General features: G+C 45.1%; 2 protein-coding genes across 2 annotated transcripts; both read left to right on the top strand.

The window, feature by feature from the left end:
- The first annotated feature begins 57,612 nt into the window (after positions 1–57,612).
- TTLL10 (tubulin tyrosine ligase like 10) lies at positions 57,613–172,055 on the top strand. The gene is made up of 12 exons (XM_040426983.1): positions 57,613–57,667; positions 79,223–79,602; positions 90,433–90,598; positions 111,351–111,469; positions 119,320–119,431; positions 122,959–123,044; positions 126,167–126,332; positions 151,552–151,723; positions 159,894–160,034; positions 160,392–160,508; positions 170,780–170,873; positions 171,162–172,055. Exons 2-12 carry the CDS (start codon positions 79,281–79,283, stop codon positions 171,860–171,862), a joined length of 2,196 nt encoding a protein of 731 aa, XP_040282917.1. The 5' UTR covers positions 57,613–57,667; positions 79,223–79,280; the 3' UTR covers positions 171,863–172,055.
- A 14,106-nt stretch (positions 172,056–186,161) lies between these two features.
- Positions 186,162–280,832, top strand: LOC120997064 (probable pleckstrin homology domain-containing family N member 1). The gene is made up of 12 exons (XM_040426976.1): positions 186,162–186,415; positions 232,758–232,833; positions 241,297–241,353; positions 256,815–256,961; positions 258,229–258,315; positions 261,226–261,298; positions 261,637–261,779; positions 276,519–276,665; positions 276,892–276,978; positions 279,101–279,176; positions 280,047–280,123; positions 280,529–280,832. The coding sequence occupies exons 1-12, from the start codon at positions 186,324–186,326 to the stop codon at positions 280,595–280,597; spliced, it is 1,131 nt and encodes a 376-aa protein (XP_040282910.1). The 5' UTR covers positions 186,162–186,323; the 3' UTR covers positions 280,598–280,832.
- Positions 280,833–288,358: the final 7,526 nt, after the last annotated feature.

Here is a 288,358-nt window from a genome sequence, read left to right as displayed (position 1 = left end):
GAGCACCTTTCGGATTTCACAGGTCATTTACCTACTTACCACAAATTAGGGCCCCTAGAATGCCAGGGCAGTATAACTACCCCACAAGTGACCCCATTTTTGAAAGAAGACACCCCAAGGTATTCCGTGAGGGGTATGGCGAGTTCCTAGAATTTTTTATTTTTTGTCACAAGTTAGCGGAAAATTATGATTTTTTTTTTTTCATACAAAGTCTCATATTCCACTAACTTGTGACAAAAAATAAAAACTTCCTTGAACTCACTATGCCCATCACGAAATACCTTGGGGTGTCTTCTTTCCAAAATGGGGTCACTTGTGGGGTAGTTATACTGCCCTGGCATTTTAGGGGCCGAATGCGTGAGAAGTAGTTTGAAATCAAAATCTGTAAAAAATGGCCGGTGAAATCCGAAAGGTGCTCTTTGGAATGTGGGCCCCTTTACCCACCTAGGCTGCAAAAAAGTGTCACACATCTGGAATCACCGTACTCAGGAGAAGTTGGGCAATGTGTTTTGGGGTGTCTTTTTACATATATCCATGCTGGGTGAGAGAAATATCTTGGCAAAAGACAACTTTTCCCATTTTTTTATACAAAGTTGGCATTTGACCAAGATATTTCTCTCACCCAGCATGGGTATATGTAAAATGACACCCCAAAAAACATTGCCCAACTTCTCCTGAGTACGGTGATACCAGATGTGTGACACTTTTTTGCAGCCTAGGTGGGCAAAGGGACCCACATTCCAAAGAGCACCTTTCGGATTTCACTGGCCATTTTTTACAGATTTTGATTTCAAACTACTTCGCACGCATTTGGGCCCCTAAAATGCCAGGGCAGTATAACTACCCCACAAGTGACCCCATTTTGGAAAGAAGACACCCCAAGGGATTTCGTGATGGGCATAGTGAATTCATGGAAGTTTTTATTTTTTGTCACAAGTTAGTGGAATATGAGACTTTGTAAGAAAAAAAATAATAATAAAATCATTATTTTCCGCTAACTTGTGACAAAAAAAAAAATTCTAGGAACTCGCCATGCCCCTCACGGAATACCTTGGGGTGTCTTCTTTTCAAAATGGGGTCACTTGTGGGGTAGTTATACTGCCCTGGCATTCTAGGGGCCCTAATGTGTGGTAAGTAGTTTGAAATCAAAATCTGTAAAAAAATGGCCGGTGAAATCCGAAAGGTGCTCTTTGGAATGTGGGCCCCTTTGCCCACCATCTGCAAAAAAGTGTCACACATCCGGTATCTCCGTACTCAGGAGAAGTTGGGCAATGTGTTTTGGGGTGTCATTTTACATATACCCATGCTGGGTGAGAGAAATATCTTGGCAAAAGACAACTTTTCCCATTTTTTTTATACAAAGTTGGCATTCGACCAAGATATTTATCTCACCCAGCATGGGTATATGTAAAATGACACCCCAAAACACATTGCCCAACTTCTCCTGAGTACGGAGATACCACATGTGTGACACTTTTTTGCAGCCTAGGTGGGCAAAGGGGCCCACATTCCAAAGAGCACCTTTCGGATTTCACCGGCCATTTTTTACAGATTTTGATTTCAAACTACTTACCACACATTTGGGCCCCTAGAATGCCAGGGCAGTATAACTACCCCACAAGTGACCTCATTTTGGAAAGAAGACACCCCAAGGTATTCGCTGATGGGCATAGTGAGTTCATAGAAGTTTTTATTTTTTGTCACAAGTTAGTGGAATATGAGACTTTGTAAAAAAAAATAAAAAAATCATCTTTTTCCGCTAACTTGTGACAAAAAATAAAAAGTTATATGAACTCACTATGCCCATCAGCGAATACCTTAGGGTGTCTACTTTCCGAAATGGGGTCATTTGTGGGGTGTTTGTACTGTCTGGCCATTGTAGAACCTCAGGAAACATGACAGGTGCTCAGAAAGTCAGAGCTGCTTCAAAAAGCGGAAAATCACATTTTTGTACCATAGTTTGTAAACGCTATAACTTTTACTCAAACCATTTTTTTTTTACCCAAACATTTTTTTTTATCAAAGACATGTAGAACAATAAATTTAGAGAAAAATTTATATATGGATGTCGTTTTTTTTGCAAAATTTTACAACTGAAAGTGAAAAATGTCATTTTTTTGCCAAAAAATCGTTACATTTTGATTAATAACAAAAAAAGTAAAAATGTCAGCAGCAATGAAATACCACCAAATGAAAGCTCTATTAGTGAGAAGAAAAGGAGGTAAAATTCATTTGGGTGGTAAGTTGCATGACCGAGCAATAAATGGTGAAAGTAGGGTAGGTCAGAAGTGTAAAAAGTGGCCTGGTCATTAAGGGTGTTTAAGCTAGGGGGGCTGAAGTGGTTAAAGAAGAGTAAGTCTGGATTATAGTTGTCACTATATCAAAATTTTGATTCGGTTTTGATTCCAAGAAAAAGTATTGCGATACTCGATACCACGCAAAAAAAAGTCACAAAAAATACCCACACATTAACCTCATGTTGTCGGCTAAATACGATTATGGTAATACCAAACTTGTATAGATTTTATTTTGTTTTACTACTTTAAATAAAATAAAAACCTTTGATAAAAAACTATTTTATTTGCATTGCCATTTTCTGACATAGTAACATAGTAGTATTATTGGTACCATTTTCGAGGGAGCCACAGTTTACTTACCTCATAGATGCCGAAATCACTGTTGATCGCGGCATCTGAGGGACTAATTGACCGGTCTTGGTGGGACCGCCGTTCCCCGTCATTGTGACCAGTTGTCTGCTGTATTATACAGCCAGCACCCACTGCATATACAGCCGGCTTACTGAATTACAGCAGCCCTCTCTATACAATTCCCTGCAGATAATTCTATAAATGTACGGCATTATGCATTAAAGGGTTAATGGGAGGCACATGGTGTTATTAATTTAAACCTCCACATGCTTCATATTAATAGCTAGTGACACCACCATTAACCCCATGTTGCCCATTGTATTATGGGGGTCACTTGCTATTAATATGAAGCACATGAAGGTACTAAAGTGCCTCACATTAATACATGCACTCAGCATAAAGCACATACCTATAAAACTGCAGGAAACCTCCAGCAGCAAAATCTTCCTGGATGCTGATAAGATAAAGGACCTTTGATGATGTCATCACCATGTGACCAGTAACAATTGGATGTTACTGGTCACATGGCAATGACATCATCAAAGCTCCCTTAAAGGGGTTGTCCCACAAAAAATATTCTACAGTTTTCAAACTAACACCTGGATCTGAATACTTTTGTAATTGAATGCAATTAAAAATGTTGTATAGCTACTGAGTAGGGTTGAGCGAACCCGAACTGTAAAGTTCGAGTTCGTACCGAACTTTAGGATTTTTGGAACCTGGACCCGAACCCGAACATTTCAGTAAAAGTTCGGGTTCGGGTTCGGTGTTCGGTGATTTCTTGGCGCTTTTTGAAAGGCTGCAGAGCAGCCAATCAACAAGCGTTTAACTCTGTGCCCTTAGAAGCCATCACAGCCATGCCTACTAATGGCATGGCTGTGATTGGCCAGTGTAGCATGTGACCCAGCCTCTATATAAGCTGGAGTCACGTAGCGCTGCACGTCACTCTGCTGTGCTTAGTGTAGGCAGAGGATGCTGCTGGTGATTTCGGAGAGAGAATAGGAGAGAATCTTTGCTCAAAACGGGAATCTAACTCAGCGATCTACATACATTGTGTTGTGTGGGTGCAGGGCACAATTTTTTGATCCTACCCTGAGCCCAGTGACCGAAAAAAAAACACCTTTTATAAGTCAGTTAGGTGGGCGGCAGTGGCGGCCATTTTATGCAAGCTCAGGGCACCAGCACTGCATCTGAGCTTTTGGGATATTGAAAATCACCTTTTTTTTTGGCAATTTACAACATCTGGATTAGTCAGTGTGCAATTTAAGCTAGAAATGCAGCCATCATTTTCTGGGTTTTTAAAAACACACAGTTTTTTTTTTTCCAAAAAACACTATTTTCCAGATCTGCAAGTGTTAAATTCAAGTTTAATATATACAGCTTTCATATTCTGTTACCAAAAAAACACTTTTTGGCAATATACAACATCTGGATTACTCAGTGTGCAATTTAAGCTAGAAATACAGCCATCATTTTCTGGGTTTTTAAAAACACACTTTTTTGACAGATTCCACTATTTTTCTGGCCTTGCAGCATCAGCACGTGTGAAATTACAGGCTTATATACTGCTGTCAAATTCAGTTACTAAACAAACATACGTTTGGGCAAAAAAAATTTAGTTGGCTGCCTTTGCTGCAGATTTCATTGTGAGATAAAGCCTTTACATACTGTCTTTCTATTCAGTTATTTGAAAAAAAATCCATTTTGGGCACAATTCTTTGATAGCGTCCTAGTGTGGATCAGGGCATGTAAAATACACCCTTTAAATACAGGGCTTCTATTCCGGTATTTGAAATGCAGCCATTTTGGGCAAACAAAATTAAAAGAAGGCCTAGTCTTGTTCAGGGCGTGTGAGATACACCCTATAAATACAGGGGTTTGATTCTTTTATTAATAAAACACCTTTTTTTGTGCAAAATACACAATTTTTCAGGCCTTGCAGCATCTTGATGTTTGAAATTCCAGGGTTATATACTGCTGCCATATTCAGTTATTAAACAAACACCCGTTTGGGCAAAAAATAATAATTTGGCAGCCTTTGCTGCATATGTCATTGTGAGATACACCCTTTATATATTTGGGTTCTATTCAGATATTTGAAATACCGCCATTTAGTGTAAAAATCTTTAATTGAGGCCTAGTCTGGTTCAGGGCGTGTGAGATACACCCTTTAAATACAGGGCTTGTATTCTTCTATTAATAAAACACCCTTTTTGGGGCAAAATACACAATTTTTCAGGCCTTGCAGCATCAAGACGTTTGAAATTCCAGGGTTATATACTGCTGCCATATTCAGTTATTAAACAAACACCCGTTTGGGCAAAAAAAGTTTATTTGGCAGCCTTTGCTGCATATGTCATTGTGAGATACAGCCTTTATATAGTGTGGTTCTATTCAGATATTTGAAATACCGCCATTTGGTGCTAAAAATCTTTAATTGAGGCCTAGTGTGGGTCAGGCCGTGTGAGATACACCCTGTATATACAGGGCTTATATTCTTCTATTAATAAAACAATCACAGAAACAAGATAATAATGCACTTAGTAAAGTAGATGCAAGCATTATATATGGACAAAGTCCTTATCATGTTACAAATGCATAGTTTGCCTTTTCATCATGTGTATCCCTTCTCTCTTCCCCTAGCTTCTGCTCTCTCTCTCTCTTGTCTCCTCCCCTCTTCTTCATTCTGGCTTCACCCCTCATCTCAGCTACTTGCTCTGTTAGCTGCTCACAGCATGATTTTTTGACATATCCATTTGTTCATCGGTGTATGATCTGCACAGTTTGGAATAAACTTCTTCACGATCTACAAGGTGTCGTTTGGATCGAGTCACTGTCAGCCAATTCACCTAAGATTGATGGTTACCGCTATCTCAACAGAACTGTAAGTTACAGAGATCACACTTTCAATGCTTAGACTGGAGAGGCAGAACAGTCCTCACTCTGATATGATAAAATTGGAGACACTTAGCCAATATATTTTGATCAAAACGCATCTGTGCCCGCCTACCAAGTGCTGTTTCTGTGATTTTCTTCAATAATATGGCCAGTGACATCCGCAAATTTATATATCATACCTTGCAGGATGTTTTTATCTTAGTTTTTTCAGTGTTTTTTTTGTCTATGTAGTTGCTTGAGGGAGTGGCACCTTCAAGTGTGAATGCGCACCCTTTTATCTTGGGAGTAGCATTCCTCTGCACTTTTGCCCTTCCTATCCAATAGAGCGCCTTGATTAGGTGGTACATAACAGTGTGCTTGCTCCTCCCATTAGTTGCTTGATGCACATGGATGTGACTAGGAGCAGCACACCATATGTGCGGCGTCTGCGCTCCTGAACATAGAGGCCCAATGGCCTAGGTAGGTTTAGCGTAGGACCCGCCTGACCTGAGACCACCTTGGCGCTTGGTAGGCGGGCACAGATGTGTTTTGATCAAAATATATTTGCTAAGTGTCTCAGATTTTATCATATCAGAGTGAAAACTTTGTCTATATATAATGCTTGCATCTACTTTACTAAGTGCATTATTATCTTGTTTCTGTGATTTTCTTCAATAATATGGCCAGTGACATCCACAAATTTATATATCCTACCGTGCAGGATGTTTTTATCTTAGTTTTTTCTGTGGTTTTTTTATTAATAAAACACCCTTTTTGGGGCAAAATACACAAACTTTTCAGGCCATGCAGCATCAAGACGTTTGAAATTCCATGGTTATATACTGCTGCCATATTCAGTTATTAAACAAACACCCATTTGGGCCCAAAAAAGTTTATTTGGCAGCCTTTGCTGCATATGTCATTGTGAGCTAAAGGCCTTTACATAGTGTGGTTCTATTCAGATATTTGAAATACAGCCATTTGGTGCACAAATCTTTAATTGAGGCCTAGTCTGGTTCAGGCCGTGTGAGATACACCCTTTAAATACAGGGCTTCTATTTAGGTATTTGAAATACAGCCATATTGGGCAAACACATTTAATTGAGGCCTAGTCTGGTTCAGGGCGTGTGAGATACACCCTGTACATACTATCGTTCTATTCTAAATTTGAGAAATATGAGGAGAGCGTCAAATTAGGGACGTGGCCCAGGTTGTGGTGCTGCTTGTGGAGCTCATGTTGCAGGAAGAGGACGTGCTCGATCTGTGCCAGCTACACGCACAAGTGAAAACCCTTCCTCAGGTGCAAGTAGGCGACAGAACCTGCAGCGATATTTGGTCAGGCCGAATGCGGCTCTACGAATGGTGAGGCCTGAACAAGTACAGGCGATAGTAGATTGGGTTGCTGACAGTGGATCCAGTTCCTTCACATTGTCTCCCACCCAGTCCCCTGCTGAAAGACCACAGTTGGCACCTGCAGCCGATGTCCATCAGTCTTTCACCTCACCCCCTTGCAAATCAGCCAAGCAGTCTGAGCCTCAAGTCATGCAGCAGTCTCTTCTGCTTTTTGATGACTCTGTTAGCAGGGTTTCCCAGGGCCATCCACCTAGCCCTGCCCCAGAAGTGGAAGAGATTGAGTGCACCGATGCCCAACCACTTATCTTTCAAGATGAGTACATGGGAGGACCATTGCAGCACGTCTCGGATGATGACGAAACACAGGTGCCAACTGCTGGGGCTTTCGAAAGTGTGCAGACCGACAAGGAAGGCAGGGCTGAAGACTGGGTGGAAGATGATGTGGAGGACGATGACATCCTCGACCCCACATGGAATCAAGGTCATGCGAGTAACCTATGTAATTTGGAGGAAGAGGCGGTGGTCGCACTGAGCCACCAGCACAGCAGAAGAGGCAGCAGGGTGCAAAAGCGGAGCGGCTGTCCTCTAGACAGTACGCCTGCTACTGCCCACCGCAGCAAGGGACCGAGCACACTAAAGCCAGCTCCAAGGAGTTCCCTGGCATGGCAGTTCTTCAGACAATGTGCTGACGTCAAGACACGAGTGGTTTGCACGCTGTGCAATCAGAGCCTGAAGCGAGGCATAAACGTTCTCAACCTGAGCACAACCTGCATGACCAGGCATTTAAGTGCTAAGCACGAGCTGCAGTGGAGTAGACACCTCAAAAACCAAGAAAGGTCTCTGGCTCCTCCTGCTTCCTCTTCTGCTGCAGTCTCGGCCTCTTCATCCACCTCTGGAGTGACAGTGCCACCTGCCACCCCGCAAACAGAGGATCTTCCAGCAACACCACCACCTGGGTCACCAAGCATCTCCACAATGTCCCACGGAAGCGTTCAGCTCTCCATCTCCCAAACGCTGGAGAGGAAGTACCCCCCTACCCACCCGCGATCACTAGCCCTGAATGCCAGCATTTCAAAATTACTGGCCTTTGAAATGCTGTCATTATGTAGTGTACGGGAACTGTAATACCCGTCACTACCAAAGTGTCACTTGGTGTGCTGTCGTCCCTCCTAATTATGGGGAAGTTGTTATATGTCAGTTTTATAAAATGTCATGTAATGTATGTATTTTTCTGTTACTGAAACTTGCATGTACAAGCCTGCTAGGGGTGTCATTCCAGCTTCTAGTCAATAGAGGGAGCTAGAGAGCCCTAGTTTATATAAGGCCCAGTCAGGGAAGTGCAAGGCAGACGGAGTCTAGTGTCTGTAATCTACAGTTGGAGATTAGACAATGTCTGAGACAAGTCCAGGCCTGAAGCCTGCTGTCCAGGAGAAGATTCCCTCCTGAATTCCCAAATGCAGAAACAGGAATATGTTAGATCAAGAACCTGAGGAAGTGTCCAGAAGCTGAGAGAGACAGAGGCAAAGATCAGGAGAGCCAGAGGTACTCAGAAAGACAGAGGAGGTACTTATAAAAGCCATAGCCAAGGATATAAAGCCAGAATTAGGTTAATGGGCCTTGGTGAAGAATTGCTGTATTCCAGGATCAGACAGAATTAGAGTGCAAGCTCCTGTGCTGCAAGTCCTGTGTTCTACACTCTGTAATTACCCTGCTATAACTGAATTGCCTGCATCGACCGAATTGCAAAATCGACTGTATGCTTAGGAACTGCATTTCCACTATTGTCTCTGCTTGCAAAACTACTAAAGTTGGAGTTCTGTTTTAAGACCACGTTTCCTCAATTTATTCCTGCATCCGCAAACGGCGTGCCACCGTTTACTTGGCACTGGCGTCACGAACTATCTTTACCTATACCTGCCCTTGCAGAGAGTCAGCTGTACCAGGTTAGTGTCTATTGCACTACATCACCCAGAAACACCTACTACACACAACTTGAGTACGCTGCACCTCTCTTTTGGCGTCACGAACAGGATACGCACGCTTTCCAGTGCAAGAAGCGTGAACTTTGTGCCTTATACAGTTGCCCTGTGACCAAAGTGACAATTCGCCTGTTTATTGCAAGTGGACTTTGTGGACTGAAAATCGTACCCAAAGTGTACCCAAAACCTCTAAAAAGCGCTGTGCAGTGTTGCGCTACCAAGAGGAAGAAAATCGCCACATTGGAGTGTGGTTTTGTGGACTTTTTACATTCCTGCTTGCTGTCAGTGAATGGACAGCGGTTTGCTACCAAAGATGGCCGCTGAGCTTGCTGAATTTACTGCTGCGTCACCTTCATCCCGAAAAGGCGGGAAAAATTGGCGCCTTTCTGAGGAAAAAGCGGGAAGAAGGTCAAGGGCAGGCGCCACGGCTTATCTGGACATTTGCATGTCTGCCAGCATGGACACCGCCTTCCATATACTGGAATACCTGGGGGGCGGCTCCCCAGTGCAGTGGGAGGAGCTGGCTACTCTGATTGACGCGACCCTATCGCTCTCCTCAGAAGGATCGAGCATGTTGGAAAGTGAACAGAGCGTTGCTGCAATGTCCGCACCTGAAATTGCGAAGATGTCCAGTGTTGGTGTAGAGCCAGAGGAGGCTCCACCGGCCTACGCTCCGGGACCGGAGCAACCCGCCTGCCGCCCAAGGGAGAAAGAACCCGAGCCCTACTATGGCTCGTGGAGGGACTTTTTCCAACCATCTTTCAAATGGTCCTCCCTGATGGCGGAGATCCGAGAGGCCGCTATCAAGCGGAATACAAAGACCAAAATTATCTATGAGGAACTAACCAAGACCATACATGAGAAGCATACGCACACCCAACCCCGCCTGGAAAGGAGAAAGGGAGTGGTGCTGTCATTTGACAAATCCCGTGGCTACGGGTTTATTCAGGACTATCTAACTGGCAGAGACCTCTATGTTAATCGAAGGTCTGTCAAAAGAGACTACCTCCCTTCGTACCAGCACAGCCTCCGCGAGGGAGAGGAAGTGGAGTACACCCCTGCCGAGAGCCTACGAGGCCCTTATGCGACTGCTGTGACCCGTCCCAAGCGTGTACCTGAGGACTGGGAGGCAGAAGAAGGAGAAGACTACTCTGGCTGCGAGCGGGAACCTGAACGCTCTCCAGAGCCGGCCCATCACGCCTTTCAGGAGCGGAGCTCCTTCATTGGGCCTAATGTCTTCTGGCAGCCAACCGTGTTGGAGAAATGGGTGAGCCCCTATCCTTCCCCCGAGCTGCCTCGTCGGGAGAAGACAATATCGGAGCTGGAGCAGTTAAAAGGACTTAGTGCTACCTTTCAGAACATCCGGATGGGACGGAGACCAGTCGCATCGCCAGAACCTGCAGAGGCCGAGTCCGCGTCATCGGTGACTGTACCTGCGCCGGCGGCGCCAGCAGAGGACAGCGACTCCGACACAGAGAGCATCGGTGAGCAGATCGTCCGGCTGGAGGAGAAGTTGCGGGAGTTGCGCAAGACATACACCGCCAGGATCGAGACACCGCCGAGGAAGGATGAGGTAAGGGTGCCTGTCACCACCCGTAGACCACCTTCTGTTGCCACCGCTCCGTCAGTGCCCCAGACCGGACCCGCGATTGCCGTAAACTGCTGCACCCAGAGCACCGGACCGCTTGCTGCGGCGGTGCCAAGCACGTTACACCCTGCAGTGATCAGGTCAGGACCGGCACGGTCCACCAGAGGGTTCACCCCTAGGACTATGGGGCCAATACCTATTAGGGGCCCCTTTACTCTACAGCTGCCCCCTGACACTGTTATGTGGGCCCATCCTCCTGTAGAGGACTACTACAGACGATACTTGCCAGCGGAGCCGGGTGGTTATGAGATGCCACTGTAATCAGCCTGCTAGGCCTTTGATTTATTTCCTCAATGAATGAGGATGTTAACCCTTCCAGGACAGGAGTCCTATGTTTCTGGTCCTTTGTTGCGGCTGCCAGTTTGTCCACGGCTCAGTGGTAGGTGTTGACCACTGAAATCACAAAGTCAGCAAGGCCACGTTTGTTTCCAGGATCTCCTGCCTGCTTTTGTACCCCACACCAAGTTGTGCCTGTTCCTTTAGTTGCACCTTTTACCCTTAACCCCCTTTTCAGGTTGATCAGGGGTATTACAGCACTTGTCTTTGCTGTCCTTTTATTGTGCAACTTCATACTAAGGAACCGTGCCCGGAGACAGACTCAAAAGTACCTGAGCCTCTGAGATTCTTACTCTTTTAAAAGTAATGTGCCCAGAGATGGACTCCACCGCATGAGAGCCTCTGTGATTTAATAAGAAATAACCTGGGTACGGACTCATGTTTGTTCTTTGAGCCTCCAAGAACTTTTATTCTGTTTTATCCATTCTACTGTTCTATCATGGACTTATTCATTGTCATGGACTATCCTGGTTATAATGTTACGCTGTGCCAGGTCAGCGCCCCCGTTCCATTCATTATCCTGAGAGAAGAGAACGACGCCCCTTGTCACTACCCTTCACCTTTGCCAATTGGACCTGATGTAAATATAAATGCAGATGAATTACATGTATGTATGCCTGCATGTCTCTTTTTCTATTTCAGGTAGAGATTCCAGTTGGGCGACCCATGATGGAGTACGAGGTCGTACTCAGCTTAAAGCAGTGGGGTATGTAATGTACGGGAGCTGTAATACCCGTCACTACCAAAGTGTCACTTGGTGTGCTGTCGTCCCTCCTAATTATGGGGAAGTTGTTATATGTCAGTTTTATAAAATGTCATGTAATGTAATGTTATGTATTTCCCTGTTACTGTGAAACTTGCATGTACAGGCCTGCAGGGGTGTCATTCTAGCTTCTAGTCGCTAGAGGGAGCTAGAGAGCCCTAGTTTATATAAGGCCCGGACAGGGAAGTAAAGGGGAGTCTAGACCACAGCTCAGAAGTTTCTAGAGCCTGAGGAAGTGTCCAGAAGCTGAGAGAGACAGAGGCAAAGATCAGGAAAGCCAGAGGTACTCAGAAAGACAGAGGAGGTACTTATAAAAGCCATAGCCAAGGATATAAGGCCAGAATTAGGTTAATGGGCCTTGGTGAAGAATTGCTGTATTCCAGGATCAGACAGAATTAGAGTGCAAGCTCCTGTGCTGCAAGTCCTGTGTTCAACACTCTGTAATTACCCTGCTATAACTGAATTGCCTGCATCGACCGAATTGCAAAATCGACTGTATGCTTAGGAACTGCATTTCCACTGTTGTCTCTGCTTGCAAAACTACTAAAGTTGGAGTTCTGTTTTAAAGCTACGTTTCCTCAATTTATTCCTGCATCCGCAAACGGCGTGCCACCGTTTACTTGGCACTGGCGTCACGAACTATCTTTACCTATACCTGCCCTTGCAGAGAGTCAGCTGTACCAGGTTAGTGTCTATTGCACTACATCACCCAGAAACACCTACTACACACAACTTGAGTACGCTGCAATTCCGTCTGGTGGAGACGGATAGTTTTAAAGGCCTTATGGCGGTGGCTGTCCCACAGTACGTCGTGCCCAGCCGCCACTACTTTTCAAGGCGAGCCATCCCTTTCCTGCACAACCAAGTAGGGGACAAAATCAGGTGTGTGTAGTGTACAGGAGCTGTAATGCCCGTCACTACAGAAGGGTCACTTGTGTGCTGTCGTTTCCCCTTATTTATGGGGAGGTTGGTATAAGTCATCTTCATAAAATATAATGTAATGTAATGCTATGTACTTTCCTGTTACTGTAAAATGTGCATGTACAGGCCTGCTAGGGGTGTCATTCCAGCTCTAAGTCACTAGAGGGAGCTAGGGAGCCCTAGGTTATATAAGGCCCAGTCAGGGAAGGGAAAGGTAGTTTAGACTATGTCTGAGTTAAGTCCAGGCCTGGAGCCTGCAGACCAGGAGAGGGTATTGCAGTCCCTGTAATCGGGTTCCAGATCCAAGGAGAAGGTTCCCCTCCTGAGTTCATATATGCAGAAGCAGGAACACCACAGTTAACCAGCCTGAGGAAACTGAGAGAGACAGAGGCAAGCCCAGAAAAGCAAGAGGTACTAAAGATAACAGAGGAGGTACTTGATCATTATAAAACCAAGGATATAAGCCAGAGCTAGGGCATCGGGCCTTGGAGAAGAGTTTCTAAGTTCCAGGATCAGTCAGTCTGTACTGCAAGTCCTGTGTTTAACACTCTGAAGTCACCTTGCTATATATTGCCTGCATCAAATGTATTGAAACCAACTGTCTTCAAAGGAACTGCGCTTCCATCTGTGTCCATGTATGATGACTACTAAAGTTTGAGTTCTGTTTTAACATCACGTGATTCCTCAGTTATTCCTGCTATCAGCAAACGGCGTGCCACCGTTTAATTGGCACTGGCGTCACGAACATTACTTATCATTACCTGCCTTGCAGAGAGTCAGCTGTCTCAGGTTAGTGGTCACAATTGCACTACAACACCCAGGAACACTATTAACCCTAACTTGAGTACGCTGCATGTGCACTGCACAACGCCATCTGTGGCAAGGTGCACCTTACTACGGATACGTGGACCAGTAAGCACGGTCAGGGATGTTATATCTCCATAACAGCACACTGGGTAAATGCGGTGGCGGCTGGGCCTGAGGCGGATAGCAGTTTGGCGCATGTCCTTCCACCACCGAGGATTGCAGGGCGCTTCAGTTTGCCTCCTGTTGCTTCCTCCTCCTACTCCGCTTCCTCATCCTCTACTGGCTCCTCATTCGGTCAGCGTAAAACCTTCACCACCAACTTCAGCACAGCCAGGGGTAAACGAGAGCAGGCTGTTTTAAAAATTATCTGTTTGGGGGACAAACCCCACACCGCGCAGGAGCTGTGGACGGGCCTTGAACAATAGACCGATGAGGGGTTTGTCCCAGTCAGCCTCAAGCCCGGCCTGGTGGTGTGCGATAATGGGCAAAATCTTGTAGCAGCTCTGGGACTAGCCGGTTTGACTCACATCCCTTGCCTGGCGCATGTGCTGAATTTGGTGGTGCAGAGATTCCTTAAAAGTTACCCTGATATGTCAGAGCTGCTGCATAAAGTGCAGGCCGTCTGTGCGCGCTTTCGGCGTTCTCACCCTGCTGCTGCTCGCCTGTCAACGCTGCAGCGTAACTTCGGCCTTCCCGCTGACCGCCTCATATGCGACGTGCCCAGAAGGTGGAACTCTACCTTGCACATGCTGGCCAGACTGTGTGAGCAGCAGCAGGCGATAGTGGAGTTTCAGCTGCAGCACGCACGGGTAAGTCGCTCGGCGGAACAGCACCACTTCACCACCAATGACTGGGCCTCCATGCGAGACCTGTGTTCCTTGTTGCGCTGTTTCGAGTACTCCACCAACATGGCCAGTGCGATAACGCCGTTCTCAGCATTACTATCCCACTACTATGCTTCCTTGAAAAAACTCTCCTGGCGATTATAGAAGAGGATGTGGCACAGGAGGAGGAGGAGGAAGAGGGATCATTTTGTAGGGTTTCCGGCCAGTCATTCAAAAGTGGCTCCGAGGGTGGGTTCCTGCACCCACAAACGCCAGGTACACAATTGTCCAGCCAGGGCACAGTTCTGGAGGATGAGGAGGAGGTGTCACGGATGTAGTAGGGGAGAACACCAAAAGACAACAAGGAGGAAGGGAAAAGACACAAGGCCTCACCGCTAGGGAAGGAAAAGGGTCACCACCTATAAAACCCTGCTCCTGGCCCTAACTCCTATCCGTATTGGCACCTCTCGATGGTAGAGATGCCCATACACAGGAACCTAGAAAACCCTGGTGGCCCTCGGATGCCCTAATGGTAATGACAGGGCAGAGACAACCCGCGCCTTCCCTGGTGAAGGAACCAGCATCTCGCTGAGGCCTAGTAAACAACAAAGGTGGGGGGGAAGCAAAATACAACAAGCGGAACACTTAACTTCTGAGGCTGATGGATGATGGATGAACAGGACTTCAACTAGAACCACACTCCAGCTCTTCCAAAAACCAAATGAAGCTATCCAGAGCAAGGAGTGATGGGTAAAGTCAGACTAAATAGGGGGAGGTAAAGGTCACATGATCCACACCTGAACAGGAGGTGTGGACATACAAGCAACACACAGACAAAGTGAAACCAAAACCAAAAGAGGCTGTCAGATCACTAATGTGCAGATAATCTTTCAGACCTTGTAAAACCTGTCACCGGTGTGACAGGAGGAGATGGAGGAGGAGGAACCATGTTCACAGCAGGGTGGCACCCAGACCAGCTTATGGCCATCACTGGTGCGTGGCTGGGGGGATACAGAGGACACAGACGATACACCTCCCACAGAGGACAGCTTTTCGTTGCTTCTGGTAAGTCTGGCACACATGAGCGATTACATGCTGTAGTGTCTCCGCAACGACCGCTGAGTTGCCCACATTCTAACTTGTGCTGATTACTGGGTGGCCACGCTGCTGGATGCCCATTACAAGGACAACATACCGTCCTTAATTCCCTTACTGGAGCGTGATCGTAAGATGCGCGAGTAGAAGCGCACGCTGGTTTTTTTAAATACCGGACTATTACTTTACTGCCACGGGGGAGGGGGGGGGTGCTATTGGCGCCATGATTCTGGCACATGGAGGGGGGAGGAGAGAGGCACTTGATACTGGCACATTAGGGGGCAGGGGGAGAAGATGGCACTATGATATTAGCACATGGAGGGGTGTCAAGAAATGAACATGAATCATGAGGGGCAGAAATGTGAAATGATGGGGGGGGCAAGAAATGGACATGAATCATGAGGGGCAGAAATGTGAAATGATGGAGGGGGGGGGGGGGGGGGCAAAATGTAGATTTGCTTCTGTTGACAAAAATCCTTGCACCGGCCCTGACTTCGGGCACGCAATCCCGCGAGACCGGTGACCTCCAGAGGTGGGTCTCGCGGGGCACACCTGCTGCTTGACTAGGGGCCATAGATTCTGACTGGCACAGGGTGCCCAGCAGTGGCACATGGAGCCTAATAGGTGGCACAGACTGTCTAAAGGGCTATGAATGGTACAGGGTGCAGGACAGTGCCAGACTGGCAGAGGGCACAAGGCAGCATACTGTTTTATGTTGCACTGGTGGCACAGGATTTCAGACAGTGGCTGAATGGCGCCTGGCAGTGAATAGGTGGCACTGCTTGTGTTTGGTGTGCCAACCTGCTGAACAGCGCAGAGTGATTGGCATCACTGGGATGGTACTAGGTGGCAGACAATGGCTGGATATTATATATACATGACCATAGTCAGACTGGAACAGGGTACGCGACCATAGTCAGACTGGCACAGGGTACATGACCATAGACTGGCACAGGGTACACGACCATAGTTAAATGTTGCATGCAATGGGTGGCTGAAAAAGGGGCGGGAAAAGGGGTGTGATCAATGGGCGGAGTCAAGGGGGCGGCAAAATTAGCTTTTGCCTAGGGTGGCAAATACCCTTGCACCAGCCCTGTAAATAGATACTTCAGAATTGTCATTACATGGGGAATGCAAGTAGTTGGTAAAACCGACATGTCTGGAGAGATGACAGCTCCTCTTTAAGCCTAGTGGTCAGCGAGAAAACTGCTTAGGATTTTAGATAAAGACAAATCATCAACAATTTAAAAAAAAAGGATTTTAACATAAAAACTTGATTTAAAAGGGTTTACTGAGCTTTTCACACTTAAGACCTATCCTCTGGATAGGTCCTCAGTATCTGTGAGCTGAGAGAAGTCCGCGGCGATGCTGGGAGCACCAGTGCCTTCTCAAACAGCTGATCGGCGGGGGTCCCGGGTGTGGCACCCCCACTGATCAGATACTGATGACCTATCCAGAGGAAAAATCATCAGGATAAGTGTCCATTCACACGTCCGCAACTGTTCTGCGGTCCTCAAATTGCGGATCCACAAAACACGGACACCGGTTATGTGGAGCGCACATGGCCAGCACTATCATAGAAATGCCTTTTCTTGTCCGTGTCTGCGGACAAGAATAGGACATGTTCTATTTTTTTGCGGGGCCATGGAACGGAAGTGCGGATGTGTCCTTTTGCGGCCCCATTAAAAGTGACTGATATATATGGGTATAGTTTAATGACAAATGTCACATACAGCATTTATATCTTACATATCATCACACTGCTGGACCTATGTCATTGTGCAACCTTCTCAGCTATGTGACATTCATGATTTTTGTGTCCTTGGACATAAGAAGCACAGTAAAGCCTCACAACAGCTATAACGTGTTCGCCTGCCCTAGTTTAGAAGAATTTACAGGCTGTGTTGAGGGAATAAATCAATAACTTCACTCTAAGTAAGGTGTGTTTTTTTTTTTAGAATACTGCTTATGAGATAATGTCGGTCACATTCAGTCTAGTAAATGCAGTCAAACTAGTCATTTGTGGCGGTAAGATGTTTCCATGTCACCTTGAGACCTTGGGGAATTTTCGGAGGAAGGTATGCACTGCTTGCTGCATGTCTTGTCTACATACCAAACATTTTCAAAAGCTCTTTGTGTTTTTATGGCTATCGCTTGCCTCCCACCTTTAAAAAAGCACAAGCAGGGACAATATCTGTGTCATGTGTAATGTGGAGCGGCAATTTATTTTTACACTAATCCACACCTCTAACTCTGTCTTTACACCCACACAGTATAATGCCCACTTAGTGCCCCTACATAGTAGTTATGCCCCCTTACTGCCACCACACAGTAGAATGCCTTAGTGTCCCCATAGAGTAGAATACCCCCTTAGTGCCCCTACATAGTAGTTATGCCCACTTAGTGCCCCAAAATAGTAGATATGCCCCCTTAGTGTCCCCACATAGCAGAATGCCCCCTTAGTGCCCTCAAATAGTAGAATTCTTTAATGCCCCATACAGTAAAAATGCCCCTTAGTGCCCCTACATAGTAGTTATGCCCACTTAGTGCCCCAACATAGTAGATATGCCCCCTTAGTGTCCCCACATAGCAGAATGCCTTAGTGTCCCCACAGAGTAGAATGCCCCCTTAGTGCCTTCACATAGTAGAATTCCTTAATGCCCCCATACAGTAAAAATGCCTCCTTATTGCTCCTACATAGTAGTTATACCCACTTAGTGCCCCAACATAGTAGATATACCCCCTTAGTGCCCCCACATAGTAGAATGCCTTAGTGCCCTCACATAGTAAATATGCCCCCTTAGTGCCCCCATACAGTAAAAATGTTCCCTTAGTATGCACACAGTAGAAATGCCCCCTTAGTAACCCAACATGTTAGAATGCCCCCTTTAGCGCCCCCTGACACAGTAAAAATGCCCCCTTAGTGCCCCTACATAGTAGTTATGCCCACTTAGTGCCCCAACATAGTAGATATGCCCCCTTAGTGCCCCCACATAGTAGAATGCCTTATTTTCCCCACAGAGTAGAATGCCCCCTTAGTGCCCCTACATAGATATGCCCCTTTAGTGCGCACACAGTAGATATGCCCCCTTAGTGCCCCAACACATTAGAATGCCCCCTTTAGTGCCCCCTCACACAGTAGAATCTCCCCTTAGTGCCCCCACAAAGTAGAATGACCCTTAGTGCCCCACACAGTAGTTATCTGCACATTAATCACATCCTCTCTCAGGGTTGTAACTAGAAAAGTTTGGGACCCCCAGCAAATTTTTGTGGGCCCCCCCAGCAACTTCCCGGCAATGCTCCCTCCCGTGGCTAGTCAAGACCGCCCACACTTGCCAAAATCCCCCTTATCCACTCAGTAGTTATACCTTCTTAGTGGCCCCACACAATAGTTATGCCCTCTCGGTCCATTCTCATAGTAGTGCACCCCCTTAATGCCCCAACACAGTAGCAGGGCAGTTTCTAGGCAATATGACCAACAGGACGAGTGCAGGAATTTTAGAATTTCACCCTTTATATTAGAATAATATGAGACAGTGCTGGAGGCAGGGGTGTAATGATCGTGGTGGTATTCACTTCATTTGTGAATAGTACTAATAGGGCAGCGCTGGGGCCTGATAGATCCTGTACTGATCGCATGTGATGCAGCTGAAATGAGCGCTCTGACGGGGCCCAGCATAAAGTACAGTAACAGTGCCGGGCCCCATTACCTGTGAGTGAAAATTACATGTGAGTGAAGACTGGGGCAGTGAGGGATATTACAGGGGGCAGTGAGGGATATTACTGGGGATAGTGGGGGACATTACTGAGGGCAGTGAGGGATATTACTGGGGGCAGTGGGGGACATTACTGAGGGCAGTGGAAGGACATTACTGGGGGCAGTGAGAGACTACTAGGGGCAGTGGGAGGACACTACTGGGGGCACTATAGGGATATTACTGTGGGCGCTATAGGTACATTAGTGGGGGGGATATTATTATTACCAGAGACTAGGGGTATAACGACCAGCCTCTGTGTCTGGGCCCGTCGGGGGGAAGGGTAGAAGGTTGGCTAGTGCTCTGATCCAAAGTTTGCCCTGGGGCCTACGCTAGCTATGAGGTTCCCCTCAAGAACTGGAAAAGCTGAGCAACAACCTATAATCCCCACCCCCAAGAACTGGGAAAGCTGAGTGACAACCTACAATCCTCCAAAGACTATTCTCACTCGCAGTAAAAGAATCTGTTCTAAGCCTCTGCCAGCAGTTCCTTCAGATTTGAAAGAGAGATTAGAGCAGCATGCAGCACTAATCTTCCTGTCAAAATGACAGACGCCACATTAGGATTCATAAATGACTAAATTACAATCTTCAGTATCAAACATACGGGAGAATATGACACCACATAACTGTTGCATCCAGTGATGTCTCCTCTGATGTAAACCTACTCTTTTCTCATCTTCTCCATTCAGACCAGGCCGCCATGATGACTTCTTTCAGCCACATGTTGTCTCTGGAGAGTTTGACACACAGATATCTTATTTTCCTACTTTTCCATCATCCTTCCTCCTTCTGAGCATCCTGCCACCCCGAATACTGTGCCCACTGTGCCCCACAATACTATACTGCAGAAACAGTCTCCCTGAAAATGCTAGTACCACAGTATTTATTTATATAGCGCCACCATATTCCGCAGCGCTTTACAAATTCATTGGGTTTGTGTACAAAACAAAAGTAACTGGCTAATATGCAACTGAAACACTAGGAGTCAGGGCCCTGCTCACAAGAGCTTACAATCTATGAGGAATTGGGAGTGACACATCAGGTAGTTGATTGTAATAAATAGGATTCAAGCCATTATTGAACTGACAGGAGTGGTGCCGGACGATCTGCTTCGGGTTTGGGACTACTAGAGGGTCGACTTCAGGCCAGAGGAGTTGGTGGGGAAGAGGTTTTCTCGGGGAATAGTCAGTTTAGGTAGCTTGATAAGCCTGCCTGAAAATATGTGTTTTTAAGGCACGTTTGAAGGTGGAGAAGTTGTGAATTGACCTGATATTCCGGGGCAGAGTATTCCAGAGAGTAGGTGCAGGTTGAGAAAAGTCTTGAAGACGGGAGTGAGAGGTACGAATTATGGAGGATGTTAATCTTAGATAGCGCCTCCTTCAATAATTATTGGCTTACAGTGCCCTCAAAAATGACAGTAATAGTGTTGTAATATCTTCCAAAAATAATTTACTGTGCCAGTAATAGTGCTCTCAAAAGTTTCACCAATAGTAACAATTCTCTGCCAGAGTGCAATTAGTGTTAACAGTGCCCCCAATAGTAATAGCGTCCTCCATTGTGTCCCAGAAGTAATAATGCCCCCATAGTATCCATGCTAGTAGTCATGTCCCCCAGTAGTAAAAAAAAAACACACCATGATGCCACCAGTAGTAATAATTCCCCTTATAATTTGTGCCAGTACAAAAAATACCCCTTTATAATGTATGCCAGTACAAAAAAATGCCGCCTTATAATGTGTGCCAGTACAAAACATGCTCCATTTAGTGTGCCAGTACAAAAATGCCCCCTTAAGTGTCCCAGGACAAAAAGCCTCCTTAAGTTTGCAGTACAAAAATTCCCCCTTTTAGTGTCCATAGTAGAACCAAAAGTGCCCCCCTTATGTGTATCATTACAAGAAAATGTCCCTCAATTGTAAGCTAATACAACAAAAAAAACTCTAAGGTGTGCCAGTAGAAAAATTCCACTTTTAGTGGCCCCCAGTAGTGCCCCCTCCAATTATAATAATGACCCCCATAATGGCCCAGCATGAAGGCTTGCAGCCTATCAGAGGGAACGGCGAGGCAGGCAGATATCACTCCTGTGCCCGCCGCAGCACTTAACTGTGTCGCCGCCCTGAGGACAGAGATACAGTTGCACAGGGAGAGATAAGCACTTACGAAGTGCGCTTTAGTTAAAAGTGTTTGCCCAAACCCTCACCCCCTTGAGGTAGTGAGGTGGCGCCCTGTGCCACCCCTTGCCCGGTCCTAGAAGAGCACTGCACAGTAGTACTTCCCCTAATATAACTGAAGGCTCCAAGTGGTGTAAATAAAATAAAAATCAGGAATACCATCTTCCGATGAATGGAGCACCTCCCGCTCTCCCCAGCAGGCGCGGTGCAGGGACATAATTGCAGCTGCAGGGATGAGTAGATGAGGACAGACCAGGGGAGGACCCTCGGCCCTTGCGGAGCAGGCCGTGTCACTGCGTCATGTCTGCTGGAGAGCGTGAGACGTAAGGAGGCCTGAGACGTAATGGATGACAGACACCAGTAGTATAAGGCTACAGTATTCGTCAAACTCAAAGTGACAGGTGGCCACGCCCTTTTTCCAGATGTCCGGACAAGCCCTAATATAATATATTCAGGCTACAACTCATTTAAGTTTTAAAAATAGCTTGACTTTCTGCGACCTTCACAGACATGTTCTAATATATTTATATAACTATCTGTTATCTATCTATTATCTATGCCAGCGGTTTTTAAGTACCCAGCTTTCCCGAGTATGGATGCTTTACAGCGCCAACGGGTCCTTCCTGGATTGAATCCACTAACGCCGTATAGCTGAATAAATATTATCGACATATAGAAACTACATATTACTAACAACATATATTGAATAACATTACAGCCATCTATATTAGGCTGAATGGGATTTGGATTTGTTAATTAAAGTACGATGTTCAGAAGTCCTGGGACATCTGTTATGAGATCTCAAAAGGCTGCGGCTAAAGCCAGAAGACTGTATAACCAGACCACCCCACGCTGTTTGTACACTTGTTAGGATTTGTCAAAAAACCCTCAAAAAGCCAGAATAACACAGTTCAATCAAGCTACTGCATATCTATCTATCTATCTATCTATCTATCTATCTATCTATCTATCTATCTATCTATCTATCTATCTATCTATCTATCTATCTATCTATCTATCTATCCACACAGCTATCCATCTATTAACTGTCTATACAGCTAACTAGCTTTCAAAAATATACAAATATAAAAATATAAATAAAACTATAAATCTACCAGACCATAGGAAATTTGCTTCGTTACGTAATTATGTTTAATAAAAACCGAAGACGTACGTGATTTAAGCAAAATGTCTTTATTTACGACGCATCACAGTACATTTTTCAATAACTCAGTAGGTACACACATTTGTGCATAATTACCACTGCTGCACAATACAAATGCACTATATAGAAAGTATATTATAAGTATATTACACCCCTCAGTATGTCACACCTATCGATAGCACACCTATACCAGGCCTTAAAAGGACTTTTGTGGCCCTATTACCTAGCGTTTGGTGTCCCTAACAGCCTGTCCCTGCTCCACAAAGCAACCTCTCCCTACACCGGCAAAAGACTGAATGTAAAATGGCGGCGAGATCGGCTCTATTTATACGGTAGGGGATATGTCCATTGGCTGTCCTGTACCACCTGATGGATGTGTCATGGGTCAAAGTTCTTCACAATGTAAAAGAATATGGCGGGTGCGAATATTGCCATATGTTCGCATGTTCGGCGAATCACGAACGAGCAAAGTTTGCCGCGAACCGACTGCCGGGCGAACCGCAAGGCCATCTCTAATTACAGCAATGTTTACATAATTGTTTCATGCGCTTTGTTACAAAGGAAAGTACAAGACGGTCATTTTTTCTAAAATCACTCGGAAATATTTGTAATACATTTTCAAAACACATCCCTTTAGCGATACAATGTACCATTAAAGCCAGAATACGTAAACACATTTCTGATGTGCCCCACCATGGCAGCCGCAATGTATCTGCAATGTATCTGGGGACACATCGGATATAGTGGTACAGGGCATAGAAAGGGTTTTATTGCCCAAAAGAGGAGGAGACCACAGAAGAAAATTACTAAATAGAGAGTCCTTCTGGATTTTTGCGTTAAATGCGCGTCAACCAGATGGTCTGAATAAACGTCTAGATTTAATCTTGCAACAAGTCCCCGCAGCTTCCAGATTTATAGAAATAATCTTCTATTTCTCTCTTTTTTTCACTCGTTTATTATATCCCATCATTCCCCCAGCCAGTATATAACTTATGTATTTTCATATAAGTTTTTTTATTGTGTATTGTATGGGTCTTTTTCTTTTTCTTTCTCTTATGAGAAGAGTTGTTCAAAGGTGTGGCACTTTTTGAGAGCATCTGCGGTCATGTGATCACAATTAGTAAAGACAGGTGCAGTCTCTCTTATAAATAGTGCCATTTTTAATGTCTTACTGTGTCATGAGTAAGGGCTGGAATTGTTTCTGGTAGCCCGAAACGCGTAGACAAGACCTTTTGTAACCACAATTTGGATGTGATTTTACCGCAAGCTAAATAAAGATTCCTTCATTGAAGTGGAGCTGGATTCTCTGAACCTTTTTGCATTTATACTACCCGGGCCTGACACGGGTCTCCGTGCTCACAGGTGGAGGAGGGGCAGGTGAGAGCTGCTGAATTTTCCTTTTTCTAATGTAAGATATAGATGCAGTAATGTCCGCAGACCGAACTAGCGACGTCCTGTATTTGTATTTGTTTTGCTATCTATCTATCTATGGAGCACTATCTATCTATCTATCTATCTATCTATGGAGCACTATCTATCTATCTATCTATCTATCTATGGAGCACTATCTATCTATCTATCTATGGAGCACTATCTATCTATCTATCTATCTATCTATCTATCTATACACTCACCTAAAGAATTATTAGGAACACCTGTTCTATTTCTGATTAATGCAATTATCTAGTCACCCAATCACATGGCAGTTGCTTCAATGCATTTAGGGGTGTGGTCCTGGTCAAGACAATCTCCTGAACTCCAAACTGAATGTCAGAATGGGAAAGAAAGGTGATTTAAGCAATTTTGAGCGTGGCATGGTTGTTGGTGCCAGACGGGCCGGTCTGAGTATTCCACAATCTGCTCAGTTACTGGGATTTTCACGCACAACCATTTCTAGGGTTTACAAGGAATGGTGTGAAAAGGGAAAAACATCCAGTATGCGGCAGTCCTGTGGTCGAAAATGCCTTGTGGATGCTAGAGGTCAGAGGAGAATGGGCCGACTGATTCAAGCTGATAGAAGAGCAACGGTGACTGAAATAACCACTCGTTACAACCGAGGTATGCAGCAAAGCATTTGTGAAGCCACAACACGCACAACCTTGAGGCGGATGGGCTACAACAGCAGAAGACCCCACCGGGTACCACTCATCTCCACTACAAATAGGAAAAAGAGGCTACAATTTGCACGAGCTCACCAAAATTGGACTGTTGAAGACTGGAAAAATGTTGCCTGGTCTGATGAGTCTCGATTTCTGTTGAGACATTCAAATGGTAGAGTCCGAATTTGGCGGAAACAGAATGAGAACATGTATCCATCCTCTGATGGCTACTTCCAGCAGGATAATGCACCATGTCACAAAGCTCAAATCATTTCAAATTGGTTTCTTGAACATGACAATGAGTTCACTGTACTAAAATGGACCCCACAGTCACCAGATCTCAACCCAATAGAGCATCTTTGGGATGTGGTGGAACGGGAGCTTCGTGCCCTGGATGTGCATCCCTCAAATCTCCATCAACTGCAAGATGCTATCCTATCAATATGGGCCAACATTTCTAAAGAATGCTATCAGCACCTTGTTGAATCAATGCCACGTAGAATTAAGGCAGTTCTGAAGGCAAAAGGGGGTCCAACACCGTATTAGTATGGTGTTCCTAATAATTTTTTAGGTGAGTGTATATTGCTGCATTTGTGGGAGGGAAGGCTGATTACAAGGCTATTTATACGTACAGTACAGACCAAAAGTTTGGACACGCCTTCTCATTCAAAGAGTTTTCTTTATTTTCATGACTAGGAAAATTGTAGATTCACTCTGAAGGCATCAAAACTATGAATTAACACATGTGGAATTATATACATAACAAACAAGTGTGAAACAACTGAAAATATGTCATATTCTAGGTTCTTCAAAGTAGCCACCTTTTGCTTTGATTACTGCTTTGCACACTCTTGGCATTCTCTTGATGAGCTTCAAGAGGTAGTCCCCTGAAATGGTTTTCACTTCACAGGTGTGCCCTGTCAGGTTTAATATGTGGGATTTATTGTCTTATAAATGGGGTTGGGACCATCAGTTGCGTTGAGGAGAAGTCAGGTGGATACACAGCTGATAGTCCTACTGAATAGACTGTTAGTATTTGTATTATGGCAAGAAAAAAGCAGCTAAGTAAAGAAAAACGAGTGGCCATCATTACTTTAAGAAATGAAGGTCAGTCAGTCAGCCGAAAAATTGGGAAAACTTTGAAAGTAAGGGCTATTTGACCATGAAGGAGAGTGATGGGTTGCTGCGCCAGATGACCTGGCCTCCACAGTCACCGGACCTGAACCCAATCGAGATGGTTTGGGGTGAGCTGGACCGCAAAGTGAAGGCAAAAGGGCCAACAAGTGCTAAGCATCTCTGGGAACTCTTTCAAGACTGTTGGAAGACCATTTCAGGGGACTACCTCTTGAAGCTCATCAAGAGAATGCCAAGAGTGTGCAAAGCAGTAATCAAAGCAAAAGGTGGCTACTTTGAAGAACCTAGAATATGACATATTTTCAGTTGTTTCACACTTGTTTGTTATGTATATAATTCCACATGTGTTAATTCATAGTTTTGATGCCTTCATAGTCATGAAAATAAAGAAAACTCTTTGAATGAGAAGGTGTGTCCAAACTTTTGGTCTGTACTGTACCTGTGGGCCCAGGCTGGCTGATTACTAGGCTATTAATAGGCACCTGTGGGCCCAGGCTGACGCCGATTCCCTCACGCATGGCTCAGCCATTAGAGTCTCCCGCGCATGGCTTCTCCGTTTTTATTAATTTTACACACATAACTCCGCCATTCGAGGCCGGCTGCGTGGTCCCACCACAAGTAGGTTCCATGTCTTTTTCTGCCTTCAGACCCGCTCGCATGGCTCGGTCATCTGTGGCTCGCAAATACAATTTTTCTTGTCGTGGCTTGCACGCGTGGCTTGTGCCATTAGAGCCTCACTCACATTATTGTTTTTCTCTGACTTTTATTTTCTAGGTTGTTGGGTCTTCATTGTTTTCTTTATAAGCAGTCATCCCAAGCCTGCCTTGGCGGACATAATCTTCTCCCAGGCATGCTTACTTTATCTACAAACTCGGGCTGAGGGTGTTGGTGTCCGGCCTAAGTCCTGGATATCGGTCTGTCTTCCAGTAGGAGGTACAGTAATAAGGCGCAATTTACGAAGTCTGTCATGTCTACAGACGCGACAAATCCTATTGTGACTACAGGCGCAGCATACATAGTTTATCACGACCTTAAGCTTATTTCCTGTCACAACTGCAGGTATTATGTGTACGTTCTGTCCTTATTACAGGCAACATAAGCTCGTTAATCGAAATAGCCATGTATTCCTGTTTATGGTTCCCCAGGCCTGGTGGGTTTACACATTTCGCTAAATCTACTACTAGAGTAAGACGGCATACGCCATGTTCTAACTTTTGGGTCCTTTATATATATAAAAAATAAAATAAAAAGAAGTGTGGCCTGGGGAATAAGTAGAGGTGAAGTATTTTGCCACCAGGAACAGTTGGTATCCAATCAGGGCCCTTGGCGAATGGTTGGAGTTCATTTAGGCCCTTCCAACAGATTCACCATTGTTTGTTTCAGTCTGCAGCTCTCAGGATTCAGACCTTCTCGTAATATGGTCATATGTTGTTAGTCAACATAGGAGTAAATCGTTTCTGGTTACCGGCCACTCTTTCAATCGCATCAGCATTAGCCACCTCAAAGAACGATGTGCCGGTGCACATGACAAAGAGGTAAGGTAGATGGAAGTCACTGTGATATATACGGTATATTCTGCACCTTCATCGTGAAAGGTCTTTTGCGTTCAAAAGTGGGTGTCGTAACGGTATGTATATATTTACTCTAAACTAAGGTCTGCTCTTTTTGGCCCCTTTAGGCTGCCCTACCACAGCAGTTATGGCATAACTCCACTGCTTGTTGTAGATAGGGTTAGATAGGTTAGGTTCACCTTTCTGATAGCCGATCCGACCACAAGTAGCTTAAGGCTGACATGTCAGCCTGCATTTGTGGGAGGGGCGTAGGCGCACTTAAAAGGAGGCACGCCCTCTCCCCATTTGCGTGCGTTTTTCGGTGCCTTCCCGCCTTTAACGTCACGCCCTGTACTGCCGTGCTGCTCATCAGGTAAGTTGCTGAGGGTTCCCCACCGATGCTCGCCGCTCGTTCCGGCTGCCAGGGTAAGTTAATTACTGTCTTCCCGAACCCCCTCCCCGGCGTGCTTCCCCTCCCTCCGGTACATTCACTACCCTCCTACTCCAGGTGGTGCGGCCGGCACAATCCATGCTTCAGGCGCCGGCCTGTGCAGGTCACGTGGGACGCCGGGCAGCGCCTCCGTTGCCTTGGCAACGGAGCCTGCGTCCCGGCCTGCGTCTCATGTCGGGCTCCCTCTCTCGGCTCCGGGCGCCGCAGCAGCCTGCCAGCTTTGCTGGTCCGGCCCTGTCACCCGGGGGTTGGGTCCGTCCAGACCCAGGGCCGCACCAGGGGTGCCGCTTCCACTCCGCCGCAGCTGCTGGCCGGCGGCCGGCGGTAGTCAGTTTCAATAAAGTTATTTAAAAAAAAAATTATAAAAAATTGGTATCATACATAAATGCTCGGGCACTGGTGAACAGCATAATTAAAACTCATGTTGATAGCATACAAAACAAGAGTGATATAGTTGACATAGTAAAACCACTTGATCCCTATGTGCCCTCCTCTGTCATCATGAGCTGCAGGCAGCTGACGCGGGGAAACTTCCCCGCCCCCTTCCTCCCCCTATTACTCTGTCTACATCTGTACACTCCGGCCCAAAAAATATAAAAATGGTCAATTTAAACACTTTGCACTACAGAGATAAGTCACTCCACAAGTTAACCCTTCACACCGCACAGTAGCAATTCCCGCTACTCTCCACGTCAGGTCCTACAAACGCAGGTCATCCACAGCCCACCAGGGTATTCCGTCAGAACACAGGGACATATAAGGATCCCTGGGTCATGGGTCGGTAAATGGCGCAGTCTATGGACCCTGGGTACTCTGCCGTGCTAGCCACATATCGTCAGCCAAGGGTTCTCAAACAGTTCCGCCCGTGTCGACCGCCGCCTATTCCACTCTGCTACATCTGCGGACGTTTTCGGTAAATACTTATTTTTTCAGTCACCGTATCTGTCACCAGTCACACTGCAGGTTCGCTTCTCTGTCATCCCACCATGTTCGTTGCCGGGTTTTCTTCATGTTTCACGTATGTCATATCATGCTCTACCATGTCTGTGGCCTGTTCCGTGTCAGGCTTACGTATTATTTATTACCATCTGTTGCCCATGACGCCACGGGCTTATGTTTTTTCCAGACCATATCTGTGGCCGGTCACGCTTCAGGCTTACGTATTATTTGCCGTCGGTGCCTGTTACGTTTATGGGTCACGTTTCTAATATATCATGTCTGTTGCCTGTTACGTTTCGGGCTTACGTTTTTCTTTTCTGTTGCCAGTTACGTTTCTGGCTTACGTTTCTAATATGTCATGTCTGTTGCCTGTCACGTTTCGGGCTTACGTTTTTTCCTTTTCTGTTGCCAGTTACGTTTCTGGCTTACGTTTCTAATATATCATGTCTGTTGCCTGTCACGTTTCGGGCTTACGTTTTTTCCTTTTCTGTTGCCGGTTACGTTTCCGGCTTACGTTTCTAATATATCATGTTGCCTGTTACGTTTCAGGCTTACGTTTTTTCTTTATTGTCGCCTGTTACGTTTCAGGCTTACGTATCCACTGTACCACGTCTGTTGCCTGTCACGTTGTCAGGCTTACGTTTCTCTTATGTATTTATTTCCCGTTACGCTTCAGGTTTACGTTTTTCATCCATTACCGGTTACAGGCCAGGTTCACGCTGTTAATTACTATTCTTTGTCGCTGTCACTTTTTATTCCAGATTCGATCAATATTATTTTTCTCTGGTACGACCCCAGGTTTGGTGTTCTTTTCCATGTTTAAACCACCTGTCGGTAGCCACGTCCTCGTAGCTCTTACGCCTTTTTCACGCCTTAGTCTGGTAAGGTCCTCCACAGTAGTACCCCCTTTTCACAGCTCTAGGCACTCGCCCGCCCTAGTTTTTCTTTTACCACCATTCACGGCTCGGGTGTCGTCCTCCTATCATACGGGGCCTCCAGCTCAGCTATTAATTTTTGTTTATCACCTCGCAGCCACGATATGTCGCATATTTCCAACATCGAGGAAGCCCTATCCATCCCTGAGACACCCGCATCCGAGCGGCCCAGCTCCTCATCACTAAGGAGTTGGACAATCGCGAAGCTGATCGCGGAGCTCAACAGGAGAGGGATCCAACACCCCGCTTCCGCCCGGAAAGCAGAATTATTTTGACTACTCATGGCTGAACCAGCAGCCCCGGACTTGGAGCAAGTCTCCATGTCCACGTTGAAAGTGTCCCTGACACAATTACATGCCATGATGAACACCATTGCCTCCTCAGTCTCGGACGTGCAGGCCAGACTCCTGGCCGTTGAGTCCCACCAGGGGCTGGCATCCGAGCGCGCCGCCTCACCGTTGCCTGTAGCCTCCACGGCAGGGCTCGTTCCCCCAGGTAGGGTCCTTTGCCCACCCGAGGTAGCTCCAGCCCACTTTATCTCCAGCAACATCAAGAAGGATATTTTAGAGGGCAAGGATGTCAATCTGGCGTCCATCCTGATAGCTACCCATGACACGGTAGAGAGCAAGACCATTGCTTGCGGCGACATGTCCATCGTCCTCAAAGCTAGGGATCCCCGCCTCAACAGGAAGCTAACCATCACAGAGTTTGTCCTCGCGTTTAGCTTATTCAGGGACGTCATCTGCTCCGTCCACGCTGAAAGGCGGGAAGAGTTGGACACATACCTTTACAGGGTTACGGACTTGGGCCACAAGTACGGTGGGCAGGCTTTCTATGATTACCATCGCTCCTTTTCAGCAAAAGCCGCCGCCTCACTGGTCCAATTCCAGCACCTCACGAACTGGGCGGCCATGGACATGGAGCTTTTCTGCCGACATTTCGAGGGCCTCAGGGCCCCAGCATGTGCGTCATGCCAGTCCATCACTCACTCCACTGATTGGTGCCCCAACTCAGGTCCCTCCACATCCCAGGGCAGATCCCTTCGTAGTAGCTCCGGGTCCCTCCAACGGCCTGGCTCAACCACGGACAAACTAGGCCGGTCAATAGTTTTCCTGGGCAACAGCCAGGTCTGTAATAATTTTAATCAGGAGGCTTGTTACTACAACAAGTGCAGGGCCCTTCACGTCTGCGCAGGCTGTTTCAGGGCTCACCCGCAGACGGCGTGTCCACAAAGAGCAAGGCCATCCTGACTAAGCGGGGTCAACGTGGTTCTGCTAGAATCCCTGTTGCGCGAGCATCACAGCCCTCAATGGGTGCAGTTCTTGATTTCCGGGTTCACCATCGGGTTCCACACGGGTCTGGTAGCTCTCCCACAAACTTCTTGGGAAGGGCCCAATTTGCTGTCCGCAATCGGGGATCCCGAGCCCGTGGGGACTCTGATCAGGTCAGAATTGGAGAAGGGGTTTCTTATCGGCCCCTTTCCCTTCATACCATTTGACCTCTGGAGGATTAACCCCATTGGTATTGTGTCCAAGCAGTTCACAAATAAAAAACGTCTAATCTATGACTTGTCGGCACCTCATGGCTCCAGCACACCCAGTCTCAACTCCTTAGTGCCATCCGAGGAGTTCTCCAGGAGTTACGCCACCATAGACGAGGCCATCCAACTGATCCTCCAAGTAGGTCGGGGGGCATGGTTGGCCAAGGCAGATATCGCCGACGCCTTTAAATTGCTGCCCATTCATCCACAGCTTTGGAGGTTCTATGGCATCAAGTGGCAAGACCAGTATTTCTTTGCCAATCGCCTGACGTTCGGGTCCAAGAGCAGGAAGCCATCTCAACAGCAGAAGGCAGCAGGACGTGCACCAAGGTCGAGTTGCAGTCCCTTCTAGGCATGCTCAACTTTGCCACCAAAGTCATGCCCCAGGGCAGGGCCTTCATGTCCAGGCTCCTCCAGTTACTCCCCTCAGCCCCAGAGCAAGACAGCCTCATCACTTTAGACGCCCAAGCTATGGCCGACCTGGCCATGTGGGAGGTCTTCCTGGCTTCTTGGAACGGAGTCTCTTTGTTTGTTCCTCAGCTAGGGCCAGCTTCCACCTTGATTTTTTCGGACGCCGCCGCCTTCGGGGGGTTCGCGGCGATCTGTGGAAATCAATGGTTCGTGGGCCCCTGGCCACCCGAGGTTTCAACAGCCAGAGGTGCTTTACAATCATCCCCGTTGCTGGAATTCTATCCAGTCGTAGCGGCAGCCCAGGTGTGGGGCAGCCAGTGGGCCAACTCTTCCGTGGCGTTCGTCACTGACAACCAGACAGTGGTGGACATTATCACCAAGGGCAGGTCTCAGTCACCCCAGATAATGTCATTTGTCCGCAGGCTGGTCTGGCTCTCGCTGGAGTACAACTTCCATGTGGCATGCAGGCATATTCAGGGAGTTCGTAATGTGGCCGCAGACGCCTTGTCCCGCTTTAATTACCAAACTTTCTTTCAGGTCATGCCAGAGGCAGACCGTGTGTGGCTACCTCCTCCGATGTACCAATTTCTAGTGATGGATTAAACCTTTTCATTGATTCAGCAAAATCCTTGATGCAGAAGTCTTTATCTCATAACACTGCTAGGAACTACAGGACCGCCTGGAACACTTTCAACAGGTTCAGGGGCCTACCTCCAAGACAAGACACTGACAAGACCACGTACATCACAGCTTTCATAGCCTTCTGTCATATTGATCTCAAGCTGTCCTTCAATACCATTAAATTGTATTTAGCCGGAGTCCAACATTTCTCCATGTTGGAAGACCTTGAAAGTAGGTTGGTTTTCCTATCCCAAGCAGTCAGGGCAACCCTTAGGGGTGTTCAGAAAAGTAGTCACGCAGCCATCCCGAGCAGGCAGCCTGTGTCTGGGGAATTATTTAGGAAACTCTCAACCTCCCTAGATGGTCTTCCTTTTGGGCTCCTTCCCTGCACAGTCATTAAGGCCGCCATGTAATTAAGACCCGGCGAATTCACCCGCACCTCAGCTAGGTCCAAGGGTCTCACCAGGGGTCAGCTAGTCTGGCACCACGACCATTTTCCCCTACACCTCTTCACTTCCAAAACCTCGCAGGTGGGTCCACCAGTGGAGGTGAATTTCTTCCCATCTACTAACGCATGGTGCCCGATCCAGGTACTCAAGAGTCTGCTGTCGGCTCTGGGGGACTCCGCCCCTGATCACCCATTGCTCCCGTTTCAGGCCTCAGCCCTCACGACCTCGCAATTCATCTCGCACGTCCGCACTCTGGCAACGGGCTTGGGTTTCGACCCCAAGGCCATTTCAGGGCACTCTTTCCGCATTGGAGCTGCATCCGCAGCTTCAAAACACAACGTCCCCGGTCACATCATCCGGAAAATGGGTCGCTGGTGCTCCTCATGCTTCACGCGCTACATACCTAACCCCCAGGCCGAGATTTCCCAGGCATTCCACAGTTTGGTTTTGTAACTTGGTACACTGCCAATAAAGGTTTTCTCTCCCTACTTGTGTGTCTTTTTGCCCCCTTTAGGCTTACCCGCGGCATGGCTAAGGGTACCTCTCCAGCCATATTAGTTAGGCAGGGTGGTTTCCTCTGTCAGGTTCGGCACGTTCAGGGCACGAGCTCTCTGCCGTAGCCATGACCACAAGTAGCTTAAGGCTGACATGTCAGCCTGCATTTGTGGGAGGGCCGTAGGCGCACTTAAAAGGAGGCACGCCCTCTCCCCATTTGCGTGCGTTTTTCGGTGCCCCACCCACCCTCCCCTTTTCTTTCATACTCCTCAGGGTATGCCCCCTTTAGGCTTACCCGCGGCATGGCTAAGGGCACCTCTCCAGCCATATTAGTTAGGCAGGGTGGTTTCCTCTGTCAGGTTCGGCACGTTCAGGGCACGAGCTCTCTGCCGTAGCCATGACCACAAGTGATAGATAGATAGATAGATAGATAGATAGATATAAAGTTATTTAGATATGAGATAGATAGATAAATAGATAAAAAGATAGATAGCTATAAGATAGATAGATAGTGCTCCATAGATAGATAGATAGATAGTGCTCCATAGATAGATAGATAGTGCTCCATAGATAGATAGTTAGATAGATAGTGCTCCATAGATAGATAGCAAAACAGACAAATACAGGACGTCGCTAGTTTGGTCTGCGGACATTACTGCATCTATATCTTACATTCTATCGCCAAAGAATGTGTTTTGAAAATGTATTACAAATATTTACAAGTGATTTTAGAAAAAATTACCGTTTTGTACTCTCCTTTGAGTTATTAAAAAATGTACTGTGATGCGTCGTAAATAAAGACATTTTGCTTAAATCACGTACGTCTTCGGTTTTTATTAAACATAATTACTTAACAAAGCAAATTTCCTATGGTCTGGTAGATTTATAGTTTTATTTATATTTTTATATTTATATTTGTATATTTTTTGAAAGCTAGTTAGCTGTATAGACAGTTAATAGATGGATAGCTATGTGGATAGATAGATAGATAGATATGAAGTAGCTTGATTGAACTGTGTTATTCTTGCTTTTTGAGTTTTTTTTGACAAATCCTAACAAGTGTACAAACAGCGTGGGGTGGTCTGGTTATACAGTCTTCTGGCTTTAGCCGCAGCCTTTTGAGATCTCATAACAGATGTCCCAGGACTTCTGAACATCGTACTTTAATTAACAAATCCAAATCCCATTCAGCCTAATATAGATGGCTGTAATGTTATTCAATATATGTTGTTAGTAATATGTAGTTTCTATATGTCGATAATATTTATTCAGCTATACGGCGTTAGTGGATTCAATCCAGGAAGGACCCGTTGGCGCTGTAAAGCATCCATACTCGGGAAAGCTGGGTACTTAAAAACCGCTGGCATAGATAATAGATAGATAACAGATAGTTATATAAATATATTAGAACATGTCTGTGAAGGTCGCAGAAAGTCAAGCTATTTTTAAAACTTAAATGAGTTGTAGCCTGAATATATTATGCTGTAAAGCATTCATACTCGGGAAAGCTGGGTACTTAAAAAACGGTGTTTGAAGTAGCGCGGAAAGAAGAAAGGCAAGATGTCACGCTCTGAGAAGTTCTTGGAGGTATCCCAAGAACATCTGGTAAAAACAAAAGCCAGAATCCGCACCCTGGAAAGTTGGGTTCCGCGGCTGTCGCTCTTAAATAGCGTCTTAGGACATGCCCGAACATGCCTTCAACATGCTAGGACATACCCTGCTGCGCTTCGCAAAATGGGTTGTCCGTATTTCACAAAATGGACGCCATTGGCAAAAATAAGGGCGTAGATAGATAGTTAGAAGATAGATGGCTATGGACGTGTCTGGTCATGTCTGTGAAGGTCACAGAAAGTCAAGCTATTTTTTTTAACTTAAAAGAGGTGTAAATGAATTGACAAATATAGATTTTAGAACGAGCGCCATATTTATGAAGCACCCGTTCCACTTTTTCTGACATAGAAGTGGGATAAAGGGCGTGAGGAGGAGGGTACCTTTTATTATGATTTTATGAATTACATTTTTTCTACTTATTAGAAATAATCATACATTATAAAGAAATTGGAGGTGTTGCACTTCACGTCCCACATTGCCTTGGAGTGTTTGACGCATGCATACTGGGTACTGGTTCCCTGTGATAGGGAAAGAGCTACAGCAGAATGGACACGCCCCCTGAGCTGTGATAGGCAGAGCAGGGACACGCTCCCTGAGCTGCAGCAGAAAAGACACTCCCCTAGAGCTGCCAGCTCGATATAAATCTAGCAGATTTATATGCCTTGCACTGGCTCCCCGTCCAACAACGGGTGATGTTCAAGATTGGATGCTTCATGCACAGGGTATTCCATGGTGTGGGGCCCTTGTACCTGCGACGTAAATTCACCAGGTACGCCCCGTTGAGGACATTGAGGTCTAGTAACTCTGCGAATTTTAACATCCCACAAGATCATACGTGGAGGTAGATCCTTTTCGGCTCAAGGGGCAAGATTTTGGAACCACCTACCTCTGGCCCTGAAAATGATTCCCAGTCTTCTCTCATTCAGACGTGCACTGAAAACCTTACTTTTCAAACAGACGTTTGATCTTCCTATATAACACTTATTTTTGGTTCATATAATTTTGGGGGTATTCCTAAATCTTAGTCTATAAATTTGCGGTTGGTAATGTGCCTTCTATTTTAAAGATACCTTTTCCTCACGGTTATTAATTTTGTTCTTTTCACATTTTCTATATCTCGTCCGAACCCTTTGAACCTTCAGATCCCCCTACCTTCCCTCCCTTCCCTACCTTCCCTTTTTCTTGATTTTCCATTTGATAAGTGCTAGGAAATTGGTCTCTGGAATAGGTGCCTTATTCTCTAGGCCTTTGTGGCCCATGGCAAAGTGTCATGCCTTCTTCTCAGCCAGCTAAGCGCATCGAGGCCCTAAGGGTAAGACTGCGTGCACACAAGACTATACATCATCATCAGCAATGAATGAGATCTCTGGATCCATGTGAGGTACAGGGCTGGTTCTAGCTTTGTTAGAAAGAGGTTACTATGTACTATCTGATGTCTTATGTATTATTTTACATGAGTCGTGGGATAACCGCTTTAACTTTATGATGGATGTCACATTTTCTGACCTACAGACAATATCTCTGAGTATTATAAATGTACCTAAAGGAGTTATCCCATGACTAGGGTTTAGCGAACCCGAACTGTAAAGTTCGGGTTCGTACCGAACTTTAGGATTTTTGGACCCCGGACCCGAACATTTCCGTAAAAGTTCAGGTTCGGTGTTCGGCGCTTTCTTGGCGCTTTTTGAAAGGCTGCACAGCAGCCAATCAACAAGCGTCATACTACTTTTCCCAAGAGGCCATCACTAATGGCATGGCTGTGATTGGCCAGAGCAGCATGTGACCCAGGCTCTATATAAGCTTGAGTCACGTAGCGCTGCACGTCACTCTGCTGTTACTAGTGTATGGAGAGGATGCTGTTGGACTTGTGATTTCAGGGAGAGAATAGCGATCTACCTAGAAATAGTTGTGTGGGTGCAGGTCACAATCGTTTTACCCTGCCCTGAGGCCATTGACAAAAAAAACGACTTTTATAATTCTGTTAGTTAGGTGGCGGCAGCGGCCATTTTATGCAAGCTCAGTGCACCAACACTGCATCTGAGCTTTTGGGACATTGCAAATCACCATTTTTTTGGGCAAACTACAACATCTGGATTAGTCAGTGCGCAATTTAAGGTAGAAATACACCCATCATTTTCTGGGGTTTTAAAAACACACAATTTTTTTCAAAAAACAGTATTTTCCAGATCTGCAAGTGTTAAATTCAAGTTTAATTTATACAGCTTTCATATTCTGTTACCAAAAAAAGACATTTTTGGCAATCTACAACATCTGTATTAGTCAGTGTGCAATTTAAGGTAGAAATACACCCATCATCTTCTGGGGTTTGAAAAACACACTTTTTTGACAAAAAAACACTTTATTCAGGCCTTGCAGCATCAGCACGTGTGAAATTACAGGCTTATATACTGCTGTCAAATTCAGTTGTTAAACAAACACTCGTTTGGGCACAAAAAAATTAGTTGGCAGCCTTTGATGCAGATGTCATTGTGAGATACACCCTAATACATTTGGGTTACATTCTGAGATTCTAAATACCGCCATTTGGTGCACCAATATTGAATTCAGGCCTACACTGGTATAGGCCGTGTGAGATACACCCTCTACATACAGGGGTTTGAATCAGGCATTAGAAATACAGCCATTTGAAATACAGCCATTTTGAGCAAAGAAATATTGAATTCAGGCCTACAGTGGTTCAGGCCGTGTGAGAAACTCCATCTACATACAGGTGTTTGATTCAGGGATTTGAAATACAGCCATTTGAAAAACAGCCATTTTGGGCAAAGATATATTTACTTCAGGCCTACAGTGGTTCAGACCGTGTGAGATACCCCCTCTACATACAGGGGTTTGAATCAGGCATTTGGCATACAGCCATTTTGTGTAAAGAAATCTTTAATTCAGGCCTACACTGATTCAGGGCGTGTGAGATCCCCCCTATACATACAGGGGTTTGATTCAGCCATTTGAAATACAGTCATTTTGTGTAAAGAAATCTTAAATTCCGGCCTACACTGATTCAGGGCGTCCCCCTATGCATACAGGGGTTGGATTCAGCCATTTGAAATACAGCCATTTGTAATACAGCCATTTTGTGCAAAGAAATCTTTAATTCAGGCCTACACTGATTCAGGGCGTGTGAGATCCCCCCCATACATACAGGGGTTTTATTCAACCATTTGAAATACAGCCATTTTGTGCAAAGAAATCAATTCAGGCCTACACTGATTCAGGGCGTGTGAGATCCCCCCTATACATACAGGGGTTTGATTCAGCCATTTGAAATACAGCCATTTGAAATACAGCCATTTTGTGCAAAGAAATCTTTAATTCAAGCCTACACTGATTCAGGGCGTGTGAGATCCCCCCTATACATACAGGGGTTTGATTCAGCCATTTGAAATACAGCCATTTTGTGCAAAGAAATCTTTAATTCAGGCCTACACTGATTCAGGGCGTGTGAGATCCCCCTATACATACAGGGGTTTGATTCAGCCATTTTAAATACAGCCATTTGAAATACAGCTATTTTGTGCAAATAAATCTTTAATTCAGGCCTACACTTATTCAGGGCGTGTGAGATACCCCCTATACATACAGGGGTTTGATTCAGCCATTTGAAATACAGCCATTTGAAATACAGCCATTTTGTGCAAAAGAATCTTTCATTCAGGCCTACACTGATTCAGGGAGTGTGTGATCCCCCTATACATACAGGGGTTTGATTCAGCCATTTTAAATACAGCCATTTGAAATACAGCCATTTTGTGCAAAGAAATCTTTAATTCAGGCCTACACTGATTCAGGGCCTGTGAGATCTCCCCTATACATACAGGGGTTTGATTCAGCCATTTGAAATACAGCCATTTTGTGCAAAGAAATCTTTAATTCAGGCCTACACTGATTCAGGGCATGTGAGGTCCCCCCTATACATACAGGGGTTTGATTCAGCCATTTGAAATACAGCCATTTGAAATACAGCCATTTTGTACAAAGAAATCTTTTATTCAGGCCTACAGTGATTCAGGGCGTGTGAGATCCCCCCTATAAATATAGGGGTTTGATTTAGCCATTTGAAATACAGCCATTTAAAATACAGCCATTTTGTGCAAAGAAATCTTTTATTCAGGCCTACACTGATTCAGGGCGTGTGAGATCCCCCTATACATACAGGGGTTTGATTCAGCCATTTGAAATACAGCCATTTTGGTAGAAACGGGGTGGCAGCTAGAGTAGTGGAGGAGTCCATTGCGATCAGTCTGCTTGGTATATAGATCAGTACTAATATTGCCCATGTTGTCTTTTAGAACCTTTGTATCCAGGAAACTGATGCAAGCTGTATCATGATTTAAGGTAAATTGTAATTCTGGTCTTGGAAGATTAAGTAAATGTGTAAATTAAAGTAAGGTGTGATTGCCTTTCCATATGCAGAAGATATCATCTATGAATCTGAACCAGCAGGTAGCAAATTGTTTGAAAAGGTGTGATGGATATATGTATGTATGTTTCATTAAAGTGGACCATGTACCATAGGGCGGTGCCACGTTCGCGCCCATTGCGGTCCCACATGCCTGTAAGTAAAAATTATCTCTGTAAAGGAAAAAACTGTCTCTTAGGACAATATCGAGGAGTTTGAGTGTGAGTTGAATTGTGTTGGAATCATAGGTCGAATGTTCTAAAAGTGATGTTGTGGAGAGAATGCCTTTGTCGTATTCGATACTGGTGTACAAGCTGTTAACATCAAAGGTAACTAGGATGCTATCTGGAGTTACTGGTGAGAGTTCTCTGAGTTTCTTGACTAAATGATTAGTGTCTAATATGTATGATTTGGCTTTTTGGGTGAGGGGAGTGAGGATCTTTTCGAGGAAGATGGAAATTGGGGCCAAAATCTAATTAGTAGATACAACAATTGGGTGTCGGGTTGGTTTTTGTAAGGATTTGTGTATTTTGGGTAGGATATATATCACGGGTGTTATTGGATGGTGGTTGGTGAGAAATTCAACTGTCTTTTGATCAATGGTGCCACATGTGAGGTGTTTATCAAGAACGGATTGAATCTTTTGGCGGATTGTTGGTGTAGGGTCATTTTGTAGGATAGTGTATGTGTTAGTGTCAGCTAACTGGCGTTCGAGTTCTTCTTTATAGTCCTTGGCATTAAGGACTACTATTGCCCCGCCTTTATCCGCCGGTTTGATAGTGATGTCCCAGTTGTTCTGGAGATTCTTAATTGCCTGTCTTTCAATCGCTGTGAGGTTATTCCGAGTTTCTGTAGCATGATAGGTTTTGGGGGATTAAAATTACTTGGTTTGCGGAGCCCAAGTTGGTCAATGGAAATAGATGGCCGGGTGGATGTATCCATATTGGTGGCTGAGGAATTGGTTAGAGAGTTCTCTGGATTACCGAAGTGTGTTTTGAGTCTTATTGTCTGAAAAAAACGTTAGAGTTCCTGTTCTACCCGGAAGTCAGTTGGTGTGTGGGGCATAAGGTAAGACCTTTTTGTAATGTTGTAAGTTCAGTGGGTGTTATAGTGTAGGATGAAATATTGATTACTAAATTGGAGGTCCTACCTGTGAGCAGGTCTGGATTCGAGTCTCTGGGTTGATGTCTTGGTTTCTCACGGCCCCTCCTCGTCGGTTTGGTCGGCTGCCTCGTTGTCCTAAAAAACGTTGGCCGGATCTTGTGAAGGAGGCACCGCTGTCAGAGCTGTTGGAGCTGCAATGGAAGTGTTGGCGGTGGGTCATGTTCCAAGGATTCGGTTGGCTTGTGGTCTCCTGCCCCCTGTAAACGCAGTCGTTAGTGTAGTCTTCGGTGTCTCTCAGGAACTTGTCTCGTTTTCTCTTCTCAGTAATTTTTTGGAGGTACGAGAGTTATTTATCAAGCTTGGTTTTGGATTCGAGCCATTCAGTGATGGAAAGTTTAGATGTTAGCTGATGTTCTATTGCTGTAAACTTTGTTTTGAGGTCGTTGGTGGATTTTGCAAAAATTCAATCGTCAATAATATTAGATCTAGGGAGCACTTGTTTAGTATATTTTGGAATTTATTGCAATACTCTGGGTCATCATGAAAAAGGGTGGGTCTGAGGTTGCTTCTGACGCCACGTGGAATGCGGTTAAGTCTGTGGTACTCAGCTAATGTCGCACTATGTAGCTCATGTGCAATCTGTTTCTTGGTAATTTTCTCATATTCGCAGAACTTTAGCTCCTGAGATGAAATATGAAAAGGTGGACATTCGTGTTGGTGCAAAGAACACAGCTGGGTATATAAGCTGAATAATTTGGAGTTGCACTCACTGTCCAAATGATGAGGTGCTTCGGTGGAGTGGATATGATCCAAACTTAAATAAAAAAGAGAACCACCGCACACTCACGGGTTATATATAAAAGAAAATTATTTATTTTTTAACAAGTCCTCCAAAAGAAGCTAAATTACAAGGAATAATTGCCAATAATTAGACCGTGACTGTTTTCTTGATGTTTCGGTCACAATAGGACCTTGGTCACAAGAGTCACTAAAAGAAAAAGGAACATATTAGCGATAAGAGAAGAGGGTGGGATTCAAGTAGAGAGCAAATGTCAATGTAGAAAAGAGAAAGAATAAAATTGTATACGGTAACAATAGGTGTAGCCTATATATGGAGTAGAGGGGCTATGGCCTATGTTGGGGCTACAATAGAGACCCTAAGCTAGAGTCATGAAAAATTTATTGGAATATTCTGGTAAAGGTAAAAGGCTTAGGCTACTTTCACACTGGTGTTTCTGGGTCCGCTTGTGAGATCCGTTTCAGGGCTCTCACAAGCGGCCCAAAACGGATCAATTAAGCCCCAATGCATTCTGAATAGATAAGGATCCGTTCAGAATGCATAAATTTAGCTGCGTCTGGTCTCCGTAGCGTTTTTTAGACGGTCACTAAAACTCAGCTTGCAGCATTTTGGTGACCGCCTGACTATGCGGAGCCAAACGGATCCGTCTAGACTTACAATTTAAGTCAATGGGGACGGATCCGTTTTTCACTGACACAATATGGTGCAATTGAAAACGGATCCGTCGCCTATTGACTTTCAATGTAAGTCAAGGCAGATCCATTTTGACTTAGACTTTTTTTGAATGAATAATGCAAACGGATCCGTTATTAACGGATACAAGCGTTTGCATTATTCGTGCGGATCCGTCTGTGCAGATACAGACGGATCCTCACAAAACGCGAGTGTGAAAGTAGCCTTAGCTAAATCTCAAGAATAATGAGATTTAATGATGCAGCGTAGGGGATAGGAGATACTTATTAATAGTACAGAATACATGACAATAGTACATAATAGCACATGATGATAGAGTAGATGATAAAGCCTTGCTGGCTGCAGCAGTGACGTCCCACACACACAGGTCACCATGCAGCCAATCTATGGCCTCAGCAGTGTATGGGATGTCTCTGCTACAACCAGAAAATCAAAAAGCAGTGGGAAAGACAGGAGCTCAGCGCAGGAAAATGGTGGGGAGGTTGAGTATTGATTCTTTTGTTATTTTGATCATTCATAAGGACTGCCCGAGTTTATATTTAACTCAGACAACCCCTTTAAGTACTAGACTTCCAATGAAATATTTGAACATCGTTTTTGGAGACTCCATGTGTAGCAAACGGTTAATTCTGAACTGCCAGGACACGTTCCGATTGCTGATGCAGACTGGCACTGTGACATCATCATTCCTGGCGGTGGGATGAATTAGGAGGTTGCAATGGTGACTCCAAGCCTGGATGACAAGTAACTTAAATCCCTATTAGACTGCACTATTTTTTCATAGGAATGCTAATTCCCAATAAATGGCCCATATAATCCAGTAGCTGATCAGTCAGTAAACAAGCAAACGCTCATAAGATGTCCGATTATTGGCGGCACGTCTCTCTGTGTAGTAAGGGATGTGCTGCCGATAATAAATGCAACTGAGGAGGGGAGGAACGATTGTAGTAACAATTATTCCTCCCACATTCAGTTTGCTTCTCTAGTGGGCGTGCAGCTTGGGGGTAACAAGTAGAGAGGAGCAAACTTATGGAAAATTCAATTCTGCTGCTTCACCGAATTTCACAAAGAAATTCACTTTGTTTGTCACCAAGCGCATTTCTTTGTATGTAGCGGGCGCAATGACAGGGAGCGGTGATTGCACCGCCCCCGTCATTGAATCCCTCAGATGCCACATTCATCACTGATTGTGGTATCTGAGGCTATCATTTAAGCCTTTCAGGGGTTAATCAGGATAAAAAAAAATACTCACCTTATCCATTTGATCGTGTAGAGGCCTTCGCGGCCATCTTGATTGAAGACACCGCCATCACACGGTGGCCTCTTTGTGCGCAAATGGATTAGGTGAGTATGTATATTTTTTACTGCAATTTCAGGGAAAATTGATTTGTTACCACGAAGCGCGAGGAAATTCGGCTTCGCGGCAAATCACATTTTTCCTGAAATTCAGATCAAAGTCAATTCATTTTACTTATTCGCTCAACACTAGTAACAAGCAAAGACATGCAGCTTGATGGTTATAGTCTTAGGTGGGTACACAGCTTGACAACCACAGTCTCTAGGGGATCACAACTTAACGGTTACAGTCTCTGTTGGGCACACAGATTAGTTATTATAGTTTCTGTTGAGGTCACAAAGCAACTCATGATATTTAGTTAATGCAGGGCCACCGTGGACTTGACAGGCTCTCAGTCTCTGGCATGGCTTTCCTCTACGCTTGATACAGGGACACGGTCATGGTGCACTCCTCAACGTTTTCAAGCACTTTTGCCCATTGTGCACGTAAATTGTTGTTATGTTGTGGTCTTTGGCAGTGTCATCGACATCAGCCCACACATCTCCAAGCCTAAAGGGGCACTTTCATCAAAGGGGTATTTCCTAAGATTCAATCGGGAAGATTTATCAAAACTGGTGCTAAGAAAAGTGACTTAGTTGCTGAAAGCAACCAATCAGATTCCACCTTTCATTTTTCAGAGCTTCTTTGGCAAATGAAACTATCGATCTGATTGGTTGCTCGGGCAACTAAACCTGTTTTCCTGTGCAACAGTTTTGATAAATCTCCCCAAATATTCATAAACACAACACTTTTTTTATTTTTATTTTTAATTTTGCCTCTTTTACTGTATTTTTAATCAGTACTATGCAACCGAAAATTTAATACAAAATGTTGTCCTTCTGTAACAGTAATCCGTTCTCCATAAGGCCTCTTACACACGGGCGTCATGTTTTTGGCCCGGATAAGATGCGGGTGCATCGCGGGAAAATCCAAGATTTTTCCGCGCGAGTGCAAAACATTGTAAGTTTGGGTTTGGGTTAGGTGTTGTGTAGATTATATTATTTTCCCTTATAACATGGTTATAAGGGAAAATAATAGCATTCTTAATACAGAATGCATGGTACAATAAGGCTGGAGGGGTTAAAAAAATTTATAAAAATTATTTAACTCACCTTAATCCACTTGTTCGCGCAGCACGTCTTCTCTTCTGTCTTCTTCTTTGAGGAATAGGAACTTTGATGACGTCACGGCGCTCGGCACATTGTCCATCACATGACCTTTTACTATGGTGATGGATCATGTGACGGATCATGTGATGAGCGTAGTGACGTCACCACAGGACCTTTTCCTGAGCACAGCAAAGATGAAGACAGAAGAGAAGCCGGGCTGCGTGAACAAGTGGATGAAGGTGAGTTAAATTATTTTTATTTATTTTTTAACCCCTCCAGCCCTATTTTACTATGCATTCTGTGTTAAGAATGCTATTATTTTCCCTTATAACCATGTTATAAGGAAAAATAATAATGATCGGGTCTCCATCCCGATCGTCTCCTAGCAACCGTGCGTGAAGATCGCACCGCATCCGCACTTGCTTGCGGATGCTTGCGATTTTCACGCAGCCCCATAGAAGTGAATGCGTTGCGTGGAAAATGCACAAAGAAGAGCATGCTGCGATTTTTACGCAACGCACAAGTGATTAGTGAAAATCACCGCTCATCTGCACAGCCCCATAGAAATTAATGGGTCCGGATTCAGTGCGGGTGCAATGCGTTCTCCTCACGCATCACACCCACGCGGAAATCTCGCCCGTGTGAAAGAGGCCTAAGAGTTCTCCATGGGAGTGCAAAGTAATCTCAGTTTATGGCTGCAAAGGAGAGGGTTTATCTGCAAGGTAATCCACATTAGAATGGTAGGTGGAGGACTGGAAACGATTGGCAGTATGAATGCTCTGTTAGGCTGAGTTCACACGGGTGTTGCGGGAAAATGTGCGGGTGCGTTGCGGGAACGCGCGCAATTTTTCCGCGCGAGTGCAAAACATTGTAATGCGTTTTGCACTCGCGTGAGAAAAATCGCGCATGTTTGGTACCCAAACCCAAACTTCTTCACAGAAGTTCGGGCTTGGGATCGGTGTTCTGTAGATTGTATTATTTTCCCTTATAACATGGTTATAAGGGAAAATAATAGCATTCTGAATACGGAATGCATACTAAAATAGCGCTGGAGGGGTTACATTTTTTTTTCAATTATTTAACTCACCTTAATCCACTTGATCGCGGAGCCCGGCATCTCCTTCTGTCTTCATCTTAGCTGTGTGGAGCAACAGGACCTGTGGTGACGTCACTCCGGTCATCACATGATCCATCACATGATCTTTTACCATGGTGATGGATCATGTGATGACCGGAGTGACGTCACCACAGGTCCTGTTGCTCCACACAGCTAAGAAGAAGACAGAAGGAGATGCTGGCTCTGCGATCAAGTGGATTAAGGTGAGTTAAATTTTTTTATATATTTTTTTTAACCCCTCCAGCGCTATTTGACTGCATTCTGTATTCAGAATGCTATTATTTTCCCTTATAATCATGTTATAAGGGAAAATAATAATGATCGGGTCTCCATCCCGATCGTCTCCTAGCAACCGTGCATGGAAATCGCACCGCATCCGCACTTGCTTGCGGATGCTTGCGATTTTCACGCAACCCCATTCATTTCTATGGGGCCTGCGTTGCGTGAAAAACGCAGAATATAGAGCATGCTGCGATTTTCACGCAACGCACAAGTGATGCGTGAAAATAACCGCTCATGTGAACAGCCCCATAGAAATGAATGGGTCGGTATTCAGTGCGGGTGCAATGCGTTCACCTCCCGCATTGCACCCGCGCGGAATACTCGCCGTGTGAACTCAGCCTTATTCTCTTTATAGGCTTTGATAAACATGCAAACAGAGGAGTAGAGCATTGATAATGTAATGAGAGAAGGCCTGACTAACTGAGTCACCTTCCTGCACTCCTCCCTAGTCTGACTGATGGTCTGGCAAAAAGTGTTAAAGCAAATGTGTTATAAAAAAATAAGTAATCAATATGAATTAATTTTAATATTAATTAATATTCTCGCCGCTGGGCTACAACTTCAGACGAAGAGAGACAGGACATGACCTAGTATGCATAGAGGGACTTCAAAAAGTTATATTCAGAAATTTTTGACAGAAGTGTCCATTTTAACTGAATAAAACACAGTGCTGGAAAGATTAGCAAAAATCTCTTCGTTCTAGTTGTTAGTGGGATCCCACATCATATTCCACCAATATGAAGCCCTCTTATGTCTCTATATTAGAAGTATCTTTACAACCAGGAAAACGCTTTCATGTGTGGTGGCCTTCATCACATAAATGATTACAATACGCTTACAGGACACACCGGACAGCTAAGTACTCAAAGATTGAGATAAGTAGCAAGGACAGTTTTTGAAGTGACACTTAGAGACAGCATACATGTATCTAGCAACAGGATTATTTACCGTAATCTTCATGTCTTTGTAGAACACGTCTGCCCAGAACATAGTATTTACTTTCCATGAAAGATCTGGTGATATGGAAATTAGTTAAGGCTTAGGCCTCTTTCACACGAACGATACGGATTAGGTCCGGATGCGTTCAGGGTGCGTTCAGTCAAACTCGCACCATTTTGCAAGCAAGCTCAGTCAGTTTTGTCTGCGCGTGCGATCAGTTTTTTCCGTGCGAGTGCAATGCGTTTTGATGCGTTTTTCACGCGCGTGATAAAAAATTTAAGGTTTACAAACAACATATCCTAGCAACCATCAGTGAAAAACGCAATGCATCTGGACTTGCTTCCGGATGCAATGCGTTATTCACTGAAGCCCCATTCACTTCTATGGAGCCAGGGCTGCGTGAAAAACGCAGAATATAGAACATGCAGCGTTTTTTATGCAACACAGAACTGATGTTTGAAAAAAACCGCTCATGTGCACAGACACATTGAAATGAATGGATCAGGATTCAGTGCGGGTGCTATGTGTTCACGTCACGCATTGCACCCGCACGGGCCTTAGGCTGAGTTCACACGGGCGAGATTTCCGCACGGGTGCAATGCGTGAGGTGAACGCATTGCACCCGCACTGAATCCGGACCCATTCACTTCAATGGGGCTGTGCACATGAGCGGTGATTTTCACGCATCACTTATGCGTTGTGTGAAAATTGCAGCATGCTCTATATTGTGCGTTTTTCACGCAACGCAGGCCCCATAGAAGTGAATGGGGCTGAGTGAAAATCGCAAGCATCCGCAATCAAGTGCGGATGCTGTGCGATTTTCACGCACGGTTGCTAGGTGACAGTCTATTCACTGTATTATTTTCCCTTATAACATGGTTATAAGGGAAAATAATAGCATTCTGGATACAGAATGCTTAGTAGGTGGTCAATTGAGGGTTAAAAAATATCACATATAGCATTCTTTAATACAGAATGCTTAGTAGGTGGTCAATTGAGGGTTAAAAAATAAAAAATAATTAACTCACCTTCTCCTCTTGATCGCGTAGCTGCCGGTCTCTTCTTACTTCTTCAATCATGAGCTGCCGGCTAAAGGACCTGTGGTGACGTCAGATCACATGGTCCAATCACATGGTCCATGATTGAAGAAGTAAGAAGAGACCGGCAGCTACGCGATCAAGAGGAGAAGGTGAGTTAATTATTTTTTATTTTTTAACCCTTAATTGACCACCTACTAAGCATTCTGTATTAAAGAATGCTATTATTTCCCCTTATAACCAGTTTTTTATCACGCGCGTGCAAAACTCATTGCACCCGCGCGATAAAAACTGAACAATGGAACGCAATCGCAGTCAAAACTGACTGCAATTGGGTACCTACTCGCGCGGGTTTGCCGCAACGCATCCGGACCTTATCCGGACACGCTCGTGTAAACTCAGCCTTAAGGTGGATTTAAATTGCACAATTTTCGGGTAGATTATTCGGAACAACCGTTTCTGCGAAATCTTGTTCCCGACAATCTGTCCTTCTAAGTGTGCAGCTGATCACCTAATGGACGGGCAGAACGCTCGTTCATCGGGTAATCCTGTTGTTCGTGCAGGCACCACCAATCATTTTTTATGGGCAGCAGATTGTGCGGTCTGAACAGCGATCTTCTGCCCAGAAACAATGATTCTGCAAAGGATTGCAATACCATGTCCTCATACTGTGGAGGAGATCGCTGCATGTAAATGCAGAGCTTCACCTCCACTGAACAAGCAGCCAACTGTGAGGATGGAACGCTTTGTAACATCGGGACGTTTAAACCCACAACATGAAAGCTATTGTATGCACTAAATGGTGATGTACCTTGATTTTACAAAGAATTGTCTATTGAAAGGTAAAATAGAATGTGTGGTCTTTGTCACTATGCAACATACATGGGGTCCTCAGCAATGGTCAGAGTGCACCCCCCATTATGGTACCATAACAGAGGGGTCTAGTGTTCTTCCCTCCCTACACACCCCTTCTATGACCCTTGGGGCAATTCTCTGCTGTCTGCCTCTATGCCTCTATGGTTTGCTGGCCCTGAATGCTAATGTTTGCCAATAGTTCATGGTTCCTTGGAACTAAAAGCGATGTTAAAACAGATTTTCCCCTACACCTGTAAATTAAAGGCCTTGTCCCATGAAAGATTTTCTGCATTATGCAAACCAGCACCTGGATCTGAACACTTGTGTAGCTGCTTGTAATATAGTGTAGCCACTAACATGTTCAATAAAAGCTATCTGTAAAGCGCCACCTGCTATCTATCTATCTATCTATCTATCTATCTATCTATCTATCTATCTATCTATCTATCTATCTCATATCTATCTATTTATCCATCTATCCCATATCTGACTATCTATCTAGCTATCAATCAATCAATCAATCAATCAATAAAGCTTTATTGGCAGGTCTAAAATTATACATTAGTATTGCCAAAGCATGTGGGAAATAGGGGGTTGAGTAATGGGGACACACCCGGGGTTGGTGTATAGGAGTCCGTGGCATATCATGACAGGGGATGAAGGGGTACGGACACACCCCGGGTCAGGGTATAGGAGTCCATGGCATATCACGCTCCTCTCAGTCTGTGGCAGGCACTGATTTATTGTGCTACTATGTCCACAGTGTTCTCTTCCTCTACCAGCAGACTGGGCAGTTTCTCTTCCTCCTGCATTGAGCTGAAGTGTGGGAATAGATCAGAGAGTCTCCTAAAATGGATGTCCCTCACTACTGAGTATTTGGGACAGTATATCAGGAAGTGGGCCTCATCCTCCATCCACTGCCTCCAGGTGGCACTGCTGGCACACTCTGCTTTCCTCTAGGCATGTAGCTCTGTTGATGCACTCCAGATTCGACGGCCAGGCTGTGGGCACTCAGTCTGTTGCGGCTCAGGATTTTCCGGTCTCTGGGATTCCCTAGTTTCTCCAGATATGGGGCCAGTTTGTAGTCTCTCTGCAGGCTCTGGTACACCATCAGCTTCTGGGATGCTTTGACCTCCTTCCTCCATTCACTGACGTATTCCTCTTGTCTCTTGTTTACTGTGTTCCTGATCCCAGCTTTTGTCAGGTGATTTTCTGGTCGGGCTGGGTTTCATTAAGTTGATTTTGGGGCTTTGCCTTGCCTAGGATCCCTTGGTGTAGCAAGGCTTTATTGTGATTGGAGCCTTCACTACTACCATGTAGATGGCCCCAGAATGATAGCGCCCCTTTTCTGGATTGTAAAGTGTAGAGGGAATCTGCCCAGCTCCCCTCGACAGGCACTGTAAGAGATGCTCCGATGGACCTGGAGGAGATGCTTACAGAATTCCAGGTGGAATATTTCTCTTGGGCTGGAATCCCATCTTGACCAGTCAGGGTACGTGTGAGGGCCCCAGACTTCACTGACATACAGGACGATTGGTGCAATGATGGAGTCAAAGATTTTAAGCCAGACCCTCACGGGTGCCTTGAGGTAGTACAGTCGTCTTCTGATGTTGTAGAAGGTCTTGCATGCTTTGTCTTTCAACTCTTCAATGGCTTATTTGAAGCTCCCAGTCTGGTCTATTATGAGACTTAGGCAGGTGTACCTGATGGTGGCTGTAAGAGGGCTGTTGTGTAGCGTGAAGGTAGGGGGCCTGGCTGACTTTGTTTTCCTTCTCTGGAACACCACAGTGTTGGTATTTTTTTTAATTATTGGGAAGGGCCCATGTGGTGCTAAATTTCTCCAGAATGACTAGCTGGTTTTGGAGACCTTTCTCAGTTAGTGATAGTAGGAGAAGGTCATCCGCATACAGGAGAAATTTCACCTCAGTGTCATGGAGGATGAGACCTGGTGTTGAGGAGGACTCCAGAGCCGCTGCCAGCTCGTTGATGTAAATGTTAATAAGAGTTGGACTGAGGCTGCAGCCCTGTCCGACTCCTCAGCTCTGCTGGAAGTAAGCCGTTCTTTTCCCATTTACCTTTACGCTACATCGATTCTTGGTGTAGGAGCTTTTGATGATGTCGTATGTCTTTCCTCCTATTCCACTCTCCAATAGTTTCAGGAGTTTCAGTCGAAGGCCTTTTAGAAGTCCACGAAACAAGCGTATATCTTTCCCTGCTTTGTGTTGTGGACATGGCTCTGGATGAGGCGGTGCAGGGTGGTGTGGTCGTTTGACATGAACCCTGCTTGGATTTTACTAAGTACGTTGTGCTCGGTGAGAAAGCCCAGGATTCCCCAGATTGCTGCTAACACATATCCCTCGGTAGTTGGCCGGGTCATACCCTTCCCCGCTCTTGTGTATTCGGGTTATGACCCCTTAATTCCATGCATGGGGGAAGTAGCCAGCACTCAGCACAATGTTGTACAGTTTTGACCTTATTTGTTCTTGACCTGGGTTATGTTCTTCTTTTGGGATGTCTCTGCAATACTGGGGCCAGATGTTGCCGTTCTAAATATAGTGGTTGTTTTTCTTCTCATTTGTGCCCAGGTGGTTCCATAGTTCCCAGAAGGAGTTATCTTGGAGGGCATCTTGTGATGGTGTAGAAGGTTCTGCAGGCTTTTCCTTTCAGTGTTTCTATTGCTGCTTTAAAGCTCCTTGATTGGTTAAGCTCCAACCCCAAGTAGGTGTAGCCAGTGGCGTTTCAAGGGGTGTGCAGACCGCACCGGGTGACCATTGATGGGGTGACACCAGCAGGGCCGGCATTTACGAGTCATTTGTATTGCCATCCTCAGGAGAGGGAAAGATGTGTCTGGGATTTGAACCCACGACCTTCTGTCAGCGATGCGATGCATCCTCTTCCTGTGTCCCGCCCTGTATGTTCATATATGGAGTCAGTGCTTGTGTATTCTAATTTAGACTGTATTTCAGAAAAGTTTCTGCTGGGATTCGAACCCACGACCTTCTGTAGCAGAGGCAAAGCATTTACCCACACAGCCATAAGATCTGCCTTGCTGCTGACTGAAAAAATATGAGACTTCTACTGTTATAGCTGGCTAAGTGTACATCTATACACATGACAGCTGCCCCAACACACCCAGCACTGCTATATCTCTATATGACAGCTGTCCCAGCACACTCAGCTCTGCTATATCTCTATATATGATAGCTGCCCCAGCACACCCAGCTCTGCTACATCTAATACACATGACAGCTGCACCAGCACACCCAGCACTGCTATATCTCTATATGACAGCTGTTCCAGCACACTCAGCTCTGCTATATCTCTATATATGATAGCTGCCCCAGCACACCCAGTTCTGCTACATATAATACACATGACAGCTGCCCAAACACACCCAGCTCTGCTACATCTATACACATGACAGCTGCCCCAGAACACTCAGCTCTGCTATATCTCTATATATCTATCTACTGTATAGCAATATATAGATATATAGATGTAGCAGAGCTGGGTGTGCTGGGGCAGCTGTCATATATAGAGATATATTAGAGCCGAGTGTGCTGGTGCAGCTGTCATGTGTATTAGATGTAGCAGAGCTGGGTGTGCTGGGGCAGCTATCATATATAGAGACATAGCAGAGCTGGGTGTGTTAGGGCAGCTGTCATGTGTATAGATGTACACTTAGCCAGCTATAATAGTAGAAGTCTCATATTTTTTCAGTCAGTAGCAAGGCAGATCTTATGGCTGTAAGGTTAAGTGCTTTGCCTCTGATACAGAAGGTCGTGGGTTCGAATCCCAGCAAAAACTTTTCTGAAATACAGGCTAAATTAGAATACACAAGCACTGACTCCATATATGGACATACAGGGCGGGAACACAGGAAGAGGCTGCATCGCATCGCTGACATGGAGGTAAGTAGAAGGTGTTTTTTTTTTTTAATACCCGACTGTTACTGCCATGGGGGGAGCGGGAGGAACTTGATACTGGCACATGGGGGGAGGGGAGTTGGCACCTGATACTGGCACATGGGGGGGAGGGGGGTTGGCACCTGATACTGGCACATGGGGGGGGGGGAGATGGCACTATGATACTGGGACATGGGGGGAAGAGAGAGGCACTTGATACTGGCACATGGGGGGGTTTGGCACTATGATACTGGCACATGGGGGGGGTGGGAATGGAGGTACTTTTGGGGTTATTTTTATATTTCTTATGTTCCACGATATTTTATCTGTTACACTCACAATCTCTCTATGTTATTTATTACTACTTGATATTTATCTACGGATAGTTTGGGCTTGTTAAATGTGTCCACCGTATTTTTAAAGTGACCTCACATTTCGGTCTTAAAAAAATTGGCCCTTTTCATCTGAAACAATTTAAAATAGTGAATTGGCGCTGTATTTGGGGTTTACTTAGGAGCAGGTTGTATTGAGTAGGTTGTCACAATGAACCTGCTGTACCCAACCTATTTGTTTCCTTTCACCTAACTTTGTTTTACATGCCGATCCTGTGTCCGCATGGTCAACCCACAAGCAGCCTCCTCACTAGATCCAATATATTCTAATTGTCCTTTCCTTCTCTCCTAATATGTTCTCCTAATCCACTGGCGCCTCTAGTTATTTCTGATCTTCTGGATCATATTTTCCACAAGATCTGAATAATCCTCAACTCTCTTTTCATTACATATACACTATGGATCACTTGAGGCTATCACCCTCACCGATCAGAGGCAAAGAGGCTGACACCGGATGGAGCTACATAAGGAATGATATTCAAGACATAACGTTAAGAGTCAAAAGTGAAGTCTCCCTATACCTGACCCCCGAGGACGCTGAGACAGTCAGAGATATCCAAATAAATATATGGTATTCCTGACCCCCGAGGATGCTGAGACAGTCAGAGATATCCAAATAAATATATGGTTGAACACCAAGAACACTCTTTTGGAGGACTTGGATATGTCCAACAATAGTAACATTATCAATGACATCAAAGACTATATCCATAATGAAAGAGATTATTACTCAGCATCTATTTAGCACTTGACCTCATTTGAAGAGGTTTAAGATTGGCACTTAAACCCACTTTCCTCAATGATTCTGTTTTTTACAATGAGTGGTTGCGCATCAGCGACAACTGCTCGGAGTTGTTTATGAAAACACTTATAGCTAAGCGCAAAAGTACAGGTCAGAATCTGGCTCTCAAAGTCAGAAAACATCTAAAAAAGAACACAGTTGACCCAAAAAAAGGCCAAACAGAGGGAACACCACAAAATATATGAATATAATGAAGTCACATCAAAATGTACTAAATTATTAAGGGCCTGGGAAAGAAAACTCTTCCACAGATACAATAAACCAAAGCCCAATAATCTCTCTACTTCTCCTCACAAGAAAGACACCACATTCACTGATACATTCACAAGAAGATGGAACCCCCCATTCCCCAGATTTGGGAATAAACCAATCACTTAGGCTGAGGCAGTTAAGAAATCAACTAATAAACCTACTAACAGGAAAGACAGAACCATATATAACAGTAAATATAATTCGAACCATCATCCAACCAAAGACACCTTTTTCAAAAAAACACACTTTTTTTTTTTAACATTATCCCCCATCCACAGGACCAACCACCTCACATACCAGAGTACCCCAAAACACAAGTTCCCTTGCTTTCTGTCCATCCAATACATTCAAATCATAAAAAAAAACTCCAACTGACATTGACATTTCAATTTACACTACTCCTGTGTCATCAAGTAAACCGAGACCTCTCATAACTGCAAATAAACCAATACTCAACCCATCTCAACCAACTCCTGTCATACCAATAGTTCCAAATAGGACTATCCCATCACCGAAACCCATCCAAGAACAAGCCAGCCTCATTAATCTTCTTGAACTTAGTATCAATGAGGGAACATCAAATGACTCTTCCTCACCAAATATCACCACCCATACAGTATCTTCATCTTGCCCAAGCCCCGATGATTTTTTAGAATTACCCCCCAATCTAACAGAGAGTCCGCTTCTAGAACATATCTCTTCGTTCAGCAAGACAGGACACCGGGGGCACTCACCTATACCCTTACAACTCCCTGCCCCCCCCCCCAACCAAATCTATCCAGCACACGAATCCTAAATACAGTAATTTCCACACCAGGGCCATCCCATCTGATTTCCCCAAAACCCTTGGAGCCAGTGAAAATCACCAATTTTTACAGTCCAATTCCAAACCCAAAAAAAGACCAAACCCCACTATAGAGGATGCAGAGGGGGCCGAAGACGGTACACCAACAAACAAAAAACACAAACTAAAGACCCCACTCCCCAAGAAATAGATACCGATAAATTAAAAGAAAAAGGTATATTTAATCTATCAAGCTATATCTTAAAAGATAATGAGATAAAATTGTTAAGCAAGGGCTTGTCTTTTTGTATCCACCAATGAACCCGATCTTTTTGAGCTCTTTATGGATTTGAACCAGTTTATTAGAAGATTGAGCTTCAACGTCACTTCAGCATAAAAAACTCTCTGGTTAACAAGAACTTACAACCAGTTAACCCTCCAGTAGAAACATCTTAAACATCTTACAGGCGATCCAGGCTGGGGGGGTTTCAAGGTTTACTGGTGTCATGAGTTTATCCGGTTAAACCACCCCCCGTGAAGTGAGTAAAAGCCGACATTATATTTATATTTCAATTTATATATATTCTCGTATATATATATATATTTTTTTTTATATTTCTTTTGTGGGGGGCTGTATATAGAGAGGGATGTTATTTACATGGGACTGTATATTGGAGGGGCTGAAGGGAGGGGAGTGATGTTATTTACATAGAACTATATTTTGGAGAGGGCAGGAGAGATGGTGTGATGTTATTTTCATGGGACTGTATGGTGGAGGGAGGAATATAACTCCAGGGGGCATTATAAATACTGGGGGCACTTCAGGGTGAGCATTATAACAGTAGGGGGCAGTATAAATACTGGGGGCATTGTAGGGGTATTATAAATCCAGGGGACATTATAGGCATTCTTATTACTACTGGGGGCTCTACACGAGGAACATATAGATCCGCCTTATTTCTACTAAGAGCTCTATGTGGGGCCTTATTACTACTGAGGGGTATGTAGAGAGCTTTATTACCACTGGGGGAACAATAGGGGGCCTTTTTCTACTGGGGACTCTCTCAAAGTATTATTAATACTGGCTTCTACTAATGGGTGCACTCTTGGGGAGCATTATCACGGTTGGGGGAACTGTAGGGGGCAGTATTACTAATGGAGGTACTTTTGGGGAGCATTATCACGGTTGGGGGCACTGTAGGGGGCAGTATTACTAATGAGGACATTCTAGAAGGGAAATACTATTGGTGGGACTATGAGGAGCACTATTACTATGGGGGCACTGTTATTTCTTCAGGATAGTATTTGGGGGTATTGGGGAGCACAGGAAGCAGCAGGATAACACTGTGGGGACTCCAGGTTGGAGGATGATGATAGAAATGTGAGGAAGCTAAAATGTCTGTGTGTCACACTCTGCAGAGACGAGGCGCGGCTGAGAGAAGTTATATGGACCAAATGGAGAAGATGATGACAGAGAAAATCTATATTGGAGGAGACGTCACCCGGAAGCCTTGGATGTGACAGGTATGTGCTGGTCTATAGCAAGTGCAGAAAAATGCGGTGTGTGGGGTGACTTAGAGAATTTTAGAGACCCTAGCAACGCCCCTGCCCTGGGCAGATGGGCTGGAGTGCATGGTCCAACTTCAGGCAGCCACTCTTTCAAATGTACAATGAAAACCAAAGCTAGACCAGCACCTCCAAACAATATGAAATAAAGTAAAGTTTGTTTGCATTATGCATTTCTGGTTTCTCATCTCAAAGAGGTTTCACTATATATGCCATCATCTATCTATCAAACTACTGCGCATGTAGTTTGACCTATATATTATATACTTTTTTTATTTAGTTTTTTTCTACCCCCTTCCCCCCATTCTCTTTTCTAATTTTTTCATGTGTATCTATGCAGCTAAAATGCACCTTACCGGAGCCCAGTATTTGGTGGTCTCAGGAGGAGCAACTGGTGTATCTGTCTGCTGTATAGTGGATAGTTTTCCCTGATTTCTCCCCTTGGGCAGAGATGTGTCAGTCGCGGTGGCGATGAATATTTCTAATGCCCCCCCTATTTGTTGAGCACCGGCCTGGTGCTAACATGTCTGCATTTATATATAATCTAATTTGTCTTGCTATGCAGGAGAACCCTTCCACCCATCGATAAGATACTATCTTGATGGGGTATATTGCCATTATGCTGCTCAGGCACACTACAGTACACTGTGCGCCTGCGCTACCTGTACTGTGTCTCTTGCCCTGTTCCAATATGGACGAGTCAGGTATCATGTGAGGAGTGTGCATGGCCGTTTTGGCCTTTGCGTCCTTTGTCTTTCCCGTATGTCAGTCGACATGCGCAGTCTCTACAACGGAACGCCGTATATGGCGTGTTTATACTACTGTGGCCCCCTTTGGAGAGTTTCCTCCCTCTCTGCCAGCTAATGACATTCATCTGTATTGATTTATTACACATGTGAGGGTCATTTTGTCATTCATATGAATTTATCACTTTTTATGCATTTTACACTTCATATTATGTATTACTATGTTCTGATAATCATGTATGACCATTTTATTCTGGAATCATGATCACATATGTATGTTTCGCACTACAGATTAATTTTTTGCATAGATTTTCATAAGATTATTTATTAATTACAAATTTGATGCGCATGCACTTTTTGTATAAATATGTTGTAACCACTACCACTTGTTGCTCAGTATAGAGCCGAAACATCGCGTTTCCAGCATGGGTGAATACACACCTCTGTGTGTCATGTGAGTGCGCTGCCGGATTTCTATTTTTTTGTATTTATGGGCCGTTGTCAGAACTATGGGCTTGCACCTCTTTTTCTTTTTATAATTTTTTTTTGCTCTTGTGCTGCCATTTTCTGATTTATTATTCTACCTATCTATCTCATATCTACCTATTTATTATCTATCTATCTATCTATCTATCTATCTATAGAATCATCACCTATCTCTGTCTATTTCTATCACATCTGTTCTTCTATCCGGAGTCTGGACAGAGGATTATTAGGTTCCAGCCGGAGGAATCAGACAATGGGGCTTGTGTTGTGGTGGCCGATGCCCATACAGTATGGTCTCCAGCCCGGAGTTGCTAGGGAACGGGCGAGGCAGGTTCTTGGAGGCAGTGCTCCCCTTTGTCAGTTGTGGAAGTCCCTCCGGTGTCCAGGCAACTAGAGAAGCAGCTTCTACATGAATAAAATGACTTCCTGCAGTGAGTGGAGCTGTCACTATCCCGCAGGTGAAGCCAGGTTAGTGCTTGAGGGGGCACAGTGCCAGGAATACCTATGGTGGGGACGGGAGGAGCGGCACAGAAAATCCAGGAATCAGGGTGAAAAGAGAAATCTGATGACATTAGACTCCCTATGTGGAGGGTGACAGAACACAAAGGGTGCAGGGTGTCAGCTCTTGTGACAAGTAACATAACATGCTCCTGCCATTAACCCATTCATAGCCTATTCTTACTTCAGAATTGCAGGGTGAAAAGCAAAGTTACAAACCTCAGAGCTGTGATCGGTATAAATGTCACATATCCCATATCTGCTCGGTATTTGTTACGTCACCCACAGCATATTACAGATAGATGAACCAATCACATGGAAATCAGCGCTCGGCCAGGGACTGGTGGGGATCCAGACCCCCACAGATCACAGCTTCTGACAAGTTTGTGCTGGGAACCCCACTGGTCAGACATTTAATATTATACCGTAACTATATGATCCATTTATAGCACAGTTCACACATAGGGTCGCAAAATTTTAAAAGCATCTGACAGGAAAATCAGCCTTGTTGCCCATAGCAACCAATCAAAGCCCAGCTTTCATTTTACCTGAGCAGCTAGCAAAATGAAAGCTGTATTGTGACTGGTGGTTGCTATGGGCAACAAGGCCGGTTTTCCTGTCAGATAGTTTTGACACATGAGGTCCTCACCCCAGCATCTTATGTCCCTACAGTATAACTACACGACTTGCCATACTGGAGTATCGGAAAGTTTTGTGAGAAGCTCATCGGGGATTGAAACCAAAACCAAACTGTGTTCTGAACAATTCAGAGGTTGAGAATTACGAGAGCTGTGTTCACAGGTAGCAAACATCTATTATACTCTGTATGGGAACTAATGATCACTACAACGATCACTCGTCCCCAAAGAGAATCATTGTTTCTGGGCAGCAGATCCCTGTTCACAAAGGACAATCTACCACCCAGAAATTGTGATTTTGGTGTCCACATCAACAATACCTTCACCCATTCAACAAGCATTCGCACCTTTATACAGGACAATCATTGGGAACAAGCGTTTCTACTGTAGGAACTCTTCTTCTCGATAGTTGCCCCGATCATCAGCCCATGTGAAGGGGCTTTATAATACTTATATTCCCAAATTTGTTTCATTAGTTATAATGGCTTGTTTAGTCTTGGGAGCAATCATTAGGGGAAATAAAATGGCCACCGTCCTATTAGTGCACACAAAACCTGTCCTAATCACAACAGCAGGACAAGTTACTTCACAACACTGAGGAAAAGAGCTGCCTCATCCTCCTCTTCTACTTGTCAGGGATTATGATGAACGCGGCACGTGCGGGGTGGCCATCGGGTCCCAGCGATGCTGTGACGGGCACCCGATGGCAGGGAAGGCAGCCCTTAGGCATTGTGGCTGCCTTCCGGGAGAGCCTGTAAGATCCAGCCCCCTGGATCTCACAGGAAGCAGGCTGTAACTGTATTAGGATCCATTCACACGTCAGTATTTTTACCTTTCCAGATAAACGTTCCCTTTTTTTGCAGATCCGTTTTTCAGTACAACCTTCAGTTTTTTTACTAAAGTGCTTCCGAATCCGTTCCGTGTTTCCGTTATTCAGTTTTTTTTTCATCCATTTTCCTGTAAACTGATCCGCAAAATCGGATGACATTCGGATGGTTTTGTGCATGTCATCCGCATTTATTCGGATCCATTGACTTGAATGGACAACGAACCGAAAAACGGACAGAAAGTAGGACAAGCTTAATTTTTTTTCAGGATTCGCATACTCAAAAATAGGAAAACAGAACGGATTCCGCGATTCGGACAGCACTATGATTGGTGTCTGCATTTTTGCAGAGGCAATTGAAATTAATGGATCCGAAAAAACGTTCCGATTTAAATCGGAACGGAAACGGAGTGTTATAACGGACGTGTGAATGGACCCTTAGGCTACATTCACACGTCCGTGGTGTGTGTTGCGGACCCGCAAATTGCGGGTCCGCAACACACCAGCCCGTCACCCCCATAGAAATGCCTATTCTTTTCCGCAAGCTGCGGACAAGAATAGGACATGCTCCATCTTTTTGCGGAGCTGCGGACCCAAAATCGGGGCCGCGCTCCGCAATTGCGGCTGCAGACAGCACACTGTGTGCTGTCCGCATCCATTCCGTCCCCATAGAGAATGAATGGGTCCGCACCCATTCCGCAAAATTTCGGAAAGGATGCGGACCCATTTTGCGGATGTGTGAATGGAGCCTAAGGCCTCATGTACACGACTGTATGTGTTTTGCGGTCCGCAAATTGCGGATCCGCAAAAAAAACTGATGACATTCTGTATGGCATCCGTTTTTTTTGTGGATCCGTTTTTTTTGCAGATCCATTGTAATAATGCCTATCCTTGTCCGCAAACTAGAAAAAAATAGGACATGCATTATTGTTTTTGCGGCGCAACGGAACGGACATACTGATGCGGACAGCACACGGTGTGCTGTCCGCGTTTTTTGCGGACCCATTGAAATGAATGGGTCCGCATCCTATCCGCAAAAAAAACGGATCGGACACGGAAACAAAATACAGTCGTGTGCATGAGGCCTTACTCTGTGTAATACACTTACAGCCAATGCATTACAATACAGAAGTATTGTAATGCATTGTAAAGGGGATCAGACTCCCAAAAGTTAACACTTTTAATATTTTTTTTTTTTTACTTTTTTAAGTAAAAAAAAAAAATATAAAAAAAATAAAAATGCATCCTTTTCCCAAAATAAAGTAAAAAAAAGTTATAAAAAAGAATAGGGAAAATAGTGAAAAAAAGAAAAGTAGACATATTGGGTATCGCCACGTCCGTATCGACCGGCTCTATAAAAATATCACATGACCTAACCCCTCAGGTGAACATTGTAAAAAATAAAAACGGTGTACAAAAAGCCATTTTTTGTCACCTTACATCACAAAAAGTTTAATACCAAGCGATCAAAAAGTCATATGCATTCTAAAATAGTACCAATCAAACTGTCATCTCATACTGAAAAAAAATTAGCCCCTACATAAGACAGTCGCCCAAAAAATAAAAATAAATATAGCTTTCAGAATATGGAGACACAAAAAAATCTTCTCTTTAAAAAATCCTTTATTATGTAAAACTGAAACAAACAACCAAAAAAAAATATATTTCGTATTGCGCGTCCGTAACAACCTGCTCAATAAAAATACCACATGATCTAACCTGTCAGATGAATATTGTAAATAACAAAAAATAAAAATAGTACTCTAAAATAGTACCAACAAAAATGCCACCATATCCCATAGTTTCCAAAATAGGGTCATTTTATTGGAGTTTCTACTCTAGGGGTGCATCGGGGGGTCTTCAAATGTGACATGGCAACTTAAAATTATCCCAGTGAAATCTTCCCTTTAAAAGCCATATGGCATTCCTTTCCTTCTGCGCCATGAAACACCCCATATGTGGTCGTAAAACTACAGAATGAAGACAATACACATTGAGTTTGGTTTCGCTGTTAAACCTTGCTTTGTTACTGAAAAAAAATGGATTAAAATGGAAAATCTGCGAAAAAAGTGAAATTCTGAAATTTCATCTACATTTTCCTTTAATTCTTGTGGAACACCTAATGGGTTAACTAAGTTTGTAAAATCAGTTTTTAATACCTTGAGGGGTGTATTTTCTAAAATGGGGCCATTTATGGGAGGTTTCTATTATGTAAGCCTTACAAAGCGACTTCAGACCTGAACTGGTCCTTAAAAAGTGGGTTTTGGAAATTTTCTGAAAATGTCAAGATTTGCTTCTAAAAATAAAATGTTGTTTTCAAAATGATCCAAACATGAAGTAGACATATGGGAAATCAATCGAGAAAACAATCTCAGAATGGCCTGGATAAGTAAAAGCGTTTTAAAGTTATCACAACATAAAGTGACACATGTCAGATTTGCAAAAAATGGCCTGGGCAGAAAGGTGAAAACTGGCCCGGGGTTGAAAGGGTTAAACATGGGTCAATGCTTTTGTACTTTGTATTTACTAGTAGTTTTTTTTTTTTTTGGGGGGGATTTAAGCTGGATTGACATGGGACGATTCTGCAGCCAATGGTCGGGAAGGAAGCCTATATTAGGCGTGTTTCAGGTGCAGATTGCCATCTGCGACTTCTCCCCTCTCACACCAAGTCTAAAAAAGGGGCATGGCGTGGAAGGGGTCCGTCTCATTCACCATTTTCTATGGCTATTTTAGGCATAGAAAAAGGTCTAAATGTAAGACAGCAAGGAAACTATCTTAAATATAGAAGCGGCGGTGGATCCGCAAAAAGTTATATAGAGAGCGGCATCTCTTCATAACTCCGGCGTATCCACCGCCAGCGCAGGGCTTTATTAAGACCAGCGTCTAAAACGGCGGTCTTAATAAATGACCCCCTTAGTCTTTAAATGGTATTCAGTATCTTGAATTGTGAGATCCCATCCTAGACGTGAAGCTTTGCCTCTCCTTTCCATATGTCCTATATAAAGAGAATTCTTGTGGAACAAAGAGCTGACCCCCGAGCCTGGTGCGTTTTTGGTTTCTATTAATGGACCCTGAAAAAAAGAAGTCTGATTTGTGTGAGAAAACAGGAGTGTTTTGTGTCTCAGTCTATGAGAGAAGCCTAAGGTGTGGATGTAATATGAAGAAATAGCTCCGCCACCTCTTTCCTGTGATCATATGACACCGGTATTAAGTGCATTGTACCTGGAGCTTCTAAGGTTTTGGTGTTTAGTTTGGGGCTGGAGTCTATGCTCACATCTGTTAAAGAGAACCTGTCACATTGAAAATGCGCTGTAATCTGCCAGCAGCATGTTATGGAGCAGAATGATATATAGATTTGTGGGAAAAATTTTAGTATAGGGCCTCATTCACACAACCGTAGTTTCGGTCAGCATCCGATCTGTATTTTTTGGACCAGGGGCGTTCCTAGGGTCTCAAAAGATCTGGGGCACAAGCCCCAATTAATATGGCCCAGTTCTCCAATTCTCCCCCCACACACAGCATTTTCCTGTACTTGCTATACAGCAGCACATACCTGTTACATCCAGGGCCTCCCAGGTGACGTCTTCTCAGAATGTAGATCTTCTCTGTCATCATCTTCTCCATTTGGTCCATACAACTTCTCTCAGCCGCCTCTTCTCTGCAGAGTGTGACACACGGACATCTTAGCTTCCTCACATTTCTATCATCATCCCCTGACCTGGAGTCCCCACAGTGTTATCCTGCTGCTCGCTGTGCCCCCCTATACCCCCAGATACTATCCTGAAGAAATAATAGTGCCCCCCATAGTAATAGTGCTCCTCAAAGTCCCACCAATAGTAATTCCATTCTAGAATGCCCCCATTAGTAATACTGCCCCCTACAGTGCCCCCAACAGTGATAACGCTCCCCAAAAGTGCCTCCATTAGTAGAAGAGCCCTCCAGTATTAATAATACCCTCACAGAGCCCCCAGTAGAAATAAGCCCCCCCTATTGTTCCCCCATTGGTAATACAGCTCTCTACAGACCCCCATAGTGCTCTTAGTAGAAACAATGGTGAACTATAAGTCCCTCCTATAGAGCCCCCAGTAGTAATAAGAATGCACATAATGTCCCCTGGATTTATAATACCCCTACAGTGCCCCCAGTATTTATACTGCCCCCTACTGTTATGTTCGCCCTGAAGTGCCCCCAGTATTTATAGTGCCCCCTGTAGTTATATTCCTCCCTCCACCATACTGTCCCATCACCTCCTCCCTAGCCGCCTTCAACATACAGTCCCATGTAAATAATATCACCCCCTCAGCCACCTCCAACATACAATCCCATGTAAACATCACCCCTCATCATTCAGTCCCATGTAAATAACATCACTCCCTCCCCCAGCCGCCTTCAACATACAAGTCCCTTGCAAATAACATTGCCCCCTCAACATTAAGTTCCATTTAATTAACATCACTCCCTCTACATTCAGTCCCTTGTAAATAACATCACTCCCTCCCCCAGCCGCCTTCAACATACAGTCCCATGTAAATAACATTGCCCCCTAAACATACAATCCCATGTAAAAAACATCACTCCCTCCCACAGCCGCCATCAACATACAGTCCCATGTAAATAACATCACTCCCTTCCCAGCCCCCTCCAACATACAGTCCCATGTAAATAACATCATCCCCTCCCACAGCCCCCTCCAACATACAGCCCCATGTAAATAACATCACTTCCTCCCCAGCCTCCTTGAATATTCAGTCCCATGTAAATAACATCACTCTCTCCCACAGCTGCCATCAACATACAGTCCCATGTAAATAGCATCACTCCCTCCCCAGCCTCCTCCAACATCCACCCCTATGTAAATAACATCACTCCCTCCCCCAGCCATCAATATACAGTCCCATGTAAATAATATCACTCCCTTCAACAACCACCATCAACATACAGCCCCATGTAAATAACATCACTCCCTCCCACAGCCGCCATCAACATACAGTCCCATGTAAATAACATCACTCCCTCCCCAAGCCACCATCAATATACAGTCCCATGTAAATATCACTCCCTCCCCAGCCACCTCCAATGAACAATCCCATGTAAATAACATCACTCCCTCCCACAGCCGCAATCAACATACAGCCCCATGTAAATAACATCACTTCTGAACATTTAGTCCCATGATAACATCCCTCCCTTCAGCTCTAACATACAGTCCCAGTTAAATAGCCACAACTCCCAGCATTGCTCTGCCTCTCCCTTCACTTATCTCTCCTCATGTAGCAGAGCTCACCACAGCTTCTTCCCCCAGGACTTCTCCTCCTCTTCACTGCCATCCTCTCCTGCACTGGTCACATGACTGTGACATCATCGCAGGTCCTTCTCAACCACTGCATGTTTTATCACAGGTCCTTCAGCTCTTCCAGTGCATTAGATTCAATTGTATTGCCGTCCTGAGGAGGGCTATACAGTTGTATCTAGCTGGCATGCAGGACAATCGGGGCCTGGGACAAAAGATCAAGGGCCCAGGCCCGAATGTTTTAACCTAGCAACGCCCCTGCACGGCCCCATTAATTTCAATAGGGCCTCAAAAGATGCGGACAGCGTGTGCTGTTCCCATCCATATGTTCGTTCTGCGGCCTTGTATTAAAAAAAATAGAAAATGTCCTATTCTTGTCCAAAGGCATTTGAAACATACTGCGGGACCTGCGGAAGGCAAATGCGGGATGCACACGGCTGGTATCCGTGTTTTGTGGATCTGCGATTTGCAGACCACAAAGACAAATAAGGTCCTGTGCATGAGGTCTAACATGCGATCCAATTAAATTCCTGCTCATCCTGGGCTTCAAAATCAAGGAGGTGATCCTGCCAGTGAGTGACAGCTATCTCTGTATACACAGTCATAGGGAGAAGGCTGTCAATCACTATATGATGTCTGATTTTCATTTTTTACATTAGTCATGGGATAATCCCTTTAAGGTGGCCATTCACATTAGCCTAAAAGACAAGTTCAAAACGAACATTTGGCGATTGAAATTTACCAATGAACAATCGGTTTAGCTGACAGACGATAGATAATTTTTGTCCGATAGTCAGACTAAAGATCTTTTGTACAAACAAAGATCATTCATGAACGAAAGATCTTTCTTTGAAAGAATGTTCCCGGAAAGATCTTTCATCTATCGCCCGATTTGTAGAGTTCGAACAACTGTAACGCCCAATATGGACTACAATGGTCATGGCCGTGTCAGTTAAATGAACGTTCACCAGATGTTTGTTCAGCCGGTGTTCAACCATCAACCAACTTCTTTCTAATGTGTATGGCCACCTTTAGACTATCATGTAGGTGAGCTGCAGTTACTGAAGATGTGTTGTAATGGAGCAAAACAAAAAAACAAAAAAAAGAAACTAAATAGAATAAAGATGAATAGCAGACAAGCACTGACTTTGGTCTAGTAACCTAAAATTATATATATTTTTTCTATTATTTATATATATATATATATATATATATATATATATATATATAATGAAAAAAAAGGCAGCACAGCCTCCAACAGGTAATGGGTGCATGGCCCGCTGGGAAAAGCCAATCCCACAACAATAAGTAGGAAAAAGGCAGCACTCCAAGGAAATAAAATAAAAAAAACACTTTATTCACCTCAGTGGCAATGGCGACGTTTCGGCTCTATACCAGAGCCTTTCTCAAGCAAAGTAACAGGACACAGTGAACAATATATATACACCCCCAACTGATTACATCATATCATGTGACCAATACGTAATTAGTGCATTAACTCCTTGATATCTGAATACAAAAATTAAAAACATATCATAATCTCAAAACTTGCATGATAGTGACAATAAAAAATATTCCAGCTATTTCAAATATGATAGGTGAAGTTACATATAACATACGAGTACATGTGTAAATTTCATTCCATTAAATAACTTCCAAGGCATCATATTCTTGCATAGACAAAGTGCTGAAATGGTTAAGAAAGTGACGTGTGAAATTGAACAGTGATGTCGATGAAGAGTAACATGACAACCAGGAAAACACTGACCCGATGAACCGCGATCCCGCACCTGTAGCACTGTCGGCTTTGGCGTGCACTCGAACTTACTGCGCATGCCCCGGCTTGCGTATGAACCGATACGTCATTATGACGAAGGAGGATCTAATGGAGTTTGCGCAGATCAGTCTCTCACATCAAGCGGCCATTTTGAAAGAGGTCAAATGGCCACACAAATCACAGTACATTGACTGGATTATCGCGTAAGTCCAGATCTCGAACAACAGGCCTTTCGCATTCATATTGGCATTCATACGGGCTATATAATACCGGATCAAAGCTAAATAACAAATGTTGTCATTTGACCTCTTTCAAGATGGCCGCTTGATGTGAGAGACTCATCTGCGCAAACTCCATTAGATCCTCCTTCGTCATAATGACGTATCGGTTTATACGCAAGCCGGGGCATGCGCAGTAAGTTCGAGTGCATGCCAAAGCCGACAGTGCTACAGGTGCGGGATTGACATCACTGTTCAATTGCACACGTCACTTTCTTAACCATTTCAGCACTTTGTCTATGCAAGAATATGATGCCTTGGAAGTTATTTAATGGAATGAAATTTACACATGTACTCGTATGTTATATGTAACTTCACCTATCATATTTGAAATAGCTGGAATATTTTTTATTGTCACTATCATGCAAGTTTTGAGATTATGATATGTTTTTAATTTTTGTATTCAGATATCAAGGAGTTAATGCACTAATTACGTATTGGTCACATGATATGATGTAATCAGTTGGGGGTGTATATATATTGTTCACTGTGTCCTGTTACTTTGCTTGAGAAAGGCTCTGGTATAGAGCCGAAACGTCGCCATTGCCACTGAGGTGAATAAAGTGCTTTTTTAATTTTATTTCCTTGGAGTGCTGCCTTTTTCCTACATATATATATATATATCAGAGAAAAATGGCAGCACTGGCAAAAAGTGAACGGTTGGGTGCACGTTCTTGAGGGAATAGGCTTCTTACCCCAATAAATAGTCCAGAAAATGAATGGCACTCCAGTGACGTCGGTGAGTTACGGCCGCCCGCCCTGCTCTGCCTGCTACAGGACATTTAGTAAGTAGTACAGATGGGGCCGGGGATCGGAACTTCAATGAAAGCTATTATTATAAAATGTTTAGGCAATAAAGCAGTGAGTGAGTGGTGGGGCCGGAGTACAGTGACCGCACCGGCCCCGCCGCATTTGCATGACACCAGCCCCTCCTTCTCCCCGTCCAGCTGATACATCGCAGTCTGTGATGCTGCATCATCGCAGACTGCAATGTAAAATGGCAGCATTCGCCCCATAAGACGCAGCGGCATTTTCCCCCCACTTTTGGGGGGGGGGGGAAAGTTCGTCTTATGGGGCGAAAAATACGGTAGCCTCTATTTCTTAAACTTTCTTCTGGGATTTGAACTCAACCCCTTCTACATTAGAGCCAAAAACTTTAACCACTGTGCTATACAACTACATGTTAACCTGCACTGAAATATGAAATGATACTTCTGCTGTATAGGAATACTTAGTTACTACATGACAAACTACTATGAGGTTTTTCTGACAGTTTATCATTCATCTTTGTAGCTGAGTGGTTAAAGTCCTTGCCTCTAATGTAGAAGTAGAGAAATAGAGGCTAAATTAGATTTAAATACACTGGGTGTCCCCAAGCACTGACCCCATATATGGACATAGATATATATGGAGTCAGAGCAGGGACTCCTAAGCCGCGGACTCACACTGGGGACCCTCACTGTACAGTGATCTTCTGCGTAGACCTCAGTGGGACCCGGCACCCTCCCCTCTTCAGAGCAGGGGGTGCCTGGTTTAATGCTCGGTTTCTCCCATTGACTTCCATTGTGCATCGCAAAGTGTTCTACCAGAGCACCCCAACACTTTGGTGCTCGATCAACACTATATATCATTTAAACACCTCGTGTGTCGTGGGTCACAGCTCCACTTCCCTAAACTCCAAATCCTGTATACAGTCATATAGTTAAAGAGCACCTGTCAGCAGAGTCAACACAATAAACCAGGCATACGGCCTTATAGAGTTGATCCTGCTGATTAAAATGATATATGTCTTGTGAAAATCTGTTGTGGCATTCCTTATGAAAAAGACTTTTAATCTTTATGCAAGGGAGGGCTTAGTGCAGAGAAGGGTGTGACTGAGGTGCACCGAGGGGCTAGGTCTAGTGCTGAGCAAATTAAAGTAAAACAAATTGACTGAGGAATTTCAGGAAAAATTTGTTTCGCCACAAAGTCGAATTTCCTGGCGCTTCATGGTAACGAATCAAATTTTCCTAAAAGAAAACGCACGAAATCTCGCACATGCTGCCGCATGACATCACCACGTCATCACGCTGGCTGGGCGTAGTGACATCATCAGCAATGACTGGCCGCGTCCGCCCGGCGTGGTGACGTCATCACATCAGTGCGTGAGAGATTTTGCTCGTTTTCTTCCCCTGATTAACACCTGAAAGGCCTTAATGTGACTGTCAGATGTCGTGATCAGGGTTGAACGCGGCATCTGAGAGGTTCAATGATGGGGGGGATGGCGGCGTGATCACCGTTCGCCATCATGGCATCCACTACATGCAATGGAATGCGATTTGTGACAAAGTAATTCGACACAAATTGAATTTCTTTCATATCTAGCTAGGTGCTGCCCCTCATTGCACTGAAGGCCACACTTCCATAAAGAATCAAAGTGTAGTTTCTTGGGGACACCTCAGTCAATTTTCACAAGACAGGTATGGTCTTAATCAGCAGGATCAACCCCATTAGGCAGTATGTATGGTTTAGAGCGCTTGATCCTGCTAATAGGTGCTTTCTAACATTTTTGCTTACCTTTGGTATTAAGTGATGCCCACAAATCATGTTAAAATTGCAGGACCACATCAGGTTTTCCTGGTCTAAACGGATGCACTAAGGCTGTATGCTCAACCTAGAGGAAGCTTAAAGGAGTTGTTCAAGAGTTGGGGGGGGGGGAGGGTTGGCAGATCCCCCCCCCCCCCCACACACACACACTCACCCAGACCTATAAAGGAAAGATGACTTACCTGCTTCCTGGCTCTGGATCTCAGCTCTTTCTCATGCTAGCCTGCGTTCTCTGGACTCCCTCAGTGTCAGCATCCAGTTTGACATCGCCGCAGCCAATCACTGGCTGCAGCAGAGACAGGATCCCTTTGCGTCATGTGACTATTTGTCATGACGTAAGGTGAGCCGGGTTATTACTACATCCAGTGATTGGCTGCGGTGATGTCAAACCAGATGTTGACATTGAGGGAGTCCAGCAGAGCATCGTAGGCCTGCATGAGAAGATGAGAAGGAGCGGAGATATCTAGTGCCAGGAAGCAGTTAAGTCATCTTTCCTTTACAGATCGGGGTGAATGGAGGGGGAGTGCGGGGGTCTGCCAAGACCTCCCCCCCACTGCGGCAATGTCAAACCGGATGTTGAAATTTTTTCCACTTAAACTCTTATGGCCACCTACAGTATGTGCCCTATTACTAAAGAGAGTGATTTCCGCCACCTTTAGTATCTGATCGCTGGAGGTCACAGCAGCCTGGTCTGTGCTGATCCCCTGATCGCTGCAGCACTGCCTTTCGAGCTAAGACCAATCACTGAGGACAACCCTTATAAGTGTACAGGGTGGGCCATTTATATGGATACACCTTAATAAAATGGGAATGGTTGGTGATATTAACTTCCTGTTTGTGGCACATTAGTATATGAAATTCCTTGTGAAATTCCCAATAAGTTTGATGTGTCACATGACCCTCTTCCTATTGAAAAAACAAAAGTTGGATTCAAAATGGCCGACTTCAAAATGGCCGCCATGGTCACCACCCATCTTGAAAAGTTTCCCCCCTCACATATACTAATGTGCCACAAACAGGAAGTTAATATCACCAACCATTCCCATTTTATTAAGGTGTATCCATATAAATGGCCCACCCTGTATAATCACTAGAAGTGGATTGGCCATGGCTTGTCGCCATTTATATGGAGCATAATCATCAGCACAGACAGAAAATAAATTAGCAAACTGTTGAAACCACACATTTGTGTTTTCAAGAGTTGGAGCTATAGTTGGGCTGAGCACCGCCGGTTTACACGAGCTCTTGATCGCATGATTATCCTGTCGATCTGTGTGAGTGCACTCTCAGCAGTGCCCACCGCCTTTCTACATAATTTGTATTTAAATTAGCAAACTGCGTCCTGGCCAGAGGTGAGTTTCACATCCCTCCGTCGTACTAAAACACATAATGTAATTTCATAATCTAAGCGCTATATGAAATTTCATCCGAGAAAGTGACACAAATACTTCTTGCTGCTCAGCCTATGTGCAGGAGATCTGCTTTTGGCAAGTGCAAAATGTTCCTTCAGATTAGAAAGTTATGAGCCATCGTCTGCTTTTCATTTTCATTCATGCCAGCAGCTTTTCTTTCTTTTTTAATAAGTAACTTGGCATGTCCGTTCTCTAGTTTCCAGTATAGGTAGATTGGATTTCATCCAATTCATTGTCTTTTCCGCTGTATTCACACTTGCCCTTTTCTGGGTATACAATGACCTGCAAAGGAGCAGAACAAGAAAGCAACCTTAACTGAGATCATTCCACCAGGAGAAACACAAGGCGGCTGGCAGAACCAGTGTGTGAAAAATCCAAACCTCCTGGATTTTTGGTTGCACGTTGCATGTGACTTTGCAAACTTTTTTTTTACAGCCAAATGGCTCAAAAGGAGACTGCCTGAAAAACTGATCCAAAAAGGGCAACATTTTGGTGAAAAATGCTGTGAAACCACCCATAGACTGGTGTAACACAAAGGGGGAGATTTATGGAAACTGGTGTAAAGGAATACCGCCTTATTACCCATAGCAATCAGATTCCACCTTTTCAGAGCTCCTTTGGAAATTTCCTCCTTAGTAGTTTTTTCTGGCAGTTTTGAGGTGTTTTGCAGTTTTTTTTTTGGTCAAGAAAATGCCAGTTCCAGATGTTGCATGGAAATCTATGGGAAATAGTAAATGCAGGATAAACAGGCTTTTTTTTTTTTACCCTTGAGGTGCATTTTTTGTTGTTGGTCAGTGGTGTTTTTTTGGCATTGCAGCATAATCTCAGTCTGGCATTTTCCCCCCTCATTGTCATTGCATACTTGTCACATAGACCTCCATTGTTTTTTTTTTGCCCTGCTTGAAAAAAAGCATGCACATTGTGTTGCCATTTTGTATTTTTCCCCATTTGGGCTTGGATCGGCTCATATAAGAACACACCCTACCTAACTCTACCTAATAGAAGCAGGATTATGCCGGAACTGCTGTAGAAGGGCAGCCTAAAGGGGGCAACCCTAATATGAAGTGCCCTATGAAAAGCGGGGATTTTGGGAGGGTTGTAACGCCGATGTACTGAGCCTGTGGCTGTGTGCCTACAGATAAAAATAGGCTGTAGGGCCCTGCCTCCCCTCTCACAAATATGGCAATTGTATTGCCTAACACTTGTGCTCGGATCAGCTCATGTAAGAACAACCCCACCTAACTCTACCTAATAGAAGCAGGATTATGCCGGAACTGCTGTAGAAGGGCAGACTAAAGGGGCCAAAAATAACAGACCATAGATATAGCAAAGGTATCTTTATGACATATAATTACATAACCAAATCTTGAAAGGCAAGTGACAATTCACAATGAGGATCGGGAATATAATGAGTATAGCAAGCAGAATTCCATCGACCCATTTTTTTAATGATATGGACCGGTACGTTATGCTCAGAAGCAGCTGAAGCTGCGCCAATACGGAAAGAGTGACCAGTAATAGACAAAGGGTTAACCCCTGAATTGGCTAACAATATCCGGATGAACTTGAGGAACGTATTGATATTCAAGGGAGCATCTTCCAACTTGAGCAAGGGGGAATCTGCTGGCTCAGCTTTGATAAACTGCAACCACTGATGCAATACCCTCACCGGGCACCATTCATTACCGGTGCCAAAATACTTGACCGTTACAGGTTCCCCCGGCCGGGTCGTCTTGGAAGCTAATAAGGTAAGAATATAGCAAGAGCTACTCCAGCACAACTGACTCTTGCATAAGTAATTTAAAGATGTGTTGGTGCAAGAAAACTCACCCGGCCTGAGGAACCCATAGAAAGCCAAGTACATGGCTGTTTTAATTAGTAGGCTGATGTGCCGACCAAACGGTTTATTCTGCAACATGTCTGATAAAGACCTAAACATGCTACCAGTAAAAGGCTGTTGAGTGGGTCGTTTCTTGACGGACACCTTTTGAATACCCTTTAATAAGGCCTTAACGGGGTGGGCTGAGAACAGAGACGGTTGGTCGGGATACTGGCAATACCAATAATGTTGAATACCGGCCAGGTACAGTTTAATAGTGCTATGGGCCAAGTGTAGATGAGAGTGGCAAAAGGCAACAAATGCGAGTATGTAAGTTATAGGCCCCTCTCCCGCAGGTGGGTAGTTATGTTTAAATCTACCAAACAAATGCCAGGCCGTTTTATATGTCCTAAGGGTATTGGTGGACAATGACTTGGCCATAAGGCTTCTGGCTACAGCGAGATGTGCCCCTCATCCATCAGCAACTGGAAATGATGAGGAGTTGGCGTCGGCAAACGATCTGCGCCCGGAAAAACCTGAAAAAAGAGTTGATGATTAAACCGGGACAGAGCATCTGCTGCGACATTACACTGCCCACTGATGTGCGTGCAAACGAAGTGAAAATTATGTTGTAAAGACAGCCAAACGAACTTCCTCACAAATGACATTATCTGTTTTGACCCCGATCTACCCTTCATAAGGATGTCAACCACTGCCACATTATCAGACAGAAACAACACTGTACGGTTCCTCCACTGTTTACCCGAAACGTACGCCGCCCCCACTATAGGATAAATTTCAAACAACGGGGAACCCTGAGAGAAGCCTGGGATAATCGCAATCTCTGGGGGCCAAGAACCAGCAAACCAATGCTTATCATAGATGGCGGCAAAACCTACTGCCTGAGATACATCTGTGTACACCACCGGGGATTGATTAGAGACCACTGGAATAAAGAGCGAGATTCCATTCCATTGTGACAGAAACCTATCCCACATTAACAATTCCGCAAGGGCCTCCTGATCCAAATAAACTGGACTGTCCTGACTAGGGGCACCAGGGAGCAATACCAGGAGTCTAGAAATAAAAGACCTTCCTTGGGGAATGATGCGTATAGCGAAATTGAGCATACCTAAGAGAGACTGGAGATTCGCTTTGGTAGTAACCCGAACCTGTGCCAATCTATGTACGACCTCCCTGATCCTATCTAATTTGTCTAGCGGGAGACTAGCTTGCATCTGAACAGTATCTAAACAAATACCCAGAAATGTAATTCATGTACTAGGACCTTTGACCTTGTGCGGAGCTACCGGAACCCTAAGATCTTCAAACAGCGTGCGCAACACCTGTAAGTCTAGAGGCTCCTGTAACGGGGGCTCAATCAAGAGAAAGTCATCTAGGTAATGAATGACGTGGTTAACACGAAAGGTGTTTGACAAAACCCAATGCAGGGCGCTAGCAAACTGGTCGAATAACCATGGGCTAGATTTTGACGCAAACGTTAATTTACTAGCAAAGAAATACTGCTCTTGCCACTTGATACCATGCCACCGTCATAGGTCTGGTTGAATGGGGAGTAGCTTAAAAGCATCTGTAATGTCTGCTTTAGATAACCTGGCTCCTTTACCCAACCTAAGTATGACCTGAATAGCCTCATCGATAGATGCATACTTCATGGAAAATTCTTCTGAAGGGATCAATGAATTCAAACTGGGTATGGGTAAGGAATGTGGGGCCGACAAGTCATAAATCAATCTCTTTTTATTAGAAAATTTGCCGGACATTACCCCAATAGGATTAATCCTCCATCAATCAAAAGGGGGCTGCTTGAAATGGCCAATTAAATAACCCCTATCTAACTCCGTCTGGATTAACTGAGAAATAGCCTCGGGGTCTTTGAATGCCGATAATAAATTCCTGCACTCATGTGGGGGACTGAGGGAGGGTGAGCATACCTGTATGAAAACCGTTGACTAAGCCGTTGAGCACAAACTGAACCCAACCTGCCTCTGGATGAGCGGCTAACAGACAAGTAAGGAGTTCCACATTCACCACGCTTAGTCACGCAGGATTATTGCCTTTTTGAGGGCATGAAACTCGGGGATGGGCCCTAAAGCAAATGGCATAGAAAAGCAACAATCTGCACTGGCTGTAGTGGCATGCAGAAAAGTTTAAATTGTTACAAATTTGCGACTTGCCTAGATATTTAATTGGCCGACCCAACTTATCTACTCCGGAGACCACCCTGCTAACTGATGCGCTTGGAACAGCATCAGGCTGGGAAGGTTCCGTTGTGTGGCTAGTATTGGAACACTAGCTGGCAGTATGAGCATAGGGGTTACAAACCGTACAGGTTGGGGCTTTAAGACCAGCAAAATGGCAACAAAGTAGCTCTTTGTCAATTATGGACCAATCGACCGTATGCTCCAGATCCCCCCCCCCCCAGACCTCCTAGCAACATCCAGCTAAACATGGAGAACATAACGAGCAGCATTTGGATGTGCTGGCGAAGCTGCTGAGCTGCACTGCAAAAAATGACCAGCAGATGGCACCCGCACACCCAGACAGCTGTGACGCGCACTGAGAAGGGCCGAGCACGCCAGCTGTGAGCCCACTGCGCGCCGCTCGAGACAGGTACGAAAATGAAAGTAGCCACCGCCAACCCTGCCCCCCGGATAACAGCCTCGATCGTAACATGCAGCCTTTCTCCTACCATGAGTAGCAGCGCCTTGCTGTGGAAAAACGCATCACTGCCGAACCACCACTAGCACACCCAGTATCCGATGGTGACCCAGCCGAACCGGAAATGCCTGTAACACCGAGACTGACGGTATTCAGGGAAACATGGGAAGGGGGAAAACACCTTTACTCACCTCTGGCCCCTTTACCCAACCTTGACCCATAACTAACAACACAGACAACTGTATCATTTTAATGCTGGATGGTGATCGGCCACAGCTTCTTTATTAAAGCGGCAAACCTTAATAAACCATAATATCAGAGCAGTATGCCAAACGCTGGACTCCCAGCGGGAAAGTTAAACCGTAATCATCAGAGCGGTATGCCCACCGCTGGACTCCCAGCAGGCAAGTTAAACCGTAATCATCAGAGCAGTATGCCCACAGCTGGACTCCCAGCGGGCAAGCACGCCATCTGCTCCCACCATATCTCCGCTGTACTCAAATGCCGCCAGCTGTGACTTCATAAACTCAACCAGAATTTGCAGCTCTCCAAAGCCAAAATCATCGGAGCGATATCCAAACTGCTGGACTCCCAGCGGGGGATCTGAAGAAATAGAAAAAACAACACAGAATAACTAAGTATCCATAACTGATCATAACCGCGCACCTCGACCCGCCTCTCAATGATAACCGCAAAAAGGGAGGGAGGGAGGGCCAATTTTTGCTTCCACTTGCAAGAGGAAGTGCTGGAACAGGGGAGGGGTATATGTACCTTCAGGATTCCTGTACCGCCCCCATCCTGTCTAAGGAGGTTCCCCCAGAGAATTAACCCCCTAACGGCCGTCCTAATCTACTACCTACTTAAACCTCACATGACGGGGCCAGCTCCCAGAATGACCTAAAGGGGGAATGGGGGGAAGGACCATCAGTCCCTAAGCACCCTCCCTATACAGTCGGGCGCTTGCCACGTACCGCACCTGTGGCTGTGTGCCTGCAGGTATAAATAGGCTGTAGGGCCCCGTCTCCCCTCTTACAAATACGGCAATTGTATTGCCTAACACATTGCTCCACAGAGGAAGTGACATCTTAGGGGGGGTACACACTTTCCTACAAAACTCTGGTGTTAAGACACACTAGATGGGCAAGAACACATCAGAAAGACCTAAAAATAAAAACACAACAAAATGCTCAGCAAGCCAGGTATTTTTAAAGTTTTAAAGCTAATTTGCCCTAAAACCATACGAGGGACTCGTAATCATAAAATTGGGCACGCTACCCAGGGTCTGTGGAAAACTGCTGATGTGTGAATACACAAAATAAAGTCAGTGGGTATGTGTGGTGATCACGTAATATTTTTCTCATAGGTTCCTGACCATGATACTTACTACACTTGCGTTTTATGTACAGCGAGCCCATGAGGAGCTGGAGAGGAGGATGGGAATGGTAGTGGCTCTGGCTGTCAGTCAATCACGGATGCTGTCCTTACACTGTTGCACCCTAAGGCCATCCAGTGAAAGGAGGGCATCCTTTCTTCCCTCAAGGCACACCCTGGGTCTGGGCCTCCTGCCTGATGGTAGCTGGGATGCTTTTGATTTTACGTGTTTGGATGGGTGCAAGGCAGGGTGATTGCCAGCATATGGTGTGGGAGTCAGGAAACCAGGCCAGAGATAGAAGAATAAATATCTCTCTTTACTGTAGTGTAAAATAGGAGATGTAGTACATCCAACTATACAGGGGCGGATTGGGAACTAAAAGTGGCCCTGGAAAAAAAAAGGTAAAGGTTGCCCCATGTTGTAGGAGGGTCCAAATTGGCAGAAGGCGGGACAACACTAGTAGGCAGGACCAGCAATACATTAGTGCAGGGAAATTTAGTGGCCCAACTGAACCAAATATGACAGTGGAGCAGAATATACCGCTACCTACGTCAGAGGATTCTACTGTATCTCTGTCCTGAGGACACTGATGCAGTTAAATTCAGGAGGGCACCTGCGGCTGCTGACCAGGTGCGTAAGAGAGATTCAGATCATTATGAACCTGGCTGGCGGCTGTGAATCACACATTGATCTGTCAGTCTCTGAATCCTGAGCCTCGAGGAAAATGAACCCTGGTCTGTGCGTCCTACTTTTCCTAACTCCCTCCTAAGACTCCCCTAGAACACTCTAGAGCTAGGGGTGGAGCCAGCCACCATCTAGCAACCACCTATAAAGAGGCTGTGTCAAAGTTAGTTATCTCCTTCACTACCATACAGAGCTATGCTGGGATTTATACATGACATTAAATTACATAACATTCAAGAACAAATCATTTATATTCTAGCTCAGGGCTAATGCATACATATTACCATATTTCTAACTTACAGTTCTGATCCAACAATTTCCAGCAATCAGCAAAAAAACATCACCAATAACATCAATTAGCTTGCACCCAAATATCTGCAGTTTGGGCACCTCCAACACATACTGTATGCAACATATCCAACATAACACATTGCTGAGGGTCAAATCTTATCCTTAGAGTTTACTCACCTCAGTGATTCATGTTTGTCTGCTCAGCATGTTCTTCACACATCCTTGTTTCCCACTGACTGTCGGTCAGCGTAAAAGAAACAGAGACATGCACTACTTCAGTCCATGTGGTGGACCAAACATGCCCATTGAGGTCTATAGGTCTGTGAACTGACAGAACAGTGTTTGGTCTGTGGTTTTCACAGTCCATGAGTAGAAAAACTTTAGAAAACCTCTTCTCAGTCTAGCATTGCACGGGGGAAGAAGATGACACATGGAGGACAAAAAATGGACACACAGACCAAAAAAAGATATCTTCATGTATGAAACACTGACCTTTCTTTATGGATGTAAAAGGAATACAGATTTGTGAATAAGGCCTAATACATATCTGTGTGAAATAAGGGTATAATCTGTGTAAAACAAATAATTGTATTCCTAGAAGATTTGACAACACACAGTATTTAGTAGGGCCTGCTATTGATCCTCCAGCCACACACTCATGTGATCAGATTTTCAGACGTAGTTTTGAAGCTAAAACCAGGTGTGGATTCAAAACAGGTATCGTGGATGGGCAGCCTGAATCAATTCTAATCTATTATATAATAATTAATTGAATTCATTACCACCCTTCCAACCAGACTCCACATAAACTAAATAATAATTACCCTTAGTACACAAATGTAAGTAATGTTTAAAGGGCCTTCAAAAAGAATGAGTGAAAACTATTTCCTAATATACTAATCAATTTTTATTAATCATGATTAATTGATTAGTATATTAGGAAATAGTTTTCGCTCATTCTTTTTGAAGGCATTTATACATTTTAAGTGTTCCTGTTAGATTATTCTAGGATCTATAGTGGTACTAATGTTTAAAGGGGCATTACCATCTGAAACATTAATAGCAGATCTCTAGGTTATGCCATCCACCCCTGGGACCTGCTCTTATCTACTGAACAGGAGTCAAAAAGTGAAGGAGAGCACACATCGCATGCACAACTTGATCTCCATTCACCATTATGGGACTTCCAAAAATAGCTAAGTGAGCTCAGCTATTTTCGGAAGTCCCATAGTGGTGAACAGTGAGCAAACATGGCCACCTCTCCATTCTCTGCTGTAGGACTGCCAGAAGTAGCCAAGCCAAGCACTCAACTATTTTCAGAATTCTCACAGCAGTGAATGGAGATCATGCCAGGTTAGGTGGGGGTCCCATCTCTGTTACCTACATCTATTTGACATTAAAGGCATATCCTAGTGATGCCATCAATGTCTCAAATGGGAATGCGCCTTTAACATCTAAAGGCAAGATCCCGGTTTCTTATACAAACCGTCATTTGGCTACTGATCACTGCCTAACTAAATGTGAAGATCTACCAAGCATAGCAAAGTCTTAGATACCTCTCTATGTACATTATTACAGTATCTAGCAACCAGAAATGGGTATACTTTCCCATTCCCCTTGATCCTTCCTCAGATATTTTTCATTATCACAATGCTCATTGGTGCTCATTGGTGGTGCATGGGTCAAAACTATAGTTAACAACTCTCTTTATCATGGTGTTTACCATAGTTGTTTTATCTGTGGCCAGCTTATGGAACGAGGTACTGACTGGTCAGCACTTGCTTGTAAGGCAACTATTGGTTGTGGAAAAACAATGGCAAATGTTCCTTTTTTTTTCTAAAGTTCATGAAATGTTTTATTCTCTTCTCAGATAACAACATAGTGAGATGGCCTAGGTTGCTTACTACCTAGACCTTCAACCTCCCAAAATGCAGCTGAAGAGCACTCCATCTGAGCCAAGGGAGGAAGACTCACAGCAATTGTATGATACATCAAAACGTCCTTCAGAGCCAACGGGAATCAAACAACATGAAAGGCAAATGGATACAAAGGATGCCAAAGAAGAAGCGACACCCTCTGCAGCTAACAATGACAAGCTTGAGCGGCCAGAAAATCATCTTTCACAGGGAAAAAGCCATAATGAATCTAAAAGCCATACCGTTAGGGTCTCAAGGTCTTCAAGAAAAGCTCCTTCCACAGCAAGAAAGAAGAAGAGGAGCCACCTTGGCTCAGACTCACAAATGTTACCAGGTATGACATTGTTAACAGAGGCATTAATAATATTATTCCAAAAGTTGTGATATTTTTGATAATTTTGCCCCCCAACGATAGACTTGGGGAAATGTTTTGCTATAGTCTCTTGTTTGAAGGGACTGTATCACTCCTATTTTTACCAATTAAAAAACCGTAATGAAGTGCAGTAAGGATGAATGGAGTGGTAGTGGTGGCGAGGATGGGTGCAGTAGTCGCTCATAGTGACGATCCCCACTCTGGCGCTCCCTGGTCCTGTGCGGTGGTTCGAATGTGCACCCTTTCCTCCCTCGGAGCTTTGGTGCTCCTGCATGGTAATAGGTGGGGTGCCCTTGGTGTAGATGGGTTTTGGGAGGTATGCATGGCAGGAGAGCAGTATGATAGCTAGGGACCAGCGTATGGGTGGTAGAGTTAATGACCAGGCCCATTTGGTTGCAATAAATCGTCTGTCTTTACTAAAAAGAAAGGGTAAGCACAGTTTTAATAGGGGGGATGCCGTGGACATAAGTTTGTTATTAGGTTAATAAGGTGAATCGGCGTGAAAGACTCCCTTTAAGAATTCAGACAGCAGAGTGACCAGCTAGCACCTGCATCAAAGACACTGCTGTGAAGTGAGGGACTACAGCTAAGACACTCATCACCTACAATACTACTAGGCCAGTACAATATTAGTGCTAAACTGCAGCAAACCAACCTGCCTCCATATTCCTTTCTGGTGCCAGCAGAATATTGCACTTGCAATCCGCTGCTATTGAACGTACCTGCTATTAAATATAACTGCTTTTGAATGTATACTTTGCACTTAGTAAAATAGACTTTCTTCAAAACTTGATTTCTGCACCAATCCTCCGGGGCAATGGCCTGAGGGAGAACACTGTGACACATCATTTCCTCAGGGCCACTACCACTGCCACCCTCTGTACTGGCTCCTCCGGGGCTTTTGCTGCAGCTGTGTCGGATATGATCTCAGAAACCCTTGCTGTACATGCAGACACTGAACGAGCTGGGAAATACTAGAAGATTGTAGACCACAAAACTGTGATTGCACTGGTGAACTATAAAACCAGGATTAATACAAAACTGAACATATGCTTTAACCTCCTAATAAACAGCATGTAATATTTAACAATTTAGGGATGACAGCTTCAGGAGGGAATGGCGCGCAGTGGGGCAGAGGTATTAATGAAAATGCATATGTTGTATGCCACACATATTAATTAGGAAAGGGTGCAGCTTGAAGGAAAGGTGTATGTCTTAAGTTGTGTGCCAAAATTGTGCTAATTAGAGAGGAATGAAAATTTGTAAAATCCGATTTGGCAACTTCACCGAAGTAAGCCAAGAAATTCAATTCATTACGAACTACTTCTTCATGACTCGCTATAAATCAGGAATACCGAAGCCACTCTGCCTTAGAGTACGGCCACATGGAGCGGCCATGCTGTGGGCGGGTTGCGGCCACGCTGTGGTGAACCACACGGCCAATTAGCCTGCAGCTACCTTTCATTTAATAATTTAGACTGCACTGTATAGTTCTTCTTCATTGTTAAAGGGTTTCTGTCACCCCACAAAACTCATCTTTTTTTTTTTGGATAGTTAGATTCCTCATAGCGCGATATAGGAGAATATAATAGTCTTACTTACTTTCATGCGGCCGATTCTTTATAAAACAAAGTTTTATAATATGTAAATTCGGTCTCTACCAGCAAATAGGGCGTCTACTTGCTGGTAGCTGCTGCAGAAATCCGCCCCCTCGCCGTGTTGATTGACAGGGCCAGCCGTGATCTCCTCCTCCGGCCGGCCCTGTCAGTAATTCAAAAATCGTGCGCCTCTGGTCATTCGGCGCAGGCGCTCTGAGATGAGGAGGCTCGTCTCCTCAGCACTCCCTCAGTGCGCCTGCGCCGATGACGTCTTCTCTTTCAGTGATGTCATCGGCGCAGGCGCACTGAGGGAGTGCTGAGGAGACGAGCCTCCTCATCTCAGAGCGCCTGCGCCGAATGACCAGAGGCGCGCGATTTTTGAATTACTGACAGGGCCGGCCGGAGGAGGAGATCACGGCTGGCCCTGTCAATCAACACGGCGAGGGGGCGGTTTTCTGCTGCGGCTACCAGCAAGTAGCCGCCCTACTTGCTGGTAGAGACCGGATTTACATATTATAAAACTTCGTTTTATAAAGAATCGGCCGCATGAAAGTAAGTAAGACTATTATATTCTCCTATATAACGCTATGAGGAATCTAACTATCCAAAAAAAAAAAAAAGAGTTTTGTGGGGTGACAGAAACCCTTTAATGACCGTGTGACACCTTTAAAGGGATTCTATCACCAAGTTTTGGGCTGTAGAGATGCGGTCATGCACGGCTAGATCGCCGCTAGCATGTCCGCAATATACCTGTCCTATAGGGCTGTGTGCTTTTATTTTCTTTAAAAAAGGATTTTAGGGATATGTAAATTAGTCTTGTATGTGTCCAAGGGGCTGTACGAACCTTCCTGGAGCCCAGCCATGCCCGCCTGTGAAGGAGCTCAGCACCGCCTATGTCCTCCGAATCTCCTCCTTTCATCCACGATAGATTGACGTAATCTCGCGATGCACGAGCTCACGCATGCGCAGTTCTTTCCCTGAGGCTGATGCCAGCACAGGGAAGGAACACTATACCGGCACTGCGCATGCGCAGAAAGAAAATAAAAGCACACAGTCCTATAGGACAGGTATATTGCGGACATGCTAGCGGCGATCTAGCCGTGCATGTCCGCAGCTCTATAGCCCAAAACTTGGTGACAGAATCCCTTTAATGCACCTCTAAGCAGGGACTTCTACTGGTATGTGGTTTGGCTGCTTAGGTGGGAGACAATATACATATTATTTCTGTTCTTGCCGGCAATCTCCTGCAGGTTATTTGACAGTAAACACAGAATATTAATCATCTCTGGCATACCCACTTCTCCAACCCCAGCGCTCTCCTGCCCTACAGGTGGGAGCCCTTCATCTGCCATCTGCTTTTCCTCCTTTTCCACATTATCCAATATCAATGAGAACATCCAGCACCTCCTCTGTCTGCATATTGCTGACATTTCCAGGACATGGAGAATTTGAAGGATGATTTTGAAGAAGTAAAGCCAGCAAAATATGAGGATGGTCATCATTAGGACCTGGCCCCCCTAAGGGGTGCAGATTGGATTGTATTGGTTGGCACGCTGGCACTGGAATAATAAAGGCTTCCATCTTATTGGTTTTGAATTAAATATGTTAGTGCTGTGGTTTTTGTCCGGTCGCCTGTTGGCATATTTGCCGTGCTACGGCCGCATCTCTGGTCCATCCCGATTATAGTAAATGGGGCGGACTTCTGGCAAAACGTTCGCTAGAAGAGCCTGCCGGACAAGCCTAACACCAGTGTGAAAGAAGCCTAATGCTGTATATATTAAAAAGTTACTAAAGATTTTTCCTTAATTTATAGAATTCCTTTTACACGTATCACTCCTCAAAAATGTCTCATTGCTCTGTACTTAATGACCTCTAAAAATCCAAGGATTATAATCCTGGCTTCATCCTACCATAAATAAAGTTATGACCACACGGTCAGGTTTCCAAAACCAAGAGTGGATAATGAAAGGAGATAACGTATGAAGGAGACTTGAACGTGCGGCTGTACACTTTTCCAATAATGGGTGAGACCGCCTCTAATCCGCAATTAGAAACTGCACCTTTTGTGTGCGGGTATGGTACAGAAATGCACATAAATTTGTGCGGATCTCATGTGCATTCACGCCCATCGTGTGTAGATGGCATTAAAGGAAACAAAACCCACTAATCAGCTTTTCAGCAAGTAAAGTTCGTTATTACGAAGTCTCCTGATTAAACCGAAAGAGAAGTGCGCTGCCCTCCTCATTACAGTGTGTAGGTGAGTCATACCCTAGAAATATCTATTCTTAACCACTGCTGCGTGACACCCACATTTCTGGACTGGCACACAGCCTTATCACATTTGCTTGTACTACAGGGAATATGATTTACTGTGTTACAGTTTATAAGTGTTCTAGTCACACTTACAAAATGTAGCAAATGTAGCAAAAATGCCAGAAAATACTCCTGCTTCCCTGCAGTGATGTTCTGTATGTCATGTGATTATACTGAGCAGGGGAAGCCATGCTGCAGTGCAAAGTGCTAGTCTATGGTCCGCGGCTATGTGATGTGGTGGTCAGCCGGTGCACACTAATATAGTATACCTAGAGATGTATGGTATGGGCTTACGTAGTAGATTATCACTTAAATGGGTTATCCAATTTCTCCAACAGCGCCCCAAATGTGCCGGGCCCCTCACAGGTAATATACTTACCCCGCTCCTTGCGCCGCTCCTGGTCCCCGCACCGCTGCTACTCCCTGTACACGGATGAAAACATCTGGTGTTGGGGGGGAGCAGCCAATGGCATGCGGGGAGGGGGACGAGCCTCCCTAGTATCCCGGGTGATGCTAGGGACCAGGATCGGCGCGGGGAGCGGGGAAAGTATATTACCTGTAAGGGGTCCGGCACATGGGGGGGGGGGGCTGTTGGAGAAAATGGATAACCCTTTTAAAGGGGTTTTATGACTTTTTTATACTGATAATCAGTATCTGATCGGCAGGGTTCCAACACCAGGGAATTCCACCGATCAGCTATTTGAAGAGACCTTGGGGCTCCAGCCTCTTTGCAGCTCAGCAAACACAGCACCGTACATTGTACAGCCCCATTCATTAGAGGGCTGAGCAGCACCTAGGCCACTTGACTGATAAACGTGACATCACCGGCCCAGGGAAAGCTGCTGTGAATGCCGTGGCCTTCTTATACAGCTGATTGGTGGAGGTCCTGGGTGTCGGACCCACACTGATCTGATACTGATGACCCATCCAGAGGATAGATCATCAGAATAAAAAAAAAAGTCTGAATGCACAAATAAAATCGTCAACTGGACAATGTAATTTACTTTGTTAATAGTGTATGTACCTATGCAGTCTGACAGTCAACATCAACTGGACAGGGTCAATTTATTAATACATTTCCAAAGGGAATAACAGAGGAATGCTAAGAAAAGATGCTTCAGGATTTGTATTTTATAGGGAGTGCAAAACAGGTATGTCAGGAGAGATGACAGGTCCTCTTTCAATGGTTTGTTTGCTACAAGTGTCCCATCATGACAGTATTACCGCAGGGTGTATAATTTGTCAGGGAACCTGGCACCACAGCAGTGGTAAACATTACAGAAACCCCATTGAAATCAATTGGCTATCCAGGTATTGAGAGGTCTCTCTGGCTAATAGATGAGGGGGCTCTCTGGAAATGTTAGTTAATTAAGGCAGTGTTCACATCAGCGTTTGAAATTCTGGTATTCTGCTCTGGCATATGAACAGAATATACAAGAAAAAAAGAAAAAAAAATTGAGAATTTGAGGAACTTCAGGAAACGAAATCATTCACCAACAGTAATTTCAGGGAACACCCTCAATTAGGCGTGACTACAACTCTTTCTAAAAGCTTGAAGGACTTTGTACACCATGAGATTGACTGGTACTTTCTCAACCTCTATTCACATCTAGATATTATACCAAGAGGTATGCTGATTTCTTTTAAACCTGTTTTTATGAATGATGGTGAGCCAAGACCAAGGGAATATAGAGCGGTCTACTGAATACTTAAAGGAAAAGGGTATTTTTAACCTATCTAGCTACAATCTCAGTCAAAGTGAGATATAAGTACTCTCCAAAGGGCTGTTGTTCTGCCCTTCCAAGGGCCAAGATATGTTTGAGTTGTTTGTGGACCTGAATTAATATATCCATCGATTAACAATAAAACACCATTTTATACTTAAGGACCTCACCCCTAACTCCACGACCAAGACTAATATTAACCTTCCAGTGGGAGAGATAGAGGCCAATGTATTAGACACCTTAATGGAGGAACTCCAACTCAATACAAACCTAGATTTACATTTTATCCAATAGAAAACAGTGGAGCCCACCTCCAAACATTTTACAATATGCTCCTCAATGACTTAAAAACCCTAGCTGGCCCTAGTCAGGCAGAGATGAAACCAACACGCAATCTCACTGAAGCACAAATGAAGGCCATCTCCTCCCTGAAATCCAATAAAGAAATTGTTATTAAGAACACGGATACGGGTGGGGGATTGTCATCCTAGACTCCAATGCCTATAACAATGAGCCTTGCGAATCTTGTCAGATGAGAACTACTATGTTAAACTCTCAAGTGACCCAGGTGACGATTTTAAGAAGACCCTAGCTTCACTTATTGATAGAGGGTTTTCTGAAAATACTCACGAAAAAAGAAACTCAATTTCTTAAAACAGCATTCCCCTCCACCACGTATTTCTATTTCTTACCCAAGATCCACGAAACCCTGACCAACCCCCCTGGCCGCCCGATTATCTCGGTGCTTGACTCATTGACCTCAAATTTATCTGCAGATGTAGATCAGACCCTACAGAGATAGGTCAAACATCTACCGTCTTACCTGAGGGATTCCAGCCATCTGATCACACTCCTCCGAGAGATCAACTGGAAACCGGGGATGCTCTGGATCACACTTGATGTATTGGCCCTATTTAGCAATATCCAACACCATGTTTTTACCACCTAGTCAAAAAGCATTCCTCCTAAATTCCATTCACTTTATACTGACACATAATTATTTCCAATACAAAGGGGAATTTTACCTCCAAAAGTGCGGAACAGCTATGGGGACTAAGTATGCCCCATCATATGCCAACCTGTTCATGGGGGCCTTTGAATGTAGGGAGGGTCTCTTAAACCATGATGATATAGTCTTTTACAAAAGATTTATCGACGACATCATCTTCATTTGGAGGGGAGAGCCCTCCACCTTGTCCGCACTTATCCATAAATTGAATTGTAAAGATTGGAACCTATCATTCACTGCCTATTTCGACCCTAACTCCATAGTCTTCTTGGATCTCCATCTTCCAGCCCAAGAAGGTAAAATTATAACAAGCACACATTTTAAAGAAGTGGATGCAAACATTCCCTACGGACAAATGAAACGGGTCCGGAGGAGCTGCTTGGATATCAAGGTTTTAGTTAATCAACTAGCAGTACTACAGAAGAGATTTAGAGATAAGGGGTATCCCAAAGATTCAATACGAGACTCTAGATCCCGTATCCTGAAAGAGAGTCAGGATGACTGCTTGAAATCCCGGTCAACCATCCCCAAGATTGAACCACTGAATGTACAGTATCATTTCTTCACCAGGTATAACTATCTCCATAACTCCGTTGAATTGATCCTTCAAAACATTGGCCAATTCTCTGTAAAGATCCAATCATTGGCAAAACACTCCCCACCAAACCCAGTATCACCTATATACTCTAAAAAAAATATTAGCACCTTCCTGCCCCAAACATACTGGCCGTAATCTGGGTTCCGGAGATGGCGATCTCAGTACATCACCTGAAGGTTCCTTCCAGTGCGGCTCCAGACGCTGCATGTGTTGTCTCAGCATCTCGGACCATGTAGACACAGTGATTGTTTCCAACACGGGTGAATCTGTTCCGCCTGGACACAATATGAATTGAAAGTCCAGGCACGTTGTGTATATGTTGGAGTGCCCCTGTGAGTTACAACATATTGGCCATACTACCAAAACAGTGAGGGAGAGACTCAACCAACATCGTTCTAACATCCAATGGGAATATTTTAAACATGGGGTGTCAAAACACTTTTCTGAGGCACATGGGGGCAACCCTTTTGGCCTAAAATGAACCCCTATAGATTCAGTTCCCCAATCCCACTCCCAGCTTTTCAAAAGAGAAATGTACTGGATCTACAGGTTCAACACCTTCACTCCCTTTGGCCTGAACGAAACACTGGAATGCAGTCACTATTAAATAGAATAGAAATAAAATTCCTTATCCCCAAACTAGATATCCATCCATGCAGCCAGGTAGGAGAGATATGTGGTGCTGACCCTGTAGACCCAGTAAGAATATATTATTTCAACAATTCACCATCCCATCCCTGCCGTGATCATTTGAGTGACGAATATGATGTAATTTATAATTTAATCCCCCTATTGTCACTTCCAACACATTCCCATCATCATAAAGAGGAAAGGGCTGGTCAAAAAGAAGGGGAGGGAGGGAGAAATATGGGGACCGGAAGGAGTTAAAAATGGGATAAAAATTAGGAGTGACATGACACCCCCACCCCCGCCCCACATCGCTACATGCCTCTACTCAAATCAGTTCCTCCAAGGGTCTTTTAATTATATATAGGGTTAAAACCCCTAACCCCTCACCATTTATTTATTATTTATTGATTTCTTTCACTCATCAATCTGAACAAATACCTATATATGATTTGATCTATGTATTAATCCCCCCTCCCAGCAGCCATCATGTTTTGACCTTAAAATAGGTGTATATTCATATGTATATCTATACTGATTGATATATGAGGTATTTCTTATATTTATATATTTTTATATGGATTTACTGTGCGTTTATATCCAAATAATTTTAATATATTTTCATATATATGTCGATTACATGTGGCTTAATGTCAATGTAAAACATATTTATGCTTATTTTTAATTAATATTTTTATCTACAGTTTTTTTATTATTTATTCTTTATATATTCTTATAAATATGGGATATAGTGCAAGTTTGGGTCTTCTAATGACCACAGTAATATCCTGGCCACGGTCCGTTCTGCCTGTGGAGCGCATTGTTTACAATGGAGACCTGGGGCCCTTCTGATTGGTCCCGTTGTCTCCCTGTTCATGGTGCGTTCCACTGGTGGAACGCACATTCGGTTCTCAGCACCACATGACCGGAACCCAAGCGAACCTAGCAGCACCTTATCCGCGGTGCGTTCCACTGGTGGAACACACTTCTGGCTTCCAGTATGACGTGACCAGAAGGTACACCCATAAAGTGCTCCTTCAGGCCCCGGTACTATGAACTATCTATTTGTACGATGTTAGACTTCAGACCAGCCTATATCAGATTATATTTAATCCTCCCAATGACCCCTAGATGTATTTTTTGAATATTGAGCACATAAGCTTTCCTCGGGTGGAATGCACTTCCGGTTCCAGGTCATGTGACTGGAAGTTAGCCATCCCACCACGTGGACTTAACTGGTTTCATGTGTGGGTTGTGTATAAAATATTGTGAATGTATGTGCACCATGTTTTGCTCCTGAGGAATAGGTTTATGACAGCCCCGAAACGCGTTGAGCTCTTTTCAAATAAAAGGTCATCTCGTATCACTTGAGAAGTCCTCTGGGTCATCTATCAATAGGATGACGAAGTGACCACCACTCTAAAGGCGATCTAGGTGAGGGAGGGTCTGGTGTCAAGTGTCTTGAGCTTATCTTGCACCACCCTCTCTGGTGACGTGAGTAACACACAAGTTTGTGTGTATTTTACTTTATTGAAGACCACAGTAGTTGTCCAACATTGATTTTATCACCACAAAGTGTGTCCTAATTCTTTTTATTTACATTCTCTATCCATGTGGCTTTTTACCACGTATATGTCTTCTAATTGATCTATCTTTGACACCTCTCCACGCGTACTTTCCATCTGGATGGTTTATGGGGTGGCACTCTAAGTCTCTTAAAACCTAAAGTAGTGACGGCTTTTGTCGACATCATCTCCTGCCACTCTTGAATTTATTTATTTATGTTTTCTCTACACTTTGGCGCTCCAGTTGCCTATTTCTTTCTTCTATATCCACTGCTACCACGACCTAAGAGTCAGGCCGACTTGGACAGTTCTATTTAGTGTGAGCAGCCTCACCCATCTCTATTTCATTTTGGTCATTTGGTCTCTTTTTTTCTTGTGGGTAGACCTTGGCACCCTATTCCCCCTCCCCTCACCCATCCTCTTTCTCTACTATCACACCCGCTTCTCTTCACCTCTCCATTTTCTCGTTAACTCTTTCCCCCCTCCCCCCACTAGGGGCCTAGCCAGCCACCTTCCCTTGTATTCTGACCATCCAACTTAGGCTCCTTTTTTTCTATTTTTATACATAGGAACAGAATGCTGCATTTGTCGAATACAGCGTATGCCGGACACTGTCAGCGCCTGACGGATCCCATTCACTGTAATGGAGTCTGCTGCGTTTCCAGCATGAATACAAGGATTCTGCTGGACAAAATACCAGTATTACTGGTATTATATTATTAGTGGTATAGCGGTATTATTAGGTTACTATATGATAATATTAGTCATTCTTTGCAAGGTGGTATTATTCAGTTATAGTATGGAGGTAACATTCAGCCATTGTATGGGGGTAATTACTCACTGTATAGTTGTATTATTCATCTATTGTATGGCGGTATTATTCACTGTGTGATGGTATTACTCAGTCACTATATGGCACTATTGCAATCGCTTCTCCCCATACAGCTGCCCAGAAATGATCATTTATGTGCCTGCATGAACGACAGTTTCACCCGATGAACCAGCATTTTGGTTTTTCATTGGATGATCAGCTGCACCTTTAGACGGGCAGATTTTCGGGAACGAGTGTACGCGGGAACGTTCATTCCCGATAATCTGCCCTATTATTGCACCGTGTGAATCCACCTTAACGTCACTGCATGCTATGTGGGATGCAATCATTGCCGTCATTGTTTTTACCGAAGCCAGTGTTTGCTTGCTGTTGACATACACTTCAGGTCTGAGGGTGAATAGTAATATGTGCATTAAGAAGCTGGCACAGACAGTGGCGGTTGATGAATAACTCTTCAGAAGAGTTTCTGTTCTCTCTAGAGATTAATGGCTTCTGACATCTTATCGCTTGTCTTACCCCAAACAGCTGGATTGGAGACGTCCGAGAAAGAGCCCTTAGATGCACCGAAAATGGAAACATCGGCAGGTCAGAAGCATATTTCACAACCATCTCATCTCCCAGAGAAGAAGCTGGAAGAGCCTCGGGGTCCAGGACCTTTCTTTTACTTTGGTGGTGGTAACGGGGCCCAATTGTAAGTAATTTACATTTCAAAGTGTCTAAGAAATTATGTTTGCAGCAGAGAGATAGCTATATGGGACGCAGAGGTGGAGGTATTTTTGGACACTGTAAGATAAGGTGTTGTTCAATTATTGTATGGTAGAATTATTTGGTGACTGGCGGTATTATTCACAGTGTGAGGAGAAACATTTGTGGCAGTGGTATGGCTATAACTGATGCAGAAATTGTGGTATATATGGTCATTATAAGATGGCGTGTTGTTTAGTCACTCTTTAGTGCTACTCAATCAATGTGTGTGGAATTATTTGGTCACTCTATGGCGTATTATTCAGTTATATATAGTTTACAGTGTGTAAGAGAGAATGTTTTTGGTAGTGGTATAGCTATAGGGGGGTGCAGAGCTAGCGGTATTTTTGATCACTATAAGATAAGGTGTTGTTTGGTCACTGGTGGTATTCGATAACTGTAAGGGTACGAGAACACTGCACGATTGTGATCCAGTCGAGAGTAGAAAGCTGAGCCTTTAAGTGTAATGGTAACGCCCCCGCTGCTCCTAGAGGCTCATTTGCATATATTAAAACATCATTTTTCTCAGCAATGCGGAACATATGAACATGGGACCAACACAGATGCCTTCAGCTGCCAAGTGCACATGTAACAGGTCAGCCAGTGTCATAGGTGCAAATCTGCTGACAGATGCCCTCTAAGTGTTACAGATCTTGCACTGGGGCCCAGAAGCTTTAAGTTACATCTCTGGTTGGTAGCTATTCCCAAAGGTCCCATAGACTGAAGTTGCCTATAAAGCACAGGTAAGTTTATGTGCCTCCATAATCATAGAGTCTGCAGAACTGATTCTGATGATTCATGAATACAATGCCAGCAAGATGGAACTGCTAGAACTATTGTGACACACAGGCAAAATAGGGGGTTGACAAAATATTGCAGATGCTTCTAGTATGCTGGATAACAATCTTCATTATGGCTACTGTTTGGTTTCACCTACGGAAATCCAGCAAACTACTGGACATTAAAGCCGACAGGTTCCGGGTCATTTTTTACATTTTACAGGAAAAAGTGTATGAAAAATAGAAGACAGTTTGTAAAGTCTCTGCCCAATGCCACAAGCCGCAGGTTTTCTAAAGTTGGTAGTTTTCATTTGCAAAATATGTAGACTTTTAATGCTCTGCAGGTGGAAGGGCGACGTTTAAATATTCTGCACATTTGACATTAAAAGGGTTGAAATGATGTTGCTCAGGGTCATTAAGGGTGTTTTTCTCTAAAATTGCTGATTTGGGGTAACATGCAAAAATTTCCAGTTTCCAATGCGGCAAAATGTCATAAATGTCATTTCTATAAGTGTGTGATTTGAAACAATGTTTCTGGTCTGAATCTGACAGTCTGACATGACTTTCAGAATATGGAGACACTAAAAAATCATTTCTTTCAAAAATGCTTTATTATGTAAAACTGAAACAGACAACCAAACGGTATTGTCGCGTACGTAACAACCTGCTCTATAAAAAATAGCTCTCAATCTGTCAGATGAACATTGTAAATAACAATAAATAAAAACAGTGCCAAAACAGCTATTTTTTTGTTACCTTGCCTCACAAAAAGTGTAATATAGAGCAACCAAAAATCATCTGTACCCTGAAATAATACCAACAAAACTGCCACCTAGTAGTTTCCAAAACGGGGTAACTTTTTTGGAGTTTCTACTCTAGAGGTGCATTGGGGTCTTCAAATGTGACACGGCAAGTTAAAATTATCCCAGTGAAATCTGCCCTCCAAAAACCATATGGCGTACCTTTCCTTCTGCGCCCTGCCATGTGCCCGTACAGCAGTTTACGACCACATATGGGGTGTTGCTGTAAACTACAGAATCAGGGCAATAAATATTGAGTTTTGTTTGGCTGCTAATCCTTGCTTTGTTAGCAGAAAAAAAAAATCTGACAAAAAAGTGAAATTCTGAAATCTCATCTCCATTTTCAATGAATTCTTGTTGAACACCTAAAGGGTTAACAACGTTTGTAAAATTGTTTTTTAATACCTTGAGGGGTGTAGTTTCTAAAATTGGGTCATTTTTGGGTGGTTTCTATTACGTAAGCCTCACAAAGTGACTTCAGACCTGAACTAGTCCTTAAAAAGTGGGTTTTGGAAATTTTCTGAAAAATTTCAAGATTTGCTTCTAAACTTCTAAGCCTTCTAATGTCCCCAAAAAATGAAATGGCATTCACAAAATGATCCAAACATGAAGTAGACATATGGGAAATGTAAATAAATAACTATTATATGAGGTATCACTATCTGTTTTAAAAGCAGAGAAATAGAAATTTGGAAAGTTGCAAATTTTTCCAAATATTTGGTAATTTTTTATTTTTTTATAAATAAAAATGAAATATTTTGATTCAAATTTACCACTGTCATGAAGTACAATATGTGACGAGAAAACAATCTCAGAATGGCTTGGATCAGTAAAAGCGTTTTATAGTTATCACCACATAAAGTGACACATGTCAGATTTTTTTTAAATCAGTCTGGTCATTAAGGTGAAAAATGGCCCGGTCCTTAAGGGGTTAATGTAATTTACAGTAATATATTTTAACAGTATGCACATGGGCAAAGTGGGCATGGATCTGCAAAAAACGGATGACATATGGATGTGTTCCATATGCATACCGTATTTTTGGCAGACTCATTGACTTGAATGGAGCCACGGATTGTTATATGTGGGCAATAATAGGAAAAGTTCTATCTTTCAGCGGAACGGAAATACGGAAACTGAATGCATACAGAGTACATTCCTTTTTTTTGTGGAACCATTGAAATGAATGGTTCCGCATATGGACCGCAATCGGAATCCTCAAAAACGGAACGGAAAAAAAAAACATAACTCCAGTTATGAAAAGTGGGTGAGAAAGTGGATGTGATTAGCCTGTCCAGCTAATTTAAAGAGGTATTCTGTTTATTTAAAGTTATGCCCTATCCGCAGGATAGTCTGATTGTTTGGACCCCACCGATTATGAGAACAGGAGACTTTTACTCTGTGGGAACCCCCAAAATGAACAGAGCAGCTGGTTGAGCATGCATACTGCTGCTCCATTCATGTCTGTGGGACTGGTGGAAATAGCTGCCCACTTGTACTTGGCTATCCAACCTGTCGATCCTTTTATTTCAGGGGTTCCCTGTGGGTTACAGGGCCCCTATTGTCATGATTGGTTGGGTTCCCAGTAGTTTGACCACCTATATAACAGTTATCACCTATCCTGTGGATAGGGGAAAATAGGACCAGGGGTGCAGATAGATAGTAGGTGAGTGTATATAGTGATTAGCTGCAGTTATATAAACCTTATGACTTAGGACACTTTCACTCAGTCAGTGTTTGGTCAATGATTTCCATCAGTGATTCTGAACCAAAACTAGGTGCGGCTCTAAACACAGAACAGGGGAAAATCCTTCCATTATAACTAATCTCAGTGTAGCATCCACATCTGTTTTTTGTCTCACAATCATTGATGGAAATTACTAACCAAACACTGACTGTGTGAAAGCAGCCTTACACTGTTTGTCTATGCCATCTGAGTGTGATGACTCTCCAGTATGAGTCGGAAGTTGGTTTCTTATTCAGCCAGTTTCTTATTCGGGGTTGAAGTCGTTTTTTTATTTATCAGTTTCTTATTCACATCATTTGTATTTTTTCCTTTAAAGGGTTTCTATCACTTCGTTTCACCTATTTAGCTTTCAGACACTAGCGATCCGCTAGTGTCTGCTTTATCTAACCATCCTAATATAACTGTTTATTGGGCAGCCGTTTAGCTAAAAAAATAACTTATATAGATATGCAAATGAGCCTCTAGGTGCTATGGGGGCGTGATTAGCACCTAGAGGCTCCGTCTACCTTAACAAACTGCCGCCGCCCAGCGCGTCCCTCCAGCCCGCCCATCTCCTCCGGAATGCGATGCTCCTCGTATTCGGCGCATGCGCAGTGAATGTCTGATCGCTTCCCTGCTCAGACATCTCCACTGCGCCTGTTCCTCGGAGCACTATGACGTCATCGGCGCAGGCGCAGTGGAGATGTCTGAGCAGGGAAGCGATCAGACATTCACTGCGCATGCGCCGAATACGAGGAGCATCGCATTCCGGAGGAGATGGGCGGGCTGGAGTGACGCGCTGGGCGGCGGCAGTTTGTTAAGGTAGACGGAGCCTCTAGGTGCTAATCACGCCCCCATAGCACCTAGAGGCTCATTTGCATATCTATATAAGTTATTTTTTTAGCTAAACGGCAGGACAATAAGCTCTTATATTAGGATGGTTAGATAAAGCAGACACTAGCGGATCGCCAGTGTCTGAAAGCTAAATAGGTGAAACGAAGTGATAGAAACCCTTTAAAAAAAAAAAAAGAAAAAAAAAGATTTTAAGGAGAACCTATTGCTAGCAACAAAATAAGTTGCAGTGATCTCTCCTGAAGCAAAATCAGTTGAAAGTGGCACAAAAACAAAAATGACTGGCACACAAATGGTCATCAAAGAAAGCACAAAAGTGTGTTAAAAATTATCCAAATAAGAAACCAACTTTAGCCTCGTCTATCCTGTGTAGTTCTAAGGGATTTTGCTTCACACTGGTCACCCTGCCTCCTGCATGTGTAACACCCCAGAGTTGCGTTACGAAATTCTTTTACCCCGCTACAATCTCTTAAGAGCATTTACATTGTCATCTAATGTAATTTCACATAACATCCTCACAAATGTGCATTGAAAGCCTTGTCAAATGTATATTGCTGTAATTTCCATGTTCACCAGTAGGTGGCAGCAATGTGTTTGCAAGGACTTAAGTTAGTTTAGTGTTTCTAGACTGGAATTGTTCATTCCAGTTTAGACCTCCCCTCTGTGAGCAAAGTGGGCTGTGTCCATATCCTGCCTCATGGGGAGGGAAGGAAGTAAAGTTAGTGTGCCAGCCACCCCTGCTAGGGGAAGGCTGTGCATGTAGGAGCTCCCAGATATAGGGATCCAAAGCCAGGATCTTGTCTCGGCTGAGACATTGATCATCATCCCCAGCCTGAGCCTTGCAGCCTGAGCTAGAAGAAGCAAGCAGAGAACTCCAGAATTCCAGGAAGAAGCATACCCTGTGAAGCTAACTGTGAGTCAAAGTCCAGAGACCTAGGAGAAGCCATATTCCTCCTCAGCTAGTCAGTCCCCAGACAGCAGAAGATAGAAAGCGCAGAAGCCAAATTCCTGCCACAGCTTAGAGCTACAAAGCAGACGTCCTTTCCTGCAAAACTCCAGGTACATGATAGAGTAGAAGATATATTCCTGCCACACATTGTCAATACCTGCTGGGACCAAAGACTAATGCTGTATCTTGCTTGGATGAAAGCTACAACCAGTAAAGACAAGTTTGAACTTTACCCAAGGTCTGGATCTCAATTACTGCTGCAAATCCCTCAATTACTCCTACTAGCAACACACTCAATTTATTGCAAGTGAGCCAGGATCCAGGAGTCCAGCCGTACCCAGGTAGGAGACACCGTTGACACTATTACTACTACCATACAGAGACATTACACCACTCTGGCATTCCTAACCTGGTACGTGAGTTACAACACCTTAAAGGGCCCTGTGTTAGTACCCTGCGCACGCTGCAATTGGCGTCACGAACAAACTATAGACTATTATACCCATATCCTGACCCACTGCATAATTTGGCGTCTGTGTAACTGTACCCACGGTCCGGCTCATTGCACATGTACGAGATGACAGCGGTGAGAGAGATGACAAGAGAAAGGGCAGATAGGCTTAAGCTTCATCACATAGGAAAACATGGAGACCCTGTAGTGTGAGGGAACAGCAGTTCTGCGTTACTAATCTGTCATGGCCGCCATTACACAGAGCAGTGCAGTGTGGTGAGACTTCCCCCGCTTATTTGCAAAGCCAGGCATGATGGGAACGGACATATGGAAATAGAATGCACACGGAGTCATTTCCGTTTTTTGTGGCCCCATTGAAGTGAATAGTTCCGTATACAGGCCGCAAAAACAACAGAATGGACACAGAAAAAAATATATGTTTCTGTGCATGAGCCCTAAATATGAAAAATGATACAAAAATACTTCTAACAAAACATACAACTCCTTTCGCTCTGGTGTAAATATAAGGAAACCGCCTGCCTCTCTGCTTCCTACTGTTGATTCAAAGCCGCCTACAAATGTAGCACACTGTATCTTGACTAGTGATGAGCGAAGTATTGAAAAATTCTATTCGGCTGCTTCACTGAATTTAACAAAAGAATTTGCTGCGTGATGAATTACGTTGTCACAAAGCGCATTTCTTTGTAAGTAGTGGGTGCAATGACAGGGAGCGGCGATTGCACAGTTTCCAGTCATTGTACCCTTCAGATGCCGCGTTCATAGCTGATCGCGACATCTTAAAGAATTAATAGTGTAAAAAAAATATATATATAATAATAATACTTACCTCATCCATTTGATCATGAAGAGCCGCCCACCGTCATCTTGACTGAAGATCTGGCGGCCGGCGTGGTGAAGTCATACGTCACTGCGCACAGGATTTCATAAATGGGATTTTTTGCAGATCTTCAAGCAAGATGGCGGCGGCCGGCTCTTCGCGCTCAAACGGATGAGGAAAGTATTATTATTATTATTTCCCAGTTGAAAGCGCCGCCTTCCTCACCTCAGCCCCACCTCCGCAATCGTCCGGTCCCTCAGGTTATGCCTAGTGCGCATGCGCGGGATCTGGCAGAGGGATCGGAGGATTGCGGAGGCGGGGCTGAGGTAAGGAGGGCGGCGATTTCAACTGGGAAGGCGGCGCTGGGCACCAGACGGAGATGGCTGCAGCCGGGCACCCTGTACAGGGCCGCTGATAGGCCAGTACAGCTGGCCCAGTTGTACCGGGCCCGGCTGGCAGGGGGGCCCGGGCTGCCGACTCCCGAGCCATTTTAATTTTTTTGCTGTCAGTGGGCTGGCTCCAGTAACAGCAGGCAGTGTGGGGGCGGCGCTCACTAACTGACGTCACACGCCTGCTCCTCCCACTAGGCGGCGCAGGCGCGTGACGTCAGTGAGTGAGCGCTGCCGCCCGCACTTGTTACTGGAGGCTGGAGGGTGGAGGGAGGAGGCAGGAGCTGAATGTAAGGTAGTATTTTAGTAAAGAGATGAGCGCTGTGCCTGTGCTAAAATTAAAGTTACTGTCTGCAGCCTGCACGGCTGCACCGATTTATTAATGTATACTACTGTGAGTGGCGGGGGGGGATCTATATGGATGACGTCATGACGGCACTGTTATAGGGAGGGCGGGGGATCCGTGAATGGCACTGTTATGGAGGGGTATCTGTGGATGACACATAGCATAAGATGCTATATACGGTATGTGTCATCCACAGATCCCCCTCTATAACAGTGCCATCCACAGATCCCCCCATAACAGTGCCATCCACAGATCCCCCCATAACAGTGCCATCCACAGATCCCCTCCATAACAGTGCCATCCACAGATCCTCTCCATAACAGTGCCATCCACAGATCCCCTCCATAACAGTGCCATCCACAGATCCCCTCCATAACAGTGCCATCCACAGATCCCCTCCATAACAGTGCCATCCACAGATCCCCTCCATAACAGTGCCATCCACAGATCCCCTCCATAACAGTGCCATCCACAGATCCCCTCCATAACAGCGCCATTCACAGACGACCCCCCAGCGCCATAAATATCACTTGTAGACAAATCTGCATGTTGTTTCAAGGCGGCGTCTGGGGAGGGGCCAAGGGCGGGGCCAGGGGTGTGGCTGAAGGAGGGATCAGGGGGTGGAGCTGAAGGGGGCCCCGTCATGTATGCTGTACGGGGCCCCATGATTTCTATCAGCGGCCCTGACCCTGTATGAAGCGGCGTCCCCTTGGGCACCTTAGGTAGGTGAATGACAGGTTATAAAAACCTGCTTTATGTGCTAATAGAGCCACAGGCCGATTTAATAAGGACAGTTTCGGATTCAGGTTATTAGTACGGACCTGGCCATATGTTTAGGTTATAGGCCTAAAATGTCATGACAGAATCCCTTTAACCTCCAACCATGTGTTATGGTAGAGCGTACATAGAGCAATGCTAAATGGCGAATTATGGGTGCTATACAATTCTGTGCCATACGTTGATGGCCATATAACAATAACAATGCTATACACTGCAAAAATAATATACTATACAGTGCTTTAATAATACCAGCATAACAGCCCCAACAGTGGTGTGCAATATGCTTTAATATTACGATCTGTGCTCTTGGGTGCAGGGCCTTCTGTTAAGAACCCTTTTGAGGGGGCAGCTGATGAACTTTGTGAGATTGCACTTTAATCACATTTGCAGTAGACACAATTTATTAGGTCAAAGTCTCTCAACGGTAAAACATACAATAAAATGACAGAGGGCAAACAAAAACTGTGAGTGAAGGTAGTCCGCCCTCTGCTGGTGGAAGGAGAACCTGCAGTGTACATTAGCAATCACTAGTAGACATAAGGGCCAGCTGACAGTAGTGATACCTTGTCTACATGTAGTTCTTTAGTGGAGCCCAAGGGTACTTGCACATGGGTGCGGGTTTACAAACTGAAAAAAATGCACATTTTAGCACCAAATCTGCACCAATAACCTCATGTGCTAATTGCAGTTTTTGGTGTGGATTTGATGCAGATTTCCTGGAGTTCTCAACCTTGCATTGCAAAGTGTTAAATCCGCACAAAATAATTTCAAACAATTGACATGCTGAGGATTTCAAATTCCACTTTTCTGATACTGTATAAGGCCTCATGCACACGACCGTGCAGTTTTTTGCATAAAACGGAAGCCGCCCGTGTGCCTTCCGAAATTTGCGGAATGGAACGGGCGGCCCATTGTTGAAATGCCAATTCTTGTCCGCAAAACGGACAAGAATAGGACATTCTATATTTTTTTTGCGGGGCCACGGAACGGAGCAACGGATGCGGAGAGCACACGAAGTGCTGTCCACATCTTTTGTGGCCCCATTGAAGTGAATGGGTCCGTATCAGAGCCGCAAAAACGGCGGCTCGGATGCGGACCCAAACAACGGCCGTGTGCATGAGGCCTTCGCTGCCATTTTTCCGCATGAGGAAATCTGCAGGTAATCTGCAGTGTGTGGCCTAAGGCCTCTTTCACACGGGCGTCATATTTTTGGCCCGGATAAGAGGCGGGTGCGATGCGGGAAAATGCACGATTTTTCCGCGCGAGTGCAAAACACTGTAATGCGTTTTGCACTCGCGTGAGAAAAATCGCGCATGTTTGGTACCCAAACCCGAACTTCTTCACAGAAGTTCGGGCTTGGGATCGGTGTTCTGTAGATTGTATTATTTTCCCTTATAACATGGTTATAAGGGAAAATAATAGCATTCTGAATACAGAATGCATAGTACAATAGGGGTGGAGGGGTTAAAAAAAAAAATAAAAAAAATTAAACTCACCTTAGTCCACTTGTTCGCGCAGCCGGCATCTCTTCTGTCTTCATCTGTGCTGTGAGCAATAGGACCTTTGATGACGTCACTACACTCATCACATGATCAATCACCATGGTGATGGATCATGTGATGGACCATGTGATGAACGCAGTGATGTCATCAAAGGTCCTAGTGCTCACAGCACAGATGAAGACAGAAGAGATGCCGGCTGCGCGAACAAGTGGACTAAGGTGAGTTTAATTTTTTTAACCCCTCCAGCCCTATTGTACTATGCATTCTGTATTAAGAATGCTATTATTTTTCCTTATAACCATGTTATAAGGGAAAATAATAATGATCGGGTCCCCATCCCGATCGTCACCTAGCAACCATGCGTGAAAATCGCACCGCATCCGCACTTGCCTGCGGATGCTTGCGATTTTTACGCAACCCCATTCATTTCTATGGGGCCTGCGTTACGTGAAAAACGCACAAAGAGGAGCATGCTGCGATTTTCACGCAACGCACAAGTGATGCGTGAAATTCACCGCTCGTGTGCACAGCCCCATAGAAATTAATGGGTCAGGATTCAGTGCGGGTTCGCCTCCCGCATTGCACCCGCGCGGAATACTCGCCCGTGTGAAAGGGGCCTAAGGGTTCCTATACACACACATTTTGTCTGGCATTTAAAAAAAACACCAAAATAGCCACATCCATTTTTTGGCCACTAGTGTTTATTATCAACTTGAAAATAAGTCAGAAACACAAAAAACAGCACTTAAATGAACAAAAACTCATGGAGCAACTAAACGCTTGTGTGTCCTGCATTTCATACAGTATTTCACGTAGACCTTAGCTAAAATCTGGAGCTGGCATTTTTACTGCAAATTAGGTACCAAAAAACACAAGTGTAAAAACTCCACTAAAAACACAAAAGTGCAAAAAAAAAAACGCCAGCAGAAAAGTGTGATCCACTTTAAAACTTCTTTTAGGGCTCATGTACATGAAAGTCCTGAGGATAGGTAATCAGTAATAAAATGTCGGAAAACCCCTTTAAATCAAATGTAAGGCATAATGCTACTCACTATCCATGTCTCACAATACAGTAGATTGACACATCAGTGTTTTCTGGATAGCCATAAATTATGTTGTCTATGGCTTGCACCCTGCTCTTACCAAATTAGCAGTTGGAAATCTTCTTCTCTTGCACAGGTATCTGCTCTTGGGTTATCTACTGGGACATAACACAAGTCATTTAAGGTGGATTTACGCTCGTTCATCGGGTGAAATGATCGGAAGTGCGGACACTTTAATCATCGTTCCCGGGCAGCAGATTGTGCGGTCTAAACAGCCCCTGCTGCCTAGGAACAACGATTTAGTAGGAGGACAAGTGATAGCAGTAGTTATCAATTGTTCTCATACCGAGGAGGTGATTGCTTTATGTAAACAGAGCACTTCTCCTCCACTTAAAGAGCAGCCAATTATTGGGAAGCAACGCTTCCTTCCTGACAATCAGCCTCTCCTTGCCCTGTGTAAATCCACCTTTAGTCAGGTTCAATGTACATGGCAACTACAGGTAAGATGTTGTGACATCACAAGTAGGTGAAGTCAGGTGAGCTGCTGTGATGTCACAAATGAGCTTCAATAAGGTAAGCAGCTGTGACATTGCAAAGGAGTACATGGAGAATGGGAGTGGTAGTCATGGATCTCAGGGCGGTGTTAGGACTCATAGATCACGTTGCCGATCACCACTTTTGCACTCCCTATGGCCTTGTAGTGACTGGAGGGCACACTTTATCTTCCCTCGGGGAACATCCTGGTACTGGGTGGCCTGCCTGGTGACCTGGGCGCCCTTGATGTTGGATGATTTTCAGGGTGCAAGCAGGAATGGTGACTGATGGAGACAATTATTTTGCCCGATGTTTGCAATAAATAAACTCTCCATGCTTAGAGTTAATTTTAGTACCTTAGTTCGCTCCTGGAAGCGTGGAGGCATGGGAGTCTCGGATGCAAGGAAATATCCTAAAGCTTGTATTCTTACGCAACTGAAGAATTGGTTGCACCCTACCAACCTATTTGCCTTCTCTGTTACACCCCAGCACTGGGTTTTAGAGGATGGTTATGCTTATCTCCATGTGTCAGGAGCACCTGTCTGCTAGTTTGCTAGTGTTCACGCCTCTGCTCATTTTGGTACGGCTTTGGAGCTCGGCAAGCTCACACACACCCCATGCCTAGCCCACGTGTTAAACTTAGTGGTTTAGTGGTTTCTCAAAACTTACCCCAATTTGCCTGAGCGCCGCGTGTGTGCCCATTTCCGAAAGTCATCTACAGCTGCCGCCGGTCTGGCAGCGCTGCAGCAGCACTTGCAATTGCCAGCTCACCAACTGTTGTGTGACGTGAGCACGCGCTGGAACTCCACGTTACACATGTTGGCCAGGGTTTGTGAGCAGCAGAGGGCAGTAGTGGAATACCAGCTGCAACATGGTCGTCGCCTTACCAGTCAGCTGGCGCTCTTCAGAAGCGACGAATGGGCATGGATGTCTGACCTCTGTGAGGTTTTACGCAACTTTGACTAATCAACACAAATGGTGAGCGGCAATGCCGCTATTATCAGCGTAACCATCCCACTTATGTGTCTACTGAAACGCTTGCTGCTTACAATGAAGGCGGACGCTTTGCATGTGGAAGAGGTGGAAATGGCTTCTCAGCGTGAATTGGATGAGGAGGAGACTGTTAGCTCTGCTACAGAGGGTAGTACCCATAGCAGATTTATTCCATCGGTTCAGCATGGATGGGCAGATGAGGAGATTGAGAGTCATCCTCCTGATGAAGACAGCGAAATCTTGTCTGTTGGGACTCTGGCACACATGGCTGACTTTTTGTTATGCTGCCTTTCCCATGACCCTCGCGTTGTACGCATTTTGGCAAACACCGATTACTGGTTGTTCACCCTTCTCGACCCCCGCTACAAAGAGAACTTCTCATCTCTCATTCCTGTGGTGGAGAGGTCTAGCAAAATGGTGCAATACAGAAGGTCCTTGTATAAAAATTGCTCCAAATATTTCCAGCTGACAACGATGGCGCCAGAGTACGTAGTTCTTTGGGCAACTGAGGAGGGGAGACAAGGGGAGCACACAGCAGTTACAACAGAGGCAGGGCAACACTCTACAAGGCCTGGGACAGTTTCATGACACCCCGCCAGTACCCTCACCCTGATGCGTGACCTACTGTCACAAGGAGGGAAACATTTTAGACCGTGTCTGCGTCCTCAATGATCCCTCTGTGCCTTACAACTATTGGGTGTCCAAGCTGGACACGTGGCACGAACTGGCGCTCTACGCCTAAGAGGTGCTGGCCTGCCATGCCGCCAGCATTTTGTCAGAGCGGGTATTTAGTGCTGCTGGGGACATAATAACTGATAAGCGCATCCGCCTGTCAACTGAAAATGCTGACCAGTTGACTCTTATAAAAATGAACAAGGCCTGGATTGCCCCTGACTTCTCTACTCCACCAGAGGAAAGCAGATGAACATAAAGGCACTTTAAATGTGGCTTTTATGGTGTATTGAATATACTGTATTCCTATGCACCCCTTTCACCACAAAAAAGAGTATATGGTTCAATCTTCCTTTTCTCGTCCTCCTCCTCCATCATATCAACATGCTTATTAGGCTGCCCTCGCTCCTAATGTTTTAGAGGGTCAGCTCAGCAGCGGGCCCTCAACCATAATTTTTTCTATGATCAGCTCAGCAGCAGGCACTCGCCCCTAATTTTTAAAGAGTCAGCTCAGCAGCAGACACTCAACCATAATGTTTTCGATGGTCAGCTCAGCAGCAGGCTCTCACCCCTAATTTTTTAGATGGTCAGCTCAGCAGCAGGCCCTCGCCCATAATTTTTTCCATGGTTAGATCAGCAGCAGATCCTCACCCCTAATGTTTTAGATGGTCAGATCAGCAGCAGACCCTCACCCCCTATTGTTTTAAAAGGTCAGATCAGCAGCAGACCCTCACCCCTAATTTTTTAGATGGTCAGCTCAGCAGCAGACCCTCACTCCTAATGTTTTAGAAGGTCAGATCAGCAGCAGACCCTCACCCCTAATTTTTTAGATGGTCAGATCAGCGGCAGACCCTCTCCCCTAATGTTTTAGAGGATCACCAGCAGGCCCTTGCTCCTAATGTCTTTGAGGGTCACCAGCAGGCCATCAATCATAATTTTTCAAGGGTGTGTATGATGCCCTCCTTTATGTGTAATAAAGGGTGTATTGGTGTGCCGGTTCCTTTTAATTTTTGGCAGCCTTTTCACTTGGTGCATAGGCTTTATGAGTGTAGGAGTCCCACTACCTGAACAATTATACCACAATGTGAATGAGGCCCTCCATTATGTGATATACAGGTTGTATCGGAGTGCCTCTTCCTTGTAATTTTTGGCAGCACTTGCACTTTATATACAAATAAATATACAGGAAAGAATGTTTCCTAGCAATTTTTCCTCAAAAATCGATTTTATCTTCGGTTTTGTGCGTAATATTGTCAGTCTGTAAAATTGGCGTACTACTCGGACAACATCGTTCCCAGCAGCGAACTGGGAGTCCAAGATGCATCCAAGCATCCTCCCCATGCTGTTCCCTGACAATTTCAGTGGTGTTTCCATCAATTTCTGACCTTTTCCTGTGAACCAGACACCCTCCCCTCTTCAGAGCAGGGGGTGCCTGGTTTAATGCTCGGGTTCTCCCATTGACTTCCATTGTGCTCGGTAGAGCACCTGAGCATCCCGAGGTGTTCTACTTGAGCACCCAAGCACTTTGGTGCTCGATCAACACTACTAGAATCACAGTTTTCCATTTTATACGTACTTATCCTGCCTCTCTCCTGATCTTGATCTGGATGATTAGAGTCACCATGGCTTGAGAACTAATGGGGATCTTCTTCATCATGGAATTCTTGACACATTTGAAGACCTCCATTCCCACTTTTCCCTTCCCCATCAGGACTTTTTTAAATACCTAAGGCTTCGCCATAAACTTAATGGGAAGCCTCAGCTACCCCTGCTACCATTAGAATGTGTAGGGTTTTTCTCTTCCAGGGAGGGTACAACAGGAGGGATTTTGTTGTTCTACTCCATGAGCATCACAACATTAAACAGTAAACTGTTCATATGGAAAAATAGGAGCAGGATTGGTCTCAGACTTTGTATGCTTCTGGCTGGCAAGAGGCCATTATATGGCCTAAACGTATCGCATTTGGGAGCATGCAAAAAAGTTGACTCTTAGATGGTATTTAACACCTGTTATTATACATAAAGGGGATCTGGCTGTGACAGCAGGGGCTATCTTTTTCATATGTGGTGGCTGTTTCCCTGAGTATCCCTATTCTGGCGCAAGGGTCTTTAGGTATGCCTCCCATTGATTTTATTTCCATGTTCCCCTTGACCCAGCCTTGGCTCTTTCCTTTTGGAAAATGTGCAATATACCATTACGGCATAGGCTGCTATTTAGTCAAATTCTGGTTGCAGCCAGACTAGTTCTAGCTTAGCATTGGAAATCTGCTCAGGAACATACTTTGGGGGAGTTCTTAGAGGTCCTGCACCAGAACTTTTGTATGGAACGTCTTTTTGCATTGAAACTTTCTAAATATGAGAGATTTTATTTCCAATGGGCCCCTTACATGCAATCTGTGTCACCTTCAGGCACTACGCCTGGGGCCTCTATAGTTTGACGTCCTGTATTTCTCATGAGATAACCTAGTTATATACTGTGCGAGTGTTAGCTATACTCATTACTTATAAATGTATACCATGCCTTCGTTGTTGATTTATGATTTCTTTGTATCTTATTTTTATACAGAGTTTATATTGCTCTTTGTGAGGCACGAAGCCCTTGTAATGGTAACCTTGTGCTTTGACGTCTTCGTCATCATAATTGTTCTTATTTTAAAAATTCCAATAAAAATCTATTGAAACTACTCAGTGTATAAAGATCCAGGAGCATTCTTATAAAACCACGACGAGGTGGTACAACGACCCTAGGAAACTCTTCAAAAAAGGGTTACTTGAATCCGATGTTGGAGGTGCAAACAACACAGTGGTACGTTAGCCCATATTTTATGGTCGTGTCCCCAGCTTTACATATTCTGGAATCAGGTAGAGCAGAAGGTCAATGAGATCTGTAAAACCTCTACCAAACTATCACCTCGATCGGTACTTTTGTGGCTTTCCTCTGATTGCTGGCATCCTTCATCTACAGATCTGCCCACTATGCTTATCCAAGCAGCCAGACTTCTGATTCCACTTCAGTGGTTGAGCACTAAACCTCTTACCTTAGACCAGTGGTTTGTTAAAGTGGATCAAATATGTATGATGGAGGAGTTAGCGGGATGGACTAACAGAGCACATGCTAAGTTTGCTAGGCTATGGAACCCTTGGAAAACCTTTAGACAACTTCACTAGCTATGATCCACCATTGCAGGGTAGTAGAGGGAAACCTATGTCTACTCAAGTCGCTTCTGCCTCTGCCTTTGCTTTTCGCATTTGCCTTCGCCTAGAGAGCTTATTTTACCGTTATTTTACCTTTACTGAAATTTGTGCCCTTGTTCAGGCCTTAATGCAGATATACCATCTCTGTTTTCGGCTTTGTATTAGTTGCCATTGGTAAAATGTCCATGACTGCTCATCCCTATTCCCCTCCCCCCTGTTTTTCCCTGTTTCCATGGTGTGTATCCCCCCCACTCCTTTTTTTTTTCCTCCTTACCTCCCAATATTGTGTCTTGACTCTTCATACTGATATCTGGTATTTTATTATATGATGTGCTGTAACCATTACATCTCTGTACTCACTTTGATCGTTGTGTCGAGACAGAAAATCTTAATAAAAAGAGATTTTTTTTTAAATCAAATCTATTGAAACTATAAATAAAGTCTCACTTTACTAAGTTAATGATAGGGATTGTAGTACAAACAGCAGCAAAGGCACAGTTCCATAGTATGTCACAGTGCAATATTATTTCAATAGCTGCATACCGACACTAACAATGATTGTGGTTATAGTACTCCTTATCTAAAGACACTTTGCAGTCTCTCAGCAGAATCACAGGCATGCAATAAGGTCTGTAGTTCCTGGACTGAGGGATGGCGGCCTGACATACGAGTGGCTATTCCATCTCAAAGTTTGGAGAATGCTTTAGCAATATTCCCTTCCAGAGAAGCAAATTCTTTCTGCCATAAACGAGCACAATACCTTGCTGTCTGAATCCAATCCACCACCTTGTAGGTTTTAGACCTTCTCAGATGTCTGGTCTCTCTCTCAGGAGTATTTTAGTACCATGGCTGCTTTCTGGGCAGCTTTAGGGTCAGAGACACTTTGCAGTCTCTCAGCAGAATCACAGGCAGGGACGTTGCTAGGGTCTCAAAAGATCTGGGGCTCGAGCCCCAATGCATATAACCCAATTCTCCAAGTCGCCCCATCCCCCCTGCACACTTCAGCACTAAAGACATTTTTATTGCTGCATGGACACAATGACACACAGGATTATACAGCACTACATATCCCTCACATTCAGTGCCTCCCAGTGATGTCTCCTCAGTGTAGATGTTCTCTTTCGTCACCTTCTCCATTCGGCCTAGACAACTTCTTTCATCCACATCTCGTCTCTGCAGAATTTGACACACAGACATCTTACGTTCCTCCCGACTATCCCCAATACACTGCCCGCTGTGCTCCCCAATGCCCCCAGAAATAACTGCAGCAATTATACAGAAAGAAAGTCCCCCTATAGTAATAGAAAAGTCCCAACAGTAGCAATAATTCTCTCCCAAAGTGACCTCATTAGTAACAGTGCCCCCAACAATGATAATATTACCCAAATGTGCCCATTAGTAGTGCTCCTATATTGTGCCAAATAATAATGCCCACCATAGTGCACCCAGTAGTAATAAGGCAACTCAATTGCACCCCTGTAGCTCCCTCCCTGTAGCGCCCCAGACCTTCTAGTGCCCAAATCTTAAAGTACCCCCCTGTGGTGCTCACAGTCCTTATAGCGCCCCCCTGTAGTGCCCTCAGTGCTTGAACTGCCCCCCCCCATAGTGCCTATAGACCTTATAATGCCCCCTTTAGTCCTTTTAGTGCCACCTATAGTGCTCACAGTCCTTATAATGACCCCCTGTAATTGTCCCCAGTCTTTATAGTGCTCCCCTGTAGTGCCCACAGCCCTTAGAGTGCCCCCCTGTCCTTAATCTGACATCATCGCACCACCCAAGACCTGCCTGCATGGTACTACTAGCCTAGTTGCTTGCGGCCTATGAGAGAGAACGGCGGGACAGTGATTCAATTGTATCGCCATTCCTGAGGACAGCAATACGGTTGTATCATATTTTTTTCTTCACAGAAGCGGTCACACTTTAGAATAGAAGCTGTCAAAGAGGGACATTTGTGGTTTATTGTGTGAAAGATACACTTTTCCTGCATATTTATACACTCCAAGTTTCTTTTGCACAATAACGCAAAAAATTGTCTGAATATAAACATTTCTAATATCAAAATTGCATCAAATAACGAAATAATATGCAAGGCAGACTTTAACATATAGATAGGAAGCAGGGAAACACATCTAGGAGCAACAGGGGCGTTGCCTTTACACCTTGAGGCTCAGCTCTCTCTGCAACTGCTGCACCCTCTGGACTTCGAATGACAGGACCAGACAGTGTAAATTTGATCACGTCTGTCTGGTCCTGTCATTCAAAGTGCAGAGGGCGCAGCAGTTGCAGAGAGAGCTGAGCCTCTAGGTGCAATGACAACGCCCCTGTTGCTCCTAGAGTCTCATTTGCATATATTAAAACCTCATTTTTCTCAGTAATGCGGGCACAAATTAACATGGGACCAACACAGATGCCGTCAGCTGCCAAGCGCACATGTAACAGGTCAGCCAGTGTCATAGGGACAAATCTGCTGACAGGTGCCCTTTAATTAAACGGATTCTCTATATTTTGAAAATATTGAATTAGTTTGCAGATTCCGCCAAGTAAAACTGATAATATTGAGTGCCACGGCTGACTTTAGACATGTTCAAACTGCTTGGTCGCACAAGACATATCAGCCACCCCATTTGAAGTGGCCATCTCTTATGGCCTGGTACCTGAAGCTTGTTGTGACCACTAGTATTGTAATATTAATTGTATATTGCTTTATTTAGACTTTGTATGTATGAAACTGCTACACTCTTACAGGTGTGGTCTGATTGGACACTGAATCTGGCCACAATAGGGTGTAAAAGTCCTTTCCCTGCTGCCCTTTAAAAAAGGTTCTCAGAGGCTACTTTTGGGTAGTATACCTCTTAGTGAGTGACCGATGAATGCCAAACATATCTCTACGATGCACTCGAAGACATTTTGCCCTTTAAAAAAGGTTCTCAGAGGCTACTTTTGGGTAGTGTACCTCTTAGTGAGTGACCGATGAATGCCAAACATATCTCTACGATGCACTCGAAGACATTTTGCCCTTTAAAAAAGGTTCTCAGAGGCTACTTTTGGGTAGTGTACCTCTTAGTGAGTGACCGATGAATGCCAAACATATCTCTACGATGCACTCTAAGACATTTTGCCCAGTTGACAGAGTTTGAGAGGGGGTTCATCGTTGGACTGAGAGGGATGGTTGGTCCAGTCAGATCACCTGTAGAGAGCATGGTTTGATCCACTGACAAATGTGAGTAGCTCCCACAGTTTTGTTGTCCACCATCCAGACACAGTTAGCACCTTCATTACACATTTCTGCCTGGACCATAACTATTCCTTGGCTGGTCAGCCACCAGATTTGTCACCAATTGAGCGTTTATGGAATCAGCTGGGACGCCAACTTTGGCAATCTAAAAGTGCGCAGGATCTATAGGCTGAACTGTAACATTTGTAGGTACATGTGCTGTAGGATACCATACTGAACCTGTATGCCTCCACTGGATAGATCATCAGCATCTGATCGGCGGGGGTCTGACACCCAAGACTCCCGCCGATCAGCTGTTTGAGAAGACAGTGTTGCTGGCAGTAGCACAGCTAAGCCCCATTGAAGTGAACAGGGCTTAGCCGCACCCAGGCCAGTGATACTAGTGACATCACTAGGCCTGAGGGAAACAGCGAGAAGGACCCCTTTAATAATGCTTCTGTAAAAACCGAGAAAAAGAAAAAGCTGAGTCACAATTGTGTGTCCTCGGGGTAAGTTAGTGCCATGACGCTATGATGTAGGATTCTATATACAGTATGTGGCACACCCAAGATGCACTCAGGGATTTTGCAAAGTAAACAACAAAGGTATAATTCTAGATTCCCAATTTTGCTTGTTCACAAGGGCATATTCTCATTGGCTCAAGTAGAAGTATCATGGGTTAGAAATGTATATTTTTACCTGCTGGGATATTAAGGTCTCTGAGCATCATTCTTGTTTACTTTGTTTCTATTACAAGAACTACCTATGGTATTCATCATTTGCATGGATATTTGTCTAACAATCTGACACCCTTTAAATTAGTAACACAATCTTTAAATTGAAGGGTCGCTCTCACGTCATCTTCATCAGATGTGCAGGTGAAGATTTGGGTGGAGGGGGAAATTTATCATCCCCTCTGCTCCAGAAAACTGGCTCCAAAACATCACAAAGTTTGGCGCATGCTGTACTTTTTTGACTTTTTGGGGGATTTATGCACTTTTCAAAGTAAAGATGCGGCTGGCATTGGTGGTCTGTCCCACTTACTGGCATAGATTATAGCAGAAATCTACACCAGCAACCTTGCTGGTGTAGATCTCCGTTTAGGCACATGGACCTGCACTGATGCGTCACAATAAAACCACAACACTTATGCCAATGTCCTTCCCCATTATAGTCTATGGATGTCATTGAACAACCAGGCAGGTCTGGAGACACTATCCCTCCCTACTGATAGGAATCCCAGAGGTGGATCCCACTTTTCAGGATTTTCTGGCCTAATCAATAGATACTACAAGTCTTCTGCTGGAATATTTCTTTAAAGAGAACCCGTCCGCTCATTTGTATGATATAAACTGCCCACAGTACCCTTTCAGTATGCTCATGTTGCTCTCAAAGTGAATGTTATTCCCTTTTTACAACTTGTAAATGTGCTAAAAGTCAGCTTTAATTCAGGCTCATGCCGAATGTACAGTAATTAGTACTTTCAAGTGAAGAAGGCTGTCGCTATTCTCCTTGAAGTCAAGCGTTCCCCACCTGAACCTCCAGTACCTTGATTGACGTTCTCTCTTGCATGGAACGTCATCCCTTTGCTGCCACAAAATGAAATTAGAAGATAACTTATAATTTTTACTTGTAGGGTAAGTGCTTACTGCTTGAACAAAGGTTGGCAACGAATTTATGATAACAAGAGGGATGACTACAAGCTGAAGTGGTGTGAGACCAAGAGTTCTGCTACGTACTATGCCTTCCAAGAAGGTACGTGATCAGTAGGTTCATATAGAAGAGTTCTATGATGATGTGAATGGTCCATGTTCTGCCACCCAGAATACAAAGACCTGGTGTTTGTTTCCCCAGCTACATCCTTTCCATGATTGTTGCACCAGTTTCTCACTCCGTTCCCTTGTATTTCCCTTGCAGAGAGTCCTGCACAGGTTCTTACCACCCAGTAGCACAGGAGATGGCACCAACCAGGGTCTGATTTTGGTGATTCTAGCCTACCATCTAATATATATGGGGGTGGGACTAGCCAGTGATGGGAAAGTAGAGTCTGGCATATTGGATTTTACCATGCCCTAGCCTTTGGTTCTCACTTACGATAAGCTGATGCCAGAGGCGTCTGGTAGATGCTTACTCAACTCTCCCCACTGAGAGCAATGCGAAGCCGAGCATGCATGGATATGGGAAGCAGGGGTGCACCTAGCCTTTCTGCTGCCTGAGGCGAAAACTGAATTGGCACCCCCCCCCATGCCAATTTCTTAATCTAACCCCTTTGCCACAATGAAAGCGCTCATTGCCCATGGCCCTTCATCTGCCCCCTCTTTCCCCTACCTGGCGCTGAATGAGGCGATCGCCTCACCTGGCCTCATTGGTGGGGCACCCCTGATGGGAAAGTTAGATGTAATAGCTCCAAGCAGAATGAACGCTGGGTCGCCGACTCTTATGTTTATGGCTACCTGAAAAGATTGGGAATTTCATGGTGAAAATTTCAGCTCAGTGAAGCTGAAGAACGCTTTAAAGGGGTAGAGCAAGTTAATACAAGGCACTTACTAATGTATTGTGATTCTCCATGTTGCCTCCTTTGCTGGCTTGATTGATTTTTTCATCACATTATACACTGCTTGTTTCCAGGAGTTACGGCCACCCTTCAATCCAGCAGCAGTGGTCATGCTTGCAAAGTATAGGAAAAAGCGCTGACCTATTCGTGTTCTCACTGTCCCATCCACCAGAGAGGCCTGTGCCTGTTCCTTTAATGTGCAAGCGTGGCCACTGCTGCTCGATTGCAGGGTGGATGTAACTATGGATACGGGCAGTGTATAATGTAATGGAAAAATGAATCAAGCCAGCAAAGGAAGCAATATGGACAATCACAATACATTAGTAAGCGGCTTGTATTAACTTTCTCTACATGATAAAGGCCATTTGCTAAGGTGAGGCAACCCCGTTAAAGGGCTTCCTGAAAATATGTGTTATAAAATGTGTGAAATGTAAATCATTTTAAAATCTAAAGGTGCATTTATATGGAAGGTAAAACCTGCCAAAATTAAAATGAAATTGAAAAAACTAAAATTATAATTAAATAACGTTTTAACATTTTGATTTCCTCTAGTGTCTGCAAAATGCATGCCAAAATTAAAAAGAAAATTCAATTTCTCCATTTGAACTTTCTTTTCCAACTCCAACTCCATAAGTGTCAAAAATAAATGCAAAAATAAATAGCCTTTTTTTATTTTAAATTTCCACTTTGTCAATTATATCTCCACTTCCCATAGTGGGGTTTTCATGTCAAAATCATAGATCAAATGAAAACACCAAGTAGAAGCTGAAAATGGTAGATTGAGATTTCAATTTCATCTTCATGCAAAATGCTGTTATCTAATTCCTGACTGAACAGACAGTGACTCTGTATGTCCACTAGAGGGCGCTCTGCTTCTCCACATTTCCAACAGATAACAAAGCATCAAGTTTATCATTCCAATAGATGGCGCTGTGACAGTGAAATCTTAGTACTGTGCCGAATGCATAGGATAAGATTATGAGTCTAATAGATTGTGCCCTCTTTTTGAGGAGTGAATTATACTAGGATTATGATTATATCATCAACTCTGCTGCTCTTTTAACCCCCTAGATGCCGTGGTGCCTAATCTGCAGCATTTATGCGGTTAATCCGCTCTGCCATACTTGAGTGAGGACGTGGTAGACATTGCTCTAGAAAAGTGTCAAGAAGCTTAAAAAGTCGCAAATTATGGTACACATATGTCATGCGCCATAATCTGTGATGTTTTTACATCAGTATAGTGGCATAAGACAATTAGTAAATGTCCTTCATTGTGTCTGTGTGACCAAAAATCAGGGTCCATGACTTACAGAAACACGGAGCATCCTTGGCATCACTGTGCTGATTGGTGGGAGAGTTCAGACCTCATGATCAGTATTGATGGCCTACAAGAGCGCTCAGCAACCTTTGGCCAGGAACGCAGCTTTAGCGTAGCTATGTCCTATTCTTGTCCATGTTGCAGACAAGGACAGGCATTGTTACAATGGATCCGCAAAAAAAATGGATGCAATACGGATGTCAAACTGACATCCGTATTTTTTGTGGGTCCGTGTTTTGCGGACCATAAAATACATACAATCATGTGCATGAGCCCTTACCCTAAGGACTCATGCATATGACTGTATGTATTTTCTGGCTCGCAAAAACCGGATCCGCAAGAAATACGGATGACGGAACAGCTGGCCTCTAATAGAACAGTCCTATCCTTGTCCGTAATGTGGACAATAATAGGACATCTATATTTTTGCAGAACAGACATACGGAAACGGAATGCACACGGAGTAACTTCAGTTTTTTTTGCGGACCCATTGAAATGAAAGGATCCGCAAAAAAAAACGACATCCGTGTTTTTTGCTGACCGCAAAATACATATGGCCGTGTGCATGAGCCCTTAGGGTTACGAATAATAATAGGGTCAGTATTACAGTTACCGTTATTATTAGTGTTGCTGTTACAGTTAGAAGTCCGGATTAGGATTAGTAATAAGGTTAGGGACAGTATTATGGTTAGGCTCTGTATTAGGATTAGGGTTATTATTACAGTAAGGGTCCATTCACACGTCCGTGTGTGTTTTGCGGATCCACGGATCCGCAGATCTGCAAAACACGGACACCGGCAATGTGCGTGACGCATTTTGCGGATCGCACATCGCCGGCACTTAATAGAAAATGCCTAATCTTGTCCGCAATTGCGGACAAGAATAGGACATGTTCTATTTTTTTCGGGAACGGAATTGCGGACCCGGAAGTGCGGATCCGCAATTTCGGAGCCGGCAGCACATCGTGTGGCCTCATAGAAATAAATGGGTCTGCAATTCCGTTCCGCAAAACGCGGCTGTATTCGGCGCATTTGAGATCTCAGCTCGGAGCGGTCAGACATTCAATGCGCATACGCCGAATACAGCCGCGCATGCGCATTGAATGTCTGACCACTCCGAGCTGAGATCTCAAATGCGCCGAATACAGCCGCGCACGGCGCATGCGCGAGAACTCGTCCGCTGCGTCACACGGAGGAGGACATGGGCGGGCTGGAGGGACGCGCTGGGCGTGGCTGTGTATGAAGGTAGACGGAGCCTCTAGGTGCTAATGACGCCCACATAGCACCTAGAGGCTCATTAGCATATTTATAAAAGTTAGTTTTTTAGCAAAACCGCTGCCCCACAAGTGATTATAGTAGGATGGTTGGCCAGAGCAGACACTAGCAGATCGCTAGTGTCTGACAGCTAATTATGTCATACCAAGTGATAGAAACCCTTTAAAAAACTCTTTGGTTCCTTTTGCAGTATGCTTTGGGTCATTGTCCATCTGCACTGTGAAGCGCCGTCCAATGAGTTCTGAAGCATTTGGCTGAATATGAGCAGATAATATTGCCCGAAACACTTCAGAATTCATCCTGCTGCTTTTGTCAGCAGTCACATCATCAATAAATACAAGAGAACCAGTTCCATTGGCAGCCATACATGCCCACACCATGACACTACCACCACCATGCTTCACTGATGAGGTGGTATGCTTAGAATCATGAGCAGTTCCTTTCCTTCGCCATACTCTTCTCTTCCCATCTCTCTGGTACAAGTTGATCTTGGTCTCATCTGTCCATAGGATGTTGTTCCAGAACTGTGAAGGCTTTTTTAGATGTTGTTTGGCAAACTCTAATCTGGCCTTCCTGTTTTTGAGGCTCACCAATAGTTTACATCTTGTGGTGAACCCTCTGTATTCACTCTGGTGAAGTCTTCTCTTGATTGTTGACTTTGACACACATACACCTACCTCCTGGAGAGTGTTCTTGATCTGGCCAACTGTTGTGAAGGGTGTTTTCTTCACCAGGGAAAGGATTCTTCGGTCATCCACCACAGTTGTTTTCCATGGTCTTCCGAATCTTTTGGTGTTGCTGAGCTCACCGGTGCGTTCCTTCTTTTTAGAATGTTCCAAACAGTTGTTTTGGCCACGCCTAATGTTTTTGCTATCTCTCTGATGGGTTTGTTGTGTTTTTTCAGCCTAATGATGGCTTGCTTCACTGATAGTGACAGCTCTTTGGATCTCATCTTGAGAGTTGACAGCGACAGATTCCAAATGCAAATAGCACACTTGAAATGAACTCTGGACCTTTTATCTGCTCATTGTAATTGGGATAATGATGGAATAACACACACCTGGCTATGGAACAGCTGAGAAGCAAATTGTCCCATTACTTTTGATCCCTTAACAAGTGGGAGGCACATGTGCAAACTGTTGTAATTCCTACACCGTTCACCTGATTTGGATGTAAATACCCTCAAGTTAAAGCTGACAGTCTGCAGGTAAAGCACATCTTGTTCGTTTCATTTCAAATCCATTGTGGTGGTGTATAGAGCCAAAAATGTTAGAATTGTGTCGATGTCCCAATTTTTAGGGACCTGACTGTATTTGAGTCCAGTGGAGGCAGATACAATTGAGTGCAGGAGCTCCAAAAACCAAGTGAATTCCCCTGGTGCCTGGGGTCATTGTTGGACTGGAGTGCCTAGGGCCCACCAGGAGAACTGATTCTGGGGCCCACCCTATAGCTACATGGAAATATTAGGGTACATCATGTCACACTGGACATAAACGCTGTAGATTTGCTGCACACAAGTACATGGTGTCAGGTCCACAGCGTTTACGTGCCAGCAAAGTGGATATGATTTTATGGGGTCTCAACCACATGTTATGAACAAAATTCACTGCACAGATTGGACTGCGGTGCAGATTTTAATTCAGTGGCATAATTTGCTGTGGAATTTACTGCTGCAGATTTACAGAATGACGGACCCCCACCTGTTCTTTTGTCAGGACTTCACACACATGACTGCACCACACAGCACTGTACTGTGCTCCGCCATATTTCAATATCATAGGCTGGGGATAAGCAACCTCCGGAGTTCCAACTGTTCTGAAACTACAGCTCCCAGAATCCTCCTTTCACATCTATGGGAGTTACAAGAAGAGTTGAGTAAATGTGCATGCTGGGAGTTGTAGATTCACAGCAGCTGGAGTGCCGAAGGCAGTGGCATAGCTAAAGGCTCATGGGCCCCGGGGCAAGAGTTCAGCTTGAAAAAAAGCAGCAGTCGAGGCTCACCTGGTCACGGTCTGAGATGGAGGCACGGATGATCGCCAGGAACTCAGCGATAATGGAAATGTAAGAAAAAAGGAAATCCAGCTTCCAGACGACCATATAAATGCTTTAATGAAAAAACGTGCTAAAATCCGGACATGTACACCAGTTCAGCTTGGGTCCCCTTACCTCAGTGCTTTGTGGCCAGGGGCAGGGAAGCACATAGCCTTTCGGTGCCTGAAGCAAAAATTTAAACGGCAACACCTACCCCCCCCCATGCCAAATTTTTTACCTAACTCCTTCTCTTCAGCCAGAGGAGTGACTTGACCAGCATGTATTTTGTATAATACCGGTGTCTTCTTAAGCAGCACAGGACTCTTTGGACTCCCTCAGGCTCCTGGGCGACTGCTACCCTCCTATAACTATACCCTTGGCCGAAGGTTGCTGAGCGCTCTTGTAGGCCATCAATACTGATCATGAGGTCTGAACTCTCCCACCAATCAGCACAGTGATGCCAAGGATGCTCCGCGTTTCTGCAAGTCATGGACCCTGATTTTTGGTCACACAGACACAATGGAGGACATTTACTAATTGTCTTATGCCACTATACTGATGTAAAAAAGTCACCGATTATGGCGCATGACTTATGTGTACCATAATTTGCGACTTTTTAAGCTTCTTGGCACTTTTCTAGAGCAATGTCCATCATGTCCTCACCCAAGTATGGCAGAGCAGACTAACACCATAGATGCTGCAGGTGATGAGGCACCACGGCATCTAGGGGGTTAAAAGAGCAGCAGAGTTGATGATATAATCATAATCCTAGTATAATTCACTCCTCAAAAAGAGGGCACCATCTATTAGACTCATAATCTTATCCTATGCATTCGGCACAGTACTAAGATTTCACTGTCACAGCGCCATCTATTGGAATGATAAACTTGATCTTGTGTTATCTGTTGGAAATGTGGAGGAGCAGAGCGCCCTCTAGTGGACATACAGAGTCACTGTCTGGTCAGTCAGAAATTAGATAACAGCATTTTGCATGCTGCACCACGCCCACTGCTGCTCATTTAAATGAATCTGAATGTTAGTAGAAAGTTAAAATGAGAATTCAAATGGGCTTTCTTTTTCATTTGACTTTTGGCAGGGAAAATGCCTGCAAGAGATGAAATTGAAATCTCAATCTACCATTTTCAGCTTCTACTTGGTGTTTTCATTTGATTTATAATTTTGACATGAAAAACCCACTATGGGAAGAGGAGAATTAATTGACAAAGTGGAAATTTTAAATGAAAAAGGCCATTTATTTTTACATTTATTTTTTAAACTTATGGAGTTGGAGTTGGAAAAGAAAATTCAAATGGAGAAATTACATTTTCTTTTTAATTTTGGCATGCATTTTGCAGACATTCGATGAAATTAAAATGTTAAAACTTTATTTTAATTATAATTTTAGTTTTTTCCAATTTTATTTTAATTTTGGCAGGTTTTACCTCCCATACATTTACACTGCACCGACTATCAGACAATTATTGTGAAAGAGGCGTTCCTTCCCGACAATTGCCTGCTCGTCATTGTTTCTGGGCTCAGAGTGCTGTTCACACTGCATGATCTGCTGCCCAGAATCAAGGCATAAAAGATAATTTCACCGGCACCATCACATAAGCAGACTATTGGAAACGTTCTTAGGAATATTCGTTTCCGATAATCTACCTGACAATTGGGCAGTGTAAATGTGCCTTTAGTCAAACACTGTAAATGTGGTTATGACTGCAAGCATGTGATAAATGTTATATCTGTGGGGATACAACTATTGAGATGCTCACCAATCTCTAGAAAGGAAAACCCTGTTCCTCCCCAGAAGTATGGATTCTGTAGGGAATTGTATGGAGAAGTAGCTGAGCATGCACCTTGTTCTGTATGGGAAGTATGGAAACAGCCACGTGAGAGGAAAGGCTACAAATTTGTTAGTCATGAAAAGATTATTCAAGCCCAGGGACGCAGCAATAGGGGTGCAGAGGTAGCAGATGCTACCGGGCCCAGGAGCCTGAGGGGGGCCAAAGACTCATAAGAAGACACCAGTATTATAGAAAGTGCATGCTGGTCAAGTTACACCTCTGTCTGGAGGGAAGGGGTTAGGTCAAGAATTTGGCACGGGGGGGAGGGGTTTAAATTTTTGTCTCAGGCAGCACGAAGGCTATGTGCTTCCCTGTCCATGGCCACAAAGCAGTGCGGGAAAGAGGCCTAAGCTGAACTCGTGCACCAGGGCCCATGAGCCTTTAGCTATGCTCCTGTAAGCCTTATGGTCCCGCCAAACTATTCTCCATGTCTCAGCACTTGAAGTCCCAGAGTGTTATATGGAGAAGTGGAATTACAAGGTTCAACTGCACTCATGCCTAAATGTTTGGTTTTGAGTGAACGTAAGCTTTGAGCATGAGTTTGGGTGTTTTTCTTTCATGCAATTTCTTGTTTTTGGCAGGTGAACAACTTGTATACCAAATACCCAACAATAAAGTACTCACCACCAAGATTGGGCTCCTAAACAGCCTGAGAGAATATGAAAGAGTCATGCAGAAAATCAACAAATCCAGGTAAGGAGGAGTTCACATCAAGGTGTGTTAGAGGAGCAGAACAATGTAAATAATGGATTGGATAGGGCACATAACTGACCTGAACAGACTACATTGACTACAATGGAGTCTGTTCAGTTTCCATTCAGTTTCTTTATGGAATCTGCGATTGAGGTCCTAAATGGACCCCTTAGGAGTGAAGTGTAGATATGAAAAACTGGCAGAATTGCTGAGGAATCTGCATCAGTTTACAAAACCCTGTCCACTCATAGAAAAAAATCTATGGAGACGTATGATTTGAGATGAGTGAATTGATCCTAAACGAATCAAATTGGACTCCAAAAGTTTGCATTCCAGCCAAATCACAAATTGTTTGCGATTTGATCCGAGAAAATCTCTCAAAGGAGAAGAAGACATCTGCTACCAAATACAGATCATTTTTCAACAGTTTTTAAATTTTTAAAAATCCGACAGCACATTGTGTTATTAAAGGAAACCTGTCATCAACTTTATGCTGACCGTACTGAGGGCAGTATAAAATAGTGACAGAAATGCTGATTTCAGCGGTGTGTCACACATCAGCTAAAAGTAAGTGGTTGCCGAGAACCAGCATCATAATCATTGCAGCTCAGGCCTTGAAAAGAGTCAAATCTTCCTGAGAAGAGTCCTGGTTATTCCTGATCTCCTGCTCTCTCTATCCATCAGTTCTCTCAGATAGGGAGAAAACGAGGTAGAAGACTGTCAATCATCAGCAGGTGGGTGGGGAGATCAGGAATTCATGAATAACCAGGACTCTTCTCAGGTAGATTTGACTCTTTTCAAGGCCTGAGCTGCAATGATTATGATGCTGGTTCTCGGCAACCACTTACTTTTAGCTGATGAGTCACACACCGCTGAAATCAGCATTTCTGTCACTAATTTATACTTCCCTCAGTGAGATCAGCATAAAGTTGATGACACATATATGACTTTTCAGGGCAATCTGAGCCCTTTTATTCGGGTGAAATTATTCATATCCAAATCAAATCTGCCGACTGATTCCTTAGAATCTAGCCAAAATATACTTCAAGAGATTCACTCATCTCTAAATATAGTCGCGATATGCTCACTATGCTCTAGAAAAACTGAGCATGTCAACTTGAAGTTTACCTTTTGCAATGCGTGGGGCAAAATACACTAATCCACAGCACAATCTGCTGGAAAGTGTAATGTGGACTTTGTGGCAGAATTGTCTGTTCTTAGCACGTACCGCTACCCCCCATGGACCTTCCCACTACCGTATTTGGAATCTGAGGTGATTCTGGTAATTCTGTTCCTATGCTGAAACAAAATAGCAGAATCTGTGCCCGCTGCTACTTATATATAGTGCGCCACTGCCATGTACAACAGCTGTGCCTGCTACTGCTGCTGCTTATTATATAGTACACAACTGCCATACCCCCCATGAACTGTGCCTGCTGCTTATTATATAGTACATAACTGCCATACCCCCCATGAACTGTGCCTGCTGCTTATTATATAGTACACAACTGCCATACCCCCCATGAACTGTGCCTGCTGCTTATTATATAGTACATAACTGCCATACCCTCCATGAACTGTGCCTGCTGCTTATTATATAGTGCACCAATGCCCTGTGTCTGGTACCATTTAGTATATAGTGCACCCTTGCCAGTCCACTGCACTACTGCTGCAAGTGCTATTTTTTATATAGTGTGCCACCCTCCCAGTCCCATAGCCTCCTCTTGAGCCCTAGGCCTCCAGCCCCCTAAGGCCTTGTTCACATTTCCATTTTGTAGAAAATACATCCATGTTTCATCCATGAAGATGCCCGTTTAGAATCCGTGTTTGGTCCATGTGTCTGTTTTTTGACCTCCGTGTGTCATTCGTATTCTATGGACACTGCTCAGCTGAAAATTAATTTCCAGAGCATCATCTACCAATGGTCTGTGAAAGACTGACAGAACATGAATGCCACCCATGTTGTGTCAGTGTTTTTTCACTGACCCATAGACTTCAATAGGCGTGTTTGGTCCACATCAGCATGTCTCCGTGAACCATTGATGTGTTAACAAACACATTAAAATGATTGTGTACGCATTTTCCACAGACATCACATATTCGTGAAAAACGGAAATGTGAAGAAGGCCTAACTTCGCTGGGCGCTCTCTGTCACCGTGGCAGATCTTCACACAGTGCTGGAGACTGGAGTGACTGCCGCTCATGTTACTGCAGCCCCCCAGTCGTAGACCGTGCTTGCTCGCTGGGCTAGCCCGACAGCAATAAAGTCCTGTGACATGGCTCTGTAAAGTTTCTCTGCTGGTTGTCGGGCTCTGCCAGCACTGTTAATACTGATTGGCCAGCCTAGCGCCCAGCAGAGAGACAGAGCTCAGGGATGAATGGAGCTAAAGCCACTGTGCTCTGGGCAAGGGCTCATGCACATGAATGTTCTTTCCGTGTCCGTTTAGTTTTTTTTTTGCGGACCATATGCGGAACCATTAATTTCAATGGGTCTGCAAAAAAAACGGAAGTTTGTGTGCATTCCGTTTCCGTATGTCCGCATGTACTTTTTGCAAAAAAATAGAACACGTCCTATTATTGTCTGCATTATGGACAAGGATAGGACTGTTCTATTAGGGGCCAGCTGTTCCGCTCCGCATAATACGGAATGCACACGGGTGTCATTCGTATTTTTTGCGGATCTGTGACTTGCAGACCGCAAAATACATACGGTTGTGTGCATGAGCCCTAAGGGGTCTCCCTGGAGCACAAAGGGATGGGTCAGCAGGGAGTATGCAGCCGGCAGGGACTCAGGACGGGTGAGAGCCATTAATTGAAATTAGATGGTGGGGACTTTTTATAAGCTTTTTATCCAAGAACCCTTCTTTCAAACAGAGAATATTTATGTCAGACAACCCCTAATAAATTTATACAATAGGGGAGATTTATCAATGCCACCATTCATATGAAGCATCGAGAGACAAATGCATCCATGGGACGTGCAAAATGCAGAAAAGATTTAAAGGGCATCTGTCAGCAGATTTGTACCTATGACACTGGCTGACATGTTACATGTGCACTTGGCAGCTGAAGGCATCTGTGTTGGTCCCATGTACATATGTGCCCACATTACTGAGAAAAATGATGTTTTAATATATGCAAATGAGCCTCTAGGAGCAACGGGGGCGTTACCATTACACCTAGAGGCTCTGCTCTCTCTGCAACTTCTACACTTTGATTGATGTTAGGAGAAGTCAAGGCCAGGCGTGATCACATTTAAACTGCCTGGCCCTGTCAATCAAGTGCAGAAGAGCAGCACAGCGGAGACTCTAGGTGTAATGGTAACGCCCCCGTTGCTCCTAGAGGCTCATTTGCATATATTGAAACATAATTTTTATCAGCAATGCGGACACATATGAACATGGGAACAACACAGATGCCTTCAGCTGCCAAGTGCACATGTAGCAGGTCAGCCAGTGTCCTAGGTACAGAACTGCTGACAGATGCACCACTGTGACAATTGTGTGATAATTTGCTTTTCATAACAGGGTGCTGAAAATGGCAGATTTTTTTCCAGAGACTGTTCGCTTGGATATGAAGGATGAAGCGGACACATTTTTTTCTACATATGAAGGTAACAAGAAGCACTTTCCTATAGGGTTTTCCTGCTTTTTACTATTCATAACCTAACCTCAGGATAGGTCATCAATATCAAGCGCTGCCTTCCTTTCATTGTTCACCTGTTCGCTGCAGCAATTGCAGTGATGAGCCGCTGTAATTACAAGTATGGCGTCCTCATTCACTTCTATGCGACGGCTCCATCTGTTCTAGTGTCCCGTAGAAGTGCAGTTGCTGCGGTGCAGAGAAGGCAGCACCCGTACAAGCGTTGTCTTCTCTTCAAACAGCTGATTGGCAGGGGCGGGGGGGGGGGGGGGGGGGGGTTGGATCCCCACTGACCTGATATTGGTGAACTATCCTGAGGATAGGTCATCAATAGTAAAAAGTGGACAACCACTTTAGGTAAAGTTCTAGATTGTCCAAGATTTGAGAAGATGTGGGCACATCCAGGGCTTGTTAGTTTTTAACACTTCTAGCTTATGCTTTAGACCAGCCAAATCACGTTCAGTAGCACACTTCCCCACCTGTACTTTGGAGAAATGAGATGTAGATGCAGGGATTTCTGACATTCAGCCAGTCCTGTTTCTCTATATAGGCAGAATTTCCAGGTTATTGGGAGCTGTGTTACTACATGTCCTGGGCACATATGTATTTTCTCAGGCCTCATTGACACGACCAAAAGCCGTCCATGCCCGTATTGCGGACTGCAAATGGCGGTTCCGCAATATATGGGCACTGGCCGTGCGGACCCATTGACTTAAATAGGTCCACAATCCGTAAGATACGGAGCGGAGCAAAGGCACAGATCGGAAGCCCACGGAAGCATTGGGAAGCGTTTCCGTGGACTTTGGGGTCCGTGCCTCCATACCGCTAAAGATAAGACGTGTCCTGTCTTTTCCCATATATTGCGGATTGCAAATTCATTCAAGTCAATGGGTCCGAACCGCAATATGGGATTCATGCGGCCGGTGCCTGTGCTTTGGGGACTGCTATTTGCTACACAGCACGGGCGGCTTACATTCATGTGAATGAGGCCTAACAAAGATGCACCTACACACTGAAAACATTGCACATATCCAGGACATGTTCATCACCCTCTGACCCCCCCACCTCAAATATACTATATGCACAATGTAAATGTAGGTGATGTATAGGTGACCCCCAGCGATCACAAGATCAGGGATCTCTTGAGTCCTTTTTGTGAATGGAGGATGCTTGACCACTGCCCCATCCACTTCTATGGGACTTACAGAGGTAGCCGAGTGCTGCACTCAAGAGTCCCATAGATAGTGAATAGAACGGTGGTAAGGCATATGCACTACTGGTCCATTCACACAGGGAACCCCCCCTCCCCCCGGTGGTGGGGGTGGGGTGCCTCCGTTCGCATTATCTCATTTGCATGATTTTTCTCATTGCCTAATGTAGAGAGATGTCTTGGGATATAGTTCTTCACACCCTCAGGATCTGGACAATTTTTGCTTTTGGATTTTTTTTCTACCTTCCTGCCATTTTTGACTTTTTTGTTAACATAGCCATATGAGGGCTATTTTTTTTGTAGGACAGACTGTATTTTGTAATGGCACAATTTTACGTACCATATCTTAATTGAACAATGAGAAACAAAAATTCTGTGAGGTGAAATTAGAAAAGAAATGCAATTTAGCTTTTGTTTTTTGAGTTTTGATTTTATGGTGTTCACTGTTTGCTAAAAATGACATGATGACATTATTTCCCTTCTACAGAACTGTGTGAGGGATTGATTTTTGCGGAGTAGGCTGTAATTTCTATTTATAACATTTTAGGGTACGTACAACTTTTTGATCACATTTAATTCAATTAATTGGTGGCAAGGTGACAGAAAAAAACAGCAAATTGGCCATTTTTATTTTATTCCCGTTGCGGCATTCAATGTGAATGACAAATATTTTTATATTTTAATAGTTTGAACATTTTCAGAAGTGGCAATACTGATTGTTTATTTTTATTTTTTTTATATGTAAATCTTTAGAATTTTCACTTTTTATTTTTTCATTTTTTTCACGTTTAGTCCTTTTGCGGAATTGAGTCTGTGATCTTTTGATTGTATATACCATAGACTTTAATAAGTATACTATTGTTGTCTATGGGATTTTTACTGGTTGCCTATTAAGCACTATTGCAGGCACAGCTTAACTATTGCGGGCAGTGACTTTTGGGAGCCTTAAAGGGGTTATCCAGGAATTACTATTGATGACCTATCCTCTGGATGTTTCATCGATATCAGGTTGGAGGGGGCCTGATGCCCGGGACCTCCACTGGTCAGCTGTTAGAAGAGGCAGGGCACTCCGGGAGTGCTGCAGCCTTTTCCTAGGCCATGTGGCGTCACCATACATCAATCACATGGCTGAGTTACAGCTCAGCGCCATTCAGGTCAAAAGGGCTGAGCTGCAATAGCAAGCACAACTGCTATACAATGTACGGCCCTGTGGGATGTCGGCTTAAAGGAGTTTTTCAGAACTTTTATATTAATGACCTATTTTTAGGATAGGTGATCAATATAAGTTTGGTGGGAGTCCGACACACAGCACCCCTGCCGATCGGCTCACTGGAGCTGTGCACAACTCCACACACTGAGTAGTGGCTGAGCCTGGTTACTGCAGCTCTCTCCTCAATCACTTGTATAGGACTGAGCTGCGGTTATCTGGTACTTCCACTACACAGGGTATGGAGCTTTCCTTGGTTCTAATATGCAGCATTCTCTGCAATCAGCCGATTAGTGGAAATACCAGGAGTCGGACCCTAGGAAATCTGATACTGATGACCTATCCTAACATCAATGTTAAAATCCTGGAAATCCCTTTAATCTGCTTTTTTACCCTACACCTTGGTCAATGGTAATTCCTGGTGAAGCGTTTTAATCTTTGCCTTGCTTTCCAGTTTTGGTTATGAGACAAATTGCCTCAGTTCTTTTACGGGATTGTACACATCATTATATAAGTAATAGTATTCCCTGGTGATTTTATATTATAATTTAATTCTATTGATTGCGCTTTTATAAAACTAGATTGTGGAAACAACCCCAGTAGCTATATTCAAATGGCAGGATATATCTTATGATGAATTATATGACTGGTTCCTTATTGATTTTTTTTTATCCAGATGGACAAACATGGATCTGTAAACCGACTGGACTGAATCAGGGACGTGGAATCTATTTGCTGAAAAACCAAGAACAGATGAATGCCCTTCGCTGCCAAATGCTTAGTGTAATTGAAGATTCCAGGAAACCTCCATGTAAAGGTCCTCAGGCCCGGATAGTGCAAAGGTAAGCTGACATGTACGAGCAATGACTAGCACCCACCCTACCAGAGTGACTTCAGGATTGTTTCAAATGTAATATGGTAATGTGTATGTCACGTTACAGAATGTGGACATTGACTGTGTTTTAGAGATGAGTGAATCCATTTGTACAAACCGATTTGTTCATGAAACAGAATTGTTGTGCAGTGAGGGGTCGGCCCCACTGCTCCTGAGGCTCCCCCCTCCCCTTTGATTGACTGGACCTGACATCTCGCCTGGCACTGTTAAACTCGCACATGTGCCGTTATGCCGAGTAGTGGAGCAAGCTCAGAGGATCTGCTGCTGCACCACTGCTGTCACGGTATGGAGCAGTGAACCCTAAACTTGGCTGTCCCACTGTCCCTACCTGCTTGCACAATCCGCACTAAGCGGCGGCGCACAACTGGTCGACAGTCCTTTCCTAAATAAGTGCAGGGGTCTATACGGGAGGGAAGACCAAGACGAAGATAATAAACTAGTGACAGATCGGCAGAACCATGCCAAAGTCAATACAGGAGAGCAGACAGGGGAAACAGAAATATACAAATCCAATAAAATACCAAGTGAGGGTCAAAACCAGGAAGAAATGTCAGGGTCTAAATCGTCAGAGTATAGCAGGTCCAAATCAGAGGTTAAGAATCCAGTATAGAGAAAGCAGTGGAGGGCTAGTGAGGTTATCCAGGAGACAAAATCAATCACAGGCAACCTGTGGCCAGCAGATTGCCTGTTAAAATAGGCTGCTCTTCCTAGTCACTTGAGGCGCCCGCCGTCACATGACCAGTGATGCCAGCCCCTCGCTGCTCAAGAACTCTGAGTGAATCGATTAGTATTAACTGATTCGCTCATGTCCACTATGTTGGAGTTACCATAGTTAACAAGTTGACAAGTTGTCTACATTCTTTCCCTTCCAAGGCAAACTAATGCAACTTTCACACTAGCGTTTCTATTTTCCGGTATTGAGATCCGTCATAGGGTCTTAATACTGGAAAAAAACGTTTCTGTTTTGTCCCCATTCATTGTCAATGGGGACAAAACATAACTGAACAGAACGGAGTGCTCCAAAATGCGTTCCATTCCATTTGGTTGCATTCTCATACAGCATGCTGCGGTGTTATTTCCATCATGGGATGCGGCGCAATTCAATGGGGGAGGATCCGTTTTCTCTGACACAATCTGACACAATAGAAAACGGATCCGTCTCCCATTGACTTTTAATGGAGTTCATGACGGATCCGTCTTGGCAATGTTACAGATAATACAATCGGATCCGTTCATAATGGATGGAGACGGTTGTATTATTAGTAACGGAAGTGTTTTTGCTGAACTTTCCCGGATCCGGTAAAAACGCAAGTGTGAAAGTAGCCTTAGGCTGAGTTCACATCATCGTTTAGCTTTCCGTTCTCCTTCCTTTAGAAGAAGAGAGAGAGAGAAAAAAAAAGCATCCTGTTGCATCAGTTGTCATCATTTTGAGCTATTTGCATCTGAGATCAGTTTTTTTAACCACCTCAGCCCCCAGTGCTTAAACACCCTGAAAGACCAGGCCACTTTTTACACTTCTGACCTACACTACTTTCACCGTTTATTGCTCGGTCATGCAACTTACCACCCAAATGAATTTTACCTCCTTTTCTTCTCACTAATAGAGCTTTCATTTGGTGGTATTTCATTGCTGCTGACATTTTTACTTTTTTTGTTATTAATCGAAATATAACGATTTTTTTGCAAAAAAATGACATTTTTCACTTTCAGTTGTAAAATTTTGCAAAAAAAAACGACATCCATATAGAAATTTTGCTCTAAATTTATAGTTCTACATGTCTTTGATAAAAAAAAAATGTTTGGGTAAAAAAAAAATGGTTTGGGTAAAAGTTATAGCGTTTACAAACTATGGTACAAAAATGTGAATTTCCGCTTTTTGAAGCAGCTCTGACTTTCTGAGCACCTGTCATGTTTCCTGAGGTTCTACAATGCCCAGACAGTACAAACACCCCACAAATGACCCCATTTCTGAAAGTACACACCCTAAGGTATTCGCTGATGGGCATAGTGAGTTCATAGAACTTTTTATTTTTTGTCACAAGTTAGCGGAAAAAGATGATTTTTTTTTTTTTTTTTTTTTTCTTACAAAGTCTCATATTCCACTAACTTGTGACAAAAAATAAAAAGTTCTATGAACTCACTATGCCCATCAGCGAATACCTTGGGGTCTCTTCTTTCCAAAATGGGGTCACTTGTGGGGTAGTTCTACTGCCCTGGCATTCTAGGGGCCCAAATGTGTGGTAAGGAGTTTGAAATCAAATTCGGTAAAAAATGACCTGTGAAATCTGAAAGGTGCTCTTTGGAATATGGGCCCCTTTGCCCACCTAGGCTGCAAAAAAGTGTCACACATCTGGTATCTCCGTACTCAGGAGAAGGTGGGGAATGTGTTTTGGGGTGTCATTTTATATATACCCATGCTGGGTGAGAGAAATATCTTGGCAAAAGACAACTTTTCCCATTTTTTTATACAAAGTTGTCATTTGACCAAGATATTTATCTCACCCAGCATGGGTATATGTAAAAAGACACCCCAAAACACATTCCTCAACTTCTCCTGAGTACGGGGATACCAGATGTGTGACACTTTTTTGCAGCCTAGGTGGGCAAAGGGGCCCATATTCCAAAGAGCACCTTTCGGATTTCACCCCTCATTTTTTCCTGAATTTGATTTCAAACTCCTTACCACACATTTGGGCCCCTAGAATGCCAGGGCAGTATAACTACCCCACAAGTGACCCCATTTTGGAAAGAAGAGACCCCAAGGTATTCGCTGATCGGCATAGTGAGTTCATGGAAGTTTTTATTTTTTGTCACAAGTTAGTGGAATATGAGACTTTGTATGAAAAAAAAAAAAAAAAAAAAATAAGCATTTTCCACTAACTTGTGACAAAAAATAAAAAATTCTAGGAACTCGCCATGCCCCTCACGGAATACCTTGGGGTGTCTTCTTTCCAAAATGGGGTCACTTGTGGGGTAGTTATACTGCCCTGGCATTTTCCAGGGGCCCTAATGTGTGGTAAGTAGGTAAATGACCTGTGAAATCCTAAAGGTGCTCTTTGGAATATGGGCCCCTTTGCCCACCTAGGCTGCAAAAAAGTGTCACACATGTGGTATCGCCGTATTCAGGAGAAGTTGGGGAATGTGTTTTGGGGTGTCATTTTACATATACCCTTGCTGGGTGAGAGAAATATCTTGGCAAAAGACAACTTTTCCCATTTTTTTATACAAAGTTGGCATTTGACCAAGATATTTCTCTCACCCAGCATGGGTATATGTAAAATGACACCCCAAAACACATTCCCCAACTTCTCCTGAGTACGGCGATACCAGATGTGTGACACTTTTTTGCAGCCTAGATGCGCAAAGGTGCCCAAATTCCTTTTAGGAGGGCATTTTTAGACATTTGGATACCAGACTTCTTCTCACGCTTTGGGGCCCCTAGAATGCCAGGGCAGTATAAATACCCCACATGTGACCCCATTTTGGAAAGAAGACACCCCAAGGTATTCAATGAGGGGCATGGCGAGTTCATAGAAATTTTTTTTTTTTGGCACAAGTTAGCGGAAATTGATATTTTTAATTTTTTTCTCACAAAGTCTCCCGTTCCGCTAACTTGGGACAAAAATTTCAATCTTTCATGGACTCAATATGCCCCTCACGGAATACCTGGGGGTGTCTTCTTTCCGAAATGGGGTCACATGTGGGGTATTTATACTGCCCTGGCATTCTAGGGGCCCTAAAGCGTGAGAAGAAGTCTGGAATATAAATGTCTAAAAAATTTTACGCATTTGGATTCCGTGAGGGGTATGGTGAGTTCATGTGAGATTTTATTTTTTGACACAAGTTAGTGGAATATGAGACTTTGTAAGAAAAAAAAAAAAAATTCTGCTAACTTGGGCCAAAAAAATATCTGAATGGAGCCTTACAGAGGGGTGATCAATGACAGGGGGGTGATCAGAGAGTCTATATGGGGTGATCAATGACAGGGGGGGTGATCAATGACAGGGGGGTGATCAATGACAGGGGGGTGATCAATGACAGGGGGGTGATCAATGACAGGGGGGTGATCAATGACAGGGGGGTGATCAGGGAGTCTATATGGGGTGATAACCACAGTCATTGATCACGCCCCTGTAAGGCTTCATTCAGACGTCCGGATGCGTTTTGCGGATCCGATCCATCTATCAGTGCATCCGTAAAAATCATGCGGACATCTGAATGGAGCTTTACAGGGGGGTAATCAATGACAGGGGGGTGATCACCACAGTCATTGATCATGCCCCTGTAAGGCTTCATTCAGACGACCGGATGCGTTTTGCGGATCCGATCCATGTATCAGTGCATCCGTAAAAATCATGCGGACATCTGAATGGAGCTTTACAGGGGGGTGATCAGGGAGTCTATATGGGGTGATTACCACAGTCATTGATCATGCCCCTGTAAGGCTTCATTCAGACGTCCGGATGCGTTTTGCAGATCCGATCCATCTATCAGTGCATCCGTAAAAATCATGCGGACATCTGAATGGAGCTTTACAGGGGGGTAATCAATGACAGTGGGGTGATCACCACAGTCATTGATCATGCCCCTGTAAGGCTTCATTCAGACGACCGGATGCGTTTTGCGGATCCGATCCATGTATCAGTGCATCCGTAAAAATCATGCGGACATCTGAATGGAGCTTTACAGGGGGGTAATCAATGACAGGGGGGTAATCAATGACAGGGGGGTGATCAGGGAGTCTATATGGGGTGATCACCACAGTCATTGATCACGCCCCTGTAAGGCTTCATTCAGACGTCCGGATGCGTTTTGCGGATCCGATCCATCTATCAGTGGATCCGTAAAAATCATGCGGACGTCTGAATGGAGCTTTACAGGGGGTTGATCAATGACAGGGGGGTAATCAATGACAGGGGGGTGATCAGGGAGTCTATATGGGGTGATCAGGGGTGATTAGGGGTGATCAGGGGCTAATAAGGGGTTAATAAGTGACGGGGGGGGGGTGTAGTGTAGTGTAGTGGTGCTACTTTACAGAGCTACCTGTGTCCTCTGGTGGTCGATCTAAACAAAGGGGACCACCAGAGGACCAGGTAGCAGGTATATTAGACGCTGTTATCAAAACAGCGTCTAATATACCTGTTAGGGGTTAAAAAAAACACATCTCCAGCCTGCCAGCGAACGATCGCCGCTGGCAGGCTGGAGATCAACTCTCTTACCTTCCGTTCCTGTGTGCGCGCGTTCACAGGAAGTCTCGCGTCTCGCGAGATGACGCGTATATGCGTGACTGTGCGCAGCGCTGCCACCTCCGGAACGCGATCCTGCGTTAGGCGGTCCGGAGGTGGTTAAAAAGGGAAAAAAAGTCCTGCATGCAGTACTTTTGTTTCCGTCTTAAAAAACGGATCTCAGACGTTAATGGCTCAGACGGATGACAACTGATGCAATAGGATCCTGTTTTTTTCTCTTTCTCTGTTCTTCTGATGGATCAGAAGAACGGAAAGCTAAACGGTGATGTGATCTCAGCCTTAGGCCTCATGCACACGACCGTTGTTTTATTCTGTGTCCGTTGTTCCGTTTTTCGTGATTTTCGGCTAATGCACCGTTTGTCATCCGCGTCCGTGATCCGTGGTTCCAGTCCGTCAAAAAAATATAACCTGTCCTATTTTTTTCACGGAAAACGGTTTGCGGACCCATTCAAGTCAATGGGACCGTGAAAAAACCCGGAGGCACACAAGATTGTCATCCGCGTCCGTGTCCGTTTTTTTCGTATCATTTGCATGGCAAACTTGACTTAGACTTTTTAAAATTTCCTTCATGTCTGGTGATCCTCCAAAAATAAAGGAAGACACACGGAAACAAAAACGGAATCGGATCACAGAACAACGGAACCCCATTTTTCAGAACGGAACACAACAACGGTCGTGTGCATGAGGCCTTATTTGGTTGAAAAGATTAAGATTTCATTGTACTATGTTTGTACCTTTAAAAAAGATACTTAGTAATGCTGATGTGTGAGAATGGTGCCTTGTAGCGCTGGAGTCCTAGGTTTGAATATGACCAAGGAGAACATCTGCATGGAGTTTGTATGTATGTTCTCCCTGTGTTTGCCTGGGTTTCTCGCACATTCCATAGACATACTCATAGGAAACTTAGATTGGGAGATGCTAATGTCATTGTAGTTGGTGCCCAAGGGGAGGGGGGACTCCTTGTGGCTAAAGCCTGTAACACTGCAAAGAAAAGGGCGTTAGTCAGCACATCCCAATGCGCAGGTGCACGCTGCCATGGCTGAAAACATAGAGAAAATAGACAATGCAGCAGCACCCTGCAAACCAGATAAGGCTACTTTCACACCTGCGTTAGGTGCGGATCCGTCTTGTATCTGCACAGACGGATCCGCACCGATAATGCAAACGCCTTTATCTGTTCAGAACGGATCCGTTTGCATTACCATAAAAAAATTTTTTTAATAAATATATATAGATTTTTTTTTTTTTTGTTCATGATAATGCAAATGGATCTGTTTGGACTTACATTGAAAGTCAATGGGAGACGGATCCGTTTTCAATTGCACCATATTGTGTCAGTGAAGACGGATCCGTCCCAATTGACTTATATTGTAAGCCAGGACGGATCTGTTTGGCTCCGCATCGTCAGGCGGACACCAAAACACTACAAGCAGCGTTTTGGTGTCCGCCTCCAGAGCGGAATGGAGGCTGAACGGAGGCTAACTGATGCATTCTGAACGGATCCGCATCCATTCAGAATGCATTGGGGCTAAACTGATCCGTTTTGGGCCGCTCTTGAGGGCCCTGAAACGGATCTCATAAGCGGACCCAGAAACGCCGGTGTGAAAGTAGCCTAAAGTACAATAATGCCATAGTCACAAAAAATATTCTAGTGCTAATGTTACGCTTATTTATAAAGTGAGATGCTTGGCAAATGCATTTTGTACAAAACCATTTGAGCCCGTCTGCCGAACGTCAAGGCGATCTCTGTAAGACGGGTCCTAACACTAAATACTACCTGTTATGCGCCATAATGGCCGCCATAAAGTTCAGGAAGTGCTGGATCCACATGCATGCTGGATCCACTCTGCCTTTTACCATTTTTGGTGGCCTGCTCTCACTACAGCAAAAAAAGAAGAAGGTCACGGCACTCCAGAAGCAGATTCAATGTGTTTTAATCCACCAGATATTCAGCAGGTGAATATCTGATGGATTAAAACATATTGAATCTGCTTCTGGAGTGCCGTGACCTTCTTCATTTTTTGCTGGTACATTGGGGGTCTCTGAGGCCGAGACCTGACGCCACGAGCACCGCCGCAAAGTTGCTTGAGTGTAATCAAGTAAGTGGTGCTGTCCTACCTTACATTTTTGTGTGATCTGCTCTCACTACATTCATTGGAAGCTGTCTGGCACAAGGAAAGGTATGGAGTGGGCTCGGCATGCATGTTGGTACCTGCATCCCTTGTAAGTAATGGAGGCTATTATGCCACCAAAAATGGTAAAAGGCAGAGTGGACCCAGCATGCATGTGGATCCAACACTTCCTGAACTTTATGGAGGTAATTTTGGCGCATAACAGGTAGTATTTAGTGTTAGGACCCGTCTTACAGAGATCGCCTTGACGTTCGGCAGACGGGCTCAGATAGTTTTGTACAAAATGCATTTGCCAAGCATCTCACTTTATAAATAAGCATAGCATTAGCACTATAACATTTTTTGTGACTATGGCATTATTGTACTTTATCTGGTATGCAGGGTGCTGCTGCATTGTCTTTTTTCTCTAAAGCCTGTAACGGTGATGTTACTGGGAGTGAATCTCCTCAAGCGGAACTGATAAGAGGGGTTGTCTCTTACTAGATTGTGAGTGACATTTGGAGTGATGTCTGGCTGACAAATGACACCCTGGTGGCCTTTATAGAGTGTCGTGCCATAGTCCCAGAGTATGAATCAATAAGTAGGCCTCAGAGAAGGGGGTCAGGAGAAATGTCCAACCAAGAGGGAAGTGCAGAAGAAGGAGCTAGCATGCTGGGAGAGTGGTGCAGAGAGTCTTGGCACTAAAACCATAGCATCCATCCCCATCTGAATTTGTGTGTATTCAACAGCGCAGTGGTCCACTCGTCTCAGCAAGTGCATGTGGGAAAATCGCCCTCAACATAATCTGAACCTTAACATTATGTTTTATAATTTGTAGAGGGACCAATACCATTATGCTTTTGAACCTCTCCGTGTACTTCTTCTGCTTATGCATTATTCCCTTTACCGTACCTCAGCTATACCTGCTGGGAGCTTCTGATAAAGTGTAAAACTGGAGGGATTTGTAAAAATTAGTTGCAAGTTAAGATGCAAGTGGTAGGCAATTAAGAGTGCCGCATTTGTGTGAGGGGAGGCGGGGCGTTCACTATTTAAACCTGGCCCTCCTCCCCCCACTTGTCGGTTCGAACGATTTCGAATCGGCTTGTGGGTTGGTGCCAGAGAAGGGCATGCGTCACTGGAGGATCGGGGGATCGGCTGCGTCGAGCTCGTCGCTACGGTGATTAGGTAGGCAGGGTGGCTTGCACACCCGTCTCGCTATGTATAACATGTGGGGCTGCCGAGCGTGCCGCCGGTCCCCAGCTGCGCTGGAGACTGCCCGCACTCCCGATCGCTTCCGGCACCCCGAGACAGGCACCCCAATCCGCTCCAGGCCCTGCGCTAAGCACCCCCGCTCCCACATGCAGCGTCCCCCAGGCAGGCACCCCTCACCTGTGGCTCAGCAGCGACGGGTCACGACGTCCGCTCGCATACCCTGAGCATCGGTCACGCGGGCCGTCGGCTCCACGACGCAGCGTTATATATCACTCACTCCCGTATCAGAACGTTCCGCCGTAGAGGAAAACGCCGTCCGCTCACACAGGGGTCTATTCATTAACTGCAATCAGTAAGCGGAGGTCCAGCTGCAGGATCAGGGGACGGAAGCCGAAACCTATAGGCGATTAATACGCCGCGGCTTTCCCTGTACAAATAGTTGATAGCGGTGCGCACGGGATGCAATGTTCCACATGGCGGAGCGCAAATCCCTCACAGCCGATCCTGATGCACGGTCTCCTGGTAATTACAATTAGCGAGGCAGTGAAGGTGGACATGCTTATGTGACTTTCAGTCATGTCTAGGAATCCGCTGCAGAATAAACTCGTCTTCTTTACTGCGCCAAACTCAGGCAAGACAAGATAAGCAGATACTCAGACATGTGCACTGTATAACAAGTTATGATTTCAATGGTTAATTCTAACCTAGAAGGGAATCACTGGCTTGCTGCGCTCCAGCAGGTCCTGGCTTGAGAGAGGGCGGGGGATGGTCGACACCTACAGGCCCATACTGGTACTGCAGTCCAGGTGCAGGGCTCCTCTGCTCAGGCACAGTGGCTAGGTACTTTAGGGCTCTTTCACACCTGCGTTATTGTCTTCCGGCATAGAGTTCCGTCGTCGGGGCTCTATGCCGGAAGAATCCTGATCAGGATTATCCTAATGCATTCTGAATGGAGAGTAATCCGTTCAGGATGCATCAGGATGTCTTCAGTTCCGGTACGGAACGTTTGTTGGCCGGAGAAAATACCGCAGCATGCTGCGCTTTTTGCTCCGGCCAAAAATCCGGAACACTTGCCGCAAGGCCGGATCCGGAATTAATGCCCATTGGAAGGCATTGATCCGGATCCGGCCTTAAGCTAAACGTCGTTTCGGCGCATTGCCGGAGCCGACATTTAGCTTTTTCAGAGTGGTTACCATGGCTGCCGGGACGCTAAAGTCCTGACAGCCATGGTAAGTGTAGCGGGGAGCGGGGGAGCAGTGTACTTACCGTCCGTGCGGCTCCCCGGGCGCTCCAAAGTGACGTCAGGGCGCCCCAAGCGCATGGATCATGTGATCACATGGATCACGTCATCCATGCGCATGGGGCGCTCTGACGTCATTCTGGAGCGCCCGGGGAGCCGCACGGACTGTAAGTATACCGCTCCCCCGCTCCCAGCTCCTACTATGGCAACCAGGACTTTAATAGCGTCCTGGGTGCCATAGTAACACTGAAAGCATTTGGAAGACGGTTCCGTCTTCAAATGCTTTCAGTACACTTGCGTTTTTCCGGATCCGGAGTGTAATTCCGGCAAGTGGAGTACACGCCGGATCCGGACAACGCAAGTGTGAAAGAGGCCCTAAGGCAGGAGTATAAAAAAAAAAAATATTTAAATAAAATTTGGAATATGTTCAAGGATCAAATATAAAGAGGGCTTCAAGGAGGGGGGCTGGCCACGTCACTTTGCGCACGCAGCCGGGCCACCCGTAAGCCCATACGGTCAGTCAGGGGGTTGGTTTGGGCGCAGTCACAATAATCCGGTGGTTAGCTAGGGAGCGGTGGCATGAGTGAAGTGTCGCCCAGCTGGCGTGCGCTCACTCACACGTCTGTCCTTGGTTATTCAGGTTCACAGGTGGTGGGCTAACTTACGATACTGTGGGGTTCGTGGCTGTCATGGCCGCCAGGTGAGTCAGGGGTGGTGCATGCTGGGGCCAACCCCCTCTTTTCTCCTGCATAGGCTTGGGGGACGGGGGATGGTGGACTATTATGTCCAGGCCTCTGGCGCATCTCTTACAGGGTGGCGCCTACAGTCGTGGCCTTTGGTGGGGGGGAAAAGAAAAAAAAAAAAGAAAAAATTATAATAATGGTATAGATAGGAATGTTGCTTTGCCAGGTCTGTCACGACTACAGACTCCTTATAAAGCCCTGCCACGACTGCAGGCATCAGTCTGTCACGACTACAGACCCGCTCTAAAGCCCTGCCACGACTGCAGGCAACAGTCTGTCATGACTACAGACCTGTTATAAAGCCCTGCCACGACTGCAGGCATCAGTCTGTCACGACTACAGACTCGTTATAAAGTCCTGCCACGACTGCAGGCATCAGTCTGTCACGACTACAGACCCGTTATAAAGCCCTGCCACGACTGCAGGCATCAGTCTGTCACGACTACAGACTCGTTATAAAGTCCTGCCACGACTGCAGGCATCAGTCTGTCACGACTACAGACCCGCTCTAAAGCCCTGCCACGACTGCAGGCACAAATCCGTTACGACTGCAGACTCATTATTAAGACCGGCCACGACTGCAGGCATTAGTCTCATGTCAACAGACTCATGAGGTAATACTACCACGTCTACAGGCGATGGTCCGTTACCACTACTCTCGATGTAGGGTCCCCTCACGACTATAGGGGCTAGTCGGTCACATCCACAGACTCGGTCGCACTCCCGTTAACTACAGGCACTGGGTGGGCATCTACGGGTAGTTGCGTCACGACTACGCACGTGGGTCAGCCACGGCCTGGGAGGTCAGCCTTCACGGTCACAGGTAGGTCCAGTTAGGCTTCAGTCTCCCAGCAGGTTCCAGTCACAATAACCAGCCCCTAGGTGAGGGGGGGCACTCCCGCACCGACGCACAATGCCAGGGAGCTGTGCGGCTCCTCACGCGGCACACGGTTCAAACCAGCGGGGGCCGGGGCCCACGGTAAAGGAAGGGCTCCCTCTGATCCGGTGCACATTGCCAGGGAGTGGCGCTGCTCCCCACGCGGTACGAGTGTCCAGCCGGCGGTGGGTCGGCCCTCCCGCACTGGTGCATTCTGCCAGGGAGCAGCGTGAGCTCCCCACGCGGCTGGGGGGTAAGGCTCCTCATCTTCAAGAAAGTCTGGCACGGGCCGCCGTGCCGTTAGGTAGGCAGGGATCAGGGGAAGGAGTACTAGGCTCGGTCAGGGGGAGCAGATCATAGGCGGTGGCTGGCTTCCTGCTGCCGGCCGTACATAAGGTTCCAAGGGGGTTATTTAGGCACAGGATGTTAGTTAGTCCGTGCAGGTGATCTGCGTTATACCATGCTCTTCATGCTCGTACTCAGAGCTGTGCCCATACGAGAGCTGCTTAAGTGGTTGATAGTGAAAAAAAAAAAAAAAAAGTGTATATATATATATATATATATATATATATATATAAAAAAAAATAAAAAAAAATATATACATTTTTGAGTCTCTCACGCATGGCTTCTCCGTGTTAGTTTTACACATACGGATCTGCCATTAGAGTCTCTCACGCATGGCTTCTCCGTTTTAGGTTTACACATATGACTCCGCCATTAGAGTCTCTCACGCATGGCTTCTCCGTTTTAGGTTACACATATGACTCCGCCATTATAGTCTCTCACGCATGGCTTCCCCGTTTTAGGTTACACATATGACTCCGCCATTAGAATCTCTCACGCATGGCTGCTCCGTTTTAGGTTTACACATATGACTCCGCCATTAGAGTCTCTCACGCATGGCTTCTCCGTGTGAGTTTTACACATACGACTCCGCCATTAGTCTCTCACGCCTGGCTTCTCCGTTTTAGGTTGGCACATATGACTCCGCCATTAGAATCTCTCACGCATGGCTGCTCCGTTTTAGGTTTACACATATGACTCCGCCATTAGAGTCTCTCACGCATGGCTTCTCCGTTTTAGGTTACACATATGACTCCGCCATTAGTCTCTCATGCATGGCTTCTCCGTTTAGGTTCACACATATGTCTCCGCCATTAGAGTCTCACGCATGGCTTCCCCGTTTTAGGTTACACATATGACTCCGCCATCTGAGTCTCTCACGCATGGCTTCTCCGTTTTAGGTTTACACATATGACTCCGCCATTAGAGTCTCTCACGCATGGCTTCCCCGTTTTAGGTTACACATATGACTCCGCCATTAGAGTCTCTCACGCATGGCTTCTCCGTTTTAGGTTACACATATGACTCCGCCATTAGAGTCTCTCACGCATGGCTTCTCAGTGTGAGTTTTACACATACGAGTCCGCCATTAGTCTCTCACGCCTGGCTTCTCCGTTTTAGGTTGGCACATATGACTCCGTCATTAGAATCTCTCACGCATGGCTGCTCCGTTTTAGGTTTACACATATGACTCCGCCATTAGTCTCTCACGCATGGCTTCTCCGTTTAGGTTCACACATATGACTCCGCCATCTGAGTCTCTCACGCATGGCTTCTCCGTTTTAGTTTTACACATATGACTCCGCCATTAGAGTCCCTCACGCAGAGCTTCTCCGTTTTAGTTTTACACATATGACTCCGCCATTAGTCTCTCACGCATGGCTCCGCCATTAGTCTCTCACGCATGGCTTCTCCGCTTTAGGTTTACACACAGGACTCCGCCATTAGAGTCTCTCACGCATGGAGATTAAAAAAAAAATAATAATTTCCTCACCAGGCCCAGCTGCGCTGGGACTACTCTCCCATCTCACCATAGCTAAGAGACTGATGGCCAATTCCTTGGCCAGTAATACTCTGAGGGCTTACAAGACAGCTTGGCACCTGTTTCAGAGATATGAGAACACCTACCCGGCCGCTGGCCGGGGACCTATCACTCACCTATTGGGCTTTGTCTGGGTTTTTGCCACTCTCAATTAAACCTGTCCTATAGCATTGTTAACTATACATGGCAGGTATTCAGCACCATTGGTGCAGGCTACATCCGGACCTACCGTCACTCTTCTTCGCCCACCCGATCAAAGCGGCGTTGAAGGGTTTGCGCAAAATGTCTGTTGTGAAACGACATGGGCGTCAGCCATTTACCGGTAGCTTGTTCAGGCCGTGAAAGGCAAACTGCAGGGGCAAACCGTTCGGGCCACAGGTTAGCGCTCTGGTAGAAACAGCCTTGTACCTGGCCTTCCATGGATTCCTCAGGTCAGGCGAGCTCATGGGCACCAATACGCTGGCTGGGTGCCTGCGGAAAGGTCAGCTCATCCGGCGCGGGTCCATCTATGTCCTCACCTTGGCCTCGTCCAAGACGTCACGGCCGGGGCAACCAGTGGCGGTCAGATACTTTCCCACGGACAGCAGATGGTGTCCGGTGCAGGCCTTGGAGGCTTGGCTGCGTAGTATTTAGTCCAAGCGGCATGTTCTCCCGTACTCGAACTAGGCAATGCCCGGCTAACCACCGCGGCCTTTCTTACGTACATTCAGGTTAGTTGACAGGTCCAGGGGTCGGTCCTCGCTGGATCACAGGACATTCCTTCCGCATGGGCGCGGCAGCGGCGGCGTCCATGCATAAGGTGCCAGTACATGTCATCAAACGGTTGGGTCGTCGCAGTTCCGTGTGTTCCATACGTAATATCCCGGATCCTTATACGAAATATCATTGGCTTTCGAGTTTTGGTCTGTAGTTTCTGTTATCAAGTTTTCTAACTCCTATGCATGGTTCTTTTGGCCCCTTTAGGCTACCCTTCGATAAGCAGTTCCGGCATAACTCTGCTGCTTCTAGGTTGGGGGGGGGGGTGGAGTATAGGCTTAGGTAGGGTACCCTCTCAGCATGAGCCGATCCGAGCACAAGTGGTAGGCAATTAAGAGTGCCGCATTTGTGTGAGGGGAGGCGGGGCGTTCACTATTTAAACCTGGCCCTCCTCCCCCCACTTGTCGGTTCGAACGATTTCAACCCACCCAGGAGCCCTCCCTTCTTTCAGGTCTCATCATTGGGGTAGCCCCCTTTAGGCTACCCTTCGATAAGCAGTTCCGGCATAACTCTGCTGCTTCTAGGTTGGGGGGGTGGAGTATAGGCTTAGGTAGGGTACCCTCTCAGCATGAGCCGATCCGAGCACAAGTGAGATTTTGATGCAAGTAAAAGTACACCTGCGTATGTACGTCTGAACTTAGACAACAGTCTAAAAATGTAGCAAAGTTGCTGATGCTGATACCTTTGATGCAATTGTATGCTATCTAGTCTAAGTTTATGTCACCTAATAGTTGGCTTACAATTTTGGCACACATTGTCACATCTTAAGCCATGTCCCATTTCTGGCAAACCACACCTACTTGTACATTAAACAGTTTGGAGGTACAATGTACAAGTAGATCCTCACATAGATTTAGCAAGACATGACCACTGTCAGCTATATACAGTTGAAGGATACAGTGCATGCCAGGGTAAGTGGGGGTGGGGTACACTGACTCTCCACATTAACCCTCTTAGATTTTCCTACTTTCACCCAAAGTGACCTAAACTTTAGTATCACCTATTTTTTTTACTCTTGAAAATGTCATAGTTATAACCAAAGCTTGAGTCTTCTCGTTTATGTCCCAAAGGAGAAGATCAGCACTTGCATGGTGATTTGCAGTCTAGTTTGCTCGAGAGATTTGCTTACTGTTGTCATGGGTGTTTTTGAGCTCAGCCACATCCCCTGCTTCACATCTCGGGAACAATAATATGCGTTTATAAAATGTGTTACTCTGTACATTGTTATGGCAGTGGGTGTGGATTCACTGTGTCAACCAACAGATTTGGCTTTGGGCTTTTCCTAAGTGCGTTATCCTGGCAGTCCCCTGGTTTTTACCCTTTAATCCTTGTACAGGGATCTGCATTTTGCTGCCAGGAAGCCACCAGTATGAGAAATTGGATAAACAGTCCGAGGTCAGGGCAGGCAGCAAAGGGGCAATAAAGAGGTCAGGCACAGGTCATGTTATGAAGCAGACCGTTATCCCCTTCCCGACCTTTGACGTACTGTTACGTTACGGGAACCACTGAGTTCCCACAATTTGACGTAATAGTACGCAATAGTGATCGCGCGGGCACCGGAGCTGCTGTGGCGGGGACCCGATGCTGGCCAGAAAGCTGGGCGTAGCCTGCATGGAGGGACACAGGACGCCAGGCAGCCAGGCTTGCTGGGAAGATGGAGACAGCTGGACGTGGGTCCATTCTGCCGTAAGAAGTGAGCAGAGCAGCGACCACCTCTGTAACATGTAACATGAATGCTGGCCTAAGCTTCATGGAAGATTTAAAGTTGTACTACTTGAAAGGGGTGCCCCCGAAATTCTCAGCCATAAACATAACATGATGTCTGTATATTGAATTTTTTGTTGTTGTTGAATTGGTATGATATAGAACCACAGCACACCAAATCCAATTCATAGCGCTTACCGACTGTAGCAGGCTGGATCGTCAGTCATGCATTCAACACGCTATTAATATGCTAGAATTAGGCTACATGCACACGGCCGTGCCCTGTTTTGCAGTCCGCTGCAAAACGGACAAGAATAGGACATGTTTTATTTATTTTTGTGGGACCACGGAATGGAGCAACGGATTTGGACACCACACGGAGGGCTGTGCGCATCTTTGGTGGCCCCATTGAGCTGCAAAAAAGCGGCTTGGATGCGGACCAAAACTCCCCTTAGTGGGAGACCTATGCCCTGGTATCTGAATGAAGAAATACTGTATAGTAGTTAACTGATCGAAACAAAGAGGATTTACTGTGGGAAAATAGTTATCCACTAGACTACATGTACACTATCCGTGCTTTATGCAGATAGGTATTACACAGTATTGTGGCAGTTACATTATACAAGTGAAATAATAAAGGGCATATTATACGTTATACTGTAGCATCAGATTTTTATTCATTTTGTGTACTGTATATACTTACCAAAAACAGAAGAAATCTCACACGAACATTTTAGGTGACCCTGCTGCATTCTAGAGTGAGGACAATACAGTACTAAGTTTTCTTTTATTAGAGCTCCCCCTGGTGTCCAGATTTTGTTTTGTATGAAACTACTTCAGGATAATTGATGAAGGGAAAATGATTAAGGCCTCTTGCGCACAAACGTATTTTCATTCCGTTTCTGTTCCATTTTTTTTGCGGACCGTATATGGAACCATTAATTTCAATGGGTCCGCAAAAAAAACGGAAGGTACTCCATGTGCATTCCGTTTCCGTGTTTCCGTCCTGCCAAAAAATAGCACATGTCCTATTATTGTCTGCATTACGGACAAGGATAGTACTGTTCTATTAGGGGCCAGCTGTTATGTTCCACAAATTATGGAATGCACACGGATGTCATCCGTATTTTTTGCAGACCGCAAAATACATATGGTCGTGTGCATGACCTACAGTCACCTGGTGTAATTGCAACATCGTATTAGGGAAATGATGTCATGTTATGCTGCTAAAGGTTTATTCACACATGATGGGAAATGCCCTGAATTTGAAAAACTGTTTGAATGACAGGGCCAGGAGGAGCGAGGAGGAGAGGGAAGGAGAGGGAGGAGCTGGTGAAGAACCAGGAGGAGCGAGGAGGAGAGGGAGGAGCTGGTGAAGAACCAGGAGGAGCGAGGAGGAGAGGGAGGAGCTGGTGAAGAACCAGGAGGAGCGAGGAGGAGAGGGAAGGAGAGGGAGGAGCTGGTGAAGAACCAGGAGGAGCGAGGAGGAGAGGGAGGAGCTGGTGAAGAACCAGGAGGAGCGAGGAGGAGAGGGAAGGAGAGGGAGGAGCTGGTGAAGAACCAGGAGGAGCGAGGTTGCTTTTGGTCTGCCCTTAGTGCACTTTACTTCTCATTTGCATGTGGATTAAAATTACTTTTGCTCCAGAATGAAGCAATTGATCACTAAGTGAAAGGAGCCATTACATTCAAATGCCTGGCTTAAGTGTGAATTTCCTGGAGACAAGTTAACCCTTTAATGCTTGGCATGTTTTGGACCTTAAGGTCAAGCCATTTAATTTTTTTGCTTTCATCACTGCATCCCCAGAGCCGCAGCATTTTATTTTTTTCATTGAAGTGGCCTTATGAGGAGTTGTTTTTTTGAACACCTGTTTGTGTTCATAAAATGTATTGCAGAACTTTTATTATATTTTTGTGGGAAATGGAGTAAAAAACCCAGAGAAATAAATGAAACGTGAACTTTATTCTGAACTTTATTCTGCGGGTCAGTTAAAGAATGATTGTTTTTATGTCATGTTGTTCTGAGAATCAAAATGAAAGGAAGATGGCAGCACGTATCCAGTCTTGCAAAAAAAAAAAAAAGCTATGTTGCAACCATACATGGGATTTTCAGAATAAAGCACTACAGCTCTTTTTGTGAGACCAGATGCGTGATGCAGTCTTCCTTTGATTTTGCGACTATTGGGCATTTAAGGATGGAGCCTGGCACTACTGATTTCATTTCTTGCATTGTATTGAGTCAAGATACTGTGCATTATTAGTGAATTCTTTGTGCTGCAATAGCAGCATTTATATACCTGTTTCATTCCACACATTCTATTGCCATTGTAAATGATCAATAGCAGTGTGCAGTGTGTTTGTAGAAGGAGAAGGACATTTTGCTCCTCCCTCTGTCTGTAAATAACATAAAAAACACTTGCAATTTTGCTACCGTTTAAAAATCTGTGACTTTTCATTTATAAGCCTCATAATAAAATGTCTGTTAAACAGAAGAGTGGAGAATGACAAACTCAGGCCTCATTATCCAAGAGTCAGAATGTGCGTGGTGTAGTAATGCAAACAGCAAGTAATGGCACCAACCATCCAGTCAGTAGTGGTAGTAGTAGTAGTACCAGAAGGCCACAGATCCCCCTTGCTTCTAATAGGTACCACATTATTATTGAGGACAAAGAGGATAACACTGTGGACTGGATGGTTCACTCCTCTTCTTGGTCACAGCAGAATGATGTTGAGGTCACTTATGATTCTGATAATGTGCCTTGGAGCAAAGGGTCACAGCATTCCTCATGCTCCTTTCACTTGCATCTTCTCTGTCATCACTGCCCTGCCCTAATGGGCCACCTTCCTTTTTCCTGAGGAGAGACAATAAAACTCCATGTGTTATGGAAGATACTGAAGTGAGTCTCCCTCTTAATGAGATGTTTGTGAACAGTCAGTTTTGGGCTGCCATGGTGGTGGTAGTAGTAGTAGTAGTAGAGGCACTTGTAGCCATGGTGACGGTGGTGGTAGGGGTAGTGGTACCACTGGTGACAGCGGCACTTGAGGAAAAGACAGATACTACTATACCTTTTCCCGCCAGAGCCCTAATGGGGCATTAGTGCCGGATTCGACTGGACAAAAACCAGTGCTAGTGTTAAGCTTGCTTAAAAGTGGTAGGGAGGGTTAAGACTATGACGATGATTGTGTGTTGGACAGGATCTGGGAGCTGGATCTATGTGCTGAGGAGGAGGTTGGTGGCCACAGTGGCGGCAATAAAGAGAAGAGGCAATGTATGTCAAAAACCTTAAAAAAACTGTCTAGACTTCTATTATGGTCAGCTCGGGAACTGGAGATGCTGCTGATACTGTGGGCACAGGCTAAAAACATCCAAGACCTAAGTTAAGTTAGGCTGCCACTAGCTCTGTTCGAGTATCTCCTGTCTGGCAGTTTTGCTGTACAGTGCCGACAGACAAAAGCATTGCAGTGTGCAAGATCTTCAGGATGAAAATACACTGTGGGGGTTCTAAGACAAAATGTAGGCACCATGGTTCTAATTGCAGCACATGATATGGCATCACCAGTTACTGTGGGAAAACAGGTGTCCACCATCTAGTACAACAAGAGTGTTCTTATTATCCCAGTCTCCTTTGTGGCAGTCAGGTTGCATCTATAATCCCTGTGCAGTGTCCTTGCTGCTTCTCCCGCTCAGACTACTACTCATCTTCTTCCTACTCCACTCCATTGTCAGCCATCGATAATGGATTGTGTGGCCAGGAAATAACTATATGCACCCAGCAATCTGCTGGTGTACAAGCTTAACTCCTACCTGGTCAAGTTGCTGGTTATGCAGTCGCTGCTGTACCACTTCGTGGATTCTGCTACCTTTATTGAGCTGATGGCATGTGCTCAGCCTCGCTGCAAGATACCTAGCCACCATTATTTCTCCAAAAAGCTATCCCTGCCTTGTACTGTTGCGTGATGGAGAATTTGGGACTCCTTGCAATTCTTGCTGTTTGGCAAGGTGCACCACCGTGGACACCTGTAACAGCTGTTATGGGCAGGACAGTACATGTCTTTCACAGCCCGCTGGGTCTATCTTTTTTGCAGCACCGGCGATACAGCACCACAGCAGATCCTATTGACACCTCCATGTTTGTGTCTGTCTGGTTACCACACTAGGTGCTTATCCGGCTCCTCCACGTCCTCCTCAATGGACATCCTCCTGCCCCCAACAGAAGCAGGGCAGAGCGTTGCTTCCACTCCTCCTCCCTCCCACCGTATGTGTAAAGTTAAGTGTTGCCATGCTGTGTTAGAGCTGATCATCCTGGACGAGAGTAGCACACAGCCAATCAGTTGCTGAAGTAAATCAGGAAGCAAAGATCCAACCGACTGTCTCCTTGCCAACTCCAATGGGGCAAGAATATCAGCAACAGTGGCAGGAGCTTTGTTGCCATGTTGCTATGGGGGAAATAACACATGCTCCATGCATGACGCCATGATAAATTTAGCTGTGGAGCACGTTTTAAAAAAGTACTGTGGCTTGCAGAAGGATCTGGCCATGTTCAGGAGACTGTCCTCACTTTTCAGCGATTCTTATGTGGCAAGGAACTCCCTCCTGGATTTGCAGCAGCAGGACAGTCTACCATTGCACCTCTTGATCTGCAATGTTCCAATTTGCTGGAATGCCACCTTGCATATGGTAGAGCGTTAATACGAGCAGCATAAGGCTGGGTTCACACGGGCGTCACATTTTGGCTCAGGATGCGTCCTGGGTGCATTGCGGCAAACCCGCGCGAGAAGGTACCCAATTGCAGTCAGTTTTGACTGCGATTGCGTTCCGTTGTTCAGTGTTTATCGCGCGGGTGCAATGCGTTTTGCACGCACGTGATAAAAAACTGAATGTGGTACCCAGACCCGAACTTCTTCACTGAAGTTGAGGTTTGGGTTTGGTGTTGTGTAGATGTAATTATTTTCCCTTATAACATGGTTATAAGGGAAAATAATAGCATTCTTTAATACAGAATGCTTAGTAGAAGACCAATTGAGGGTTAAAAAAAAATAAATAAAATTAACTCACCTCCCCCAATTGATCGCGTAGCTGCCGGTCTCCTGTTCTTTCTTCAGGACCTGTCAAAGGACCTGTGGTGACGTCACTGAGCTCATCACATGGTCCATCACCACGGTGATGGACCATGTGATTGGACCATGTGATGTGACGTCACCACAGGTCCTTTAGCCGGCAGCTCATGATTAAAGAAGTAAGAAGAGATCGGCAACTACGCGATCAAGAGGAGGAGGTGAGTTAATATTTTTTTTTAACCCTCAATTGACCTTCTACTAAGCATTCTGTATTAAGAATGCTATTATTTTCCCTTATAACCATGTTATAAGGGAAAATAATACAGTTGAATAGACTTTCATTCAACCATGCGTGAAAATCGCACCGCATCCGCACTTGCTTGCGGATGCTTGCGATTTTCATGCAGCCCCATTCACTTTTATGGCGCCTGCATTGCGTGATAAACGCACAATATAGAGCATGCTGCGATTTTCACGCAATGCACAAGTGATGCGTGAAAATCACCGCTCATGTGCACAGCCCTATAGAAGTAAATGGGTCTGGATTCAGTGCGGGTGCAATGCGTTCACCTCAAGCATTGCACCCGTGTGGAAATCTCGCCCGTGTGAACCCAGCCTAAAGAGGTAAATGATTTTGTCATGCACCAGACCACTTCAGCAGGGAGTATGTCTTGTTTTGAGGTCAGGCAGTCGCATGACAATAGAGATGCGTATAACATACTCAGGCCCATTGAAGAAGCCACCAGATTTGTCACTAGTGCCAACTGCAGCATCAGTGATATTTATTTTAGAACAGACGTTCACACTGATGCAACAAAGGATGGCAAAAGAACAACTTATGCTTCTTGCTGGCCAAACAAAGTCCCATGGAGGGGGAAGTGGAGGAGGAAGATGAGGAGCTACCACTGGAGGAGTCAGTCGGTGGGGGAGGAGCACAAGCCTGATGATGATGGTGATGACGACGTTGGCCATGTGGCAGAAAGAACTGGGTCCTCAGACATGCTGGCGAGTATGCTTGCTTATGTACCGACAGGTATATTGTTAGTATGAAGTAATCTGATGATTACTGGACAGCCATGTTTTTAGATGCTCGTTAAAAAGGCAGAATGGGAATTATTCTCTTGTTATCGAAAGGGAGGACAAATTGCTGTATTACCAGGATGCACTGTGAATGCAGCCTGCTGCAGCTTTCGGCGAGCAGACAGATCAGACCAGAAGACCCCTCTCTGCCACCCAATGAGTCACCCACCTCCTGCCTTCTTTGCTACAACAAGTAGCAGAAGCTGCAGCAGCAGCAGCCAGTTCAGTCTCATGAACATGACAGAGCAGTTTATTCATGTGCTGCGCCAGGTTGATGCAAATCAGCAAACAGAGACATACCTGGGCTCTGGCCTTTCTCCAGCACAATTGAAGGTGTTTTTCCGGGCTTGAAGATGTTGTCTGGGATTTTAACATTGATGACCTACCCTTCAGGGCACACTCTGGTTCTGGGATTCTTTTCCTGATTGTGGTTGGGGTGCTTGTGATATTAAGTGTTTGTATGGGTGCAAGGCAATTCATGTAGAGTTCAATGGCCAGCTTATTGATTTAGGCAAGGAAGGGAGTTAGCGTTCGGGTGTCCGCTCGTGCGCACCGTTTGAAGGGGCTCACGAGCGGCCCCGAACGCATCCGTCTGGCCCCAATGCATTCTCAGTGGAGGCGGATCCACTGAGAATGCATCCGCCTGCCAGCGTTCAGCCTCCGCTCCGCTCAGTGAGCGGACACCTGAACGCTGCTTGCAACGTCCACACTTACAATGTAAGTCAATGGGGACGGATCCGCTTGAAGATGACACAATATGGCTCAATCTTCAAGCGGATCCGTTCCCCATTGACTTTCAATGTAAAGTCTGAACGGATCCGCTCAGGCAACTTTCACACTTAGAACATTTTCTAAGTTTTAATGCAGACGCATCCGTTCTGAACAGATGCGAACGTCTGCATTATCGGAGCGGATCCGTCTGATGAAACATCAGACGGATCCGCTCCGAACGCTAGTGTGAAAGTAGCCTTAGGGCCCTCTTCTCTCTCTTTGTACTTTTATAACGGTGGCTGTAATGTCCACTCTGAGATACAGGGCTTTAATGATACTACTGGTCAGGTCGTCTTCGGGTGTGTTAACAGTGTCCCTCATTGTAGGAAACTCTTAGCAGCTTTAGATAGCAGGTTAACACATTCTAGTTGTCTAATTATCTCCTTTGTCTTTTGCCTTCTCTCCTTCTGTAGATCATGCAATAATTGGTAAGTCCCTGTATCTTTTTGGGCCTAAGGAAAGGGAGCATGAGGAAACAGCTTCCTCTCTCTGAACTTTCCCTAGAATAACCTCCTGCTAGGGGTGGAGCAACATCAAAGACTATAAATATGAAGGGTATAGAAAAGGCTATTTGTGAAATGGGTAGTATTGTGAGAGCAAACTGATCTCTTCACATTGAAAAAATTCAAAATACTAATAAAAAGGTCACTTAAAATTATAATAACTGTTCTTAACAGACTACTGCCTCTCCTGGAGGATGGTGCAGATCCTTTTGTCAGATCCTTTTGTTTGGGAGTATAGTGGCAGAAATGCCCTGACATTGAAGAACAATACACTAAGGCACATAATGGTCCCATGCAAATAAAAGCCATAGAAATGCTTATAATAGCAGCACAATAACCAGCACTGACTGCTCCCAGGACCGAGGCTTTGTAAAAACCATGGAGTAACAGATGATGGCAGGACTACAATAGTGTCCAGATTCCCCATGGTTGTTTATGATAAAAAGGGTATTTTGTAAGGAGAATAGGGCAGTGAGCACCCCCATTTTATAAATCAAGATCACACGACAATATTGTTTAAGTCTGTTTTCTAGGCGGATAGAAATGACTCACACTGCCTGATCTGATCTGAAAACTACCATTATTAGTAAAATGTATAAAAATCGATTTTAAGATGAGAACATTTTTTTCTTTTAAGGCTGGATTCACATACAAGTGAAACATTTTAAGACAACCACCCAAAACTGCACTGGAATTGATCTAGAAGGTTGCATAATACAGTATATGGTGGAACTGAAAATCTGGTCTGAATAAAGGGCTAGTCTTCTGAAAGAGGTGGTCGTCCAAAAAAGGTTTCACTATATATCAGTTGTGTCCAGCCACTTGTTTTATGCCTGAGCCTGACATAACAAATAACAGAGTTTTGCACTTTGCGCAGTGTTCCAGTGTCCATATCTGGACATCTTATCCAATGTGACCAGGCACAAAACTGTCCCTATAGGAAACTATGGGATCCGTTCTACCATCAGTTTCCCTTTAGTGTACTATAGAACCTCCATCATGACAGATAGACAAGTTAAAGGTATGTAAATTGTGTAACATGGAGTGCCTATGGTTCCACATTATAGAGCCATAGGCATTTCACAGTGCTGCTGTATGGGGCCTCCATGCTCCATCACATTCTCCCCTCAAAGCAATGTTTCTGTGAAATAATACCTTCAACATGGGATGGAACGTGCATCCATTTTATTTTCTCATGGACTCTTTATAAGGCTACATTCACACAACCGTATGTGTTTTGTGGTCCGCAAATTGCGGAGCCGCAAAACACGGATACCGGCCGTGTGAATGTAGCCGACCCTATGATAGAAATGCCTATTCTTGTCCGCGATTGCGGACAAGGATAGGACATGCTCTATCTTTTTTGCGGGGCCGCGGAATGGATCTACGGATGCGGACAGCACATTGTGTGCTGTCCGCATCTTTTGCGGCCCCATTGAAATGAATGTTGCGGAACGGATGCGGAGTAAAAAATACGGTCGTGTGAATGTAGCCTAAAATGGCACTGAAAGATACAATATAGGCTCATAGGGGGAGATTTATCAAACTGGTGTAAAGTAGAATGGCTTAGTTGCCTATAGCAACCAATCAGATTCCACCTTTCATTATCCAAAGAAGCTGTCGAAAATGAAATGTGGAATCTGATTGGTTGCTATGGGATAACTAAGCCAGTTCTACTTTACACCAGTTTGATAAATCTCCTGGATAGTTTTCTGCAAAATGGACCCATATTACAAACATGTGCATGAGACCTTAGTGTTACGTGGTGGATAACCTTGCCATCACCATGGTATAATGTAATAAAAGTAAAAATGTATCTGGATTTCCTGGGTAGCAAATAAAATCCACATTTGACCCATTCAACAGCTACAGGTAAATAGTTGACTAGTTGAGAACACCATTTTATTTGCTGCAAATATGTTCACATTGTCTTTAGGAATCACTACATCTCTTGGTATGTCCAAAATGTTTTGTGTACTGCAGGTATATACCAAACCCTTTGCTGCTGGAAGGGAAGAAGTTTGATATTCGCTCCTATCTGCTCATAGCTTCTACTGTACCCTACTTTGTATTCTTCCGCCATGGCTACGTTCGTCTTACATGCAACCCTTATGATCCAAAGTCTGATGACCTCACAGGCCACCTAACCAACCAGGTATGTGATATTCTCTATAATCGTCTCTATTCCTGAGGCCTTTCCCTGTATGGGTATATTTACATAGAAACATAGAAACATAGAATGTGTCGGCAGATAAGAACCATTTGGCCCATCTAGTCTGCCCAATATACTGAGTACTATGGATAGCCCCTGGCCCTATCTTATATGAAGGATGGCCTTATGCCTATCCCATGCATGCTTAAACCCCTTCACTGTATTTGCAGCTACCACTTCTGCAGGAAGGCTATTCCATGCATCCACTACTCTCTCAGTAAAGTAATACTTCCTTATATTACTTTTAAACCTTTGCCCCTCTAATTTAAAACTGTGTCCTCTTGTGGTAGTTTTTCTTCTTTTAAATATTCTCTCCTCTTTTACCTTGTTGATTCCCTTTATGTATTTAAAAGTTTCTATCATATCCCCTCTGTCTCTTCTTTCTTCCAAGCTATACATGTTAAGGTCCTTTAACCTTTCCTGGTAAGTTTTATCCTGCAATCCATGTACTAGTTTAGTAGCTCTTCTCTGAACTCTCTCTAGAGTATCTATATCCTTCTGGAGATATGGCCTCCAGTACTGCGCACAATACTCCAAGTGAGGTCTCACCAGTGTTCTGTACAGAGGCATAAGTACTTCACTCTTTCTACTGCTTATACCTCTCCCTATACATCCAAGCATTCTGCTGGCATTTCGTGCTGCTCTATTACATTGTCTTCCCACCTTTAAGTCTTCTGAAATAATTACTCCTAAATCCCTTTCCTCAGATACTGAGGTCAGGACTGTGTCAAATATTCTATATTCTGCCCTTGGGTTTTTACGCCCCAGGTGCATTATCTTGCACTTATCCACATTAAATTTCAGTTTCCAGAGTTCTGACCATTCTTCTAGTTTTCCTAAATCCTTTTCCATTTGGCGTTTCCCTCCAGGAACATCAACCCTGTTACATATCTTTGTGTCATCAGCAAAAAGACAAACCTTACCATCGAGGCCTTTTGCAATATCACTTATGAAGATATTAAACAAAATCGGTCCCAGTACAGATCCCTGTGGAACCCCACTGGTAACATGACCTTGTTTTGAATGTTCTCCATTGACTACAACCCTCTGTTGTCTGTCACTCAGCCACTGCCTAATCCACTCAACAATATGGGAGTCCATGCTCAATGACTGCAGTTTATTGATAAGTCTTCTATGTAGGACAGTGTCAAAAGCCTTACTAAAATCTAGATATGCGATGTCTACTGCACCTCCACCGTCTATTATTTTATTCACCCAGTCAAAAAAATCTATAAGATTTGTTTGACATGATCTCCCTGAAGTAAACCCATGTTGTTTTTCATCTTGCAATCCATGGGATTTTAGATGTTCCACAATCCGGCAGATTTCTCACAGACATTTCTGCAACTGAAAATAAGTTCTATTTATCCGCATGGGGTTGTTCTGGTGGATATGACATGGCTTTCTCAAGTCCCACTCAGATGAATGGGGCAGTGACAGAGATTTCTACAGCAAAATCTGCCAAATGTGAATTTACTCTAAGACCTCCTTGGTCACTATTAGCCAAACCAGGAGTGGGTCCAAAACACAGAAGAGGCACAAATCCTTTTCTCTGTAGGCTCCAGGCGTTTAGGGCTCATGCACGCGGCCGTTGATCGGCAGTTCTGTGCATTAGGGACCGCAATTTGCAACGGCCGTGTGCAGGAGCCTTTAGGCTTACAAATACTGATGCAAAATGCTGCCCATGTGAAAGGGACCTAACAGAAAATATTACCTGCCGGTTAAATGAATGAGTTGTCCTCTTAGTTCAAGAATTCACTCATATGTAAGTTAGATCACATACTCTGAAACATGATTGACATCCAATGATATGATCATTACTACTGCCGCAAGGATTGTCTCAATGAGTCAATGTGACGTTAAAGGGGTTGTCCATTTTTTTCATATCAGCCCCCCAGCCAGTGGGACCTGTCAAGAAATCCATACTCACCGTGTCCCTGCCGCTTGGTTCTGCCTCTCTGGCTTCTGGGCTGTTTTCCCTGGACTTCTGATCCCTATCTGTCAACTTCCTGCACAGACATGTGCCGCTGAAGCCAATAACTAGACACAGCGGTGATGTGTTTTCAAGTAGCACGTCATTGGTGGATCACATAGCATTGGCTGCAGAGGTGCATGTAACCCCATCCATGCAGAAAGTTGACTGATGGGCATTAGGATTCCAGTGCAGATAGCTCCAGAGCCAGGGAGAGGTGAGAAGCAGGTTAGTATGTTTTTTTCCCCACAGGTCCTGGTGGCTGGGGGCAGAATTAAAAAACAATTTTAGAAAAACAATGTTTCTGTTGAAAACCCCATAAAATATTGAGCTCCTTTGCATAAACTTTGTGTGACAGACTGAACCGTCACTGGGGCTGCTGGAGGTCTAGCCTCCTTCCTATGGACTATGGACCAAGAACTATGGAGACCCCCCCCCCCCCCCCCCCGGCTCATTATTCTACAAAGGGAAAAATTGGTAATTTCTGCCTGTGAGTGATTACGTTATCCCATTGTGTTGATTAATTGCATCACATGTGTGTGTTTTCTGCCTGTAACTGCATGTGATTGGTTTATGTAAGAAACTGTCTCAGTTTTCCACAAGGTCCCCCATGGGAGTGTCCCTTGCTGGAAGACCTGCATAAAAGGCTGACATGTTGCCCCCATTAAAGGGTCCTGTTCTATACTTCTCCTTCATGAAGTCTGGGCTCATGTTTGGGGGATTGGAGAACTACACTCTGGGGATTGCTATAATCATTATACTCTCCAGAGTATAATTCCTAGCTCTTGTAAGAGCTTGTTCCTGTATCGCTCTCTGAAGGAAGAGAGGGTCACCCACTGGAACCTGGTAACCTTGTCGTAGGTCCAGGGTAGGTAGAAGACGACGAGATCCCAACCAAGCTACGGCGGTTCGTGGGGTCGGCAGTGCCTACGGTGTCGAGCGGAGTGCTTGGAGTCCTCCGGAGGCACTAGGAGCATCCATCAACGGAGGTACCCAGTCGGGGTGCTAGGAGATCCATTACACTTTGCTTTACTTGTCTTGATTGATCAGACGGCGTAAAAAAGTCACAAACCTTGTGCTTGCAACTTTGCGCCTAAGTGCGCCTAAACGCCATTGCGCTTAAGTGCAAGTGGAATTTTTACTGTGTTCTCGACACTTTCCTGAAAAGGGAGCATGGTGAGGGAGGGGGCAATGCCAAATTTATCCTAAAAGAAGACTGAGCTTAGAGCTGCTGTAGATTTTATCATCAGCGCACAAATTGCCAGAGGATGCGCCTACTGTAGGAAGAGGAGTGCTTCTTGTGATAAATTGGGCACAACCTTCTGCAATGCAGGGGATGTCATAGGCCGGCGAAAAAAATTCTTCTCTATTAATCTCAAAAGGTTAGGATCATAATTCTGCTGATTTCCTGTAACCAGAAAGACCAGCATTGTGGTGGTTCTGCTGACAGTTACATACAGGGGTGCACCACCAATGAGGCGAGGTGAGGCAATTGCCTCAGGCAGCATGAGGTAGGGGCAAGAGGTGGGCAACAGAAGGGGGATTATCTGTTTCTGCAGTATAGTATTGGGAAGCACAGTGGGCACAGTATGTGGCGCGGTCTTACCCTGTATGTGGTGTAGCTCTGTATGTAGTGTTTGTCAAGTATGTCTTTAACAGTAGGGTTGGAGGGAAGGGGTTAGGTTAAGAAATTGGCATTGGGGGGTGGGCGCAGTTTCAATTTTTCGCCTCAGGCAGTAGAAAGACTAGGCGCACCCATGGTTACATAGTAAGATATCCAATAGATCACATGTCTAGAGGCGTAACTTGAAGCTCATAAGTCCCAGTGCTAACTCTGTAACTATGGCAGCAAATTCTACATTCCATGCCATTTAAATATACTGGTGTCTTTCTGAGCCATTTACCTGCAGCCCTATCATTAGCATGAAGACAAACATTTGTTAATATAGTTTGCATTTGTTGGCCGCAGGGAGATGTGCTGCTGACAAACGATAATTTCAGTGGTGCATAAAAGATGCATCATCAATGAGAAGCAAGCGTGGTAGAAGCAGTAGTAGCAGTGACAGCAGCTGTGTCCTGTTTAGGTTCCCGCTATATCTTGCACTGCAGCATGTGATATGGCCTTTCGAAGTTCAAGGGAATGTTATCTGTAGCCTTTAGCCATGCAGGTGTTACTAACAACATATTAATAAATTAAGAACTGACAATTCAACTGAGGAACGAGGCAACTTAGAAGGAAGTTATGGAAAATAAATCTGTACAGTTGGAGCATATGTTCCCATATGAGCTGGAGTTGGCAGACTGACCATGTTTACAAAGCAGAGCTTTCATTGTTACACTCATATAATGAATATTTAAAGGGGTTGTCTCAAGTTCAGGTCTAGCGCAGATCCCTAGCCCTGAATTTTTTGCTCAGTCAGAGGATGGTGACTTTTTACTTAATTGATGGCACAGGCAGTGCTAGGATGATCTAATCATGCCACCGCTTGCCTGTGAGTGTGTGCTCCTGAGGCTGCTAGTGAATGATTTTCATTAGCAGCTTCTGGACCTTTTCCTGATCGTGAAAATCAGCTAGTTATGGTAAGTGTGGTGGCTAGGATCTGCCCCATGTTTTACCAACCTTTCCTTCTGTAGTGTCCCACTAGGTGAATGTGGGCACTACACAAGGGTCAATTGGGCCACGTGGTACTCCTACTCCTGAGGGACAGTGGCAGTACATTTAACCGTCCATTTTAATGTATTTTCTATATGTTTTTATAGGTATTGTTCCCCTGTGATATGTACAGCAGGCCTATTAGGGTGTAGTTAGGCATCCTAGGCACTAGGGGGAGCCAGTGAACACTTAGTATAAATACTTGGACCCAGACAGGGAGGAGTTAGTCTGTAGTCAGGAGTCTGTGGACACAGAAGTGAGAGGGCACCAGCCAGAGATATGCTGAGGGCCTCCTCCTGACATGCAGCTAGATAGTCCAGGCTTCTAGTTGCCACCAGCAGGCTATTGGGAAGAAGTCCAGCCTGCCTGAAGAACATGAGCCTCTGTTAGCTCAGAAGAATCACCCCAAGAGAAGAGTTTGCCTCCTGGGAGAAAACCTGCAGTTCCCACCAATCCAAGCAGAGCCAGTGTTTTCCAGCTAGTACAAGTAAGCTGAAGTGCAGAAGGATTAGTAATGTAAAGCAAGGATGAGTACCTGAGGAAGATTGTTACCAAGGATACAAACCAGTATTGAGGTATCCGGACCTTGGGATAAAAACCAGACAGGAGTTCTAAGGAACAGTGTACACTATCTCTGAGGAGAAGGTACAACCTGATTCTGAGTGTGTTGTTGTTTACCCTCTGAGTATCTTGCAAGGAAACAGTATACCTGCCATAATTGTGAAAGCCTGCTTGTGACGTGTATCTAATATGTGAAACTGAATTGACATCCAACTGTACAAAGTTTAACTGTTTTCAAGTAAAGCAAAGTTTGGTTCACCATACCATCTGTGTACCTCACTTATTACAACTACCAACCGGTGTGCCACCGTTACAGGCACTGGCGTCACGTTTCTTAAAGGGACCTTGCCCCAGGCACATAACATACCTGCAACATCCAGGGCACCTCATCCACCACCAGGCCTGGTCCCTAAACACAGAGTGTGCCCCAGAGGACTACTGTGTCAGCCTCTCCTTCACTGCTGTACGCCTGCCCAGGGTTTTCCTACAGAACTGTGAGTAACCCTCGCTTGCCCATTAACCGTGACCTCACAATCGCAATACCCTGCAGGTCTGGCGTGCTGCACTCCCTTACTTCTGTTCCTGCCATGATGCCCTACTTCTGTCCAACAGCTCCAAGGCTACTGCCATGGGCCTGCAGCTGTTCTTCACTAACACTGCAGATACAAGGTGGCCTGGGGACAGGAGCTACTACGCATGCGTAACTATGTGCACTGCCACAATTCCAAACACCAAAGAGATCAGTGTTTTTTTCTACATTGTGCAAGAGAGGCTAATGCTGCTGGATGGGAGCGGTGGCTATAACCCCTGACAAAGAGCATTTTACAAGGGATATAAACAGAAATATATCCTCGAGAGCAAGAAATATAGACTATATTAGTTAGTTAATTATCATAATTTTACATGCAAGATAGATTCCAGAATGGAGGTTCTTTTCTTTTTCCCATTTCTTTTCTTTTTACTCCAGTATGGAGATATAATGAATTCAATTTGGTGGGTAGCTTGTGCAGCAAGCCTGCAGGGGGTAGAGCCAGGAGGAGGGGAGCGGTCGTTGTGGCACTGATAGGAGTGGTAGTGGTTCACAGTGGCTGTCTTCACTTCAGTGATCCCTAAGGCCATGCAGTGAGTGGAGGTTGCACTTTTTCTTCCCTCGGGGCACATCCTGGGCTTTCTGGGTCTCCTGCCTGGTGTTGGGTGGGGTGCCCTTGATGGTAGGTAGATGGGTGCAAGACAGAAGAGCAGATGTAGGGGCCATTGGATAGTTGGTGGAGTCAATGACCAGGCCTGTAGGTTACAATAAATAAAGTCTCTCTTTACGGAATTGATGATGGGAGTAGTAGTAGTAGTAGTAGTACAAATAGCAGCAATAGTAGCAGTAAAGCTGTGTATAGGCAGCAACAAGTCGTATTGCCATAAACGTACGGTACCTTACTGATTTTCCATGCACATCCTTGGTTCTCTACAATCTGTATGGATTTCAGGATTTCTTTCCCTCAGGGATATTCTCTCAGTTCAGTTACTTTTCCTGGCATCTTTTAGTCTCCGAGATGAAGCTGTTTGAGATGCTGCTGTGCTCAGGCAAGTGCTGCAGCCTCTTCTTTGCATCGGTCCTGTCACTCTTTGTATTGTGTCATGCTGTGTATTGCTGCCTTGCTCATTCACTAGAATGGGCAAAGCTGCATTACCCTGCACTGTCACTATTAATGTATGGGCAAACCCTATACCGCCATTACTAAAATATGCCATTTAACAATATGAACGATGAAACAATGAAGAGGCCGCAACAGTTGTCCGAGCACCGCAACCCTTCAAATAAATCATGGGTGTGGGTCCCCCACCAATTGAAAACTGATGGCCTGTCCTAAGAGTAGACCATCAGTTGTAATAGACTGGGTAACCCCTTTAATTAACACTCCAAGATTGTTTAAGCAAGTGTACATTTATTTGGATTGTGATTTACAGTACATTGTAATGACTATGGTGACTGTCAGAGACATGATAGGAAGAATTGTTATTGTCATTGCACTACATGCAACCTAACAAATGGAGTAAATTATATCTCTGTACTAAAGTAGAAAGAAAAGAAATGGAAAAATGGATCAACAGTAGGTGTTGAAAGTTGGACCCCCACCTATCAAGATAGGCCATCTATTTTAAGTCTTGATAACCCCTTTAAATAGACATTGATATAACTGTACATACTGTAATATTTAATATGATGGCACTAATTTGTGAGCACACTGTGCTATAATGCAGAGGCATAATTTGAAACATTTGTGGCCCACAATAAAATCTCTAATAGGACCCACACCTATAATTTGCCATTTATAATACTGGCTCATTCAGGTGGGAGGGGGGTCCTTGGGTTTCCTCAAGTACCGGAGCCCTCTGCTACCTCTAAATCCTCTATAGTAATAGGAGTAGAATTCATGCAGACATTACATATGGAATTTAAGCCAAGTATGTTTTAAACCATAAATTAAGTTACTGACATTTTCTTCACTTTGTTGATGTTCGGTAAAAGGACGGTTTCACCTTTAAATGTCAGCAGTAGCCATATTGCAGCTCTATACAATAAAGTCAACTTATTGTCATATTGTGTGATTTTTTTCTAGTTTATGCATCATGATAGCAATTACAGTAATATGTTACATGGAGCTATTGACGAGTTGTATATTTCACCTGTAATACCATGACTTACCACATGGATTGTTGTTGGGTACAGATCAGTTTCTTTCCGCTATGTGTAGTACTCAACTGTATAATGTCACCTACTGGTAGAAATACTATATTTTTGTACAGGCGTTGCTACCTCATTTTCACGTAAAAATCTGGTTTTGTTGAAAGCTTCTGAAAAGAAACATGAATAACCCCTTTAGAAGGCTTGAGCAATGTGTAATACTATATCATTTTTCTTTGGCTTCTAGTACATGCAGAAAAAGAACCCTCTTTACAATGAACTAAAAGAAGAAACGGTATGGGCAATGGAAAGATTCAACACTTACGTCAATGAGAAGTTTGCAGAAAGCAAAGGTCTACCTCAAAACTGGGTGCTGAATACCTTTACGGTGAGAGACAACAGAGTACTGACCATAGATCTTATTTTTAATGATAAACCTAACCTATATATTACTGCATTTTTTCAATATCTCAAATCCTTCCCAGGACCCCTCATCATTGCTTATAATTGAACAATGCAACCTCAGATACCGGGGAATATTTTATTCAGAAATGTTTTGTCTAGAGCATGACGTGCTGCATTTATTAGACATAATTCACTCATGATGGCTTGTGGACCCTGCTAGATGGTTTCCTGAAGAAGAGCCTGTCACCTTCATGGCTAACAGTAGATATAGGAAACACTATTCTGCAGGGAAGTCTGCGATTGTTTTTGTCTTACGTCATTTTCTTCCTGTCTCTGACAGAAAAGGATGCAGCAGATAATGATCCACTGCTTCCTGAGCGTGAAATCAAAGCTGGAGTGTCGCCGGGGATTCTTTGACCTTATTGGCTGTGACTTCCTGATCGATGATGACTTTAAGGTATTAAATGCATGCTTATGATATCTGCCCTGATCGGCTGGTTATATTCCATGGAATTGAAAATTACATCAAAGGGGTGGTCCCACAATCAACATTTATTGCTTAAATGATAAATGTCTCATCACTGGGGACTGCCTGCCAATCACTAGAATAGGGGTCCCGCACCTCCCATTACTCCTCTCTGCATGACTACAGTGAGGAGAAGTTTGAATTGGGCAACGGTTAAGCATGTGCAGTGCCACTCCATTAAAAGTGTATGGGATTGATGGCACTTGACTGTGTCCCTTAGCCACATTAGACATTGAATGGGGCACATGGTGGACCAACACTCTATTCAGGTGGTATGGCTGCTATGACCTATCTTGTGATTAGGTGAGAAATGTCAATTGTGGAAACAACATGGAGTTTGTCGAGATTTATTAAGACCAGCGTTACGTATGCTGGTCTTAATTTGCCCTGTGCTGGTGTAAGATGCACTAAAATGAAATCTATACCATCCAGGAGCTACAGTTGATTTCTGGTGTAATGTGTGTGTCACACATGTGACAGGTGTTAGAAGGTCTGAAAGATTGGCTGCACATGAGTGATCTGACAGCCTCTTTTGGTTTCACTTTGTCTGTGTGTTGCTGGTATGTCCACACCTCCTGTTCAGGTGTGGATCATGTGACCTTTACCTTCCCCTATTTAGTCTGACTTTACCCAGCACTCCTTGCTCTGGATAGCTTCATTTGGTTTTGGAAGAGCTGGAGTGATGTTCTTCTTGAAGTCCTGTTCATCCATCATCCTCAGAAGTTAAGTGTTCAGCTTGTTGTGTTTTGTATTCCCCCCCTGGTTGTTTACTAGGCCTCAGCGAGATGCTGGTTCCTTCACCAGGGAAGGAACGGGTTGTCTCTGCCCTATCATTACCTTTAGGGCATCCGAGGGTCACCAGGGTTTTCTAGGTTCCTGTGTATGGGCAACTCTACCATCGAGAGGTGCCCATAGGGATAGGAGTTAGGGCCAGGAGCAGGGTTTTATAGGTGGTGACCCTTTTCCTTCCCTAGTGGTGAGGCCTAGTGTCTTTCCCCTTTCTTATTGTTGTCTTTTGGTTTTCTCCCCTACTACATCCGTGATAGTGTGACTGTTGTCTGCCACACATGTTAAATGCGTCTGCGGCCTGCCTCCTCCCACCATGCCCTGTCTACTTTTTAGTAAAGTGGCAAAAATGCTGTAAAAAGCTAAAAAGTCACACATTTTGTTGCAGAATTTGCAACCTTTCTTTACCAGAAAACTGGTGTAGAGGTATATTAAATCTCCTTCTATGTCTGCATTCCTGCTTCGCATCTGTCATTTAGAATGTCTGAATTACCGTATATAATTACAGTATAAAGAGTACACTAATCAAATTGTCACATGGTCAAAGTTTCCATGGCCACCATAAGCATAATGGGTTTTGAAGTCTTACATACTACATGGATTTACTAGTGTGACGGTATTATCCGTGTCACCGTCTAGTATTCCCTTCTCCCCTTGAAATAGCACCGCCAAGTAATCCACAGAGCAATAGATCGCTAGTATCGCTGGTATCGAGAAATAAGTCTATACATTAGCCCAAGCTGAATGCTAGAAATACTTTACTGGAAGGCTTCACATTGAAAAATACAATTGCTTTTATCCCCTGCTCCCATGCAAGGGAGACACCCACAACAAACATACATTAATCCATAACACAAAGGTTACAACCCACATAGACACCATGGTTAACATAATCAACACAGGCAGGAGAATACACATTGCCCTCTGTCCTGAGAGACAATCGAATTACAACTCGGTTGTCTCCAGGACAGAGGACAATCGCCAATACACACAGAGAGACAATGGAACAGACATCACTTACTCAAACATACAATGTCCCACCCTTTACAATACACATAGACATTTAACACATCCCAAAATGACACGAATTAGACCAGGAATTCAAAAGTTAGTACAAGTCTCTTTGGCTTGGATGTACTTATGGGTTTTCTGCACAAAACCGGTGCATTCAACATGGGACCATAATCACATGGTAAGTAGTCCTTTCCAAGCACTCGTGGCAACCTCAAAAGAGGGGAGTTTGTCACAACTAGCATTGCCTATTTTATACCTAAGTTGAAAATACATTTTGGGTCCTAAGACACTCACTTCAGGTGCAGTGATCTTGTCATGTTAGACCATGAGCTTTCAGTAAAAATGAATCTGAATAGACAGAAGGCCTGGGCCACAGTGCAAAATCCATAACAGGGCCTCTACCTACCATGTACTTTTGGGCAGTAGGACTCGATATGACTGCTACCTCTGCAACACTTTATGTATGCCCTATGAGTAAGGTCCATAGGGACCAAATTTGAAATCAGTGCTCAGTAATGTGCTGGCTTTCAGTCAGTGTGGGAGATATACTAATCAAAATGCCCAAAACCTCTGGAAAATTTTGCCCCAAACAACTAGTACACATGCTTTCTACTACATTTACTAAGTAAAATAAACAGGACATGCACTGCTAAAAAACAGAAAAATGACAACAAAGAGGCCAAAATGACCATAGTCTCACTTGCTGGTGCCCATGGAACAGACTCAAGTAGATATCAAATTCTTGTACGTAAGATGTTAATCTCCACATACTGTTGCTATAGTTTACTCTACCTCTTCTTACCTTTTCACTTCTGGAGAGGGGCAAGCAGAGGGACAAGCAGCTGAAACACCGCAACAATAGTTGCTTTAACACGCAAAATTTGTTACACTCACAGGGTAAAACAGAGTACATCAATAAAAATCACAAATCTCCCTTGTGAACCCGCCCAACTCAAGTTTCGTTCTTGCTGTTTCACCCTTACTTCAAATAAGAAAGGGTACTTCCCCACCCTTTCTTATTTGTCACATTTAAATACATAAATGTACATGAAACAAATAAATACTGTACTTTTAAGTTTTATATACTTTTTATTTAAATCTCTGCTCTTTCTATGTTTAGGAGTCCAACTCAGTGTTTGACAGCAAATTCTGCATGATTAAGCACACAAAGAAAGGGGTGGATCATTGATTAGGACCAGGGCAGAGATGTAAATGAATAAATAATGTCAAATTTTACTGAAATTAATGTAGCAGGCTAAAACTATATTGTCATCGACGAATCCAGGATTCATTAGAATCCAACAGTGGTTGGATTTGCATATGAAGGCCTCAAGGTGAGCACTTCAATCCGGCCTTTCCCTGGCCGGTCTGGCCAGGGAAAAAAACATGGTGATGCAGCACTCTCCGCCTGAGGCAATGAAGAAGCACGTCAGTGCATTACGACGTCAGCTTATTCAGCTCACAGCTCCGCCTGACGTATAGAGAAGCCAGCTGGAGATCATTCGCAGCCCTCTATATAAGCCTGGCTCTTGTGGGTGCAGGTGCCAGTCAATTTCTGTTCTTCTGGCTCCCCATGCTGTTCTTTGGTATTGCATTGACTTCTGTGACTTCTAGCTCTGGTATTCTGACTACGTTTTCTGGCTTTTAGCGATTTGGTCTTGTATTGCTCTTCTGGTTTTTTACTTCTGGCGTGTCTGGCTCTCTCATTCGCTTCTGGTGTTCTTGGCTCTTTGTTGACCGACTGACTTTTGACCCTGGTACCATACGACTACTCTTATTGTGTCTGTTTGTTTATTCCCTGTTTGTGTGTCGCTTACATACGTGCAGTATATAGGGACGTTAACTAGTTGTGCGGTCAATGTGTAGGGTGAACATGCAAGTAGGCAGGTATAGTGGGTCTGGGGAGTTTTAGGGCTACTCTATCACTGTGTGCGTGCTACATTGCTGTCATATCCTGACAGACACACCGCTGGTGTGATGATCTGGGGAGGCATCGGATACCACGGTCAGTCACCCCTAGTAGTTATACGAGGGAAGGATACAAACAGCTCAGCAATATGTACTGGACATCCTACGGCCACATGTCACTTCTAATGGCAGGGCCAATCCAGCATTTATGGGACCAGTTGGGATGCCAGCTTTGGCGACCTATGAATGTGCAGGATGTACAAGTCCATCTGCAACAACTGTGGGCAAATGTGCTGCAGGATCCCATACAGAACCTGTGTGCCTCCATCACCAACTGTATCTCTTCTTGTATCCAGGATAGAGGTGGCCCAATAGGTTCTTAGAGCCTTCTTTCTATTGTACAGTTTTCCCCAATAAAATGATCCTTTCGCTCTAAGATTGTAATCACTTGCAGATATCATCCTTACATTCACACATAGAAAGTTTCATTCCAATCCAACATATCATTCAGATTTTTAATTTTTTTTGACTCATTCAAAAAGGGAGCATAGCTTAGCTGGAAGGTCTTGTAAGGAGGTGTATTTGCCAGAAATATGTATGATTAAAGTGCTTTAATGTCAATCAAAATTCTGACATAAAGTAAGCCATCTAATAGGTGGTATAAAATGATGCTGGATTTACACGCTCAAACCAGCAGCCAATTATTAGGAGTGAAGTGTTCATTCCCGACAATTGTCTGCTTATTCAATGGAGGTGAAGCGCTGCATATACCTCCGCAGTATAAGGACGAGTGATGATACAGCTGCATTTTTTCTGGGCAGCTCAGTGCTGTTTTTACAGCACTATCTGCTGCCTTTAAACAATAATTTAGTTAGGCTGATTGTTGGGAACGAGCTATCCCAATAATCAGCCTGATCATTGTACCGTGTAAACCTAGCATTAGACTAGACAGTCTAAATATGCAACAAATTTATGGAGCATCAGCCACTGTGATAAGTCTAACGGATCTTCTAGCTGTTGTGGTAATGTGGACAGTGTGGGAAGGTGTGTGTATCCCACCCAGATACCCAGGGCCGTCTTTAATATTGATTGGACCCTGGGCAAGAATTTACTTGGGCCCCCTGGATCCCGCCTTCCCACACCTTAAAAAAAAAAGAAAATCTTATACTCACCTGTTTCCTTTCACTGGCGCTCACTAGCTGCTGGTACGGCGAGGGATGTTGCAACGCAGACGCGCACACCTCACCGCGTCCTGGCACAGGCGGGCGTGATGACATCATCACGCCTGCCTGCGCTGGGATTTCACTACCAAATAGACCTCAGGCCTGTAGTCTATGACAAGTCTTGTCGCCATCTGCAAATTTTAAGGCACATTGGCGACCATTTTGCTCGCCATCTGGAGCGCTGTATTGCATCAGTGACATGAGCACTCTCCACATATAATGATATATTACATCAGTGACATCACCGCTCTCCACATATAATGTTATATTTTACATCAGTGACATCACCGCTCTCCACATATAAGTGATATTTTACATCAGTGACATGAACACTCTCCACATATAAGTGATATATTACATCAGTGACATCACCGCTGTCCACATATAGGCGATATATTACATCAGTGACCTCACCGCTCTCCACATATATGTGCTGAGCGGTGATGTCACTGATGTAATATATTACTTACCGGTATATGTGGACAGCAGTGATGTCACTGATGTAATATATTACTTATGTGTGGAGAGTGGTGATGTCACTGATGTAATATATCACTTATAAGTAATATATTACATCAGTGACATCACCGCTGTCCATATATAGGTGATATATTACATCTGTGACATCACCGCTCTCCACATATAAGAGGCATTTTACATCAGTGACGTCATCCCTTGGCGCTGGGGTGCGCAGCCAGGGCCGGCCTTAGGTGTTCAGGCGCCCTGTGCGAGCTAACCTTGTGGTAGTGTTACCTGCAGTCCTATGTAAAACCACAGATAACACTAGTGCTAAATAATGTAGTAGTGTTACCTGCAGTCCTATGTAAAACCACAGATAACACTAGTGCAGATCATGTGGTAGTGTTACCTGCAGTCCTATGTAAAACCACAGATAACACTAGTGTAGATCATGTGGAAGTGTTACCTTCGTCCTTAGTGTGCCTCCCTGTGTCTATCGCACGGACTCCATGCTGGCGCTGCCTCCTCTTCCATCTTCTTCCTCTTGTCCCGCACAGAACGTTCTGAAGCAGCTGCGTCAAGACATAGGAACACTGTGGGCATGGTGATACACACAGGGAGAGACACACACACAGGGACGGACACACACACACAGGGACGGACACACACAGGGACGGACACACACAAACACAGGGACGGACACACACACACAGGGACGGACACACACACACACACACAGGGACGGACACACACACACAGGGACGGACACACACACTGGCACACTCAACATCAGCAGCAAGGAGTTAAAGTCCAACCCTTAATGCCCCCAAGATCCCTGGGGGGGGAGGGGGTTGATGTAGTAGCAGGAAAGCACACACTGTCCCCCTGTCCTATATGAGCCCCCCCCTGTCCTATATGAGCCCCCCCTGTCCTATATGAGCCCCCCCCTGTCCTATATGAGCCCCCCCGTCCTATATGAGCCCCCCCCGTCCTATATGAGCCCCCCCCGTCCTATATGAGCCCCCCCGTCCTATATGAGCCCACCCCTGTCCTATATGAGCCCCCCCTGTCCTATATGAGCCCCACCTGTCCTATATGAGCCCCCTGTCCTATATGAGCCCCCCCTGTCCTATATGAGCCCCCCCCTGTCCTATATGAGCCCCCCCCCTGTCCTATATGAGCCCCCCCCCCCCCCCGTCCTATATGAGCCCCCCCCGTCCCCTCCATGGCTACCACATACCTGTAAGTTCTGTTAGTTGCTTGGCTGGCTCAGGCTGTCTGTTGTGGCTGCCGGCTGGGGCTCCGCCTCCTTCTTCTCTCTGCCTGTGCGGCAGCTGCATCATGCTCCAGCGGCCACTGGTCTGCTCTATTAAAGAGACAGGCAGGCCAGGCAGCAGAGCGGAGCGCAGAGCGGCCCCGGGCCCCGCCCCCCGCCCCCTCCTCACTCTCTCTTTCTATAGTCCGGACCATGACTTTGTTATGTTACAGGGCCGGCGGGCGGCGGCGGCAACAAAATATAGGGGGCCCAAGTAAAATCCAAGTAAAATGCTGCTTGGGCCCCCCAGGAGCAACTGGGCCCGGGGCAGCTGCCCCTTTTGCCCTGCGGTAAAGACGGCCCTGCAGATACCTCAGCTGGGTGAGATAACTAAAATCCGGAAAGCTGCAGTGGTCTCAGCAAAGTATAGTGCTGAGGCAGTTTTGTATACATTTTCTTCTGGGCTGGATTTTACTTGGATTGGCAGATAGGTTTGGTAGTGGGATTTGCCAGTCCACACCCTTCCGGCACAGGTATTCCCTTTCACCCGAGGCCTGCTCTAATCAATGAGGCATAAAACCAACCCTCTGTGTGTTAGTCAGGGGGAAGGAAAGGCTGAGGAGGCCTGAGAGTGAGAGAGAAAGCGTGAGGAAGCCTGAGTTTGGGAGACCTAGCGACGCCTGCGGAGAGAGGTTCGCACGGCCAGAGTCAGGTGGACTTCTGGGCCACAATCCCCCAAAGGTACTGATGTTGTTGTAGTCACAGCCTAGATGCTGCTGGGCTGTTTGGGCTGAGAAAGCCGCATCTGATAACGTGTGTGAACTGTGTTCTTTAGAGGTGAGTCAGGTAATTAATTATGTATTAGGTAGTGCCTAGACGGGCAGGAGTTATTTTGGTTGCTGTATTCTGCTAAAGTGCTAGAAAATAATGCATCGGACTCCAATCCGGTTGTCTGCGAGAAATCTGTGATTGAGACCCCCTGAGAGAGAGTGATCCCTTACACTGTCTAATCTAAGGGCCCTTTTAGACTGGCCAAGGATAATAATAATAGTCTTGAGAGAGCACAGGTAGGTCGGTAGAAAGAGATGAGGAAGGAGATGTAAGGGGTGCAGCACTGTGGTTAGCTTTGTGGGTGAGAATGAGCAGTTTAAATTAAATACTGTACTGTATGGGTAACCAGTGCAATGACTGACACACGGCAGAGGAATTGGAGTAGCTGTTAGACAGATAGATGAGTCTGGCTGCTGCGTTCAGGATAGATTGGAGAGGGTATTGTCTGGTGAGCGGGAGACGAATTAGTAATCAGTTACAGTAATCAAGACGGGAATGGCTCAGGGCAACAAAAGGAGGTTTTGTTGTTTCCACAGTAAGAAAGGGACGGATTCTAGAGATGTTTTTGAGGTGCAGGCGGCATGAGCGTGTGAGAGACTGAATATAGGGGTAATGGAAAGATCAGTGTCAAACATAAAACCGAGACAGCAGGCGTGCTGCTCTGGAGTTATGATAGTTCCAACATTGAGAGGGAGATATCAGGTTTATGTAAGTTAGTGGAAGGAGAAGACACCAGTAGTTCAGTTTTTGACAGATTCAGTTTAAGATAGAGAGAGGACAAGATGTTAGAGAGAGCGGACAGACAGTCACTGGTGTTCTGTAGTACAGCAGGGGGGATATCATGGGAGGAAGTATATAGTTGGGTGTTGTCAGCATAGAGATGGTATTGAAAACCAAATCCACTGATAGTCTGTCCAGTAGGGGCTGTGTAGAGAGAAAAGAGGAGAAGACCAAGGACTGAACCCTGATGAACCCCAACAGCAAGAGGGGAGGAGTGGAGGTAGAGCAAGTGAATGATACACTGAAAGAGCGACCAGAGAGATAATAAGAGAACCAAGAGAGAACAGTGTCCCTAAGGCTACATGCACACGGACGTATTTTGTTTCCGTGTCCGTTCCGTTTTTTTGGCAGATAGGATGCGGACCCATTCATTTCAATGGGTCCGCAAAAAATGCTGACAGCACACCGTGTGCTTGGTAGAAAGATGTGGGCTACAGCAGCATCTCAAAATCCTTCTTTTATTCAGGTTTCCAAAGTGCGGTACAAAATTGCAACGTTTCGGCTAGAGATAGCCTTTGTCAAGCATAAAACATAAGTGATAATGCCAACATATATATAGTGAGAGCCAAAATACTCCCACCGGGTCATCCATCCAATCAACAGACAATAAAATACAGCAGCCGTGTGCTGTCCGCATCAGTATGTCCGTTCAGTAGCCCCACAAAAAAAAAAATAGAACATGTCCTATTCAGGATAGGTATTGTTACAATGGATCCGCAAAAAAACGGATGACCATACGGACGTCATCCTTTTTTTTGCGGATCTGCAATTTGTGGACCGCAAAACACATACAGGCGTGTGCATGTAGCCTAAGGCCGATAAATTGGAACATGGTGAGGAGTAGATGGTGGTTTACAGTGTCGAATGCAGCAAAGAAATCAAGGTGAATTAGGAAAGAGTAGTCAATTTTGCATTTAGCTGTCAGGAGTTCTTTGGTCACTTTGGTGAGGGAAGTTTCAGTAGTATGTATGGTGTGAAAAACAAGATTGTAATGGATGAAGGAGAGAGATAGTAGATAAGACGAGAGTAGACCAGACGCTCCAGGAGTTTAGAGATGAAGGGGAGATTAGAGACAGGTCTGTAGTTAACTGCGCAAGATGGGTAGAGAGAATGCTTTTTTTAATAATGGGGTTATGACAGAATGTTTGAAAGAAGAAGATTTTGGTCAGGTGAGTCGTGACAGTTGGGAAGAGAGACTGGAAGAGGTGTGAAGGAATAGGGTCAGTAGTGCTTGTGGTAGGACGAGAAAAAGAAAGTGGTCTGGAGACTACTTCTACTGTGACTGAGTTGAATGTGGAGAGTGAGGAAGAGGAGATATGGGTAGGAAAGGGATCAATGACACTAAAAGGCAGGGAAATTTTCTCTTAGAAGTAGGTGACCAGATCTCCAGCATGGAAGTCTGCACTAGGCACCTGCACTTTTGGACTAAGGAGGGAGTGAAAAGTGCCAAAAAGTTTTTCAGATTAGATAGTGTAGAGAACAGGGTGGTAAAGTAGGATAGGGCCAATTATTGGGAACAAATATTCCTACAATCAATTTTTGATAGGGATGTGCTGCACACAATATGCAAAGTGAATAGAGGATGAGCAATCATAATAAATAATAATGATTGTTCGTCCCCCTTTTACTTTGCATCGGGCCATATGAAAGGCACTTTAAATCGAGTGCTGATTGACTTGTCTGTCATCACCGAGGGGCCAGCATTGGCCCTTATAAGAGGACCTGAAGGTTACACTGCCAAAATATAGGATAAGTAAATCTGCCCCAATGTTTAATGACACGGGTAATATAATGCAACACATCATAGTGATCCTATTATTGTGTTTCTACCTAATTAAGTCTATTGATCTATTTCCCTCTTTTATTATATTGTTTTCAGATAAGCTGATGCAAAGTTCTCTTTAACTATGTCAGAGTTCAATAGGCTTCTCCATTTTGCCTTCTAGGTGTGGCTACTGGAGATGAATTGTAACCCTGCCCTGCACACCAACTGTGAGGTATTGAAAGACGTCATCCCCTGTGTTGTCAATGAGACTCTTGGTAGGTTCCTCATCAAGAATTGCTTAAACAACAATACAAAAAAACAAACTGCATGATTTATACAGATATAGCCAGCATTAAGCCAGTAATGATAAAGCTAGTTACATCCATAACATTGAATATATAAATATTTTAAGTGTTACTCGATCGTTTGGGCAACAGCTATTGAATGTGTATGGGCAGCTTTAGAGGCTATACATTCAGTTTGTAGACCTAAGAATTTTTTTAGTATACATACTCACTTGTTAACACTTCTTTACTGAACATGCTCCGCATTTTCTTTTATAGACTTGGCTTTTGAAATCTTCAAAAAAAGTATAAAATACCAACGCATTTTGCCCCTGAATACTCAGAATAAGTTCATACTATTGTACAATGGGGAGACAAATGAACAGACCATAAAATTCAACTGGCCAAGAAGCAGCAGTCCTGTTAAGACACTGAAGACCATGCCACCTGAAATCTTGAATGGACCAGTAAAACAAGTAGAAAAGCCCCATATGCCATCGAAAATCTCCATAGACAACGGTACCCACACTCTAGTGAAGCGTGCCATCTCAAGGTCTCCTCAGAGAGCAACCTTGCCGATGACCCCCGTTAACATGACAGGTCTTCATGATAACCTTAATCTCTATTCAAGAAGGTATAAAACAAAAAATGAGATAACATCTAAAAATTTTGATGGCCCTCAAATTAATAGTGCAGCAGACATGATCCAAACAAGAGGAAAAACCGAACAGCAGACCTCTGTAGCCAAGATATCCTTTTCAGGACCACAGAAATTTCGAGTTATCGGCAGCAAAACGCCTCAGTACATGAAAAGGAGCGCAGCTGAAGTAATCATAACTACCAGCACCGTAATCACTCATGGACAGAAACCTCATCATTCCAGCACAGGTTCCTGTCCAGAGCCTGAAGATTCTGAGGGATTTGGTTGTCTAGAAGATGGCAGCAATGACCATAAACCCTCTGAATCTTCTAAGGACTGAGTCCCCAAAAAATGCAATAAAATCAGTTTATGAGTTAGAGCAGATTATCTGCTACATTGTTGTTTAATCTGCCTCCCTGTGCTCACATCCTGAGCATCTAAATTTACAATATTCTGTGATACTTAAAGGGGTTGTCCGCTTTTTACTATTGATGATCTATTCTCAGGATAGGTCATTAATGTCAGATCGGCGGTGGTCCAACTCCCATCTCTCCTGACGATCAGCTGTTTGAAGAGAAGGCAAAGCCCGTAGGAGTGCTGACTTCTCTGCTCTGTTTGCCTGCTCGCTGCATGAACTGAATCAACTGAAGGAGTGAGCTGGTGTAATTAGAAGTATGACGTCCCCATTCACTTCCATGGGACATCTCTGTCTGTTCAAGTGAATACTACAGAGGCATCCCAAAGGAAGGGAATGGGGACGCCATACTTGTAATTACACTGCTCACAACTACAATTTCTGCTCCGAGCAGGTAAACAGAGTAGAGAAGGCAGCACTTGTATGAGCACTACCTTCTCTTCAAACAGCTGATTGGCGGGGGTGCCGCTAGTCAGACCTCGACCAATCTGATGAATTACCTGTCCAGAGGATAGGTCATCAATAGTAAAGAAGCAGACTACCCCTTTAAAGGGTTTGTCCCATCTGGATATTTATAACATATCTCTAGGATATGCCATATGTGTTTGATAGGTATGACTCTCACCTCTCCATTTATAGCATCCACTAAAGGATTAGGCCTTATTGTTGATATAGGTGGTACCCACTCTTATTGAAGTGCAATGAGCAGGACACTGGTACGGTGGCCAATGATGCAGTGGGTCAGGATAGGTGCATATAAGTCTATAGGTAGTTTGTGACGCCAATTGCAGCTTGCGCAGGTACTGTAACAGGGCCCTTTAAGATGTTATAACTCACGTACCAGGTGAGGAATGCCAGAGGGGGAATAATGTCTCTGTGTAATGTCAACGGTGTCTCCTACCTTGGTACGGCTGGACTCCTGGATCCTGGATCCTGGCTAACTTGCAATAAATGAGTGTTGCTAGTAGGAGTAATTGAGGGTTGTAGTAGAAGTAAATGAGATCCAGACTTGAGATATAATCCAACTTGTCTTTACTGAATGCAGCTTGAATCCATACGAATAACAACATTAGTCTTGGGTCCCAGCAGGTATTGGCAATATGTGGCAGGAATCAATATGTATTCTGCTTCTATTCATATGCCTAGTGAATCTGGCAGGTATCTATCTTCTGCTCTGTCTGTCTTCTGCTTGGTGTGGGCCTGACTAGCTGAGGAGGAATTTGTCTTCTCCTGGTCTCTGGATCTGTACTCACAGCTATGCTCACAGGGAATGGCTCTTCCTGGAGGCTGGAGGTGCTGCTTGCTTTGTCACCAGCTCTGAGGCTGAAGGGCTCAGTCTGGGAATGGAGATCTTTGGCCTCAGCCGAGGCTGGCTCCAGGGTTGGGATCCCTGTAACTGGGAGCTCCTACTAACACAGCCTTCCCCTAGCAGGGGTGGCTGGTACACTCACTAGAACTTTCCTTCCTCCCCATGAGGTAGGATGTGGGAACATTCCACTCCTCCTCAAAGAGGGAGAGCTAGACTGGAATGAACTATTCCAATCTAGCAATACTAAACTGGCTAAGGTCTGCTGAACATATTGCTGCCACCTGCTGGTGTACAAGGAAATTACAGCAAATACATTATACAGGCCTGGAAAATACATATAATGGGAAATGCATTGTTAGATTATACAAGATGACAATATACATATACACCTGACATGATGCAGCAGGGAGAAATAGTTTAGTGACATACTCTGGGATGTTACAGAAGATTTATGGCATATCCTGTCCTTTGAGTTATTCGTATTCATAGCACTGAAATTATCTTGTGGCCTGTTTTACCAGTGTTAATAATTATATGGAATAACAAAAAAGGTATCCTCTTTTCTCCAGATGTAGTGCCATTGTCCTCGGGATGTGTCTGATATTACGGCTCATCTTCGCTCTAGAAAACAGAGCTGAACTGCATTACCAGACACAAGCTACGGAGTCGTGCTGTTTCTGGAACCAAAATCAAAAGCTTTCTTTCAGTTTTATACAACACTTCTAATTTTGTGTTGATCTGTGTGACACATGGTGCTTTGGGAAAACGGGTAATAAATATTCATCCGATATCTATATTTTATTAAACAGTGTATTGTTTTTTATTTTATCATGTCTTCCATGACCTCCTTCCCTTGACAACCATAGTAGGTTTAGAGAACTCACTGCCACCCAGTAACATGCAATGGGCGTGGACCTACTGTACCAACTTACTGGTTTGGCTTTTCGCTAACTCTAAAGGCGTTATCCTCTCAGTCCCATGGTATTTACCCTTTAACCCTCATACAGAGATCTGGACATCAGTGCAGGTGAACCACCAGGCCACTAACTCTTGAGATAGTCCTAGTGTAGTTGGCGGATGACCCACAGAGGTCAGAGACACTCGTGCGAAGCACTGCGGGGTCAACCAATATTCATAGTCAGGAGACAGGCTGAGGTCAGGGCAGGCATCATTCACATTTATCTGAGAAACAAGTCCAAAGTCAGGGCAGGCAGCAATAGAGCAAAAAGGAAAACAGGCAGGTCCACAGTCAGGACAGGCAGTGGAGAATCAGTCAGTTGTCAGGCAGACGTTCTGTACACGGGAAGTCAGACAGAATTAACTCATCTTCACTGGTTAACTAGAAACCTAAAGCACAGGCACCCTCCCAATTAGGAAGGTGCCTTATATACCCTGAGGCAGCCAGCCATAGGCTGAGGAAGAATTCAGACTTGCGCACACTGACCATTTAAGAGGCAAAGAGCGAGTATCTGCGCATCCTACCATACAGACTTTGAAGGAGAGCAGACAGCAGAGCCCACATGGAGCGCCAGCGGCCAAAGCCACTGCCAGTGGCAGAAGAGGGTTCTTTGGTCCGGACCACCGGTAAAGCAGTACGAAGGGCTAGGTAAGAGATGCAGAGACCGCTCAGGAGAGCGAGGCAGTGGCAGGTATGGACTGACATCATAATATACCCTAAAAGCTTCCAGCAGCTTCCTAATTGGATTGGATGTAAGGGACTGAGTTAGTAAGATGGCATACTGTATATTAGTGGATTTTGAGATTGACATAATGGAGATGCTTTGTGATGAGCTACTGGAGAGCAAGGGGCACATACACTGCTCAGAGGCCCTCTGCTATGTGTCTGCCCCAATGATGTGACTTACATCTGCACAGAGCTATAGCTCCAACGTTTATAATAATGGCAGAAAATTTGCACAGGAAATTATAAATATACTGTTGAAACTCCATGCTCCATATGTTAGACCACCTATATGAGCAGAGGAAGGCAGTCAACGATTTCTTAATGCTGCAGACGGACAGGTCTACTCCCCAGTAGGGCTGTCACGATAACAAAATTTTGATTAGATTTCGATACCATAAAAAAGTATTGTGATACTCAATACCATTCTATACCACGCAAAGAAAATAGTAAAACACCAAAAAAGCCGTGTACATTCCACATTTTATGGAACAGTCCTATCCTATTTTCTGGGAGGACAAGGTGACAAAAAAAAAAAAGGCGAATCGAGCGTCCTGGAGGGGATGGCGCCATACAGATACATTTTATTGAATAACTCAGTGGTTATACAGAATTTTTTATTACATGGAATTACAAAAGTATTCAGAATCAGATATTTTTTCTTGGGACAACCCCTTTAAGTGATTTGGCTAAGAGAGTCTAAATTAGATGGTAACTGAAGTCTCAGCTTATGTTAAAGGGGTCCTGCAGTTTGTTTAAACTGATGATCTATCCACTGACATCTAAACAGGTGGTGACCCATAATAGCTGACACTATGTCAATAGCTGTCAGACCTGAGACTGAGTCAGTTAATGCACTGACATTAAGATAGCTTTAATTAGCAGCACATCGAGTCTAGCACTATACTGCAAGCTGTCTGTTATACAATCGTAAATCGGTTGTTTCACTGGCATCCACATACATCTGAGGCATAGCAATCTTGTCTGACACTATGTCACATTGCATACACTGCCCTGCCTAGCATTCTGCTATGCTGGTTCACTAATTCTGAGCTGCACTGGGCTAACAGACTAATACTGTCACTGAGATGCGATGCTCTGTTTCAATGTGATTGTTCACTACACATAGACTGACTACGCTGGAGTGGACAGACAAACATTAAAAGCCGTATCTGCCCCCCGACAGGTTTCGTCTGTGACCTGGCTTATTCAGGGGTTTGGGCAGATAAGCGTCCGCACATTCAATACATATCAAGAAAGGTAGGATGTTTTTGTGGTACATGTGGTCCGCGGATCACATGTGGAGGATCTACTCCCCCGGTTATAAATACGCTACAGTATTTGTGGTTTGATCAGGGGCGTAGCTAGAAATGCATGGGCCCCATAGCAAAAATAATTTTATGCCCCCCCCCCCCCAGTGCCATCCACAGATCCCCCTACCCTAAATAGTGCCATCCACAGATCCCCCTCCCCTAAATAGTGCCATCCACAGATCCCCCTCCCCTAAACAGTGCCATCCACAGATCCCTCTCCCCTAAACAGTGCCATCCACAGATCCCTCTCCCCTAAACAGTGCCATCCACAGATCCTCCTCCCCTAAATAGTGCCATCCACAGATCCCCCTCCCCTAAATAGTGCCATCCACAGATCCCCCTCCCCTAAATAGTGCCATCCACAGATCCCCCTCCCCTACACAGTGCCATCCACAGATCCCCCTCCCCTAAACAGTGCCATCCACAGATCCCCCTCCCCTACACAGTGCCATCCACAGATCCCCCTCCCCTAAATAGTGCCATCCACAGATCCCCCTCCCCTAAATAGTGCCATCCACAGATCCCCCTCCCCTAAATAGTGCCATCCACTGATCCCCCTCCCCTAAACAGTGCCATCCACAGATCCCCCTCCCCTAAATAGTGCCATCCACAGATCCCCCTCCCCTAAATAGTGCCATCCACAGATCCCCCTCCGCTAAATAGTGCCATCCACAGATCCCCCTTCCCTAAATAGTGCCATCCACAGATCCCCCTCCCCTAAATAGTGCCATCCACAGATCCCCCTCCCCTAAATAGTGCCATCCACAGATCCCCCTCCCCTAAATAGTGCCATCCACAGATCCCCCTCCCCTAAATAGTGCCATCCACAGATCCCCCTCCCCTACACAGTGCCATCCACAGATCCCCCTCCCCTACACAGTGCCATCCACAGATCCCCCTCCCCTAAATAGTGCCATCCACAGATCCCCCTCCCCTAAATAGTGCCATCCACAGATCCCCCTCCCCTAAATAGTGCCATCCACAGATCCCCCTCCCCTCAACAGTGCCATCCACAGATCCCCCTCCCCTAAATAGTGCCATCCACAGATCCCCCTCCCCTAAATAGTGCCATCCACAGATCCCCCTCCGCTAAATAGTGCCATCCACAGATCCCCCTTCCCTAAATAGTGCCATCCACAGATCCCCCTCCCCTAAATAGTGCCATCCACAGATCCCCTCCCCTAAACAGTGCCATCCACAGATCCCCCTCCCCTAAATAGTGCCATCCACAGATCCCCTCCCCTAAATAGTGCCATCCACAGATCCCCCTCCCCTAAATAGTGCCATCCACAGATCCCCCTCCCCTAAACAGTGTCATCCACAGATCCCTCTCCCCTAAACAGTGCCATCCACAGATCCTCCTCCCCTAAATAGTGCCATCCACAGATCCCCCTCCCCTAAATAGTGCCATCCACAGATCCCCCTCCCCTACACAGTGCCATCCACAGATCCCCCTCCCCTAAACAGTGCCATCCACAGATCCCCCTCCCCTAAACAGTGCCATCCACAGATCCCCCTCCCCTAAATAGTGCCATCCACAGATCCCCCTCCCCTAAACAGTGCCATCCACAGATCCCCCTCCCCTAAATAGTGCCATCCACAGATCCCCCTCCCCTAAATAGTGCCATCCACAGATCCCCCTCCCCTAAATAGTGCCATCCACAGATCCCCCTTCCCTAAACAGTGCCATCCACAGATCCCCCTCCCCTAAATAGTGCCATCCACAGATCCCCCTCCCCTAAATAGTGCCATCCACAGATCCCCCTCCCCTAAACAGTGCCATCCACAGATCCCCCTCCCCTAAATAGTGCCATCCACAGATCCCCCTCCCCGACGCTCACACGAGCACATTTATAAACTAATTAGTAACTTGAACTTTAATCATTGACAGTGCTGAATGCTGATCTCTTGCATTGGATACCTTAGTTCTGGTAACGGTACAGCAGGCAGTGCGGGCGGGCGGCGCTCACTCACTGACGTCACGCGCCTGCACCGCCTAGTGGGAGGAGCAGGCGTGTGACGTCAGTGAGTGAGTGCCGCCCCCCGCACTGCCTGCTGTTACCGTTACCGGAGCTAAGACAGAGCTAAGGTATCCAATGCAAGTAAAGAGATCACCATTCAGCACTGTCAATGATTAAAGTTCAAGTTACTAATTAGTTTATAAATGTTCTCCTGTGAGCGGAGTGGCCCTGTATATTCTAACCCCCAGGCAAGCGTTCCTGTCACTATGGGAACGCCTGGGGGTTAGAATATACCATCGGATTTGAGTTTGAAAACTCAGATCCGATGGTATATTCTAACCCCCAGGCAACCGTCCCCGTCACCATGGGAACGCCTGGGGGTTAGAATATGATCGGATCTTCCTTACTCAGTGGCCTGGCTGGAGCCTCCCCAGCCTCTGTGTCGGCCCGGCCCTGACTCTTCCCCAGCCAAGCCTGAGCCGCGGACTGCCCGCTCCCCGCCCACTACACTAGTGTAGTGGGCGGGCGGTCCGTGGCTCGGGCCTGGCTGCTGTTTGTAGTGTGTGTAAAAAAATAAAAAAAAATAATCAACAGAAGGCGGCTCGGACGGGCCCCCAGTGGCGTAGGGCCCCATAGCCACTGCTATGGTTGCTATGGCGATCCCTACGCCACTGGGTTTGAGCATTTCCTCCCAGTAAGGCCACTCTATTCTGCGATTTTTCTTGATATGTATTGAAGGTGCGGATGCTTATCGTTGGTAACATTCTAGTGCACCTGCTAGCCTGTGTCACATGGCCTTCCATAGGTGAGGCTCGCAGCCTCCTCCCTCCTCCTATTGTATTGTAAGTGATCTTACTTTGGAGGTATGTGGGAGTTTGGCTGTGAGTCGGACCTTGGCACCTATCGGACAGTGTTCACACATGGTCATGGACGGGGGTAGGGAAGCGTGCACCCCTGACTTCCAACCACACCATTGACCCTACCTACTTGCACGATCCGCCCTAACGGGGCGCAACTGGACGGCAGTCCGTAACTTAAGTAAGTGCAGGGGAAAACAAAAGACGGGACAAACAGAACACAAAGCAAGTCAAACTAGCCAAAGTCAAATACCAGGAAGTCAAATCAGTACAAGGCATCAACAAGAGCGAGTTAAAGCTGGAAGTCAGTACCAGGAAATTATGACAAGCAACAGAGTATGAGCAGAAGCGAGGTCAAATGAGCAGAGCCGAGGTCAGGATTCAGGAACACAATGCCAGGAATACAGGAGCGTATAAAGACCTTAATTACAGGCAACCTGTGGCCATCAGTCTGCCTGTTTAAATAGGCCTGGCTGGTTAGTCACATGACGTGGCCAGCATCACGTGACTCACAGCAGCCCAACTCAGTCGAGCACCGATCATCATTATCGGCACTCAGCTCCCCTGCTGCTCGCCTGCTGCCATGGAGACGAGGACGCAGGATACATCCTTGCCCCTCTCCTTGCGCAAGTTGCCGGTGGTGCTGTGAAGGAAGCACGCGACGCCTGCCCCTAGCCTTGGCGGGGTGCGCGGGCTCCGATATGTTCCTGACAGGAATATTCTCGCTAAAATCAAATTTTTTTAACATCAGTGTGAGGGTTTAGCATTGTATTGTCGCGCCGCCTGCCCCTCGTTACAGAACCTCCCCTTCTACGAGGGGCCACCAGACCCAAAGTCATAGGATTGGGTTTCTCCGGATGAGCCAGATGGAACCTCTTCACCAGTCTGGTGACCTCTCTTCTGGCCCGAAACCCTTCCAATGCACCAGATACTGGAAAGAATTCCGGACTTTTCTATCAATAATAATCCTTAAGACCTCGAATTCCAGTTGTCCGGCAACCTCCACTGGAGGCGGAGGTTCCTCTGAATGAACGACAGGTGACACATACTTCTTTAGTAAAGATTTGTGAAACACATTGTGGATGCGAAAGGAATCAGGTAGTTTTAGTTTAAATGATACAGGGTTAATAACCTTAATAATATCATAAGGACCAATAAATCATGGAGCAAACTTATTAGATGGTAGTTTAAGAGACAGATTTTTGGTAGATAGCCATACCTTCTCACCCACCACAAAATCCACCCCATGAGAGCGTCTATTATCAGCCTTGATTTTTTGAACCTCCTGAGCTTTCTTCAGGTTTGACTGAACCTGGGCCAAGACTGTGCACAGTTCTCTAACCAATTTATCTGCTTCCGGAACTTGTGAAGAAGACGGCGACAATTAATTAAATCGTGGATGGAACCCAAGATTACAGAAGAATGGCGACACTCCCGTGGATGAGTTCACCCGGTTGTTGATAGCAAACTCAGCCAAGGGTAGATGTCGCACCCACAACAGTTGATTATCAGAAACATAACATCTTAAGAACTGTTCCATCCACTGGTTCAACCGTTCGGTTTGACCGTTAGTTTCAGGGTGAAAGGCGGAAGAAAAGGACAAATAAATAACACATTTATGACAGAAGGCTTTCCAGAACCTAGAAACAAATTGAACGCCTCTATCAGAGACAACATTCTCTGGAATCCCATGAAGAAGTACCACATGATCCACAAACAGAGAAGCCAGTATTAGCATTACGGAGCTTTGACAGTGGAACAAAATGCACCATTTTACAAAATCTATCGACCACTACCCATACCACCGACTTACCCTCGGAGACTGGCAAGTTGGTAATAAAATCCATGGAAATATGTGACCACGGTCTACTGGAAATGGGGACTTGTCGTAACTCACCAGCCGGGCAAGTTCTGGGAGTTTTGGCTCTGGCACATACCTCACATGAAGACACATACGAGTTCACATCTCTAGATAACATGGGCCACCAGTAGGACCTGGAGATGAGTTCCTTGGTGGCATAAACACCGGGGTGTCCACATAACACTGAATTATGACACTCACCCAAAAGCCGGAGACATAAGTGAACTGGAACAAACAATTAATCATGGGAAGACTGTACCGGAGCTAGATGTTGTACCGCCTCAATTTCGGTAGTAAGATCGGAGGACATTGAGGCCACAATGATACCAGCTGGCAAAATAGGTTCAGGAGGAGTGTCTGGCGGTTGAAAGGCATAAAAACTTTGGGATAAGGCATCGGCTTTTACAGTTTTACCTTCTGGCCTGAAAGTAATAGAAAACTTAAAACTGTTTGCAGAAACAATAGATTTTTATGATCAGTAAGAACAGTGATACAATGCTGAGCCCCCTCCAAAAAATGTTGCCATTCCTCAAAAGCCCATTTAATAGCGAGCAGTTCTCAGTTCCCAATGTTGTAATTTCTCTCGGTAGAGGAGAACTTCCTCGAGAGAAACGCACATGGCCTTAAATTAGTAAGATTAGATGATCCCTCAGAGAGAACTGCTCCTACTCCATCCTCAGATGCATCGACCTCGACAATAAACAGCTTTTCTTGATCCGGCTGAATCAGGACCGGGGAATTACCCAAACACCTCTTGAGGGGTTCAAAGGCTTCTATCTCCTCAGATGACCAATTGACAAGATCCTCCCCCTTCCTGGTTAGGTTGGTCAAAGGTTTAGCGATTACCAAAAAGTTTTTTTTATAAATTTTCGATAATTAGCAAACCCCAGAAAGCGTTAAGGGAAGAAAGTCTCACCCACTCTTTAATGGCTTGTACTTTCCCCAGATCCATCTTAAAAGATTAAGGGGTAAGTATATAACCTAAAAACTAAATCTTTTGGACCCCAAAAATACACTTTTCTTTCTTGACAAATAATTGATTTTCCCTAGGAAAGTCCAGCACTTGCCTGGTATGGGTGACATGGGATTCCCAACTAGGTGAAAAGATCAGGATGTCATCCAAGTAAACTATCATAAATTTGCGAATAAAGTTCCTGAAAATGTCATTAACGAAGTTTTGAAATACCGCTGGTGCAATACAGAGACCAAACGGCATGACCAAATATTCGAAGTGACCCTCAGGAGTGTTAAAAGATGTCTTCCACTCATCCCCCTCCCTAATACGAATCAAATTGTAGGCTCCTTTTAAATCAAGCTTAGAAAACCAACAGGCCCCAAGCACCTGATTGAACAGGTCTGGAATCAATGGTAGGGAATACTGATTTTTAATAGTGATTTTGTTTACTTCCCTATAATCAATACAGGGTCTCAAAGCTCCATCCTTTTTCTCCACAAAAAAGAACCCTGCCCCCATAGGTGAAACAGAGAGTCTGATATGACCTTTTAATAAACTTTCTTTGAGATACTCCTTCATATGGATTCGCTCAGGACCAGATCAATTATAAATACGGCCCTTTGGAAACTTACATCCTGCAATGAGATTAATGGCACAATCATATGGTCTGTGGGGTGACAGTTTCTCAACATCAGATGAGGAAAAAACATCAATAAAGTCACTAATGCGCGGAGGGAGGTTTTTAGATTCAATCGTGATTCCAGCCTGTACAACCGGTAAACAATAGAAAAAAAACATTTAGGACCCAACTTCTCAACTTCGCCAGTAGCCCAATTAATGACAGGGTTATGAAAGTGAAGCCATGGCATGCCCAAAACCACTTCTACAGGTAAGTTCTCTAATACAAGAAAATAACAAATTTCGGTGTGACAAACCCCCACAGTTATAGTAACCTCAGGAGTACAAAATTTGACTGTTCCACCCACCAAAGGAGCAGAGTCAATGACAACTATGTGGATTGGGCTAGGAAGAGCCAACATAGGTATTCCCATAGAGAGAATAAATTTATAATCAACAAAAGGAGGAACACGAGTCAATAAAGGCCTCCCCAGTACCCTTACTAGAACCAAAAGAAATCATCACTGGTACTAATAGTTTTTTCTTTACCACCTCTGGAAGTACTTTATCCTTGGAAACATCAGGTTTGGGTGACCTTCCGGAAGGAGGGACCTTGGGGCAATGTCGTACCCAATGGCCAAAGTCGGCACAATAGAAACATGTACATCGCTGGTGACGTTGGTCTCTCCTCGTCATGCCAAATTGCATGGGCTCATCCAAAAGAGTTTCCGCCTGGACCCCCACAGGAAAGAAATCAGGTTTGGTCGTAGCCTGTGGAAAGAACAGATGCTCTGCCTGACGTTCCATAATGTGTCTGTCCATTCTCACAGCAAGAGTCATAATTTGTCCTAAAGTGTCAGGACAGGGGTAGCTAAGTAACATGTCTTTAAGACTTTTCAGTCAATTTCGGAACACACCACATCCGAAATTGACTGCAATATTCCAATACTGGTCGGTTTCCCTGTGTGAGAGATTTCAACTAGGACTCAGCCACGGTCAACCTATCCGGTTCATCATAGAGGATACCCAGAGCCTGAAAAAATGCTTCAACAGACATAAGACACGGGGAGTCAGTGAAAAGGGAGTATGCCCATTCCTGTGGGTCACCTTGTAACAGAGAGATAACAATCCCCACTTTTTGTTGTTCGGATCCAGAAGAATAGGGTCGTAAACGGAAGTACAACTTACAGCTCTCCATAAATGCAAGGAAACATCTGCGGTCCCCTGAAATCCGATCCGGCAACTTAACATAGGGTTCCATGTGCTGTACGGAGGACCCGGTACAGGTACTGTAGGGTCTGAGCAGATTCCTGTTGCTGTAATCTTTCCCCTAACTCATGTACAATTTGCGGAAGGTTATGGACCTGATCAGTGAGCACTCGCACAGGGTCCATAATGTAGGTGAGCCTGTGACTTTTTCACGGACGGGGGTAGGGAGGTGAGCACCCCTGACTGCCACCCACGCCACTGACCCTACCTACTTGCACGTCCTAGGTAACGGGGTGCAACTGGACGGCAGTCCCTAACTTAAGTAAGTGAAGGGGAAAACAAAAGACAGGACAAACAGAACACAAAGCAAGTCAAACTAGCCGAAGTCAAATACCAGGAAGTCAAATCAGTACAAGCGAGCAACAAGAGCGAGTCCAAACACAAGCCGGAAGTCAGTACCAGGAGATCACGACAAGCAACAGGGGATGAGCAGAAGCGAGGTCAAACGAGCAGAGCCAAGGTCAGGATTCAGGAACACAATGCCAGGAATACAAGAGCGTATAAAGACCTTAAGCACAGGCAACCTGTGGCCATCAGGCTGCCTGTTTAAATAGGCCTGGCTGGTGAGTCACATGACGTGGCCAGCATCACGTGACTCACAGGGGCCCAACTCAGCCGAGCACCGATCATCATTATTGCCGCTCAGCTCCCCTGCTGCTCGCAGGCTACATCCTTGCCCCTCTCCTTGCGCAGGCTGCCGGTGGTGCTGTGAAGGAAGCACGCAACGCCTGCTCCTAGCCTTGGCGGGGTGCACGGGCTCCGATATGTTCCTGACAGGAATATATTGGCTAAAATTTTATTTTTTTAACATCAGTGTGAGGGTTTAGCATTGTATTGTCAGTAGCATATTAGTGTGTACTCTTATATTTTCATCCACACATTATTTCATCTTGTGTAGGATGTTTTGTGGTACATGTGGTCCGCTGCCGGCATCCTCCATTGTATGCATTTATGCTGGGGATTGCCGTTAGCAACCGATCACATGTGGAGGATCTGCTCCCCCGGTTATAAATACGCTACAGTATTTGGGGTTTGAGCATTTCCTCCCAGTAAGGCCACTCTATTCTGTGATTTTTCTTGATATGTATTGAATGTGCGGATGCTTATCGTTGGTAACATTCTAGTGCACCTGCTGGCCTGTGTCACATGGCCTGCCATAGGTGGGGCTCGCAGCCTCCTCCCTCCTCCTATTGTATTAGTGATCCTACTTTGGAGGTATGTGGGAGTCTGGCTGTGAGTCGACCTTGGCACCTATCAGACAGTGTTCACACACTATAGGTAGGTTAGCGGTAGGTCCCGCGCTACACTGAGATATCCTTTCCTGACAGGAATATATTGGCTAAAATCAAATTTTTTTTTCATCAGTGTGAGGGTTTAGCTTGTATTGTCAGTTGCATATTAGTGTGGTGCACCATTTGCAGTTATCTAATTCAGAGAAGCAGCCGAATCTACTTTTTCAGAACTTCGTTCATCTCTAAATCTCATAGACAGTCGAAAGTTGCTTTGAGCGATGAACGCAGCATCTGAGGGGTTCAATGATGGGGGGCAGCACAATCACTGTTTCCCATCATTGCGCCCACTACATACAAATAATGCTCTTTGTGACGAAGTAATTAATCATGAAGCAAATTTCTTTGTGAAATTCAGTGAAGCAGCTGAATCGAATTTTCCACAACTTCGCTCATCTCTAAATCTCATAGACAGTCGGAAGTTGCTTATAAGGCTGCGGTGGGTCTCCTTACCTACTACACATAAAGGTATGTCCGCCCCTGACCAAGGGTGTAAAACAAAGGATTTTTTTTGAGAACCCAACAAGTCTACAAAATGGTGACGTGTACTGTAACCAATACGACTGTCGAAGACATAAATGCCACTGTATGACAACAATGCTTTAAAGGACTCATTTCATTTTTCGTGACAAGCTCCTTTTCCACTTGATTCAGTAAGTTGATCGCATCTTGGCTGTACTGTCATTCTACATCCACATCAAAAAAAAAGAAAAAAGCTTAGTATTTCTGTAGGAAATACCTGACAGTCTTTGACTTGTAGAATTATTTCTACGTGTCACTCCATGCTGATAGCACAGACGGCTTTATACCTGCTCCTCACACGTAATGCTACGCTACAGTCCTCCGTGATTCAACCGCCGTCTTGGACTTAGTTCCCTCCTTCAGGTTCAGCAATCTAGCACAGGGTTAATCTGATGTCCCTGACTTCTTTGTCAGTGTCTCCTCAGCCTCTCTCTCCCCTTTCGCCCTGTCTACAAGTTCTATTCTTTCCTGAAACTGAGAAAGTCACTCCGTTTCCCTCCCCCCTCAGGTCATCTCCTTCTGCAGGAAAGAGAAACAAGCTTGAACTTAACAGGAAGCTCTCACCATTTCACACTACCGGTTTCTGAATTTTCTAGCATATTGTCTCTGTCCGGCTCCCCCTCTCCTCACAGTTGTGATTTGTAGAGGAAGGATGTGTGAGGCAATCCCACCTCTCCCCACATCTCCAACTTGCCTATGTGTCTATGAGGTTTCGCTGATCCTCAGAGCACGCTGACACCACTGTCCTGGTATGGGTTGCTGCAGTGTGACAGCGAGGGGTACCAAGGAGAATGGCGGCGATGGGCATGAGGAAGTTGAGTTGCTTCAAAGAGACGAAAGCAGGTAAGTATCCCTCTTTTTCAACCAGTTTTTTTCCAGGGATTCACAGGCGTAGAAGAGCTGTTTGTCATTTATCACAATTCATCACGCCATCACATAGGGTTGCAGGTAAACCTGTCTGAAGGCGGTTTTCTGGATATTTTATATTGATGGTCTATAGTCAGGATAGGTCATCAATATCTGATTGGCTGCAGCTCGGGTTCTGGAACTCGGCGCTAGAACTTCACAACTCCATCCATTGTGTAGCGGACTGTAGTGGATTCACTTCAATTGGAGCAACGCTCCACTACACAGTTCTGGTGACAACTTTGGAGTATGGGGACCCCATTCTCGTGAAAGTTAGGGGTCCCAGTAGTCCAGTCTCTACCAATCTAATAGTCATAGCCAGTCCTGTAGATAGCGAATAACTTCTTCTCGCTGGAATACCCCTTTAAATCCAGCACCATTTTATCAAGGACAGAAGTTGTCTAAGGCTACGTCTACACAACGACATTTGTCACGCGACATTTTGTTGCACTAATGTCGCGCGACAATTTTTATAATGGCAGTCTATGGTGTCGCACTGCAACATGCAACATGCTGCGACTGCGACGCAACAGTCGCAGAAAAATCCATCTCGAATGGATTTTTCTGCGACTGTTGCGTCGCAGCATGTTGCATGTTGCAGTGCGACACCATAGACTGCCATTATAAAAATTGTCGCGCGACATTAGTGCAACAAAATGTTGCGCTACAAATGTTGCAGTGTAGTTGTGCCCTATCTGTCGCGCGACAAATGTCGTCGTGTAGACGTAGCCTAACTTGACTAATCTGATTTGTATTCATTTAGGAGGTAAGTAGAAGCCTGGACAGAGGGGCGCTGTGGATGTAGTGTTCTTGGATTTTGCAAAGGCTTTTAATAATGTCCCTCATAGATATTTAATAGGTAAAGTAAGGTCTATAGGCTTGGAAAGTATAGTTTGTAACTGGATTAAAAACTGGCTGAAGGATCGTGTCCAGAGAGTTGTGGTCAATGATTCCTATTCCGAATGGTCCCAGGTTATAAGTGGTGTACCCCAAGGTTCGGTGCTGGGTCCTCTATTATTTAATGTATTTATTAATGATATCGAGGACGGGATTAATAGCACTCTTTCTTTGTAGTATTGTGCAGTCTATGGACAATTTCCATAAACTACAAGCTGACTTTGATAAAACTGGTGTAAAGTAGAACTCGCTTAGGTGCCCATAGCAACCAATCAAATTCCACCTTTCATTTTCCAAAGGAAGTGTCCAAAATGAAAGGTGGGATCTGATTGGTTGCTATGGGCAACTAAGCCAGTTCTACATTACACCAGTTTGATAAATGACCTGAGTATTTGGGCATTCACTTGGCAATTGAGCGTAAACGTGGATAAATGTAATGTAATCAATAATGTACATACACGCAAATGTTTTTCTCCATATAACGCATGTATCACCTATCCCATGAATGCCAGTAGTGGCAAACAATTGTAGGATAACTTAGTAAGTTATGACGTTATAAATCCTAAACTGCTGTCCTATGGAAAACCCACACACAATCTGTTACGATGTCTTGTGACAAGTGACAAAGTGAGCTTTTCTATACCTGTACTGGAATTTTGTCCAATGAAACTGTGGAAAATGATGAATTCAGAATTCTACACACATTACGTTTCCCCATTGATATGTTTGCAGAACAAAAAATGTGGACATTTTCTTATGTGAAATATTTTAATTTAAAATGTCATTACCTAATTTTGTCATCTAATGACCCAAACTGAATCTGGCCAGATACATTAGACATATAGCAGCTTAAACCGCTGATTCTACAACATTCTATCCAAAAACCCATTGGACCCCATTATAGTCTATGGGGTCCATCATTTGATGGATTAAGCGCTGCTGTTCTCTTCATTTTTTTTGCTTCTAGAACAGAACAGAAGAGAAACATGAAAAATACACCAGAAATGTGAACCTAATAGAGATGTAGTTATAGCGGGAACCGAGGGGGCAATAACATCCTGACATGGTGTCTAAGGAATGTCTGCCACAAAAGAGGTTGCCAATACTATAAATGATATGCAATAATTGCGGAGGGGGCAGGTACTGACGTTTAGTGTTGAGCGAATCAAAGTCCACAAAGTGGACTTCGATCCAAATTTCAGGATAAATTCTATTTGCCACAAAGCCGAATTTCCTTGTGTTTTGTGGTAGCGATTCAGTTTTACTTCAAATGGTGTAAAAAAAAATCCTAAAAAAAAAAAAAATCATACTCACCTCATCCATTTGCTTGCAACGGGCCAGTCGCCGCCATCTCGATTGAAGATCTGGTGCGAAATTCCACGTGGCCCGTGACTGACCACGTCACCGCGCAAGGGATTTCATGCAAGATCTTCAAGCCATCTTGCTTGAAGATCTTGCATGAAATCCCTTGCGCGGTGACGTGGTCAGTCACGGGCCACGTGGAATTTCGCACCAGATCTTCAATCGAGATGGCGGCAACCGACCCATCACGAGCAAATTGATGAGGTAAGTATGATTGTTTAAGTTTTGTTTTTAATTTAACACTCTGGTTTTACTATCAGATGCCGTGATCAGCTATGAACACGGCCTCTGAGAGGTACAATGACGGGCGATGGCGCAATCGCCGCTCCCCATCATTGGACCCACTGCTTACAAAGAAATGCGCCTCGTGACAAAGTAATTTGTCACAAAGTGAATTTTTTTGTACTGTAAAATTCGGCAAATCAGCCGAATCGAATTTTGGAATACTTCGCTCATCACTACTGATATTACCTCAGGTCTTAAATGGGCACTAACTTTTCAGACAATTTATTCTTAATGATCACTTTAGGTGAATCTGAAATGTGCAAATTAAAAATGTTCATGTTATTCAACCTACAACTCTTTTTGAAATCCCTGCCACTAGAGTTCACCCTTCTAGAAAGGTTACTGTACACTCACTGTTACTAAGTGAATGCCGTCCTTAACGGCAGAGAGACAGCTAGATGGACAGAAGTGAGTGCATCTTTCTTCTCTGGCTCACTCCTGAGCTCAGTGAAAGTCTAATTTCGTGCAGGGGCCCCTCCTCCATCCAGAGCTCAGGGCTGGAAGGCTGCCAACCTAATCATCTCAGACACTGGAGAGAAGAACTGAACTAATACACACCGATACACACACAGAGACACAAACGTTGGGCTGATCTTAATTTTGAAAGGCACACGAGAGAAGTAGTATACTTTATTTATGAATCTCAGCTCTCCTGAGGCTGGTTACAAGTTTGTCAAGGGAAGTCTAGACCAGTATAGTACTGGCAGACTGCCAAGCCCACCCGCTCCGAGAGGACAGCAGAATGTGCTCCTTAGAGCAAGTAGCAGCACCTGAGTGCTTGGGGAAGCTTGAATATAATCCAAATCATGTCATCTGCCAGAACATGCATTTTTTTTTTAAAAAAAGGTATGCTTTTTTTTTTAAAGGGTAACTGAGTTGAAAATTCAGTTACCCTTTAAAGAATGTGCAATGAGCAGGACCGTGGTACGGTTAGGCGGATGCCAAAATGATGCAGTGGGTCTGGATATGGATATAGAAGTCTATTGTTTTTGTTCATGACGCCAATTGCAGCGTGCGCAGGGTACAGTCTCAGGGCCCTTTAAGGTGTTACAATTCACGTACCAGGTTAGGAATGCCAGAGTGGTGTAATGTCTCTGTGTGGTAGTAGGTATAGTGTCAATGGTGTCTCCTACCTGGGTACGGCTGGACTCCTGGATCCTGGCTCACTTGCAATAAATTAGTGTGTTGCTAGTAGGAGTAATTGAGGGATTTGGTAGCAATGAATGAGATCCGGACTTGGGATATAATTCAACTTGTCTTTACTGGAGGCAGCATTAATCCATATGAGGTACAGCAATAGTCTTGGCTCCCAGCAGGTATTGGCAATATGTGGCAGGGATCAATATCTCTTCTGCTTCTATCATATGCCTGGAGGATATGGCAGGAATCTATATCTTCTGCCCTGTCTATCTTCTGCTGTGTATGGGACTGACTAGCTGAGGAGGAATTTGGCTTCTCCTGGTCTCTGGATGGTACTCACAGTTATGCTCACAGGGAATGGTTCGTCCTGGAGTTCTGGAGATGGCTGCTTGCTTGTCAACCAGCTGAGGCTGAAGGGCTCAGACTGGGAATGAAGATCTTTGGTCGCAACTGAGACAAGATCCTGGTTTGGGATCCCTATTTCTGGGAGCTCCTACTTGCACAGCCTTCCCCTAGCCGGGGTGGCTGGCACACTAATTATAACTTCCTTCTCCTCCCCATGAGGCAGGACATGGGCCAGCCCACTCTGCTCAAAGAGGGGGGGGGGGAGCTAGACTGGAATGTACTATTCCAGTTTAGATATGCTAAACTGTTACTAAAGCCCTGGTGACACATTGCTGCCACCTGCTGGTGTACATGGAAATTACAGCAAATACATGTAACAGGCTTAGAAAATGCACATTTGTGAGGAGTATTATGTAAAATCACATTAGATGACAAGGCACATGTTACCAACAAATAGTAGCGGGAAAAAGAGTTTAGTAACATAACTCTGGGATGTTACAGATGCAAGCTACAACTTTCAATATAGGTCCTAGAGTTTTGGGAATCATGCAGTTTACTAGTATATAGGCAGCTGGAAAGCTTGGATCCAGGGTACCAGGGACCCTAACAGTCACTCTCTATAACTATACTACTGGTTCTAATCCTCTACCTACTCATATAGGATGAAGGCGCAGCCCTGCACATGGATGAACGTCCCTGCACTTTAATAAGAGAAAACAGTTAAAGAGGTTGTCCAGGATTAGAATAACATGGCTGCTTTCTTCCTAAAACAGCACCACCCTTGTCCATGGTTGCAATACCACACACAACCCATAGTGCTATTTTGAAACTAAGCACCCATGTTTTTCTAAGCTCGGAACACCTTTTTAAACAAATCTAAATGTAGTGCGTAATACAGAAACAAGAACATGTAACTGGGCATGTATCATGTAACTGACGACCTTTATGATGTAAGCACAATAATCAGGATTTACTGATGGATTTTACTAGGGGCTCATTGTTTGTTTCAGCTGGCTGTACATAAGAGGAAACTTAGTGGTCACTTGGGGACTATGCATTGCTCCAGAGAGGTATCTCTGTATATCTGGCCTGGCTATATTGCCTTTTCAAATCCCAAGGATTGTTAAAAAGTCAGATCTTGACTCATAGGGAGCCATCTCCAATAGGTGGTGCTGGTGAGATGGTTCTCTTCCTTGGCAGATACCTCTTTGCCTATTCATTTCCCATGCAGCTAATAAGTCTCCATAGAGGACTGATCTCCTTAAAGGGAACCTGTCACCGGGATTTTGGGTATAGAGCTGAGGACATGGGTTGCTAGATGGCCGCTAGCACATCCGCAATACCCAGTCCCCATAGCTCTGTGTGCTTTCATTGTGTAAAAAAATAATTTGATACATATGCAAATTAACCTGAGATGAGTCCTGTATGTGAGATGAGTCAGGGACAGGACCCATCTCAGGTTAATTTGCATATGGATCAAATCGGTTTTTATACACAATAAAAGCACACAGAGCTATGGGGACTGGATATTGCGGATGTGCTAGCGGCCATCTAGCAACCCATGTCCTCAGCTGTATACACAAAATCCCAATGACAGGTTCCCTTTAAGGAGATTCAGCACCTTGCCTAAGCCATGCTCCAGAGAGCCAAGGATCTCTTAGGGTACATATGGAGGATGCCACCCAGAATATACAGTCGTGGCCAAAAGTTTTGAGAATGACACAAATATTAGTTTTCACAAAGTTTGCTGCTAAACTGCTTTTAGATCTTTGTTTCAGTTGTTTCTGGGATGTAGTGAAATATAATTACACGCACTTCATACGTTTCAAAGGCTTTTATCGACAATTACATGACATTTAGGCCTCATGCACACGACCGTATTTTTTTGCGGTCCGCAAAACGTGGTTCCGTTTTTCCGTGATCCGTGACCGTTTTTTCGTCCGTGGGTCTTCCTTGATTTTTGAAAGATCCACGGACATGAAAAAAAAGTCGTTTTGGTGTCCGCCAGGCCGTGCGGAGCCAAACGGATCCGTCCTGAATTACAATGCAAGTCAATGGGGACGGATCCGTTTGACGTTGACACAATATGGTGCAATTTCAAACGGATCCGTCCCCCATTGACTTTCAATGTAAAGTCAGGAGTTAATATACCATCGGATCAGAGTTTTCTCCAATCCGATGGTATATTTTAACTTGAAGCGTCCCCATCACCATGGGAACGCCTCTATGTTAGAATATACCGTCGGATTTGAGTTACATCGTGAAACTCAAATCCGACAGTATATTCTAACACAGAGGCGTTCCCATGGTGATGGGGACGCTTCAGGTTAGAATATACTAAAAGAACTGTGTACATGACTGCCCCCTGCTGCCTGGCAGGTGCTGCCAGGCAGCAGGGGGCAGCCCCCCCCCTGTAGTTAACACATTGGTGGCCAGTGTGGCTGGCCCCCCCCTCCCTCCCCTGTAGTTAACTCATTGGTGGCCAGTGGGCCCCCCCTCCCTCCCCCCCTGTAGTTAACTCGCTGGTGGCCAGTGGGCCCCCCCTCCCTCCCCCCCTGTAGTTAACTCGTTGGTGGCCAGTGGGCCCCCCCTCCCTCCCTGTAGTTAACTCGTTGGTGGCCAGTGGGCCCCCCCTCCCCTCCCCCCCTGTAGTTAACTTGTTGGTGGCCAGTGGGCCTTCTCCCCTCCCTCCCCCTCCTAATTAAAATCTCCCCCCTATCATTGGTGGCAGCAGAGTGTACCGATCGGAGTCCCAGTTTAATCGCTGGGGCTCCGATCGGTAACCATGGCAACCAGGACGCTACTGCAGTCCCGGTTGCCATGGTTACTTAGCAATTTGTAGAACCATTATACTTACCTGCGAGCTGCGATGGTCTGCGTCCGGTCGGGAGCTCCTCCTACTGGTAAGTGACAGGTCCGGCCGGGAGCTCCTCCTACTGGTAAGTGACAGGTCACCAACGAGTTAACTACAGGGGAGGGAGGGGGGCCGGCCACACTGGCCACCAATGTGTTAACTACAGGGGGGGGTGCTGCCCCCTGCTGCCTGGCAGCACTTTCCAGGCAGCAGGGGGCAGTCATGTACACAGTTCTGTTAGTATATTCTAACCTGAAGCGTCCCCATCACCATGGGAACGCCTCTGTGTTAGAATATACTGTCGGTTCTGAGTTTTCACAAAGTGAAAACTCAGCTTTGAAAAAGCTTTTATGCAGACGGATCTTCGGATCCGTCTGTATAAAAACTAACCTACGGCCACGGATCACGGACACGGATGCCAATCTTGTGTGCATCCGTGTTCTTTCACGGACCCATTGACTTGAATGGGTTTGTGAACCGTTGGCCGTGAAAAAAATAGGACAGGTCATATTTTTTTCACGGCCAGGAAACACGGATCACGGATGCGGCTGCAAAACGGTGCATTTTCCGATTTTTCCACGGACCCATTGAAAGTCAATGGGTCCGCGAAAAAAAACGGAAAACGGCACAACGGCCACGGGTGCACACAACGGTCGTGTGCATGAGGCCTTATGCAAAGAGTCAGTATTTGCAGTGTTGGCCCTTCTTTTTCAGGACCTCTGCAATTCGACTGGGCATGCTCTCAATCAACTTCTGGGCCAATTCCTGACTGATAGCAACCCATTCTTTCATAATCACTTCTTGGAGTTTGTCAGAATTAGTGGGTTTTTGTTTGTCCACCCGCCTCTTGAGGATTGACCACAAGTTCTCAATGGGATTAAGATCTGGGGAGTTTCCAGGTCATGGACCCAAAATGTCAACGTTTTGGTCCCCGAGCCACTTAGTTATCACTTTTGCCTTATGGCACGGTGCTCCATCGTGCTGGAAAATGCATTGTTCTTCACCAAACTGTTGTTGGATTGTTGGAAGAAGTTGCTGTTGGAGGGTGTTTTGGTACCATTCTTTATTCATGGCTGTGTTTTTGGGCAAAATTGTGAGTGAGCCCACTCCCTTGGCTGAGAAGCAACCCCACACATGAATGGTCTCAGGATGGTTTACTGTTGGAATGACACAGGACTGATGGTAGCGCTCACCTTTGATCCTATAAATTGTTCATTGAGGTGCAATCTTAGTAGCCACAATATCAATGGCTATGATGGCTGCACGCGTTTCTTTGCAGGTCACCATGGTTAACAATGGAAGAACAATGATTTCAAGCATCACCTTCCTTTTAACATGTCAAGTCTGCCATTTTAACCCAATCAGCCTGACATAATGATCTCCAGCCTTGTGCTCATCAACATTCTCACCTGAGTTAACAAGACGATTACTGAAATGATCTCAGCAGGTCCTTTAACCACCTCAGCCCCCAGTGCTTAAACACCCTGAAAGACCAGGCCACTTTTTACACTTCTGACCTACACTACTTTCACCGTTTATTGCTCGGTCATGCAACTTACCACCCAAATGAATTTTACCTCCTTTTCTTCTCACTAATAGAGCTTTCATTTGGTGGTATTTCATTGCTGCTGACATTTTTACTTTTTTTGTTATTAATCGAAATTTAACGATTTTTTTGCAAAAAAATGACATTTTTCACTTTCAGTTGTAAAATTTAGCAAAAAAAACGAGATCCATATATAAATTTTGCTCTAAGTTTATTGTTCTACATGTCTTTGATAAAAAAAAAATGTTTGGGTAAAAAAAAAAAATGGTTTGGGTAAAAGTTATAGCGTTTACAAACTATGGTACAAAAATGTGAATTTCCGCTTTTTGAAGCAGCTCTGACTTTCTGAGCACCTGTCATGTTTCCCGAGGTTCTACAATGCCCAGACAGTACAAACACCCCACAAATGACCCCATTTCGGAAAGTACACACCCTAAGGTATTCGCTGATGGGCATAGTGAGTTCATAGAACTTTTTATTTTTTGTCACAAGTTAGCGGAAAATGATGATTTTTTTTTTTTTTTCTTACAAAGTCTCATATTCCACTAACTTGTGACAAAAAATAAAAAGTTCTATGAACTCACTATGCCCATCACGAAATACCTTGGGGTCTCTTCTTTCCAAAATGGGGTCACTTGTGGGGTAGTTATACTGCCCTGGCATTCTAGGGGCCCAAATGTGTGGTAAGGAGTTTGAAATCAAATTCTGTAAAAACTGACCAGTGAAATCCGAAAGGTGCTCTTTGTAATATGGGCCCCTTTGCCCACCTAGGCTGCAAAAAAGTGTCACAAATCTGGTATCTCCGTACTCAGGAGAAGTTGGGGAATGTGTTTTGGGGTGTCATTTTACATATACCCATGCTGGGTGAGAGAAATATCTTGGCAAAAGACAACTTTTCCCATTTTTTTATACAAAGTTGGCATTTGACCAAGATATTTATCTCACCCAGCATGGGTATATGTAAAAAGACACCCCAAAACACATTCCTCAACTTCTCCTGAATACAGAGATACCACATGTGTGACACTTTTTTGCAGCCTAGGTGGGCAAAGGGGCCCATATTCCAAAGAGCACCTTTCGGATTTCACTGGTCAGTTTTTACAGAATTTGATTTCAAACTCCTTACCACACATTTTGGCCCCTAGAATGCCAGGGCAGTATAACTACCCCACAAGTGACCCCATTTTGGAAAGAAGAGACCCCAAGGTATTCGCTGATGGGCATAGTGAGTTCATGGAAGTTTTTATTTTTTGTCACAAGTTAGTGGAATATGAGACTTTGTATGAAAAAAAAAATAAAAAAAAAATCATCATTTTCCACTAACTTGTGACAAAAAATAAAAAATTCTAGGAACTCGCCATGCCCCTCACGGAATACTTTGGGGTGTCTTCTTTCCAAAATGGGGTCACTTGTGGGGTAGTTATACTGCCCTGGCATTCTAGGGGCCCAAATGTGTGGTAAGGAGTTTGAAATCAAATTCTGTAAAAAATGACCAGTGAAATCCGAAAGGTGCTCTTTGGAATATGGGCCCCTTTGCCCACCTAGGCTGCAAAAAAGTGTCACACATCTGGTATCTCTGTATTCAGGAGAAGTTGAGGAATGTGTTTTGGGGTGTCTTTTTACATATACCCATGCTGGGTGAGATAAATATCTTGGTCAAATGCCAACTTTGTATAAAAAAAATGGGAAAAGTTGTCTTTTGCCAAGATATTTCTCTCACCCAGCATGGGTATATGTAAAATGACACCCCAAAACACATTCCCCAACTTCTCCTGAGTACGGAGATACCAGATGTGTGACACTTTTTTGCAGCCTAGGTGGGCAAAGGGGCCCATATTCCAAAGAGCACCTTTCGGATTTCACTGGTCAGTTTTTACAGAATTTGATTTCAAACTCCTTACCACACATTTGGGCCCCTAGAATGCCAGGGCAGTATAACTACCCCACAAGTGACCCCATTTTGGAAAGAAGAGACCCCAAGGTATTCGCTGATGGGCATAGTGAGTTCATGGAAGTTTTTATTTTTTGTCACAAGTTAGTGGAATATGAGACTTTGTATGAAAAAAAAACAAAAAACAATATCATCATTTTCCACTAACTTGTGACAAAAAATAAAAAATTCTAGGAACTTGCCATGCCCCTCACGGAATACCTTGGGGTGTCTTCTTTCCAAAATGGGGTCACTTGTGGGGTAGTTATACTGCCCTGGCATTTTCTAGGGGCCCTAATGTGTGGTAAGTAGGTAAATGACCTGTGAAATCCGAAAGGTGCTCTTTGGAATGTGGGCCCCTTTGCCCACCTAGGCTGCAAAAAAAGTGTCACACATGTGGTATCGCCGTATTCAGGAGAAGTTGGGGAATGTGTTTTGTGGTGTCATTTTACATATACCCATGCTGGGTGAGAGAAATATCTTGGCACAACTTTTCCCATTTTTTTTATACAAAGTTGGCATTTGACCAAGATATTTATCTCACCCAGCATGGGTATATGTAAAATGACACCCCAAAACATATTCCCCAACTTCTCCTGAATACGGAGATACCACATGTGTGACACTTTTTTGCAGCCTAGGTGGGCAAAGGTGCCCAAATTCCTTTTAGGAGGGCATTTTTAGACATTTGGATACCAGACTTCTTCTCACGCTTTGGGGCCCCTAAAATGCCAGGGCAGTATAAATACCCCACTTTGGAAAGAAGACACCCCAAGGTATTCAATGAGGGGCATGGCGAGTTCATAGAAAAAAAAAATTTTTGGCACAAGTTAGCGGAAATTGATTTTTTGGATTTTGTTCTCACAAAGTCTCCCTTTCCGCTAACTTGGGACAAAAATTTCAATCTTTCATGGACTCAATATGCCCCTCAGCGAATACCTTGGGGTGTCTTCTTTCCAAAATGGTGTTATTTGTGGGGTGTTTGTACTGCCCTGGCATTTGAGGGTCTCCGCAATCATTACATGTATGCCCAGCATTAGGAGTTTCTGCTATTCTCCTTATATTGAGCATACAGGTAATGAGATTTTTTTTTTCCGTTCAGCCTCTGGGCTGAAAGAAAAAAATAAACGGCACAGATTTCTTCATTCGCATCGATCAATGTGGATGAAAAAATCTCTGCCAAAAAAAGAAAAAGTAGGGGAAAGGCGTCTGCCAGGACATAGGAGCTCCGCCCAACATCCATACCCACTTAGCTCGTATGCCCTGGCAAACCAGATTTCTCCATTCACATTAATCGATGTGGATGAATAAATCATTGCCGGGATTTTTTTTTTTATATATACAAAGTGTTTGCCAAAGTATATGAACACCGCCACCTCCTCAGCTCATATGCCTCGGCAAACGTATCTTTTACTGCAGAGGAGAAATCTCGTCTTGCAGCGCTGCATACACCGACTTGCGTGTAATCTGACAGCAGTGCAATGCTTCTGTCCGAATGCACATCAGTGCTGCAGCTAGTCGATCGGTTGGTCCACCTGGAAGGTAAAAAAGAAAAAACCAGGCCGCAACGCAATAACTTTATTAACTTTAGAACAGAACATATTAACTTTTTTTAACTTTTTTAACTTTTTTACTTACCGGTAATTTTTTTTTTGTTTAGTTTTTTTTACCTTTATAGAACAAACCTCTCCTTCCCCATGGGACAATGTGCAAAGCGCAAATCGCCCAAAGATGTGGCAAAGTACGTTATGCACTTTATCCTAGGTGAAAGGAGAGGTTTGCAGCAGCTGTGAGTAAAAGGGCCCTAATAGCCCTGTGTGCCTGTCCTGTGAGATGCAATCCCTATGCTAGGTGTACCTGTGTGTGGTACTTCCGGAAACACTCACCAAAGCATAGGGCAGGGTGGTCAGGACAGTCAGGACAGAAATAGCGGGTGTCACGCCTTATTCCACTCCTGCTACAGACACGACATCTTTTTCGGGGTGACGGTTGGGTTGAGGTACCAGGAACGACACTGGGGAAATGTCGCTCGTGTAGACGGCTAACTACACTGGTGGATGGGGCCACGGAACCTCCTGGATATAGGAGGTTCTCGATGATCTCTTCCTGGAATTTGAGGAAGGATCCTGTTCTCCCAGCCTTACTGTAGAGAACAAAACTATTATACAGCGCCAATTGAATTAAATATACAGACACCTTCTTATACCAGCGTCTGGTTCTGCGGGAAACTAAATACGGAGACAACATCTGGTCATTGAAGTCCACCCCTCCCATGAGCAAATTATAGTCGTGGACTGAGAGGGGCTTTTCAATGACACGGGTTGCTCGCTCAATTTGGATTGTCGTGTCTGCGTGAATGGAGGAGAGCATGTAAACGTCACGCTTGTCTCTCCATTTCACCGCGAGCAGTTCTTCGTTACACAAGGCAGCCCTCTCCCCCCTTGCAAGACGGGTGGTTACAAGCCGTTGGGGGAAGCCCACGCGACTAGTTCGCGCGGTGCCACAGGCGCAAATCCGTTCTAGAAACAAATGCCTAAAGAGGGCCACACTTGTGTAAAAATTGTCCACATAAAGATGGTACCCCTTGCCGAATAAGGGTGACACCAAGTCCCAGACTGTCTTCCCACTGCTCCCCAGGTAGTCAGGGCAACCGACCGGCTCCAGGGTCTGATCTTTTCCCTCATAGATCCGAAATTTGTGGGTATAGCCTGTGGCCCTTTCACAGAGCTTATACAATTTGACCCCATACCGGGCACGCTTGCTTGGGATGTATTGTTTGAAGCCAAGGCGCCCGGTAAAATGTATTAGGGACTCGTCTACGCAGATGTTTTGCTCGGGGGTATACAAATCTGCAAATTTCTGGTTGAAATGGTCTATGAGGGGCCGAATTTTGTGGAGCCAGTCAAAAGCTGGGTGGCCTCTGGGACGGGAGGTGGTGTTGTCGCTAAAATGCAGGAAACGGAGGATGGCCTCAAATCGTGCCCTGGACATAGCAGCAGAGAACATGGGCATGTGATGAATCGGGTTCGTGGACCAATATGACCGCAATTCATGCTTTTTTGTCAGGCCCATGTTGAGGAGAAGGCCCAAAATAATTTTAAGTTCGGAAACTTGGACTGGTTTCCACCGGAAAGGCTGGGCATAAAAGCTTCCCGGGTTGGCGGATATAAATTGTGTGGCATACCGGTTTGTCTCTGCCACGACTAAGTCCAAGAGCTCCGCAGTCAAGAACAGCTCAAAAAATCCCAGGGCCGAACCGATTTGAGCCGTCTCAACCCGAACTCCAGACTGGGCGGTGAAAGGGGGAACTACAGGTGCGGCTGAAGTTGGTGACTGCCAATCAGGGTTTGCCAGCACCTCAGGGATTCTAGGGGCTCTACGGGCCTGTCTGTGCGGTGGCTGCGACGGGGTAACTACTGCACGTGCCACCGTACCAGCTTCAACTGCCCTTCTGGTGCTTGCCACGTCACCATGTTGTACGGCAGTGCTGGTACTAGGTCCAGGGAGGGCTGCGCTGCTGGTGTACAGTCATGTGAAAAAATTAGGACACCCTTTGAAAGCATGTGGTTTTTTGTAACATTTTTAATAAATGGTTATTTCATCTCCGTTTCAACAATACAGAGAGATTAAAGTAATCCAACTAAACAAAGAAAACTGAAGAAAAGTCTTTTCAAGATCTTCTGTAAATGTCATTCTACAAAAATGCCTATTCTAACTGAGGAAAAAGATAGGACACCCTCACATGTATTCCCTCTTAAATTGGCTCAGATCTCACACAGGTATATCACACCAGGTGCACATAATTAGTAGATTGTTACTCTGCATGTTGAATGAGGCTTGCCCTATTTAAACCTCAGACATTTAGTTTGGTGTGCTCCTGACTGTTAAAGTGAGAGTGAGCACCATGGTGAGAGCAAAAGAGCTGTCAGAGGACTTCAGAAAAAAGATTGTAGCAGCCTATGAGTCTGGGAAGGGATTTAAAAAGATCTCAAAAGATTTTGAAATCAGCCATTCCACTGTCCGGAAGATAGTCTACAAGTGGAGGGCTTTCAAAACAACTGCCAACATGCCCAGGACTGGTCGCCCCAGCAAGTTCACCCCAAGAGCAGACCGCAAGATGCTAAAAGAGGTATCCAAAAACCCTAAAGTGTCATCTCGAGAACTACAGCAGGCTCTGGCTACTGTTGATGTAGAAGTACATGCCTCTACAATCAGAAAGAGACTGTACAAGTTTAACTTGCATGGGAGGTGTGCAAGGAGGAAACCTTTGCTTTCCAAGAGAAACATCGAGGCCAGACTGACATTTGCCAGCGATAAAGTTGACAAAGACCAGGACTTCTGGAATAATGTTCTTTGGACAGATGAGTCCAAAATTGAATTATTTGGACACAACAGCAGAGGACATGTTTGGCGTAAACCAAACACAGCATTCCAAGAAAAGAACCTCATACCAACTGTGAAGCATGGAGGTGGAAGTGTCATGGTTTGGGGCTGCTTTGCTGCAGCAGGACCTGGTCAGCTCACCATCATAGAATCCACGATGAATTCTACTGTGTATCAGAAGGTGCTTGAAGAACATGTGAGACCATCAGTTAGAAAATTAAAGCTGAAGCGGAACTGGACCATGCAACATGACAATGACCCAAAACATACTAGTAAATCAACCAAAGATTGGCTGAAAAAGAAGAAATGGAGAGTTCTGGAATGGCCAAGTCAAAGTCCAGATTTGAATCCCATTGAGATGCTGTGGGGTGACTTGAAAAGGGCTGTACGTGCAAGAAACCCCTCAAACATCTCACAGCTGAAAAAGTTCTGCATTGAGGAGTGGGGTAAAATTTCCTCAGACCGATGTCGAAGACTGGTAGATGGCTACAAGAACCGTCTCACTGCAGTTATTTCAGCCAAAGGAGGTAACACTCGCTATTAGGGGCAAGGGTGTCCTATCTTTTTCCTCAGTTAGAATAGGCATTTTTGTAGAATGACATTTACAGAAGATCTTGAAAAGACTTTTCTTCAGTTTTCTTTGTTTAGTCGGATTACTTTAATCTCTCTGTATTGTTGAAACGGAGATGAAATAACCATTTATTAAAAATGTTACAAAAAACCACATGCTTTCAAAGGGTGTCCTAATTTTTTCACATGACTGTATGCCTCACCACGTGATCTGGCAGCGACAGCCCCACTCTGCTGCTCTTGAAGCGGATCCTGCATAACCTGTGGTCTAGCGACACGGGGCCGGGTACGCCTGGTGCTGCCAGGGACCTCAACCTCCTCGTCCGAACTTTGGGTCAGAGAGCCACTGCTTTCTACAGGTTCATATTCTGACCCGCTAGATTCGTCAGATGAGGGTTCCCACTCCTCATCCGACTGGGTCAGAATCCTGTAGGCCTCTTCAGAAGAATACCCCCTGTTTGACATTTTGGACTACTAAATTTAGGGGTATTCCCTGAGACTACCCAAGAAAAAAAGCAAGCCTGTCTTACAAAGGGGAGGCTAGCGAAGTACCGGAGGCCGCTGCGGTTGATAAAAAATATCAAAACTGATTTTTTTATCGCCGCAGTGCGTGTAAAATGAATGTGCAGTGATCAAAAAAATATATATTTTTTGTCACTGCGGTGGGGCGGGCGTGGGTGAACGCACGTGTGGGCGACCGATCAGGCCTGATCGGGCAAACACTGCGTTTTGGGTGGAGGGCGAGCTAAGGTGACACTAATACTATTATAGATCTGACCGTGATCAGTTTTGATCACTTACAGATACTATAAAAGTACAAATGCTGATTAGCGATACGCTAAACAGCGAATAAGTGACTGCGGTGCGGTGGGGTGGGCGCTAACTCACGCTAAACTACCTAACCAAGGGGCCTAAACTATCCCTAAAACCTAACAGCCAATACTAGTGAAAAAAAAAAAGTGACAGTTTACACTGATCACTTTTTTTCCTTTCACTAGTGATTGACAGGGACGATCAAAGGTATGATCAAAGGGTTAATTGGGGTGCAGGGGGGTGATCTGGGGCTAAGGTGTAGTGTTTGGTGTACTCACAGTTCAGTCTGCTCCTCTGCTGGATCCAACCGACGAAAAGGACCAGCAGAGGAGCAGACAAGCCATATAACAGATCATATTTACTAATATGATCTGTTATATGGCTTGTGATTGGATTTTTTGAAAATCGCTAGCCTGCCAGCCAATGATCGTTGCTGGCAGGCTGGTGACGAACTTCTTCTTTAACTTTTGCCGGCCCGCGATGCGAATGCGCGGGCCGGCTTGGAGCGAAATCTCGCGTCTCGCGAGATGACGCGTATATGCGTGATTGTGCGCAGCGCTGCCACCTCCGGAACGTGAATCTGCGTTAGGCGGTCCGGAGGTGGTTAATGACAGCAATGAAATGCAGTGGAAAGTTTTTTTGGGATTAAGTTAATTTTCATGGCAAAGAAGGACTATGCAATTCATCTGATCACTCTTCATAACATTCTGGAGTATATGCAAATTGCTATTATAAAAACTTAAGCAGCAACTTTTCCAATTTCCAATATTTATGTAATTCTCAAAACTTTTGGCCACGACTGTACATTCTGTAGGTATAATGACCATCAGGTCCTAGAAGTTGGCAAATAAATACTTTTGCAGTTGGATATTTCTGCACCATCTCATAAGTTTTTCTCTAAATAATTTGCAATCTATAAGATGTTGATGCAACTTCGGAAACTAACTTGTTTTACTGAATAACCCAATGACACATTCTTGAATAAATATAACCTGACCACATCTTACAGAGATAGGAAACAGTGGCAGCCCCGAACTTGTCACATGATTGAGTTAGAAGATAGATATCACCCATCATGTCACCATCAAGCTACAGTTCTTATGAAGTCCTAACGAATTGATCACGCATCGGACATTAAAATTGAGGCCTTTCAGGGGTTAATCAGGGTTGAAAAAAATCCATACTGTGGGGTTTCGCTCTGGTAGACAGGATTAGCGGACGCAGTATAGAGGCAACAACAAGTTCTTCGGATCAAACAGTTCAGTGTTTTATTCACACTTTAAGCAAGTGACAAAACAAACAGTCATAATCAAAAAAAAAAAAAAGTCACCTTGCGGTGTTGGTGGTGATTCACACCGTGCGGCAATTCTGCCTCAAAGAGTCCTTGACCATAACAGCACCAACCTGTTTTCACGCCAAACAGGTAGCAAGCCTTCATCCAGACACAAGGCTCCCAGATCCCAACACAGAGACCTGGTTTCTGAGCCCAGATGCCTATTTAAGGACAGTCAGGTGCTGCCGAAACCCGGACCGGCACTTAAAATCCGCTCCGGTATTTCACCTCACCTGGCTGTAAATCAGCCCAGCAGCACATGCTGGGAGGAAAATACCTGTTTACCCAGAGAAAACCTCTCACTGTGTCACAATACTCACCTCATCCATTTGCTCGCGTAGAGGCCATTGTGGCTATGTAGATTAAAGAAACTGTGCAAAATCTCGTGGTGACTGATGATTTCACCGCGCCCAGCCAGCGCGCTGACGTGGTAATGTCACACGTCACGAATCAAGATGGCCACAACGGCCTCTACACGAGCAGATGGATGAGGTGAGTATGTATTATTTTTTTACCACCATTTCAGGATAAATAGATTCATTACTATGAAGTGTGAGGAAAATCGGCTTTGTGGCGAATCAAATTCTTTTGACTTCGATTCACTCAACATTAATTGTAATGAAGACTGAAAATGTTCCAAAGAAATGTTTATGGTGCTGGACCCACAAAATGACTTGTATTCTTTGACTGTCCTATTGAATTTCCCTTCCATCAACATTTTTGTATCACTTATTAATAACCAATATGTGAATATTCTATGTATTATTTTTATATAAAGTGGTGGATGGTTTTATGGATGTAATTTTTTGAAGTCACTCCATGTTTTCTACTTCTTGTCCAGAGTCTTTAAAGGGTTTCTGTCACCTGAAAATGGGTATTAGGCTGGCTGACACTAGCGATGTGCTAATGTCAGCTGAACATAACTATATTAGTGACATCTCACTGCCTAAAGCCTTTATTAAGAAAAACAAACTTTTATAATATGCTAATTAGCGTTGCACCTGCTCCTAGAGGCTCCTTTTGCCCACCTCTTTTCACGCCCTTCTTCTCTTGATTGACAGGGCCAGGGCAGTGCTGCTCTCCTCCCGCCGGCCGTGTCTGCAGTGTACCGTATTTTTCGCCCTATAAAACGCACCGGCCTATAAGATGCACCTTCGTTTTTGAGGAGGAAAATAAGAAAAAAATATTTTTAACCAAAAGGTGTGCTTTTGGTGGGTTTTGAACTAATGGTGGTCTGTGCATGACACTATTATGGGGGATCTGTGGATGATGCACTGTCATGTGGGGGACCTGTGGATGGCACTGTTATGGGGGATCTGTGGATGGCACTGTTATGGGGGGCCATCTGTGGATGGCACTGCTATGGGGTGGGGGATCTGTGGATGGCATTGTTATGGGGTGAGGGATCTATGGATGGAACTGTTATGGGGGGGGGGATCTGTGGATGACACTGCTATATATGTGTCATCCAGAGATCCCCCTCATAACAGTGTCCCCCAATACACCGGCCCTCCACTCACCGCAGTATTTCTAGACATTAATCCTTAACCTGTTTAACTAAAGCTGCCCTCTCCCCTGTTCCCCTGTATCAGTACAGCACTTACTAACAAGCTCCCATAGTGGCAGAGCAGACGGCAGCAGTAACGTCACTCACTGACGTCGCGGGCCTGCTCCGCCTGCTTCATTCATAAAGTGGGAGGAGCAGGGGCGCGACGTCAGTGAGTGACGTTACTGCTGCCCTCCTCTCTGCCTGCTATGGAAACTTGTTAGTAAGTGCTGTACTGATACAGGGGAACAGGGGAGAGGGCAGCTTTAGTTAAACTTATTAACAGGTTAAGGATTAATGTCTAGAAATACTGCGGTGAGCGGCGGGGCCCGGTGTAAGAGTACAGTGACTGCACCGGGCCCCGCCCCTAGCTCCAGACTCTAGTCCCTCCTCTCTCCCCGCTCATACATCGCAGGCTGCAATGCTGCAGCATTGCAGACTGCGATGTAAAATGGAAGCATTTGCCCCATAAGACGCAAGGGGGAAAAAGTGCGTCTTATGGGGCGAAAAATACGGTAAATCTAGCGCCGTTCAGTATTCGGCGCAGGCGCAGTGAGGGAAGGACGCTCGGTGGCTGCTGACTTCCTCACTGCGCCTGCGCCGAATACTGAACAGCGCGAGATTTACACTGCAGACACGGCCGGCGGGAGAAGAGCCGCACTGCCCTGGCCCTGTCAATCAAGAGAAGAAGGGCGTGAAAAGCGGTGGGCAAACGGAGCCTCTAGGAGCAGGTGCAACGCCCCTCCCCTGCTCCTAGGCTAATTAGCATATTATAAAAGTTAGTTTTTCTTAATATAGGCTTTAGGCAGTGAAGTTGACACTAATATAGTCAGTTGACATTAGCCCATCGCTAATGTCAGCCAGCTTAATACCCATTTTTCAGGTGACAGAAAGCCTTTAACTTCCTCTTTGTTTGGATTTTTAGCCCGGCAAACAGCTTCACTTACCTCTCAGTCGGACCATTCACTGCGACCAGAGAGAGCCCTCCTGTAGTGACTCAGTCACACTGTGTGCACATTTGTTAGGCAAGTTATTATTTTTAAAGATTAATTTTATTATTGAACAACTACAGTGCCATCAGTGTCTGTAAAAGTGAGGTTTGGTTTTCTCAGGAGAATATCTACTATATAACTAAACGAAAAAGGAACATTTTCTTATCTCACCTATTTATTTTCAGATGTTAAAATGAGAATAATAAACTAACATCTACTACAAAAACTGTCCTTAAAGAGATATCTCAGTGTTATCGGTGGTGTTACATAGGACTGCAGGTGACGACTACTACATTATCTGTTCTTGAAGAGTTATCACTGTGTTATCTGTCTTGTTACATAGGACTGCAGGTGACATCTACTACATTATCTGTCCTTAGAGACATATTTAGTGTTATCGGTGGTGTTACATAGGACTGCAGGTGACATCTACTACATTATCTGTCTTTAGAGAGATATCTCAGTGTTATCTGTGGTGTTACATAGGACTGCAGGTGCCATCTACTACATTATCTGTCCTTAGAGAGATGTCTCAGTGTTATTTGTGGTGTTACATAGGACTGCAGGTAAAAAGGAAATCCAGCTCCGGAGCTTCAAACCCAATTCAGACGGTCTTGGATGTAGAAAGGTTTCTTTATTCCATTAAAAATGCGCACAAGTAAATACAACATGTTTCGGGGAGTTCAGATCCCCTTCATCAGGTTAACAGGATGTCAACCTGATGAAGGGGATCTGAACTCCCCGAAATGCGTTGTTTTAATTTGTCCACATTTTTTATGGAATAAAGAAACCTTTCTACATCAAAGACCGTCTGAATTGGGTTTGAAGCGCCGGAGCAGGATTTCCTTTTTACCTAAAGCACCTTTCCGGAGGGACTGGACATCCCTTCTGAAGGAACCCCGACCTGAGGCAGCACACCCAAAGACCGACTTTTGTGTGACAAGCCTTCAATAGAGTTGTGCCTATATTAGCACAACCCCACAATATGAGCCTTTAGTGTACACCTTTGTTACCATCTAATCGAACGTACTACCCTATGGTGCGCTTTCTTGAGCCTTAGGCACGTCCACTTCTCTACAGGACTGCAGGTAACATCTACCACATTATCTGTTCTTGGAGAGTTATCACTGTTATCTGTGGTGTTACATAGGACTGCAGGTGACATCTACTACATTATCTGTCCTTAGAGAGATATCTCAGTGTTATTTGTGGTGTTACATAGGACTGCAGGTGACATCTACTACATTATCTGTCCTTAGAGAGATATCTCAGTGTTATTTGTGGTGTTACATAGGACTGCAGGTGCCATCTACTACATTATCTGTCCTTAGAGAGATATCTCAGTGTTATCAGTGGTGTTACATAGGACTGCAGGTGACATCTACTACATTATCTGTTCTTGGAGAGTTAGCACTGTGTAATCTGTGGTGCTACATAGATCTACTACATTGTCTGTCCTTAGAGAGATGTCTCAGTGTTATTTGTGGTGTTACATAGGACTGCAGGTAACATCTACTACATTATCTGTCCTTAGAGAGATATCTCAGTGTTATTTGTGGTGTTACATAGGACTGCAGGTAACATCTACTATATTTTCTGTCCTTAGGCCTCTTTCACACAGGCGTCATGTTTTTGGGCCGGATAAGATGCGGATGCGTCGCGGGAAAATGCACGATTTTTCCGCGCGAGTGCAAAACATTGTAATGCGTTTTGCACGCGCGTGAGAAAAAACAGCATGTTTGGTACCCAAACCCGAACTGTTTGGGATCGGTGTTGTGTAGACTAGTATTTTCCCTTATAACATGGTTATAAGGGAAAATAATAGCATTCTTAATACAGAATGCTTAGTACAATAGGGCTGGAGGGGTTAAAAAGAAATACAAATAATTTAACTCACCTTAATCCACTTGTGCGCGCAGCCGGCATCTCTTCTGTCTTCATCTGTGAGGAAAAGGACCTGTGGTGATGGATCATGTGACGGACCATGTGATGAGCGCAGTGACGTCACCACAGGTCATTTTCCTCCTGCACAGCAAAGAAGAAAAAAGAAGAGAAACCAGGCTGCGCGAACAAGTGGATTAAGGTGAGTTCAATTTTATTAATTTTTTTAACCCCTCCAGCCCTATTATACTTAGCATTCTGTATTAAGAATGCTATTATTTTCCCTTATAACCATGTTATAAGGGAAAATAATAATGATCGGGTCCCCATCCCGATCGTCTCCTAGCAACCGTGCGCGAAAATCGCACCGCATCCGCACTTGCATTATCTGTTCTTGGAGAGTTACCACTGTGTTATCTGTGGTGTTACATAGGACTGCAGGTGACATCTACTACATTATCTGTTCTTGGAGAGTTATCACTGTGTTATCTGTGGTGTTACATAGGTCTGCAGGTAACATATGGGACTTCCCTTCTTAGGCGGCAGTGAGACATTGTGGCCCTCTCTGGCATCAGAACCCAGTTGTGACTGTTACCTGTGCACCCTATAGCAGTGCCCATACTTGATTGGTATTATATGGGCCTGTGCCATAAATTATGTTGTAGATATTATCACCCATTATGATGTGCTCACAAATTATGCAAGTTCTATTAATCTAAAATCTCCAAAAGAGGAATAACATAAGGGTGTGGGGAGTCAGTACTACCTGCCATACTAATAACAGGACAATGGAAGTGGAAAATCCTCATTATGGGGGTGGAGAGGCCCAAGCACTGCTCATGGAGACATCTCATTAGCCGTATATAATCCTGATAACCACAGAAAGGGTTAAAAACTGTGACAGAGATTCATTGGCTAATGACTCAGCAAGAGTATGCATAAAGTGCCCAATATCATTCAGTAGATGGCATGTGGTAGCGCCATGTTGGGTCCGGAATAAAGCAATGCAGATATGGTGAGGACCACACCCAGTTACTAGTCAGGAGGTAATCTGGGCTTTGTAGAACTCCCACAGAAAATCATGTTCCCTTTCATTGTGGTCAACCTATGGAAAAGGGAACATGGATGGAAATGGTAATAGACAGCCTGGCCACGCCAATAATAACCATAGAGTGGAAAGACCTAAGGGTACGGACAAACGGTCTGGTTGAGCTGTGGCCGGCAATACGGGGAAGTCCAAGCCCACCCACTTCAGCTAATATTCACATGAAAATCAGTAGGTGCTGCCTGTACTTTGTGGTCAGACCATTTGACCTTAAAGGGACACTGACAGGCCCGATAAACATATTTAGATATTCCTATGCAGTCATAGGTCTATTAAAGTGTATTCCAATGATATAAGAGTACCCCCTGTCCGCATTGTAAACCATGTAAAAACAACTTTATATTCATCTGTCAATCACCTTCCTTTATGCCCAAGGGGCGGGTGTTCTCCCACCTTTGTGCCCAGCCGCGCCCCGACTGCCGTTTTCCTAGCGCCGCCCAGCTCATTATAATTCACTGCGCTGGGCGGCTTTTACAGTCCCCTATCCTGCCGACCGGGCGCATGCCCAATAGAAACGTATGGGCATCGGCCTCACTTGTACCTTCTCCGCCGGATAACTTACCCGGCACCCTCACTCGCAGTGCGCCTGCGTCCCTTATTTAATGCGGCGGCATCGGCGTCTCCTGCTGCGCCTGCGCCGGCTCGGCAGGATCAGGGACTGTAAAAGCCGCCCAGCGCAGTGAATTATAATGAGCTGGGCGGCGCTAGGAAACGACAGTTGGGGCGCGGCTGGGCACAAAGGTATGAGAAAAACCGCCCCTTGGGCATAAAGGAAGGTGATTGACAGATGAATATAAAGTCTTTTTTACATGGTTTACAATGCGGACAGGGGGCACTCTTATATCATTGGAATACACTTTAATAGACCTATGACTGCATAGGAATAACTAAATATGTTTATCGGGCCTGCCAGTGTCCCTTTAAAAGGGTTTATCCAGGAATTGATAACGATGACCTATCCTCACATCGGTGATCAGCTTTTTCAGGGAGCCGCAGACTTCACTGGAGCTCTGAAGGGCACAGCGGCTCATGGCATTTCTCCAAGCCCAGCGCCGTACACTGTATAGTGGCTGTGCTTGGCATTGCAGCTCAGCCCTATTCACTTTAATGAGATTGAGCTGTAACTAGACCATGTGACCGATGTAAGGTGACGTCACTGGTCTAGGAAAAGGCTGCAGCGCTCATGGAGTGCCAGCCTCTTCTAACAGCTGATCAGCGGGGTCCAGGGGGTCCTGGAGAGGTCATCAATATAAGTTCCCAGACGACTAGTGTTGAGCGAACTTGTGTTTTAACTTTGGAGTCTAAAGTTCGGGTTCGGGTTATTGAAGTATCCCGTTATGGATTCTAAATTCCGTTCTGGTCCGTGGTAGCGGAATCCATAACGGGATACTTCGATAACCGGAACCCGAACTTTAGACGCCGAACTTAAAACACAAGTTCGCTCAACACTACAGACGACCCCTTTAATCTAATAGTGAATGCAACCCCACGGCAGCCAACGAAAGCACGAGTCTGTGATTAGATTTAATCTGTAACGCCTATTGGTACACAGGGTAATAATTATGAAGATTTGGAGCCTCTTTGTAGATCTCAAAGTTGTTAATATAGCATTTATTTTTTAAAAATTGCCCCCACTGACTTATAATGGGGGTCTGTCATGGTTGTTTTGAGATCCTTGTAGTTTTCACAGCAAGAATCGCATTGTATGCAAAGCTGTTTTTGCTGCCTATAGTAATATCAGGGCAGAATTAGGGGTCGTCAACCCAGGACGTAAATTGCTGCAGCAAATTCTTCTACGGGATCTCTGACAAAATCTGCAAGGATTACAGATTTTTTGTGGATTTCCTTAGCGTTTTTCCACCTATGCATTGCACACTATTTTTTGCCCCCACAGTAGTAATAATCCCCTATGTGCGCCCAGACAATAGTAGTGACTCTTCACACGAGTGGGGCTTTTCCCTTCCTGTGCCATCAGCACCTTAGAGCAGGCGGCACAATGCTGTGACATAGCTGCACCACCTGCGCCAGGATATGACATGTCCTGAGGGCATGCGATCAAGGGCACCAGGTCTATAACTTGGGCATGTGCCCAGTGTTAGTGATGCCCCTAATTATATTTCTGACCCAGAGATTGTTGCAGCCAGAGAAACGCTTGTGATCACGAGATGACCACATGCTGCTCAAGCCTCCCACTCGTGCCTCACCAGTAGATCCTGCCGCACAGTTTGAGGAACACTGGAATAAGTCATAAATTAACAATGTGATGATGACATTTAAAGGGGTTCTCCGGCATTTTCATATCGATAGCCTATCCTCAGGATTGGCCATCAATAAGAGATCAGCAGGGGTCCAACTCCTGGCACCCCTGCGGATAAGCTGTTTGAGAAAGCCACAGCGCTCAAAAAATATTAAATATACACTGAACAAAAATATAAACGCAACACTTTCGGTTTTGCTCCCATTTTGCATGAGCTGAACTAAAAGATCTGAAACATTTTCTACATACAGAAAAGACCCATTACTCTCAAATATTGTTCACAAATCTGTCTAAATCTGTGTCAGTGAGCACTTCTCCTTTGCCGAGATAATCCATCCCACCTCACAGGTGTGGCATATCATGGTGCTGATTAGACAGCATGAATATTGCACAGGTGTGCCTTAGACTGCCCACAATAAAATGCCACTCTGAAATGTGCACAGTTTTGCCTTACTAGGGGGAGGTCCGAGATGAGCTTCCCTGAGACGGTTTCTGACCGTTTGTGCAGAAATTCTTTGGTTATGCAAACTGATTGTTGCTGCGGGTGGCTGGTCTCAGAACATTCTGGATGTAGAGGTCCTGGGCTGGTGTGGTTACATGTGGTCTGCGGTTGTGAGGCCGTTTGGCTGTACTGCCAAATTTTCTAAAACGCCTTTGGAGTCGTTGCGACATCTGTGGCATTGTGCTGTGTGATCAAACTGCACATTTCAGAGTGGTCTTTTATTGTGGGCAGTGTAAGGCACACCTGTGCGATAATCATGCTGTCTAATCAGCACCTTGATATGCCACACCTGTGAGGTGGGATGGATTATCTCAGCAAAGGAGAAGTGCTCACTGACACAGATTTAGACAGATTTGTGAACAATATTTGAGAGTAATGGGTCTTTTGTGTATGTAGAAAATGTTTCAGATCTTTGAGTTCAGCTCATGCAAAATGGGAGCAAAACCGAAAGTGTTGCGTTTATATTTTTGTTCAGCGTATATATTTGTTTACACCAGAAACACTAAAAATGGGTTTACACTACCTATTAACAGTCTTTGGTATGAAAATGATTTATGGAATAACCTTATTAAAGAGGTTGAGTCATGTGACATACTCTACATTTTTCAAAAAAAGCACCTGAATCTGAATGCTTCTGTTTTTGCATGCAATTAAAAAGTTGGTATAGCTAGTGAGCTATTCAATAAAATTTATGTGTATAGCGCCACCTGCTGTTTGTTCTTTTCCTTATTTTTTGTCCTTCTCACTGAACTGGTCGCGCATGCTCAGTTTAAATCAACTGCCACCAGCCATATGTCCTGTTAGAAGCTGTGGCAGTTACAGGGAGAGAGCTGCAGCAGAAAGGACACACCCCTGAGCTGCCAGGCTGAAGATAATCTAGCAGAGCAAATGGAGCAATTAATTGGGAGATCTCTGGACCCATGTGAGATACAGGGCTACCTGTGGCTTTGTTAGAAAAGTATTGTCATGTCCTATATGATGTCTGATTTTCATTTTTTACATCAATCCTGGCATAACCCCTTTAAGTAGTACCGGAGAACCACTTTAAAGGCTTACAGTCATTAAAGGGAACTTGTCATGAACTTTATGCTGCCCATACTAATGGTAGAATAAAGTAAGCACAGGTGAGTTGATTTCAGCGGTCGGTCATTTAAAAGTTAAAAGTAAGTGGTTTCCGAGAACCAACATCACAATCATGGCAGACTGGGCCTGGAAAAGAGTCCCGGACACCAGAGAAGGGTCCTGGTTATTCATGAATTCCTGCCCACCTGCTGATGACTGACAGTCTTCTACCTAGTTTTCTCCCTTTCTCTCTAGGAGAGAACTGACAATCATCAGCAGATTAGTGAGAGAGCAGGAGATTATGTATAACCAGGACTCTTCTCAGGTAGATTTGACTCTCCAAGGCCTGGGCTGCAATTATTATGAAGCTGGTTCTCAGCAACCACTGACTTTTAGCCGCTGAAATCAGCATTTTTTTGCCACTATTTCATGCTGTCCTCAGTGAGATCAGCCTAAAGTTGATGACAGGTTCCCTTTAAAGGGATTATGTCATCTCATACATTGGGGGCATGTTTCTAGGTTATGCCTCCAATGTCTGATAGTTGCGGATCCAACCTCCGGTACCTGCACCTATTTCTAAAACTGAGCCCGCAAAGAGGCGGAGAGCTGACCACGCATGGGCAGCCACCCTCTATTCATTTCTTTGGGACTGCCGAAATAGCTGAGCTATTTCCATCAGCCCCATAGAAGTGAATTTAGCAGTGATCGCGCTTACGCTGCGCGCTTCCCATTCATTTCTATGGAACTTCCGAATATAGCTGAGCGCGTTGCTTGGCTGTTTTCAGCACTCCCATAGAAATAAATGGAGGGTGGATGCCCATGGTCCTCTCTTCTTTACATTCCATTTTAGAGATAGATTCAGGTCCCAGAGGTGGGACCCGCACCTATCAGACATTGGGGGCATAGCCTAGCAACATGCCCCCAATGAATGAGATAGGCCAACTCCTTTGAAATGTGGTCATTGATGGCAGGTCTATAGGATGGGGCAGGGGTTTAGTTTAAAAGGAGAAATGTCCAGGGGAAGCCTGGACAGATCCTTATCTGCTTTCAGTTACTTTTCCTCCCTGTAGCTCTCAGTTATCTGTCATGTATGAAGCACAGTTGTCCTAGCTTTGATTTATGGCTCTTTATAGAAGCATTTTTCATACACGCCTAATAAAATGGTAATTAAGGTAATAAATGTAATACTAACTATCACAGCGCTCGCCTGTTCTTCTGCTCAGAAGTGATGGAAATGCAGACAGCATTTTCTTTTTAAAATGAATTGTTATGTTTAGTGATAATTTATTTTATTGTCCCCTCTGGGTGTTTCTGGAGTCACGGGGAAGAGCTGGAATCTCAAATTACAGACAGAAGCAAAAAGTTAACAAGAAAGATGTGGAGATGAGGATTTACACTTTAGTTATACAGCGTTAGAAATTTTTTGCTGATCATAACTCGAGATGAGCGAAGTTTGGAAAAATTTTATTCAGCAACTTCACCAAAGTCCGATAAGAAATTTGATTCATTACTAATTAATTTGTCACAAATATTCCTATATTTCAGCAATACCCAGGCCACCTTACCTTAGGCAGGGGTGCACCTAGCCTTTCTGCTGCCTGAGGCATAAACTGAAACAGCCCCCCCCCCCCCCCCAATGCCAATTTCTTAACCTAACCCCTTCCCTCCAGCCCTACTGGTAAAGACATACTTGGACAACATTACATACAGGATAAGACCGCGCCACATACTGTGCCCACTGTGCTTCCCAATACTATACAGCAGAAACAGATAATCCCCCTTCTGCTGCCCATCTTTTGCCCCTACGTGGTGCTGCCCGAGGCACGATCTGGGCGCCTCGTTTTTCTCCATAATGAGGAGTCTGAAGCGCTCAGCCGAGCGCTGTCTCTTCTCCCCGCTGAGTGCGGTGCTGAATACGGCCTTAATAGTAGGTCGAGGGGACCGTCTTCACTACCGCGCTCAGCAGTGAGGGAAAGTGGCTGAGCGCTTCAGACTCCTGCTTATAGAAGTCAGCGGGGGACACGCCAACAGGAGACCTCCATATAACCTCCATAACGGACAGACCTGTTACAAGTAGACCTCTATGTCACCTGTCAGCTTTCCTATGAATCCATCAAGGATAATTCATTGCAGCATGTTCCTTCAGACGCTGAACTAGGGATATTGTTTGCTATAAGGATTTTATTTCTGTAATGCGGAGCCGCATGGCGGTACATGGTGCTACAAGGACTGCATGTGGCCATTTACAGCCTCCAGGACATATTGTACAGTCCCTCTGCCAAGCGCATGAAGTCTTCGCTGTAAAACTGTATAACCCAATAACCACAGCGGTGGTGGCAATATCTGGTGGCATGAGATAGGGCAACAGGGTCATGGAAGACGAACTCCCCTTTATAGCAACATCAAGCACAACACAAAATGACAGCCTCTAGATCAGGGATCAGCAACCTCCATCACTCCAGCTGTTCTAAAACTACAACTCCCAGTATCCTCCTTTCACTTCTTTAGGAGTTGCGAGAACAGCTGAGCAAGTGTGCATGCTGGGTGTTGTAGTTTCACAGCAGCTGGAGTGCCGAAGGTTGCTGCACCCTAGATCTACAGGCGAGCCTGGTGGTTATCACTGCGTGATGTCATCATCCAGATCCACAACATGTGAGCTCCTGGCACCAGAGGAATGTGCCTAGGTCTTTCGCTTGTGCCCTTGGCACCAGCATGCACCACCATCCATTGTGCCTGTGTCCTGCTCCGCCAGTGCCTCAGGTCTCTTCTGAGTCTACCAACAGGCCCGGTGGCACGACATACCCACCTGAATGCTCATCTACAAGGACATAACTTTGGTGGGCAGCAATGGCCACGTGATGGATGGCAAACCCCAGTGACCAGCGGCACAGAAACAGCAGCAAAAATTTTAAGGATTGTCCCAAGATCAACACTATTTACCTATCCATACTTGACCCAGGGAACACTAGAACATGGTAACCAAGGCGACCCGACCCCCTCAGAGCACCTCAGTGGTACCGACCCCCTCAGAGCAACAGTGACCTCAGTGGTACCGACCCCTCAGTGCAACAGTGACCTCAGTGGTACTGACCCCTCAGTGCAACAGTGACCTCAGTGGTACCGACCCCTCAGAGCAACAATGACCTCAGTGGTACCGACCCCTCAGAGCAACAGTGACCTCAGTGGTACCGACCCCTCAGTGCAACAGTGACCTCAGTGGTACCGACCCCTCAGTGCAACAGTGATCCCAGTGGTGCTGACCCCTCAGAGCAACAGTGACCTCAGTGGTACCGACCCCTCAGAGCAACAGCGACCTCAGTGTTGCCGACCCCCTAAGAGCAACAGTGACCTCAGTGGTACCGTCCCCCTGAGTGCAACAGTGACCTCAGTGATACCGACCCCTCAGTACAACAGTGACCCCAGTGGTGCTGACCCCTCAGAGCAACAGTGACCTCAGTGGTACTGACCCCCTCAGAGCAACAGTGACCTCAGTGTTGCCGACCCCCTAAGAGCAACAGTGACCTCAGTGGTACCGACCCCCTCAGAGCAGCAGTGACCTCAGTGGTACCGACCCCTCAGAGCAACAGTGACCTCAGTGGTACCGACCCCTCAGTGCAACAGTGACCTCAGTGGTACCGACCCCTCAGTGCAACAGTGATCCCAGTGGTGCTGACCCCTCAGAGCAACAGTGACCTCAGTGGTACCGACCCCTCAGAGCAACAGTGACCTCAGTGTTGCCGACCCCCTAAGAGCAACAGTGACCTCAGTGGTACCGACCCCCTGAGTGCAACAGTGACCTCAGTGATACCGACCCCTCAGTGCAACAGTGACCCCAGTGGTGCTGACCCCTCAGAGCAACAGTGACCTCAGTGTTGCCGACCCCCTAAGAGCAACAGTGACCTCAGTGGTACCGACCCCCTCAGAGCAGCAGTGACCTCAGTGGTACCGACCCCTCAGTGCAACAGTGACCTCAGTGGTACCGACCCCCTCAGAGCAACAGTGACCTCAGTGGTACCGACTCCCTCAGAGCAACAGTGACCTCAGTGGTGCCGACCCCTCAGTGCAACAGTGACTTCAGTGGTACCGACCCCCTCAGAGCAACAGTGACCTCAGGGGTACCGACCCCTCAGTGCAACAGTGACCTCAATGGTACTGACCTCTCAGTGCAACAGTGACCTCAGGGGTACCGACCCCTCAGAGCAACAGTGACCTCAGTGGTACCGACCCCTCAGAGCAACAGTGACCTCAGTGGTACCGACCCCTCAGTGCAACAGTGACCTCAGTGGTACCGACCCCTCAGTGCAACAGTGACCCCAGTGGTGCTGACCCCTCAGAGCAACAGTGACCTCAGTGGTACCGACCCCTCAGAGCAACAGTGACCTCAGTGTTGCCGATCCCCTAAGAGCAACAGTGACCTCAGTGGTACCGACCCCTCAGTGCAACAGTGACCTCAGTGGTACCGACCCCCTGAGTGCAACAGTGACCTCAGTGGTACCGACCCCCTCAGAGCAACAGTGACCTCAGTGTTGCCGACCCCCTAAGAGCAACAGTGACCTCAGTGGTACCGACCCCCTCAGAGCAGCAGTGACCTCAGTGGTACCGACCCCCTCAGAGCAGCAGTGACCTCAGTGGTACCGACCCCCTCAGAGCAACAGTGACCTCAGTGGTACCGACCCCCTCAGAGCAGCAGTGACTTCAGCTAAATTTAAAATTGTCTAAATTTGCTATTTATGCATGGAAGACAGTTCTAGAGAAGACTACTAATGTTTTCCCTGCATAAATAGCACCCCCTCAGAGCAACAGTGACCTCAGGGGTACCGACCCCTCAGTGCAACAGTGACCTCAGTGGTACCGACCCCTCAGTGCAACAGTGACCTCAGTGGTACCGACCCCTCAGAGCAACAGTGACCTCAGTGGTACCGACCCCTCAGTGCAACAGTGACCTCAGTGGTACCAACCCCTCAGTGCAACAGTGACCCCAGTGGTGCTGACCCCTCAGAGCAACAGTGACCTCAGTGTTGCCGACCCCCTAAGAGCAACAGTGACCCCAGTGGTGCTGACCCCTCAGAGCAACAGTGACCTCAGTGGTGCCGACTCCCTCAGAGCAACAGTGACCTCAGTGGTGCCGACCCCTCAGTGCAACAGTGACTTCAGTGGTACCGACCCCCTCAGAGCAACAGTGACCTCAGGGGTACCGACCCCTCAGTGCAACAGTGACCTCAGTGGTACCGACCCCTCAGAGCAACAGTGACCTCAGTGGTACCAACCCCTCAGAGCAACAGTGACCTCAGTGGTACCGACCCCTCAGTGCAACAGTGACCTCAGTGGTACCGACCCCTCAGTGCAACAGTGACCCCAGTGGTGCTGACCCCTCAGAGCAACAGTGACCTCAGTGGTGCCGACTCCCTCAGAGCAACAGTGACCTCAGTGGTGCCGACCCCTCAGTGCAACAGTGACTTCAGTGGTACCGACCCCCCCAGAGCAACAGTGACCTCAGGGGTACCGACCCCTCAGTGCAACAGTGACCTCAGTGGTACTGACCTCTCAGTGCAACAGTGACCTCAGTGGTGCCGACCCCCTCAGAGAAACAGTGACCTCAGTGGTGCCGACCCCCTCAGAGCAACAGTGACCTCAGTGGTATCGACCCCTCAGTACAACAGTGACCTCAGTGGTACCGACCCCTCAGTGCAACAGTGACCTCAGTGGTACCGACCCCTCAGAGCAACAGTGACCTCAGTGGTACCGACCCCTCAGTGCAACAGTGACCTCAGTGGTACCGACCCCTCAGTGCAACAGTGACCCCAGTGGTGCTGACCCCTCAGAGCAACAGTGACCTCAGTGGTGCCGACTCCCTCAGAGCAACAGTGACTTCAGTGGTACCGACCCCCTCAGAGCAACAGTGACCTCAGTGGTACCGACCCCTCAGTGCAACAGTGACCTCAGTGGTACCGACCCCTCAGAGCAACAGTGACCTCAGTGGTACCAACCCCTCAGAGCAACAGTGACCTCAGTGGTACCGACCCCTCAGTGCAACAGTGACCTCAGTGGTACCGACCCCTCAGTGCAACAGTGACCCCAGTGGTGCTGACCCCTCAGAGCAACAGTGACCTCAGTGGTGCCGATTCCCTCAGAGCAACAGTGACCTCAGTGGTGCCGACCCCTCAGTGCAACAGTGACCTCAATGGTACTGACCTCTCAGTGCAACAGTGACCTCAGTGGTACCGACCCCTCAGAGCAACAGTGACCTCAGTGGTACCGACCCCTCAGAGCAACAGTGACCTCAGTGGTACTGACCCCTCAGTGCAACAGTGACCTCAGTGGTACCGACCCCTCAGTGCAACAGTGACCCCAGTGGTGCTGACCCCTCAGAGCAACAGTGACCTCAGTGGTACCGACCCCTCAGAGCAACAGTGACCTCAGTGTTGCCGATCCCCTAAGAGCAACAGTGACCTCAGTGGTACCGACCCCTCAGTGCAACAGTGACCTCAGTGGTACCGACCCCCTGAGTGCAACAGTGACCTCAGTGGTACCGACCCCCTCAGAGCAACAGTGACCTCAGTGTTGCCGACCCCCTAAGAGCAACAGTGACCTCAGTGGTACCGACCCCCTCAGAGCAGCAGTGACCTCAGTGGTACCGACCCCCTCAGAGCAGCAGTGACCTCAGTGGTACCGACCCCCTCAGAGCAGCAGTGACTTCAGCTAAATTTAAAATTGTCTAAATTTGCTATTTATGCATGGAAGACAGTTCTAGAGAAGACTACTAATGATTTCCCTGCATAAATAGCACCCCCTCAGAGCAACAGTGACCTCAGGGGTACCGACCCCTCAGTGCAACAGTGACCTCAGTGGTACCGACCCCTCAGTGCAACAGTGACCTCAGTGGTACCGACCCCCTCAGAGCAACAGTGACCTCAGTGGTACCGACCCCTCAGTGCAACAGTGACCTCAGTGGTACCAACCCCTCAGTGCAACAGTGACCCCAGTGGTGCTGACCCCTCAGAGCAACAGTGACCTCAGTGTTGCCGACCCCCTAAGAGCAACAGTGACCTCAGTGGTACCGACCCCCTGAGTGCAACAGTGACCTCAGTGGTACCGACCCCCTCAGAGCAACAGTGACCTCAGTGTTGCCGACCCCCTAAGAGCAACAGTGACCTCAGTGGTACCGACCCCCTCAGAGCAGCAGTGACCTCAGTGGTACCGACCCCCTCAGAGCAGCAGTGACCTCAGCTAAATTTAAAATTGTCTAAATTTGCTATTTATGCATGGAAGACAGTTCTAGAGAAGACTACTAATGTTTTCCCTGCATAAATAGCAACCCCTTAAGATCGGCGTCTAAAGTTCGAGTTCAGATTATCGAATTATCCCGTTATGGATTCTAAATTCCGTTATGGTCCGTGGTAGCAGAATCCATAACGGGATACTTCGATAACCCGAACCCGAACTTTAGACGCCGAACTTAAAACACAAGTTCGCTCAACACTATTGAAGAACTATTCCCAGGTAAAACTGATTGTTGCCCAGGGTTAATGGTCTCCTCCACCCCTTATTTCCTACTATGCTTTGATATTGGACCTTTGGTTGAAATATCTTTTCTTGGCGTTTGAGACAGACTGCAGAAGGTTATGTATAGCCATGCCCTATTGACAAAGGGAATGGTAACACCTAATTGTTGATTTATTCATACTTTGCCAGGAGGAATAGCGGAGGAATGGCATAGTGCATTGTTCTAAATAGATTAGCTACATGATGTAATAACATTTTGGATGGTAATGTTGTGTGCATAGAACAGAAGAACACTTACCTGATGGTATTTAGTTGCGTACAGGGGTTCACACCAAGACGTACTGGATATTGGGGGTCACCCAGTCCCAGTATAGAGGTGTTTGAAAATAAACAAATAGAAAAAAATTGGTGTGCGCTCCTTCTAGTTTTGCATGCAGGACTAAATGTTTATTAATATAAAACATATGAAGACAAAATAAAAATAAATAAAAACAAATAAAAATATATAATATAAAAATAATATATATACAATACAGACCAAAAGTTTGGACACACCTTCTCCTTCAAAGAGTTTTCTTTATTTTCATGACTATGAAGGCATCAAAACTATGAATTAACACATGTGGAATTCTATACATAACAAACAAGTGTGAAACAACTGAAAATATGTCATATTCTAGGTTCTTCAAAGTAGCCACCTTTTGCTTTGATTACTGCTTTGCACACTCTTGGCATTCTCTTGATGAGCTTCAAGAGGTAGTCCCCTGAAATGGTCTTCCAACAGTCTTGAAGGAGTTACCAGAGATGCTTAGCACTTGTTGGCCCTTTTGCCTTCACTCTGCGGTCCAGCTTACCCCAAACCATCTCGATTGGGTTCAGGTCCGGTGACTGTGGAGGCCAGGTCATCTGGCGCAGCACCCCATCACTGTCCTTCATGGTCAAATAGCCCTTTCAAAGTTTTCCCAATTTTTCGGCTGACTGACTGACCTTCATTTCTTAAAGTAACGATGGCCACTCGTTTTTCTTTACTTAGCTGCTTTTTTCTTGCCATAATACAAATTCTAACAGTCTATTCAGTAGGACTATCAGCTGTGTATCCACCTGACTTCTCCTCAACGGAACTGATGGTCCCAACCCCATTTATAAAGCAAGAAATCCCACTTATTAAACCTGACAGGGCACACCTGTGAAGTGAAAACCATTTCAGGGGACTACCTCTTGAAGCTCATCAAGAGAATGCCAAGAGTGTGCAAAGCAGTAATCAAAGCAAAAGGTGGCTACTTTGAAGAACCTAGAATATGACATATTTTCAGTTGTTTCACACTTGTTTGTTATGTATAGAATTCCACATGTGTTAATTCATAGTTTTGATGCCTTCAGTGTGAATCTACAATTTTCATAGTCATGAAAATAAAGAAAACTCTTTGAATGAGAAGGTGTCCAAACTTTTGGTCTGTACTGTATATACTTTGTAACATTGTGACTTCTTAATCATTGTAAATCAATTAAATTTTGTTAAATTTCAAGTAACTTCTCCCCTCTCTCTGATGAAAGGACTTTTCCCTGAAACATGTAGTCACTTGGACTCAATAAAGTTATGTAGTTTTATTTTTAATGGTGGCACTCCTATCTGGAATACCTTTTAGTAGAGATGGCCTTGCGGTTCACCCGGCGGTCGTTTTGCGGCGAACTTTGCTCGTTCGCCGAACATGCGAACATATGGTGATGTTCGCATGCGGCATATTCTTTTGCATTGCACCCCCACCCTATAACAGATCTGGCAGCCATTTTACATTCTGTGTTTTGCCAGTGTAGGAAGATGTTGCTGTATGGAGCAGGGACAGACTTTTAGGAACACTAAACGCTAGCTAATAGGGCCACAATAGTCCTTTTAAGGACTGGTATAGGTGTGCTATCGATAGGTGTGATATACTGAGGGGTGTGATATACTTATAATATACTTTCTAACATAGAAAGTATATTATAGTGCATTTGTTTTATGCAGCAGTTATGTGCGGTTCTGCTGTGATACCGCAGCTATACAGAGGGACAAACGCTATTGGAATAACTAATTGCAACTGGTGTGATATACCTGTTGCCCCCAAAAAACGGATTGAGGGGTGTTATATACCTATATTATACTTTCTAACATAGAAAGTACATTATAGTGCATTTGTATTGTGCAGTAGTTGTGTGTGGTTCTGCTGCAATACCGCGGGTATAGAGAGGGACAAGCGTTATTGGAACAACTATTTGCAATGGGTGGGATATACCTGTTGCCCCCAAAAAAACTGATTGAGGGGTGCAATATACCTGCTTCCACAAAATACTGAATGAGGGGTGTGATATACCTGCTTCCACCAAATATTGATTCAGAGGTTCTATATACCTGTCTCCACAAAATACTGATTAAGGGGATTGATATACCTGCTTCCACAAAATACTGATTGAGGGGTGTGATATACCTGCTTCCACAAATTCTGCTCTTCTCTAGGGACTTTGGCACAGGGTCATTTTGAAAATGACAGGCAGAGGAAGAGGCAGACCGTTTCGCAGGGGTGGTAGGGGTCAGGCAGGTCAAAGGATGCACCAGGTTAGTTGAGTGGCTCACTCAGCCTTCCGCTTCTGCACCCTTCTCATCCTCTGTATCTGCACCCTCCTCACTCTCTGCTGTGTGCACCCCCAAAGACACCACCACCACTACTATAGACGCTCCACTCGAGTCAGAGGAATTCTTTTTCCATCCATTCCCAGACCTTACCGATGCGCAGCCATTCTTGGCATTGGATGAGGAAGAGGAGGTAGCAACGGCCACCACCCAGATGTCTGACGACAGGACCCAGATCAGCCCAAGGAAGGTGGTCCCTGCAGTTGCTGCGTACTCCGAGATCTCTAATGTCAGTGGTGGTGAAGGTGACGATGATGACGTGTCGATGGACTTCATGTGGGTGCCCACAAGAGAGGAAGAGGAGGGGAGTTCAGAGGGAGAGACAGAGCAGCAGATAGGGAGAAGAAGTAGAAGCATGCAGAACTCGCAGTGCACAGGAGGCAAAAAGCAGACTACAAATGTATCTGGATCGAGCCATCCACCATGCACGGTCACATCTTGCGCTCCCAGGACGCCGGCACATGGCTCCGCAGTGTGGGCTTTTTTTAACGTGTCAGCTCCTGACAATAGTGTTGCCATCTGCAGCCTGTTCTGTCAACGCATAAGTCTCTGTAAGCCCAACACTCACATAGGGACGACCAGCTTAAGAAGGCACCTGGCCTCCCATCACCGAGCCCAGTGGGAGCAACGCCATCAGAACCGACAAAGCCACACTCCCGGTGCTCTACGTCCTGCCTCTTCTCCTCTCTCCTCCCATTTGTCCTCCACTCCACCTTCCACCGTGTCGTCGCCGTGTTCATCTGGCACAGGGAAGGCTTCCGTGGCCCAAATGCTCGAGCGTAAAAAGTTGATGACGCCGGATAACCCTCTTGCCCAACGGCTGACCGCTGGCTTGTCGGAACTGCTAGCCTGCCAACTACTGCCATATAAACTGGTGGACTCAGAGGCCTTTAGAAAATTTGTGGCCATTGGCACACCGCAATGGAAGGTCCCCGGAAGGAAATATTTCTCCCAGAAGGGCATCCTAGAGCTATATGGTCACGTTCAGCTGCAATTCAATATATCTCTGGCACACAGTGTCTGTGCCAAGATACATCTTACCACAGACACGTGGTCTAGCAAACACGGGCCCGGAATGTACATAACTTTTACTGCCCACTGGGTGAACCTTCTGACGGCCGTCAAGCATGTAACCTGTGGCACCCGTGCAGATTCAATGTTACCGCCACGGATTGCATGCAGGCCTGCCTCTTCTTCTCCCCCTCCTACTCCATCCTCCGTCTCCTCCTCAGCTGACTCTTACTTTCCGCTGCTACCGCCTTTTTCGCTGCAACCCCCAAGCTCCCCAGAATCTATTCGACGTGCCAGGTGAGACGTTGCCATGCTGTGCTGCAGCTGTTGTGCCTGGAAGCCAAGAGCCACACCAGTCCTGCTCTACTTTTAAGCTCTGCGGTCACAGGCCGATCAGTGGCTATCCCCGCTCAATTTGACAGTTCGTAAAGTGGTGTGTGACAATGGTGCCAATCTGCTGAGCGCACTGAAACAGGGCAAAATGACACACGTGCAGTGCATGGCACACATCCTGAACTTAGTCATGCAGCGATTTGTTGCCAAATACCCCGGGGTCCAGGATGTCTTGCGGCAGGCCAGGAAAATCTCTGGCCATTTTAGAAGATCTTACACGGCCATGGCTCGCCTTGCTGACCTTCAGCGGCAACACCACCTGCCCGTCAGATGTCTGATTTGTAACAGCCCGACGCGCTGGAACTCCACCTTGTATATGCTTGATAGGCTGCTCCAGCAGCAATGCGCCATTAACAACTACCTGTACGAACTCTGCAGCAGGACAGGTTCTGGGGAGCTTGGTTTCTTTTCACTGCGCCAGTGGCTGCTCATGCGCGACGCATGCATACTTCTGCGGCCATTTGAGGAGATCACCAAACTGGTTAGTCGCAGCAAGGGCACCATCAGTGACATCGTACCTTACGCCTTCTTTCTGGAGCGTGCATTGCGTCGTGTCATTGATCAAGCCGTCGAGGAGCAGGAGCTGGAAGATGAGGAAGTCGCAATGCTGAATGAATTCCCGGGGGGGGCTACTCCATCTGAGACAAGTCAGCACGAGTCTGAAGAGGAGTCAGAGGAGGAGCAAGAAGAGCAGGCTTTGAGGGAGACTTTAAACTTTTCGAGGATCCCTGGTGTTGTCCGTGGCTGGGTGGAGGAGACCGAGGACGACGTTCTCCAGGGCAATGAGCAGGAGCCAGGGCACTCCACCGATTCCAATTTTGTGCAAATGGGGGCCTTCATGCTCCAGTGTTTGAAGAGGGACCCCCCGTATAAAAAGCATAAAGGGCAACATACCCAGTACTGGGTGGCAACATACTTAGACCCCCGGTACAAACACAAAATGGCAGACATGTTACCAGCATCGCAAAGGGTTGGCAGAATGCAGCATTTCCAGGCTTTGCTGTGGGAGATGCTGCATTCTGCTGTTGCGGGTGCTGGCAGAGGAATTTCTACCCACAGCGAAACAGGTGCGGCTACAAATCCTACCGCACCTGCAAGAAGAGGGCGGTTTGAAGATGTGTTGGTCACTTCGGATATGAGATCATTCTTGCAGCCAACCCATCGACAGCCGCCCCCCAGATCCAGCCTCAGGGAATACCTAGACCGACAGGTGTCCGACTACATCGGATTAATGGCCGATGTGGACGCTCTGAGAAGCGAGGAACCCCTGGACTACTGGGTGTGCAGGCTTGACCTGTGGCCAGAGCTGGCAAAATTTGCCATGGAACTCTTGGCTTGACCCTCGTCGCGTGTCCTGTCCGAAAGGACGTTCAGCGCAGCAGGGGGGGATCGTGAATGATAAGCGCACTCGCCTAGCTCACGACAGTGTGGACTACCTCACATTTCTAAAAATTAATGAGGCATGGATATCGGAGGAATTCAACACCTGTGACGACCACGTGTAATTGAATTTCCTCATGCCAGTCCACACATATCCGCCACCACATAGATCAAAGAATGGTCCTTGTCTTATGTACACTGCTCAAAAAAATAAAGGGAACACAAAAATAACACATCCTAGATCTGAATTAATTAAATATTCTTCTGAAATACTTTGTTCTTTACATAGTTGAATGTGCTGACAACAAAATCACACAAAAATAAAAAAATGGAAATCAAATTTTTTAACCCATGGAGGTCTGGATTTGGAGTCACACTCAAAATTAAAGTGGAAAACACACACTACAGGCTGATCCAACTTTGATGTAATGTCCTTAAAACAAGTCAAAATGAGGCTCAGTAGTGTGTGTGGCCTCCACGTGCCTGTATGACTTCCCTACAATGCCTGTGCATGCTCCTGATGAGGTGGCGGACGGTCTCCTGAGGGATCTCCTCCCAGACCTGGACTAAAGCATCTGCCAACTCCTGGACAGTCGGTGGTGCAAGGTGACGTTGGTAGATAGAGCGAGACATGATGTCCCAGATGTGCTCAATTGGATTCAGGTCTGGGGAACGGGCGGGCCAGTCCATAGCATCAATGCCTTCGTCTTGCAGGAACTGCTGACACACTCCAGCCACATGAGGTCTAGCATTGTCTTGCATTAGGAGGAACCCAGGGCCAACCGCACCAGCATATGGTCTCACAAGAGGTCTGAGGATCTCATCTCGGTACCTAATGGCAGTCAGGCTACCTCTGGTGAGCACATGGAGGGCTGTGCGGCCCTCCAAAGAAATGCCACCCCACACCATTACTGATCCAATGCCAAACCGGTCATGCTGGAGGATGTTGCAGGCAGCAGAACGTTCTCCACGGCATCTCCAGACTCTGTCACGTCTGTCACATGTGCTCAGTGTGAACCGACTTTCATCTGTGAAGAGCACAGGGCGCCAGTGGTGAATTTGCCAATCTTGGTGTTCTCTGGCAAATGCCAAACGTCCTGCACGGTGTTGGGCTGTAAGCACAACCCCCACCTGTGGACGTCGGGCCCTTATATCACCCTCATGGAGTCTGTTTCTGACCGTTTGAGCAGACACATGCACATTTGTGGCCTGCTGGAGGTCATTTTGCAGGGCTCTGGCAGTGCTCCTCCTGTTCCTCCTTGCACAAAGGCGGAGGTAGCGGTCCTGCTGCTGGATTGTTGCCCTCCTACGGCCTCCTCCACGTCTCCTGGTGTACTGGCCTGTCTCCTGGTAGCGCCTCCATGCTCTGGACACTACGCTGACAGACACAGCAAACCTTCTTGCCACAGCTCGCATTGATGTGCCATCCTGGATAAGCTGCCCTACCTGAGCCACTTGTGTGGGTTGTAGACTCCGTCTCATGCTACCACTAGAATGAAAGCACCGCCAGCATTCAAAAGTGACCAAAACATCAGCCAGGAAGCATAGGAACTGAGAAGTGTTCTGTGGTCACCACCTGCAGAACCACTCCTTTATTGGGGGGGTCTTGCTAATTGCCTATAATTTCCACCTGTTGTCTATCCCATTTGCACAACAGCATGTGAAATTGATTGTCACTCAGTGTTGCTTCCTAACTGGACAGTTTGATTTCACAGAAGTGTGATTGACTTGGAGTTACATTGTGTTGTTTAACCACCTCAGCCCCCAGTGCTTAAACACCCTGAAAGACCAGGCCACTTTTTACACTTCTGACCTACACTACTTTCACCGTTTATTGCTCGGTCATGCAACTTACCACCCAAATGAATTTTACCTCCTTTTCTTCTCACTAATAGAGCTTTCATTTGGTGGTATTTCATTGCTGCTGACATTTTTACTTTTTTTGTTATTAATCGAAATTTAACGATTTTTTTGCAAAAAAATGACATTTTTCACTTTCAGTTGTAAAATTTTGCAAAAAAAAACGACATCCATATATAAATTTTGCTCTAAATTTATTGTTCTACATGTCTTTGATAAAAAAAAAATGTTTGGGTAAAAAAAAAATGGTTTGGGTAAAAGTTATAGCGTTTACAAACTATGGTACAAAAATGTGAATTTCCGCTTTTTGAAGCAGCTCTGACTTTCTGAGCACCTGTCATGTTTCCTGAGGTTCTACAATGCCCAGACAGTACAAACACCCCACAAATGACCCCATTTCGGAAAGTACACACCCTAAGGTATTCGCTGATGGGCATAGTGAGTTCATCGAACTTTTTATTTTTTGTCACAAGTTAGCGGAAAATGATGATTTTTTTTTTTTTTTTTTCTTACAAAGTCTCATATTCCACTAACTTGTGACAAAAAATAAAAAGTTCTATGAACTCACTATGCCCATCAGCGAATACCTTGGGGTCTCTTCTTTCCAAAATGGGGTCACTTGTGGGGTAGTTATACTGCCCTGGCATTCTAGGGGCCCAAATGTGTGGTAAGGAGTTTGAAATCAAATTCTGTAAAAAAATGACCTGTGAAATCCGAAAGGTGCTCTTTGGAATATGGGCCCCTTTGCCCACCTAGGCTGCAAAAAAGTGTCACACATCTGGTATCTCCGTACTCAGGAGAAGGTGGGGAATGTGTTTTGGGGTGTCATTTTACATATACCCATGCTGGGTGAGAGAAATATCTTGGCAAAAGACAACTTTTCCCATTTTTTTATACAAAGTTGGCATTTGACCAAGATATTTATCTCACCCAGCATGGGTATATGTAAAAAGACACCCCAAAACACATTCCCCACCTTCTCCTGAGTACGGAGATACCAGATGTGTGAAAACTTTTTTGCAGCCTAGGTGGGCAAAGGGGCCCATATTCCAAAGAGCACCTTTCGGATTTCACAGGTCATTTTTTACAGAATTTGATTTCAAACTCCTTACCACACATTTGGGCCCCTAGAATGCCAGGGCAGTATAACTACCCCACAAGTGACCCCATTTTGGAAAGAAGACACCCCAAGGTATTCCGTGAGGGGCATGGCGAGTTCCTAGAATTTTTTATTTTTTGTCACAAGTTAGTGGAAAATGATGATTTTTATTTTTATTTTTTTTTCATACAAAGTCTCATATTCCACTAACTTGTGACAAAAAATAAAAATTTCCATGAACTCACTATGCCCATCAGCGAATACCTTGGGGTCTCTTCTTTCCAAAATGGGGTCACTTATGGGGTATTTATACTGCCCTGGCATTCTAGGGGCCCAAATGTGTGGTAAGGAGTTTGAAATCAAATTCTGTAAAAAATGACGAGTGAAATCCGAAAGGTGCTCTTTGGAATATGGGCCCCTTTGCCCACCTAGGCTGCAAAAAAGTGTCACACATCTGGTATCTCCGTATTCAGTAGAAGTTGGGGAATGTGTTTTGGGGTGTCATTTTACATATACCCATGCTGGGTGAGATAAATATCTTGGTCAAATGCCAACTTTGTATAAAAAAAATGGGAAAAGTTGTCTTTTGCCAAGATATTTCTCTCACCCAGCATGGGTATATGTAAAATGACACCCCAAAACACATTCCCCAACTTCTACTGAATACGGAGATACCAGATGTGTGACACTTTTTTGCAGCCTAGGTGGGCAAAGGGGCCCATATTCCAAAGAGCACCTTTCGGATTTCACTCGTCATTTTTTACAGAATTTGATTTCAAACTCCTTACCACACATTTGGGCCCCTAGAATGCCAGGGCAGTATAAATACCCCATAAGTGACCCCATTTTGGAAAGAAGAGACCCCAAGGTATTCGCTGATGGGCATAGTGAGTTCATGGAAATTTTTATTTTTTGTCACAAGTTAGTGGAATATGAGACTTTGTATGAAAAAAAAAAAAAAAAAAAAAAATCATCATTTTCCACTAACTTGTGACAAAAAATAAAAAATTCTAGGAACTCGCCATGCCCCTCACGGAATACCTTGGGGTGTCTTCTTTCCAAAATGGGGTCACTTGTGGGTAGTTATACTGCCCTGGCATTTTCCAGGGGCCCTAATGTGTGGTAAGTAGGTAAATGACCTGTGAAATCCTAAAGGTGCTCTTTGGAATGTGGGCCCCTTTGCCCACCTAGGCTGCAAAAAAGTGTCACACATGTGGTATCGCCGTATTCAGGAGACGTTGGGGAATGTGTTTTGGGGTGTCATTTTACATATACCCATGCTGGTGAGAGAAATATCTTGGCAAAAGACAACTTTTCCCATTTTTTTATACAAAGTTGGCATTTGACCAAGATATTTATCTCACCCAGCATGGGTATATGTAAAATGACACCCCAAAACACATTCCCCAACTTCTCCTGAGTACGGCGATACCACATGTGTGACACTTTTTTGCAGCCTAGATGCGCAAAGGGGCCCAAATTCATTTTAGGAGGGCATTTTTAGACATTTGGATACCAGACTTCTTCTCACGCTTTGGGGCCCCTAGAATGCCAGGGCAGTATAAATACCCCACATGTGACCCCATTTTGGAAAGAAGACACCCCAAGGTATTCAATGAGGGGCATGGCGAGTTCATAGAAATTTTTTTTTTTGGGCACAAGTTAGCGGAAATTGATATTTTTTATTTTTTTTCTCACAAAGTCTCCCGTTCCGCTAACTTGGGACAAAAATTTCAATCTTTCATGGACTCAATATGCCCCTCACGGAATACCTGGGGGTGTCTTCTTTCCGAAATGGGGTCACATGTGGGGTATTTATACTGCCCTGGCATTCTAGGGGCCCTAAAGCGTGAGAAGAAGTCTGGAATATAAATGTCTAAAAAATTTTACGCATTTGGATTCCGTGAGGGGTATGGTGAGTTCATGTGAGATTTTATTTTTTGACACAAGTTAGTGGAATATGAGACTTTGTAAGAAAAAAAAAAAAAAAATTCCGCTAACTTGGGCCAAAAAAATGTCTGAATGGAGCCTTACAGAGGGGTGATCAATGAGAGGGGGGTGATCAATGACAGGGGGGGTGATCAATGACAGGGGGGGTGATCAATGACAGGGGGGTGATCAGGGAGTTTATATGGGGTGATAACCACAGTCATTGATCACGCCCGTGTAAGGCTTCATTCAGACGTCCGGATGCGTTTTGCGGATCCGATCCATCTATCAGTGGATCCGTAAAAATCATGCGGACATCTGAATGGAGCTTTACAGGGGGGTAATCAATGACAGGGGGGGTGATCAATGACAGGGGGGTGATCAGGGAGTCTATATGGGGTGATAACCACAGTCATTGATCATGCCCCTGTAAGGCTTCATTCAGACGTCCGGATGCGTTTTGCGGATCCGATCCATCTATCAGTGCATCCGTAAAAATCATGCGGACATCTGAATGGAGCTTTACAGGGGGGTGATCAATGACAGGGGTGTAATCAATGACAGGGGGGTGATCAGGGAGTCTATATGGGGTGATCAGGGGCTAATAAGGGGTTAATAAGTGACGGGGGGTGTAGTGTAGTGTAGTGGTGTTTAGTGCTACTTTACTGAGCTGCCTGTGTCCTCTGGTGGTCGATCCAAACAAAGGGGACCACCAGAGGACCAGGTAGCAGGTATATTAGACGCTGTTATCAAAACAGCGTCTAATATACCTGTTAGGGTTTAAAAAAAACACATCTCCAGCCTGCCAGCGAACGATCGCCGCTGGCAGGCTGGAGATCAACTCTCTTACCTTCCGTTCCTGTGAGCGCGCGCGCCTGTGTGCGCGCGTTCACAGGAAATCCCGGCTCACGCGAGATGACGCGTATATGCGTCGCTGAGCGCAGGGCTGCCACCTCCGGAACGCGAATCTGCGTACAGCGGTCCGGAGGTGGTTAAGTGTTCCCTTTATTTTTTTGAGCAGTGTATATACAGCAGCATAAAAGGCCTTTTCTGTCAGGTGAATGCCTAATTTTTGGGGCCTCTACTCCAGTGGCCTACAGTAAAATTGTTATTCACTGACTGTCTAATATACCTCCAGACACATAATCACTTGTTCTTTTCTGTCAGGTGAATGCCTAATTTTTGGGGCCCGTACTCTCGTGGCCTAAAATAAAATTTTCTAGGCTCCAGCAGGGCACATTTTTGAGAGTTTCCCTTTAAGGCGCATAAAAATGGCCCCTGATTAAAATACATATTTTTTTGTGGGAATATTTGCCATTGATCCCCCTCTGGTATGTCACTGTTCATGTTGTGGGCCTATTTATGCACTTCTAGTAAGTATTTGGTGGCTGCAAATATGACCTGGAGGTTTTTTAGGTTCACCTGCCATTAAAGTGAATGGGGCCCGCCACGAACGCGCGGTTCGCGAACATTTGATTGCGAACGCGCATTCGCGAAACGTTCTGGCCGATGTTCGTCCATCACTACCTTTTAGTACTTGCAGTAAGAGTTGTATTTCATGGAGAATACTAGTACAGTATTTTCTAAGACAGACATGTCAAAAGAGCTAACAGATTGTCACTTTACTTTATAGGAAACCATCAGCAGTTTGCACACCTTGTACTCCATCTCCAAATGGGGGTCCTTGCTGCCTTCCTCAGGAGCTGGCTGTGAGTATTCTCACAATTATCATTTTTATTTCTTGGTTATATAGTGAATGCAGGAAAACAACCCATTTTTAAAAAGAACACGGTGGGTTAATCAGCTGATTGCCAGGAGTCCAGCTTCACCTGACCACTGGTGATCAGCTATTATCACCAGGAGAAACCATGGCCACTGCCTCTGCAGTTTAAATGTAGTATTACACGTCTGACGTTCAGATGAATGACTCACCCCATGTAATGAGTGAACTCTCCATGATGTCCATGTCCTCTAATAGGACCTTCCCTTTAATATTTGTTGAAGCATCCCCTGGTGATAATACTAGCAGTGAGCCACTTCCTGCAATTGTTAAAGGGATTCTGTCACCTCTCATAACACAAATTCAGATTTTAAACCAGTCATGCTCCACAGCTTACCTTGAATCGGCTGTGCTGTTCTATATTGTAATCCGTCCAGTAGTTTTGCAGAAAAACGACTTTTATAATTATGCAAATTAACCCTGAAGGTGCCCAGAGGGGTGTTATGTTCCCCTTTGTGTGCCCAGTAACACCCCTCTTACAGTGCCCAAAGCGCATGCCCAGTGACATCCGATGCTCGCTCTTCCCTCAGTCTCCAGCAAATCGCACTGGCGCAGCCCTCAGTGGGTACTGCGTCTGCGCGAGACTTCGCTCGGCCGTCAGGGAGGGGGAGGAGAGGGATGAGACGCTGTGGGCGGTTAGGGATTCTGGAGGAAGGCGTTTTGGGCACTGTAAGAGGGGCGTTACTGGGCACACAAAGGGGAACATAACGCCCCTCTGGGCACCTTCAGGGTTAATTTGCATAATTATAAAAGTCGTTTTTCTGCAAAACTACTGGACGGATTACAATATAGAACAGCACAGCCGATTCAAGGTAAGCTGTGGAGCATGACTGGTTAAGGCTACTTTCACACTGCCGTTCAGAGCGGGTCCGTCTGATATCTGCACAGACGGATCCGCTCCTATAATGCAGACGTTTGTATCCGTTCAGAACGGATCCGTCTGTATTATAGTTTAAAAAAAATTCTAAGTCTGAAAGTAGCCTGAGCGGATCCGTCCAGACTTTACATTGAAAGTCAATGGGGAACGGATCCGTTTGAAGATTGAGCCATATTGTGTCATCTTCAAACGGATCCGTCCCCATTGACTTACATTGTAAGTCTGGACGGATCCGCTCGCCTCCGCACGGCCAGGGGGACACCCGAACGCTGCAAGCAGCGTTCAGGTGTCCGCCTGCTGAGAGGAGCGGAGGCTGAACGCTGGCAGGCGGATGCATTCTCAGTGGATCCGCGTCCACTGAGAATGCATTAGGGCTGGACGGATGCGTTCGGGGCCGCTTGTGAGCCCCTTCAAACGGAGCGCACAAGCGGAGCCCGGAACGCTAGTGTGAAAGTAGCCTTAAAATCCAAATTTGGGTTATGAGAGGTGACAGAATCCCTTTAAGGGGAACCTGTCATGTTGAACATGGGTCTGAGCTGCAGACAGTATGTTATAGACCAGGAGGAGCTGAGCAGACTGTTATATAGTTTTATTGGGGGAAATGACTCAGTAAAACTTGTATTTTATTTATTTAAATGTATTTCCTTTCTGTGCATAGGAGTCCACTGGACTTTTAAAAAACTTTTGATATAGCCAAGTGATATCTCCAAGTTTTAATCGGTGGGGGTCAGAGTGCTGAGACCCCCACTAATTTATAAAAAATAGGAGATAGAGCGCTGAGATCAATAGAAAGTCCATGAGCCCATCTCCAATGTGTCTCCAGCATTGGGGAGAGACGTTTGCTTTTATTTACCGTTCCTTCACTCTAGAATTCTGGCTTCCAAACGTTGCAAAATATGGCTCTTATGACTTTCTTGGGGGCACTTGCACAAAAATTTTGCGACTTTTTTGCATTTTTACACCAATCACTCCAGTTTAGAAATATGGGTGGGGAAAGTGGGCTTGTTTAGCTACGTTAATGAGCATCACTGCATTTATCACTGAGACTTTTTTTTAACAAAAAATGTATTAAACACGTGACATTTGATAAATGTGGGTAAAAGTACGCCAACACAGACTCAGGCCTAGTTCACACGAACGTTTTTTTTGCGAGTGTACGGGCCGTTTTTTTGTGTTCCGTATACGGAACCATTCATTTCAATGGTTCCGCAAAAAAAACGGAATGTGTTCCGTATGCATTCCGTTTCCGTATTTCCGTTTTTCCGTTCCGTTGAAAGATAGAACATGTCCTATATCTGGCCGCAAATCACGTTCCGTGGCTCCATTAAAGTCAATGGGTCCACAAAAAAAACGGAACACGTACGGAAATGCATCCGTATGTCTTCCGTATCTGTTCCGTTTTTGCTGAACCATCTATTGAAAATGTTATGCCCAGCCCAATTTTTTCTATGTAATTTACTGTATACTGTATATGCCATACGGAAAAACAGAACGGAAAAACGGAAACACAACGGAACTCAAAAACGGAAACAACGGATCCGTGAAAAACGGACCGCAAAAAACTATAAAAGCCATACGTTCGTGTGAACTAGGCCTCAAGCAAAACTGATTTCAAATATTCCCTTCATGTTAAATTCCCCTGATTGTTTCCGTCTCCTCATTTTAGTGATCAGTGGGGGTCTCAGCACTCAGATCAACAATCAAAAACCCATCAAAAGTTTTTTGTTTTTAAATACAGGTACAATTTAAATGAATACAATCCAAGTGATGCTGAATCTTTCCCCACAAACCTATATATACACCTGCGGTATAACACGCTGCCTGCAAATCAGTTTCTTGAGGGGAGGAAATAACTGATGGTTTACTGCAAGCATGTCAAACTCAAAGGCTAACATGGGCCAAAAAAACAAAATTTAAGTTTATGTGGGCCGCATCAAAAAAAATAAAAATAATCGTACATTTTCATAGAACAACATTGTTGTTTCATGACTGCTGACCCCCAACATCCCGTTGCCCAATAACACAAGTGAGACCTATATATATATATATACAAATATTAAACTTCACTATAAGACGCACCTAGGTTTTTGAGGAGGAAAATAAGAAAAAAATATTTTTAACCAAAAGTTGTGCTTTTGGTGGGCTTTGAATTAATGGTGGTCTGTGCATGACACTATTATGGGGGATCTGTGGATGACGCACTGTCATGTGGGGGATCTGTGGATGGCACTGTTATGGGGATCTGTGGATGGCACTGTTATGGGGGACCTGTGGATGGTGCTGTTATGGGGGACCTGTGGATGGCATTGTTATGGGGGATCTGTGGATGGCATTGTTATGAGGTGGGGGGATCTGTGGATGGAACTGTTATGGGGGACCTGTGGATGGCACTGTTATGGGGGATCTGTGGATGGTGCTGTTATGGGGGACCTGTGGATGGCATTGTTATGAGGTGGGGGGATCTGTGGATGGAACTGTTATGGGGGGGATCTGTGGATGACACTGCTATATGTCATCCACAGATCCCCCTCATAACAGTGTCCCCCAATACACCGGCCCTCTGCTCACCAAAGTATTTATAAACGTGAATCCTTATCCTGTTATTAAGTTGAACTAACGCTGCCCTCTCCCATGTTCCCATGTTCCCCTGTATCCCCACAGCACTTACGAACACGCTTCCATAGCAGGCAGAGCGGACGGCACCAGTAACGTCACTCACTGACGTCGCGCGTCTGCTCCGCCTGCTTCATTCATAAAGTGGGCGGAGCAGGCGCTCGACGTCAGTGAGTGACGTTACTGCTGCCGTCCGCTCTGCCTGCTATTGAAGCTTAGGTAAGTGCTATGGGGATACAGGGGAACATGGGAACATGGGAGAGGGCAGCGTTAGTTCAACTTAATACCAGGATAAGGATTCACGTTTATAAATACTTTGGTGAGCGGCGGGGCCCGGTGTAAGAGTACAGTGACTGCACCGGGCCCCGCCCCTAGTTACGGACTCCAGCCCCTCCTCTCTCCCGGCTCATACATAGCAGTCTGCGATGCTGCATCTTTGCCGGGCCGCATGTTTGACACCCATGGTTTACTGTTCTGCTAAACAGATGGCCCATCCAGGGTTTAATAAGACTAAGATCTCAGATTTAGCAGAACATAAAAACACTATAGTGAATGTATTAATCCACAATGGGCTTGTGATCGTTCTCAAGCCTCGGTAATCTCACACTTCCCCTCTTTGCTGGTCAGGAAATATAACTTGGATGGTAAACTATGGCACGATGTAAAACTTCCTTATCCCCAGTGTGGCAGGCCCTCTGAGGATTACAATGCTGCGTCTGTCCCACGTCTGAATAGAGGCTTTTACACATATTTATCTAAGCCTCCTAAATCCTAAACTTCATAAAGACCTTTGTGTTAACGGGTAAACGTGTCCCGGACATAGAAAACTTCTGTTGGAGAGAAGGACACGTGGTAGCAGGAGTGATCATCATTCATCACCATTGTCCTAAGAGATTGGAAAAACAGCCATTTCACCCTGATTCTAAAGTTATGTTTCTTGACTTGTTCTGTTGCACAAACAGATTATTATAGTTATTTGGACTATAGAGGGAACCAGTCACTTTTCCTCCCTAAAGTCCCACCATAGCCTTATACAGCTTATCACCATGCCCTCAGTAAACTCTTACCATTATGTAGAAAGTGATCATTTCATACTGCACATGCTATAACCAATACCACTGTCCTATCAATGCGCTGATAGTGTCAGACTATGTAGGGACACTGTAGATGGTTTAGAAGTGAGTTACAATGGTTTGGGGTGAGTTGTGTATCTGCAGTTATCTCCACAGTACATATATAGATATTATGTTATTTAGAAGTCTCTGGATGTACATGGCAATCAAGTAATCTGAAATAATCCCATATGAGCTCTTAATAAGGTGATTTTCTTTGACATTAGGAGGCTTTAGGACCATTTACTAAAATAACAGGATAACCTACAGTACAGACCAAAAGTTTGGACACACCTTCTCATTCAAAGGGTTTTCTTTATTTTCATGACTATGAAGGCATCCAAACTATGAATTAACACATGTGGAATTATATACATAACAAACAAGTGTGAAACAACTGAAAATATGTCATATTCTAGGTTCTTCAAAGTAGCCACCTTTTGCTTGGATTACTGCTTTGCACACTCTTGGCATTCTCTTGATGAGCTTCAAGAGGTAGTCCCCTGAAATGGTCTTCCAACAGTCTTGAAGGAGTTCCCAGAGATGCTTAGCACTTGTTGGCCCTTTTGCCTTTACTCTGCGGTCCAGCTCACCCCAAACCATCTCGTTTGGGTTCAGGTCCGGTGACTGTGGAGGCCAGGTCATCTGGCGCAGCACCCCATCACTCTCCTTCATGGTCAAATAGCCCTTACTTTCAAAGTTTTCACAATTTTTCGGCTGACTGACTGACCTTCATTTCTTAAAGTAATGATGGCCACTCGTTTTTCTTTACTTAGCTGCTTTCTTCTTGCCATAATACAAATTCTAACAGTTTATTCAGTAGGACTATCAGCTGTGTATCCACCTGACTTCTCCCAACCCCCTTTATAAGGCAAGACATCCCACTTATTAAACCTGACAGGGCACACCTGTGAAGTGAAAACCATTTCAGGGGACTACCTCTTGAAGCTCATCAAGAGAATGCCAAGAGTGTGCAAAGCAGTAATCAAAGCAAAAGGTGGCTACTTTGAAGAACCTAGAATATGACATATTTTCAGTTGTTTCACACTTGTTTGTTATGTATATAATTCCACATGTGTTAATTCATAGTTTTGATGCCTTCAGTGTGAATCTACAATTTTCATAGACATGAAAATAAAGAAAACTCTTTGAATGAAAAGGTGTGTCCAAACTTTTGGTCTGTACTGTATATCTACAACCCAAGATGTCAATTCCTTAAACGGTCAGTCTCACTTCAGCAAGTGGCATTGATTATGTAGAGAAAGCTAATACAAGGCACTTACTAATGTATTGTGATTGTCCATATTGCTTCCTTTGCTGGCTGGATTCATTTTTCCATCACATTTTACACTGCTCGTTGCCACGTGTTGCCATCTGTGGTGGTCGTGCGTGCACACTATAAGAAAAAGCTCTGGCCTTTCTGGTGGCCGGGACCGTGGGAGTGCACATAGGCTGGTGCTTTTTCCTACAGTGTGTAAGCACGACCACCGCTGCTGGATTATCGGGTGATGGTAACCATGTAAACGAGAAGTGTATAATGTGATGGAAAAATTAATCCAGCCAGCAAAGGAGGCAATATGGACAATCATATTACATTAGTAAGTGCCTTGTATTAACTTTCTTTACATGATAAATGCTATTTGCTGAAGTGAGACAGCCCCTTTAATGTCAATCCTGGAAGGTCTTGCACTGCATTCTGCTGTAGACAGTCATGGACAGCTCTCACCTGAACCTTATCCTTCCATGCTATGTAGGAATTATGCACCCAGCCAGTCGCAGGGGGTACATGTGAGGTGCACGGTGGACCGATGAGGGGCCAAACGGTATAACACACAGTTCATCAGTTTACTCACGGTTAGCAGATAGCCTCCCTGGGCTGGCAGCACAGTGTTGAGGTGGGCAGCACGAAATCCTCCGGGGCACGCTCTGTGGTAGGAAGCATCAGCCAAGATGGTGGTTGAGGTGCCCTTGATGGTAAGGGTGCTTGTTGCGGCTGAGTCCCTTGATGGTTTTTGTCGTGACGACAGTACCGTTAATGGTGGTACAACCATAGGTAGTAATAATGAGGAAGACAGTGGTAAGATACAACTCACAACTTTTACTTTAGGTGTCTTTCAGTTGCAGTAGTACAATTATGCAGTCTCTAGATGATACAGAGTTAATACTGCAAATCCACTGTTGTAGGCTTGTCAGGTTTTTGTGGTTTTGGAGCAGCGGGTTACTTCAATATCAGTGGAACTTCTGGTGAGGTTGCCAGAGGCTAAGTTATCCTTCACCTAATATATCCCAAAGGTCCTTTATGCCTGGGTTACGGCTTTTATCCTTTGGATGCGGTTAAATTTGTCCTTTTCTCTTGTCCCTTTCTGGACTAAGACTTCTTTTAGAGCTGACGTGCTGGATCTGCACCTTTTCACTCTCAGTGTCAATATCCACACTGATCATCACACTGACCTGTCTGATCTGCTCTGTCCCACTCTATTCTGCCTTACCTAGGCCTGACCTGGATATATATAGGACCAGAACTTTATCCCCATCTAGTGGCGGGATGTATACATTACACCTAATAGGCCTGTTAACAGGGATTTTGCAAATACACAAATGCAAAGTTATACCATACTGTACAATGCAATTGTTATGATCAAAAAGTACTTTTAAGCAGTGCCCACACACACGTAGTGGGACGCTGCAATTACTTTAAGGCCTCTTTCACACTACCGTATGGCTATTTCAGTGTTTTGCAGTCCGTTTTTCACGGATCCGTTTTCTGTATGGCATATACAGTATACAGTAATTACATAGAAAAAATTGGGCTGGGCATAACATTTTCAATAAATGGTTCCGCAAAAACGGAACGGATACAGAAGACATACAGACGCATTTCCGTATGTGTTCCGTTTTTTTTGCGGAACCATTGACTTGAATGGAGCCACGGAACGTGATTTGCGGGCAATAATAGGACATGTTCTATCTTTCAACGGAATGGAAAAACGGAATGCATACGGAGTACATTCCGTTTTTTTTGCGGAACCATTGAAATGAATGGTTCCGTATACAGACCGTATACGGAACGCAAAAAATGGCCCGCAAAACGAAAAAAAAAAAAAAACGGTAGTGTGAAAGAGGCCTAATAATCAGTGTTGAATGAATCGAAGTCCACAAAGCGGTCATTGATCCGAATTTCAGGAAAATTCGATTTGCCACGAAGCCTAATTTCCTTGTGCTTCGTGGTAGCGAATTGATTTTCCCTGAATGGCTGTAAAAAATTAAAAAGAATCATACTCACCTCATCCGTTTGAGTGCGAAGAGCAGTCCGCTGCCATCTTCATTGAAGATCTCTCAAGAAATCCTGTGCACGGCGACGTATGACGTCATCATGCCGGGCGATGTGATGACATCATCACGGGCCGCATGAGATATTGTGCTAGATCTTCAATTAAGATGGCGTCAGCCGACTCTTCGCGAACAAATGGATGAGGTAAGTATGCTTTTATACATTTTTATTTTATTTTGCACTGTAATATTAATTTCAGATGCTGCGATCAGCTATGAACGCGGCATCTGAAGGGTACAATGACAGGAGTGGTGTAATCGCCGCCCCCTGTCATTGCACCTACTACTTACATGCACTTTGTGATGAAGTAATTCATCACAAAGCAAATTTTTTGGTAAAATTCGGCAAAGTAGCCAAATCAAATTTTTCAATACTGCACTCATCACTATTAATAATAAATATCAGAATTTTCTTGATGAAAGATTATAATGTCTGACCATGATGCTCATCTCTCTGCAGATCCTAACCCCTGGCAAGGCCGGTATTCACACCGTGCACACACAGTTTGTGTCTAAGGTATGTTGTAATCATATAATTAGAGACTGATGTAAGAATCTATAATTAAAAGGCTTTCCAGGAGTATAATACTGATTGCCTGTCCTGAGGATAGATCAATGTAACAGGCAATGTTTCTCTATGAAAAACACAATAGGCGCACCATAGGGTAATATAGTCATATATTAGAGGAATACAAATCACTTCAAAGGGAGGCTCACCTTGTTGGGTTGTGCATATGATAGGCACAACACTACTGGGGGTTTGAAAACAGGTATTGTAAATCCCAGGATTGGATGGTCATGCAGCCAGGGATACGAGCACTTCCACGTAGGGATGTCCCCAAAAAGGCAAAATGTATCTAAAATACAAATGATAATCCCGCGGCGCAAAGAGCCAACCTTCGATGTCGACACAAGCTTGGTTTATTGATTGAGCAGATGGTAACATCTGCTAAATCAATAAACCAAGTTTGTGTCGACATCGAAGGTTGGCTCTTTGTGCCGCGGGATTGTCCTGAGGATAGGTCATTAATATCAGATCAGTGGGGTCCAACTTCTGGATCCCCCACCAATCAGCTGTTTGAAAGGCATGCAGCATTTAAACAAGTGTCCTTCAGGTCAAAAGAGGGCCAGCAGGGGCAGACTGGCCATAGACCCTACAGGGAAATTTCCCAGTGAGTCGATACCCATAGGGCAGTCTGAGCCCTTCTGACAGCCACCAGCTGGGTACATAGATCTGATGTTCTCAGCATTAATTAATGCTAGGAGCACCAGGTACATATGCACCAGGCTGGTGGCCACAGGTACCTCCTGAATTCAATTGTATCACAGTCCTTAGGACTGTGATACAGTTGGATACTGCAAGCAGGGGCAGAAGTATCTTGTGCTGCACTGTGGTATTGGATTCTGCTGTTGCAGTAGTTTGTGATGTACTGTGGTATTTGGTTCTGCTGGGGCAGTCATTTGTGCTGCACTATGGTATTTAGTTCTGCTGGGGCAGTAGTTTGTGCTGCACTGTGGTATTTGGTTCTGCTTGGGCGATATTTTGTGCTGCACTGTGGTATTTTGTTCTGCTGGGGCAGATATTGCTGGCCCCGCCTACTGCTGCTGTCCCTCCCTACTTGTGTTGCCCCACCTTCTGTCTACTTTAAGTTTTTTTTCTCCAGGGCCACTTTAAGTTCCCAGTCCACCCCTGAGAGCCAGACATCTCACCTGTCAAGCTTGCACCTGTACCATTGCCTCAGGCATAAGTATATGCACAGAAGATCTGCTGCTTCTACCTGAGCAGCGCAAATACTCACTGCACTTAAAGGGGTTGTCTCATCTCAGACAATGGGGGCATATCCTAGCGATATGCCGCCATTGTCTGATGGGGGTGGGTCCCAGCTCTGGGACCCGCACCTATATCGAGAACGGAGCGCCGAAAAATGGTGGAGGACGCACTGTGCATGCGCAGCCACCCACCATTCATTACTATGGGGTCGCGGAGAATAGCCGAGCAGTGGGTCGGCTATTTCCGCCTGGCCCATAGAAGTGAATGGTATTGGTGGCCGGTAATGCGCGGTGCGCTCCCATTCACTTCTATGAGGCGAACGCTTGGTGGCGGCCGGACCACAGTCCTCCAGCCACCAATTTGCAGGGCTCCGTTCCCAATATATGTGCGGGTCCCAGTAGTAGGACCCGCACCTATCAGACAATAGGGGCATATCCTAGCAATATGCCCCCATTGTCTGAGGTGAGACAACCTTGGAACACCCGGAGATGGCACTTCTGCAACGGATGCCTGGGGAGGTTTCTACAAAATTTTTCCCTCTTATAGGGCAAGTAAACATGACGCCAGTTGCAGTTAAGCAACTGGGACATGGAGTCCCCTTTGTAGATGGTAATGTTGGTACCAACTGTAGGAAGGCCAGGGTGGTGTTTATTAGGCCACAATATCTCTGGAGATGTTGTGTAGCACTTTGTCATGGTGCTCCTACCGGAATACGGTTGGATCCCAGACGTGGTCATCCGAAGCAGTGCAAAAAGGGATGAAGAACTTGGATAGGGTATAACAGAGTTGAGTCCAGACTTGAGTTAATGTTGAACAGTTGCTTTTACTTGGCATAAACGGTAATCCATACAGTTTCCAGACTTTATCTTGGTTTCGAATAGGTTTCAGCCGGCAAATGGCAGGCAAATACTTTCTCTGAAAAACAAACTCCTCTCTGCTGTATCCTTAGTTTCGCTCTCTCAGCTCTGCTATGTTAGCAATATTAGTCTGTCTCTTTCTGTAGGCAATCCTAGGAACTTCTTGTCCTGGCTTTGAGTACCTCAAGCTTCAGCTCAGCTTGGGTGAAAGCAATGCAAGCCCAGGAGGGGACATGCAGCTAAAATGCACTTTAGAGGCAGAGCCTCTGAGCCAACATACAACCTTTCCCCAGGAGGGGGGGAGGGTAGACTACTCTGCAGGCTCGCCCAGGAGGGACGAGAACCTGCTGCTTCCCCATACAGGGGCTAAGCTAGACTGACTCACTGACACTAAACTCCTCCTCTCCTTCTCCCTCTAGAGGGAGAGAGAGAATGGACAATCCAGTCCATTCCCTGCAATTAGTACTGCCAAATGTTTGCTGCCACCTTTGGGTAACCAGGCACATTACATGAAACACAACAGTTACATGGAATAAATATGCACATTATTAGAAGATGACATAAAATACATTAGATGACAGATGTTAGCACATAGGAAATGGTAGCAAGGTGTCAAAAGGAGTGGTAATGGCACTCTGGGTAATTACACTTCTCCATTCAAGCTGCCGCCTCCACTTCCGGGTGACATCAGTGGCGCACATGCAGTCGGTATCTGCACTGCTCAGATAGAAGCAGACACTCTGCACTTGCGCCGATGCCCAAAGCAACAGCACAGCTGCGAGATATTTAGGACTGGGCGAGATGTCTGGTCCTGTCAAGAAGGAGGGAAAGTCTCTTGACCAGCGGGGCCAGCACCTTGGAGCAGAGGCCCATCAGTGCTGATTTTGAAAACAAACTCAACCTGTTAGAATCGATTCACTATAGATACCAGAACTATTACTTACCTACTGTTAATCGGGAAATATGGAGTCTGCTGAAAAACATTACTTTTCCTGTTACCACTATACAATCCTAGCAATAAACAAGTCGTAATCTCCTATGAGTTTATCAAATAGATAAAAAACAAGAACCCACATTTCAATATCTGAGAGAAGATGTCACTTATCTGAAGCAATGAGGCAATGTACTTTGTAGACTGGGAAGCTCGTTTGGCCCATTAGCGTAATATGTGCCAACGTGATCAAAATGGTTGAAGACGACAAAGAAACTGGGAAAGTCATGAATAAAATAATTGGCACCAGGAGGTATTAAATTAACTGATATGCAAATAAAGCTGTCATGACAGTGACACCAGCTTTCTTTGTAGCTTTTAGGGCTCTTCACAGGTGTTGTCCTGTGTGTTTTTCATAGATATTTTCCGAAAATAAATGAAAGGAATACACCTGTCAGTAAATCCCATCACAGGAGTGACCTGTGTGTCCAGAGAAATAAGGGGTGGTGGTGATTAGCCTAGCGCCCATAAGCTGAGTTCCAGGGTTCTCCGATAAATATCTCCAAATCTCCTGCTCCTTGATGAGTTTGTGGCCTGCAGCCACCACCACTATATTACCTGGGGTGGCTACAGACAAACATCATTTTATGATTTCACTCTTTGGCTGTTTATCATTTACTATTTATTTAACTCCTTAAGGGCATGACCTAGTTTGGTAGCATAACTGTTTCAGACAATTTTTCAGAATAATCTGCCATGTGGGTGTCCACGATGAATACCACTATTTCTGGCCATTATATGACCTGTATCTGGCATTTTTTAACAGTTTTTTCCTCTGTAAAAGATCTGAAATTATAATTTGTTTCTGAGCTGTGTAGGGATTTGCTCTGGTAGGCAGGGTAAGCGGACGCAATACAGAGGCAAGACCACGGTTGAAAAAACAAAAGTCCAGTGTTTATTCACACAGAAAAGGCTGAAAAGAAAAACAATGCTTTACAGGGTCCTGGTGTTAGTTCACACAGCAAGAGTTTCCAAAATAACATAAATCACCTGGCAGACCACAGCAGGCTTTAGGGAGCCTGACTCCCAGCAGGAGGCTCTCATGCAGCTCTCAGCCTTGCAGTATGACGGATCTCCTCAGCTCCCAAAAACACAGAGCTTCCACATCTCCACTATCACTTGGAGGATCATACCACACCTAGCTGAGGTGCTGGCTGGGTTTTTAAACCCAGCCAAAAACCTGGCCTGGACGTGGGGAACAGCCACCCACCCTGCTCTTTGGCTGCTCCCAATAAGAACCGGCCCGGATTGGCTTTACAGCCACACTAAGTAGCAGCTGCCACTGACACACAAAATTACTGGTTCTTATCTCACCGAGGCCAGGAACCTCGGTGACACGTACCTTCCGTCAATGACGGACCCTTGCGCCTTCCTACATACCTCCCCCCTTTGTTCAACCCTTAAGGGGGTGAACACACGCCAGACAGTGTACTCGAGACAGGGCATCCGTGTTTCCCTGTAACCGGCCTGCCCTGTGTTCTACTGTGAACTTAAAGTTTTGCAGAGACAAGAACCACCTGGTGACCCGAGCATTCTTCTCTTTGGCCTGGCTCATCCACTTGAGAGGGGAGTGATCGGTCACCAGACGGAAATTCCTCCCCAAAAGGTAATAGCGGAGAGACTTTAGTCCCCACTTGATGGCCAGGCACTCTCTCTCCACTATACTGTACCGGGTCTCCGCTGGAGTGAGCTTACGGCTGAGGAAGACAACAGGATGCTCTTCCCCGTTGACTTCCTGAGACGGTACCGCACCGAGGCCTACTTCGGAGGTATCAGTCTGTACCACAAATTCCCTCTTGAAGTCGGGCGTCACCAAAACCGGGGACCCACACAGGGCCAACTTCAAAGCAGAGAAAGCCTCTTCCGCCTGGTCATTCCAGCGGACTATCACGGACTTCCGTCCCTTTAAGAGCCCTGTCAACAGAGCCGCTAATATGGAAAAATGGGGGACAAACCTCATGTAATAGCCCACCATTCCCAGGAACGACTTTACTTGTCTAGAGGTGACAGGTCGGGGCCAATTCTGTATCGCCTCTATTTTGCTTACTTGGGGTTTGATGACTCCGTGCCCAATGACATACCCAAGGTATTTAGTCTCCTCTAACCCTATCGCACATTTCTTTGGGTTAGCTGTTAGTCCTTTCTTTTTCGAAGGGAGTCCACTACGGCCTGTACTTTGGGCAGGTGACTTTCCCAGTCGGTACTGTGAATGATAATATCGTCCAGGTAAGCCGAGGCGTACCGCCGATGTGGACGAAGTACAATATCCATTAGACGTTGGAAAGTGGCTGGGGCGCCATGCAGGCCAAAGGGTAACACCTTATATTGTAACAAATAACAAATATTTAGAAAAGGCTCCACCAGCAACCTACTGGAGCACAGCCTTTCAGTTTACCAGCTGAAAAAGAGGAATAAATCAATATAAATATAGGCTGGCTCACAGTATTTTTGCTTTAAAATTTATTGATACATTCAATCACAACAGCCTGACTGTGTCAGTATCAGCATACATATATAGACAAAAATGTGTAAATAGGTATATAAGTGCGGAGCTCACGCACAAAACCTAAATAACCGGAGTACTCCTAGGAATAAGACCTAATGGCTAAAGTTGGGCTGCAAGGGGTATTCTGTTGGACCGCTCATATGTCCAAGCTTTCAAATGTCAATTTGCCGTATAGTTGGAACCGGAGGTTCTGCTTTGTCCCAATTATATTTTCTCACAGAAGGACTCTGTGTTAGGATGTTGTCTGACAAAAATAGAAACCGCACTTGTTCCACTCAGTAGGGCTCCACTTACTTGTTGTTAGCGGAGCAAACCATCAGAGCCGCTCTCTCAGCGTCCCACGTGTCCAGCCAGGTAGTCGATCGCTGGTTTGTGACGCAGGAGTCTGAACCGTCAGACCAGCGGAAGCTGGTACAGCTGAGTTGAACCGGTATTGTCTGAACTCGTCAGGTCAGGAAGAGTGAACAGGATTTACCTTGTATTTGCGGCAATGCCAGATATAGCAACACAATGTCAGTCCACTTGGTGAGTCCTTAGTAGATAAGATCTTTGCATCGGTGTGGGACGTCTTGTATATTTTAAAAACGATTGCACATGAAATAATTGAAGAAAGTCCTCTTGCGTTTTTTAAAAACCGCACTAATAGCCAGGTCTTAATACACACTAGACGCGTTTCGGAACCAAGTTCCTTCCTCAGTAGATAGGTGTATAATGCATTATTATAACACCTTATATTGGTACGGCCCCTCTGGTGTAATGAAGGAAATATTCTCTTTGGCAGCCTCTTTCAAGGGTACCTGCCAGTACCCTTTGGTGAGGTCCAAAACAAAAAAATACCTGGCTTTGCCTAACCTCTCAATAAGTTCATCTACCCGAGGCATGGGATATGCATCGAACTTAGATATTTTGTTTAATTTCCGAAAAGCGTTGCAAAATCGTAAGGTCCCATCTGGCTTGGGAATTAAGACTATAGGACTGGCCCACTCACTTTTAGACTCCTCAATGACGTCTAGCCGCAGCATGAGCTGTACTTCCTCCGAGATGGCTTTTCGCCGAGCCTCGGGCACCTGGTATGGCTTTAACCGGACTTTTGCCTGAGGCTCAGTGACAATGTCATGTTGGATTATGGAAGTGCGTCCAGGGAGGTCTGAGAAAACATCCGTGTTCCGACTAACAAACTCCCTGGTTTCCTGAGCCTGTTTAGAGGAGAGGCTGTCAGCAATTTTTATTGTGGCAACCGCTTCCTTTGCATCAGACAGAGGAGCCGAAACCTCTGGCCCAGGTTTCCCTATCCTTCCAAGGTTTTAGTAAATTACATGGTAAACCTGCTCTGGTTTTCGCCTCCCCGGCTGGTGTACCTTGTAATTTACCTCTCCAATTTTTTCCCGTACCTCGTAGGGCCCCTGCCACCTGGCTAGGAACTTACTGTCCACGGTCGGCACCAGAACCAAAACCCAATCACCCGGGTTAAATATCTGGACCCGGGCCTGCCGATTATAGATCAGACTCTGGGCTCGCTGAGCGGCCTCCATATGCTCCCTGACAAGAGGCAAAACGGTCTCTATCCGCTGTTGCATCTTGGTAACATATTCAAAGACGCTTTTATGCAGAGTGGGTTGTTGTTCCCATGTTTCTTTGGCTACGTCCAACAAACCACGAGGATGTCTGCCATATAGCAACTCGAAGGACGAGAATTCAGTAGAGGCCTGGGACACCTCTCGCACTGCGAACATGAGATAGGGCAGAAGAAGGTCCCAATCCTTTCCATCTTTGGACACCACCCTTTTTAACATGGTTTTTAGAGTTTTGTTAAACCTTTCAACCAGTCCGTCCGTTTGTGGATGGTACACGGATGTCCGTAACTGTTTAATACGCAGTAACTTACAGAGTTCCCTCATGACCTTGGACATAAAAGGGGTCCCCTGGTCAGTCCGGACCTTTTTAGGTAACCCCACTCGGGAGAACATTTCCATTAGCTCTTTAGCTATAAGTCTCGCCGATGTATGTCGCAATGGCACTGCCTCCGGGTACCGAGTGGCATAATCAAGGACAACCAAGATGTGTTGATGTCCCCTAGCGGACTTCGGTACTGGGCCTACTAGGTCCATAGCGATTCGCTCAAACGGTACCTTGATGATCGGGAGAGGAACCAAGGGACTGCGAAAAAGGTGCTGGGGGCTAGTTGCCTGGCAGGTCGGGCAAGACTTACAGAACTCGTCCACCTCCTTAAACACACTGGGCCAGTAAAACCGTTGTAGTATCCGGTCCTGTGTTTTCTGCATTCCCAAATGACCCCCGAGAACATGCTGGTGGGCTAACTCTAACACGAGTTTGCGATAAGCCTGGGGCACCACCAACTGTTCGATGGATTCACCTTGCAGCTGATTTACCCAATACAACATATCCTGATGAACCACAAAACACCGACTCTGCCCCTGGTTGTTGTAGTTTACCATCTACTATTAATACATTTTTCCAGGCTCAGGATTGGGTTGGGTCCCGGTGCTGGGTGGTACCAAAATTATCCCCGGAGACATTGAGGTCTGCCAGCTCAGGACCCGGTGGCAAGTCCTCTATGTCTCCCACCATCACACTTAGCGGGGTTGTCTCCCCTTCCTCCACCGAAGTGGTGTTCACCCCTACCGCTGACCCTTCGGACTCAGGTTCACAGGGTTATGGTCTCCCCCCGGAGCCGGGCCATTCTGCTAGGGCAGGGGTGGGGAACCTCCGGCCCGAGGGCCGTATGCGGCCCACGGTATCATTTCATGTGGCCCCCGGCCCCCTGCCAGAACATAATGTGAAAATGCTTATGACCCCTTCCATTATGGAAGCGGTCATTAGCATACGGGAGGCACAGGAAGGTGAGAACAGCACTGCACTGGCTGTCCTCACCTTCCCTGGTCTTCTTTCAGCCCCACACTGTGTCCTGACACATCCAGCGTCAGGACGCAGTGCACGTAGACGTGCACTATGACCTGACGCTGTGCGGTGTGAGGTGACAATATAGTGCGGCAGGAAGAAGAACAGGGAGGGTAAGTGAATCTGCCAAGAGGCAGCGCCGTACGGAGCTGGAGAGGTAAGTTTATTTGTTTATCTTAAATACAGTATCTGATCTGATGTCTGATTGGGGCTGATCTGAGGCTAAAGGAGGGTGGGGAGGGTCTGATGGGGGTCTGATCTGAGGCTTGGGAGGGTCTGATCTGAGGCTGGGGGTGTCTGATCTGAGGCTGGGGTTTGATAGGGGTCTGATCTGAGACTAGGGGGGCTGATGGGGGCTGATCTGAGGCTGGGGAGGGTCTGATGGGGGCTGATCTGAGGCTAGGGAGGGTATTATGAAGGTCTGATCTGAGGCTGGGGGGTCTTATAGGGGCTGATCTGACCCTGGGGGGTCTGATGGGGGCTGATCTGAGGCTGGGCGTCTGATCCGGGTCTGGTCTGAGGCTGGGGGTCTGATGGGAGTCTGATCTGAAGCTAGGAAGGGTCTGATTGGGGTCTAATCTGAGGCTTAGAGGTCTGATGGGAGTCTGATCTGAGGCTGATGTAGGCCTGGGGGGTCTGATAGGAGGCTGATTTCAGGCTGATGGAGGTGGGGGCAGATATTTTGCTGAGAAAGGGACAAAGGCAGGGACAGTTGCGAAGAAAGAGGCAGGGAGAGTGAAAGCTGGGTGAACCCCTCTCTGGACCCCCTGGGTTTAGCTTCCTGCCATTAATGTCAAATAAGTAACATTCTGAACTTAAAAATTAGACTGCTATGTGTGGTCAATATGGCGCCTGTATTGTATGTAATATACTGTATATATATAGTGCAGGCGCTATTTTGTGCTGCAAAAATACAGCCCTCTAGATTATTTTAATTGAAGTGCAATTTCTGTAACTTATCCCTAAGTCAATTATATGTTTGACCAAATACAGCAGTAAAAATTTTTTATTGAGAATTTTGTATGGCCCCCGAATGATGTTACAAATATCCAAATGGCCCTTGGCAGCAAAATGGTTCCCCACCGCTGTGCTAGGGTTACCCCTGTCTCATGGTTATCAGTCACTCTCGCAACCGGCCACAGTGCCGGGAAGCCCGGGAAGTCTCTCCCTATTATAGGTTCTTAGTGTAGGTTGGTTGCGACAACCACCTCATGGGTCCACCTGCCGGAAACCGTGGACAGAGACACCATAGCAGTAGGGTAGTCTTTTATGTCCCCATGTATACACATGACTCCGACCTTACAGCCGGTGTACTCAGCGGAGCGTACCAGGGAAGCCCTTATCAGGGTCACCAGACTCCCTGAGTCCAATAGAGCCTCCGCTGGAGTGTCTCCCACCTCCATCTGGCACAGGTGGTTCAGAGACTCCGGAGCACCTACGGCACACAGTTTCCTGGCATATAATGATTGATGGAAGCCATAGTTCGTGTCCATGGATTCCCCCTGCTGTGGACAGTCTGCTCAAACACGGCCAGGCTCCCAACACCGCCAGCAGACCATTGGAGCGGGGTCCACAGGGGCCACATCCCGGGCAGGTTTGGTGGGTGCCAGTCGCCAGGTTCGGGGCGGAGGGTCACAGGATTTGAGTGCCCCCTCCCAAAAGAACCCCCCTGTAAGTTCCGGGTAGCCTCATAGCGCTCCACCAGGTCAACTATCTTCAGCGCATTACCTGGAGAGACCTGGCCAATCCATTGCTGGAGAAGGGGTGGCAGAGCCCTCCAGAACCTGTCTGCTAGCAACCGGTCCAACATAGCAGTGGGGCTCAGCACGTCAGGTTGTAGCCACTTTTGCAACAGGTTGAGCATGTTATAATACTTGGGTCTCATGGGCTCAGCCGGGTTGAACTCCCACTGATGCACCCGCTGGGCCCGGACCAGCACATTCACCCCCAGTCTTGCCAAAATCTCCCCCCGTTACCTTTGGGTAGTCAGCCGCTTGATTGTCCGGCAAATCGAAATACACGCGCTGAGACTCTGATGCCAAGAAAGGAGCAACGACCTCAGCCCACTGGTCCGGGGACAGCCTTTCCCTGGTGGCGACTTTCTCATACATCGCCAGGTATGTTTCGATGTCATCTGTGGGTGTCATCTTAGGGATCGCTGCACGAACTTCTTTCCGGGCATCGTGGACGCTTGGGGTTGCTCCTGCTGTTTGCAAAGCCATCACGTGTTGTAGCGGCAACTGGTTGGTTTCTTGCTGTTGCTTATTAGCCTCGTGTTGTTGCAGGTTGGTCTCTTGCTGCTGCGGATTAGCCTCCATGAGGGCCTTCAAAACAGCCTCCATTTTGTCACGTGACACAGGTTTAAATATAGCAGGTTTGATAAACGACATACACCCGTGTGCAAAAAAAAATATTTCGGCGATCACGCCAGCCTCACTGCGCTTTCCCGCTCCAAGCCACCAATTGTAGGGATTTGCTCTGGTAGGCAGGGTAAGCGGACGCAATACAGAGGCAAGACCACGGTTGAAAAAACAAAAGTCCAGTGTTTATTCACACAGAAAAGGCAGAAAAGAAAAACAATGCTTTACAGGGTCCTGGTGTTAGTTCACACAGCAAGAGTTCCCAAAATAACATAAATCACCTGGCAGACCACAGCAGGCTTTAGGGCGCCTGACTCCCAGCAGGAGGCTCTCATGCAGCTCTCAGCTTTGCAGTATGGCGGATCTCCTCAGTTCCCTAAAACACAGAGCTTCCACATCTCCACTATCACTTGGAGGATCATACCACAGCCAGCTAAACTGCTGGCTGGGTCTTTAAATCCCAGCCCAAAACCAAGCCACCCACCCTGCTTTTTGGCTGCTCCCAATAAGAACTGGCCCGGATTGGCTTTACAGCCACACTAACTAAAACAGTGTCAGCGAGCACTCGCTGACGCACAAAATTACAGATTCTTATCTCATTGAGGCCAGGAACCTCGGTGACACGTACCTTCCGTCAATGACGGACCCCTGCGCCTTTCTACAGCTGGTAGATGGAAACTAGCTGGTATCATGTCTCCCCATACACAGGACATGGAGAAACAGGAGAGTCTCCTCCCCAATTCTCTGTAGTACACCCTCAGAAGCAGCAGTGATGGAGGACATTACACTGTAGAACTAAGCAGTTAAAATGTGAATTGTGCAGTGAAGTTTGGTCCCTTTACACGGGATGATATTACAATCTGATGCTCGCTGGTGGAGGAGACTGATACATTTACATACAGCCAGGCATGGGATTCAGCCAGTTCCCTCCAGTTCTCCAGATTTGGTTGTTAAAATTAGAACTGGATTGGAGAACTATGTCACTGAGTGAGTCCCAATCCGGTGCTGTGGCGGAAGCAGGGCAGCTGGAGATGTTTACTTCCATTGCTTCGTGCGCCGCTGATAGTTTAGCTCCTTAGTTATGTGGTATGTGTGTGTAGTGTGTACAGTATATGGTGTATTTATGTATGTGTACCATGTATATTGTGTATTTATGTGTATGTGTGTTACATATATATGGTGTATGTATATGTAAACATGTGTCGTGATGCTGCGTGTCCACCGTTGAGTAGGGAACCTGTTAAAAATTGAATCCCACCGCTGCATACAGCGATCTCCTCCAGAGTATGGGGAGGAGCGATCGATAATGCCATCTCTTAAGGACTCGTAGTTTGCCAGCAGTAGATCGTTTTTACACAGCATAATCTGCTGTTGGGAAACAAGGATTTTTGTGTTCGCACAAGCGACCCGATTAACCATTGTTGTGTTCGCCGGGGAATCGGCGGTACATTTACACCATCAGATCATGGTTAACAAGCGTTACTATGAATGCTCTTTAGCGTTGATCTATGCAATTCTCGGCCCGTGTAAAGGGCCCTTTAGACAGTAAATCACTTACAAACCAGCAGTGGTCTGGCTATCTCTCAGCCTTTTTTGTCTCCTCCAGCCCCTCCCTTCTCCTCATTCCCCTCCCAGCTCCATAGATTTTTAAGTTCTTATAATCCTTCCATGAACAGGGCGCCCATGTTCATTGAAGACAGGTTTGAGCAGTGAATTGAGAGTTAGTAAAGAGGAGGGGGAACGGGAGATGAGTCTGATAAGGGGTGAAGGAAGCATCTCTCTCAGATAAGATATATTACAACATTTTGTATATCACCAGTACTATACATTTATGAAAAAAAAAAAAAATGAAATGACAGTAACTCTTTAAGACTACAGAATTTTTTAGGTTTTTCATGTCCACATTTCAGAAGCCATAGCTTGGCTTCTTTTATGTAACCCAAGTTGTATTTTTTGATGACACCGTTTTGGGGTACCGCTAATGTATCGTGTACGTTTTAGAACAGTGTGGAAAAACAATTTGACATTATTTTAGGGCTTTGTTTTTATAACATTCACTGCATGGTAAAAAAGACATGTTAGATTTATTATGCAGGTCAGTACGATTATAGCGATACCAAATTTATATGTGTTTTTTTTAATGTTTTATTACATTCTTTATAAAGCCATTGCTTTGTGTCATCCTATTCTTCTGACACCCATAACTTTTTTATTTTAGTGTCGACAGAGCTGCGTGAGGGCTTATTTTTTTGCAGGCGATCTTTAGTTTTTATTGATACCATTTTGGGAAACAAGCAACCTCTCATTGAAAACCATTTTGTATTAATGGGCAGAATGTGGCAGGCCTGAGGGCCTTCAGAATGACCTGGCTGGCATGAAAACTACTTGGCACCCTGCAATTGCTTTTGTAGGATGTAATTTAGAGGACAGAGCGAGCTCTCTTCCCATGTATAACTGCTCAGATTCTGCACTCGCTATTGACTGCAGCATTTCAGAGGTTAAACTGCCGAGATTGGAGTTATCACCTATCCCGGCAGTGAGAGCTATACTATAATGATCCTGAATGTTAAAGCATACACTAAGTGACACTATAGTATGCCACTGAGTGAGAAGGGTTAATTCCTTAGATAGTGTCAACATGTTAAACAGCACTATGCAGACATAGTCATTACTCTCATCAGTTCCAGTCCCCAGTGGGGTTTATAATCTAATATTCCATCTCTTATGTATACATTAGCACCAATTTCATAGGAAGTGTGGAAAGAAAACAGATGACCTGACAGAAACCTATACAAAGGGGAGAACATGCAAACTCTGAGCACATGTTGACCTTGGTCAGATTAAAATCCAGGACTACAGGACACGTGCATCAATTACTCCCAAGCAACACAAGGTGCAAATCCCCAGATTTCTGATGAATTTGTGTGCTTTTTTTAAATTAAGTTGAAGAATTTTAATAAAAAAAAATTATAAAAAAGGATACCTTCTACCTCACTCACTTTATCCGACTTCTATTTTGGGAAAAAAATTGGAAAAAATAAATTTCTTAATGTATTTGCACCAAACAAATGCATTGATAAATCTGCTGCCCTTCTATTACAAAGCTGGCTGCCTGCAGCCACCACTAGGGGGAGCTCACTACATAAGAATTTATACAATTATCATAAACTGGAATCTCTTGGCATTGAGCTTCCCCCAGTGACAGCTGCATCAGAAAATGCAGTGATTTATTTTCAGGAAAACAAGAAAGAGTTCAGTGTCAGCCACCCCATCCCCTCGTTGCAGTTGCATGGTCTTCCTCCATTGAAGGGATGCCACTAGAGCTAAGCACCAATATGAAGGGAAGCAGGGGATCAGTGGATTTGGAGCTCTTAATCAGAAAAATCTGTACTCTGAATCCTATAAATTAGACTTAAAAGATTAAGTTCTAAGGCCAAAAACCCCCACCAAATAAAAAAAATTAGGAAAAATAGCCCAATTGTAGGCTCAACTCAATCTGTGCTTTAAAACCAGAGAAATGTTATTATAATTTTTTTTTATACAAGTTAGGATGCCAGTGCACTGTGGGCAGGGCTGCGCCATCTGGAGCACTGCCACTCCCTCAGCATATTGCAGTAACAAATAACAAAGTTAGTCAGCACATCCAGGTATGCGTCGCCATGGATGAAAATACAAAATTAAACACAATGCGACAGCACCGTACAAACACAGAATAAATGAAATAATGCTATGCTCACTATATAAATGAAGTTTGAGTTTACACTCTCAGCCATGGTGACACGCAGCTGCGCATTCAGAATGTGCAAACTAACTTTGTCTTTTTTCTTCTGCTGTATGCATCTGGAGCTGTGGCTGTCTCCATTAGTGATGAGCGTCAAAGGCAATATTCGAATTCGCAATATTTTGCGAATATTTGGGCGAATATTCGCCATATATTCGAGAATTCGCGAATTCGTAATCTCCAGGCATTATTTTCTTGATTGCGAAAATTCTAATAAATATTTGCATAAACTGGTATTTAAAAAAAAACACGAATATTCGCGATTACGAATATATTTTGCGATATTCGAAATATTTGCGAATTCTCGAAGTGCCGATATTCGCGATTAAAATTCGCAATTCGAATATTCGTGATCAACACTAGTCTCCATTTTGGTTGTGCACTCCTAACAAACCTATCTTTCTCACAGGCTGATTTTATATATATCTGAAGCCTGCTCTCTTTGAATTCTTTGTCAGTTTGGTGGCACTAGAAGAGGTATCAAATGGGGTAGGTTCAGTATGTATGTAGAACCTGCTTTCCTTGTGAGTTGGCACAAGAAGAGATATCAAATAGAGTTAGTTTCTCATTTAAAGAGGTCACCTTGCTGTGGTAGATGGGCAAAAATGATTTTGATCAGAATATATTTGCTAAGTACCCAAATTTTTTTTACAGAGTGAATATAGCATAGTGCTTTTGCATAGTGTTTGATTTTTCTAAGGATAGGCCATCAATGTTATAAATCCTGAAGAACTTGTTTAAGCTCGTTATACTTTTTTGTCAATATCTAAATATTCATGTGATTTTTTTTCAGCCTATTCTGTTTTGGGGGAGAACCCGTGAAGAACTAAATAACATGATATTAATAGAGCCGATCCAAGGTTGGGAAGGGCAAAGCATCAGATCTTATGGAAACGTGGTCATGTCATCATTGGCTGTCATGCAGATCAGTCACACTGAGGTACCCGAGTGTTTTAATTTAATTTTCTATTTAGATTTTTTTTATTTTAGCTGAATTAATGCAATTGGCTTGGTCTTACTCCCACACCCATTTGATCAGCTGTTCTGCAGTAGCGCTGGAGCCGGAAGTTAGTACTACACAGCTCTGTTTACTCTGTACTGGATGGAGCTGGTTACTACAGTACTGCTCTTTGACGTGCAGTACCCCCAGAAGAGGGTACTTGCAAAATGATTCATTGTTATTTACTGTTATTTGGTTCTATTATCATCTATTGTATTGTGTCCATATACTTTTGTATATATATGTCAGGTTAACTATCCTCACCTTGCCCCTGTAGGAGGCTAGGTGATGGGCCTAGGTCCACCCCTAGTGTTTTTTTTTAAATGTTAGCTGAGGAAGAGAGAGGAGCTACATGTGGAAGGTCCTGGAAAAATTGGAAGGTCAAGAATTTGCATGGCCAAGAACTGAAGTCTGTCATTAAGCTATTTGCTGCAGTGGGAGGGACATTGCTAATATACCCTTCTACATTTTGACCAGGTCCTGACCAGTTGTATCTTAATTCTGTACCTCACAGCTGGGAATTACAGACAGGCTTTACAAGAACCTTATTGCCAGCCTTAGATTCTGCATAGAGAAAGAAAGATAGAGGGAAGAAGTACTACAACCTCCATCATTGCTCATATCCATACATTGCTAATAGGGGAGATTTGCACTGTGAATTGTTTGGAACTGTGTTTCGATACCATTGATGTACTTCAACTGCCATTGACTATTTTCTATAGCTGGCCTGGTTACTAACTCCAGCACCATTTGCCGGCCACAGCTTCTACATCTCCTGTGGAGCACCTGTACCGAACTCATAACACCAAGGGCACTCCAACTACCATCAGGCAGGTGCCCCATCAGGGTGTGCCCAGAGGAAAGAAAGGGTGCACAGTCCTAGGAAGCATCAGTGTGGGAATTGCCACTATGATTTATGCACATAACTGTTGCAGCCAGAGCCACTACAACTCTCATTCTCTGCTCTGCTCCTCCTGGGCAGAGACACTGCAGAAAGGAATTGGAACAGCGCTGCAGTAATCAGCTCTGTCCTCTATGCAGTGGACAGAGCTGTGTAGTTCCAGTGCAGCTTCTGGGTCCAGAGCGACTGCAGAACAAGGGATCGTCTGGGATGTGGGATCCCCACTGAACAGATATTGATGGCCTATCTTGAGGACAAACCCCTTTAAGCTAACACCTACTGTATATATGTATGTCTTCTGTACAGGAGATGTCAGAATGCTTCATGGTTCTGTTTCCTCTGCACGTGTTAATTCTTTCCATGGATCACCAGGAGAGGAGATTTATTTATCAGGTAAAGAATAATTTAACAGATAAATGATCCTTGTGAACTGATTATGGTTTTATATTGGACTATTAATACTGGACTAAGACCAAGTAAAAGCCGTGTTCAAAAAGCTCAAGTTTTAGCAGCAAACAACATACAGATCTAAGCGATCTTTCAAGAACCCTGAATTGCATGTCGCCCTGGTTTTTCAGATATGCTTCCGCTGAACCTGGCCGCTACATCTAGCCTCACTTTTAGTGTCATTACCATTTAATGAAATCTTTGGTAGCAGCCAACTTCCTAGAACTATGGAGACCCAGTAATACTTATTGATGCAGTAATACTAAGGCTATTTTCACACTTGCGGCAGTGTGATCTGGCGGGCAGTTCTGTTGTCGGAACTGCCCTCCAGATCCGTCGATCTGGATGTGACTGAAAGCATTTGTGAGACGCATCCGGATGCGGATCCGTCTCACAAATGCATTGCAAGAACGGATCCGTCTCTCCGTTTGTCATGCGGATGGACGGATCCGTCTTGTAGTCTTTTTCACCGCTTTCCCGGTCTGCGCATGCGCAGACTGGAAGGACGGATCTGGCATTCCGGTATTTTGAATGGTATTTCCTATGGGGAAAAATGCCGGATCTGGCATTTCGGCCAGTCTTCTGTTTTTTTCGCCGGAGATAAAACCTGATCAGTCAAAATGACTGAACTGAAGACATCCTGATGCATCCTGAACGGATTACTCTCCATTCAGAATGCATGGGGATATGCCTGATCAGTTCTTTTCCGGTATAGAGCCCCTGTGACGGAACTCTATGCCGGAAAAGAAAAACGCTAGTGTGAAAGTACCCTTAGGACTCTTTCACACTTGCGTTGTTCTGTTCCGGCATAGAGTTCCGTCGTCGGGGCTCTATGCCGGAAGAATCCTGATCAGGATTATTCTAATGCATTCTAAATGGAGAGAAATCCGTTCAGGATGCATCAGGATGCCTTCAGTTCCGGACTGGAACGTTTTTTGGCCGGAGAAAATACCGCAGCATGCTGCGCTTTTTGCTCCGGTCAAAAATCGGATCCGGCCTTAAGCTGAACGTCGTTTCGGCGCATTACCGGATCCGACGTTTAGCTTTTTGTGAATGGTTACCATGGCCGCTAAAGTCCTGTTTGCCATGGTAAAGTGTAGTGGGGAGCGGGGGAGCAGTATACTTACCGTCCGTGCGGCTCCCGGGGCGCTTCAGAGTGACGTCAGGGCGCCCCACGCGCATGGATGACGTGATCGCATGGATCACGTCATCCATGCGCATGGGGCGCTCTGATGTCATTCTGGAGCGCCCCGGGAGCCGCACGGACGGTAAGTATACTGCTCCCCCGCTCCCCACTACTACTATGGCAACCAGGACTTTAATAGCGTCCTGGCTGCCATAGTAACACTGAACGCATTTTGAAGACGGATCCGTCTTCAAATGCTTTCAGTTCACTTGCGGTGTTACGGATCCGGCGGGCACCTCCGGCAAATGGAGTGCACGACGGATCCGGACAAGTGTGAAAAAGAGGCCTTAGCTGAACCTGCATGCTTCACTAATTTTATATCTTGTTACAATAACAGCTCTTTCTGATACCAAAATCAGACAGTCAGAAACCCTTAGAAGTCAACACGTTCGGCTGCTTTTCATCGAAAGTTGGCACTGCTGCATATTCTGTCTCAGAGGAAGGACTGTAAGGCTGGGTTCACACGGGCTTGACGGATTAGGTCCGGATGCGTCCCGGGTGTACTGCAGCAAACCCACGCGAGTAGGTACCCAATTGCAGTCAGTTTTGACTGCGATTGCGTTCCGTTGTTCAGTTTTTATAGCGCGGGTGCAATGCGTTTTGCACGCGTGTGATAAAAACCTGAATGTGGTACCCAGACCCGAACTTCTTCACTGAAGTTCAGGTTTGGGTTCGGTGGTGTGTAGATACTTTAATACAGATCGCTTAGTAGAAGGTCAATTGAGGGTTAAAAAAATAAAAATAATTAACTCACCTCCTCCAATTGATCGCATAGCTGCCAGTCTCCTGTTCTTTCTTCAGGACCTGTCAAAGGACCTATGGTGACGTCACTGAGATCATCACATGGTCCAATCACATGGTCCATCACCACGGTGATGGACCATGTGATTGGACCATGTGATGTGACGTCACCACAGGTCCTTTAGCCGGCAGCTCATGATTAAAGAAGTAAGAAGAGATCGGCAACTACGCGATCAAGAGGAGGAGGTGAGTTATTATTATTTATTTTTTTAACCCTCAATTGACCTTCTACTAAGCATTCTGTATTAAAGAATGCTATTATTTTCCCTTATAACCATGTTATAAGGGAAAATAATACAGTGAATAGACTGTCATCTTAGCAACCATGCGTGAAAATCGCACCGCATCCGCACTTACTTGCGGATGCTTGCGATTTTCACTCAGCCCCATTCACTTCTATGGGGCCTGCGTTGCGTGATAAACGCACTATATAGAGCATGCTGCGATTTTCACGCAGTGCATAAGTGATGCGTGAAATCACTGCTCATGTGCAGAGCCCCATAGAAATGAATGGGTCAGGATTTAGTGCGGGTGCAATGCGTTCACCTCACGCATTGCACCCGCGCGGAAATCTCGCCCGTGTGAACTCAGCCTAAAAGGGTTTTCCCAAATTAAATATTGAAGACCAATCCTCAGAAGGGCTCCCAATCTAGTGTGTTCTGGAGTAACCTGGCACGGTGAATGGAGTTGTCTGCTACCGGCTAGAAACTTTACTTAATTCTGGTGGCTCCTGCAAAAAAAAAATAGATCGGTGGGGTTGCCAGGTGTCAGACCCCGACCAAACTGATATTGATGCCTTATCCTAAGAATAGGTCCTTAATATTGCACTCCTGGAAGCCCTGCTATGATGTGTCCTATTTAATTTTCAGGGTTTTCTTCCTCTATCGGGAATGAGTGTGGTCTGTGAACAGTCTAACACTGGGTATACTTTTGAAATAAGTGGTAAGTATTTTATGCATATACACATTTATGGTATATACATACATCAGGGCATGTGCGTAGAGGTTGTAAGGAAGGACACAGAGCACCTGGGGCTTCTTACTGTAGATCTGTAGTCACTCTTGTGTGCTGTCCTATGATGACGCTTTTTGGTACCAGAGATATGCTTGCCTAGAAGCAATCTTGCATACTGGTTATATGTCCGATCAACCTCCCTAGCATGCCAGCCTCCATTTCCATTCTCTCATATAAGCTATGTACGCGTGAAGGAGAGCAACATAAACACCTTTATCTGAAAATCCTCTTTAACACTTCTTCGTCTTTTCTTACATTGTGTTGAGGTCCAATGATAGAGCCACGCCAAGTGTCCTGTCTGAGCTCCAGCGAGAGGAGTCTTTGGATTTCAGCTTTACGTAAGCACATCCAAGAAGCAAATGCCCACTACTCTCCAGTCTCTCCACCCATCAGCATTTTATCATATCTGGTGAGTTCACAAATAAAGATGAGTGGTTCAAATAATTTAAGTGAGCCTGTCACTGAACTTCCTTTGTATTAGGGTACGGCCACACAGTTAGGTTTCCTGATGCAGTTTTGGAAGCCAAGACCAGGAGTGGATAAAAAAAAAAGAGGAGAAGTCGTACTTGTCCTTTCTACTTTTTCTTCTTTTATGATCAACCTAACAGTGTGGCCTTACCTTAAAGTGGCTGTGCAGTGATCTTTATTGATGACTTTAATATCTGATCGGCTCGAGTCCGACACCCGGCACTCCCGCCTTTAAGCTTGAATGGAGCGAGTGCTTGTGATTACACTATGACGCCACTCCACAGGAGACAACTCGTAATGAAGAAGAACAATGGAAATCAATATCTCTTGTCTGAAAGCAACCTTAGGTAAACCCTAATAATGTCTCTGTGTTTTGCCAATGAAATTCTGTATCAAATTTTGTGATACAAGTGAGAACATAGGATAAACACCCTGTATTGTAGTATCCAATAAATACTTAATACGTACATGCTGATGCCACACAAATCCCATAAAATCATCTATAGATCACATGAGAGAAGAGGGAGGCCACTACCTGTTTTAGTGATTTGCTATATAGTGGAACTATGGTGATTTTGAAGTAGTAGTTACATAGATGTGGCGTTGCGTGCTGGTCTTTCCTGTGCATGCAATGGTGATTTCTGTGGATTCTAGGTGCTGGCTCTTTGTTTTAGGCTACACTGCAGTAGCTACTGTAGTATGAGCAATGCAATTCAAATGTTGTTCATGCATTCCCAAGTTACTCCACTAGGTGGCAATATTTCTCTACACTCAAATAGCCAAATTCCTGCAGACAAGAAAGCCCAGGGGAAAGTCTGTAATAAACTACAAGTGACTGATGCATCTAGTCTATAGCAAAAAAAATAATTGGTTTTCTAAGAATAAAAATAATGGAATAAAAAACGGAGTCTCCTTTATTCTTGGATAAACGTACCATTTACTATGAAGCTAATACTAGTGTCTTCCAACTAGAAAATTGCTGACAACAGCAAGTCTTAAAATGCTTTTGATACTGTATGTCATAGTGACATATCAAAGGTTTGGGTTGGTGGGGGGTCTCAGCACTTGGCCCCACTAAATCAAGAAGAAAGATGTGCTCCTCGCTGCTGGCGTCACACTCGAGACGGACTGATAGACTTACTATTGAGCTCATCTTCAGCGACAAGGGGGGAGACATTGCTCTGTGCAAGATGATCCTCTTCTTTTAGGGGGGGTCTAAGCACTCTGGTCCCCACCAAACAAAACCTTTCATATATCACTTTTTTAAAAGTAAGGGGGCACAAGGATTTATTTAGATGAACATTAGAGAACTCTGATTTTAATGGGTCAGCTTTCAGTACTGATGCTGTCGTGTCCAAACTCTTGTCTGTCGGGAGCAAGCCATAAGGACGCCTGAAGGGCCAGTACACTACAGAGCAAATACGAGGCTGCTACCGAGCAAGCAAGGTGGATGAGCATGTCACCATGTCAATTTACATTGTGCAATGCAGTGTGAAACCTGTGGCAGGTTTGTGCCGAAGCCAGAGGATCCAAATATATGATCTTTTTTGCTTTTATTTAGCAGTGTAGCATTTCGGGATTGAACTAGTTTTGGGATTGAACTAGTCCCTTCAACAGGCCTTGTGTAAAGCCTGATGAAGGGACTAGTCCAGTCCTGAAATGCCGTTCTTAGTAGAAATGTATGAATAAATTGACATCTGGGTGTTACAAGTTGGGAATGTGTCCCTGAAATGTCCAATCTGTGCTACTAGCGTCAGTCTGTGTAGGGACCTACTTCTTTAACAGGAAAATGGCAACCCCTATTTATCAATGTATTTATACATTTCTAGGGGGAATAACGGATTCAATTCAGATGCATTAAAGGGGATGCAACTTAACCACTTAAGGACCACAGGTTTATACCCCCTAGTGACCAGGCCCTTTTTTACAAATCGGCACTCCACAACGTTAACGGTTTATTGCAACTTGGCACCCAAATGAATTTTACCTCCTTTTCTTCTCACAAATACAGCTTTCTTTGGGTGGTATTTGATTGCTGCTGAGATTTTTCGTTTTTCTGATATTAATCAAAATAGACCGCAATTTTCTCCAAAAAAGTGTATTTTTAACTTTTTCTGGTAAAATTGTTCAAATATAATTACATTTCTATACAAGTTTGTGTCAGAATATATTGTGCTACATGTCTTTGATTAAAAAAAATCCAATAAGTGTATATTTATTGGTTTGCGCAAAAGTTTTAGGTCACGCTTTAGGGCCCCTAAAATGCCAGGGCAGTATAAATACCCCACAAGTGACCCTATTTTAGAAAGAAGACACCCCAAGGTATTCCGTGAGGGGTATGGCGAGTTCATGTAAGATTTTATTTTTTGTCACAAGTTAGTGGAATATGAGACTTTGTAAGAAAAAAATAAAATAAAAATCTATTTCCGCTAACTTGTGACAAAAAATAAAATCTCACATGAACTCACTATACCCCTCACGGAATACCTTGGGGTGTCTTCTTTCTAAAATGGGGTCACTTGTGGGGTATTTATACTGCCCTGGCATTTTAGGAGCCCTAAAGCGTGAGAAGTAGTTTGGAATCCAAATGCGTAAAAATGCCCTGTGAAATCCTAAAGGTACTCATTGGAATTTGGACCCCTTTGTGCACCTAGGCTGCAAAAAAGTGTCACACATGTGGTATCGCCGTACTCAGAAGAAGTAGGGCAATGTGTTTTGGGGTATATTTTTACATATACCCATACTGTGTGAGAAATATCTCTGTAAATGATAACTTTTTCAATTTTTTTATACAAAGTTGTCAATTTACAGAGATATTTCTCTCACCCAGCATGGGTATATGCAAAAATACACCCCAAAACACATTGCCCTACTTCTCCTGAGTACGGCGATACCACATGTGTGACACTTTTTTGCAGCCTAGGTGCGCAAAGGGGCCCAAATTCCAATGAGTACCTTTTAGGAGGGCATTTTTAGACATTTGGATTCCAGACTTCTTCTCACGCTTTAGGGCCCCTAAAATGCCAGGGCAGTATAAATACCCCACATGTGACCCCATTTTGGAAAGAAGACACTACAAGGTATTCCGTGAGGGGCATGGCGAGTTCAAGTTAGCGGAAATTGTTAAATCTTTCATGGACTCAATATGCCCCTCAGCGAATACCTTGGGGTGTCTTCTTTCCAAAATGGGATCATTTGTGGTGTTTGTACTGCCCTGGCATTTGAGGGTCTCCGCAATCATTACATGTATGGCCAGCATTAGGAGTTTCTGCTATTCTCCTTATATTGAGCATACGGGTAATGAGATTTTTTTTTCTGTTCAACCTCTGGGCTGAAAGAAAAAATGAACGGCACAGATTTCTTCATTCGCATCGATCAATGTGAATGAAAAAATCTCTGCCAAAAAATGTGCAAAAAAAGAGGGGAAAGGCGTCTGCCAGGACATAGGAGCTCCACCCAACATCCAAACCCACTCAGCCCGTATGCCCTGGCAAACCCGATTTCTCCATTCACATCAATCGATGTGGATGAATAAATCATTGCCAGAATTTTTTAATTTTTTATACAAAGTGTTTGCCAAAGCATATGAACACCACCCCTCAGCTCATAAGTCTCGGCAAACATATCTTTTTTACTGCAGAGGAGAAATCTCACCAGGCAGCAACACAATAAATTTATTAACATCAACTTTTATAAACTTTATATAACATTTGAAACAGAACATTAACTTTTTTGCTTACCTGTGATTTTTTATTTTACCTTTAGAGGATAAACCTCTCCTTCCCCATGGGACAATGTGCAAAGCGCAAATCGCCTAGACATATGGCGAAGTACATTATGCACTTTGTCCCAGGTGAAAGGAGAGGTTTGTAGCAGCTCTGTGTTAAAGGGCTCTAAGACCCCTGTGTGTCTGTCCTGTGTCACGCGATCCCTACACTAATAGTGTACCTGTGTGTGGTATTTGCGGAAACACTCCCCTATGCATAGGGCAGGGTGGTCAGGACAGTCAGGACAAAAAACGGTGGTGTCACGCCTTATTCTAGCCCTGCTACAGACACAACATCTTTTTCTTGAGGAACGCTGAGTTGGGGTACCAGGATAGACACTCGGGAAGTGTCTGTCATGTAGCCGGCTAACTACATCAGGGACTTGGGGCACGGACCCTCCTGGATACAAGAGTTCCGAAATGATCTCTTCCTGGAATTTTAGGAAGGATCCCGTTCTCCCAGCCTTACTGTAGAGAACAAAACTATTATAGACAGCCAATTGAATTAAATATACAGACACCTTCTTATACCAGCATCTGGTGCGGCGGGACACTAAATAGGGAGACAACATCTGGTCATTGAAGTCCACCCCTCCCATGTGAAGGTTATAGTCGTGGACAGAGAGGGGTTTCTCAATGACTTCAGTTGCCCTTTCAATTTGTACTGTCGTGTCTGCGTGAATGGTGGACAGAAGGTAAACGTCCCTCTTGTCGCTCCACTTCACCGCGAGCAGTTCTTGGTCACACAAGGCAGCCCTCTTCCCCCGTGCAAAGTCGGGTATTAACGAGCCAATGGGGGAAGCCCCGGTGACTAGGTCGCGCGGTGCCACAGCATTGAATTCCGACTATATGTAAGTGCCGAAAGAGGGCCATGTGCAGCGTACTCAAGTTAGGGTTAATAGTGTTCCTGGGTGTTGTAGTGCAATAGACACTAACCTGAGACGGCTGACTCTCTGCAAGGGCAGGTGATGATAGGAAATGTTCGTGACGCCAGTGCCAATTAAACGGTGGCACGCCGTTTGCTGATAGCAGGAATAACTGAGGAACCACGTGATGTTAAAGCAGAACTCAAACTTTAGTAGTCATCATACATGGGCATAGCTGGAAATGCAGTTCCTTTGCAGACAGTTTGTTGCAGTACATTTGATGCAGGCAATATAGACATAGCAAGGTGACTTCAGAGTGTTAAACACAGGACTTGCAGTACAGGGGGCTTGCACTCTATTCCTGACTGATCCTGGAACATAGAAAATCTTCTCCAAGGCCCAATACCCTAGCTCTGGCGTATATCCTTGGTTTTATCTTTATAAAGTACCTCCTCTGTTGTCTTGAGTACCTCTTGCTTTTCTGAGCTTTGCCTCTGTCTCTCTCTCTCAGCTTCCTCAGGCTCTAGAAACTTCTGAACTCCCTTCCTAGGCTAGGCCCTGCCTATTTATACTGAACTGGGAGCTCCCTCTGCTGACTGGAATCTGCATTGCCTGCTGCAGGCCTAACTTCCTTAAAGAGAAATACACATAAAACCTAGCAGTGTCGGGTAACCTACCCGTATGCTGCACACCCCCAGACTTTAACGTGAGTAAGGCCTCGTACTCACACACACCTTCCTGAATCGGCATAACATGGTACATAACATTGACATTACATTATAATATGATAAATAATTGTTTCACACATAAAAAACATAACATTGGTAACTTCATAAATAAGTGAAGCAAGGGAAAGGGGCGTCTTCTTGCTTCTTAGGCACGGCCGCTGACCTGGCACAGCGGACTTGGGGTGAACCAGGTTAGTCCATTTGTCTTTGGTGGCAGCATAATAACAGAACTACCCAGGGGTTTCCTGTGGGTGTATCACAGGCAAGGGCTCACGTGGAGGAGTCCATTCTTGCGCACAAATGTCCAGCAAGGTATTACCAGTAGCAACTGTTTGGGAGGAGACACCACCAGAATAGTCAAAGTCTCCTAAATGGACTGGCGGGCGTCCCCTGGTCATCCGGGTAGACCTTCTCAAAACAGGGGTCTCCTCTTCCCTTAGCAACGAGGTAGAAGAGAGAGGAGCAACAGGAGGGTCTCCATCAAGGAGATCTTGGTCAGGAACAACAGGAACAATTAGATCCACTAGAGGGGGAACTGGATCCGGGGCATCTTGAACCAGCTCTTCCGGAGGTAAAGCTACAGTAGGTGCCGGAGCAGGCACCAGCAAGTTCAACCAAGGTGTCAGAAGCCAATGCATGGGATCAGCGTCATACCTCAGATTACTAACAGCCTGCATAGGATCCTCGGGCTGTATTGCTGACTCTGACACAGGATATTCAGATCCAGAACTCTCGGCACTAGGTTCTGGTGTCAGGCAGAGCTTCAACGGTTTCGGTGTACAATTTGGGATCCCTTGTCTTCCCGGGTGATCTCATAAGTGTGAGTTCCAACATTTGGGATCGCAGTGACAACATAGGGACTTCGCTCCCATTTACTGTCCAATTTACTGGTACGGCGGTTATTCTTTAACCATACCACGGCCCCTATTGTCAAGGGTTCTGCATGGGCTGCTTGATCATAGTCTCTCTGCTGTCGGTCCCTAGCATAGTCCATACGTTCCTGAACAATGGCTTTGGCTGTATTCAATCGCCTTTGATGTTCAGCAACCCAGTCGGTGTTAGGTAATGGGTTAATGCAATCAGGTACGTGTATGTCCAATGAATGATCAGCAGGCAATGTCCCTTGGCGCCCAAACATCAAGTAAAAAGGGGTATACCCGGTGGAACAATGTATGGTATGATTGTATGTGAACATGAGCTGTGGCAACAGATTAGGCCAATCTCCTCTGGTTTCAGGAGGCACGGCCCTCAGCATCTCTATCAAGGTCTGATTCATTTTTTCACATAATCCATTACCTTGAGGATGGTAGGCCGTTGTCCGGATCTTCTTACAGTTGTGTAAGCGGCACAGTTCATGGAACAGATGGGACTCAAAAGCAGGTCCTTGATCGGTGAGGATCTTTTCTGGACATCCATAGGGCAGGAGGAAGTGCTTCCAGAACATTTCGGCTGTAGTCTTGGCTGTCTGGTCTCTCACAGGCACTGCTACAACAAACTTTGTGAAATGGTCAATAATAGTCATGGCATAAGCATACCCTGAGCGACTAGGCTCCAGTTTCACATGGTCGATGGCGACAAGTTCAAGAGGACGGGTACTTACAATGGGTCTCAGTGGTGCCCTCTGATCATGGTGCTCACTTCGTTTTAAGGCACAGGCTACACACTCCCGACACCACTTCTCCATGTCTTCTCTCATGCCCACCCAGTAAAACCGCTGGCGGATAGTAGCCTCAGTCTTTTGGACCCCAAAGTGACCGGATTGATTGTGGTACATCTCCAACACCATACCTGCATCTCGTCGGGGTATGAGAATCTGGTGCACTCTCTCGTTGGACACTGGGTCTAGGCTTCTCCGTAGTAACAGGCCCTTTTGTATGAAGAGTTGATGGCGCTGTCTCCACAGTTTGATGAGCTCAGGATCTGCACTCTTACGCCGAATCCTCTCAGGGGCTCTGCCACTAGTAATGAAGTCCAACAACTCACCCAGCACTCTACTTTCAGACTGTAGTTTCACCCACCTTTCTTCTTTAGGATCAGGCCTACTGGAGGGTGAAGGAACTGCAGCTCTGCCATGGGTAGCTCGAGCCTGGTCCTGTTGAGCAAATTTGTTATAGAAAGCCGGCATCTCTACATCTTCCCAAGCATCTCGCACATCATCAGGAGCTGTCTCTGTGGGAAGCCTGGATAAAGCATCAGCATTATCATTAGTGCGTCCAGCACGATACTTTACAGAGAAATCATAGTTGGCAAGGCGAGAGGCCCATCTCTGCTCCAAGGCCCCTAATTTAGCTGTATTTAGATGTGCCAGAGGGTTATTGTCAGTGAAGGCAATGAACGGGGTGGCGGCTAGATAATCCTTGAATTTTTCTGTCACCGCCCACACTAATGCAAGGAACTCTAGTTTGAAGGAACTATAATTCTGGTCATTTTTCTCAGCTCCTTTCAGGGAGCGGCTTGCATATGCTATCACTCTCTCTTTTCCCTCTTGGATTTGGGCTAACACAGCTCCCAGGCCTCGCTTGCTAGCATCGGTATAAAGATGGAAAGGCTTGCTATAATCTGGATAACCTAACACTGGAGGCTCGGTCAGTTTCTTTTTTAGCAATTGGAACGCTATCTCTCTTTCCTCATTCCACTCAATGGGCACAGGAGTTCTAGGACTTTTCTTGGGTTGCCCCCTCAAGAGTTCCTGGATAGGATCAGCTATTTGAGCAAAATGGGGGATAAAACGTCTATAGTAGCCGGCAAAACCAAGGAAACCCCTCACTTCCTTGACAGTAGTAGGAACCGGCCAATTACGGACAGCCGCTAACTTATCAGGGTCAGGTTGCACGCCCTCTCCGCTTACCACATGCCCCAGGTATCTTACTGCAGGTTTGAGCAGGTGACACTTGGATGGCTTTACCTTCAAGCCATATTTCATAAGGATTTCAAATACTTCTGCCAAATGTTTCAGATGGTCCTCATATGTTTTTGAGTACACAATGACGTCATCTAGATACAGCAGCACTGTTTCAAAGTTTTTGTGACCCAAACACCGCTCCATTAGTCTCTGGAAAGTTCCTGGGGCATTACATAGCCTGAACGGCATACAATTGAATTCAAACAGGCCCATGGGAGTAGTGAAAGCAGTCTTTTCCCTATCTGCAGGGGCCATGGGTACTTGCCAGTAGCCACTGGTCAAGTCCAAGGTGGAGAAATAGGCAGAGGAGCCCAGAGCAGTTAGCGACTCCTCAATGCGGGGCAGTGGGTATGCATCTTTGTGGGTTATTTGATTAATTTTCCTATAATCCACACAGAAACGGATACCACCGTCCTTCTTCTTTACAAGGACTAGGGGTGCAGCCCACGGACTACGGCTGTCCCGGATTACATTAGAGTCTTTCATCTCTTGGATCATTTCCTTTACAGTCTGATATGAAGTAGGCGGTAAGGGTCTGTATCTCTCCTTGATAGGAGGATGAGAGCCAGTAGGTATGGTGTGTTGTATGGCACTCACCTCTCCATAATCAGTAGCATGCTTACTGAAGGCCGGGTGGTACTCTTTGACCAGCTGTAGGATACCTTCTTGTTGATGTTGGGGGGTAGTCTCGTCCCCCACATGGAGCTCTTCCCACCAGGGCACTTGTGGCTGGGTCACTGGCGAACATCCGCTGACTACAGCTGGCGGCTTTTCTGTCACTGGAAGACGAATGATGTCTTGGAAGGACACCTGGGACAGCCGGGCAACACGGCAATGCTTAGTAAGCGCAACAGGATGATCACTCAGGTTAATCAGACGGACAGGTACTTTACCTTGGGAGACGTTCACCAGGCACTTGGCAGCTCTCACATAAGGGTAATCCTCCATCTGGATTGGTTCTACCAGGGCTGGATAATCTCGGCCTTGGACTCCCAGGACAGCACGACACCATAAAAGAGTTTGAGAATTAGGAGGCAAAGTCACAGGCTTAATATCACTAATCCTGGCAGTACAAATTTCTCCTTTCCCATTAGCAAACCTCTGCTGGGCACTTAACACAGTAATAGTCTTTTGAATCACCCTCCTGGATGCAGAGGAAGCGGTGGGCAAAGTCTGATGTAATACGGCAAGTATTTCTGAATAACAGTTTTTGAAGACATTGGTGCCTAGAATGACAGGATGTCCTCCTCTGTCGCCGGCCTGTACTACTATCACCCCCTGTTGCGGTAAGGTTACTTCTCCCACCTTTAGGGTGGGTTCCCAGTATCCATGAATCTTTACTGGTTTGCCATTGCTGGCGATAATTTCCACCCAGGATTCAGGCGGCTGGGTCAATTGGTTGGTGTCCCAGAATCGTTCAAAGGCGGGTAGCTGAATAGTAGTGACCTGAGACCCAGTATCTAATAGGGCTTCAAAGGGGACCCCGTTGATCTCTATATTGATTTTAGGATGGGATCCTACATAACGTGGCATCCAATTTGGATCCTCTGGACCTAGTGTTCTACCTCCCGAGGGGTGGTCCTCAGCCTCAGGGGTTGCCCGTTTAACTGCCAGCACGTGGATTCTGTGTGTCCCAGCTTTTTGCAGTATGTACACACGGGCCGCTTGCGATCTCTATTACGCCTCTCAGGATCCCTGGGGTGAGTCTCTTGGTAAGGAGGTGGGAACGGCCTAGGAGGTGACAGGAATTCTTCTTCTGTCATTATGGGTTTTTCCCATTCCTCTATTTTTCTGCACACTTTCTCTAGACTTTTAGTGAGGTGATTTACCTGCTCTGTCAGCATGGCAATAGTATCGGTAGTTGACACTTGAACAGCTTGGCCGGCCTCAGCTCGGTTAGTGATAAGCGGTTTTGGCCTGCAGGCTGATGACTCAGGTGGGGTGCTCAACTCAGGAGATACTGCGGACCCCAGAATTTTTATAGCCAGTTCTTTAAAGTCCAGAAAGGTACTGTTAGGGTGCTGGGCGGACAGCATCTTTAATTGGGTCCTTATTTGTTCACTAGACACCCCGTTGATAAATTGTTCCCTCAGGGTCTGGTCCTGGTTATCAGCCTCTTTGGGATCTATCTGAATTACAGCCCCTAAAGCCTCCTGAAGTGATAGGGCAAAGTCACGGAGGGACTCACCGGACTTCTGTTTCTTGCCAAAGAAGTGCATCTTTATCTCTGAGGCAGTCCTAGTTTCAAAAGTGGCCCTGAGGTGGGTGAATATCTGTTCTAGAGTACTCCGCTCAGTAGCAGGCCAGGATAATACCTCCCTGCGGGCAGCTCCCTCCAGCTGCGCTAGCAGGATTTCCATTTGCTGGTCGGCATTTATGGGGTACAGTTTGAATAATGCCAGCAACTTTTCTTTAAAGTCTCTTAGGGTATGGGTCTCTCCTCTGTAGCGGGGGAACCATTGGGCCCCGAAATAGTAAGGCATGGTAAAGGGCATCATGCTGGGGGCTGTAGGATGATTAGGAGCCGCAAGCTCTCCCGGGGCCGGCTGCTCAGGCACTCCCGGTTCTGACATGTTAGCTTATTACGATGTGGCCGCTGGCGACTAAAGGGGCCGGAACAATCCCCTTCCCTCCGGTTACAAGTTCTTACCGGTATCGCCGGGTTTGCGCAGTCCAAGTCTCGAGAGATTCCGGACGTCCTGAGTACGCGGTGACGTAGAAGAAGCAGGGCCGCGGCGGTGCGATGATGACGAGGGGCGGGATTCTCTGTGTCTTTGCAGGGATCCGCCCACGAAGGTCCTCAGCAGCGCGGGAAACGTTACTCCAGGCGGCCAGTGGCCATCTTTAGCAAAACGCTGTCCATTCACTGACAGCAAGCAGGATTGTAAAAAGTCCACAAAACCACACTCCAATGTGGCGATTTTCTTCCTCTTGGTAGCGCAACACTGCACAGCGCTTTTTAGAGGTTTTAGGAACACTTTTGGTATGATTTTCAGTTCACAAAGTCCACTTTAAATAAACAGGCAATTTGTCACTTTGGTCACAGGGCAACTGTATAAGGCACAAAGTTCACGCTTCTTGCACTAGAAAGCGTGCGTATCCTGTTCGTGACGCCAAAAGAGAGGTGCAGCGTACTCAAGTTAGGGTTAATAGTGTTCCTGGGTGTTGTAGTGCAATAGACACTAACCTGAGACGGCTGACTCTCTGCAAGGGCAGGTGATGATAGGAAATGTTCGTGACGCCAGTGCCAATTAAACGGTGGCACGCCGTTTGCTGATAGCAGGAATAACTGAGGAACCACGTGATGTTAAAGCAGAACTCAAACTTTAGTAGTCATCATACATGGGCATAGCTGGAAACGCAGTTCCTTTGCAGACAGTTTGTTGCAGTACATTTGATGCAGGCAATATAGACATAGCAAGGTGACTTCAGAGTGTTAAACACAGGACTTGCAGTACAGGGGGCTTGCACTCTATTCCTGACTGATCCTGGAACATAGAAAATCTTCTCCAAGGCCCAATACCCTAGCTCTGGCGTATATCCTTGGTTTTATCTTTATAAAGTACCTCCTCTGTTGTCTTGAGTACCTCTTGCTTTTCTGAGCTTTGCCTCTGTCTCTCTCTCTCAGCTTCCTCAGGCTCTAGAAACTTCTGAACTCCCTTCCTAGGCTAGGCCCTGCCTATTTATACTGAACTGGGAGCTCCCTCTGCTGACTGGAATCTGCATTGCCTGCTGCAGGCCTAACTTCCTTAAAGAGAAATACACATAAAACCTAGCAGTGTCGGGTAACCTACCCGTATGCTGCACATGCTTGTGTAAAAATTGTCCACGTATAAGTGGTACCCCTTGTGGAGTAAGGGTGACACTAAGTCCCAGACAATCTTGCCACTGCTCCCCAGGTAGTCAGGACATCCGACCGGCTCCAGTTTTGAGTCTTTTCCCTCATAGACCCTAAAATGATATGTATAGCCTGTGGCCTTTTCACAGAGCTTATACAGTTTGACCCCATACCGGGCGCGCTTGCTGGGGATGTACTGTTTGATGCCAAGGCACCCGGTAAAATGTACAAGGGACTCGTCTATGCAGATGTTCTGATTGGGGGTATACACATCTGCAAACCTCGATGACAAACGGTCTATGAGGGGCCGAATTTTGTGGAGCCGGTCATAAGCAGGATGGCCTCTTGGATGACAGGTTTTATTGTCAGTGAAATGCATAAAGCGCATGATGACCTCAAAACGTGCCCTGGACATAGCAGCAGAGAACATGGGCATGTAATGTATTGGGTCTTTAGACCATTAGGACCGCAATACATTTTTTTTAGTTAGACCCATGTTGAGGATAAGGCCCAAAAATATTTTAAATTCGGAAACTGTGACTGGTTTCCACCGGAAAGGCTGGGCATAGAAGCTTTCCGGATTGGCGGTTATATACTGTGTGGCGTAGCGGTTGGTTTCTGCCCCAACTAAGTCATAGAGATCCGCGGTGAAGAACAGCTCAAAAAACTCAAGGGCTGATCCTAAATGAGCTGTCTCCACGCGAACGCCAGACTGGGCGGTGAAAGGGGGCAATACGGGTGCGGCGGAAGCAGGGGATTGCCAATTTGGGTTTGCCAGCACCTCTGGGAGATTAAGAGCTCTACGGGCCTGTGAACGTGGTGGCTGCGACGGGGGAGTTACTGCACGTGCCACCGTACCAGCTTGAACTGCCCTTCTGGTGCTCGCCACTTCACCAGGGAATACGGCAGTGCTGGTAGAAGGTCCAGGATGTGCTGCGCTGCTGGTGTATGCCGCACCATAAAAAAGATCAGCGCTAGCACCACTCTGCTGCAAATGAGGCTCATCACGCGGGGTATGCAGAACACTGACATTGGGTCGGGTACGCCTGACCATAGCAGGGACCTCAACCTCGTCATCTTCACTAGCGGTCAGAGTGCCACTGCTGTCTACAGGTTCATATTCTGAACCACTGGATTCAGCGGGTGAGGCGTCCCCATCGCTTTCATCCATCAGGGCCAGAATCCTGTAGGCCTCTTCAGCGGAATACCCCTTTGACATTTTGGGCTAACTAAATTTAGGGGGTATTCCTCTGAGACTACCCAGGAAAAAGAGCACACCTGCCTAGTAAAAAGGAGTGCTTGCGAAGTAAAGCTGCGATCGCTAATAAAGATCCAAAAAGTTCAAAAGTGATCTTTATAGCGCCGCAGCGATTTTATGGTATTTTTGCAGTTATCAGAAAAAAAAAAATTCTGTCACTGTGGTGGGGCGGACTGAACGCAAGTGTGGGCACAAGATCAGGCCTGATCGGGCGAAGTCTGCGTTTTTTTGTAGAGCCTAAGGTGACCCTAATGTACTGATATAGATCTGATTGCCATCAGTCTTGATCACTTACAGATACTATATAGTACTAGTGCTGATTAGCGACAGCGATGACGCTAATCAGCGACTAATCAGTGACTGCGGTGCGGTGGGCTGGGCGCTAACTACCTAACAAGTAGCTAAGTAACTGGCGGTGATAAGGGACCCTTACAGGGGGGTGATCAATGACAGGGGGGGTGACAGGTGGGTGATCAGGGAGTCTATATGGGGTGATCAGGGGTTAATAAGGGGTTAATAAGTGACAGGGGGGGTGTAATGTGTGTGTGTGGTGTTTGGTGCTACTTACAGAGCTGCCTGTGTCCTCTGGTGGTCGATCCAAGCAAAAGGGACCACCAGAGGAGCAGGTAGCAGGTATATCAGACGCTATTTACAAAATAGCAACTGATACACCTAATTGATTGGTCATTTAAAAAATCTACAGCCTGCCAGCCAATGATCAGCGCTGGCAGGCTGTAGTTCAACTTGTCTTCTGCACAATCATGTGAACGCGCGCTCCTGTGAGCGCGCGTTCACAGGAAATCTCGGGTCTCACGAGATGACGCCAATAGGCGTCGCTGAGACCTGAGAGCGCCGCCGTCCTGACGCCTATCGGCGTTAGTGTGACGGGAAGTGGTTAAATAGAAAAAAAATAAAGCCACAGATAATCTACCATTTTGTGTGTAAGTGTTTAATTTATATGCAGCAGCATCACAGTTCTCATGGAAAGCAATGATCTGTCTGTGCAGTGCATCAATGTGTTGCAACCTCCAGAGTAAGGGCCTTAGAGTATGTCTGCAATGGGCCCGATAAGCTATGCAGTAAATACAAATACGCACCGTAAATTAACCTGTGGTGTAGATTTGACTCTTTGGCTCTTTGTAGCCACTTTCCACTCAGGCTCACAGATCAAGATCCTTAATGGCAGATGCCCCCCCCCCCCCCCCCATGACCTTTAAGGGGTTTTCTGATGACCTATCCTCTGGAAAATTACTTTTTGTAAACCAGACCAACTTCAAGAATTATGCAGTCATTGTATTCACACAATTATTGTCTTCGGCCAGATTCCTTGTGATCAGTTTTGGAAGAAAAGAGAACTCATTAAGTATCTGACGTCATGTCCCATCCAGAAATGGGAAGGGAAAGCCATCCAGCACATGGGCCACGTCGTCTACTTATCAGAAGTGCAAGCAGCTCATACAATAGATGGGGTAGGTACAATTTATTATTGCTGGAAGGATAGGTGCGTGACACTGGATACAAAGAACTTCGAAGAAACAATACTTGAGTCAGCCCTTCAGACACACACAAGAAAGAAAAAATGCTCTAGAATTGCTTACATGTCAGGAGAAGTGATCCATGCTGCAACATAAGTATAAGAGCTTTCTGATTACATCCCATGTAATAATGTATATTATAATGTACTGTATTTCATAGGACTTTGAAGACCGCATTATGCTGTTATTCACTGAAGACTTAGTATTCCTCTCTGTTGATCCCCACAAAACATCAATAATACATCAGGTAACCCCCCTATAATCTATGACTATTATATATTATATGCCTTCACTCTTTTTATTCTCTTCAACAATTGAAGCATCCATGAGGAACTCATGGTGCAGGTTGGTGCTGTTCATTTAGCTTCTCCATATGCTTTTTTCACTTGGATTACAAGTCTAAAAACTAATTCTATATAAACCTACAAAAAATGCCAGACCACTTATAATGAATGAATACTTTATTACAAAATCACATATATTTCACAAACATGATTAAAAGGAATATGACGCAAGAGATAAAAACGACATCACTGGAGAAAACATACAGCGGATACAAGTCCATATATCAGTCCATTATGTAATACATGAAAGAGTAAAGTGCTAATGCAAACAAATCATCTATGATCCAAAGGACATCGGACAGTTACCCATGCTGTGTCTCCTCCAGGATGGCGCCAACCCCAACGCGCATTTCGAAACGCGCGTTGGGATTGGCGCCATCCTGGAGGAGACACAGCATGGGTAACTGTCCGATGTCCTTTGGATCATAGATGATTTGTTTGCATTAGCAGTTTACTCTTTTTTTTTTAATCAAATCGTTTTTATTGATCAAATAAAAAGCATCTTATTTTATAACAATACAATGTCTCTTTTTCTTTAAAAATGCAAAGACAGTATACTATAGTATCAAATGAAACATCATCCAAGAATCATCACACAGCAATAAATATTGCACAGAGACATAGAAATTAAACAATAGATATCCATAACTTAGCATACATAGTTATACACAGGTGACATCAGTGCTCAGTAGAACGATTAAGACTGAAGACAGATTGTCCTAGCTCAGCTAGACCATTCCTAACAAGACTCTTTACACCCTATTTTCTAGTACAAAGAAACATATTTTTCTAATAAAAGTGCTTTATATTACACAGTGTTTTACATCCCTACCCCTACACTAAATTAGAAACAAACTGAAACAACAGTTACACTTTAAATTTGGTCCAGATATGTCCTGGAAAGATATGTATGACACTCTAGAATCTCCCATCCAGCCGCATTCAAGCTCTTTAAAGCCAATACAGCTTTAGTATTGTCAAAGTAACCATGACCTATCTGGCAAGGGGTAAATGGATGGGAGTTGGTGGTAACAAACAACCTGTTTATTGACGCCACTGCATTAGATTTAAAATTGGACCAAAAACCATGTTTTTTTGGTGGCAGATGCCGTCTTCTCTGTCTTCTGATCTGTAAAATGGTGGCTGCCATTTTGACCAATTCTTATGGGAAGAATCACAAAAATTCTGGATTTGCTGAAATTAGAATCTTTTGGGAAATTCATAACAAATTATATTTGTCTAGAATGTATTTGTCATCTCTAATTCTGTATTCTGTGCATTTAATTTTTATCACTTTTTTGGCCATCAACATCATCATGAGAATAATTAAATAAAATGTTGTAGGATACCTACATAATGCAAAATACTCAAAATACCTTGATGGTGAGACTATAGACTCTCTTGTCCACAGGAACTATTGTTAGAAAACAAGGGCTTAGAACAGGGGTGCACAACGTTTCCTGGTTGGGGGCCACATTGCCAGAATGAACCAATGAAATTTAAATTTAAAGGTGTATTAACAACTGAAATATTGTACTTATGGCATATTGAACACACATTATTTACCATTAATGTCTAGTTACACTTCAAGGACTCCCATCTAATGGCAGAAATACATGTAAGCAGCCACAAGACATAGGCATACATGTCTGTTACCAGATGGTTGGGGGCCGCACAGAATGGTATCAAGGGTTGTGCACCCCTGGCTTAGAAAGACTCAAGAGTCATGACAGTGGGAAACAAACACAAGGCTCTTTTTCTCTTGGTTCCAAAAAACAAACAAACTCAGTGACCATAACAGAGTCCAGCTTGACCTTCACCATAGGGTCCACCCTCTTCTATGTTTACTCCTGCATAACCCGGTATGGGCATTGCTTTCAAATGCATGTTACATATTACAATATAGGCCACCATTGTCTGGATCCTGATTTTTTTTTTCCTGCAGGCTGTAATCTTGGAATTATTTTTATGTCTCAAATACTTTTTTTTTAAAGAAGATTAAGATGATGTATTATTATGTCACAGGGTACTCTGCCATTAAATGCTATTCACATTGAGGAAAGCCTAAATTGGAATGGGCACCTGGAGTTCCAGATTACAGGTAAGCTGAAGTTGACTAAGTAAAAATTCCTAAGTGCGGTTTATATTGAAGTATCATTAGAAATAATCACAAGGAGTATTATTCATGTGGGATGCAGGGTGCCTTGGTTAGTTCTGGTCAAACAGCTTGTCCCTGCAGTGGTCCCTTAAGGCAATAAGCTCAATGTTCACTCAGTGTGAATGCTAATGGATGAAGAGGTTACATTTTCTTTACACAAAAAACCTATTATTCCAGATGCTTGTATTTGGTTTCAGATCCAATATAGTGATGGAAAAGACTGGCCTTGGGTTTATATATCTATTTATTGAAGTTTTTGTCTATAAGTTATTGAATTCATTGGAAGTAAAGGGGAACAAGATAATGTCCTCTTAATAAGCTATATTTCCAGCAAATACTTTAACAGAGAGCCCATTTTCAACTTCTCTTTGCTTATACAGTATATAGGTCCATGATAGAAAAATTGTCTATCTGACGCTGCAGGGGACCTGTATTATTTCACATGTGTTTCACGGATGGCTGTTTCTATTAGAAAAGGGACAGCAATGCTATAAAACATCCAGTTTGCCTATCATGATCCCTCCCTGGTTGCATAGATACAGCGAAAAAGAGGAAATACAATTTCATAGCTCTTATTAACATTAACATTATTCACGCGTTTCAGGCAACCATGTCCCTTAGTCATAGCAAGTCAGTATTACAATCCTAAAGTGGGTGCTGAAATTTCCTCTTTTATATCTTCTTATTTCCTATTCTATGCCTTCTTTATGTTTGTTATCTTGTAGTCTAGAAAAAGGTTTAATCTTAGAGACAAATTAAAAAGTCCTTTTAGAAGTAAGCAAATATAACAAGAATTTTTAAATCTCCTTTTAGGTGACCTTATGGAACCCATATTAATTGTATGCATGACACCTGAAGACTACACCAAATGGGTTTTCCATTTACAAAAGGTTTGTCTTTTGCATTTGTCAATACATTTTTGTATTCTCACTATGACAACTCAATTTTTTTTTTTATGAGAAGCAAAAGCACTGTACACTGGGCCCACCCAAAATGAGTTCATGTGGCCTACATCCATAATTCCATTTATATGCAACAATATAAATTTTGCTACAACCAGTAATTGACTGAAGTGGTCACACTGCCTTTTTGTCAGAACATGTTCACTTGACCAGAATGCAGAGGTGGTGGAGAATAGGGCAGCAATGTCATGGGAGCAGCGAGGGATCCATGAAGTGCACAAAACCCTCAGCTGTTTAGCCCATATTTTTAAACATACATTATCTATATTTTTTTTGTACTTTGAGTTTTAATTTTGGTATGCTGATTCTAACTAAACTACTGTTGTATTGCAGCCTCATCATATCCATTGTGGTGTTACTCTGCACCCACTTCCTTTTGAGCCACCTAAATATGGAAGATAGGAAAATGTTAAAGTTTTGAAAAGTACCAAGCAGCAGATGAGGATGTCTGTGCTAAATGTCAGCATGTGGTAATACTATAGGATGAGGAACCTATAAATTCATCATGCCCATGAGTCATCTGGACACTGGATGTTTTGGTGGAACTTGTCTATTATGTCATTGATCAAGAACGAAATTCAAGTAATAGAACAATCCAAAAAAAGGCAAATGTGATAGAAGACTATGAGTGGGAAGATGTGGAACAAAAAACAGCCCAAGAAGATCATTCATAGATCCGAACCTTGATGATGGTCATGTTCATTACTTACCATTAGTGTTGTGTGAAATTTTGAAAAATTTGATTCAGCTGCTTTGCCGAAATTCACAAAGAAATTAGCTTTCTGATAAATTACATTGTCACGAAGTACATTTCTTTGTAAGTAACGTGTACAATGACGGGGAACGGTGATTGCGCCACCTTCCATCATTGAAACCTTTAGATGATGCGCTCATTGCCGAGCGCGGCATCTGAGAATAATAGTGAGGGCTTTCAGGGGTTAATTTGGTAAAAAAAAAATACTCACTGTCAGTGATGGCCAGTTCGGATTGTTCGCCCGCGAACATATGCGGGCTGCCATCTTTTTTCACAAGTTCGGCGAGGCACAGGTAAGTCCTTACCTGTGCCTGTGCCGCGAGCTGGTCTGAATACAAATGCAGTCACCGGGAGCAGGCAGTTCCGAGAACAGCCCGATGAAGGCCCCCGGTGTCTGTTCTCGGAACTGCCTGCTCCCGCTGACCGCACTTGTTTTCAGACCGGCTCGTGCACAGGCACAGGTAAGGGCTTACATGTGCCTCGCCGGACTTGTGAAAAAAGATGGCAGCCTGCATGTGTTCGCGGGCGAACAATGCAAACTGGCCATCACTACTCACCGTATCCTTTTGAGTGTGAAGAGGCCGCTGCGGCCATGTTGATTGAAGACACCATGCCAAAATCTCTCACGGTGCGTGATGACGTCATCTTGCTGGCCGGTGCGGTGACGTCATACGCCACCGTGCGAGATTTTGTGCAGGATCTTTAATCAAGATGGCATGGCATTCAAATGGATGAGGTTAGTTTTTTTTTTTAATCTCCATTTCAGGGAGAATTGATTCACAGCAAATCAAATTTTTCCTGAAATTCAGATCGAAGTCCACTTCAGATATTTCGATTCACTTAACCCTACTTACCATGATAAAAAAAAGCAGACTGGTAGAAAATGAGAACCATATACATGTATGTATGAGATTTATGAACCTACTGGATGGAGGTCATATTGAAAGACACTTCTGACTTATCTATCTACTCAAATTCATTGCAACGGAAAATTGATTCTCTTTCCAGGATGCAAGGAATCTTACTGTTTTTGCTGCATATCTAAAGCAGGGCTGATCACTGCAATACTTTATGGGATACTCAGTGCTATCTCTGTCTTCCATCTGGGCAAAACAGAAGTTGCACACAGAGTTTCAAGCTACCCCCCAACTCCATAAGTCTTATACAACAAAGGTCACATCTGAAAGGGAGGAGCATGACAAACAAGGAATATATTCATATGCAAGTAGAGTTCTAAGACATTCTGGGGGCCTGATCAACATCTCAGAACACCCAGGAACATTTTATGGTGTACACCATCCTGAGTACATCTTTAAGTTGAAGAAAGAGACTCAGGGAATAAAGCTAAAATTTTCTATGGGATCATCATCAGTGGAATGATGAATTATTCTTACCAAAATATCTATTCTCAGTCATTTCCTGACTCGCCTCTGACAGATGATGTTAGGGAGAGAAACACTGGGCAAAGTTAATATTTTCTCCTAGTTCTTTTTGTCTTCCAGGGAATAAGTCACTGCGGAAGGTGTCTGGAAGCAGATTTCTCTTCTTCCACGAATGAATACACGTTCAGCCGAAACAAATGCGTATTATGGAGTCGGGAGGGAATCAGGAGAGATAGCTGTCAGCCAACAGCTATTGAATGTGTACAACTGCCTTCAAACAAAAGGTGTTCATGCTCTTGACTTTGAAGGATTAAAGGGAACCTGTGAGGAAATTCATGATACCAGAACCATGGGCATGTTGAAATCCCAACAGGCTCACTGGCAATAATCAGCTACATTTGACTCTAAAACGATAGAGTGTCATACAAAACATAGTTTGAAACTGAGCTGAAAATGGGCACAAAAGTCGTCTGTGTGGTTCTCTACCTGGCTCAGCTATAGTGAAAGGTCTGTCCTGTATAGAAACAGTATCAACAGATGCTAAGGAAACTGTGTATTGCCTGAAGAAGGGACTGATCCAGTCCCGAACCGCATTGCAGTTTTACATGTTGTAATTTTAGACAAATAAACAGATTTACCAAGATTCCCCATCCAGAAGTTCAGTTCCGTCAAACAAGCAGTGCCCACAAGCAAGGCCCTTTTTTCTTTGCTTCTATTGATACTTTAATCCTGATTGGTCCGGCAGAGCAGAGAGGTCGAGTTGTTGTGTGCCTAGCACAATACCCCAAGGTGACTGCTTCTTGTACCCTCCCCCTGTTTTTTTTTTTTTTACCTCAGGTGGTGCTCTATTCTCCCCTTTGTGTATTTTTTAAGACAAATTGAAGTCTGTACAGAAATAGGAAGAGACCTATTAATCAAGCCATGCCAGAATTGAGGGGAGGGGGGGGGGGGGGGGGAGGGTGCAGTGCGGTCTTATCAGCTGGTAGCAATTTCATGCTCCTCATGGTTCAGATAGCATGAAACTCTTGATAGGTTCCCACCTTTTTTTTGATAATTAGAGTCCGTTAAAGCGGTTGTCTGGGTTCAGAGCTGGTCTTGCATGTGTGCTGCTGTTCAAATCATCTCTATGGAACTCTATGTCCCATATAGTTGAATGGAGTTGCAGAGCACATGTTTGATTTTTGTCTCTGTACATATAGGGGGCCCTTCAGGGTACAGAGTCCTGTTCTCATGATTTGTGGGGGTCCCAATGATAGGACCCCCTATTAATCTAATAGTGATCCCATGGGGAAAACTTCAAATTATCGGAATAAATTTTTAAGAAATAAGTAAAACGCTACTAGACCTATACTTTACCAGTGCCCTGTGATAACTCAATGACCAAACACATTAGACTGTTGACCGAATCCATTGTTCTCGGCTGGTTCGAACAACAATACACTAATGAGTATGGGAGCTTTTAGGTTAGACACCAGTGATCCAGATCAACAAACCATTAGAATAATGAGAATGTATTTCATTGTTTCAATCCTTTAGCTAAGAATATTTATTTACAGACACATCTTTTATTTTTGTACTTCTGTCAGAAGTGAACTTGTTTTTGCTGTTTTCTATGTTAATAGTGTTTACTTAACAGTTTATAAAATGTATATTTTTCTCATGTTTACTACTCTTTGAACACTGTGATGTATACCTGAAGCTTGTTGTATGTTATTTAGACATCTGATCCAATATTCTATGATTGGACTGTAAGAAATGTTGAGTTTGATAAGTTCTTTAGGCAAAATGGAAATATTGACACCCTGGTTGCCACTAGAATGTACTGTATATCATTAACCACAAGAGTTGGGGAGATGCCATGAGATGCCAGAATAAGTTTGTGTGTTATCATTGTACCTTGCACTTTAACAAGTTGGCTTCCAACATCAAGATGAAATGGATAAAGATGCAGCATTTTATGTCTTAATCCAAAAGTCCATCTCGTTGGCTTGTCATGTAGCTCCAACCTTAAAGGAACAGTAAACTCATAATGTTCATTGATTGTTTATGTTGTAAGGAGAAAAGTGCAGAGACCAGGAAAGGGTTAGCTGACGCCACTTTTAGTGCAGTGGTCAGGTGAGGTGGATAATGCACGTCCCAGATTAGAAATGCCAGATTGGTGTAATGGCCTATAATGTCTCTGTAGTTTGGTGGTAGTTGTGTGACGGTGTCTCCTACCTGGGTATGGCCGGACTCCTGGCTCCTGGCTCACTTGCAATAAATTTTAGTGTAGTGATAGTAGGATTAATAGAGGAACTTGGCAGAATAATTGATGTCCAGACCTTTAGATGAAGTTCAAATGTTGCTTTACTTGAAATAACTTGCATCCAAACAGCATACAGCATTGGTCTCTTGGTCCCAGTAGGTTTTGGCAATCATTGGCAGGAATAAGTACTTATGCTTTAAATGTGGAGCTTGGAGGATAAAACATCTGCTTGGTAGCTCTGTAACTGTGGCAGGATTAGCTTCCACACTTATCTGGTACCGTCTGCTGTGTGCAGACAGACTAGCTGAGGAGGAAATAGATTCTCCTAGGCACTAGACCTATCTCACAGATGGATTCTCAGTGTTAATGCTTTCTTCCTGGAACTCTGGAGGTTGTCTGTAGTTTCTGCTTTCCTCATCCAGCAGAGCTGAAGGTGCTCAGACTGGGTATATGGCCAAGTCTCAGCCGAGACTAGGTCCTTGCTGTCTTTTGCTGTCTATGCATGGGAACTCCTCACACACCCCCACACCCCCTACCCCTAGCAGGGGGTGGGCTACACTCCTCTCTAACTTCCTTCTCCACCCATGCTGCAGGATGTGGGACCAGCCCACCTCTCCACAGAGGGGGAGCTAAGCTGGAATAATCAATTCCAGCTCAGATACACTGAACTGTAACTTGTTTCTGCCAATGTGTTGCTGCCACCTACTGGTAACCAGGCAAATTACATGAACAATTGATTTTAACATGGTTTTGTATGCACATTTGTGGAGGACATAATTGTAATGACCGGCGTCACGCACAGGGAGGGAAAATGGAAAGCCCTGCCCAAGGGAGAGGGAAAGGTGGTGACCCCTGACTCACCTTGCGGCTGGCACCTGACTGCCCTGACGTCCCTAGACGGGTTCCTCACCCATGCGGCGATCACGTGCCTAAACCCTGGCTTTCCCTAGAATGAGCCCTAGATAGTGAACGGGCCGGTGGGATCGCTAGTCCGCACCACTGACACTAAGAGGGAGACACCAGGGAGAGGACAGACAATACAGACAAACACATACACCCAGGTGGGCGACCACAGCAGACCACAAAGGTCCAACAGGGATCCGGAGGGTAACGTTCTGGACCAACAACCAGAGAACGCAGCAACACAGCTCCAGAGGGTCAGTATAGAAGTCCAGGCAGGAAGCTCTATATCTGGCAACCAGAGAAGTGTGAGAGGGGAATATAAGGAGGTTGGGAGTGCTGGACAAGGAACAGCTGAGGAGAAGGAGCTACGGATCCCTGAGTGAGCCAAAAAGGGTTGCAAAGCAAACCCAGAAAGCTACCATAAGGAAACAGCCCTTGTCACAACCGCTGTGACTTCCTGACCCCGGGTATAACGGAGTCAGGCGTGGGTCTTGACACCCTCGTGACAGTACCCCCCTCTCTACGAGGGGCCTCCGGACACTCAGGAGTAGGTCTCTCAGGATGAGAGGCATGAAAAGCCTGAACTAGCCTGTCGGCGTTTACCTCAGACGCAGGAACCCACATTCATTCCTCGGGACCGTAACCTCTCCAATGCACCAGATATTGAAGAGAGCGGCGGACCCGACGAGAATTAACAATTTTGGATATCTGAAACTCTAGATTACCATCCACAACAACAGGAGGGGGTGGCAGCGGTGACGGTTCTAGAGGTGGAACATATTTTTTGAGTAACGACTTATGAAAGACGTTATGGATTTTAAAAGTCTGAGGTAGCTCTAGGCGAAAAGCCACGGGGTTGATGATGGCTACAATTTTGTAAGGGCCAATGAACCTAGGACCCAGTTTCCAAGAGGGAACCTTTAATTTAATATTCCTAGTAGACAACCACACATAGTCATTCACTCCTAGGTCCGGACCTGGCGACCGTCTCTTATCAGCCATGCATTTGTATTTACCTCCCATATTTTTCAAGTTAGCTTGCACCTTCTGCCATACCGATGAAAGAGATGACGAAAACCGTTCCTCTTCGGGAACCCCAGAAGACCCCCCCTCTTTGAAAGTACAGAATTGGGGATAAAAACCATATGCACCAAGAAATGGTGACTTGCCAGTGGATTCCTGACGACGATTATTTATGGCAAACTCAGCTAACGGTAAATATGATGACCACAACTCTTGGTTTTCAGACACAAAACATCTTAGATATGTCTCCAGGTTTTGGTTGGTACGCTCAGTCTGTCCATTCGACTGAGGATGGAAAGCTGAGGAAAAGGACAAGTGTACCCCCAAACGGGAACAAAAAGCTTTCCAAAATTTAGTAAATAAACTGGGTACCCCGATCCGAAACAACATCGGAAGGGACCCCGTGAAGCTTCACGATTTCACTGACGAATACCTGAGCAAGAGTTTTAGCATTAGGTAGTGCGGGTAACGCAATGAAGTGTACCATTTTGCTAAACCTGTCCACTACTACCAAAATAACTGTTTTACCCGCAGACAAAGGTAAGTCAGTGATAAAATCCATTGACAGATGTGTCCATGGTCTATTGGGAATGACGAGTGGTAATAGAGACCCTGCAGGACGTGTATGTGAAACTTTTGCGTGCGCACAGGTAGAACAAGAAGACACAAAGGTCCAACAGGGATCCGGAGGGTAACGTTCTGGATCAACAACCAGAGAACGCAGCAACACAGCTCCAGAGGGTCAGTATAGAAATCCAGGCAGGAAGCTCTATATCTGGCAACCAGAGAAGTGTGAGAGGGGAATATAAGGAGGTTGGGAGTGCTGGACAAGGAACAGCTGAGGAGAAGGAGCTACGGATCCCTGAGTGAGCCAAAAAGGGTTGCAAAGCAAACCCAGAAAGCTACCATAAGGAAAGAGCCCTATCTTACATAGAGCGCGCAGCCAACCGCTGTGACTTCCTGACCCCGGGTATAACGGAGTCAGGCATGGGTCTTGACACCCTCGTGACAATAATATAAATTACATCAGATGACAGTATAAAGGCTCTTAGAAGATCGTAGCGGGATAGAGGCGTGTTGTAACACAACTCTGGGGTGTTACAAAAGTAACTGTGAGTATATGTTTTATGTTCTATGCAGAATAACAAAAGTTTGCATAATACATGGTGACTGATATGTCTAATCTTGGAATGGATTTTTTCTCACATAGTAATCATCCTTCACTTTCGAAGTCTTCTGCTATGTAGGAGGGTTAGAAACAAGTGTAGGACATAAGTGAGGTGCATGTAACATTATATGAATACAACTGGGTTACTTGATTTGGACCATTGGCTGCAGCATGTGGTCGTTATATGGTCAAAGTCATCACGCACTGAATGGTCCTGCCTTGGTGGATCATCAACAAGGTTTTATCGTGTGAACTGTGCTTGGGTAATTCAAAGGAAGTAAGTAGTGCGGCACCAGTATATGAATAGTGCTAAGCTACACAGGATCCTCAATAGATTGAGTGTCAGAAAGAACATCACATGGAACGCCTACAACAGGACTAATTTATCAGCATTGTACTGTCTGGGCTCATGTATTCTATTGGCCTATGCCAGGGATCATCCAATGGGAGAAATTAGCATTATATGAGCAGCACCCACAGCAACAGCAGTGTACTACACCTTTCCTGGTAGATGGGACAGTATATAGGCTGCATTAGCTCAAATTAAGGTTAATCCACCATGAGAAAGCAGTATGATGACTCATGTAAATAGCATTGAGCTGTGTGACACGGCCAATCTCAGGTTTGTATGGAGCATGTACGGTACTTGTAACATTGGCAGTGCCAGCCTGATTTGACAGCATGACAC

Source organism: Bufo bufo, chromosome 1, assembly GCF_905171765.1.
Source record: "Bufo bufo chromosome 1, aBufBuf1.1, whole genome shotgun sequence".
In the NCBI taxonomy this organism is placed as follows: Eukaryota; Metazoa; Chordata; class Amphibia; order Anura; family Bufonidae; genus Bufo; species Bufo bufo.
The sequence above is the reverse complement of the archived record's forward strand: the minus strand, read 5'-3'. Positions and strand labels throughout refer to the sequence as shown.

Coding starts and splice junctions, on each gene's coding strand:
- TTLL10 (XM_040426983.1), top strand. CDS start 79,281: ATGCAGCTGAAGAGCACTCCATCTGAGCCAAGGGAGGAAGACTCACAG. Junction 79,603..90,432: donor AGACTCACAAATGTTACCAG/GTATGACATTGT, acceptor TACCCCAAACAG/CTGGATTGGAGACGTCCGAG. Junction 170,874..171,161: donor TGTTGTCAATGAGACTCTTG/GTAGGTTCCTCA, acceptor TTTCTTTTATAG/ACTTGGCTTTTGAAATCTTC.
- LOC120997064 (XM_040426976.1), top strand. CDS start 186,324: ATGGGTTGCTGCAGTGTGACAGCGAGGGGTACCAAGGAGAATGGCGGC. Junction 186,416..232,757: donor CTTCAAAGAGACGAAAGCAG/GTAAGTATCCCT, acceptor TTTACTTTATAG/GAAACCATCAGCAGTTTGCA. Junction 232,834..241,296: donor GCCTTCCTCAGGAGCTGGCT/GTGAGTATTCTC, acceptor ATCTCTCTGCAG/ATCCTAACCCCTGGCAAGGC.